We start from the raw sequence: 288,358 nt of genomic DNA, 5'->3' as shown, positions 1-288,358 counted from the left end.
AAGTGATAAAGAGGACTGATTCACAGACTACAATTTCCCATGATGGATTATAAATGCCCAGGGTTTGTCTGTGTGGCAACTATGGCAGGGGGAAAATGGAGAGAGCAGGGTGCAGAGAGCACGGCAGAAACAGGCACACAGACTGGCACCGGGACAGGGCTAAGGCAAGAGGGCAAAAGAGCTTGGTGCTTGCTTTTTTAGACCATGAATTATTCCACCCCTTTGCTAATGGCAGGGGAGGAGTTCCAGCTGTTTGCTGTTTTGATTGGTTACTTCACCCATCAATTCCTAGGAAGGCCCAATTATAAAGTCCTTGGGGGAATATCCAGGGCTTCTGGCTTCTGGAGGAAATCTTGTTCTGAATGGTGGAATATTGTTAGGGGGAGGGAAAGTGTCTTCCAGCAGCCATCTGGGGGTTTTTCATGTCCACATGGACTATTTGCCAGGTTCCAGATCCATCTGTTGATTCCCTGTCCTACTAGCTGGCTTCACAGCTAGCACGGAAAGAAGTCCTAGGAGGTCACAGTCCAGTGGGGGAACTAACCAGATCATGAAATCAAGTGCAAAACAATGCTGGCATCCTGGCATGGCTGGGTACCTGCTATGAAATTTGAAAGCATAAGGAAAGTGTTTCTACACAAGATTTGAGGCACTGGGGGACAAGAAGGAAAGGGAAGGTAGATGCCATTTAAAATACAAGATGGCTTGCAAGCAATAATAAGCTGCTCAGTTAATTCGGTTTGTCGTCCGTGTGCATGGCCCTGGAAGCAATACAGTAACCTGGAGGGCATCTAGAAATAGAGGCCACCATTATTACCACTCTCAAAGAAACTGTACCCCTTCACAAAGCGTGGCCCAGCCTCCTGGTCAGGGAATACACCATTGCACAAGAAGTTCTCCTGGTGACAGCTGCCACCAATGTTCCTTAATTTTCTCAGGCCTGGGTTCTCTCTCTTCCCTTTCTTTGTGCTTTGCCATGCTTCTTAGGCAATATTTTTTTAAATAAACAAGCTTCCTTCTCATTTTTAACTCTTCCTGTTGGCTCTCTCAGGACAACAGTTCTGAATGTTTATAACGTAAGACGCAGGTAATGGTCCATCTGTGTTAAAAAGCATGGCCGAAGCATCTCATGTCTGTGAGACCTGTCATAGCGACATTTGAAGTGTGTGGGTTGGGGGAAGCTTCCTCACTTTTGTTCCTTGGGACCTAAAATTCTACCCTAGAATACATATATATCTGCTTAGGGCATGCGCTGTACTCTTTGGGTGCCCTCTTTTTCGTGGCCTGGGAGGAGTATCTACTACCCACAGAGGATTCATGCACAGCACAAAGCAGCTCACAGTCCTTGAGGATGGAAATCCTGGAGCCAGCAGGGGAGGGTAGGAGGCCATGAGCACTCCAGGAGCAAAGGGTGGCGGACTGGAAGCCTGACTGACCACGATCAAGTCAAGAAAAAACTTTCTGTATAGACAACCCCCTAATTAAATGTTTTGTTCAAAATTATCTGAGAAGAAACACAGTTTACTCTGAGGCCCCTCTCTTACACTCAGAAGGCAAACTAATGCAGTGTCCTTTGCTAAACATTTCTCTGTTAGACACTGGGTCATTCAAAAGAAAGGATTAGAGTGGAATAGAGTGAGCTTAAAAATTACTTATAAATCCCTGATTGTCCCACAGTCCAGCAGGTGGGACCCATGAAGATGAGGTCAGCTGAGAAAAATAGAGACGCAGCGTTTTCGTTGCACGTCTGAGCATTCTGTGAGTGAATCTGTAATCCTGGTATACCTGTAAGTATATCTCCTTAGCCAAGGGCATGAGGCACCTCGGTACCCTGAAGAATGCCCAGCAGGAGCGGCAGAGTGTCCACCCACCCATCCAGCTCAGCATTTTTCTGTCTCCCTGCTTTTGTGCCAGGCTTTCTTATCGAGCTTGCTCCTCACCGTTACTGAAGCCCTTCTCTGAAACTCCCGACTTAACCTCCTTAAGGGCACTTCGCCCTCAGGACTGAACTTGCTCCCCATATTTCCAGATGACACCTAAGATATTTGGCTCATCCAGGCAACCAAGAGGCTGCCTCTGGCCTGACCAAATATTGCTTCTTCTGGGGAAACCCACAACTCCACCCCACTTTGTGGCAGCCCAGATAAGACGCAATAGCTGTGCCCTCTGGAATGTTCTAAATTGGCTTTTGGACTCAGTGGGAACAATACTGCCTGCAGGTGACGTCAAGTTAGCCACAGACCCATCCTTCCCCACTTACTCCTACTATCAGGGATTCTTAACAAGGGGTCCGTGAGCTTGAATTAAAAAAAAAAAATTCTTGTGGGGAAGTGTTGGTGCAGGTGTGATATATTTATTAAATAATACATAGTATAGTGTGGATTTAGTAAGGGGTCCATGGTTTCCACCTAACCGGCAAAGGGTCCATGGGGAAAAAAAAGGTTAAGAACCCCTGTTAAAATGCATCCTTGGTTCCACTAAAGAGGGTTAGGGCTACTGAATATAAAGGCAAATACTAATTGAAGATTCAGGATTAAGATCGTATAAATTAACATTATTTAATTTATAATTAATTAATTATAAATTATTATTTGAGTGTTGATTTGCTTTATTATTCAAGGACTGGGTTGATTTACATAAATCAATGTCTCTTGTGAACTTGATAAAGTCACGGTCATTTATTTCTGAATTGTAATAATATGGTACTGAAGTTTAGAAATGACTTTTTGTAATTAATTTGAGGAGCTTCAAGTTTATTCCTACAATAACACCATCTTCACCTGCACTCGGAAATGCTCGCTTAGAGTTACAACTGTTGCATGGGCACTTGTACCTGGGTGTGGGCTGGACAGGAAAGTCAGTGCTCAAGTGTGGACAAGAGGAAACGCTGAGAACTAACTGTCTGGAACAATTCCCAACAATTCCCCGCCACCTGGCTGTGATGCTTTGGCAAGTGCCACTAGAGCAATAACAAAGAACTATCTACTATGAAATTGCTTTCTTTTAGGCAATACTTCCAGAGATTCAATTATCCTGATGCTGTGATAGACACCATTAATTGAATACTAGGGGAAGTTCTACCATCCTGTGTAAGAAGAGCCAAAAAGTAGGCATAGTATTTCTGTCCCGGTACCCCCTGCAAAAGCTTTATGAAATTAAATTCTTTATCATCAAATTGCATTTAAGGTGTTTGAACTACTTTGTGACAAAATCAGGAAGATGTTCTCTATCTCCAAGACAGCCCCAGTGTATTTTGTATGTGTCAAATGTTGCCTATATAAGCTAAATATTCCCAAAGTCTTATGAACTAATTTATGTATTATCCCCATGATAGAGATGAGAAAACAGGTTCAGAGAGGCCCGCACTTATAAACATGGTATGTAACTGCCTTTCCTGTGGCTCAGTGATTTCCAGTGATGTTGGGAGCATCTGCCTACAGAAGGTACTTTCATCTTACCAATAAGGGATGAGTAAGTCAGCCTCACATCAACCCTGGAAATTTGCAGGCTCTGCAAAGTTCTACTGGAAGAAGACCAAAAACCTTCCTTCTGGCTGTGTGACTGAGTTCTGGCGGCTCAAAGGAGCTCTGAAATGATGTGTCTTTCCTGGGCCTTTATTTGCAATTTAGACCCTACACAGTCAGATGAGGCAGAAAGGAAGATAAGATAGGCTTGCCGCAGAGGGCGAAGCATTCCTTAGATGCAGACTATTGTGTGCCACTTTCTGAGTCACTGGAAGAAAGGAAAAGGCCTCAGAGAACCTCACTCCTTGTATGAGTAGAAGGAAAAGAAGTTATCAGGGAATGCAATATGAAAATGTGATTATTGTGGAAGCAGAGAGATTCAAAGATCGCGTATGGAAGGCCCGGGACTCAGGAATATTCTTGGGAAGGAAAATTTATTAACTACCGGCCCTGGCTCAAGGACTTCTGTTCAAACATCTGAGCCCCAAATAGTATCTTTGTCTTTCTTTTATACAGAGGATGTAGGAGTGGGGAGTCAAATGGTGTTTATATGCAAAAGGACTTTTTGTTAGTTTCTTAAACTTTCCAGTGTTTTATCTGATAGGTCTTGAATTAACACATACTCTCCAGGAAAGCCTGAATAAACACATACCTTCCACATTCCAGGTAAGCTTGAATTAACACATTTAGCTTACACACACACACAGCCCAGGTTATTTATGAAGAAACCCACAACTCCCCCCCCCCCACACACACACAGCCCATATCATGATAATCAATAGGTATTGGGTATGTATGTAGTACTCGCCAGGGACTGCTCCAAGCCCTTCGTGTAGATCATCTCATTTAACCTCACACCAACTACTGATTTAGAGAGAGGTTAAGTCATCAAGAACTACCTGGTGCAAAGGGTTAAGCAGTGCCCTCCTCCCACCCAAATTCAGGTCCACCCAGAACCTGTGAATGTGATCATATTTGGAAATAGTCTTTGCCGATATAATTAGTTAAGTGGAGGTCATATTGCATAAGGATGGGCCCCAAATCCAAGGGCTTGGGTTCTTATAAGCAGAGGAGAGGACCCGGAGACGAGGGAGAAGTCCATGTGAAGGCAGCAGTGGAGACTGGAGTTACACAGCCACCAACCGGGAATGCCTGCAGCCACTAGGGGCTGGAAGAGGCAGGAAGGATTCTCCCCTGGAGGAGCACGGCCTTGCCAAGTCCTTGCTTTCCGAGAAGAGAGATTTCTGTTGTTTCAAGCCACCCAGTTCATGGTATTTGTTAGGGCAGTCCCAGGAAGCCTGGCTCCAGCGCTGCTCTCCACATTAGCCATGAGGTGGACGGCATCTCTTTCCACGGAGTCCTGGGGCCAGGGGTGCTTGCAGCAGATAAAATGTTGATGGCAATTCAGACCAAGGGTGCCTCAATAGTGGGTGCTGTTGAGGAAACAACGCACAGTGAGAAGAAAGTTTTCCTTAACTTGTCAAAGTTCTTAGGGCCACAACTGCCCTTGAAGGGCTTCTTCCTTTTTTGGAATGAGAGACAGGAAGCAACTACAAAGGTGCTTGGGAAACTTGGTGGGTGGGGGTGGGCTTGCGTTGAACACTCGACTTGATGGGGAGGTGCCTTTGCTGAACTAGAACAAAGGAACAGGCAGGGACCCAGTGAGACCCAGCCCAGCCCTCAACCCCTCTTGGGGCAATGGGGCAGTTCAGCCATCCCCCACTTCACACTAAGTGTCCCAATGCAATAGGAAAGTGTCACCTCAATTCTAAGAGGCCCAAATAAAAAGAAAAATGTTAAAATCAGAAACAAAAGAGTCTTCACCAAAACCTGCCCGAAGGGCCCTCTTCTACCTCTAGCATCAGCAGGAGACCACACACATGCACTCAACATCCCTCCCTACACACACAAAAGCCATCTTGATTCCTATCTTATTTAGCCTGAGAAAAGGACCACTTCCAGGTGGACTTAGAAACAAGATGGACTATGAACAAGTCATAAGTAAGATTTATTTTTTCCTTTTTAGAGAAAACGCAAAGTTAAACTTTAAAACCTGGTAAGATAGAATTAAAATCAAAATCTCCCAGACTCATGCTTTCTCCTACAAGGCATTCTCAGAAGTCCCTGCCAGCTGTTTGTGTGTGTGTGTGTAAAATTATAACAGTCTGGGAGCTGCGCTTGCCCCAGACATTTTTCTCAGCATTGTGCACCTGCAGAATCAGTGCGTTTGCATAAGCTGCTTCCCAAGCGCATGACGTAGCTCCCCTTTCTCTTGTTCCCAAAGACCAACATCTGTCAGGGATCAGCAGATGCATCCACGTATTAAAGCGTTCACTGTTCTAAGGCCCTGCACTTAATTTTCCCTTGGGTAAACAGCGCCAATAATGGATAAATACGGTGGGATCAAATATCCTTAGACTATCAGAGAGAGCTGTGAGTGCACTTTAATCCACATCAGAAGTGAGAAAAAACAGAGAGCACAAAAATATGACAGAAGTTCTCCAAATCGTGGGCAAAGAGACTGAGATCTGGTTGATGCCACTGGCGGTGTAATGTCTTGGGAAGCATCTTGCTAAGTGGTGACTGGGAAAGGACATTGAGGGGCTCCACAGCTAAGCGCATTTCAGTGTTCAACACGGCATGGTGCAAGCAGCAAGGATGGCTCTTTTCAGAGATGAAGAGTACAGGGTCTTCCTGCTGCCCTCCCCCAAGCTAAGTTGACCCACCTCCTCTGTAACTATACACCAAAAAGGCTCCAGTAAGTGTCCTCCTAATTGCACTTTGAGACGAGTCCCAGTAGGAAGACTGGCTTTGGACGAGTTGCCAGTCATGGCCTTTGAGTCCGTGGTTGGCCTTCTAATGGCTGAACCAGTCCCTTGAGGAAAACACAGGGCTTGAGTTTATCTTTCAAGTCTAAACTTCTGAGTACCAACCTTTCCGTCTCTCAGGAGATCTTGTCTAATACAGAGACATAACGCATTTCATACATTTCTACACAGCTCTTCTTTTAAAAGAAATGTTCTAACCTTTGAGATAGTTTTCCCTAATAGGTTGTCCTATCCAATTTTTATCACCATTGGATCACTATTGTTTTCTGATTTTCTTTGGAAGAAAAAAAATCATTCAAACTTCCAGATCAGCAATTTCTTTCTTGTGACTTAAAAGTATTAGAGATTTCTTCTTGCGACTTTAAAAAAAGTACATTGATCAAACCCAGTCTTGCCATGGACTGATCCTCATCATAGCCACGTTTCTGTCTTACCTAAAACATCTGTGTTCTGCTTTTGAATTATCCATCTGCAAAAACCTCAGAAAGCTGCTCCCTAAATGGGTGATGGCTGTGGTGGTAAACTGTCCTTAGGAAAGCAGAGAGAGAGGTTCCAAGAGAGCTGTTCTTGGGCAGTCGGTCTGGCACTACCCAGGCGGGGAGCCTCAGAGGTGTGTCCACTGAACAGTCTGTTCCCCATGTTGCTGCCATTTAAATATGGGCCCTTTCAACCTGGCCAGAAAAGCACCTGGATAACCTGCAGAGTGCACACAACAAAATATCACTTGTGTTTGAATGAGGGAAGGAGAACGGTCCATCCAACCAAAGGATTCAGTCTAATGCAAACTTGGGTTCCTACTACCTGTTCTATAAGACTGAGCTCTTAGTAAAATGCCCAACAAAAACAGGAAACATGGGAAACAGCCCTGAAGAACTACATCGCATTTATTTACCAATGGGTTAAGGAATGTTTGGACCTTGAGAAATTAAAGTGAATAACAACACATGGGCCCTATAAATGATAAATGAGCTGGGTGTATGACCAACTGTGTTATGCCTGCATTAATAAAATTACCACTCACCAAGAAGGCAGAGGTGGCCAAAAATAAATAAAATCACCATCACTAATAGAAACCCTTCATTCTTTTTGTTTGTATTGTTGCAAATGGGTCCTTTCCACGCATGTGGCAAAGAAAAAGAAAAGTAAGAGGCAATGATAGATGTGACTGGCAGTTTGAAGTCCTCTTGACAGAATGCCTCCCTTTAGAACTGCATGGCTCTGTATGCTTGCTAATTTCTATCCTGACTAGATTTGTTTCTGTACTTAATCTTCCTCAGAATCAGAGACTGTCAAATCTAGTCAAATCTGGTTTTACATGAATTTTCTCTGGTGATATTCACAATCAACCCACAAGATGACTATTATTATTGTAAAATGAGCAGTGTGAAGGCTTAGCGAGGCTAGGAAAAGGTGAACGGGAAGTGAAGAATTAGGCTCCTAACCCAGAACTGTCTCAACCTTAGGTCCAGTTTCTTTTTTTCTTTTTTTTTAATTATTTATTTATTATTATTTTTTAAAAATTATATTAAAAAAAATATGAGGTCCCATTCAACCCCACCGCCCCTGCCCCCCACTCCCCCCACAGCAACACTCTCTCCCATCATCGTGATACATCCATTGCACCTGGTAAGTTCATCTCTGAGCATCACTGCACTCCATAGTCAATGGTCCACATCATAGCCCAGACTCTCTCACGTTCCATCCAGTGGGCCCTGGGGGGATCTACAGTGTCCCGTAATTGTCCGTGAAGCACTATCCAGGACAACTCTACGTCCTGAAAACGCCTCCACATCTCATCTCTTCCTCCCGTTCCCCACACCCAGCAGCCCCCATGACTACCGTTCCCACACCCATTCCACATTTTCTCTGTGGACATTGGATTGGTTGTGTCCATTGCACACCTATGTCAAGTGAGGGCTTAGATTCCACATGGGTACTGGATGCACTCTTCCCGCTTCTAGTTGTAGACACTCTAGGCTCCATGTTGTGGTGGTTGACCTTCTTCAACTCCATGTTAGCTGAGTGGAGTAAGTCCAATAAGTCAAAGCGTAGGAGCTGAAGTCTGTTGAGGCTCTGGGCCTGGGTGTCATATTATCAGTCCAGAGATTCAAATCCCCTACATATATCTTAAACCCAGCACCAACTACAATTCCAATAAAGTAGCATGCAAGTCTTGTGGCTACCGTTCCCACACCCATTCCACATTTTCTCTGTGGACATTGGATTGGTTGTGTCCATTGCACACCTATGTCAAGTGAGGGCTTAGATTCCACATGGGTACTGGATGCTTAAATTACCCTGTTCTCCCTTTCCAAAGAAATGGTTCCCTGACTTTTCACCACCAAAAGCATTTTTATTTCCCTCCCATGAGATTCAAGTTTTCAGAGAATTTTGACCAGCAAACAAGTGATAAAATTCTGACAACTGATTTTTCACTTGTATTCATAGAGAACATGTATTAAAATAAGAGCAAATTTTAAAAGACAAAGTAGATTATAAGTTGCCGGGAGTGGGGTTGCTGAAATGGGGAGTTAATTCTTGATAGAGTGCAGAGTTTCTGTTTAAAGTGATGAAAAAGTTTGGGTAATGGATATTGGTGATGGTAGTGCAATACTGTGCATGTAATTAATTATACCACTGAACTATACACTTGAAAGTGGTTAAAATGGTAAATTTTGAGTTGTATATACATTACTACAATAAAAAGATTTTTAAAAAATGAGAGCATTTGACCAATATGAGACAATATTGAGCTGAGCTAATTTCAGTCAAAGTGTTTTTAAAAATATATCCATATATATATATTCTGAGCCTATTCAACTCTATTTAAATGTTTAATATATATATCAGGCTTTAAAAATATTAATAGGAGACATCTTGTGGGCCTCTGGGAACCACAGTCTCTCATTTGCCACTGGAGGACATCGGATTCTGTGTTTTTGAATATCTGAAGAAAGAGATGAGGCTGTGCTGTTTGTGAGAAAGCATTACCTTGAGTCAGAAATCCTTTCATATACCAGTCTAAATCCCTCCTGCTCCAATGTAAACCCATTTCCTCTTCTGGCCTCTGGAGAAAGGGGAACAGCTGCTAGTCGTCTTTTAACTCTTCCTTTGCGACCCAGGCACTAGCCTGTCTTTATTGTCAGTGCCCCACATTTTGAGCCACATTGCACAAATTCCTGACAGACATTAAGTTTGTTCTCCCAACTCTTGTTTCCCAACATTTTTTCCAGGTTCTCTTTTTGTTATGCAAGTAGGGATTTGGATTCTGGGGATCAGGACACAAAAGTTTCTGACTTGGGAAGTATGTCTCAGCACTGCTTGTGTTCTTCATGTAGCACCAGGCTGAAGAATGAAAATTTGATATCATGATAGCTGAGACTAATATCTGTTGCTGCTATTCCAATTGCATTTAGTACTTATGGAAATTCTTGCTTCGGGTCACAGTCATATTACCAGAGAGGGTCAAAATACACCAGATGAAGGATTCTTATTTCCATCTAATTCATTACACTGATGGCTTTTATGAAGCATCTGGGGTTGGGTGTACTAGGGGTTTCATTAGAACAATAACAAAATTGTTTTTGGTTGATCAATCAAACCTGCCCTATCATGAAATGATATTTTCAATTATGATCAATTCCATTTTTAATGTCCCATTAACGAATTTTAAATGTAGATAGAAAAATAATGTTTAACCCCAAATTTAGAGAATCCTAGGGGAAATGGCAGGAAGGGAGGTTGATCTATCACCTTATATCCCAAATAAACTCAAATTTATATTTTCCAGGCAAGATCTTATTCTCTTGTGTTGCTTTGGACTGCCAAGTTTGAAACATCAAATAATGGCTGTAGCAACATTTAAAATAAATTCCAATCATTTATGCAGCTACTCGAAAGCACCAATTTCCCACATCAATTTGCTCTCTCACTAAGCAAAGCAAAACAAAACGAAAAGAGTACTCCCCAAATAAATAGATACTATTTTCTAGAACAAAAATTTCAAATCACACAGCAGTAGCTTCAACATCTCAGGCAGCCCAGGTTTTCCTAAAGTCAAGTTTCCAATAAAAGCCATATGCACCACAGGGCAACCTAGAAGTCAGAGTTTGCTTCGGAGGTTTTTATCACAGAGCTGCCTTTCCTCCACAATCTTTAATTTTTATGACAATTTAAAAATATTTTTGCTACTTCTCATCTCTCTTAGGCTTCAGAACCTACATAAAAACTTTCATTAGATGGTCTCTTTCAATCAGCACAAATATTAACCTGAAGAGATCAGGTGAAAACAGAAGGTAAAAATTGGCTTTCCTACTGAAATGTCTTTCTAAGAGCCAGCATGTAGTGAATTCAACTTGATCGAATTTTGTGTGCCATCTATACACTATACAACCTTCATAAGTATTTTAAGGGGGTAAATCACAGTTCTATTTACATATCTAATAACATCTAATCCTGAAAGTTTACGTTGTGTTTTACTGAAAATTAACTCGTTGATTTTTGCTGTCAATCAAAAAAAAAAAAGGATAGCTTTTCCATGATGCTACGAGTTGAGGTAAATACCTGACAGGAGATAAAAAAGGAAATCTTTTTCCTTTAATTGTTAAAAAAATACTGATCACCCTAATAATCCTAATAACCAAATCTAATTATTTTTACAGCCAAATCTGTACAAATCATTTGTCCATAAATCAATTATGAGAATGACTGAAAAAAATTATTGCACTGTACTCTCATCATTCATAAAAAACATATTTCCGCAACTCATTCTATGTGCCAGGCTTTGGGGATGAAATCATGAGAACTGACGTAGGTGCTGCCCTTACAGTGTACTGGGGAGACTGAGCTGCCAAAGAAATGATCACATTTGCGAGTGGAAAATTCAAATGGTGACGAGTATCTCAGAGGAGAATAGCACTCTTGGCTCTATTATTATTGCAGTACCTTAGATCCTCGTTGGGTAGTTCCACGCATGTCACTACCATTTGTAAAGTATTTAAACTGGTAAATATATGTCTTTACCCATGCCTGGCAATTGTCTGACACATAAATGCTCAAGACTCTCTTTTTTTTTTTTTTTTTCAAAGATTTATTTATTTTAATTTCCCCCCCCCCTCCCCTGGTTGTCTGTTCTTGGTGTCTATTTGCTGCGTCTTGTTTCTTTGTCCGCTTCTGTTGTCGTCAGCGGCACGGGAAGTGTGGGCGGCGCCATTCCTGGGCAGGCTGCTCTTTCTTTTCACGCTGGGCGGCTTTCCTCACGGGCGCACTCCTTGCGCGTGGGGCTCCCCCACGCGGGGGACACCCTTGCGTGGCACAGCACTCCTTGCGCGCATCAGCACTGCGCATGGGCCAGCTCCACACGGGTCAAGGAGGCCCGGGGTTTGAACCGCAGACCTCCCATGTGGTAGACGGACGCCCTAACCACTGGGCCAAAGTCCGTTTCCCTCTTTTTTTTTTTTAGATTTTTATTTTATTTTTATTTCTCCCCCCACCCCCACCCCCAGTTGTCTGTGTTCCGTGTCTATTTGCTGCGTCTTCTTTGTCCGCTTCTGTTGTTGTCAGCGGCACGGGAATCTGGGTTTCTTTTTGTTGCGTCATCTTGCTGCATCAGCTCTCCGTGTGTGCGGCGCCATTCCTGGGCAGGCTGCACTTTCTTTCACGCTGGGCGGCTCTCCTTACCGGGTGCATTCCTTGCACATGGGGCTCCCCTATGCGGGGACACCCCTGTGTGGCACAGGACTCCTTGCGCACATCAGCGCTGTGGGTTGGCCAGCTCCACACGGGTCAAGGAGGCCCTGGGTTTGAACCGCGGACCTCCCATGTGGTAGATGCATGCCCTAAGCACTGGGCCAAGTCCGCTTCCCAAGATTCTTGGAAGAATAGTCTACACCCTCTGCCTCTGCACTTCCCTCCAACTCCCTGAGCAGCTTGTAGGGGCGTCTGCCAACCCCACTTACAGAAAGTGTCCTCTCCGACAATGTGGTCACTGCTTTTCTGGAGGCAAGTGAACATAGCCTAGATTTGGGTTCACCTCCAGGCTCTATCACTTACTAAACCCGTGTGATACTGGGCACAACACTTGACCTCTCTGAATCTGTATTTTCATCAATACATTCTTTTTTTCAGGTTGTGAGAAATAAAAGATACCACATATACACATGGCACAATCCTCCCAGCTTCCAGACTCCCCATACCCCCCCATGGCAAATCTATCACCCCTCGAGCCCATTTCCAACATAGCCACCAGGGCAACCATTCTGAAATGCAAATATCACCATGTAATCCACTCCACCTGGAATTTTCCTGGTGTTACTCATCATCTTCCATAGAAAAGTTAAACCTTTTATCCTAATGTAAAGGGCCCTTGCTGCCCACTATATCTCATCTCTTAATATTTCTCCCTGTCTCCTACACTTTAGACTTTCTGAACTGTTTCCAGATGCTTCTATGTAAAAATTGCCTTTCTCCTCACTTTCCTCTTCCACCAGGGTTCACACCACTAATTTATGCCTGACATTTTTTTGAGTAGTCTCTATAATCTCTCTGTCCCTTGCCTGGTGAAACCCGAATTAGATTCTCCTGCTTCGACTTCCCACAGCCTCATGTGCAATAATGTGCTTCTGTATTTCCTACCAGATCGCAAATACCATGAGAACAACAACCCTGGTTTGTTATCAGCCCTGCAGTCAGAAGAGTGGAATCAGCCGGGCAGCTCTGGAAGGGCACGTGTTGCCTCTGGGAAGAGGTCCCTGCAGTGTCTTCTAGCACTGGAAGTACTAGCTCATACAAGGTAGTAGGTAAGGAGGCACTGTCCCAAGCTGTGGGGGTTCAGGGGGTTCTGCAGAGCCCAAGTCCTCAGGGGCATCCATCTAGATGTCACTGAATCCAGTTTCAGGGCCCCAGGGTTTCTTAACCAGGTCTCTGACCTTAACCTAACAGACCTGTCTTGGCTTAGCATTCAAACCTCCCTGGAGCTCCAGATCACCAGTTTGTGGCTCAGGTGCTTCTGCTCTTGCCGTGCACACTAAAAGGGCCTCTTGGTAAGCCACCAAATAGGCCCCCTAGTTCTCACACTTAGCCTGTAGCTGCTGTCACTGGACCTGAGCTTCTCACGATCCATCTGCAGGGTAGCTATTCACCTTAGATGTAACTAGGTAGCTTCAGTGTCTTTGCAGGCATTCTCTGCTCCCTGCCTCTCCATTGCTTTCAAGTGCCTAAATTATCTACCTCTATGATCATCTATTTCATCTGGACATTTTTCCAGGACACCACTTGTGAAATCTAAAGTAAGGGACTATTGGTGCCTAGCTACCACTGATGTTGTCATTCTCTTCACCTGCCAGTTCCAAATCCCCATACTGCCCCTCTTTTCTTGGCCCACTCTCAGGATTACTTGCATTCGTTTAGGACCTCTGAGAAACAGACACCAAGACGGGATGGCATGTGCATGAGATTTATTAGGGGAAATGCCCAGAGGAGGTGGGGTGAGCCTTTGAACCACCTTGTAGGTATAAGCCCTGTGAAGAAAATTTCATGTTATGTTAATACAATGTGGTATTAAAATCACCGTGTTATGTTAAGTTAATTGCATAAAGTACACAGCGTGGCTGCTGGCTCTTTAGCTCACCACACTACATAAATAATAGGCACACATCATAATGAGCAACCAACCAAATCACTTCCTTCAAAGTCTGTGGGTGATGGGTCACTGCACATCTGTTATTCAGGTCATGTACATATAGCACATCATGTGTGCTATCTCCTTTTCTCCTATCGATACACGCATGTAACATTTTACACAATTGGATAACCAAAGAGGGAATTGGCAAATAAAGATGAAAGTTAAGCAAAGAGAGGAAAACTGGTAACACTGGCAGTGGAATTTTGAATCAAATGGAAATAGTGTTATGGAAGAAATCACTGCCTGTGCAATGTTGACACTGCTGCTGTTGGAGAGACTCTAGATCTGCAGGCAGGAGAACTCAGTGAAAGGGAAGTTATGGACATCAGTGAAGAAAGTGGTTGTGAGGAAAAGGATGGCGAGATCCCAGAAGAAGCAATACCCATAAACTCTTCACATTAAATAAACTCTCAGAGATATTTCACAACACGGAATGTGCAGAAGATACAACGCTGGAAGCCCATCCACGCTTAGAAAGGAGCGTGAAAAGTCTCCAAAGCCTAGAAAAGATGTTCACTTCATGTTTTGTCAGCTATGCCATGAGAAGAAGGTGGCAAGGACTATTATCAAACCATTCTTATGTATTTTACAAAGGTATAAATCACTTGACTTATTTAAATATTTAATATATGTCCCTAATGTTTTAAATTACAGTGTGCTAAGTAGATACTAGTTTTACTACTTTAAAAATTTCCCTATACATTTATAACCAAGAATAAGAGAGTTTTTAATGTTTTGACAACAATTTTAAACATCACTAAACCATCATAACCACCGCCCCCCCCGCCCTTGATTGTTAAGATTGTTTTGCATGGTTTCAACCTGCACAGTCATTTTCAACATCCCCTCCTACCATACAAAGCCAGGGCTGCCAGTATGTAACATTAACCTGACCATGCTTGCTTTTTCTCACTAATTAAGGAACAGTTACTAATGATTTGAATATTTAGACTATGCAAAATATGTGACCATAACTAAACATTAAAAATAAAGTTATAATGTTCTACAGTCTAGCTACTTGCTATTTTTCAAAGAGTCAAATTACAGCATAAAAACGTTTTCCTAACATATTAAGAAATTTGGCAATTCTGAAGGTTCAATAATTCAACTGAGGGCCTTTCTAGTATTTTCTCTAGTTACTAAACACAAAGATGATTTTTCAGTGAGTAAATGTGATTGGGCAGAAGAGGTACAATTTAGAAATCTGTATATAGCTTCTGGTTCCTGACAAGGATGATTAATACACTGCCAGTTCTCTTCCCTAAAATCAAACTGGGAGAAACTATAGAAGCTAAAGGGGGGAAACAGATGTGGCTCCAGCAGTTGGGTTCCTGTCTACCATATAGAGGGTCCAGGGCTGGATGCCCAGGGCCTCCTGATGAAGGCAAGCTGGCCCACACAGAGTGCCAGCCCATGTGGGAGTGCCACCCTGCACAGGAATGCCACCCCACACAGAAGTGCTGGCTGATGCAGAGAACTGGTGCAGCAAGATGACACCAGAGACACAGAGGAGAGACAATGAGAAGACATAGCAGAACAGAAAGCTGAGGTGGTGCAAGAGAAAATTGCCTCTCTCCCACTTTGGAAGGTCCCAGGATTGGTTCCCAGAGCTGCCTAATGAGAATACAAGCAGACACAGAAAGAACCAACAGCAAACAGACAGAGAGCAGACAACTGAGGGGTGAGGGGGAGAAATAAATAAGTAAAATAAATCTTAAGGACAAAAAAGAAGGGACTGTTTTAAAAAAAAGAAGACGCTAAAAGGAAGCACAGACTCCAGGACTGAATACATGTCACTGAAGCTGAATTGCTGAAATCAAGAATTTAAAACATCCTCATAAGGATATTTAAAGAGAGGTAACAGAAGGTTTTTGTAATATAAATCATGAACAAAGAATAATTAAAAAGTAGAATTATTCAGTATGTAAAATGTAATCACTGACATAAAAATATATGACAATAGGACAAACAAGACAGTTGAAGGACTTGAATGAGTTGGAAGGTCTGATTCAATAACTCCCAGAAAACATTAAAAAAAAAAAAAAGAAAAAAGGAAAAAGAGATAAAAGAAAAATAAGAGATATGGAGAATGAAAGTAGAAGTATCATCTGTATGATAGGAGTCTCAGGAGGAGGAAAAAAGTATGAAGAAAATATTTTTTAAAAATTGTTTTCCAAAAATAATAGAAGATCAAGACTTCAGCCTGAACTTACTAAACAGTACAGATAGGAAAACACATTTAGATATAAAGTAGTGAGAGGGAGCAGGTGAACATGGGGGATTGGCAGGTATGTAGTTAAAATTATAATGTTGAGGAAACTCTTTTCACAATATAATAAGGAAAAGTTACTTGTTTAGGGTGTTGGATGGGAGATTCGCCACAGTGTGCACCTGGGGCAGGCTTCTAGGGAGTGTGTGAATGCTCACCTTGTCACAGGGTGTTATATCAGTGGGTGGAAACCCATACAGTGAGTGGGAAGGTGTTGTACTCCCATCCTGGGGAGGCCCAATATTCTCAGATGGGAGGGTGTCTCTCAAGAGCATGAGCGACTCCTAACGGGGGAGGACAGACTAGTGTGTCAAGCCCTCAGCATTGTTGCAAGTATCTATGAATCTTGTCCTTCAAGCAGTGAAGCTGTTTTGTCACTGTGGGCCCTGAGGGAAGGGGGAGGGAGGAATAGAATAGATGTAAGAGGGGGTAATTGGGGGAGCAATGGAAGTGTTCTGCATGATCGTGCAATAATGGATACAGGCCATGTTAAATTTCACCAAAAATGTATAATAGAGTACAGTCTAAAATGTAAACCATAATGTAAACTAGTGACCATGGTTAGTAGCTCTGTTTCAATATTTGTGCATCAGTTGTAACAAATATAACAGCCACATGTAAAAAGATCATTGGTGGGGAAGGGGGAAAAAGGGGGGGATGTTGGATATATGGGAGTTCCCATATTCTGTATTTGACTCTACTGTGACCTTAAACTTCTTTGAAGGCATAATTTTAAAAAAAAGGTAAGACACTGAGGAAGAAATGGAAGCAATTGCCCTTATATATACAGGACAATACCTACTACAGTGATGAAGGCAAAACATAAAAAAAAAAATTTATAATACTTTTCATTTTTTTAATACCACCAATTTTTTATTTTAGTTTTTCTAAATTATGTATTTTATTTCTAATGTTTAAACCTATCACTACTATTTCATTTTCCCATTAATTGAATTTGGCAATATATTAGCCTTCATTTTTGAAGAAGTTTTGGATCACAGAGGATTTAGCCTATGGCAGGGGAGGAAGATTGGTGTCGGTTGTCATTGATGGGGGATGCATGGGAGGAAGTTCACCTGGGTATACATATAGGTATATAGATATGTTCAGATGTTCATTGGGTATTGACAAACTGGGTAGAGATTCATATGACAACTGAGGGAGTGCTGGGTTCCCACCTGGGACCTCTGCTGCATTCTCCAATGAACAGCAACAATCCCCCAAGTGCGGAGACAATGACCAGTGAAGAAGGATGGTCCAATTATCCTTGACACTGATGACTATGCTTTTGAGCCTGTTGCACTTGAAATTTCAACGTTGCCTAGTGTTGCAGGGTGCCTAAGAGTTACCTCCTGAAAGCCTCCATGTTGCTCAAATGTGGCCACTCTCTAAGCCAAACTCAGCATATAAATGCATTACCTTCCCCCCAATATGGGATATGACTCCTGGGGATGAGCCTACCTGGCACCAAGGGATTACTACCAATCATCAGCTAGTGATGCAGCTAGAAAAAGACCTTGAAAAGGGGGAAATGGTAAAGACAAATGAGTTTATGTGGCTAGGAGACTTCAAAATGAGTTGGGAGGTCATCAGAGGGTTGCACTTATGCACATCTCAGCAGGATATAATAGACAGCCAAAGTAGATTCTACTCTAGTTAGTGGTTCTTCTGAGGGCTATGGAGACACCCAGGTCCTACAGTCAAGGCAAATGGCTCCAGAGTTTGGTTCCTTGTCAGTGGGTCCTACTTTGGAATTTGTGCTCCTGAATGTAATGGAATTGGACTCAGATGTGACTTGTCTACACATGTCTCTTCTACCCCTTTTATTGAACCTGGGGTTGGTGCTGGGGTTGGTGTATGCCCAGGGGACTTGAATCTCTGGGCTGTCCATGTGCCAGCTGGGCCCTGAGCCTCAGTGGAGTTGCAGCACCTACTCTACAGTTCATTGGACTTATCCAGGTCAGCTGACAGGGAGGTAAGGATGGACAACCACCACACCAAGGAACCAAGATAGTCTGCAGCTGCAGGCAGGAGAATCCCATCCATCAGTCATGTGAAATCAAAGGCCTCTCTCAATTGAGAGGTGGAGTGAGCATCACCATCCCAGGGTCCTCAGGATTGGGGAATAAAATATGGACTACAGTGGACTTCCTGGTATTCTACTATAGAATTATTGTGACTCTTAAAATGGAAGAAATTATATCATTGATGTGGAGACAGTGGCCACTAGAGTTGCAGAAATCAGGGAGAGGGAAAAGGAGGTGTGATATGGGGAATCATGCACATGTGCAGAATTCCCAAACAACACCCCTCCATCAGCACAACACATTGTGGTGTTTTTTTGCTACAGAAAAAATAATATAATCTGATTGTTACCATGTCCACAGTGTACATTTGCCTCATATTTTCCATACTGCTTCAGTATCAATACAGTACATCTTTTGCATAGATGCAATAATATTATGTTATTACTACTAACCACAGTCCATAAGGCACTCCAGCTGTATTTTTCCCATGCTTCTCCACATTCCCATCACCCTGCAGTAGTACATTTGTTCTAGCTAACAAAGGACACTCCTGCATCTGCCCATCAACCACAGTTCTCACCCACCTCTTGGTTTACTGTGCTATCCAGTTCCTAGATTATTCTCAAGCATTCTGTCAATTGTCATTTACATAACTAGACTACCATTTTCAGTCACATCCCCATTTATAAATTAGCTGTTATTCACTGTGTTACAATCCACTCTATACATTTCCAAAATTTTACAGTAAAGCAAATTAAAACTTCTACATACATTAAACATCAGTAGTCCACTCAGTCCTCCTCTTATCTCCTTTAAGAATCTACCATCTACCACCAGATCTCTAAAGATATCTTCTAGAAGTTTTATGGTTCTTGCTTTTATTTTTAGTTTTTGATCCATTTTGAGTTAACTTTTGGATAAGGTGTGAGATAAGGGTCCTCTTTCCTTCTTTCAGCTATGGATGTCCAAGTTTTTCAGCACCATTATTTGAATGGATTGTTCTGCCTGAGTTGTGTGAGTTTAACATGCTAGTCAAAAATCACTTGACCATACTTGTGAGGGTCTGCTTCTGAAATATAAATTTGGTTCCATTGGTCTATTGTGTCTGTCTTTAGGCCAGTACCATGTTGTTTTTACCACTATAGGTAGGTACTATGATTTAAAGTCTGGAGATGATGGTTTGCTTTTCCTTTTATGATGTTTCTGGCTATTCAGGACTCCTTACCCTTTCAAATAAATTTAATGACCGTGTTTTCAATTTTTTTTTTAATACTGGTGGAATTTTTATTAGGAGTGCATTAAATCTGTATATCATTTTGAGTAGAATTGACATCTTTATGGTATTTAGTCTTCCAATCCACGAGCCTGGAATGTTCTTCCAGTTCGTTAGGGCTTTTTTGATTTGTTTTAACATTGAGTTGCAGTTTTCTGAATACAAGTGCTTTACAATATTGGTTAAGTTTATTTCTGACTATTTGAGTTTTATCTGTCATATTTTATTTTCACCACTCTTTTGACACTTTCATTTACTTTTATTGATATAATCTTCATTTCTAGACTCTCTTCCAGGCCCCTCTCTCCTGTCTTTTCTTTCCAGGCTCTAGCACACCCTTTAGTATTTCCTGAAATTCTGGTCTCTTGCTTAGAAATTCTCTCAGTTTCTGTTTATCTGTGAATATTCTAAACTTGCCCTCATTTTTGAAAGACAGTCTTGCTGGGTATAAGATTCTTGGCTGGAAGTTTTTCTCTTCTAGTATCTTAAATATATCAGACCACTGTCTTCTTGCCTCCATGGTTTCTGGTAAGAAATCAGCCCTTAAACTTATTGGATATCCCTTATATGTTATGCATTGCTTTTCTCTTGCTTCTCTCAGGATTCTCTCTTTGTCTTTGGCCTTTGACATTCTGATGAGTATGTGTCTTGGAGTTGGTCTATTTGGATTTTTTCAGATGGGAGTACACTGTGCTTTTTGGACAGGGATATCAATAGCTGAAATTGGTGCCCAGCCAACTCTTCTTTCCTCATTTTGGGGAAGTGGAGCTTTCAATTCCAGCTGTGGAACAGCTCCGAGGGCGGCTTGTGCCTCCAGTGGAGGATGGGCACTGGCCTCCCTGGTGTGGAGTGCTCTACTTTTGAGTCTTCTCAGCAGATGGGCAGTCTCCTCCTTCCTCTCCTTCAAGGGCATTGCAGGATGCTCTTCTGGTCTCCTGGAGCCCCCAAACAGGTGCTTCAGCCAGCTCCAGAGAGCTCTGGGTATTTACTAACTGCCCTGTAGCAGGAGCTGACTGTAGGAGCTCCTTATTCCACCACCATTTTGCTGGTTGTCTCCTCTCCTTTGTATTTTAATGTAACATTTTGTGTGATCTATGTATCTTTTAAAAATAAATAAAAATTATATTTTAAAAAAATCAAAAATAGAGATTACAAAAGTTTACTGAAGGGAAGAATAACTCTTCTACAAAAGAACAAGATTGATAGCTAATGTACCAAAAACAATATGGGATATACAATACAGTACCATTTTAACATATCAAAATATTTTTGATTCCAGAATTTTCTATAAAGCTGAAGTGTCATTGAAAAGTGAGAGTTTAATAAAAATATTGAATCACGTACCAGGCTTCACAAGACTTTCCACACAAAGATCCACCATGAAAACACTCTAAATACTAAGAGAAAAGTATAGGAGATACTTCAAGATTTATGGTTGTAAAAAAGATCAAATAACTTGGTAGACTTTATTATTCATTGAAAAGACAAGCAAAACAACAATAAGGACCAAAATAACAGAACCCATAAATAAATCAGAAATAAATAAATAAATCAGCAACCCGTAAATAAAATTCTAAACAATATCAGTACGATGGGGGCTTGGGGGAAATAATGATTCAAGCACTTATCTCAAAAAACTTAAGTTTTACAATTATATAAAAGTAAATGAAATTGAATATGAATTTGAGTCAGCGTAACCACTATAAGGGCAAAAATATAAACTTGAAATTTAAAACTCTATGAGAAGAAGAACTATCCAATTGAAAGCCAAAAAATTAAAAAAGCAAAAAAGAGAGGTAAGAGGGAACAAGAAAAAAAGAAAAGGAATAGTAAAGGAAAAATATATAACATTAGATGGATAAAATAAGTCCATCTAAAAATAAGTCCATCTAATACAATCAGTATATATGGGCTAAATTCACCAATTGAGACAGAAATTCTCAGACTCAGATAAAAAATAAAATTCAACAATTGTCTAGAAAAGATACACTTAAAAGACACAGAACAGTTGAAAATAAAAGGAAAGAAAAAGACCAGTCAAATATGGATCAAGACATAGCTTAAGTAGCAATTCTAATATAGAAAAAAATAGAATGATATAAAGAAGAATGTTAAATATTGGTAAAAGGAACAATAGAGAAAGGAGCTATATAACTATAAACTTAGATCTAACAAAATGCTCAAAAGAGAAAAAGGAAAATCGACAGAACTTCAGGTAGAAAAAAATCAACATTTTAGCCAAAGATTTTAGCACATCCCTCTCACAATCTATTTAATCAAGTAGACAAAAAAATAAGCAATGCAGGGAGCAGATTTGAACACCTGCTTCCCATGTACAAGGTCCCAGATTCAATCCCTGGTATCTCCTAAAAAAAAAAAAAAAAAAAAAAAGCCAATATTATAAGTTGTGAATAAGATAATTAATAAGCTCAAACTCTAAGACATATGTAAAATTCTATACCAAATAGAGAATACACGTTTTTTGAGCATACATGGAATGTTTACAAAAGCAGACAATGTATTAGGCCACATAATGAGCTAAAAATTTGCACCTAAATATATTCCACATGATAAATAATATACAGATTTTTAATAATACAATGAAAGTATAAATTAGGAATAAAATAGCAGATTTTAAATATAAAAATTTTAGACATTAAGTTGGATATTTCTAAATAATCCTTGGAATCAGAAGGAAATTACAGGACATTAAAAATACAAAGAGAAAGGTCTACATCATGATCAATCAGCTTGTTACATGACCTTTTTAAAGACTTACAAAGAAATGAAATAAATCCCCCCAATAAATTCCTATCTCCTTGGGGTTATCAGACCTCTAATATTTTACAGAACTTGTTGAAAATGCCAAAGACTCGGGCCAACAGACCAAGTCCTTTAAGTGGGGCCAATACCTGGAGGTTGCACCCTCCTATCCACCCACTTTGAAAAGGGTCAGACCAGTCTTGTAAATATATATATATTCTAATCTAGGTTCCTACAAGAACTTTGAAGACTCTTCTTTCCTTAGGGTTCTAGATGGTTCCAGAGTCGTCAGAATCCTGCAGTTTTTATATTAACAGCAAATGAAAACTGGTTTTATATAAAACAGCTAAAACGCATACAGTACCCAAGAATTTGGTGACATGTGAAACTCATGAGGATTCTTTTTAAAAAAAATCTTCGTATAGAAAATCAAGACAGAAAAAGTAAGAAAACACTTAAAAAAAGAAAGCAGTAAGTATGGGATAACAAAAAGAAAGAGCAGAGAGATGGAGGGTGGGCAGCCACAGGAATAATTAATGCCTTGAAGATGGAAGACGCCATAGGTCAGTGAGTACTAAATGACCCAAGCAAAACATGCTATGTAGAGAAACTATATAATTCCTAAAACACTATTGTTTAAAATAAACGCTAAAAATAAATCCTAACTAGCCTAACACATATTGATGGGAGCTGTGTTTCTTTCTTTTCCTTTTTTTTTTTTTTCTGGATATATGTTTATCAGGGAAATTCACAGCTTTCTACACAGCAAAGTTCACTTTTCCTATACTTATGTTAGTTCTCTAAGGGGAGATTTAGCATCAATACGTAGTTTAAAATTGTGCACTTGCCTCTATCTCCTGCAAATCCAAAAATAGGGAGTTCATTGTGTCCTCAGTTTTCATTTGATTTTGGCTTCCTATAAACTTGAACTTATGGTACAACTTACAGGTTACCAAACCAAGTAAATGGAAGGTCTCAGTTACATAGGTATCACTCAAAACAAAACACAGACTGGAGTCACACATGTATAATTTATTGAAAGGCAGTCAGTAGGCTAATTTTGTGAGTTCCACATACAAGTACCTGCTGTGATTTCCTTCTCAAACAAATACCTGCTGAGAACCATAAATCATCCATATTTTAGTTTGACTGACTATGTGTGTTTTCACCAAAGGCTGATAGGCAGAAATAGCAGAAACTACTTAACTAATTTCCAGTGAAATGAACAAACCCAGCATTCATCTCCTTAATGTACTGTAGACTATATATTGGGCCCAAATACCACCATAATTTATGGGCTTTGTTGGATTCTTTTCTATTTCCAGATTTTATAGCCCCTATAACTTCAACCATAGGTTAAACTACATCTTACAGGAGTCTTGGAAGGGTTAATATTGGTTTTGTTTTTGTTTTGTAGTGCTTACCAACCAGGAAGTGAATTCAGTACAGGAGTGTGAGGAAAAAAAGTGATTTCAGGATATTTCAAAATATATTTACATAAGTGATTTATACCTCCCTTATCTAACAATTCCAAAAAAAAAAAAAAGCCACTCTTAAAGGGCATTTGAATCATTTAGAAGTAATGTGAGACAAAAAACCGAGGTATTATAGCCTTCTCAATTTAAGATCTGTTGATGATGGTTATCTGTTATTATCTGTACAGATCCCATCCTGGGCTCTATTAGTTGGTCAAGGAAGGCAAATGATACCAACATTTCTCCGGGTGACTTAAAATTCTGAATATGACCACCCACTCTCTTTCTCTTTGGAAGAGAAGAAATGGTTTTTGCCCCACCCACCTGCTCTCCTCTCCCAAAGAAAGCTGACCAATACCAGGGGCAGGTAGATCCAGGATGTGTATTTAAGATTTATTTACTGAAGGCAAGGCATGAGGTACACGCCTAGCTACCCTGCAGAAGGGCAAGCCATTTTGGTCTCTCTAGGACAGCCTCCCTGAGCATAGAAGTAGGATATGAAACTATGTCATGTCCTGCTGGTGAAGAGGGAGCACAACACAGCGAAGGAAAGTCCTTCACTGGCTCCCACTGGACAGCCTCACCTGTTAGAGCAGCCATACAAATCAGCACCCCAAAAGAAACCATACAGGGGAGAGAAACTCTTTCCACCTTCCTCTCTGGACATTGGAGTGGAAGTAAAATGTACACATTTAGGAGTTCGTTCCTCTTGCTACCATTAATTAGGTAGGTCTGGTTAAATGACAAGGGGCTACACCCAGAACTTGTTGCATGATGCTTCCTAGGGAAAAAGGTAACTGCCCTTTAAAGGGGACTCAGAAAAACATGCAAATTCACCCTATCTGGGTACTCTTAAGGTCCCAGGTGTTTTTTTACATGCCAAGGCTTTTCACGTGTATCAGGACGTAGTCAGTCTATAAGGATACTTACATAATCAGTGACCTTGAAAACGGTCCTCAAACTTTTTCAGAGAAGACGAGAGCCCAGGTCCTCCTAAAACCCTCCCTCTGCTAAGTGCACAGACACAATTACCCTGTCCTAATCGAGTTTAGGAGACACAGGTGAAATTTATTGCTCCCTCCCCCATTGCAATACAGTTTAATTTTCAGGATTTTATTTTTTCTGCCATTGCTTTCCTTAGAACTTCTTTCATTCTACCTTTCTCTGAATCTATCTTTACAATGGAGTCACAGATTCTTTGCCCATTATGACAGTTTATTACTTGTTTCCCATTTCCCCAAACCATTAAAATTGTGTTATTTTTTCATGGTTCACTACAGCTCTTTAGCCTGGAATATTCATATATATTTTGGCATGTTATAAAACCCCACTGAATCGCCCTTGGAACAGGTTGTGTAGCACAGTCTGATACAGGTTTATATTCTGAATTGCCAGCACTGCCAGTGATTTGAAAAGGAAGTCTATAACACAGAAAGATTTCAAGGCCAGGTTTTACAGTAAATTAAGGGAAAGAATGTGTCAAAATATTTCTCACCAAAGCATAGTATAGGAAAAGTAGAAGTCTGCTATAGCTTTGGAAAATCATGGGGAAAGTTTGGTAGAAAAACGTGAACTATTTGGGGCAGGTTTTTCCAATTGAGATATAGTAGGAGACAACTGGATATTGTTTGTAGGCACTCAATTGTTGCAAACTTTAAATTTCTCATTTAAAAAAGATTACATTAATATTTTAATTGCTCAACAAATTTGTTAAAGTGATTATGAGAACTGTCTCTTATTTAATTCCTTCAATATGGCAAGGCAACTTTTAAAAAAATACTCGTTTCAACTTTAAACAACTTGAATTTCCATTAAAAACAAACAACAACACACAAACAGGCAAAAGTATGCAGGGTCTTTGGCTCTTATATTTTGAAACCAGCCACTCATCTCAGTCTATCCAGTAATAGAGACCAGGGTAATTTAAGAAAACTTGTACAGTGTGACAAGCGATAGGTTTTCAGATAAAGTTGCTCTTAGTGAAAATCGGTGTTAGGAGCACCTGGTCTGACTCCCAGCTGTACATTAGTTAGAAACTGGAAAAAGAACCACTTGTAGACCCACTAATGAGTCCCAGGTGGAAAAGCTGTTAACTAGAAAGCTCCTTTTGTCAAAATTTCTAATGTTTTGATTGATGAGAAAATTGTTTGGAATTCCTAATTTCCCATTACATTAAAATACAACCTTTGTTTTCCCTCCCAGCTAAAACATTTTTGTCTCTCACTACCGTAAGTACATATCATTAGTTATGGAAAAAATCAGCTTCCAATGTGGGGACTTGCTTGGTGACACAAACCTATTTATGGAGGCTTGTGCCGGCAGAGTGTTTATGATCCAAAACAGTAAAATTACAACACTTTGGGGTCTAAAGTGACTAATTAAGCACATACTGCCGCATTTCCTTACATTTGCAACATTTTTATGCTTGATGAGATTTAGAAACTTCCAACTCTTTAATAGAAAGTGCCTGTTTAAATTTGTCAGTGAAATATCTTCATATTTTGTGAAAATTTGCTGTTAATATCAAGTGTCAGGTACTGAGACCCATTAGCTCTAAAGAAAAAGAAGCGAAGTATTAAATATCATTGTATATGATCATTCGTAGAGCATATATTTATCATGCATACTATGTATAATCTACTAGGAAGAAAGAGCATGCAAAAGGAATTTGGTCATACTGCACAAGGTGATGTACCTATCTGGCAACGTTTTGCATCTTGTTCTGTATTTGCAAGCATTATTTACTAAAAAAGTTATTTCTTGAACACCCGTGATATGCCCTGACTATCACATATGATCAGCATATATGGCGCATGCATTCGTGGAGTTCCTAATCCAGTGGTGTTGACAAGACACAGAAACATAAACATGGCCATAATTAACTGGGTAAGTGCCAGAGAGAAAAGTCTAGGGATGATGAAAGTATATGAGCAAAGGGACCTGATATGGACTGGAAAATCAGGGAGGTCTTCCCTGAGGAAGTTGCGCTAAGTTAAAACCTGAAAGCCAGTCCAAATTTAGCCAGGTGAAGAGAGAGTAAGTGAACCTTCCACGCAGCAGACAAGGACTTGCCAAGGCCCTGGGCAGGAACAAACCCTGGAAGAAAGAAAAGATGAAATCTTTTGCATTTCTCTACCTTTGGAAATAAATGTGCAGAGCAGGTTATAACCTTTTCTGGTATACTGAAGACCTCAATCAGTGATTATATTGGGCTGAGAAATGGTGGTGCTGTGGGAGTAACAAATGTGAAGAGTTGCCTCTAGCATACAGGTGATGCCCAGGAAGTAAATGGCCCTACAAAAAATTGGGCTACTTGAGTCCTTATATTTGATTTATCAAATTTCCCTTTTCCCTGTATCCTTTTTCTCTTTTTTTCCTTCTGTAGAAGTTTAATATGGTTATGAATTCCAAAAATAGGTATTGGATTATGTTTGTAATCTGGTCTGTACCTGGGCGTGATTAAGTTATGAATAGGGCTTAGATTGGGCCATGTCATTAGGGCCACCACCAAGGGGTGGGACTCACAGATAAAAGGCATGGCAAAGGACAGAGTTGAGGGTTTTCGATGTTGGAATTTTGACATTGGACTTTGATGCTGAAGCCTTAAGCTGGAGCCTCAGGAAGCAAGCCCCAGGAAGAGAAGAACCCTGAACCCAGGAAGAAGTGAGCTCTGAGAAGAAAGGAACCTTGAACCCAGAAAGAAGCAAAACCCTGGAAGGGAGAAACCCAGGAAGCCTGAACCCTCACAGCCATCAGCAGCCATCTTGTTCCAACCTGTGAAAATAGCCTTTGGTGAGGGAAGCAACTTATGCTTTATGGCCTGCTATCTGTAAGTTCCTACCCCAAATAAATACCCTTTATAAAAACCAATCAATTTCTGGTATTTTGCAACAGCACCCCTTTGGCTGACTAACACAGAATTTGGTACCAGGAGTGGGTTAATACTTTTGCAATTACCAGAATGCTGGAAAGGTTTTATAAATGGGTAAGGGGTATTTCTGGGAGGAATTGTGAGATGCTTGGAAGAAAAGACCTACAGTGCTTTGAAGAGACTGTTGACAGCAATATGGGTGCTAAAGAGACTTTTTATGATGCTTTAGAAGTAAATGATGAAACTATTATTGGAATCTGGAGGAAAGGTGATCCATGGTTTAAGGTTGCAGAGAAGTTAACAAGATTAACTCCTGGTGTTTTATGGAAGGCAGAATTTGAAAATGGCAAGCCTGGGCATTTAGCTGAAGAAATTTCCAATGTAAACCTAGAGAATGTGGTTTGGCTTCTGCTTACTGCTTATAGCAAAATGCTAGATGACAGAGAGATGCTGAGGACAGAACTGTTGGACACAAAGAAACCAGAAACGGATTCTGGAAATTCCAAGCCTCTGGAAAGTGCCCCACTGGAGGACTTAACTAAACTTGAAACTTGTAAATCAGGATTAAAGATCGGTTATGGGGAAACGGACTTTGGCCCAGTGGTTAGGGCGTCCGTCTACCATATGGGAGGTCCGCGGTTCAAACCCCGGGCCTCCTTGACCCATGTGGAGCTGGCCATGTGCAGCGCTGATGCGCGCAAGGAGTGCCGTGCCACGCAAGGGTGTCCCCCACGTGGGGGAGCCCCACGTGCAAGGAGTGCACCCGTGAGGAAAGCCGCCCAGCGTGAAAAGAAAGAGCAGCCTGCCCAGGAATGGCGCCGCCCACACTTCCCGTGCCGCTGACGACAACAGAAGCGGACAAAGAAACAAGACGCAGCAAATAGACACCAAGAACAGACAACCAGGGGAGGGGGGGGAATTAAATAAATAAATAAATCTTTAAAAAAAAAAAAAGATTGGTTATGTTGGAAAGATGTGGAAAGTCTTACTGTCTGATGGGTTAGACCCCTGCTTCCTGCATGCTAAGCCAACAGACTTTTTGAGAGAGCTGTATGAACAAAACCACTGTCAACCTGGAATAAAAGGGACATAGAAAGAAGAGACTGAATGGGGAAACATCTTCAAGGGGAAAACCATAGAAGCTGAGATCTGGAATTAGTACATCACCTTGGGCTAAGAGAAGAACCCTACCCATGTGTACAGAGAGGGTGAGTTTGCCCCAGCAGTTGAAGAGGGTGGATGTTCCTTTCTGATGTTCTGGGAGAGTTTTGTTGCCCCAGGGTACAGAAATGGTGGCGCACATTCCCCAAGGATTAGGGCGGTTAAGGTCAGCACCCTACAGGTCTAGAGGGGTGGACCTGTTCCTCAAAGGTTAAGGAAGGCCAGGTGGCCAACTCATTGCTCTGAGTGGGCTAAGCCTGTTTGCCAAAGATTAGGGGGAATTTTGTCTTCATATCATTGTACTAGGGGGTTAAGACTCTAACCCAAAGATTGGGTAAGGTGGGGCAATCACCCCCAACACTCTTGAAGGGTGAGGTCTGGAGCTTGGTCAACACCTAGGTGCTTGATGAAGGTAGAACAAAAAAAATGACTGTTGGGCAAGCATGTGGAAAGGGTGGGTTCCCATAAGGCAGCAAGAGAAGAAACCATCATCTTAAGAATGACTCTCAGATTGAAATTGAATGGAGGATGCCCTGCAGGTTTACTGAACTGTAGAGGACCCCTGACTCAAGTTTCCCTCCCAATTTCTCCTTATTGTAATAAAAATGTTTATCTTTTGTCTGTCCATTTGTATATTGGAATCAGATAAATTGTTTTGTAAGTTTCAGAGGTCTATAGCAGACAGGACTTTGCTCTAAGACAAACAATATTTCTTTAAATTGATTGTGATATGATTTAGTACTTGTATTGTTACTGATTTAAGGTTTCTTCGAATATTGTAATGTCTTTTTGAAATTCAGAGGGTGGAGTATAGCAGTTTGATATGGTTGTGAATTCCAAAAATTGATATTAGATTATGTTTGTAATCTGGTCTGTACCTGGGCATGATTAAGTTATGATTAGGGCTTTGATTGGGCCATGTCATTAGGGCGTTGAGTCCCCACCCACCAAGGGTGGCATGGCAAAGGACAGAGTTAAGGGTTTTTGATGTTGGGGTTTTGATGTTGGAGTTTGATGCTGAAGCCTTAAGCTGGAGCCTCAGGAAGTAAGCTCAGAGGGAAGAAAAGCAAGCCCCAGGAAGAGGAGAACCCTGAGTCCAGGAAGAAGCAAATCCTGGGAAGAAAGGAACCTTGAACCCAGAGAGAAGCAGGACCCTGGAAGAGAGGAATCCAGGAAGCCTGAACACTCGCAGCCATTGGCAGCCATCTTCTTCCAACACTTGAAAATAGCCTTTGGTGAGGGAAGTAACTTATGCTTTATGGCCTGGTATCTGTAAGTTCCTACCCCAAATAAATACCCTGTATAAAAACCAACCAGTTTCTGATATTTTGCATCAGCACCCCTTTGGCTGACTAATACATCTTCTGTCAACCATCACTTTTCATGCAAGTCTTTCTACTTCTAGTAATATTGCTCCTGTTATCAATTTTTGTCTTACTATCTGCTGTGGTCTGAAAAATCTAGGTATGATAGATAAGTTTGGGATTATATGGAAAAGAGAGATAAATTTTAAAATGAATAATCAAGCACCAAGTAAGACCATGAAACCATAGATACAGTATAGAATCCTTAATCATGAACCATATGACAACTATCCTGCTGATTGGAGAGCTTGCTATGTTTAGGTCTGTGGAGATCAAGAAGCTACTCCATGGAGGCAGACTTGGCCCAGTGGTTAGGGCATCCGTCTACCACATGGGAGGTCCACCGTTCAAACCCTGGGCCTCCTTGTCCCGTGTGGAGCTGGCCCATGTGCAGTGCTGATGTGCACAAGGAGTGCCCTGCCACGCAGGGGTGTCCCCCGCGTACGGGAGCCCCACGCGCAAGGAGTGCACCCCGTAAGGAGAGCCGCCCAGTGTGAAAGAAAGTGCAGCCTACCCAGGAATGGCGCCGCCCACACAGAGACCTGACACAAGATGATGCAACAAAAAGAAACACAGATTTCCGTGCCTCTGACAACAACAGAAGCAGACAAAGAAGACTCAGCAAATAGACACAGAGGACAGACACCGGGGTTGGGGGGAAGGGGAGAGAAATAAATAAATAAATCTTAAAAAAAAAAAAAGAAGCTACTCCAGTCATAGAAATTCCAGGTTTCCCAGGAAAAAAACATTGGAGGACATGCTTACCCAGTGTTGGTAAATTGGGTCCCAGAACCATCTAGCCACCTCATACTCCTCCATTTTTTTTCATTTCCTTAGCTACTGACTATAATGTTCAACTACCGTTACAACAGGGGTAACAAAATTAAAGGACATCCAGGGCCAGGAAGGGAAGAAAATCCTGGAGAGTTGATGCCCCAGCCAATTGTTGCCATGTTAGAAGGTGGTCCAGTATGGCCAGACTGTTTTATTTTTTTCTAAAGAGACTAGAAATCTGATTTTTAGGTGAGGCTTTGCAATTTATAAATGCCGCCAATTAATTCAGATTATTTTGAAAATAGGCAGGCTGTTGGGGAATGAATCATGTCCTCCACTAAAGACATGTTCAGATCCTAACCCCTGTTCCTATGGGTCATCTGTAATTAGGACCTTTGAAGATAATAAATAAGGGGAGGCCGTATTGAATGTAGGCGGGCCTTAGTCCAATATGGCTGATGTCCTTATAAGCAAAGGATAATGGGCAAGGAGTAGAAATCAGAGGTGGAAACAGAGGGAGAAAGATCATCGTGTGAAAGGTAGGACTTGAGCCACCAAAAGAATATCACAGACTGGGGGGGAAATGTGGCCTGATGGTATCTTGCTGTTGGATTTCTAGCCTCTAAATTGTGAGCCAATGAATTCCTATTGTTTAAGCCAACCATGTGTGGTATTAGTCATAGCAGCCTCCATAAACTAAGACAGAGGCCAAACACAATACATCTGACTTAGAATGCCTTCAGTTTGAAATCCTGTTTTCCATTCTCATTTTCTCTCTCCAGCCTGATTCATGAACCAGTTTCTCTCAGACCCAGGCTTCCCTTCAAGCATTGGTATGCTGGTAAATGTTTAACCATCGGCTTTCTGTGGTCTAACTCCTTGCTTCATAGCTGATTTCAAGCTACCAAAGAGATGTCGTTGAACTTGGAGATAGGAAGAAGGGTACAGTAGCATATTACCATATGGTTGCAAAAGATGTCAAGAACTTTAAGAACATGGAAAATAATAAAAGGCGGTAAAGTTATTGGAAAGTGATGAGTTTTGAGTATTTCTAACCTTTGTTTTAACTATAGGTCATTTAATTGTAAACTTACATAATTTAAATTTTAATAATGACTGTGTTTAATAATCAATGTGCAAAATTTCTGAAACTATCAGCTCTTTGAGCTGGTATAGCTGTCTCAAGTTCACTAGTGCTGCCAAAATAAGTGTTAGTTTAGCCTTATTACCCCCATCTGGAGGGTTGTCCTCCTCCAGGCAGAGTTTGTCACTTAAAACTGTGTTAATTTTGAGCATAATACTATCAAAGCCAAGACCAGAATCAGATCTTTGACATAGATAGAAAAACACAGTAGGATAATGACATACCAAATTCATAATATAGTGAAGATTAAATAAATTAATATATACCTAAGCTGTTATAACAGTGCTTAGTATAGACTCAGCTGTGTTTTCTATTTTTAGTAGTTTCATACACCATACCTCTCCCATTTTTTCTTCTCCACCTTGTCAACTTTGTGGAAAAGTCCCCCACCTCAAAAAAGAGTCAGTCTGGTAAAGACTGCAAGGGTGGGAGGTAGGTAGGGGAACCTTAGCAGTCAGTCTCCTTGAGTAAGTAGAGGAGGAAAGATTGGGAACATTTAAAAGTCTGTCCTCAGGGGAGTGGATATAGCACAAGTGGTTGAGTGCCTACTTCCCATGTATGAAGTTCCGTGTTCAATCCCTGGTACATCCTTAAAAAAAAAAAAAGGTCTGTCTGTAGGTGAGTGGATCCAGACTCCCCATAACATTAGTGCTAGAGCTGCAGCCCAGTGCACAGGTGGCACCAAGGAGACCTGAGAGCAATGCTGCCATTGCTACACAAGTCTTAGTCTGCCACAGTCTGAGGAGGGCTACCCAGCACATTCACTAAAAAATGGGCCTGTCTCCTTATGGGGCAGTATTTTATTTTAGTTTCTTTTTGAGTCTACACAAATAATTGCCTTTCCCTAAATCCACTTAACTTAATCCTGCATTTGTATTTGATGGACTGTTCTTCAACATCTGGGATTAGAATTTCAGAGTTACTGCACTTAAATCTGTTAAGACAAATAATTTTAAATTATATTTTCATTTGGAAATATGGATGGATGTTTAAAAAGAATGAAATGCTACCTTCAAAAAACTGAAAATACACAATAATGAAGTAAATGTAAAGCAATATAAAATTAGCCTTTATGATATTGCTTCTAAGATGAATAGAAATAAGTTGAAAGTGAGGCAAATTATGATATTATCACAAACACTGCTCTTGGATCAGAACTAGACATCAGCACTCTGAAAAATCATTGAGTGCACACAGAAGTTTAAATATGAATTTTAATCTGTGGATATGCAATGAACATAAATCTTGGTATCTCTTTTGAAATATATTAAGATATAATGATTGAAAGTTTTCCACAAATGATGAAAGACATTAAATCATAGTTCCTAAAGGTAAGATAACAACAAAGTAAATACTAAAGTACTGAATGAAAAAACAAACAAACAAACAAAAAAACACCTGAAACCTAGAAGTCTATAATCAAGAAAATTATCCTGGAAAATGAAAGTAAAATTTTTTTCAATCAAAAGCTGAGCGAATTTATTGACCATAGGATTCATTACAGAAAGTATGAGAAGTTCCTCAACTGAAGGAAAATGATATCAAGCAGCAACTTAGATTTGAATAAATGAATAAAAAGCATTAAAAAATGGTAAATGTGTGGGTACATGCCTCTTTTCTCATTTTTAAACTTCTGAGATACAACTGCTGAAAGCAAAAACAATTTTTTTTGTGGGCTTGTATCATATGTAGAGATAAAATGTATAATAAAAAAGCACAAGGCATGGAGCTGAACAAAAATATATTCTTGTAAAGATTTCATTTATCGGTGATTTGGTATAATATTTTTTAAAGATGGGCTAGAAATATTAGCCAAAAGAAAAAAATTAAATAAAACAGAGATAGAGCAAATGTTGGGGAGTGAATCATGTCCCCAGGAAAAGACATGCTCAAATCTTAATCTGCTTCCTATGGATACGAACACATTTGTAAATAAGACCATTTTAAGATGTTATTAGTTAAGAAATGGCCAACTTGGATCAGGGTAGGTCTTAATTTTTGTCACTGCAGGCCTTGTAAAGAAAGGAAATTCAGATACAGTCAGTCAGAAAAAGCCATTGGAAGAAGCCAGAAGTCAGCAGAAACCCGAAGAGCAGACAAAAGGAGGAAGAAATCACCAGGTGACAGGAGGTAGAACTGCAAGCCAGAACTCCAAGGACTGTGGCCAACCAGCATTAGAACATTACAGACTTTGGTGAGAAAATATGGCCTTGCCAAGGCCCTCATTTTGGACTTCTAACCTCCAAAACTGTGAGCCAATAAATTCCTGTTGTTAAGGCAGGCAGCATGTAGCCCTTGTCATAACTCTGACAAACTAAGATAGCAAACAAGATATTGGGGGAAAATGGATTACTAAAATATTTCATTGATGTAAAAGAACTTAGGTAAAAGAAAAGAAGATACCAAATAACAAGGGGAAAATAGAAAAAAATTCTAACCAATCATGTATAATTACACTAATATATTTATATAAATGGTGCAAACATTCCAAATTAAAGTCAGAGATTATAAAACTAGATTTTAAAAACCAAACTATATGTCATCTCCCAATAACAAACATTAAATGTAAAGACAGAGATAAATTGAAAGTTAGAGGATGAAAAATGATATACACTACAAATATTAAACGTAAGAGAGCTGGAGTTCCAATATTTACATGTCAAATTAGACTTTAAAACAAGGAATAGTATAAGGGAAGAGAAGAAAAGATCATAATGTTACAGGGGTCAAGTTGTCAAGATGATGTAACAATCTTACATGTATATGCACCAAATAACAGATGCATACATATAGTGAATACATAAAGCAAAAACTTACAAAACTGATATTTATATACTATTATATTGGATATTTATATACTCTTCTCTCTCAGCAATTGATAGAAAAAGTAGAAAGAAAATCTGCAAACATATAGAAGACTTAACACTATTAATCATTCATAGAACACTCTACCCAACATCAGATTGCAGATTATTTTTGAGGGTACACAGAACATTCATCAAGACAGACTATATATTGGACCATAAGACAAATTCAATCCATTTTACAGAATTTAAATAAAAAAGAGTATATACCTTGACCATATAGAATTAAACTAGAAATTAATAACAAAGAAATTTCTGAAAAACCTCCAAATATTTGGAAATTGACATAGTTCTAAATTTGTCTGGTCAAAGAAGAAACCATAAAAATGGGTCAATCAAAGTAGAGAATATTTTGAACTGAAAAAAATGATATCATAATACACCAAAACTTGTTATATGCAGGCAAAGCAGCATATAAGTGTATTTTATAGCTTTAAATGCTTATGTTAAAAGAAAATGATTTTAAAAAGAAAATGATTTTAAAAATCAATGATTTAGGTGTATGGGTTAAGAAGCTAAAAAAAAGAGCAAATTAAACCTAAAGTGAATACAAAGAAGGACTATGTATAAATAAAAGCAGAAATCAATTAAACACAAAAACAATAGAGAAAGTCACTTCTTTGGAAAGAGCAAAACAATTTTTAAGCCTCTAAGTTGATTGGTCAAGCAAAAATGAGAGAATACACAAATTACCACTGTCAGGAATGGCATACAGGATGTCAGTAAAGATCCTTCAAACATCAGAGAAATAATAGAGGAATAATATGAACTCTATACTTATAAATTAGATGAAATAGGGCCATTTCCTCAAGAATCACAAGCTACTATAATTCACATTATATCAAAATAGATGATTTGAATAGCCCTATAACTATTAAGGAAATTGCATTTTTAATTATAAAACCACTGAAAAAGAAATCTTCAGGCCTAGAGAATTCTACCAAGTTTTTAAAGAAAAAGTTAGGAATAGAGGGTAAATTCTTCAACTTGGCAAAGTGATAAAGAGCATAAAACCTAGAGTTCACATTATATTTAATAATAAAAAAATGAATTCTTTTCCTTTAAGATCAGTAACAAATTAATGATGTATGCTTTTACCACTCTTGTTCAACATAGTGCTTGGTGTTCTAGCCAGTGCAATAAGGCAAAAAAAAGGAAATAAAATTTATACACATCAACATGCTAGAAATAAGACTCTATTTGCAGATCACATGATTGCCTATGCAGAAAGTCCCAAAGAATCTACAAATATCTCTTAGAATTAATAAACAAGTTCAGCAATATAATAGAGTATGGGATAAACATACAAAAATTCTGTATATTAGAATGAACATATAGAAACTGAAATTACAAGTACAATACCATGTACAATCATTCAATAGAGATTAAAATACTTAGATGTATAAGATCCTGTAGATGTTTCCCTACACTGCTTTCTAAGGTTTTTATGGTCTTGGCTCTTATATTTAGGTCTTTGATCCATCTTGAGTTGATCTTTGTATAAGGTGTGAGATGGTAATCCTCTTTCATTCTTCTACATATGGCTATCCAGTTCTCCAGACACCATTTGTTGAATAGGCCACTCTCTCCCAGTTGAGAGGTTTTGGTGGCTTTATCGAATATTATGTGGTTGTATATGTGAGGTTCTATATCAGAGCTTTCAATTCGATTCCATTGGTCTATATGTCTCTCCTTATGCCAATACCATGCTGTTTTCACCACCGTAGCTTTATAGTATGTTTTGAAGTCAGGTAGTGTGATTCCTCCAATTTCGTTTTTCTTTTTCAGTATGTCTTTGGCTATTCGGGGTCTCTTTCCTTTCCAAATAAATTTCATAGTTAGTTTTTCTAGTTCCTTAAAGAAGGCTGCATTGATTTTTATTGGGATTGCATTGAATCTCTGGACTGACAATGTGATAGCCAGATCCTGAGCCTCAACAGACTCCAGCACCTACAATCTGATTTATTGGACTTACCACACTCAGCTAAGATGGAGGTGAAGAAGGACAACCACCACACCATGGAGCCTAGAGTGATTACAACTGAAAATGGGAGGATTGCATCCAGCATCCAGGTGGAATCTGAGCCTCCTCTTGACATAAAGGTGCAATGGACACAACCAATCCAGTGTCCACATAGAAGAGGTGGCATTGGATTGGGAAAAGTGGACATAATGGACAAAGGGTATGGGGAAAGGCAGGAAGAGATGAGAGGTGGAGGCGTCTTCGGGACATGGAGCTGCCCTGGATGGTGCTTCAGAGGTAATCACCGGACATTGTAAATCCTCACAGGGCCTACATGATGGAATAGAGGAGAGTATGGGCCATGATGTGAACCAATGTATATGAGGTGCAGAGGTGCCCAAAGATGTACTTACCAAATCCAATGGATGTGTCATGATGATGGGAACGAGTGTTGTTGGGGGGGGGGGGAGAGGGGGGGTGGGGGGGTGGGGTTGAATGGGACCTCACATATATATTTTTAATGTAATATTATTACAAATTCAATAAAAAATAAAAAAAAAATAATAAAAAAAAAATAAAAAATAAAAAAAAAAATAAAATACTTAGATGTAAATCTAACAAAACATGTACAGGGCCTGTATGCTAAATACTACAAAACACGGATGAAAGAAATGAAAGAAGTACAAATAAACAGAGAGACAATACCATGTTTGTGGATTGGGAGATTTAATAGTGTAAAGATGTCATTTTTCCCAAACTGATGTCCAATTTTTATCAAAATCCCAGGTAAATTTATTGTGAATATAGATAAGATTATTCTAAAATGTATATGGAAAGGCAAAGGAACTAAAATAGCTAAAATACTTTTGAAATAGAAAAATAAAGTGGAAGGAATCAGTCTACCCAAATTCAAGGCTTTATCTATTTATCTGTCTACCTATCATCTATCTATCTTCTGAACATTTAATAGCAGTTTGCACACATCATACTCATTGAACACATACTTGCAAGCACATTTCCTACAAACAAAAGGATATTCACTTATATAATCACCTTAAAAGCAGTTCTCAAGTTCAAAAAATTTAATGTTGATATAAAGCTAACATTACATATTCTATTTTTTCTTTAGTCCCAATAATATCTGTTTGAGCCTTTTCTCCTCCTCTTAGATTCCATTTCAGTACCATGTATTGCATTAAATAGTCATTTTCTATTTACTTTCTTTTTTTAATTGTGGAAACATATTTACAACATAAATCTTCCCAACTCAACCCCTTTCAATCATACTATTCAATGCAGGACTTTCCCAACAGCCATTACTAGAACTTTCCTTTCATCCCAAACAGGAACCTTACACTCATATTGTATTAACTCCTGCTGCCCCTCCCCCATCCTGGTAACTTGTACTCTATTTTCTGTCTCTGTGGATTTGCATATTCTCTGCTATTTTCTTTGTAGATACCATCAGGCTTAAATTTAACATCCTAAATCTATAACCATCTCATTTTTATGATACCAATTTAACACCTTCAAGAGCACACATAAACTAAGTTATTGTATCCCTCCATCCCCCCATGTTCATATACTTCTTGTCACAAATTATATATTTACAAATTATGAATCCCAAAATCATTGGTTTATCATTACATTTTATGCATTTGCCTTTTAGGTACTGTAGGAAATAAAAAGTGGCATTACAAATTAAAAAAACAATAATATTGGTATTTATATTTACCCATGTCGTTATCTTTATTGTAAATCTTTATTTCATGTGAATTCAGTTATTTGTCTAGTGTTTTTTACTTTCAACCTGCAGAACTCCCTTTAAACAACCCTTGTAGGGCTGATCTAATGGTCATGAAGTCCCTCAGCTTTTTTATTGGGGGGAGAATGTCTTAATCACTCCCTCATTTTTGAATGTTTGACAGATAAAGAATGATTTGTTGGCAATTTTTTGCCTTCAGTCCTTAAAATATGCCTTCTGCCTTCTGCCTCCATTGTTCTGATGAGAAATTGGCATTTAATCTTTTTTTTTTTTTTTTTGCCTACCATAGGATGATTTATTATGGAAAGCTGGGAATAAAACACAATGTTGGATTTTTGATAGGTAGATAGATTAAGAGGAGCAAAAGATTTGGAGTAAATCAGATCCGGATTTTAATCCTAGTGCCCTCAGTTACTGGTTGTGTTACCTGATGAATCAACTCACCACTCTGAATCAGTTTTATTTTACTTAAATGTAATTATTTAGTGTAATTTGCATTCCTTATATGTATTTTATACACATTTTAGGGCATATCTATTCAGGCCTTGTGTTAAATAGTTTACTGGTGTCATTTTGTTTTGTGTGTGTGTGTGTGGTTTTTTACTTTATTTTTTTATTGTATTTTTTTAAAGATACATAGATCACAAAAAACGTTACATTAAAAAATATAAGAAGTTCCCACATACCCCACACCCCACACACACTCCTCCCACATCAACAACCTCTTTCATCATTGTGGCACATTCACAGCATTTGGTGAATATATTTTGGAACACTGCTTCATCATATGGATTATAGTTTACATTGCAGTTTACACTCTCCCCCAGTACATTCAGTGGATTGTGGCAGGATATATAATGTCAGCATCTGTCCCTGCAATATTATTTAGGACAACTCCAAGTCCTGAAAATGTCCCTACATCACATCTCTTCTTCCCTCTCTCCGTCCTCAGCAACTACCTTGGCCACTTACATCAAGCTACAGTTTCTTCCATTACTAGTCACAATAGTTCTATGGTAGAACACTAGTAAGTCCACTGTAATCCATATTTTATTCCTCCATCCTGTGGACCCTGGGATGGTGATGTTCACTCCACCTCTATATCGAGAGGGGTTTAGATCCCACATGGTTGATGGATGTGATTCTCCTGCTTGGGTATGTAGGCCCTCTCGGTTCCCTGTTGTGGTTGACCATCTTCACCTCCCTATTAGCTAACCTGAGTAAGTCCAATGAACTGGAGAATAGGAGTTGCAACTCTGTTGAGACTCAGGGTCCAGCTGGCACTGGCCAGTCACAGATTCAAGTCTCCTGGGTATACACCAACCCCAACACCAACCACAGGTTAAACCTATCATTCCTATTTCATTTTCCTATTAATTGAATTTGGCAATATAATAGGCTTCATTTTTTAAGACGTTTTGGACCACAGAGGAGTTCAACTATGGCAGGGGTGGAATGCTGGTGTGGGGTGTGAATGATGGAGGACACATGGTTGGGAGTTCTCCAAGGCATGTTTATAGGGTATATAAAAATGTTTGGATATTCGTTGGATATTATCATAGTAGTTACAGTTCAAATGAGAATGAAGGAGTACTGAATTCCAGCCAGGGGAGTTCTGTCACATTCGCCAATGAAATAGCAGCAATACCCCAAGTGCAAGGGCGAAGACCAGTGAAGGATGGTCCAATGATGAGCCCTTGATACTGATGACTATACTTATGAGACTGTGTGCCTGAAATTTCAACTAGGCCTAGAGCTACAGGGTGCCTAAGAGTTATCTCCTGAGACCCTCCATGTTGCTCAAATGTGGCCACTCTCTAAGCCAAACTCACCATGTATGTGTATTACCTTCCCCCCAGTGTGGGACATGACTCCTGGGGATGAGCTTCCCTGGCATTGAGGGATTACTACCAATCACTAACTGGTGATGCAACTCAAAAAAGACCTTAAATAAAAGGGGGAAATGGTAAAGACAAATGAGTTTATATGGCAAAGAGTCTTCAAAAACGAGTCAGGAGGTCATCAGAGGAGTCATGCTCATGCACCCCTCAGCCGGATTCCAGAGACAGCCAAAGCAGATACAACCCCAGGTACTGGTGCTCTTGAAGGCTACAGAGACACACAGGTTCTGAAGTCATGGCAGTTGGCTCTGGAGTTCAGTGCCTTGTCAGCGGGCCCTACTTTGGAATTTGTTTTCTGAGTGAGTTGGACTCAGATGTGATCCTTCTACACATGCCTCTTCTGTCACTTTCACTGAACCTGTGGCATTTAATCTTATTGAGGCTTCCTTGTAAGTGACACATTGCTTCCCTTTCATGGCTTTCAGAATTCTCTCTTTATCTTTGGCATTCAACAATTTGGTTATGACATGGAGCAGTGTGAGTCCATTTGGGTTTATCCTGTTTGGAGTTCATTGAGCATCTTGGATGCATGTTTTTTCTTAAATTTGAGAAGTATTCAGCTATTGTTTTTCTGAATATTCTCTCTTGCCCTTTCTCTCTTTCCTCTCCTTTGGGGACTCATATTGTGTATAATTGTATGCATGATGGTGTCCCACGGATTCCTCAGGCTCTGTTCACTTTCTTCATGCTTCCTTCTTTCTGACCCTCAGACTGAATCATTTCAGTTGTCTTATCTTCAGGTTCACTGATTATTTGTTCTGCCAGCTCCAATCTGCTGTTGAACCACTTGAGGGAATTTTTTATTTCTGTTACTATGGTCTTCAGTTACGTTTAGTCCCTTTTCAAACTTTCCATCTCCCTTTTGATTTTTTTCTGATTTCCTTTTGTTCTTGTCCATGTTTTCCTTTAACTCTTTGAGCATATTTAGAACTACTTCTTAAAAAGCATTTGTCTGGTATTCCCCAAGTCTGATCCTCCTCATTTGGTGGTTTCTAGTGCTTTAATTTTCTCTTTTGGTTGGATCATCACTTCTGTTTCTTTGTATATTTTGTAAACTTTTGTTGAAACCTGGACTTTTTGATACTTAATATGTTATCACTTAAATTTAGACTTTGAAGCATCTGTTCCTTAAGCTCATATCCAGTTCATGTTTTGACAGCACTCTCTGTGAATGCTGGGGGATAACAAAAAATAAATAAAATAAAAAGAAGAGGAAGAAGAAGGAATAAAAGAAAATACCTTTCCCAGTCTTTGTATATTGACCTGTGCGAGTGCTTTCCTTCAGGACTTATTCGTATGATGAGTTTAGAGAATAGCTCAAGTCCAAAGTGTATGGGCTTCCATGATCATTTCTGTGCATGCCTCTTGTTTTGGGCTTGGGCATCTGGCCCTAGGAATGTCACCTTTTCCTTACGAAAGTTCCCTCTTCCCTAGGAAACAGTTTCCTTGCAGTCCTGGGCACTGTGCTGTATGTCCTACAGCCAGTTATCCCTTCCTCAGGCAGCACAACCTGACTGCTGCCCACACCATTCTTTAAGAGAGCTTGGTAAGCCGCCTTCTACAGGCAGGGCAAGTTCTGGGACAGGACACCACCAGATAGATTGGGGCAGACATGCATGCTCCTAGTATGTGCTCAAAGATTACTCTGCTCCCTCCAGAACCAGGAACTGGGGCCCACACTGGGAGCATGGGTGAGCTTCCTGCCAAGCTGCTGAAGGGATGGGGGGAGGACCCTCCAGGGCACAGGGATAACCTACTGCTTTTAAGTAGCCTTTTTCTTGTCCTGTTACTGCAGACCTGTAAGTGTTTTCTGGAGCTTTCAGAAAAACATTTCTTCCAGTTCTGGCTGGTTGTTCAAACTTCTGCTGGGGGGATGGAGCCCTTAAGTGTCTCACTCTGCCATCTTGATTAGAGCAGGGTTCCCCAGGATTAAGTTTTTAAAATGGCTTTGGTGAACACCACTGAAAGGAAGGGGTCAGCAGTACATCTCTAAAACTCCTCAACTTAGATGACAGAAAACCCACACAGGAGGAGTGAAAGGAAAAGGAAGGGGAGAGGGTAAGAAGTCCAGGCTACCAAGTAATCCATCATCTTGAAAGTGGGATTTAGGCAGAGGTTGAAGAACTGATCTACCCCATGGTATATCCTCCTGCCTTCCTAGCATGGCCCCTCCCAAACCCTTGAACGTCTGGTTTGAAATTCCCAATATTAGAGTCATCGATAAGGTTACCTGTTTAAAACCCTTCACCATTTGGAATAAATTCAGTATTTTAGTAGGTTCCCAGGGCCTTCCTGTAAACACTGATCATTCTTTAATAAGCCAACTCCTCTTCCTCTCTCTTACACACACACACACACACCCCACATCTGCACCTGCTCATTTTTCTACACAGAAGACTCAGTTACTAACACACAAACAGACAGATGCTTCTAACTGGCTACAGCTCTCTGTTCCCTGAAAGGACCTAATACAATGCCACCTGGTATCAAAAAGCACAACTTGGCAGGAAGATGTTGGTTTCTAAACACCACTCTCCACTAACAGGAACCAAATGTCTTTGAGAATTGGTTCCTGTCTACCATATAGGAAGTCCAGGGTTCAATTCCTGCAGCCTCCTGGGGAAGGCAAACTAGCCTGAGCAGAGACCTGGCTCACTCAGGAGTGCTGGCCTGCATGGACAGCTGGCGCAGCAAGACGATGCAACAAAAAGAGACACAGAGGAGAGATAATAAGAGATGTAGCAAACCAGGTTGCTGAGGTGGCATGAGATTGAGCAATTCTCTCCAACTCCAGAAGGTCCCAGGATTGGTTCCCAGAGCTGCCTAAAGAGAAGACAAGCAGACACAGAAGAACACAGTGTGAACTGACACAGAAAGCAGACAGTGAGCCCAAAAAACAACAGGGGTCGGGGGAGAGAAATAAATAAATAAATCTTAAAAAAAAAAAAAGAATAATGAAAGTAATAGATCATTACTTATTTGAAAAACCAAAAAAATCACTGGGTCTATATTGATGTGTGTGCATGAGAGAGTGAGAGAGAGAAAGGAAAGCACTTTCTTGGGTGACAAAAAAAAATTTCACTATATGTGTTTTATATGCTAATTAACTAATAAGATTTTTCTCACCTCTCCACTCTTCCTCTCTGGATAATGGGCCTTCACTCTTTTGTTTTGTATCATTCTGTGATCTTCCAGTAAAAAAAGTCAAATATCCACAAAGGTGAGTAAATGTAGCACGCTAAAGTTACAGTAATACCTTACATTTATCCAGGACTTTACAATATTCAAGGCTGTTATCTTGATTTCCATAATGAACTTATAAGGTACACAGGGTAGGTGATTATTCCCATTTTGATTTCACTAACACTTCTATACTTTTAAACTAGAATCTATGTATGGCATTTTGAATCTTGAAATCTGAATTATTTGCTATATATGAAACACTGGTACTGAGATATGTAGTTTACAGTTACAATCAAATCTTCCTCAGAAAGGGTTGAGACTAAACCACTATTCAACTTTCCATGTTTGGAAAAGGAACTGAAATAAGCACTTAAAATCTTCCGCCCTCTCCCTCCCCCACCCCATTTTTGTGATAAGAGTCAAACATTAGGGAAGTTCTCCTCTTTCCCCACATAAAGAACATTTTTATGTTAATATCTGGTGTAGGGCTATCTAATGACCAAAGAAAATTGCAAGCTCTCTTTTCCCGGAAAAGCCACTTGTTTTAATGGAACTGTCAGTCTGTCAGAGAGAACACAGCAAACCTCGTCAACCTCCATATAACAAATGGTTTTCTGGAGTCTGTTCACGTACCTGAAATGGTAAAAGATTTGCTGAAAGACCAAAATGTGGTTTTTAAATTGCAGGGAACTGAATATTGTGAAAACTTTGCTCTTCTAATTTGCGATGTCATTTAGTATTTCACAAACTGTTATTTCCCAAATTATTCTTAGAATAAAGGCATCCCAGAGAAGTGAAAACATTTTTTCAAAAATCATAGTTTGTTATGGGCAGTTTCTCAATGAATGATCACTTCACTGTTAACTTTAAAAAGTTAGAACTAAAAAAAGTTTAAAAACTAAAAAAAGCTAGAACTTCCCCAATTTTTGCTATTCAAAATCAGTCATTTCTAAAGCATAATATTTTGTGTTCAGCCAAGTGTTTCCATATTTATTATCTATTCATTCAGTGCATCTCTGAAATATTGTGGAGAAGCCAATACTCAACCTAATCTCTTCCCTTATGATAGGGTTTCTTCACCTTTTTTTTTCCACGGACAACTTTGCCAGTCAGGTGAAAACCACAGGCCCCTTACTAAATTTACACTATATTGTGTATTATCTAATAAATATATCATACCTGCACTAACACGACTCCACAAGAATAATGCTTCTTAAAATTTCAACCCAAGCACCCGGACCCCTGGTTAAGTACCCCTGCCTTATGGACTTTAATGCCCAGAACAGGTGTAACAGGCATTGAGTTTATTTGTAAAACACAGATGTAATAAGTGACAGAAGAAAAGTCAACACTGCTCTGAGGATACAAAGGAGAAGAAGATCTCTTCTGTTTGGAGGAATTGTTGAAGGCTTCATGGAAAGGACATTTGATGTGTTTTGAAGGGTGGTAAGATTTAACAGGTGAAGTTAGAGGGTGATAAGATGGCAAACCAGCATAAATAAACGTTGTGGAGACAGAAACATGTGACAAGTACCCTGATGGCCAATCTAATCAAGCTCATAATGTTCATGACCACAATAAGCTATTGCTGCTCAAAATATATTAAACTTTCTGTTTTCCTATAAAATATTGACCCTAGTATTGAAATTATTTTGAAAGATTAATGGCTTTCTGCTATTTCTGTTTAAAAAAAAAAAACAAAAACCTTACAGGGGAGTGGATGTGGCTCAAGCAGTTGAGCACCTGCTTCCCACGGGGGAGGTTCCAGGTTCAGTTCCCAGTACCACCTTAAAAAACAAACAACAAGGAAAACAAACAAAAAAACCAACTCAGGGGAGCCAATGTGGGTCAGTGACTGAGCATGGCTTCCCACTTACGAGGTCCCAGGTTCAATTCCCAGCCCCCAGTACCTCAAAAAACAAAAACAAACAAACAAAAACAACCTTCCAAAAGATAATGAATGATAAAATACATAAATATTTTAATAAATGCTTAAACATTTATTTGGAAGATAGAGTCTTCCTAAGAACCCATGACCATTTTTGTTTAATCTTTGATGAAATCAAAGTTCAAATACAAACTTTTCCCTGAAAGAATGTTCCATGACATTAGAGCTTTCATAATTTAAACTGACGATCCCTAAATTTCTGAGGCCTTTGTTTCCTAATCTGTAGAGCTGATTAAAAAATAATGATCATGATCTAAATAGAACCTTCTAGCTATATGAGTCTCTAAAAACTCCTTAATCCAGTAGCATATAGCTGTATATCAGTGGCCACTTAGAAATTATTTTCAAAGCCATTTTTTAAAATTAGATGAGGTAATTTGATCAGTTCCTACCTGTTCAACCTTCCTATTGTACTTCATCAATAAAACCTATTCCATTTAATCTTGACTTTTTAATTAAATGTTCTGTGGTTATCAGACACATGAAAATGATGTTCAATGTCAGAAACCTAGTCTTCTAATTTTTCCCTATACACCAAACTCTTAATACAGCTGTCCAAATGCAAAGATTCTCAAACATCAATGCCTGACTCTACCACGAAAACAAATAAAATTACAAAAAGTAAAATTTTTTTAAAAATTAAGAGTAAAGAAGGTGTGCAAATACGGAAGTATTAAAAAGAACCATCTGGAGGTTGTGCTGAGGATACCCACCAGGGCACTTAGCTCTTGCTAAAGGGAAAAGAAGCTCAAAGGAGTAAAGAAGCAGATGTTGTGGAGAGGGAAGTACATTGACTGGGAATAGGAAATGTGTTCTGTTCCCAGTACTGCTACCAAAGCTATGTGACTGCAGCTATAAATAAATTAATCCAGGTGACACCTTAGAGCCACTCAAACACTGAAAAATCTATGATTCTATGTGAGACATATTATTCAATGTTTAAATCACAGCAATAATGCACAAATTCACCCAAAAAAACTTATCCCATTATTTTTAAGGCACTTTTTATAACTCAAAAATCTTTCCAACCAGCCCTTCTTTTATTTAGCCATTTAACCTAATTGTTCCTAATGGTGTAAATGCACCTACTCATCTCTTGAGCCCTTTCACGAGTTCTTCTGAAGCTTATATTGACCTGGTTCTCCTGTTCCACTCCCTTACGTGGGAAACAAAACTCTCTTGATGCTTCCCTTTTCTAAAAATGGAACGCATTCAGTGCAGAGCTCCAAGTTCTGCCTGGAAGATAAGAAGACAATTAATTGAAACTCAGAACAGCTGCAGCCCCTGTTAGGGCCTTAAATTTCTAGTAATTAAGTACTGAAGGGAACTTAGCTAATGTGAGTCTTTCCCTTGTTTGCAAAGGCCATGAAACCGCTGGGAGAGAAAAAAGGGTTATTATAGTTTATAGAACACATATATTTATGAAATAATTATTAGTAAAAGGATGTTCTACTAGGATTACGGTAACTTTTATCCCTACTTTATATGATTTACATCCCTGGGTTAAAGAAAAAAGGTACCACAGAATTCTGTTTATCAAGAATGCTAACCCTCATTTTTTGGCCAAATTACCTACACTGTGTGATGGAAATACTTCTCTGTATGGACAGTTTTTTGGGGGATGTATATTTTGTTCTCTCTCTTTCTGTCCTTCATTCATTCAAGAGACCAGGCTTCAGGAACACTTGGCTTAATTCTGGCTCCGAATCTGAGTTCAGACTGTGTTCACTAACAGCCACAGCAGGGACAGTTAAGGAAAATGGCAACCTCCTTTTACCATGAATTTGTATGCTGATAATTTAAGATATTCTAACAATCATCCCCTCTCATGCTGCCCTCATATACACAAACACACACACCAAACATGCTTTTAAAAAGAATTTCAGCAGTTTTTATCAAATTTACAATAGTGTGTAAAAGATGGAACTTACGTACTCTTTCCCGCTTTACTTACTAGCTCATTAAAATGCCCACCAGATATAATCTGGAATGAATTCTAGGGCTCCCTTTGAGCAAGGCAAGATAAATAATATGGTTGGCATGTAATAGCTGTGGAGCTAAAGAAGAATCAGAAATTTAAAAGGGAGTCCACCAGCCTGTGAAATGATGAGAATGGAAGCAGAGTGTGTTCCCGAAATGTCCTTGGATGGAGAAGGTTGATTGGAACCAAGGCCAAGGCTTTCAGAGGCTCAGGAAGGAGAAAAAATCCCACGACTCGGAAGCCGAGAGTGTAATGAAAGCAGTTTGTTAGAAAGATGGAAAGCTGGGGCTGGTAAGTCCTTGCTGGGACAGAAGCCTGGATGTCGTGGTGGTGCAGGGGTGTGGAAGGAGGGCGGATGGAGGCTGATGAGACAGAGCACATTGACTGGGGCCTTGAGCTGCCTTAACCCTCACTACAATCCTGGGGAGCAGCAACTGGTACTCTGTTTTTATCAATAAAACATTTTAAAAACCGAAGCTTAGACGATGAGGTAACTTGCCCGAAGTCTCAAGGCTGGTAAGTGCCTGAGTCAGGGCTCACACTCAGATCTACAATTCCAGCACCCAGCCTGAGCTGTCTGCTCTCCCCAGCACACGTGGGCCTTCCTCCCAGCATTTCTTGAAGCTCTTTGTCCTTCTGATGCTCCTGATTCTGCTGGAAACTTAGCACATGAAAAGTAGCTTTTGGTTTCCCGTTTCCCTCTCCCAATAAGTGCTGTGAAGTCCTGGAGGAACTTCAGTCTGATACAATCATTGGAGAATGCAAGTAGTAAAATAAAAATCTTCAGTATCTTAAATAGTGCAATGTCTTCCTATTTGGGTTATTCTTTCCCTATATTTTGCCAATGTTGCCCACAAGTGCTTTCCTCATAGACTGTATTTTACTGTCTAAAGAGAAGGTGCAAGATTTTGAGTTTAGTTTAGGTTTTTGTGGATGTTTTTTCCCCCAATGAGATCTTTCTAATCCTAGCATCTGCAAATAATAAGATGGCATCTGATCTAAGGAACATATATATATATATATAATATATGTAATGTATATGTTATATATATGGTGTGTGTATAATAGGTATAGGTTAACATGTGGCATTAACTTTAAAGTTTAAATGTATTATACATTTTCCAGACATACAAAAATGTATGAAAAATAATATAATAAATGCTCGTATACCCACACCTCAGCTTAAGAAGTGAAATCTTTCAAATATAGTTGAATTTCTCTAATGTGCCACTCGTAAAAGAGTTAAAATTAAAATCAATTCTTTGGGATGAATTAAATAGAAATTATAGTATGTTCTACTTTATTTTTAAATTAACTTTTTGAATACTGACTTTCCTTAGTAACAAAATAGTCAATCTGCTTCTGTGCCCTAATTCTATGCTTACTTGGGTATCTTCCTGTTACTTGAGATTCAAAGCACCAAAACCAGAAATTACCAACTTTCCCACCAAACTGGCTTCCCCTACGAGTTTCTCCATTCTGCAAGAAGCACCACAAGTTTCCCAGGTCACCCAGGTTTGATGTACTGGGATCATACACAAGTCTTTCCTTTGTATCGCCCCCTAAGCCCAATTAGTTAACTGATGCTGCTGTGTTTTTTGTTTCTTTTTCTTTTTCTTTTTTTTTTTTCAGTGTGTTTCTCTATTTTCTCTGCCATACTCTAACCCAATGGTTCTCAAATTCTGGTCCAGGGACCCATGTAAATCCACAAGAACTTTTCAGGGTTTTCTTAGGGTCACAACTATTTTCATAATAATACTAAGATGTTATTTTGCCTTTTTACTCTCTTTCTTTTCAAAAGCGTACAGTGGAGTGTTCTTTTTCTAGAGTCCACATTTCACTTGACATTGAGACAGACTGAATGCAGAGCAGCTGTAAGAATCTAGTTGGCTTCTGTTGAGCCAATGTTAAAGAAATTTGCAAAAGTGTAAAACAATGTCATTTTCCTAATATTTTGTTTTAAAAACAGTTATTTTCATGGAAATTATATTAATATATAATGGGCTTTATTATTTTTACATGATTTAATAAAAATTTTAACTTGTCAGTTTTAATTTCAAATACAGTACATATCATTAGATATAACTCACATAAACAAAAGCACTTTGGGTCCTCAATAATTTTTAAGAGTATCAACAGTCCCAAAACCAAAAACTCAAGGACTGCTATGCTCGCCCTGACTTCACTGCCACATGTCCTGACTTCTCCAAGTGTCTCCATGGTTCCTCAGCCTCTGATCCTTCCCTCTTCAATCCTTCCACACATCACCACCCAGTTTGCCTTAGGAAAGTACCTTTCCATAATACTGTTTCCTTACTCAGACATCTTGAATGTAGGAATCTTTAATTCCTATAACATTTCCCAACCTCATCGATCCTTCAATCTTATCAACCACAGTTTCCCAGAAAATAACCTCTACTTTAGGCAGGCTAGTTGCACTGTCCCCAGAACATATATTTATTCTCACTTCCCAGCCTCTGGATTGTTCTGCCTCCTATCCACACTCTAGAGAGTCTGCGCGTCAACTCTGCCCAGCCCAAGGCAGTCTAGAGAGGGGCAGACGCATGAGCATGGACTTTAGAGTCTGGCTTCAAAGTCCAGTCATCTTTCACCAGCTATGTGATGTGGGGCAATTTACCTTTTGCACGTGCAAAGCAGAAAACAAACTATAGTAGTAAAGACTGTGAGATCATGTTGAATAAAGTAGGTATTCAACAGATGTTAGCCAATGTTCAAATCCTAAGATTTTAACTTTTCTATGTCCGTGAAGACTTCTCTGTCTCTTCAACCAACACTGCTTTTTCCCTATTCTATTCCATTTATGGGCATGAAATATTTCCATCCACATGTGAGATAAGCAGCCCTGTGATATCTCTCTCTCTCATCCATTTTTCTTTTCTTCTCCTTTCTCTCCTTATAGGTTTGCATATTTTTTTCTTAGAACACCCCAGTGCTATTACAGCTGATTCAATAAATTCAATACGTGTGTCACTGTTCCTCTGCTTTCCATCAAATGATATATATAAACCAATTCTCAGCTGACAAGGGCCAAATAAATGCATTTGATCTCTAACCTTTCATTCATCCTGCCTGCTCAAAACAACTAGGCAAAGTCTTCCTCTAGGATAATAAATCCACTCATTTGAAAAAGGAAACGCAAACAGGAAGCATTTTATATAGGGGGGCAGATCTGATGAGAGAAGCGTCCAAACTACACAAGAATGAGGCCAAAGGCTGGTTGATCCTGGCTGCAAATCAATCCTACTGTGAAATGACTTTCAGCCGTCCTCAGCTTCTTCGAAGTGTGTTGGGAATTTACAATGCTTGAAACTGTCAGTTAGGACTCTGTTGGTTAAGGGTGAATATGGAAAGCTACAGGGTGTGGAAAGTCCAGCTTGGCGTCCCTTCTCCCTGACTTGCTCTGCAACCACAGACTAGTGCTTCACGACAGAGACCTATGCCTCTGGTCTCTGGTCTCAGCTTTCTGGTCAACTAAATGGACCAGAGTTAGTCATAAAATGTATGTGCCATTAAGCAGATGGATGTGTAATGCTGAAATCATCCTACCTTGAAAAATACTTCGGTGATTAAAATTCTGCAAAATTTGTGTATGTTAGTCATGAGATACTCTGATATTTAAAAGCTATTTGCATTCATCAAAGATATTTGTCTTAAAAGTACCATTCTGTAAGGTAATTATTTATTATGTCTCAAGGGTATTATAAAGTTGTAGTGACAAGCACTAGATCTTTTGTAATAGACTAATATTGAAAATTAAGGAAAATGGTGTTTTCCTTAATTTTTTTTTCTTAGTGATTTCTGCAAAGGTCAGTATTTAAAGAGGGAGCAATGTCTATATCGAAGTAACAGTTTGAGATAGTATTTTGGATCTGTGTTGACCTTCTCCTTATTAGAGAGTCCAAGAGTGCAAGTGGTAGAAAGAGCGAGGCTGCCTGAGGTCACAGCTGGTTCTGCCACTTACAAGCTGTGTAGCTGAGCAGACTCTTTACCTTCTCTGAGCTTCAGTTTTCTCCCTGGTAAATTGGACATCATCATAATACTCACTACACAGATTTCTTGTGAAGACTACAGGATTATTACTCTTATTCCTATTGTGTACATGGTCCAAAATAATCTCATTTTTAATGAATGAATTTACACATAAAGGGTGTCAGTATCCTTGACTATCTAAAGGAACACACGGGAAAGAAACTTGCTCCTGAAACTCTCAAGGCGGTTTTTTAAAAATTTATTTGCTTTATTTATTTATTTGCTTTATTTATCCCCCCTTTCCCCCAAATGGTTTGCTCATCTGTCTGCTCACTGTTTGCTCACCTTCTCCAGGAGGAACTGGGAACCGAACCCAGGACCTCCCACCTAAAAGGTGAGTGCCCAATAGGCTGAGCCATAGCCACTCCCCATGGGCTGTGGCGTCTGCTGGCTTGTGCCCTCTGCTTCTTGTGGTGGGGGTGGAGTCTAGCTCGTTGTGGTGGGAGGTGGCACCTAGCTTTGTTGCGACAGGAGGCAGCATCTGCTTTTCTTCTTTAGGAGGCAATGGGACCGAACCCTGGACCTCCCATGTGGTAGGCAGGCACCCAAGTGGTTGAGCCACATCCATTTCCCTCAAGGCATTTTTGAGAGGCATGTTCTTTTTAAATAAGTTCTGTTGTTGCAAGTATGGTGTAGTGTAGTGCAGTGCTACCCAAACTATTGATGGTCATTTTATTTCCAGTTTCTTGGACCAATGTTTTGTCAAATACAATAAAAACGTTGTGATGTCAAGTACTATGAAAGCTTTTGCATGCTTATTTTCACTTTCTATATTCATCTCATCATGTGCTACCAATGAAAAGTTCACAGAGGGGCATCTGTTAACAATTCACACTTTGAGGAACCCTGGAGTAGGGGATATTTCTTGATTGTCCCGTATCTAACTCGTCTTTCTATGTTTGAGGAATTTCTTACCTTATGAGGCAGGGTTTACCTCCCATTACAGAAGCTAAAAAAACCTGGCTATCGCACATCCAAGACTTCTGTGTGCATAATATATGGGCACAAGAACCCATATGTACTGTATTGTGTACCTATTGCTGTGTAACAAATTCCCCCAAACTTAATGGGTTAATACAACAATAAGCCTGTCTTTCCCTCACAGTTTCTGTGGGTTGAGAATTCAGAGTAGTGTAGCTAGCAGTTTTAGCTCAGAGTCTCCCAAAGATTGCAATTAAAAGAGACATCCACTCGGATGGCTATTATTAAAGAAACAGAAAATAATTGTTGGCAAGGATGCTTAAAAATAAGGACCCTTATGCATTCATGATGGGAATGTAAAATGTGGCAGTCACTGTAAAACCTGGCGGTTCCTCAGAAAGTTAAACATAGAATTACCATATGACCTGTCAATTCCTCTTCTAGCTATATATTCAAAAGATTTTAAAGCAGGGACTCAAACAGGTATTTTTATACCAATGTTCATAGAATCTTTATCCACAATAGCCAAAAGGTGGAAACAACCCAAATGCCCATTGGCTGATGTTGTATGTATGTTACTATTTTAGTTTCTTGGGCTGCTCAAGCAAATACCATGAAATGTGTTGTGTTACAATGGTCATTTATTAGCTCACGGTTTTTAAGCTAAAAGAAAGTCCAAATCAAAGACCATGCTTTCTTTCCAAAGACGAGCATTCTGGGGCTGGCTGCTGTCAATCCTTGGTTCCTCTGTCACATGGCAAGGCACATGGCAGTGTCTCTTGGTTTCTTCCTTCTCTTTTTGGTTCCATCAATGCCCAACCTTTTACTTCCTGTGGCTTATTCTCTCTTTGTCTTAATTTCATTCTGCTTATAAAAGACTCCAGTAAAAAGGTTAAGATCCATCCTGATCAGGCTTGGGTCATTGCTTAACTGAAGTAACCTCATCAAAAGGTCCTACTACCAGGAATGAATTAAATTTAATATGTTTTCCTGGGGTACAGACAGATTCAAACCACCACAGTTACAATAAAAAAATTTTAAATTACCTAGGGCTGCAATCATCTGAAGGTGTAACTGGAGATGGTGGACCTGCTTCCAAGGCAGCTCACTCACATGGCTGACAAGGTGGGATTGACATTAGCAGGAGGCCACAGTTCCCCTCCTTGTGTTCCTTGCTTGTCTTCAAGGCATGGCAGCTGGCTCTCCCCAGAGTGTGCAATCCAAGAGACCAAGGCAGACGCATCCATGTCTTATAACATAGCCTCAGAATTCACACTGTAACCTTCCCTAAATGCTGTTGGTCACACAGAGCAGTCTGGACTCCATGTAGCAGGAGTCTCACAAGAGCATGGATGCCAGGACACAGGGCTCAAGGGGGCTATCCTGGAGATGGTTACCCACTTGGGGTCACAGCAGTCAGGCTGTAGAGGACCAGCTCTGATATATGTTTTAAGGCATCTTGCATAGCTGAAGTTATCTTTAAGCATGGTACTCTGCTCTCCCAGAGACCCAATGTATTAGTCAGGGTTCTCTAGGGAAACAGAATCAATAGATCTCTGTAAACAGTATGAGATTTTATAAAATTCTCTTACATGAGTGTGGGGATACACAAGTCCAGATTCCACAGTTAGGCTGCAAACCAGGGGCTCCAGCGAAGGTCCTTGATGAGTTCCCAGGAGACGCTGGCTGCCTTGAAGTCAACCTGGGAACTTCTCTCTAATGCTGAAATCACTTTGCCTTTTAAGGCACTCAACTGATTGGATAAAACGTCACTCATTGCTGACAGCAATCTCCTTAGTTGACTGTAGATGTCTTCAGCCATCTATGCAATAAACTCACTGGTGACTAAAGCCCAAAAATGTCCTTGTAATACAATTAGCCCAGTGCTTGCCTGACCAAACAACAGTGCACAATTACCTGGTCGAGTTGACACATTAGCTTAACCATCACACCCAGTGAGTTTTAACAGATATTCTTTTATCAAGTTTATTTTCTGCTAAATTAGCCAGAGTTCGTTTCAATCACTTGCAAATAATATATATATTTGTATTTTAGGGAAGACTTAAGAACATATTTTTACCTCATTTTCCTGGAAAGCAACCTAGTATCTTTTTGTTACAGGGGAAGTTTGGTTATGTAAAATTAGAATATACACTCTATTTCCAAGTTGACTCTAGTCTTGTCTCATACTGACTCAGCTTTCATTAGAGAACTTACAGTCTGGCCATTAGGTGGAATTTTTATACTATTATGAACATATATTTTCTTGAGTTATGATTTAGGTCACAGAATAAGTTTCACTGAAAATAGCTATACTAGCAGAATTGATCTTTTAATATGTACAACAGGGTTTTTAAAATCAGATTGTCTTTTTCATTTAAGGAAATCGCTCATGACAGATGAGACTGGGGAATCATCATAGTTAGTATAATAAAGCTTCAAAAGAAAGCATGTAAATGGACACAACCAATCCAGTGTCCACATAGAAGAGGTGGTATTGGATTGAGAAAAGTGGACATGGTGGACGATGGGTATGGGGAAAGGCAGGAAGAGATGAGAGGTGGAGGTGTCTTTGGGACATGGAGCTGCCCTGGATGGTGCTTCAGAGGCAATCACCGGACATTGTAAATCCTCACAGGGCCCACTGGATGGAATGGAGGAGAGTATGGGCCATGACGTGGACCATTGACTATGAGGTGCAGAGGTGCCCAAAGATGTACTTACCAAATCCAATGGATGTGTCATGATGATGGGAACGAGTGTTGTTGGGGGGGGAGAGGGGGGGTGGGGGAGCGGGGTTGAATGGGACCTCACATATATATTTTTGATGTAATATTATTACAAAGGCAATAAAAAAAAAAAAAAAAAAGAAAGCATGTAGAACCACTTTGGAAAACTGTTTGGCATTGTCGACTATATAACTGAACATATACATACCCTCCAATTCCACTCTTAGGTTATACCCCAAAGAAATGCATAAATGTGTTCACCAAAAGACATGTACAATCAGGTTCACAACAGCACTCTTCATTCAAGCAAAAACTGAAAACTACACAAATGTTCAGGAATAAATAAATGATAGTATTTCATACTGGCATACAATTCTGCAAGGAGAATAAACACCATCATAAATGTACTTGAATCACACAAACGAATGTCAAGCAAATATTTGAGAGCATGCATACTGCATAATTCCAGGTACATAAAGATTTTTTAAAAGCAGGCATAGGAACTTTATGATATGAGAAGTCAAAGGCATATCTTTAGAGGTAAGGAAATGGTTTTGACTAGCAGAAAATGAGAGAGGACTTCTGGGATAAATCTCTGGCCACGTTCAAGTTCCTGATATGAGTGTTAGACACCTGGGTGTACTCAGTTTGTGCAAAGTCATCAAGTTGTATACAATACAAGGTACTTATTTATATGTATGTTATACATCAGTGAAAGGGTTACCCTTAAAAACATGATAACTATATTTCTTATCTTTTTCTTTTCCATGGTTTTATAAAAACAAAATAAAAATAAGGCATTATTTTCTCATATTACAAGTATTCAATTTATAAAAATTTGATTTAGCAAGGAAAAACTAGTGTATTGCTTTCATAATTACATTAGCCAAATGTATTTATCTACAAATTAAGTCTCATTTTAGAAACTTTCTTTTGAGGGAAATAAAGGAAGAAGGGCAAACTTTTTTGACCTTTTTCTAACATGTAGAAGTTGATTTTTCTCTGTTATAGTTTAGAATCCATTACTTTTTAAAGTTGGCAAAGTAACAGCCCAGGAGGAATTTGCTAGGTCAACCTGAGTAAGTGATGATGGAGCTGGAGTGAGTGTTTGGGCTTTAAGTGCTATATATAACCTAACCAATGTGTGAAAGCCAACCCCAGCAGCTCTGAGCCACACCTGTAATGTGTGTCCCTTTGGATGAAAGTTGGGGCTACCTTGTTTATTTGACCGAATTTCCTGACCTTTATTTTCATATAGGCCTTGAATGGAAAAAGAAAAATGTTCTTTGCAAAAACATTTTATCTGGAATCCTGGAAAAAATTCTCAAGAACTATTCAACTATTTCCTGACACCATCAACAGTTTTAAACTGTAACTTAGCAATAAAAATGCCTTCCCCCAAAGTATATGAACAAATTCAGATACATGACCTATGACAAACTGAATCTTTTATGGCAAAAGAGATCTTGGATTTAGGGAAGACTTCAGATGGTAAGAAGTACCTTTTTATGATCTTTTTTGAGACCACGTTGAAGAGTATGCACAGATGCTTCCAAAGCGATAACTGCCTGCTATTAGCTGGTAAGACTGCAAGGTGTAGCCATGTTACAACCACACTCTGCAAATTATGCCAGCCAGAAAATGTGCATATCAAAGCTGTGACATTCAACTGTCTCCCTTTTATGCCTTGTTCTGGGTTGTGTCAGATTATTCCTGATGACGGATCCTTCATAGCTGGGGGGGTGAGAAGAGCTTGGTACTACTTCTTGGGCTGGCCTCAGTGAAACAGATCTCAAGTGCCACTTAGTACCTTACTCACTGCTTTCCTGCCCCTCAATGGTTTTATATCATATCGAATCATGCAAAAATGGGAAGTGGGTGTGGCTCAAGTGATTGGGCATCCGTCTACCATATGGAGGTTCAGAGTTCTATTCCCGGGGTCTCCTGGTGAAGGTGAGCTGGTCCGCACACCAAGCTAGCCCAAGCAGAGAGCTGACCTGTGTGGAGTTGCTGGTCTGTGCAGTGAGCTGGCCCGAATGGAGTGCTGGCCCGTGCAGCAGTGCTGGCCTGGGCAGGAATGCTGGCCCGCACCACAAGTTGGCCCAAGCAGAGAGCTGGTGCAGGAAGATGACACAACAAAAAGAGACACAGAGGAGAGACAATAAGAGATAGAGCAGAGCAGGGAGCTGAGGTGGCACAAGAGATTGAGCACCTCTCTCCCACTCCAGAAGGTCCCAGGATAGGTTCCAGCACCACCTAAAGAGAAGACAAGCAGACACAGAAGAACACACAGTGAATGGACACGAGAGTAGAATATGTGGGGATGGGGGGAAATAAGTAAATAAATAAATCTTTTAAAAACAAATCATGCAAAAGTTAAAAATTGGATATCAAATGCTATGTTCTCATTGTAATCAGCATCGGGGTTTTAGATTAGTGCCCTGAGCCACTAAAATGTTCCTTGTGAGAACATTTCTCTTTGGGTTCCAGGGATTTGCAAGGTTTGGTCATTCTCAAGGTTTCTTGTGCATACGTCGAACACAGGGAATTGATCTTACTGAAGTCTTTTTCCTTTTTGTATTCCTAGCATCCAGCCAATTTCCCAGTACATGGTAGTTTCTTTTTTTTTTTCTCTCTATTTTTAAAAAAATGTTCCATTAAAAAAATATGAGGTCTCCATATAGCCCCCACCCCTCTCACCCCACTCGTCCCACATCAACAACCTCTCTCATTATCGTGGGACATTCATTGCATTTGGTGAATACATTTTGGAGCACTGCTGCACCACATGGATAATGGTTTACAGTAGTTTCTTAATAAATGTTACATGAATGGATGAAAACGTTAATAATATATGACCCCAGCAGTGGAAGAGACGGAGAGCCTTGGTAGAATTAAAACTGATAAAATTGAAACAAGTGGACCTGAAGAAGACAAACTCATTTTTCATCCGGGAGTTGCTCCAGGGCACCCACTTCAGACCAGAGGTCAGTGGGGAAGAGAGTTCCTCTCCTGGACAATCACCCCAGGGCCTCCAGCTTCAGCAGTTCCTATGAGCCCTCCTGGCCAGGCTGATCCCAATGCCCAAGGCTTCAAAACCACTTACTCAAAACATCCTCTGAACTGACGGGCAGGACAGTCTTCTTATATATTTTTTCTGTCAAAACTGTCCCCTCCCCAAATTCCCCTAATAAATATTCTTGTAATGTAACAATATCTGATATCATTTAGAAAAACCATTTTCATATTTGCATAATTACATCAACAATTTTCCTTCTACATTATTCTGTGTTTTGTAGATTGAAAACACAATTAGAAAAAGGTTTATCATTATTTTCCTTATAAAAATATAGCAATAATAAGATAAGAACTTGCTAAAATAGAAGTATGACTACCCTCAAACTACAGATTAGGGGAAGCAGATTTGGTTCAACGGATAGAGCATCTGCCTACCACATGGGAGGTCCAGGGTTCAAACCCAGGGCCACCTGACCCATGTAGTGAGCTGGCCCATGAGTAGTGCTGATGCGCGCAAGGAGTGCCGTGCCATGCAGGGGTGTCCCTCGCGTAGCCCCATGTGCAAGGAGTGCGCCCTGTAAGGAGAGCCTCCCAGCGCGAACAAAACCCGGCCTGCCCAGGAATGGCACCACACACATGGAGAGCTGATGCAGCAAGATGATGCAACAACAAAAAAAAGAGAGACAAGAATACAAGAGGACACAGAAGAACACACAGTGAAGGGATACAGAGAGCAGACCGGGGGGTGGGGGGGGAGGGAGGGAGAGGGAAAAAAAACCAAAACAACTGCAGATTAGCTTATAAACTACGTAAAATGACCTACCAACTTTTCCTCTCCTCAAAAACATAACTTTAATATACTCCAACTCTTTACCTTCTTCCTGGCCATCCCTGATTCTGAAACTATCCCCTCTGAGCCAAATAGTTCTCAGAGAAGCCAAAATAAGACTCTAGCTTCTGGGTGACAGAGGCAGGAGCCACTGGCTTTTGGTGAGATGACTCCACCAGCCTGCTCTCCACAGCAAGTACCGTCCTTCCCCTCTGCTTTTGGGGACCAAAATTGGTTACACTCGGTGAATCTCTTGGCAAGGTACAATGGATAGGTCAAAATCCCTAGTTAACATACTATCTGCCAAATTTTTAGGTGAAGAGGCCAACATTAGCATGTCCTTTCTAGATCTATGTCTCAGTTTGCCAGAAATGACTGTGATAAAGTACCTCAAACCAGTTGGCTTAAACAGTTTTGGAGGCTGGAAGTCTGAATCAAGGTGTTGGCAAGATCGTGCTTTCTCCAGAGTCTCACATTCTGGTGGTGGCTTGCCCCCAACCCATAACTGACTCTGCTTGTCACATGGCCATTGCTCTCCTTGTCTCTCTCCTCCTGTGACCAAATTTGCTCTGCTTATAAGGACTCCAGTCATTTTGCAGTAAGGCCACCCCGATTCAGTTTGGCCTCACCTTCACTAATAAGATTTTCAGATATCTTATTGACAAATGAGGTGATTTACAGGCATAGGAATTTAGGACTTGAACATGTCTTTGTGGGGGGCATGACTCAATCCATAACAATCTATCTGGACGTAGGCACACTGTTTCTGGCAAGGGTATTGTATGTGAATATATCAGAGAGACTTTTTTCCAGGAGTGTTACCTAACCCAGGTTCTAAACGAAAAAGGTCAATATCAACTCTAAATTGGGAAGTAGAGAAACTAAAGTGTAAAAGTGAGATATTATGGGAGGCTATATCTTGAAATGGCATTATAGCTAAGAAGATACTTTCCTTTTATATTTTAGGGTCATATGGTTAAATGAACCTTTAAAGACCATACCAATGAACAGAAAGATTCAGCCATTTGACCTGTGTCACCACTTTACAAGCTCGCCCATGTTAGCTGCTGATAAGCCTTTGCCAGTTTTCTTAAGCATCAATCTAGATTAATAATATGAGTTCACTTTCAGGATTCTCAGGAGGCATAACTAATAACATTCCTGGCAATCACTTTACAGATAGAAAAGCCATATGCCTTGAGGAAGAATATGCAAGAGCTTCAGAAAATCATTTTATGGACATGAAAAAATTTTGTGTTTGAAATGTGATGAGTTCTAAAGATTTATTTGGTTTATTGGGGGGAAAGAGGAACATAATACAGTTTTAAAAGACACTTCCAGTTAATTTTAACACTTAAACCTTACTCATTTTCCCCCTGAATCAATACCCCACCATAAAAAACAACTCAATTTCTAAACTCTTGCCAAATGCATGACACAGGAAAACAACATTTCAATTTAGCTTAAAGGAAAAATCTTTGCAGGTTTCAAAGATTTTCATTTAAAGTGTTCCTGTTTTATTTTGTTTTCATCATACTTGGTACAACATAAAATTCACTGGCTACCATCCTTTTCCTTAAAAGCCCATCTCCTCCAACTTTAATATTTCTGCCTATAAATAGAAACAGAAAGCTCCTAAGTTTAGCCATATCGCAGTACTTTTCTTGTCCTTTCTGGATGCCGGCAGGGGTGGGAGTGGAGAGTGGTGTCACAAATTTCATAAGAAAAGTCTTCCTTAGGATAATTAAATTTTTGGCTTTGACCTAAAACAACCTAAGAACAAAAGAGATGCATTGGTGTTTTAAAATTAATAATGATATGTCATTTAAAATGTACCAGAAATATTAACAGAAAAGAAGTAGCAATAGATAAAACAACACTCTCACCACAAAGTATCTTTGCTTCTCTCTCTCTCATCCTTGGGGACTTTGTTCTCTATGTTCTTCTCTACCTTATACAAAATGCCCCCCACTAACCTTAGAGCATCTTAAAGGATCTGTATGAGGGTCCCAGATTGCAACCAAATCCAGGAATGGAAATGGCATTAAGTGAAATAGTGCACAAATTAGACAAATTTATTGATATATTAGAAAAATAATTTCAGAAAAAAATTGACAATGGGCTAGTAACTTTATTTTTATATAGTGCTCCATTATATTTCAAGCTCAGCCATGAAAGCAATGTTGCATTAATTCCTCTGGGTAGTTTCATGGGATACTGCCAAGAGGCATAGGCTCCAGCCCCTTCTCAAACCCTCCCAGAAATATCTGAAACACAGGACAGCAATGCTTGCTACAAAGTTATAGAGAAAAAGTTTTAATTAAGAGAAAGCTCATATGATGTACATGTTAAATAGCAAGGAACATTTCAACTGCAAGTGTCAAAAAATGCTTCATCAAGGGCCTCAATAAAAAGGGGTTTATTTTTTGCACTCAACAAGAATTCTGGAGGTAGGGAGATGCTGGTATTAGTTTGGCAGCTCAACAATGTCAAAAGACAGTGACTCTGTAGCTCTCTTGGATTTTGCCTCCTCTTTACAAAATAGCTGCCTCCAGCGTCTGATGACACATCCACATTTAAAGGCAGGAAGAAGGGAAGCGGGAAGGGGTAAAGGAGCCAAGGCTATCCTGTCCATTAGGAAAACAAATTTTTCCAGAACTTCCCCGTTCCTTAGCCCTCCTCGCCCCTAAGCCCGCCAAGCTTTCCTCTTCACTCCCACCCCTGCAGCAGTCTTTGGCTTGTTGCTCCTGACAGTGGAGACTGTGAAAGCAAGCATTCAGCTCTCCTAGCTGCTCTAGTCAAGACAACCAACTGGGAGGATGTGCTGGGCCAGCCAGCGCGTGGTCTGCCAAGCCAACTGCAGTGGGTAGACAATTTTGGTTTGCATTATCCTTTTAGCTCCACTGTCCTCATTGGTCACTTATTACTCCCCACCCAAAATGAAAGCTGGATATGGATAGTCAGGAGGTTATTCTGAAGTCAAAGAAGGTAGAAAGAAGGATTGCATTACAGTCAGAAGACTTGACTCCAGTCCTGACCCTAGTTTTTCAAAACCATGCAGCTATACTAAAGGGAGTAATAACCCCTTGAACACTGCCATTTTCAACTTTAGAATGCAATTTAGGAAATGGAAGCCTTTTACAATGTAAGCAATTTGAAATAAGTACAGTAATTTCCTTTTTAATTCAAATTATTACAGTAATAATGTCTATATTTATGAATAAGGAACCATTCCATTGCTTGCATGATGAAAGGGACTTATTTTAGAGTGTATTATTCTTGATTACAGCAGATCGTAAATGTCATAACCCTTAAAGATTTATTTTTCAGCTTCCCAGTTTCTGGGACCCCCCCGTCACCAAGATTTACACTGAATCTTGAGAGCAGCCAAGAATTGTTGCTATTCCCCTCGTCTTCGGCACACAACTCCACGTCCTTGTCTGATAACTTCCCGTCTTCTGGCAAGACACAGACCCCTAAGTAGCTAACACTAGTTCAGTCTTTTCTTAACCAGAGGTACACGTGCCATTCAAACTTCTCCAGAGTCTCAAGAATTTCATTACTTGCTTTAATGGGGGCCAAGTTCTTCATCTACTTCTCTCCCTCTCTTTACCCTCCTCACTTTGCCAGGGTATTTGTGCCCATTACAATACTACTGCAAGGGACATAGAGGGTGAAAGACCTGGTGACTGTTGTCATGTAATTCATAAACATATACAAATATAATCAAAGGTAGGGAAGTGGAAGAGCCGCAGAGAGCTAGCTTGTCTGCACAATAGGCTGCGGAGTTTATGGAGTAGAATTCCTCAGTGGACACCATCAGTTGATTGGTTTGCCTTTCTGTTATTTTATCAGCCGTGCAGGGCTCAGGCAAGCTTCCAGCTGTCCTAAATGTCTCTTGAGTAGATTTAAGAATCATGCCCTCCAATAACGGTTTAGAAGAGTTTTCGACTTAGCACCCATTTGGGAAATGTTTTTACTTAATGTTGCAGCTAAAATAACCACACAGACCTCAGAAGTTTTATAGCTGTTACAAAGGGGGAAATAATACTAATGAAGCAGTTTGGTCAGTTCAAAAATGATCACTTGGGCTGTCCTGGCCTAGGGAATAGGCAACATCACTGATTCACCTTTCAGGGTTAACCCTAAAGACACTGAAGGTGGGGGCTTTTCTCAGACTAATGATGTATTTGCTGGACTGCCAAAGCAAGCCTGGACAGGGCACTTTTCTTCTGCTCATGGTTGAGCAAAGGATGGAACAGCCTAACTGTAACATGTGCGCAGAGGCTACCACTTTCTAGTAGAGGCAGAAGAATTCAATCTGCTATGTAATTTTTTTTAGCAAATTTTTTGTTGTCTTGTTTTTTTTTTTAAGATAAATAGATCACACAAAATGTTACATTAAAAAACACAAGAGGTTCCCATACACCCCATTCCCCCCCACCCCCGCTCCTCCCACATCAACATCCCCTTTCATCAGTAAGGCACATTCATGGCATTTGGTGAATGCACCCTGGAGCACGGCTACACTGCATGGACCATAGTTTACATTGTAGTCCACATACTCCCCAGTCTACCCAGTGGGTTATGGCAGGATATACAATGTCCTGCATCTGTCACTGCAGTATCATTCAGGACAACTCCAGTCCCGAAAATGCCCCATATCACACCTCTTCCTCCCTCTCCCTACCCTCTGCAACTCCTGTGGCCACCATCTCCACATCAATGACAATTTCTTCCACTGCTAGACTCACAACAGTTCTATAGTAGAATACCAGTAAGTCCACTCTAATCCATATTTTATTCCTCCATCCTTTGGACCTTGGGATGGTGATGTCCACCTCTAAGTTGAGAAGGGGCTTAGATCCCAAATGGGGGATGGATGTGATTCTCCTGCTTACAGTTGTAGACACTCTGGGTTCCCTGGTGTGGTGGTTGACCATTCTCACTTACCCATCAGCTGACCTGGGTAAGTCCAATGAACCAGAGAGTAGGAGTTGCAACTTTGCTGAGGCTCAGGGCCCAGCTGGCACATGGACAGTCCAGAGATTCAAGTCTCCTGAGTATATACCAACCCCAGCACCAATCACAGGTTCAGTAAAGTGACAGAAGAGGCATGTGTAGAGAGGTCACACCTGAGTCCAACTCCATCACACTCAGGAGCACAATTTCCAAAGTAGAACCGATGTCTCCATAGCCTTCAGGAGAACCAGTACCTGGGGTTGTATCTACGCAATTTCTGATTACCTTAATTTGTTCAAATATATAGGCAGTTTATTGCAGAGTGGTGACCAATAGTGATAAAATTATGAAAATAGCTTTATTTCTTAAAACACTACTGTCTTCCAACACACTCAGTCAAATCATTCTTCACTGCCCTGGGAGAAACCTTTGTCAGGCCGCAAGTCTAAATTTAAAAGAACAGGGAGGAAAGGATCATAGGGAAATGGCAAAGTCCTGTGCTGGGTATAGTAGCCTGTGCTGGGGCTCTGGGGGTGAATGCTAGCTGGCCTTTCCAGGTAAAGCTTTAGGGCAGGGGTTCGTAACCTTTTTTGTTCCACAGACCCCTTTGCCAATTAGGTGAAATCCATGGACACCTTACTAAGTCCACACTGTACTATGTATTGTTTAATAAATATACCACACCTGCACCCACATGTCCCCACAAGAATATTATTTTTTTGAATTTTCGATTCAAGCTCACGGATCCCCTGAAATCTTTTCATGGACCCCTTGGGGGTCTATGGACCTCTGGTTAAGAACCCCTGCTAAACAGAGATGTTAAAGATCCTATCAAAAGGTATTTCCTACTACAGTTCCCTGTAAGGATAAATCCACTTTGGTAAAACCTGGTCATCTTAAAACCAGGTCCTTATTTATGCATGCAGCCTGAGCTGGAGATTCCGTTTCTTGCACACAGACTTGGTTTTTGCTACTTGAGTGGTATTAGAAAGAGTCACCTTTGCAAAAAATATTTCCTCCCCACCAGGGTTTCACCACATGTAAAACCCCACCATTAGAATTCCTGTGAGCTGTCCTGGGGCTTTCGGTGGAGATTTCTGGGAGGGATGGTGTATTTAAGTAACAAGCACGCAAGCACGTAGCGTTTTCTTTATCTGAACCTTGCCGCCTAAAGCACAGAGACGGGCAGGATAGGAGAGGGATGTGGGAAGAGGGGAGTGGGAAGAAGAGGAATACCAAAAAGAAAAGGGGAAACTGCAACTATGACAAGGCAGCCTCTGCCTCCTGCTGTGGGGTCGGGGACTCTTGGGCCTGGAACGCTGCAGCCCAGCCTGCCTTCACAACCTGCTTCCACCCCACCCCTGATTTTACTCCACCTCAGCCTCAGTTCCTCCGAACTCTAATCCCCCTGTACGGGGGCTTTGCACAGCTGTGGCCGCTACCTGAAGGGCTTTTACTTGGTTCTTCAAACAAGCCTCAGAGAGGACTGTCATGTCTTATCTGATCCAAAGGCCCCTGTGTTATTCTTTATCTCGGATCCCTGTTCATCCTCTTCTTCGTGTCCACCATCATCTTCATTTGTTTATTGTACTTAATCATTGTCAGTCTCTCGCTCCAGAATGTCAGCGCCGGAAGAGCAGATTTTACCTGCTGCTTCATGTTAAGTCCCCTGAGCCATGCGCAGTGTCTGCCCCGATAATTGGTGCTCATACAAACTGGAGAATGCGGTGCTTCTTGGGCCAATGAACGGGCTGTGTGCTTTCTGCTGCAGCGTGTCTTGCGGTTTACTGGCTGTTCCCACCCACTGTCCACTGCTGCCTCTCTCTGAGATGCCGCCAGTCAGCCTCCTTAGGCTCTCTGTCCTCAGTGTCCTCTCTAAAGCTTCGATGGCAGCAGCCTGCCTCCCTCGTAGGGATGTCGTGAGGGTTCAACAGCTGCTGTGTTTGCTGTGTTTGCGTTGCTTAGCACAACAAGGGGCACCAGTAAGCTCTCAGTAAGTGACAGCTTTGCTGTTACCTCCCCCAGCTCCCTCAAGGGCTCCTCCACCCCTCTCAGCCCGTCCCTTTCATAGTGAATCTTCAAATGCTAGTAGTACTTCAGCTCGACCTCGGTGCTACTGACTTTGGCCAGATAATTTTCTTGTTGTGGGCCACGGTAGGATGGTGAGCAGCAGCCCAGGCCTCCACCCACTAGATGCCAATTGGCTCCAGTCAGTATCAGTGTCCCCTGGGGGGCAAATTACCCCCACCTGAAAACCACTGCTTTAGATTAAGGCGTTAACTTTTTAGTTTAAGTTTCTAAACCAAAGATCAATTCTCCTTTGCTCAGCTCGCTCTCCCTGTGCCCCTGCCATCTCCCAGACACCTCGCTGCTTAGGGCAGGGGTTCTTAACCTTTTTTGGTCCATGGATCTCTTTGCCAATAAGGTGAAAACCACAGACCCCTTGCTAAGACCACAGGATACTGTGTGTTATATAATAAATAAATATATCACACCCACATCAACATGTCCCGACAAGAATAACGTTTTATAGAATTTCAATTCAAGCTCACCGACCCGTTGGTAAGAACCCCTGGCTTAGGGGGTCTTTGACCCCACGCAGTAAGGTCTCCTGAGAAGGCAGGTAACTTCCAGACACTCTCCCACGCACATACTTTTCCACCTTGGCTTGGTTCCTGCAGGGCCAAGGTGTCTGTCCACCATCCCCCTTCAGGTGGGGTGGCGCCTCTCACCCCTGGCTAGTGTTCCAGTCTACTTCTCCTTGACCTGGGGGCCAGCATCATCCCTGGGCCCTACTGCTCCCTTTCCCTGTGCTGGTCTGACTGTGGGCTGTCATCTCGTCGCAAATATAACCAACTTCGCCTGCCCAGGTGCCCCCAGAGCAGACCTGCAGCCTTCAGCCTGGTTGAGCACGTCTCTGCCAGCCTGGCAGTGGCATCGTTCCTGACCTAAGTGGACCTACTAAGGCACTCCCAGAGTTCTGTGGGACTTTGGTGAAATGATGTCTGAGAGTACCTTGCAAAATATAAAGCCCTTTGCAAAGGTGAGCTATGTGTCTGGTATGGTGCTGAAAGGACCAATGAATTGATGAATGAATAAATGAATGATAAAGGAATGCTGTTATTTGAATATTCATCCGTAGTAAACCTAAAAGAGTGACTGCAAACTTGTATTTGTTCAGTTTTGCTTTCTTCTTCAGCCTTTAGATTCACATTTAAATGAGGCTATAGCTTTAAAACAAATGTTTTAAATAAATTACTTTTTAAAGCTATAAGTTTTAAAAACTGAAACTTAACTGGTAGAAAATGTTCTGTATGTAGAGTTCTTCTATTAGGGTTCAGTATTTTTTATTTAAGAAAGGAAACATAGCTAGGAGCTAGTTGGCAAAAAGTGCTGAAGGTTTTATTGAACCTGTGTCTGTAGGTAGAAATTTGTGAATCTGAAAACTTCTCAACAAGTTCTAAATAAAAGTTGTTTTTTATTGCCACATTGCCAACAGACCAAAAATCATCTACCAGTTCACTTCCACTTTCCTTCAATCATATGTGCTGATCTGCAAAATGAAATGCTGTTGCTGAAATGCTATAAAATATCATTTTCCAGGCAGCAGAAAGACTGATCTAAAGTTAAAAGATATCTCTCTTTTTAAGTCAGATTAGGAACCTTTGTTGCAAATAGTCCTTCTAAACCTCCTATAGAGACTGCACCAGAAGGAAGCCCTAGCAAGGCTGCAGTCCACGATTCCACTTTGCCATCTCCTTTCTCTGCCTCCCCTTCCCAGCCAGTTTTGCGTGAACAGTGTTCTGTGTAGGCCAAATAATTTGCCATAAGTAAATGTGCTGCCTGTCTACAAGAAGATAATTTAACTGAGTTCCTTGGTCTTGCTAATTTGTCTCAATGCTATGAACGGTCCAGAGCTTGGAGATGCTGCAAACCTCTAAAGGACTGCGTGCACAGAAATTTACAAATCCCACACTCTTGAACCTTCTACATGGCAGTGAGAAGCACTAGTAATATGGTACAGCCTCCTGTGCGCCAAGCCCCTAATTACCATGAATGAGTGGCATGTACACCAGAAAATTTATCTCCCGGATTTAGAAGAGTGAAAGAAGCAGATTATTCTCATCTCTTCCCATCATTCTTCATTGAAGACAGTGGGAAAATCAAGGAATTATAGTTTTGTCCAAGTTTATATAGAAACAGCAGAAATACAACACCAAGAATGTCTTCAATATATTGTAGACTTGAGAGCTAAAAAGCCCAAATGCACACATTTTATTTGTTTGCTGGTATTGCTAAAATTTCTGTACATTCAGACTAAAACCTGAAGTAGATTTTTTACAACGATATGTTTATGCTTTTCATAGTTGATTACTGATCTAGGCAATTTGAGACCCCCAAAGAGTCAATCTGAGACCTGAACTTCTGACTCCGGTTCATATTTTAATGTAAATCTTAAGCATAAATCACTTTTTCCTCCTAAAGATATCAGTTACTAAAATGCTCAGAAATGGAATCTTCTGATTTCTTCTGAATGTAAAATTTTTCTTGATAGACTGAATAGATTTACTCTACTTTGGATTATCTGTGGTGAGCTTTATAATTGGGCTCCCCTTCAATTTCCTTTTATTAAAAATATAGAATGTGGTAGACCAGAAGAGTGTACAAAGTGTAAAAGTCTAACAATACCAAATGTTAGCAAAGATGTGGAACAAAAGGAATTCATGTGCTGCTGCTGTTCACAGACTAACTCAGTACAACTGATCGGAAGCCAATTTAACAGTGCCGAATAATGCTGAAGACATACACATATTACAGCCCAACTATTCCATTCCTGGATGTATATACTAGAGCCATGTTTTACAAACTGTTAGTAAGTTGGTGATGATCAATTAGTGGCTCAAGACATCAATACCAGGGGTCAAAAGAATTTCTTAAATAAAATGAAACAGAATGAAAGAGGATGGAAAATATCAAAGTTCATGTCTTATAGAGGATTGAAAATATCAAAGTTCATGTCTTGTAGACCAAGTGTTGTTTTGGGAAAATTTTGCAAAGCCAGTTTATGGCCGACTGCGGTCAAGATCAGAAAAGCTTGTAAAAAATTGTTCACGAAAAACTTTTATATCTTTGTTCACATTTAAAATTGAAAGACAATATTTCTAAATACCCTAAATATTTTTATATTATTTCGTATTCTACATGCCATTAAGAGTAGGCACTGAAATATATATTCATTATAATGAAAAAAATCGATAAATGCATCTACGGTTCAATATTGCAAAGGAGCATTACAGAGCAACAAATGTGAATAATTACAGCTCAGGATAAACATGATTAAATCTTAAACATAATGCTGAAAGGACAAATGCAAATCAGAGAGGAACATGCATAGCAGCTTCCATTTAACTATGCTTCTACAGTATGCAAAATTAAAAATATTTACTGTGTTGGTATACATAAATATATAATAAAATCATAATGAAAGGCAGAACAATAAACACAAAATTCAGACTCACAACCACCTCCAGGAAGACGGAGGGAGAAAAAGGAACCCGGGAAGGAAAACTGGGACTATAAAGGTATTGGTTAAATTCTATTTCTTCAACTGGGTGCTGGGCTTATGGGTATTTCTTTTACTATCCTCTGAAGGGTGTATGTATATTTTTATACTCTTTTATATTAGAGATATATGTCAAAATAAAAAAATATGGGTCATGATAGACATTTCCAGAATTCATCATTATGTTTTTTGACTCATATTGCTCATCTCAACAATGTCCCAAATAACTTCCTTAATATAAGTTAAAATACAATTCTCTTTGATCTACTCATTATATTTCAGATGTTGCTTTAAACTTTCTAGTATAATTTATAACTTGAGAACGATTTCACTGTTTCTGGAGCTAAGTGAAATTCAATATTCAGCGAGGTCATACGCTGACATTTCACGTAGGCATCCATTCTCTGGCTTCAGTAGTTATAATAAACTAGATCTGAAACACATGAAGAAGTTCTTTACAAGTTTACTTTGTGCTCCTTTCATTGACATCACTTCGAACCATCTGTAAGTATCACTTCAATGAATAGGTCCCCTGAAAGTCATGCAATTCCTCCTAGCAAAATCAAATGATTACTTCCTTTTTTTTTTAACATGGATGAATTTTTTATTTTTTATTTTTAAAGCTATTTAGATTATACAAAGGTCCCCTAAAAAATATAGGAGATTCCCGTATACCCTGCTCCGCACACCTCCCACATAAACAACATCTTTCATTAGTGAGGTACATTCATAGAAATTGATGAACACATTTTGGAGCATTGCCACTAAGCGTGGATTAAAATTTACATTGCAATTCATCTCGTTTAGAACTTGATAAAACTCAATGTCTTCCAGAAAATCTAAAAACAACAATACCTTAAAAAAATCAAACCCCATGAGCATCAACTTGCAGAACCCCTAGAACTAATCAGATCGGGTCCTGTCCCCAGGCCCTGACCATGATGTTCCACCACGATCACGTCACTCTCAGGGCAGACAGGAGGACACCTACACCAGCCTAAGGTACTCAGACTGTGTCAGAACACAGGATCCATTTCCTACCCTGATTTACAGTGGGTAATATATAGATAATGAATATACAGAAAAAAGATATTCATTGGAAGTTGTATGGGAACACAGGGCTAACTGGATAAGCATAAGCCCAAAATTCAACAAACAGTTCCCCAATTTCAAATATAATTTGCCCATATACTACTTAGTTGTTAAGGTATAATTCAAATTCCATGTCCTCCACAAAGCTTTTCTTGACAACATCATTGTTCCTCTTCTGAACCTATATAACTTTTATACTTAGCACTATATTTCTATGAATTTCTATATTATTTCAAAGACCTATGATACAAACATATCTACTAAGAATAAGCACTGAAAGATATGTTCAATATTGCACTATGCATAATTATAGACTACATTGTAGTTTACACTGTCTCCCACCCAGTTCTGTAGGTTATGGCAGGATATATAATGGCCTGTATGTGTCACTGCAATGTCATTCAGGACAATTCCCAAGTCCCAAAAATATCCCACATCACACCTGTTTTTCCCTCTCTCTGCCTTCAGAACCTCCAGTGGCCACTGCCTCCACATCAATGATACAATTTCTTGCATTGCTAGAATCACAGTAAGTTTATAGCAAAATACCAGTAAGTCTACTTTAGTCCATAATTCATTCCCCAATCCTGAGGATTCTAGGATGGTGATGTCCACTCCACCTATAACTGAGAGGAGGCTGCGATCCATTAGGGCTGATGGATGGGACTCTCTTGCTTGCAGTTGTAGCCTCTCTCAGTTCCTTGGTATGGTAGTTGCCCATCATCACCTCCTTGTTAGTTTTTCTGGGTGAGACCTGTGAACTGGAGAGTAGGTGTTGCAACTCCATTAAGATTTGGAGCTCACCTGGCACGTGGACAGCCCAAAGATTTAAGTCTCTTGGACATACACCTAGGAAATCTAGTACTAACTATATGTTCAAATAGAAGGGGCAGTGGAGCCATGTGTAGAGAAACCACAACTGAGTCCAACTATGTCACACTGGGGAGCATAAATTCCAAAGTAGGGCCCACTGGCAGGGCACAAAACTCCTGAGTTTCTGCTCTACCTAGTGTCTGGATGTCTCCAGAGTCCTCAGGAGACCTGCTATTTCAGACAATATTTACTTTGTGATTCCACCTATGGAAGAAATTATATCACTGATGTGGAGGCAGTGTCCACTGGAGGTTCTGAAGACAGGGAGAGGGAAAAACAGGTATAATGCGGGGCATTTTTGGGACTTGAGAATTGTCCTGAGTGGCATTGCAATGACAGATATAGACCATTTTATATTCTGCCATAACCGATAAAATTGAGAAGGAGATAGTGTAAACTACAATCTAAACTATAATCCATGCCTAAGTGGCAATGCTACAAATGTGTTCATCGATTGCAATAAATGTACCACGCTAATGAAGGATGTTGTTAATGTCGGAAAGTGTGGGAAGAGTAGGGAGTGGGGCACATGGAAATCTCCTATATTTTTTATGTAACATTTATATAATCTAAGTATCTTTTAAAAAGTGCAAAATTAAGAAGAACAAAGAAAAGTAAGTGGACAGAGAAAGCACTTTCCTTTATCACCTGGTCTGAGATTTCCCTTTCTACCAAGATGGGGTGGGTGAGCAGAATCAGCAAGATAGACCCAGCTAGAGGAGGCAGCTTGGTCTAGGAAACCTCTTTGTCCCCACTGGCCTGAGACTCTCCTTCTTCGTCCAAAGCCATGAGGGCAGGAGGGTAAGAGTCAGCAAGGGGAATGCATCCACAACAAGTGGTCCAACCTTGGAAGACCCTGTCCCCTTGGACCTGAGATTCTCTTCCTTACCCAGAAACCCAGTCAGGCAGGCCAGGAAAAAAAGGTCCTGTTAGTGCAAGTGGTCAGGTTGGGGAAGCCTCTTTGTCTCCACAACCCAAAACTCTCCCCACCCCACCCCCACTTCACCAATAGACACCTAGGTACCTGGGTAGGCACAAGGAAGGCGATCCCACAACAATGCAAGAAACACCTGGCTGCCCTATCTGGGGAAAGTCTTTCTGGCCCCACAGGCAGCAAACACAGAGACCTGTGGGAGTCCCAGAAGCACCAGATAAATCAGGCAAAAAAAAAAAAAAAAATCTCAAGAGTTCCAGTCAACCAAGATGGCAGTATAAGACCTACTAGGTTGCTGCTATATGCTGAACATATAGCAAAAACCGGCAGAGCCAACTTCCTCAGAACTCCAGAGAACAGTCAAAGTGTTGCAGAAACTGGGTGAGTGTCATATCAAGAAAATGTAACTTCAAAAACAGTAAGGAAAGCTTGTGGTGTCCATGCTGACCCTGCCCCAACACCTCCCCAGTAAGGTGTGGAGCCAGCCTGTGCTCCACTGTGGGCTCCTGGCCCAGTTCTAGAGGCAGCATAGTAACCCCTATGTACATACTGCGGTGCCTGTTTGTTGGTGTCAATCCATAGGGTTGCAGGCTGAAGGTCTTAACCCAGATATTCATCCTGGGAGTACAGTCCTAGAATTTGCCCTACAGGCAGGAGCAGCTTGCAGACAGATAAAGCACTGTAGAAGACAATTAAGTGGAGGCTGACTGGAGCAAAGGATTACTTGCATCATCATATAATAAAGCACTCAGGAGAGGGAGAAAGTCTGTTTCATAGGGAATAGAGCAGGCATTTGAACCTTCAAACAGGGGAATTCCTAAGGCCAAGAACAAGCACAAGTCCAGGATAGAGGCCAGGCTTAGAAAAGATGGAAAAGATTCTGTACTATGCATCCACCTTGGGCTAATTTTAAGAGGAGGGCTAAACTCTGAAGGAGAGCCAACAAATAGCTAATATGCAAAGACTGAGAAAAGTCTTTTTTTTTTTCATGGTATTGTTTGTTTTTGATAGCTCCTGTCACTCAAGGACAAATACTAGCTAAATACAAACTTTAGGAAAAGATTGCTCAGGGTCTGAATCCTACAATAAACATTTCAAGATATTAAAATGTACAAAGTGCTATAAAATATTACAAGACAAGTAAAGAAACAGGAAATGATGGCCCAACAAAAGGAAAAGGATAAAAATCCTAGACCATCAATGAAGAAGGTCAGACTTTGGACATACTGGACAAAGACTTTATAAAAAATTGTCCTCAATATGCTCAAGGGGATAAAGGAAAGCAGAGAAAGAACTAAAGGTAATCAATAAAACAGTGAGTGAACAATATGGAAATCACACACAAAAAATTGAAATTGTTAAAAGGAGCCAAAGAGAAATGGTGGAGTCAAACAGCACAATAATTGAAAAGAAAAATTACCTAGTGGGTTGTGTAGCAGTTTGATATTATTTATGAATTACAAAAAGAAATATTGGATTATGTTTGTAAACTTATCTTTTCCTCTGCACATATGAGATTATATTAGATTCAGAGGTTTACTTGATCACTTAAGTAATCAAGTAAACTTCCGTGTCAGTAGGGTGTTGAGTCCCTGTCCTTTGGTGGGTGGGGACCCACAAATAAAAGGAATGGCAAAAGAATGAGTTGGAGGGGTTTTTGATGTTGGACTTTTGATGTTGGAGTTTGAAGCCTTAAGCTGGAGCCCCGGGAAGTAAACTCACAGAAGAAACAGAAGCAAGCCCCAGGAAGAAAGGAACACTGAGCCCAGGAAAAAGAAGCCTGAGGAGGGGAGAAACCCTGGAAGCCTGAGCCCTCGCAGACGTCAGCAGCCATCTTGCTCCAACACGAGGAAATAGACTTTGGTGAGGGAAGTAACTTATGCTTTATGGCCTGGTATCTATAAGCTCCTACCCCAAATAAATGCCCTTTATAAAAGCCAACCAGTTTCTGGTAGTTTGCATCAGTACCCCTTTAGCTGACTAATACAGGTTGCAACAGCAGATTGGAGCTGGCAGAAGGAAGAATCAGTGATCTGGATGACAAGGCAGTTGAAATGATTCAGTCTGAAAAGCAGAAAGGAAAAAGAATTTTTAAAAAGCAAAGAGCCTGAGAGACCTGTGGGACACTGTCAAACATAACAATATATGCATTATAGGAGTCTCAGAAAGAGAAGGAAGAAAGGGACAGAGAAATAGTCAAATAAATAATGGCAGAAAACATCCCAAATTTAACAAAAGACATGAATATACACATTCAAGAATCCCAATGAATAACAAACAGAACAAGCTTGAAAAGAACCAGGCCTAGAAACATATCAAACTGACAAATGCCAAGGACAAGGAGAGAATTTGAAAGCTGCAAGAGAAAATCAACATGTTATGTACAAGGTAGTCTCAATAAAATTAAGTGCTAACCTCTCATCAGAAATCATGGAAGCAAGAAGACAGTGGGATGAAATATTTAAAGCTGAAAGAAAACAATTGTCAACGAAGGATTTTATATCCAGTGAAACTGTCTTTCAAAAACATGACAGTCTGAATTTGGTGAATCCCCAAAAGTGAAAGATTATTTTTTAACTAATCCATTCCTGTGGGTGTCAGACCCCTTTGGCTGGACTATGTCAGTGAGGCATGACTCAGGTTGAGTCTCCACCCTCTTGCTGGGTCTGATAAAAACTGAGGCAGGAAAATGGATCTCTGGCATATTTGATCCTGCCATGTGAGAGAAAGGACTCCAGGCTCATCCACAGCTGAGTTCTATGAGAGCAGCCACAGGTGGCTCAAAAACCTGAAGCCCAGGGAGAGATGAGCCACATGCCTGTTAGTGCACAGCTGAACTCGGGAAGAAAGTGAAGCAGCCAAGACTGAGAGAGGAGGCCTGGAAAGAAACAAGCCCTATGCCTGGCTGCCCACAGCTAAGTTCCGGGAGAGGGTAGATTCTGGAAGGGAAAGCAGAGACCTTAGCAGAGATCATGCACCATCTTGCTTCAACGAGTGGTAGCACACCTGGATCAACAGTAGCTGACTTTCAGAAGAAAGCATCTCTGGTGGTACCTTGATTTCATGGTCTCAAGTCTGTAAACATTTACCCCGAATAAATCCCCTTATAAAAGCCAACCCATTTTTGCATCAGCAGTCCTGTAGTAAACTAAGACAAAAAAAAAAAGAGGGAAAGATGAAGAAATTCCCAGATAAACAAAATCTGGGAGTTTGTGCCACTAGATCTGACCTATAAGCAATGCTAAAGGGATTTATTCAGACATAAAGGAAAGAGCACTGGACAGTAGATTAAAGTGCCATAAAAATAATAATAGTGAACTCTGATAGAGATAACCAGATGAATAACTATAAATTTCAGTTTTACTGCAGTGTATTTATTAGTATGTAACTCCACTTCTTACTTCTTACAGGTGATAAAATACAAGTGCATAAAATGTAATGGTGATCTATGGTTTATGCAATATATAAAGATATAATTTGTAACAGGTGCAACAAAAAGGTAGAATAGTGGAGGTATATAGGAACAGTGTATGTATAGGCTATTGAAGTAAAGTTAGTTTCGAATCAACCTGATTGTTATAGATTTTGGACTTAAATTTAAGCCTGTGATAACCACAAAGAAAATACATGAAAAATACATAAAGAAATGAGAATGGACTCAAAATAGTACAATACAAAAAAAAATCAAACAAATAAGAAAATAGACATTAATGGACTAACTGAGGAACAAAAAATATGTAAGATTTACAAAGATCAATAACAAGATGGCAGAGGAAAGGCCAGTAATATCAGTAACACCCCAGTCAAAAGGCAGATATTAGCAGAACGGATGAAAAAGCATGACCCATTTATTTTCTGTTTAAAAGAAACTTGCTTTAAATTCAAAGACACATGTGAAAGGATGGAAAAATATATGCATATAAATAATAACCAGGAGAGAGCTGGAGTAACTACACTAATATCTGATTAAATAAGTAAAAAACCATTATGTGACTAAAAAAAAAAAGGAGGCTCATTATATACTGATAAAGATATGAGTTCAACAAGAAGACATAAGAATTAAAAATATAGGGGCGTGGATGTGGCTCAAGGAGTTGAGCTCCTGCCTCCCATTTGGGAGGTCCCTGGTTTGGTTCTGGTGCCTCCTGAAAAAACAAGAACAAAAAAAACAAGCAAAACAAATGATAAAACCAAATCAGGGAAGCCAATGTGGCTCAATGGTTGAGTGCCAGCTTCCCACATACAAGGTCCTGGGTTCAATTCTCAGCCCCTGGTAACTCAAAAAAAAAAGAAAAAGAATCATAAATATATATGCACCTAACAGTAGAGCCCCAAAATATATGAAGCAAATATTTATAGGTTTAAAGTGAGAAATACACAGTTCTACATTAATAGTAGGAACCTTAAATGCATCTCTTTAAATAATGGATAGAATATTTATATAGTTTCCCAGGAAGGAAATAGAAACCAACAAGACCTAACAGACATATAGAAAGCACTTCACCCAACAGTGGCAGAACACACATTCTTCTCCCATGTCCATGAATCATTCTCTAAGATAGGCCATTGTTAGGTCACAAAACAAGTTTCAGGAAATTGAAAAATAATGAAATCATGCAATGTATCTTCTCTGACCACAATGGAATGAAATTAGAAATCAATGACAGAGGGGGAAGTGGAAAATTCACTAATACATGGAAATTAACAAGCTCTTAAGCAACCAATGACTCAAAGAAGAAATCACAAGGGGAAATAGGAATTATCTTGAGCCAACTAAAAATGAAAACACATCATTCAAAAACATATGTCTTGAAGCAAAGGCAGTGCTGAAAGGGAAATTTATAGCTCTACATGCTTACATTAAAAAAAGAAGAATTGATCTCAAATCAGAGAACTAACTTCACATTTGGAGGATCGAGAAAAAGAAGAGAATACTAAATAGAAAGCAAGCAGAAAGAAGGAAATAAAGATTAGAGTGGAGATAAATGAAATAGAGAATTTTTTTTAAAAAGACAATAGAATCAATGAAACCAAAAGATGTTTCTTTGAAAAATTCAATACAATTGATAAACTTTTATCTACACTGACTAAGAAAAATGAGAGGCCATAATTAATTAAAATCAGAAATTAAAGTGAGGGACAATAATATTGTCCCCACAGAAATGATTATAATGAGGATTCTGATGATTAGGCTAATATGTGTCAGTTTGACCAGGTAATGGTGGCCAATTATTTAGTCAAGCAAGCACCGGGCTAATTGTAATGCAAGGACATTTTATGGACTTTAATCATCAGTGAGTTGATTGCATCTATGGCCGGTTACATCTGCAATCAATTGAGGAGATTGCCATTAGCAATGAGTGATGTCTCATGCAATTAGTTTAAGGCATTAAAAGGAGAAGTGATTTCAGCATTCAGAGAAAGAATCCCCATCTCTACTTCGGACAACCATCATCTACTGGGAAACTCATCGGAGTCCTTCATCAGAGTCCCTGGCTTGCAGCCTGGCCCTGGAATTTGGATTTGTGCATCCCCAAGTTTGCATGAAACTATTTTATAAAATCTCATACTATTACAGATATCTTCTGTTGATTTTGTTTCCCTGGAGAACCCTGACTAATACAAGGATACAATGAACAACTTACACCCACAAATAAGATAACTTAGACGAAATGCACAAGTTCCTAGCAACACGGCAACTACCTAGACTGATGCAAGAACAATAGAAGATCTCAACAGACCAATAACAATAAAGAGATTGAATAATTAATCAAAAACCTACCAACAAAGAAAAGCCCAAGCTATGATGGCAACACTGGTTAATTTTACCAAACATTCCCAGAAAAATTAACATCAATCCCACTCAAACTCTTCCAAAATACTGAAGAGCAGAAACAATGCCTATATCATTCTATGAAGCCAAAATCACTCTAAAACCAAGTCAGATAAAATATCACAAGAAAAGAAAATTACAGAACCATATACCTTATGAATATAGATGCAAAAATCCTGAATAAAATACTAGCAAACTAAATCCAAAAGCACTTTAAAAGAATTGTATACCATAAACAAGTGGAATTTGTCCCAGATATGCAAGAGTGGTTCTCATAAGATATTCAATTAATGTAATACATGGCATTAATAGCATGAAGGAAAAAATTACATGATCTTCTCAATTGACTGAACAAAGGTATTTAAGAAAATACAGCACCCCTTCTTGATAAAACCGTTTAGAAAACTAGGAATAGAAGGGAATTTTTTTGATATGATAAAGAAGGGCACATAGGAAAATCCCACAGCAAAAATACTGAATAGTGATAGACAGAAACCTTTCCTTCTAAGACCAGGAATAAAATAAGGATACCTACTATTACGACTATTGTTCAACATTGTACTGGAAGTTCTTGCCACAGAAATTAGGCAAGAAAAAGAAATAGAGGATATCCAAATTTGAAAGGAAGAAGGAAAATTTCCCTATTTGCAAATGACATGATCCTATATATAGAAAATCCTTAAAAATTCACAACAAAGCTACTAGAGCTAATAAATAAATTCAGCAAAATGGCCGGGTACAAGATCAACACCCCAAAATCAGTAGTGTTTCTATATACTTGTAATGAGCAATCTGAACAGGAAATCTAGAAAAAATGGATTAAAGGATTAAATATTATTAATATGCCTATTCTACCAAATGGGATATACATATTTAATGCATATTAAATTAAAATTCCATCAGCCATTTTTGCAGAAACGGAAAGGCCAATCATCAAATTTATACAGAAGCATAAGGGGCCCTGAATAGCCAAAACTTTCTTGAAAAAGAAAATGAAGTTGGAAGATCCATACTTTCTGATTTTAAAAGTTCCCCATGGCCCACTGTGTGGACTGTGGGAGAGTGTGGGCTATGGTGTGGACCATTGACCATGAGGTGCAGTGTTGCCCAGAGATGTATTCACCAAGTGCAATGAATGTCTCATGATGATGGAGGAGGTTGTTGTTATGGGGTGAGGAGTGAGGTGAGAGGAGTGGGGGGCTTATGGGGACCTCATATTTTTTTAATGTAACATTAAAAAAATAAATAAAGACAAAAAAGTTATTACAAATTACAGTCATGGAAACAGTTGTACTGACACAAGGACAGACACAGAGACCAATGGAATCAAATGGAGAGTTAAGAAATATACCCTCACATACATGGTCATTTGATTTTTGACAAGGGTGCCAAATCCACTCAACAGGAAAAGAATAGTCCTTTCAACAAATGGTATTGGGAAAACTAAATATCCATATGCAAAAGAGTGAAAGTGGGCCCCCTACTTCATACCATATATAAAAATTAACTCAAACTGGATCAAAGGTCTAAATATAAGAAACAAAACTATAAAACTACTAGAAGAAAAAACAGGGAAGTTTCTTCAGGACCTTGTGTCAGGTTATGGATTCTTAGAATTTATACCAAAATATGAGCAACAAAAGGAAAAAAAATAGTATTTCAACAAAATTAAAAACTTTTGGGCAAAAGATTTAATCATGAAAATAAAAGACAACCTATTGAGTAGAGAGAATATTTGGGAACCATATATTTGATAGAGGCTTAATGTCCAGAATATATAAACTCCTACAATTCAACAACAGAAAGACAAACACCCAATTTAAAAATGGGCAAAAGACTTGAATAAATAAACATGTTTTCCAAAGAACATATACAAATGGCCAAAGCACATGAAAATATTTTCAATATCATTAGCCATTAGGAAAATGAAAATTAAAGTCACCATGAGCTTATCATTTCACACCCACTAGAATGGCTTATGGAAAGTTCAAAAAACAGAAAATTACAAGTACTGTAGAGGATATGGAGAAATAGCAACACTCACACATTGTTTGTGGGAATGTAAAATGGTATAGCTGCTATAGAAAACAGTTTGGCACTTTCTGGGAACACTAAGTATCAAAAATACCTTGGGACCCAGCAATCCTACTTGTAGGTATATACCCAAAAGAATTGAAAGCAGGGACTCAGAGATATTTGCACAAAATATTCATAGCAGCATTATTTTCAGTTACCAAAAGATGGAAGCAACCCAAGTGTACATCAATAAATGAATGGATAAACAAATTGTGGTATATACATACAATGGAATATCATTCAGCCATAAATAGGAATGATGTTGTGATACATGCTACCACTCAGATGAACCTTGAAAACATAATGTTGAGAGAAATAAGCCAGACACAAAAGGACAAATTTTGTATTCTATCACTGACATGAAATAATTAGGATAAGCAAATTCATGGAATCAGAAACTAGAATATAGATTACCAGGGTCCAAGATAGAGGGTATGAAATGGGGAGTTAATGTTTAATTGGCACAGAATTTATGTATGGGGAGATAGAAAAGTTTTGGTAATAGATGGTGGTGGTGATAGCACAACATTGTGAATGTGATTAACACCACTGAGTTACATATTTAAAAGAGGTTAAAAATGGAAATTTTAGGTTGCATATATGTTACTAGAATGAAAATTAAATATAAACAGAATACTGTACAAATAGTGGCACATAATATAAACTACAGGCTATAGTTAGTATTACAATTACAAGCACATTCTCTTATCAGTTTTAACAAAGTTAACACACTAATGTAAAGTATTATGATAGGGAAAATTGTGTGAAGGTGGGCCTATGGAAACTCTATTTTCTGCATGATTTTTGTGCCAACCTTCTAATTAGCCAAAAAAAAGAAACTATAAAAAATAAAATAACACCTCAAAAACTCTGAAAATTAAACTACTATTGGAACCACCATCCTCAAAAGAAGGCCTAGACCCTCATGCTAAGCCTAAAAGGGGAGATTATTTGATAAAATAAAAGATAAAAAAGGAATACTTTTGAACAACTTTATGTTCATAAATGTAGCAATCTAGATTGTCAAACCTGGTCGGGGCAATGATGGAAATGCTCCCTGGTGTTGCAGCTCAACCTGGCCAAGGCGCAAGCTTGGCTGAGGCACTGGTGGAAGTGCCCTCAGTGTTATAGCTCAAGCCTGGCCAAGGCACAAGCCTGGCTGAGGCACCAGTGGAAGCACCCTCAGCATTACAGCTCAAGCCTGGCCAAGGCACAAGCCTGGCTGAGGCACCAGTGGAAGCACCCTCAGCATTACAGCTCAAGCCTGGCCAAGGCACAAGCCTGGCTGAGGCACCAGTGGAAGCACCCTCAGCATTACAGCTCAAGCCTGGCCAAGGCACAAGCCTGGCTGAGGCACCAGTGGAAGCACCCTCAGCATTACAGCTCAAGCCTGGCTGAGGCACAAGCCTGGTTGAGGCACAAGCCTGGCTAAGGCACCAGTGGAAACACCCTCAGCATTACAGCTCAAGCCTGGCCAAGGCACAAGCCTGGCTGAGGCACCAGTGGAAGCACCCTCAGCATTACAGCTCAAGCCTGGCCAAGGCACAAGCCTGGCTGAGGCACCAGTGGAAGCACCATCAGCATTACAGCTCAAGCCTGGCCAAGGCACAAGCCTGGCTGAGGCACCAGTGGAAGCACCCTCAGCATTACAGCTCAAGCCTGGCCAAGGCACAAGCCTGGCTGAGGTGCCGTGGAAGTGCCATCGCTGCTTGATGTTCCTCTGGTCAGGGTGAAAATGGAAAGCATGCCCAGGGCTTAGGGCTTGTGTTGCTGCCCCTGGGGTGGAGCCCCCAGTTGTGATGCTCTGACTGGTCAGTCATGGTTCTGCAAGGGCATTTGTTAGGGTCTGAAGACTAGATTGCCTTTTATGTAAATAGGGTCTCCTAACTGGGAAGTGCTGACTGGCCTTTTATGGGTGGTGTTGATTGACTGTTTATTAATCAAGGTCATGGGTTCTATTGCTTGAAAACTCTCTTATTCTATTCATTGGCTCAGGATCCCTCGCCTGGGGGTCCCAGCTCAGTTGCCAGCCTGCTCCTTCAAGTATGTACAAAAAACCTAATATCATATTTAATGATGAAAACTGAATATTCTCCCCTAAGGTAGGGAAAAAGGTAAGAATTCACCATATTACTGGACATTTTAGCCAGAGCAATTAAGCATCAAAAGGAAATGAGAGGCATACCGATTGGAAAGGAAGAGGTAGCATGATCTTTATTTGCAGATATGATTGTCGTATAGAAAATCCCAAGGAGTCTGCAAAATCTCTTAGAACTAATAAGTGAGTTCTGCAAGGTTACATGGTACAAGATCATGACACAAAAATCAACTGTATTTCTGTCTACTAACAATAGTACTAAATAAACTAAAATTAAAAACACAATGCTGTTTACAATTACTCCAAGTAAAACAAAATACATGCACATACAAACACAAATGTAGCAAATATACAAAATCTGTAGCCTGAAAATACAAAATGTTGATGAAAAAAATCTAAGTACCTATGTAAGTGCAGAGACACAATGCTCAAGACTAGAAGCCTCAACATTGTAGAGATGGCAATTCTCCCCAAATTTATCAGTAAGCTTAATACAATTCCTATCAAAGTCCAAAAGCCAGCGAAGTTTTTTTTTGTAGACAAAGAAAAGCATTTCTAAAATTTACATGGAGAGTAATAGGCAATTGTTAATTGACAAAGAACAATTAAGTGGGAGAAAATCAGTCTTTTGGATGTGAAGACTTATTATATAATAATAGTAATCAAGATAGCGTGGTGAAAGCATAAACACATAGATGAATGGAACGAACTAGAAAGCCTAGAAATAGACCCATAAGAAATGAATATGCTCAACTTATTTTTTATTTTTATTTTTTTTTAGGTACTGGGGCCAGAGACTGAACCCAGGACTTCATATGTGGGAAGCTGGTGCTCAACCACTTGTGCTACATCTGCTCCCCCAAGTTGGTTTTCCATTTGTTTGCTTGTTTGTTTTGTGTTCGTTTTTAGGAGGTACCAGGGATTGAACCCAAAACCTCATACATGGGAAGCAGCTGCTCAATCCCTTGAGCTGCCTTTGCTCCCCTGCTCAACTGATTTTTGACAAAAGGTGCAAGAGCAATTCAACAGAGGAAAAACAAAATACCCTTTTCAACAAATGGTGCTGGAAAAATAGGAACTTCCATAGGCAAAAAAAAAAACACCAAAAAACAAACACAATCTAAACCTTACAAAAATTGACACTAAATGGACCATAGACTGAAATGTAAAACATAAAACCTTTAGGAAAAAGCATCAAAGAAGATCTTCAGGACTAGAGCTAGACAAAAATTCTTAGACTTGATACCAAAAGCATGATTCATAAATGGAAAAACAGATAAATTGAACATCATCAAAAGAACACTTTTGCTCTCTGAAATCCCATGAAAAGAATATGAAAAGATAAGCTACAGATTCAGAGAAAATATTTGAAAACCACATATGCAACAAAGTACTAGTATCTCTAGAAAATATTTTTTAAATGATCAAAATTCAAGATTAAAAAAGAAAATCCAATTAGAAAATGAGCAAAATACATGCACAAACATTTCACCAATAAGGGTATACAGATTACAAATAATCACATGAAAAGATGTTTAACATCATTAACTACCAAGGAAATACAAATGAAAAATATGAGATATCACTACATATCTATCAGAAGAGCTAAAATTTAAAAAATGATGACAACCCCAAATGTGTTGGTGAGAATTCAGAGAAATTGGATCACTCACATGTTGCTGTTGGGAATGTAAGATAGTACAGCCACCTCGTAGTTTCTGTTACAACTAAACACACAATTACCATATGACCCAGCATTTGCACTCTTGGGCATTTATCCCAGAGAAATAAAAACAGTCACACTTGAGGAGCTGATATAGTTCAAGTGGTTGAGGGCCTACTTCCCATGTACAAGGTCCTGGGTTTGATCCCCAGTACCTCCTGAAAAACAAACAAAAAACTAGTCTCCCAAAACCTGTACATAGTTGTTCCTAGCAGCTTTATTTGTATTAAAAAAAAAAGTGGAATCAGCCCAGATATATTTCATCAGGTGAAGAATTAAACCGGTACAACCATACCTCGGAACACAGCTCAGCAATGAAAAGGAACAAAATATTGATATGTACAACCATTTGGATGAATTCGCACGGAAAGAGACTAAGTGAGAAAGCCAACCCCCAAAAATTACATACTGTGATTCCATTTATGTAGCATTTTTTTAAATAACAAAATTTTAGAAAGAGAGGACAGATAAGTGATTGGCAGGGCTTAGGGAGAAGGGTGGGAAGAGTGGGGGTGCAGGGGAAGGGAGCAGATGTGGATCAAGTATTTGAGCACCTGCTTCCCACATGGGAGGTCCCAGGTTCTGTTCCTGGTGCCTCCTAAAATCAAAAAAACAAACAACAAGCAAACAAACGAGAAAACCAACTCAGGGGAGCACATGTGGCTCAGTGGTTGAGTGCCACCAGCTTTCCATATCCGAGGTCCCAGTTTCAATCCCTGGCCCCTCAAAAAAATCAAATTAAATTAGAAAAAGAACATGTTGTGTTCAGGGAACGGCTTTGTGTGGATAAGAATGAGTGTGAACACTCAACTGTGAACATTCTAGAGTTCTGCACCAAGAAGCTGAGATTAGGTTCTACGGGTAACAAGGAGCATAGAAGGAAAGTGACCCAGTCACATGAATTGGGTGTGTCAGAGAGCCAGCTCTGTGGCCTAGCGGAAATCACATCTCTCCACATCTAAGTTGCCTCATGTGTAAAACTGGAATAAAATTGTTGTGAAGATTTAGGGGACATAATACATCTGAAAGATTTAGCATAATACACAATAAATATTAGAGGAAGAAGAAGAGGAGGAGAAAGTGAAGAAAAAGAAGGCATAGTAGTCAATCTGCTGTGCCCTGAAGAAGTGCACACGTGGGGAAAGGAGAGAGGGTGAGGGAAAGGGAGCAGAGCTGGTGCAGTAGGGGGCACCCAGCTCAGGGTCCCTGCAAGCTAGGAGGGGCAAGGAGAGTGGCCTTGGAGGAACAAGCATTAGGAAGGGAAACCAAATGCATTAGGAGCCTGCCATGCACTGCATACAGAGTAGCTCACTGAATCGTCACATCAGCTCTACTAGCACAAGTATTATCACCCCATATATAGAAGAGGAAACTGAGACTCAAAGAGCTCAACTTGACAAAGATTACATAGGTAGGTAGTGCACGAACTGAGATTCAAAACCAAGTTTGTCTCTACAATGTCCATGTTCTTCCCACTAGGCCGGGGAAATCATTTCCGAGTTTTAGTAAATGGCCCATTGAAACAGTTCCCCATCAGTAACAAGTAATACGACAAATAATTCTCTGTAGCTAATGGGGTTTTTATGCCTCTCTGTCGTACCCCCCAAAAAAAATCAGTTACTATTTTTTTTAAAGAGGGAAAAAGTCAACAGGAAAGGAACACAAAATGGATTGTGACTACGAGATGCAGAGAAGATAAATGACTATCCATCTGAAACTAAATGTTTGATAGTACTTTATACTGTCATCCAGTAACAATTACTCCCCACCTCTCACCTTTGTCTAGTAAAAACATCTAATGCTTTAAACATAGGCTTCCAACGTACACATCATATTAAAACACAAAGATTGAGAAGTTTTAAGTTGGAAATCACCTCCCTGACTTCCATTTACCCTAGCTAGGTTCAAAATCTTTCCTTTCTTATACAAATTCAATTCACCAATTATAGCCTAAGTAACATCTATTTAATCTCTATGTATGTAGACAAGAAAAAAATTCCAGGAATGAGTCCCTTTAACCATTTTCTACTACAATAAAAAAATGTTTGTTTCATGGAGTTTGTGATTTATTTATATTGCTATTTCTGAACTACAAAGATTACGTTCCGTATATCCTATTTCCCTTCATTTGACATATATATTCATATACTGACATACATACACACATACACATATATTAGCTAAACCAGTGAGATTTCTATTTTTTCTCTTAAGTTACAATAGCCTAAAGGATAATACAACATGCCCTTTTTCCCAAAAATACTATTTGGCATTTCCTTGTTTAAAATTGCATGCATAAGACATAATTTTACTTTGAGATCCATTAGTTACTGGAAGAAAGGTTGGCGGTTATAGAAAGGCTTTATAGGTGATCTAAACTCCTCATTTCAGAAAGTTTTGCTCACAATCTTTACTTTTTACTAAGAACAGTGCTTCTCAACCTAGCCAGAAGAGAGGCGAGAGGAGTCTGGGAGTGTTTCAGGAGTGGCTTCTGCTTCCCTGTTCCAGCCAATGTTGTGGGAGAAGTTTCCTTAAGTTTCTTCCCATTCTTCCCTGTGAGCACCTGATTGAGTCTGGAGGAAAATCCTGCAGGAGGGTGTGACTGCCTCCCACTAATGTCTGCAGCCCACAGGGACTTCACTCTCTTGATAGCCCACACCTAGCCTTTAGCAATTCACTGAAACTTTGTAGTTGGATCTTCTCATTGGGAGTTTGGCAGGATCTTTCCCTGCAGGTGCTTGTCTCTCCCCAGATATCAGGTAGTTATTTGACCTTTAACTTCAGTTCTCTGATGGGCTCAAGAAAAGCCATTAATTACCAGTTTGTCAGCTTTTTTCTTTGATGTAAAAGGTGGGGTAGGGTGGGGAGAGTGATGCTCTTTTCAGCCCTTCACATCTCTAAACTGAAATCTGAAGTCTTTTCCTACGAAGAGGCAATTGACCCACCCCACATACTCTTTCTCATGAAGTAGTGAATAAGTATAAAGGGCCTTCAAGTTTTTTAAAAATAAAACAAAACCTAGTTCTGGTCCTATTTAATTAACCAGGACTGTAACTTCAAGCAAGAAAAATGGACTGATAAGAATTATTATACCCACCACCCCAAAATTGATACAACTCTATGAATCAAATGATACAACGATATGAAAGTAAAAAAGGGTATGAAATAAATGCCAGGTATGACCTTATATTTTATTCTTAGTCAAAGGTTAAATAAGTGGTCTTTTTCATTTGACTACATAAAGGTTCAGATCAGTTAAGCGATATTTAATGAGTAACTACCATATGCCAAACCATGTCTTACTCATTTCTCTATCTGAGGAATGAATAGGGCACAATCCGTGCCCTCAGCTGGGTTTTTAGTCCAGAAGAGGGGGACATATGAAATCAATTTTACTCAATCATTTAATTGGATAATTATAATTATTAATTATATATTATTTTATAATACCTTAATTATAAATATTTTAATAACTCTTTCTGTCCAGTTCTTTTTTAGAAAAAAGCAAATATATACAATATAAAACATATTAAAATAAATTTTATGAAATGAAATTATTCCTCATTAGGACCCCATTTTAAATTAGAAGAAAATGACAACTGATTTTCTCTCAAAATACCACCCTAATTACAACGTTAGCAGATAAAATTTCTTCTTACAACTAAAGGAATACTTTGTACTTTAAACAATTTGTATCTTGGATATTGCAGTAGCATGCTTTCAAGAGTTAAAGCTTGTCATCAACAGGAATATTACATTAATAATATTTTATTTTTAAACATAAGCAGAATTTTTACATATTACTTAGTAATATGTAAAAATGATTTACTCTTTCTTCTTAAATGATTTACTCTTAAATGATTTACTCTTTCTTTTAGAGGTCATTTATAATTGAGGAGTTCATAAAGCCAAACAGTTAGATGCAAAAACATGTGTTCAAAGTTGAGACAGAAATGGCAAATGGCCACATTCTTAAGATCATGTAATTGAGTGAACTAGGGAATTCAATACCACAGCAGATGACAAGTTCAAGAATGACCCTGTTTTAGCAAAGGCTAAGTTGGAACTCATGAAACCATCTGATTTTGAGTTTTCATGTGAATCATTTTGGAGAACAAGGATTAATGAATGTATGAGAATGTGTCCCTGGATTAGAATGCATTCCTACAGAATGAGAATAAGAAATATGAGAAATATTAAAAAGAAGACAAATACAGTATGGTTAATGCCATACTATGTGACTGAAGTATTTGAAGCGAAGGACTCATGTGTGACTTAGGTGGTAGGTTGCTTTCCCACAATGCACCTGCAGGCAAAAGACAATTGTAAACAGTATATGATTCTGTTCCGTCTCAGAAATATTCACAAACTACCACTAAACTTGGCTCAGTCCTCTTTACACACTGGTAGGTTTGTCTTCTGGAACTAACAAGATTATAAATTCAAATCTGTTCATGCTTTAGGCTGAACAGTAGAATTATCTAAAAACAGAGATATACAAAAAATATGAACTGCATGATTTAATAGTATTTCAGATACTTTAAAAATGCTGGCACTAAACCAAGTGTGTAATTTAAAACTTAATTGGTGTATGGGAAGACTCTACCTTTAGTTCATATTAATCAGTTCATCAAACAAAACAGTAGATGAGCTAAATGTTTAAAATAAGTAATTCAGATTCCTGCTCTGTTTATAGCAAAATCAGTTCAAAGATCTGCGAGAACTGTAAATGCCTCTATGGTTCAGGGTCAATCTGAACAAGTGTACAGTCTGCTCTATTAGATAATGTCTTCGATTAAACCATTCCTGAACAAAAATTTTCACACTTTGCATCACTACTGAAAGGGGGGGAGGGGAGGAGAGATGAGATAGTCCGGAAATTAATTATTTTCCATGACCAAATTTTTCTTCCAAGCCAGGAAAGAAATCACTAGCATTTTGCCAAACTCCATGCTTTTGCAATAGCTTAGAAGTTAAAATTACAGTATTAATACCATTAGAACATGTATTTCAAGGGCATAAGCAGTTTACTGTGATTTTTACCTCCCATTTTAAGGAGAACTAAAAACAAATGAACAACTACTTTTAATTTTTAGAACTACTTGCCGATGTCTTGGAAAAAATATTGAGATCATATAATGCACAGATTGATATTGGAATTCTCCTGAAAGCACCATTCTTTCACCCTCCAAACACGTATTTGTTAGTAATGACAGGAAAAGAAGAATGAGCTTGGCCATGATAGAAAGACAGGTGAGAATTTGATAAACTTATTCTGACTGCAGCTGCTCTTGGGGGGGCAAGAGGATTTAAAAAGCATCTTTTAATTGTGCCTTCAAAAACATGCATGCTAATTGAAAAGGTCAGCTAGCCGATTAAGAGGCTAATATTTTCTGATTTTTTTTTATATTGCATATTTTCTTTTTAGATGGCACAAAATCAGACAATAATTTGCTAAGTTTCCTTCACCGGAGTCATAATGACTGCTGGGAATTAGTAACTGAGCGGCAGTGTTTAAGATCTGCTAACAGTAAATCATGTTCTTTAGTCCAGCTGTAGCTTTACAGTGATGTGAATTATGTCAGGATTCTGTTCTAGGCAATTTGAAATCAAACATGAAAATATTAATTTCTTGCAACCAAGACATTTCATACCACAATATGATATGCATGGCTGCTATACAGTAACAGCAGAGCAACATTTTTTAAGCAGAGAGCAGTTAGTATTCTTTTTCAAGGCAGATGTTTTCCAGATTTGCTATTGTCACTCATTGAGAAAGTAAGAAAGATGTCTATGAGTTATGATAATGTGAGGTATGATATTGCATAAGTCATCTCATCCATAAAACATCACGGATTTTCTCAGCTAATTCTTTGCTTGCTTTAATTGGTTCAGTATGACTATTTTTCTGTTAGTGTATAGATGAATAAAATATACCTACATAGAGAAAAGAAGTGGAAAGTGAAGATGATGATAAAGTGATGGGGAGTATTGTACTTAACAGGACTCAGTATACATTCAATAAGTGCACTGTTTTAAAGAAATTATGGAAATTATTTATTTTGTGTAGTCCATGAGACTTATAGCACATATATTTTTAATTTGCTGAGTGATGTCTATATTTTGGAGGAATTCAAAGCACTCTACATCTATCATCCAATGAACATTTCCTTGTGAAGAATAAGAGTGGGACTTACTACTTCCAGGCTTTATTGGAATGAACGCAGTTCAAATAGTTTGATAGTGACTGTGAAGCACTTTTGACAATGGAGTAGAACAAAACCTGGACTTTTTTTCCCCTCCTAGAAACTTAGTTTAATGCTTAAATTATCAGAGAAATAATGTGGTCATACACCAAAAGACAAGAGAGTGTGTTTTCATCCTAATGTACAGTATATCTTTTTAAAGCTATATCCTTACCTACACAGATCTTACAATTTTAAGTAAGATATACATAGATTCTATACTTGGTCTAATTGACATTCTCATCATTTACAAAATTATTGTAGTTTATCATTTCCTTTCTCCTGTCTCTTCCAAATGCTTGAGTGGGAACATATTTTTAAAAATGGAGAACAGGTTTTCTATAGCTGCAATTAAAAAATATCATTTTTCTTTGAATTTGTTGAATCTCTAGGGGTCACTGGTGGGTGAGAGGGGTTCCTATTTTCCCACAGCAGCAGAGCTTATCTGTGCAGTGCTCCCAGATGGCTTGCTCCTCAGGACAGAATTTGCAAACCCACAGAACAGATTTCTTCAATATTGCAACATGAGATGACTTAAAGAAGTGAAAACAGAAACATTGTCAGAGAAAAAGAAAATAAAAGGGTGACTATTTTACAAAACTTTAAATGGGCAGCTGTTAAAATGCACTACTTTTCTCAAACTACTGAAAAATGATGGCATTTTTCACCATTTTTCATCAAAAACTACTCATACTTTTCAGCAATTTTATGCAAAAGTCTGAATAAACACTAAGTCTTATAATACAGAAGAGTATAATTCATCAATAGCCCCCTCTTCACATAACCTTCAGCAGCAGCACTTAGGAATTCATTTGCCAAGAGCAAACCCACAGACTTAGCAGTGGATATAACAGTAATGACTTCCAGAGTCTAGTAATTCCAAGTATGAGTATTACATGAGTCTTTTATTTTTCCCTCACCCGGGCTAGAACCATATCATTTGTTTTCTTCTCAGGCAGCTGGTATGTACTGCCAATGTATTATGATTAGAGTGACAAAAAGGGAGAGAAGAGAAGTTGTAACTCAAGAGAAAGGGATTTAAAAAATGTAGAACCAACCTCTTTGCGTTGGTGTCAATGCCAAGGCTAACCAAGGCTAATAAAGGACCCCAGTTGTCATCGGTGAGGTTTCAGGGCAGTTGGGTTGTTGGGCACTCAAATGCATTTTTTAATGCCCTTCAATGAGAGCTCATGGCTGAAGTCTAATCTGGGGCAAGGACAAGGGTGAATTGAGAAAACCCATGCATGAAATGTCCCGAAGACGTTCAGAAAAGATGCTGCACTTATTAACTTTTGATGATACTGTTCCTCTACGATGTATATGATTCTGTTCCTAGGACAATCTGAACAATTATTGGATAACAATGGTGTTATCCCTGGAGCCAAGGAGAGGAAGCTAGAATTTGTCACTTAGCTTTTGACTACCCAGAATATCTCCACCTAGTGAGAGTTAAGATTGAGACAAAAATCTCAGCACACTTAACAATCTGTCACAATCAAGAGCAACTCCTCTCTCGGCCAAAAGAAAATCTATATAGAAGGATAAATCTCTCTAAAGAGATCAAACTAAGTGGCAGACTTGGCCCAGTGGTTAGAGTGTCCATCTACCACATGGGAGGTCCGTGGTTCAAACCCCGGGCCTCCTTGACCCGTGTGGAGCTGGCCATGCGCAGTGCTGATGCGTGCAAGGAGTGCCCTGCCACGCAGGCGTGTCCCCGCGTAGGGGAGCCCCATGCAAGGAGTGCACCCCGTAAGGAGAGCTGTCCAGAGCGAAAGAAAGTGCAGCCTGCCCAGGAATGGTGCCGCGCACACGGAGAAGTGATGCAACAAGATGACGCAACAAAAAGAAACATAGATTCCCGTGCTGCTGACAACAACAGAAGCGAACAAAGAAGACAGTAGCAAATAGACACAGAGAACAGACAACTGGGGTAAGGGAGCAGGGGGAGAGAGAGAAATAAATAAATAAATAAATAAATAAATAAATAACCTTTAAAAAAAAAAAAAGAGAGAGATCAAACTACAACTTACTAAGTGACTGCTATGCCCCAGGCTCTGTCCTAGGGCACATCACACAAATTATTTCACCTAATTCTCAGAACACTATGACATAAGTTTTATATTCCATTTTACAAATCAAAGCTAAGCAATCACAGCTAGGGAGTTATGGAGCCCTTCTTCTGTCTCACGCCAAAGCTCTAGCTCTTTCCACAGCACTCTACCACCTTGCGACAGATTAAGATTGCCACCAACACCTTCCTACCACTCTAATTGAAAGACAGAGTCTAATTCCTTCCTCCTTGTGGGCTGGCCTTAGTAATTGGCTTGAATGAGGTGGAAAAGCCATTCTGGGACTTGTGAGTCTAGGTTATAAGATCTTGCAGCTTACGCTCAAGACCTCGTGGAATAATCACTCATAAAGTCCTGAGCAACCATAGGAGAGCAGGTGAAGTAGCTGTGAGGCAAAAGGGTAAAGGGCCCCAGATGAATCTGGCCTTCTAGCCCTCCCCAGGAAGATGCCAAGCATGTGAGAGAAGCCACCTGGGACCATCCAGACCAGGCCAGCCATCTCCTGAATGTCGCCAACTGACCCCAGTTACGCCATGTGGACAGAGAATTCATCCAGCTGATCCCTGGCCAAATTCCTGCTAGACAACCTCATACGATATGATAAAATGATTGTTGCTGTAAGCTACTAAGTTTTAGGTTACATTGTTAGCCATAAATAACTGTAAAAAAACTTTCTACTGTGATATTACCACACTATGTTCTTAAAGAGAGTCCTGGGCAAAAAACACCACCTAATATTATGGGGGGGAACAGCAACATCCTTTGGCCATTTGATAAACAGGATAGAAACTTCTGCTTTATTATTTAGGCAAGGTTATGTTTGGGTGGAATAAAGAGGAGCAAGGAGGAAGAAAGAGAAACACAGCATATTAGTCAGGATTCTTTTGGCTTCAAGTTATGGAAATTATTTAAACTGCTTTAAAAAATAAATGAGAGCATGGAATTTATTACCTGTGTAACAAAATTGTAAGGGGATACTGACTTTGGACATGACTGATTAAGATGCTCAAATAATATCATAACGAATATGTTCCTTTCCACCTTTCAGCTGCACTTTCCTCTGGGCTGGCTTTTTTGTCAAGCTGATTCCTGCCTTATAGTGACAAGACATCCAGCAACAGCTCTAGGTTTTTGTCCTACCAGCTCAGCTGCAAAGTCTAGCAAAGACAGTTTTCCTTTTCAAGAGGCCCCGTAAAGGGTGTCATTTGCCTAGATTGGGTCACAGTCCTTTCCTGAACCAATTTCTGTAGTCAGGAAAATGAAAGGCACTAACTGGCCAGGTCTGAGTCATATGAACACCTATATGCCACGTGGACTAAAAGTGCCAATTCCCAAAGGGAGCCCTAAATACTATTTCCATCAAAAGATTGGATGGGTAAATATTACAGGGAAGAGCTGAGCCTTTAAAAGACAGTGAGAAGGAAATGTTTATTCCTTCTCTAAGCAATTAAAAACATGCTGGTGACTTGATTATAATTTGATAATTTAAATCATAGCCATAATTTTTTAAAAAATTTCTCTCTCCTTCCCTGCCCACCCCCTTTCCCCCTAGTTATCTGCTCTCTGTGTCCATTCGCTGTGTGTTCTTCTGTGTCCGCTTGTGTTCTTGTCAGCAGCACTGGGAATCTGTGTTTCTTTTTGTTGTGTCATCTTGTTCTGTCAGCTCTCTGTGTGTGCGGCACCACTCCTGGGCAGGCTGCACTTTCTTTCACACTGGGCAGCTCTCCTTATGGGGCTCACTCCTTGCGTGTGGGGCTCCCTATGTGGGGGACACCCCTGGGTGGCACAGCACTCCTTGCGCACATTAGCAGTGCACATGGGCCATCTCACCACATGGGCCAGGAGGCCCTGGGTTTGAACCCTGGACCTCCCATGTGGTAGGCAGATGCTCCATCTGTTGAACCAAATCCACTATAATTTAATATTTACAGTAACAGCTTTAACTATAATTATGAAGGAGTTGACACATATCTTCATTCTCTTCCACAACAATTATGCTCTCTCCTCTTCTAGGTAATACACTCCCCTGCACCACCCTCCACCCCCATTGTGCCTGGAATTCTTGTGCAGCTCTCTGGCAGCCCAGTGCCCCCCATCAAAATCCTGCTGTTCCACTCAGTGGGGCAGCTTGCTATTCCAACTAGGCTCCAGTTCCTCCCGCCCTCCAGTAGCAGTCTTTGAACTTGTACTAGGTGGAATGGAAGGCTGCACAGCAGACCCAGCTTTCTATGAAAATACAGAGATTTTAATCTGGGCTGGGAGAGAGGGAACCCAGTTTTGGCCCCAGATATAAACCACATTTTCCAATCTAGATCCCCAGAGCCCTAGATTTTATAGATCACTTGACTGCCTAAAAAGATCATACTTTAAACCTCCATTTAACTATTGACTCTTCTCTCTATAGGTTAGAACCTATCATGGAGAAGTAAGTCTTAGCTCTTATCGGCCTCTAACAGATGTTTCCAAGTGCTTTCAATCTTACCATGTGATCCTTAAAACTACCTTGTGAAAGAGTACCATTGATTTAGAGAGAATCAATAAAATCACAAGTTGGTTCTTTGAAACCATCAATTAAATGGACACAACATTTGCTGACACTGACAAAGAAAAAGAGGGAAGACACAACTAAAATCAGAAATTAAAGGGGAACAGTATTATTGATGCCACAGAAATAAAAGAGATTATAAGAGGACACTAATAAACACCTTACACCAACAAATTAGATAACCTAGACTAAATGGACAAAGCCCTAGAAACATACAAACTACCTACACTGATTCAAGAAGAGATAAAAGACCTCAACAGACCAATAACAGGAAGAGATTGAATCAGTAATAAAAAACACCCAACAAGGAAAAACCAGGACCAAATGGCTTCACTGGTGACTTATACCAAACATTACAGGAATAATTAATACCAATCTTGCTCAAACTCTTCTAAAAGTTGAAGCGTAGGAATGCTGCTCAACTCATTCTATGAGACCAACATCACACTAATACCAAGGTCAGATAAAGATACCATGAGAAAAGAAAATCACAGACCAATAACCCTTATAAATAGAGATGCAAATATTCTCAACAAATGAATCCAATTATACAGCATTATCAAATGGAATTTATTCCAAGTATGCAAGGGTGGCTCAACATAAGAAATTCAATCAATGTAATACACAGCATTGACAGAATGAAGGGAGAAAAATCACATGATCAACTTCTCAATTGATGCAGAAAAGGCATTTGACAAAATCCAGCCTGCCTTCTTGATAAAAACACTTAGAAAACAAGGAATAGAAAGAAACATTCTTAACATGATAAAGAATATATAAAAAATACCATGGCTAAAACCATATGCAATGGTGAAGGACTGAAAGTTTTCCCTCTAAGATCAGGAAAAAGACAAGTATACTCACTGTCACTACTGTTATTCACCGTTGTACTGGAATTTCTAGTCAGCAATTAGGCACGAAAGAAACAAAAGACATCCAAATTGGAAAAGACAAAGTAAAACTTTCCCAATTTGCAGATGACATAGTCTTATACATAGAAAATCCTGGTAAATACTCAACAAAGCTACTATAGCTAATAAATGAATTCAGCAGGGTAGCAAGGAATATGGTCAACACAAAAAATCAGCAATGTTTCTAAACACTAGTATTGAGCAATCTGATAAGGAAATCACGAAAAAAATCCACTACAAAGCAGCTAAAAGAATCAAATATCTAGGAATAAATTCAAACAAGGATGTAAAGGACTTGTACATGGAAAACTACAATATATTGTTAAAAGAAAAAAAAGATGACCTAAATAAACAGGACATCCATGTTCATGGATTTGAAGAATGATATTGTTCAGATGTCCATTCTACTCAAAGTGAGTTATAGATGCAACAAAATCCCAGTCACAATCCCAACAGCCTTATTTGCAGAAATGGAAACCAATCATGAAATTTATATGGAAGAGTAAGGGACCTCAAATATACAAAGCCATCTTGAAAAAGATGAACAAAATTGGAGGACTCATGTCCCATTTTAAAACTTCTAAAAAACTACAATACTCAAAACAGCATAGTACTAGCACAAGGACAGATGTATAGACCAATAGAATCAAACTGAGTGATCTAAAATAAATATTCTTATCCATAGCCATTGAATTTTGACAAAGTTGCCAAAGTCCACTCAATGGAGAAAGAGTAGTCTCCATTGAGACTGGTGCTGAGAAAACGATATCCATATACAAAAGAATTAAGGTGAGCCCCTACCTGATACCATAAACATAAATTAACTCAAAATGGATCAAAGATATAAATGTAAGAACCATAACTATAAAACTCTCAGTAGAAAACATAGGGAAGCATCATGAGGACATTAAGTTAAGCAACAGTTTCTTAGACTTCACGCCAAAAGTACCAGCAACAAAAGAATAAAAATTGATCAATGGAACTTCATAAAAATTTAAACTCTTGTGCAGTAAAAAACTTTATCATGAAAGTAAAAAGACAACCTAAGAATGGGAGAACTATTTGGAAACCATATATTCAATAAGGGTTTAATATCAAGAATAAATAAAGTGCAACAACTCAACAGCAAAACAAAACAAAAAAGGTAATACAATGTAAAAATTTGGCAAAAGACTAGAGTAGAAATTTTTCCAAAGAATAGACAATGACCAATAAAAATATGAAAAGATGCTCAACATCATTACTACTAGTGAAACTCAAATTAAGACCACAATGAGATACCATTTCATAGTTGCCACTAGAAAGGCAACTATTAAAAAAAACAAAAGGAAAATAACAAGTGTTGTAGATGATATGGAAAATAAAAACCCTCGTGGTTGGTGGGAATGTAAGATAGTGCAGCCAATCTAAAAACATTTTGGCAGTTCCTCAGAAAACTAAGTACAGAGTTACCATATGACCCAACAATTCCACTTCTAGGAGGAATTGAAAGCAGGGACTCAAACAGATATTTGCATGCCAAATGTTCACAGCAGCATTATTCATAATTGCCAAAAGAGGGGAGCAACCCAAGTGTACATCAACAGATGAATAGACAAATAAATGTAGTATATACATATAATTGAGTATTATTCTGCCATAAAAAGGAATGCAGTTCTGATACATGTGATGACATGGGTAAACCTTGAAGACATCATATTGACACAAAAGGACAAATATTGTATGATCTCACTACATGAAATAATTAATTAGAATAAGTGAATTCATAGCGTTAGAAACCTAGATTACAGGTTACCAGGGGCCAGGACAGGGGTAAGGGAATGAAGAGTTAATGTTTAGTTGGTATAGAGTCTGAATGGGGTGATGGAAAAGTTTTGATAATGGATGGCAGTGATGGTAGCACAAAATTGTGACTATAATTTACACAACTGGATTATGTATTTGAATGTAGCTAGAAGGGGAAATTTTAAGATGTCTATATGCCACTAGAATAAAAACGTTTTTAAAACTGTAGGACTGTACAACACAAACATGGAACCCTAATATAGATATGCACTATAGTTAATATTATAATTATAAGAATATTGACTCATTAGTTGTAAGAAAGGTAAGACACAAAGGCAAAATGCTAGTAACACAGAAATCTGCATGTGTGGTGGTGGTATAAGGGAATTCTGTATTTTCTGAATGATGTTTCTGTAAACATAAAGTATCTCTAATTTAAAAAAATAAGGCTTTAAAAGAAAACCCACCTTGTGATACTCCCAGAGCAGGAAAGATTAATTCCTACTTAAAAACAAGAAAAATGGAGATTCAGAAAAGTCAAGTGACTTGTTCCTTTGTCATTCAGAATGACACTAGAGGCAGGCTTTTGGACACATAGGATAGGATCTCAAAATCAGAGGCACACTGACATTCTACAGCTTTGAAATATGACCAGAAAATTATGTCACCTAGAAGTTACTCTGTATCCTTTATTTTCTTCTGGCATGAAATAGTAAAAAATAAAAATGTAAGAGTTATAATATTTATGTAGTATAGAGGGTACCAACATAAAGAAAACTGTGGAGATGAAAATGCATTATACTATCAGGTCCCTGATTTAATTTCTAAGCTACTGTGACAAAGTGATCATGGGGATCACACACACAAGAGAAAACCACATTGCAGATGTTTTATCCATGGAGATCTGAGTGAACATTTTGGAACTGTAGGCCCTGGTGAATATGTACAACTGGATCACTTTCTGTTGTTAGGACTTTATTGGGTAGGATATTGGGTATCACTAGAGAGAATGCAAGCCTGAAAGCCTGTCAAATCGAGGCAGTTGTGCCCCCACACCCAGCCATCCACCACCACAGCAGGCCTGGGCAGCTGTCAGGGTTCCTACCTCCCTCTTGTAACTGGGAGTGCCGAGCCACCTGGGGAAGAGTCTGCTTACATACAGAGGTGACAGGGTGGCAGGCAGTGAATAAGCACACCTTGGCAATCTCTCTACCTCTATGCTGACCCAGAAATTCTGAACTCTGTTAAGTAAACTGGTGGAATATTTTTTGAAAATGTTACTTTGCACATATTTGTTGAAGAGGTGGAATCTCTCGAGAGGAGAATTTCCTCACGATTGCAGTATCTTTTTTTTTTCCTTTTGTTTTTTTAATTAATTTATTTTTAATGTTACATTAAAAAATATGAGGTCCCCATATACTCCCCACCCTCCTCACCCCACTCCTCCCATAACCACAACCTCCTCCATCATCATGGAACATTCATTGCACTTGGTGAATACATCTCTGAGCACTGCTGCACCACATGGTCAATGGTCCACATTACAGTTTACACTCTCCCCCAGTCCACTCAGTGGGCCTTGGGAGGACATTCAATGTCCAGTAACTGTCCCTGCAGTACCACCCTGGACACCTCCAAATCCTGAAAATGTCCCCACATCACATCTCTTCTTCCCATTCCCACCCTCAGCAGCTCCCATGGCCACTTTCCCCATCTCAGTGTTACATTTACTTCCACTACTACTCACATTAGTTCCAGAATAGAGTATCAGTAAGTACACTCTAATCCATACTCTATTCCTCCATCCTGTGGACCTTGGAATGGTTGTGTCCACTCCACATCTATATCAAGAGGGGCCTTAGATTCCACATGGATGCTGGATGCAATCCTCCTGCTTTCAACTGTAGGCACTCTTGGCTCCCTGGTGTGGTGGTTGACCTCCTTCAACTCCATGTTAGCTGAGTGGGGTAAGTCCAATAAACCAGAGTGTAGGAGCTGAAGTTTGTTGAGGCTCAGGGCCTGGCTATCACATGGTCAGTCCAGAGATAAAGGTTCCCCAAGTATACACTAAACCCCAACACCAACTATAGTACGGTAAAAGTAACAGGAGAGGCTTGTGAACAAAGATCATATCTGAGTCCAGCTCCATCACACAGAAACACAAACGCCAAAGTAGGACCAACTGACATGGCACTGAACTCCATCTGCCATGACCATAGAACCTGTGGGTCTCTGTAGCCCTCAGAAGAACCAATACCCGGGGTTGTATCTACTTTATGATTGTAGTATCTTGAATTATGATCTGAACATCTCTCTGGATGGTGAGCAAGGCCGGTAAAGAAGAGAAAGAATGAACAATGGCTTTTCTCTAGTATGCTTTCTCTCTTACTAGGAAGTGGTGTCAGCTTAAAAATATTGGCACTGCACATTCTTTGGTTTCTTAGGTATCTTTTATATTTCACTTTGGGTGTATGCATGTATTTGTGTATATGGTGAGGAGGAGAATATTGAACATGTTCTGTAATATCTGGATCACTTGGTCCCAAAATGGGGGAGCCCTGGAGTTCTAGGAGAATGGCAGCAACAAATTTCATCACACACCCAGCACATAAGTAAGTGCTCACTATGCCCTCACTGAAAGAATAAACTGACTGCAATGGGTTCATTGCAGAGTTTATTGACTAAATACGTGCTAGAATAACTGTTCCTACTTGGTAGCAGTGGGAGATGTGCTAGTATATGAAAGTCCTGGGGAGATAAGAATCAAAGAAAAAAAACTAAGTGCATTCTGTTTACTTTTATTCATCTAGAAATCGTTCTACAAAAGAATTAGAGAGTATCAATTGGTCATCACCGTATAGATAAACAGTTGAACCCATCCCTCCATCTCGGTAACTTTCCTTCTTGGATGTGGAAAATCCACATCTTCTGAAGCAGCTGTCCTTAGACCACACTCTTTCAAGGGAATGCTACAGTGCCTGCCTTAGAAAGGCTAACCTCCGAGAAGCTACCCAGGCAGTTGGGGAGGCAAGAATACAAATAACAGAGGAGTGTGGCTTACACAGGAGGGTATGGTAGACAATCAATGTGAAGATAATCTTGCTGAATCCCTGTAGCTAGCTGTTCCCTAGTTCCCTTGCTCTGCCCTGATTCTTGTACCACTGGAAGTTGGAAACCAGAATATAGTGAAAGTAGAACTCCTCAAAATATGTAGAACCTCTTACCATTCACTTCTTAAATGTGAACAGAATTGGCACTTAATTTACTGCCCTTCCAATTGGATCTCATGATAAATATAATATACAATCAATATTTAGTAAGGGAAGGAAGGGGGGTAGGTAATGTTAGCAAAAATGGGTTAATCAGAACCTCTGAGCTCTGTCTCCTCCATAAAAGCAACAAAACTAGCAAAAGTTGTCAGAATTAATATTTTCAGAAACCTACAAATTAAGCAAAGGCTTGAAATAATCTGGGGAGTGTTTTTTCAAAAAAAAAAAAAGCTGAATCCGTGAGAATAGAGAGCTTTGTGGCATTTTAATTTGGCTTATTCCCATTCCCCTTCTCCACCTTTGCCATAGCTTGCCAACTGACAGCACACAATCACAATGGAAACCAGCAGGCCCTGCAGTCACTGGAGGGGGCAGAGTAGAGCTGGAGATCCTTTCAAAGCTTTATTCCAAGAGAATAGTCACTATCTGATATGCTGGTGTCTCCCTGGAAGACCCCACTTGTAAGGCTGTCTTTATTGACCTGACTCAGGGCTCACCAATATGAAAAGTCTTTTCCCCAGGGGAATTTGTTGGAAATAATTAGAGGAAACTGTTTAATTTTCCAGCTGCCTGAGGTGGTGAATAATAGTTGGGAGAAAACAACAGGCTAACCAAATACATAAAACAAAAAGGTAGGGAGTGAGCCTTCCATAGGGCCCTTGAAAAGCTCCAATATGTGCCTGGGATTGAGAAAGCTACAAGCATGCCCACAACGGTGTGAGGCTCAGGAAAGTCCTGAGACAGCCCTGAGCTCTCACCTCTGTCTGACTTTGAGCTCTAACCAGCCAAAAAGTGAAAGCTAATGCAGAGTTATAACCTGTATTACTGAGTGATGAAGCCATGCCACACCATATGCACAAGACAGTCACTTCTCTTGACTTCAGTTCTTCTAACTATAAATTCAGGCAGGGGGGGAGAAGATATTGAAGTTTAGAGTCCTGAATGAGAAAATAAGGGCACTGAGAACCAATATCACTTGTGCTACCTTTTCTCCCCATTATTAAACATATAACACATGCCAGTGAGTACCCTCTGGCTAATACTGAGAAATCTTAAGCTTATTATTGATTTATCCAAGTTTGCCTTGTTCCAAATGGTTGTGGAATTTTAGAAGAAACCAGATAATACCTCCAGGGAGCCTACATTTTGAAGAATAGTTTATATGTATGAACTGAATGAATTCATGTACTTTACATGCATGAATTTTACATAGACAAGGCACAATTGAAAAAAAAAAGAGAAATATATAGATTCTTTCACATGGTAGTCTATGTCAAGGAGACCACCCAGATTTGTGCAGCATAGCAGTACTTCAGGTTTGTAAATCCTCCCCTCTCCACTTAATGCTAAAAAAGCAAAATAAAAGATATGCCTTCCCTGCTGCATAACCTGGGCCCCAACTGAAGAAGCTTCGTCTAAATGTATAAGAGTGTCTCTCCTGAACACTATGATCCTAAATTGCCTCCCTCTCTCATCAGAATCTAATGGATCGAAACTGACCCATACTTGCAAATTCTTGTAATTAAAGATATATCAAGATTCAACACAACTATATGGCAACCAATGTGCTAGATAACTTCATATTTGTTCATGGGTTTAAATGTTTGTCTACTTCAGCAGAAACCTTAACACTGCTTTGCAATATTTTTTCTTAGCCCTAGCTAGACCCTTCTTATATTCTCTAATCCATTTCTCCCCACATTCCCCACTTCTCTTAATACTGAGAGCTCATGCCTACCGGCTCACTCTAAGTACACCGCCTTAATTTATACTCCACTAAGAAAACAGAGGCCATCAGGTGTTAACTTCTTTACCTTCCATTATTAACCTCTGCTTATCTCCAGTGGCATCCTACATTATTTATTTTCCTCTTCTTTCAGGTAAAGCAGTGTGCCTTCTCTCCTTCAAATAAATTTTTTTTTCATTTCCTTCCACCTCCTTGGGGATCTTGTCCCTTTGCCATTCCGTTCTCTTTCCCATAATTTTAATATCTTTAATCTCTCCCTTTTCTCCAGCTTCTTCCCCTAAAATATAAGCATGTTTAAGCAACTCTCACCCTTAAAAAAATAAAATAATAAAATAATAAAATTTTCATTTAGATGCCATTTCAAAAACTTCCACATATGGTCTAGATTAGGTAATAGGACTGAGATTTACCCTTCCACCAAAACAACCATAAAATGAACAAACTATGCAAAACAATGATTCTCAAAACATTGGGAAGAAAAAGAAAAAAGAAAAAAAACAAAACAAAACACGGGGCAATGAAAGTCAGTGATCTTTGAGAGATGGGAAACTAACAAGGTGAGCCCTACAATTGCCCTCAAATATTGCCATGGGTTCCCAAGCATGAAGAAGAAAAGGGGAGCCCAGGCTGAGCCCAGCACACTCCCTGAGATGGGAAGACAGAGCTGAGAGTCTGGGGAGACCAAAGCAGTTAGAATTCAGAGAACAGAGTAATCGAGAGGAGACAGCTGCAAAAAAAAAAAAAAAAAAAAGAGAGAGAACTCTGGAAATTTGTGAGGAAATTACTAAAGGCTGAGGAAAAGAACCACCCAAAGAATTAAAGGGAACTATGGCAAGCACTCACACAGGGCCAGGAATAATACATGTTCCGGCCAGACTGGAAAATCTCGCAGTTCTCACTGGGTTGAGTATTCAGAATAAACTTGCCTCAGTAGTGGGGAATAATTCACCTTCGACTGAGCATTGCTCTGATCCTGTCAACAAGCCTTAATAATAAGACCCAAGAGGACCAGACTGCTTCCAAGTAACTTAACTGCTTTCCAGACAAAGATCAATAATATTTAAGGAATACAAAATTATCCAGCACCCAGCAGGCAAATTTCACAATGTCTGGCATCCAATCAAAAGTTACTAGGCATGTGAAGAAGCAGGAAAACGTGACCCATAACTAAGAGTAAGATCAATTGATTGAAACTGATCCAGTCACACAGCCTTGGCCAGCTTCCCCCTACTTCCTCAGCAGCAGCATCCACAGTGGTGGAGCCCTGCTCCAGCTCCTAATTTAAGCAGTGAGCCCAGGTCAATCTCCTTCCTCACATGGGGCAGTTTTGTTACCCTCACCTGCAAAGGACCTCAACTCCCAGAGGCTCCTGCCTCCAGAGGACATGCAGGAAGGAGCTTCAGCCCCACTCACCATTCTCTTGCTACTCTGTTCCTGATCCACAAAGATATTTTTCTTGCTTTTGAACATGACTATGCCTTTTTACTTTTTAGCTCTCATTGCTATGGATATGGTGTGCAGGGGAGGCTGCAAAATCCATCTCAACTGCAAGTCCTCTCCTGATCTTTCCTGAAACTCCCCTCTTACCTCCAGCAACACTACTGTCTCTTGGTTTTCCTCTCACCTCTTCCAGTGCTGCCTTTCTTTTGCTGAATTCCCCTTTTCTGCCCAGCCATTAAACTGGAAATTTAAGGCTCCTCACTTGGCCCTTTTCTCTCCTTCTTCTGTGCTAAAAATTTTCACCTGAGGCTTTGAAGGTCTGTGATCCCCTGAAATTTTATGAAAATTGTGAATATTTTTCATTCGGGAAAAACAAGTTACAAATGGTATTTAAAGCTAGATTTCATTTTTATAAGGAGAAAATAGAGTGTTGTGGGAATGGTTATAATAAATGCCATTCTTCAGCTATTTAGAATAACACTGGGGGTTGTGTATGATGAGTAGACATATAACCTACATGGGAAAACAGGAAATGATCTTTTCAAGTCCATTCATTTAATGAGAAACTCAGTGACTCCCTTTAAGTATCTGTGTGGGCTAGAGCACTTGGGAATAAACTGAGGTGGTTCAACGAAGGACAGCTAGTGGGTTGAGTGTGTACCTCCCATTCATTATGGTCACAGACTGGATTGTGTTCACGTGTTTGTGAATCTTCTCAGTCATCAAATATTTAGGCAGGAGCTTTCTTGACTCAAGCACTGTGCCAAACACTGGGCTACCAAGATGAACAAGACCCAGGTTTCTGCCTTCATTGAGCTTATAGTTTAGTCTTCTCATTTATTTTATGTCTGCTCTTCTCTTTCCTAAAGGAAGTTATCCTAAACGAGGCACATCAAAGAAGGGATAGGGGTGAGGTGATGAAATGAGGCATGAGGATAACTTATCTCGTTCTGTTTCCAACATTCTCAAGGAGTTCTCCTTTGAGACTGAAACCTAAGGAGGAATGTACCAGGGTGTTTCCTTCTGCAGGTTAATTGGCTCATTATGCCTGCTAATTGGACAGAGAAGCACAAATAAGCCAAAGAAATGTGGGCACATTTCCCAAAACACCTCCCTGTTCTTTGATCATCTATTAGTGCGTATGTGAGAATCGGAGGTTAGGGGGCTTGGACTAGGGAAATAACATTCGTTTGTAAACTAGCTACCCTACTTACAAAGGAGAGCTAGTTGCGGGACTGGTTGACATAGAACACAGAATCCCTGTTGCCCGACACCACAAGGTATCTATTACATGAGAACTTCCTTCTGGCACCAGGAGGCATTTGGTCTTTCTTTGGTGTTCTACAGGAGATGAGCAGGAGTTGGGGGGCTGTGTGGGCAGAGAGAAAGGGAAGGGGGAACTAAAATGAGAGTACGTCTGAGCAGGGCCAGTTTTTGGGAAAGGGGGTAGGAGAAGAATGAGTCCATAGGAGAGAAACTGGGGATAACAGTGCAATGCACTCATTTCCAGGGGAGCCTGCACATGCAGCCAGGTTCACAGGACCCTCTCCACCCACCTATGAGATAGCTGGCATTATCTTCAATTTGTCCCAGGAGAAGGGAGCTCCAAGAGGGAGAACAAGATCGTATAACTGATAAATACAGAGATCTCCTAATAGCCACAGCTGAGGGCTCCTCAACAGGGAAGGCTGGCATTTCTCTCTTAGGTCATTAACTCCAAGATGAAATCAAACAAGGTTTGGGACCCTACAAGGGAGACCAGATCTGTGTCACTATTTCAAGGGAGATTTTGGTAAGGGAGTATTTCCATACTTCCAAAGTATTGCCAGTGAATTCAATAGTACTTAAAAGGGAAAAATATCTCCAGGCAGTCCTTCCTCAGCTTCTGCCTAAAAGTGAATGAATGCCTCAAGGGATTTGGGGAAATAAGTTAGCAGACCCAGAGGCACAGGCCAAATCCAGACCAGCCGGCCCTGCAGGACTTTCCACGTGACTGAGGGCCACAGATCCTACCCACTTCCCAGTCCTTCCACAAGGCCTTTCTTTGCTGAGAGCAGAGTTCCTTTCCTGGATTAATCGGGTCTTCAAAGCCACGGGCAGGAGACCCAGCTTTCCAGTGGCCATTTGGGGTTCCCCGGGCAGTTAGGCCTCAGTGTCTGCTCCCTAGAGTCCAGGGAACTGGCTTAAAGGGAAAAAAATGATTTCCCGAAGCCGCAGGTTTGTTTCACTTGTCAATCCTCAGTGGACAAGTGTTCTTTTCCTTCTTTCCTGAATGGCAGAGAAAACCAGGGTACGCTACCTGGAAAGTTTTGCAGCTTTCCCTCTCCTCATTCCCCCACATTTTTTTTTTTTTCTCATTTTCAGCCCTGGCTTTTTTCTCCAGCCTCCTCTACCCGATGTACCCAAGCACTGGGCTCGCAACAAGCTATGGTCTCACAAGGCTGGAGAGGTCTCAGGTTTCTGGCAATCGTTGGATAAATGAACTAGCAGACAACTGGTTCTGGAGCTTCCGGGTGTTGCCACAGGACCACCTGTGGCTGAGGACATCACTGGCGGGGATGGGGCACAGGGAAGGATGGAAGGGGTGTCCTCGCGGGCTGGGCTCTCGAGGGGGCTTCACACGGACAAGGAAGAAGAGCGCGGGCCTGGGGGGTTACAGGCCTAACTGCTCCCCACCCAGCCCGCCCTCCCCAGAGGCTCTCCCCGTGTGATCCTCTCCACGAGGCCCGAGCCCGCATAACCCGCCCACGTGGCCAGCCGGGGGGGGGGGGACAACGCTGGCACACGATGAAACCACCCCCGCGGGACCGGAGACTCGCCACCTCGCGGGCACGGCCTGCTGCTCTGAAGACGGTAGAGAACTGGGCCCTGGCACCCTGGCCGGCTGCGCACGGGTGACCCGTCCACCCTGGGGCACGGAGTCCAACTCGCGCTTGGGCCCGAGGCTTCCATTACAAAGCGCTGTGGAAATCCCGCCTGGAAGCGCTTCCCTCCGCGCTCCGGCGGCGGCAGGAGAGGCACAGGGAGACGGGCGAGGCCGGGACGCAGTGTGCGCGGCCCCTCGCCCGGCCTCGGCATTAGCGTGCTTGACCCGCTAAAACGTGGGCTCCTAGCCCGGGGTGTGGTCGCACAGCAAAAGTAAAGATACTAGATGCTCAGATAATTGATGAGATTAATCCCTGAATTGGCCAATAGAAATATATGGTGTTACAACGCAACTCCTGAAGGGCACGAGTTGGTGAGGCGGTGAGGCCGCGAGGCCGAAGGACACAGCTGGCATTTAGTCAGACATAAGCTTTATGGGGACTTAGGAAAGGAGAGACTCTTCGATGGCGGCAGAGAATGAATGAAGACAGTGCTCCGCAAAGAGGCGGGACAACGAGGGGTGATCTATAAGGGGTTTTAGAACAAGGACATTCCATAGGGCTTGAGAACAGAGTTCCTACAGGGACCCTTGAAGCGTGCGCATGGGGTGTGGGAATGTTTTCACTATGCTCATTGGAAGGACGGTTACCAAGGACGTTCACTGCGTTGGGAAGATCATAGTTTACAACACCATCTCTGCATTCTCTCCCCTCTGGGGAGGGTTGTTAACCTTTAACTTATCCCTAGGTCACTCAGTTGGCTACATGCTGAGGACTTAGAGGTGGCCTGGGTCCCAACAGCGAGACACCAGGGAAGTCAAGTCGGGAGGGCTCTAGCCATTCAAATATGTTCCTCCAGCAACTGTTCTGAAGTAACAACTATTGTGACATAGACACACCCCTGTCCTCCCTAAGCCCTGTGCCCACTCCAGATGTCCTCCCCAGGACTTCCCACAGAGCTGGGGGAAGAGGTGGAAGGGCAATGAAGGGCCTTCCTTTCTATGGTCTGTATGACCACCCCACCTGCACACCCTCTTTTTTTTCTTCCAATTTCAATGGTTTATTACACTGGGTATAATTTGATAGTGTTCTAATGCAAAATAAACAGCTGCAACAACAACAAAAATTAAAAGCAGCAATGAAGGATAAATTGTTGCTTCCCACAGCACTACTCATTCTGTTCTCTCAAGCAAAATGATAAGAGTATGTCCTCCTTACCCTTTTACAACTGGAAGACAAAATAATTCTGAAGAGATTTTATCTTTCAGTGGTATTGATACAGCCCACCAGCTAGCTTTAGTATCAGTATGTACTGTTGTTACCTTATTTAAACAGATCCTGAACAGCATTCTGGGAGATAAACACAGATTTTCCATAATGACTTGTCCTGTTTTTTAATTTAAAAAAAAATTTTTTAAATACTTAAAATTTTTTTAAAAAGATACTTAGATTACAGAAACGTTACATAAAAAATATAGGGGATTCCATATGCCCCACTCCTTACCCCTCCCACACTTTTCTACATTACCAACATCCTTCATTAGTGTGGTACATTTGTTATAATCAGTGAACACATACTGAAGCATTGCCACTAAGTGTGGATTATAATTTACATTGTAGTTTACACTCTCTCCCACACAATTTTGTATGTTATGATAAGATATATAATGGCCTGTATTTTTCATTGCAGTGTCATTCAGGACACTTCCAATGTCCTGAAAATGCCCTTGTATTACACCTGTTTTTCCCTTTCCCTTCCCTCAGAACCTCCAGTGGCCACTGCCTCCATATCAGTGATAAAAGTTCTTCCATTGCTAAAATAACAATAAGACTACAGTGGAATAACAGTAAGTCTACTCTCGCCCATTGTTCATTCCCCAGTCCTGAGGATTTCTAGGATGGTAATGCTCCCTCTGTCTCTAATTGTGAGCAGGCTTAGATCCCATGGAGGAAATGGATGGGGCTATCTTGCTTGCAGTTGCAGACTCTCTCTGTTCCTTATGATGGTTGTTGTCCATCATCATCTCCTTGTTAGTTATCCTGGGTGAGTCCAATGAACTGGAGAGTAGATGTTGCAACTCTTTTGAAGTTCAGGGTCCAGCTGGCCCATGGACAGCCCAAAGATTTAAGTCTCCTGGACATACACCTAGGAACTCCAGTACTAACAATAGGTTCAAACAGAAGGGGCAGAGGAGCAATGTGTAGGAAAACCATAACTGAGTCCAACTCTGTCACACTGGAAAGCAAAAATTCCAAAGTAGGGCCCACTGACAGGGCACCAAACTCCTGAACTGTCAGCCCTGCCTGTGGTGTCTGGATGTCTCCAGAGCCCTCAGGAGCCCTGCTATTTGAGGCAATATTTACTGTGGCAGTCAATAATGCAAATCAAAACTACAATGAGATATCTTCTTACACCCATCAGACTAGCAGCTATTAAAAAAAACAGAGAACTACAAGTGTTGGAGAGGATGTGGAGGAATGGAAATCCTTATCTACTGCTGGTGGGAATGTAGAACCACAATGGTGCAGCCATTGTGGAGGACAGTCTGGCGGTTCCTCAGGAAGCTCCCTACAGAACTGCCATATGATCCAGCAATCCCACTGCTGGGTATATACCCAGAAGAACTGAAAGCAGGGATGCGAACAGATATATGCACACCAAGGTTCAGAGCGGCATTATTCACTATTGTCAAAAATTGCACACTGTTTTTTTGAAGTCTGCATTTTTGTTTCATTTTATTATTTTAAGCACCTTCCCTATGTTACTCCTGAACAGGAGTGCTTTCCACATACACCACAGCATCATTTAATCATTTCTGCAACTCTAATTTAGGTATTTTATCCCCAGTTCTCAAACAGGGAAAGTGAGGCTTGAAGAAGTGTTGTGACTTTATGGTGAGGGAACTTGGAGGAAGAAAAGAAAGTTTCTGATTCAGTCCCATTCATTTTCCCAGAATGAGTCCCTTATGGGGAACTGTGAAAAATGCTGGGCAATGGGACTGTGCACTTGAGAGCCCCAAAGCCTGTAGTCAAAGTAATGAACCATCATCAAAAACCAGGACCAAGTCCTGCAGTCCTCCCCAATGATGCATACTTAAAAGGGACATATTAAAAGAATGTCAAGGCCACCAATATATACTATAAATGACTACTTATGCATGTGACAAAATTTAAAAGTTGTAAATCATGGGCAGATGTTTGTCTTCAACAGGTTTATCTGAATACAAAAGTAAAGACTTTACTACTCATTTGTGATATATGTTAACTTGTGAAAGCAATTTTCAAAAATCTGGCCTTTCAAAAGACATAGTTAGACTTGCTCTGTCAACTCTTTAGGCTATTGTAATCATGGAGAAGAAAGAAGAGTAAAAGTGCTTTGAAATGTGTAAAGGGTTGATAAATGTTGGATATTATTACAAACCTGTTACAGCAAACTGTTAGTTACATACTAACTTGAAATGTATATTGTTATGCTTTGGATCTGTTTGTACCCCAGAGGAGGGGGAAAAAAAACATGTTCTTAAGCTTACTGCCTTCCTGTGAGTGTGAACGAATTGTACGCAGGGCCCTTTCATGTGGTTAAGTCAGTTAAGGTGTGGCCCAACTCATTAAGGATGGGTCTCGGTCCTATCACTGGAGTCCTGGTGGAATCGAATTCAGAGAGAAAGCAGGGGAGCAAGAAGCTGAAGGTCAACGGAACCTGGAGGAGAAGGGAGAGGCCAAGAGGTCGCAATGTGCATTGCCAAGTGACAGAGGAGCCCAGGACAAGGATCACCAGCAGCCAGTCTCCAAATGCCGGAATTTGGGAAGAAAACATAACCTTGAGGACACTTTGATTTGAAATATCTCAGCTTCGAAACAGTGAATTGATAAATTCCCTTTTTTTAAGCTGACCCATTGCATGGTATTTGCTTGAGCACCCAAGAAAATGAAAAAATTAAAAAATTTTAAAAACATAAAACATAACAAAAAAACTCCATATATGAAGATACATTTCCTAATCTTCACTGAGTCTGCAACTTGCAAACAAAAGGGTAACAAATGAAAATATATCTAGAAAGAAGTGGGAGGAAAATTAAAACGAAAGAGAAATGAACAAATATAAAAGAAACATTAAAAGATGTCTTTATTGAAAGAGGAAAGAGGGAGAAAGAGAAAGGAGGGAAAGAGAGAGGGAGGGGGGAATTGGAAGAAAGGGTGGGGGAAGAGGGAGGGAAAAGAAAAAAGAAGAAAAGAGGAGGAGAGAGGGAGGGAAGAAAGAAGGAAGAGAGGAAGGGAAGAAAGGGAGAAAGGGAGGGAAGAAGGGAAGGAGAATGGGAAAGTGCTATAAAAAACATGCCCAAACTGTTGTGGTCAGGCAGTTACCTCGAGAAAAAGAAACCCACCATGACCTGTGTAGCATTGAAACTGGGTACAGTTTTCACCACTGTTTAGAGAAATCTAACATTTTACCCACCATTAATCTTTTCTAAAGAAAGACTTTCTTCTGCACCTGTGTAAACAATCCAGATGTTTAAAACCTGTATGCCTGCCCCTAATGTGTGAGACTATGTATTTATATCGATAGCTTCAGGTCATCAATAGGAGATGCAAAAAGCAAGCTTGAGATTTCCCCATTGCATATTTCTGCTCCCCCTTCTCTCTACCCTCGTCTTGCTAGACGTTCCTTAAAGTCAAGCTCAAGTTCAAGTACTCCATAGCCGATTTGCTTACAGCCAAATAGTCCCTGCATTTTCCCAGCTCAGAGAAAACTGACAGCAAACAGTCTTTTTGCTCAACTGGCCACAGAATGAGCCCCATGACAAAATGTGCGGGGAGAAACCTCAGCAAATGGGAGCGAGCAGGAGGGGCTGTGTGAAACTTCCCCACCAGGGAGGCATGGCCTGGGAGCCGAAGGTGGAATGATGCCTGAGTGATGAAGTCAGCCGGGGCCAGCCACCTGTTGCGGCACTTCAGGCACCAGAGCCCGGAGCATTTGTTCTGCTGCAGGAGCCAGAGGAGGGAGGCGGGCCCAGAGGCACCCGCCAGCTCTGCCCTGGGCACACTGCGCACTTGTCTCTTAGCAACTCGCTCAGCCTGGGAACCTTTGAGCTTTTAGGGAAAGTGCAAGCGAACACCTAAGCCGAGTGTGAAGGCTCAGTTTAGTTTCCCTGTTGGAAAATGGGGTCATCATACCCCCAGACTCATAGGGTTTTGCTTATTCCGTGGGCCTTTCACGTGGAAACAGAAAGTTCAGTGAGAAATTGGCCCAAAGCAGGCACTCAGCCACCGGCGTTGTTTGCGTTGTGTCCGCCTCCAAAAACGAGGCATTCAACCTCTGACCAAGGATGGCAGTAGCCCTTCTTGTTAGGAAATGATGAGGCCTCAGTATGATTTATGGGGGGATGGTGTTTTATTTTGGGTGAGTAATGGGGCACAATAATTCTGAATGCTGCTTCATAGTTTTGGGGGGGGGGGGGGTTGGCGATTGTGCTGATTTAGCCTTCTGCATCCAGGAGCGGACTCTTCAGTATATAAATCACAAAGCCAAATGGATTAGGGCAGGATCTTTTATCCCATGCATTTTGGCGTTAAAAAAAAAAGAAAAAAGAAAAACAAACGCACAGAACTCTCAAGATAGTGGAAAACTCCTGGCGAGGAGGCATGCAGTGACTAGATCACCGGCAGGCCAGAGATTCCACACGTGAACTTCTAGTCCTTACAAATACTTACCAGCCCAATCGATGACTTCGGATCCTTTACTTAACACCCCCGCGGCTCAGCTTCAAGTTCTGTAAAATGGAGTTAACACTTTTTATAAAAGTTGTTTGAAGATGAAACGAAAATGCTTTGTACCTCACAAAGCGTTGTTAAAGGAAAAAGAGGAGAATGAAAGGTAGCAGTTGTGGAAGGCTGCATATTGTCTGCTTGCTTTTCCTCTTTGAGAGATGAACCTGGAAAACTGTGCCCAGCTGAAAGTCTGGGAGAGCACAAGCCGCTATCTTTCCTGAGGTCTCTAAGTGTCTCTGGCAGATCTTTAAGATCGCTAATAGTAGCTGAAGGTGGAAGTGAGGAGCGGAGGAACAAGTTCCCCCCTCCCACCCCCAAAACACACTTTTCTCCCGGAGACAACTCGAGGATGCGTCGAGACCCAAGGCCCAAATCGGGGCTCTGCAGAGACGTCCCCTTCCTCCGCCCCCATCGAGGGCTCCTCTGCGCGGAGAAAGTGGTCCCCACCCCTTCCACGCCCCCGCCCCACCTCTTACCACCCCCCACACACCCCCAGCCCCTCTTCTTTGCCCGGGGTGGTTTGTTCCGAGGAGTGCAGATAAATAGCCCTGTCAAAAGGCGCAGCTCGAGGGTGTGCGCGCTGAGCCTGGGCCGGGCGCGGACCTCTGGGCAGCGCTCTCCGGGGTCAGCGGCGGGGCGTGCTCGCTCTCACCGCCCGCCCGGTCTCGTGGCTCCGCGGCTCCCGGCTCAGGTCTCTCCGGTCCTCCTCGCAGCTCGCCCTGGCCCCCGCCTCCGCGAGGGAGCGGAAGGCGGAGACCGAGAGACTGGCCAGGAGGAAGGCGGGCGCGCGTGGGCGCGGGGGGCGACGCGATGTCCACCGGCTCGGTGAGCGACCCCGAGGAGATGGATCTGCAGGGGCTGCAGCGGGGGTACACGGTCCCCGCCTCCAAGAGGCCGCCCCTCCACAGCGCCGAGCGCAGCTACGCCTCGCCCAGTGACAACTCATCGGCCGAAGAGGAGGACCCCGACGGCGAGGAGGAGCGATGCGCACTGGGCGCGGCCGGCGGCGCGGGAGGCGGCAAGAGGAAGAGGCCCCGTGTGGCTGCGGGTGGCGGCGCAGGCGGCGGCGCGAGCGGCGGCGGCGGCAAGAAGCCCCTCCCGCCCAAGGGCTCCGCCGCGGAGTGCAAACAGTCGCAGCGGAACGCGGCCAACGCCCGCGAGCGCGCCCGGATGCGCGTGCTGAGCAAAGCCTTCTCCAGGCTCAAGACCAGCCTGCCCTGGGTGCCCCCCGACACCAAGCTCTCCAAGCTGGACACGCTGCGGCTGGCCTCCAGTTACATCGCGCACCTGCGGCAGCTGCTGCAGGAGGACCGCTACGAGAACGGCTATGTGCACCCCGTGAACCTGGTAGGGGCGCCGCGCGCGAGCCCGGGGGCGAGCGGCCCGTAGACGCCCAGGGCGCGCCGGGGCCGGGCCAGCCCGGTGCGCGGAACAGAAAAGGGGGTTCCCGAACGGGCTGGGGGAGGCCAGTTTAGTTCCTCTCAAATCAAGGGAGAGAGCAGTCATTTCCCTGGAGAAGAAGCCTTCTGTTCCTTGTCCCTGGTGCTTCGACTAGTGATAGCCGTTGGCGAATTTCCTACTTCCGGGGTTAATCTTAGTTTCAACTGTGTCACCTACGAGATTGCAGAATTAATCCCAAATCTCGCTCGCGCACCTCTCTCCAGCTAGGAGACTGACGGGTTTGATTCATCAAGCTCTCTTTTGTGAAAGGAAGGAGGAAAGGCCTGGTTCTATAAAGCAGCCGTTGGATTTTTAATTCCTCCTGGGTGGCAAAATTCCTCAAACGGTATTTGTCTGGAAAGTCCCTCTCTGAGCTGCCAACTCTCCGGGGCTTGGGAAAGATCCTGTCCAAGCCTGTCGGAGTCCCAGTTCCTACTTGGCGCTGAAGGACTCGTGTGTGATTGTGTGCGTGTGTGTGAAAGGGAATTGAAGGACCAAATCCCAAACTCAGGCAAGTTTCACTAAATTTCCGTGAGGGCAGAGTCCCAAAGGAAGCGTGTACGAACCCTCAGTTCTCGCGTTATCAACATCTAGTAAAATTAAAACCCTAGTTTAGAGAGAAGACTGCTTACACTCTGAGGACTTTATAAAGTCCGTAATGTCACCGGGTTCCCGTGGGCGGCTTTGGTTTGAGATGGTCATTTGTCCTCTCGTATCTGATTCTCTTCTTGAATTCACAGACTTGGCCATTCGTGGTCTCCGGACGACCCGACTCTGACGCCAAAGAAGTTTCCGCAGCCAGTAGACTATGTGGAACCACTGCCTAGATCCGACCAGAACTCACTGGACGGGATTATTAGGCGCGTGTGTTTGGGCGCCGCGGAGAAGCCCAGCGGAGGGACGGAAGCTTCCATTGGATTATCGGGATTCCATTGGATTCTTTGTGAACTCCCCTTGCCTGGACCTGTGAACCCGAGAGGTGGCAGACGCGGGCGCTCCGCGTGTGGGGATGTGGGAGCCACGTCCGAAGGTCGGCGGCTTGGGTGTCGTTGTTCGGGCGCGGGTGGCCACCGCAGCCGCAGATCTGGGCGAGCACACTTCACCTCTCCGAAAAGAGCTTCCTTCTATTTCGAGAGCGTGGGTCCGGAACCGCCCTCCGGCTTTAGCTGTGCAGACGAACCCCTGCACTAGAGCCTTAGCCCAGCGCCAACCCGCTTAGGGGTTCATTTCCAAGCTGGGCCAGGTGTATAATGCATGTGATGGGAAGACTGTACAAGCCAGGCCTGTCGCGGTTAGTAAAGGGGTAGAACACGATCCCGATGGGCGTTAAACGCAGAAGTCCTGAGCTGTTATTTACCTGGGGCTGTGTATTTAAGTTGCAAAAAGGGGAAGTGGTTTCTCTGGGCCAGTTGTGTATCCCACCCGACAGCATCCTCCCAGCGCGCGGGGTGAAGACAGGCTTCTGAAGTCCACCAGAACCGCGTTTTGCTGGGGTTTGCGCCCACGCGCCCTGGCGGTGCACGCGCCTGGGTGCTGGACCTCCTTGCCGCAGGCGGGCCCCTGTCCTCCGTCTCCAGACTTGGTGTTCTTATCCAAACTTCTGCCCATCCCCTCCCCTCGTAGGCTCCAGCGAGGCACCACCGTCACCAGGTCGGGAACTCCCAAAGCTCCAGCCTCCCTCTCCTAGCTCTTCAGGCTCCGCCCTTCACCTTTCCACCCCCGCCCCCCACCCGCACAGAGTATGGACTTTCCTCCAGAGCCTCCGGCCCCAAACTCCTACCACCCCCTCCCCCAGCACCACCTCCGTGTGCGAGTCGCCCGCGCCCCAGTCCCTGCTGGTGCGGAGGATCACGCCAGGTGGGCAGCTGGGTTGGGTGCCAAGTGGCCCTGCTCAGGGAGGGGGGGGCGCACCGCTGCCGTGAAGCCGGACTACCACAGTAATTACTTAAATGTAAATAAATTTATTTTTTTATGAATAATAAAACGCATTGTGAGAACTTTTGTGTCCTAAGGGCGTAAAATGTAATCTTTGCAGCCCCTTTCTGAGAGGGTTTGGTCGAGAAGTTAACTTTCACGGTGACGGGCTGGGTTCTGGATAATCGGATCCGGTCATTGTCAACGCGGATGATTTCCTGCCCGCGGAGGGAGTGGCGGTGGCCATATTTGGCTCACGGCGTTGCCAAACTTAACTCTTATTATGATTCAGATTTTTTCCCCCCTCGAGCCAAGGGTTCCTGGAAAATAAGACCTGGAGTTTCATTCGGCTTTGGGGCTAGGGCTAAATTGAAAGGCTCACCCTCCTCAAACCAATACGGGCCGCTCTGACACACGCTCTGACCGCGGCCTCCGTGCTAAAACGCTCTCCAATTGCCTGTATTTCAAGAACCCCCAAAAGTCAACCCGCCGGTGTCCAAGGATCTCAGTCTAACTGAGAACAAAAAGCATAATGAAAGACACTAGTTTGTGTTTCGATAAAGTTGTGGCTTTTTCGAAAAATGTTTCTATAGCGTTTTTAGCGTCCACCACCTCATTTCCCGTGATTTCTTCCGTTGTCACTGCATATTTTGCAGGGAGTAATAATAAAAAAATAACATAGGGGAAACTATAATACAATTTTTAAGCGCCAGTCTTTTTTTTTTTTTAAGCAACATTCTCCTTGTAGGACATTTAGAAAATTCAGGGGGAAATATAAAGAAGTAAGTTACCTAAACAACTGCCCGATTTGGTATTCTGTCCAAATGTTATAAACGTGAAAGGCAGTCTTCTTGACCCAAGAGAGAACACGGAGTTGGATTTTAGTTAAGGGGTGAGAGGAAGGGGAGGGGAGAGGGGAAATTGGGCCTCCTGTTTTGAACCAGACCAAACCAAATCAAAACTCCGGACAACTGCTTTTGAAACAATTTTCTTTAGCTTTTCACATAACCCTGGGGAGGACGGCGACTCTGGGGCTGGGAAGCAGCCTTCGGCTGCAAGATCTGGCCGGGAATTTACATTGGACTATTTCTGTGCCATCAGGGGCTTTCTGGAAAGAGAACGGGGTGGGTAAGTGGTGACGGGAAATCATAGCACTTTGAACTGTGAATTCTGGGGCAGCCGGCTTCTTGGGGGGTGGGGTATCTGCTGGAGGTCAGATCCCAGCCAAAGCTTCCAGCAAGAGTTCCTTTTCAAGGAAAGGAGGCCGGGGCAATCCACAGCTTGAAATCCAAACTCTTGTCTCTCACGTACAAGTCAACCCTTCTAAGCCTCAGTTTCCTCGTTTATAAAATGGGGGAAATAACAGAGCCTAACTGATGGTCATCAGGCATAAACAAAAGTATTTAAGCATCCTCCTAATACATAGTGAGGTGCCTCTACATGACTGCTGAAGGAAATCCAGAGGCAAGTTGTTTTTGTTTTGGCAAAGAGGGGACCCTTAAACAGGTGGGCCATTTCAGGAACCCAGAGTGCAAAGTTGGGTCCAGTTTTGAAATGCCTGGATCACCACGGTAAAAGAGAAATCTTCCACAAGAACTAAAAAACACAGAGAAAGAAGAGCTGTGTTTCTCATGAATACAGATAAGGACAAGTATTTGCATAAACCAGAAAATTATAGGGAAAATATTCATAAGTAAATGAAAAAGATTTAAAGTATTTCTCCCTGTAATTATATTCTCTCAGGGCACTTTCAAAATGAACTCACAGATTTTCTGTCTCTGGCCCCCCACCTCATTAAAATGGTGATATTCACTGACTCACATGTACAGAGAAAGTCTTATTGTACCTGCAAACTCATTTTTTGGTTGTTGTTGCCATTTTACAGTCCTATAATTTATTGGGAAGAGAAAAGCTTTCTCAGGAACTTTTTGCTCCGTGGTTTCTGTAAACAGTCCAACACTAAGAACAAAAGAGGCCAATTTTTAATAAGTCCCTATGGATCAATGTAAGTTGCCCAATCTTCTGGGAAAAGGCTTCTGTTGCAAGAAGCCTTAGCCATAAACTAGTCTTTCCTTCCCTCCCAAGACCATAGTGTGATTTGAGAGGTAGAAAACCATCCTGAAGCTCTCCTTGTTTATTCATTATTTCTCATCATTTTCCTTCAGGGATTTGGGTTGGGGCTGGAGAGCTGGGGATTAAAAGAAAAGTGAATGTGTCCTTAGGGTTACATCAATATAATTACATGCTGTAAGAGGAAAGACGAGGCTAACCAGTCACTCCTTGTTTAAATTAACTTTTCATAGGAAATATAATGTAAAAAGCACTGGGTAAACAAAGAAAAATGAGCAAATTTGAAAATACTCTTCAGGGGCTTTTTGAGGGGCCAAACCATCATTATTAGTGATACTGACTCAATTAAAGAGAGCAAAAATCCCCTTTCACAGGCTTTTCCTAATATGAATATTTTAAATGAAATGCTCTTGGCTCTGTAATCTTGAAACATTTAGACGTTTCTTTTGGTCGAGGAGGTCAAATTGATTTTGTGCATATTCTTTTGCACTTGGCGTCACGCTACAACTTCCTTTAGCCTGGCGGGTCAATGGAGAATGACAATGACCCTTGCAATGTAAAAAGGAGATTTTTACAGACACAGCTTTTTTCTCACTAGTAATATATGCTCATACGTTTTTAAAAAAATGAAAAACGTCACCATCCTCATAAAAGGAACAACTAAATGTAACACATCCCATAGACAGTTTGGTTAATACTTCTGGCAAAATAAAAACTGAAAAAAATAACTCAGAAATTGTTTCCTTATCATTTGAGACTTGTTTGGAAGGGCAAAAACAGGTAAGTTCATAATGGACTTCTCAGTGCCTGGTATCTAACCGCCAGGAACATCCACCAGGGGGTACTGGGGTTGGCTCCTCCTGTAACTGAGCACCTGGCATCTCCTTTCGATGGGCACTGCCTGTACCTGCGCGTGGCCAGGATGCACGCGTCGTTGCCGCACAGCTCACCTTTCAGTCCCTCATCCAAGAGCCACCTTCCTTCCCTTTGAGATTTGGCCTCCTCTGTGAGACAGGAATAGTACATCTGACTTACAGAACTGTTTTGAAAATACATTAGGTGAGGTAATTCTCTTAAGCACTTGAGAAGTGGCCCATAAATGCTAATTTTAAAATTTCCTGGCTTGATTTTCTTTCCTTTCCTCTTATAACAGTTTAGGGGGCCATAATCCTCACCTGCAAATTTGTCCCATCCTTTCCCTGAGTGGCTTTTATCACTTGTTCCTTTATGCCAACTCATTTTCCTATATTAACCTTTTTGCTCCACCACAAAGAAAATTTTTTCAGTTGGTCTCCTCTTTAAAAAATAAAGATCATAATCTTCAGCCTCAAACATTATGTATGAAGGGGAAGCGGCTGTGGCTCAATCAGTTGGCTCCCTTCTACCATATGGGAGGCCCTGGGTCCCGGTGCCGGGGCCTTCTGGTGAAGGCAGCCTCGCCCGCACGCTGGGGAGAGCTACAGGCCGACAAGAGCCAGGGAGAGCCTCCCCACCCGCAACCGCTGCAGAGAACCAACTCAGCAAAGTTGACTCAACAAAAAGAGAGACAGGTAAAAAACACAAAAGAGCGCTCAGCAAAAGGACACAGAGAGAAAAAAACGGAACAAAAACCAACCAAAACAACAACAACAAGCAAGCCACGGGGGAGGGGGGGATTTTTTTAAAAAATGAAAAAGTATGTACGAGGGGAGTGGGTGTAGCTTAGTGGTTGAGCACCTGCCTCCCATGTACAAGGTCCTGGGTTCAAACTCTGGTACTTCCTAGAAAAAATTATGCATGAGATAAAAAACAAGCCCAAAAACAAAAAGTTTATTTGTATGAGTTGAGATTCCACATAGTGGCCAATCTTTAAGAAACTGCACTTGTAGAGTTATGGTGTAGTATCCACAATTATCTGAAATGGTTATCCTTCCATTTCCAGCTACATATTTGTATGAGATTGGATTTTCCTCATAAACTTCAACCAAAATAACATATCACAACAGACTGATGCATAAGCAGAAATGAGAACCCAGCTGGCATTTATTAAGTCAAATATTAAAGAGATTACTTGTCACTCTTCTCACTAAAATATTTTGTTTTGGAAAATAGAGTGATTTCTCATTAAAAATTTATCATTTACATTAACATGAAATGAATTTATTATCCTTTAAAAATTATTTACTAAATAAATATGTACTTTTAATTTCTCAGTGTTGATTCCTAATCTAGTAAACATCAATGGGTATAAGCCACATAAGCAAAAACTTGTTGGTGTCTTCATAACTTTTATGGGCATGAAGGAGACCTGAGACATAAAAATTTGAGGGCCACCAGCCTAGATAATTCCTAAGGCCCTTTTCATCCATAAGATTCCCTGTTTTCTTGATTTTGTAGCAATCCCAGTAAGATAGGAGCCTGTAGATTATGAAACATTAAATAGGAGAGCAAATGTTTAATCAGAAAGAGTTTCTGGAGCAGTTAGAATGATGATTTAGATAGGGTAGCGTTCTCTGTGCAACACTCTCCCGTAGTCTAGCCAGGCAAATCAGCGAGGTAGGTGCTGGAGCTGGTTTCTGATAAGCAGTGCTCGAAAGGATTCCCATACTGTCCCCTACTTTTTCTGGTATGAGGCACCATCTCTCTGGTCCCCTATTGAGCCCTTTGTATTTTGGGCCATTGTAGACCCAAATAAAACCTGTCACTGTAAAATCCTATTGCTGTTGCCTATATTACCATTCTGAGGGCTCTGTTGGAATCGTAGCATTTTATCATTGTAATGAAGAAATGCATTTAGAGAAATCATTCTCACGGATCCTCAGTGAGCATGTTTAGCCTTAGGTTTTCCAAGGGCTGAAATTATATTTATTCCCTATGACATGGATTAATTTATGTAGGGCAAATCAGGGATGTAACCAAATACCTTGGTATGCAATTTGAGCACAAAGGAAATAAAACCAACCACCCCAACAATAGCAAAAGCTCAGAGAAGCCTCAAATGCTTTGGGAGCCAGAGGTTTCAAATGCAAAGCAAGGGTCCAAGGAAATAAAAAGTTAATTGCAAAGGAACCCAAAGAGGCTGCTTTTATTCTGTCTCCCCAGTAAAGCCTTCTCTTAAAGTGAAAAGCCTAAATAACATCACAGCAAAAGAGAGGTTGTCTCCCCTATATCCAGCCTGATCATTGGCTTGCCTGAGAGTCATTTCTGCCACGATCACTATCCACATGGGAAAGTACCTTCACAGTTGTCACTGCATCTCCCCTAGATGAAGTCATTCTTTCTGGATTCACAACGGTCCTGAACAGCTTTCTAAGTAAAGGCCAGGTGTTGAATTGGAGGTTAAGACTGAACTATAAAGCATGGGTGGAATGATTGTCCTTGTTGGAGAGAAGTATGTTGATATGTGTGCAAAAACAAGACTTAGAAGCTGAGCAGGGCTAGGTGGTAGATTTTCTGAAAGTATTGATTTCTATTACCAGTGAAAACACTTAAACTTGGAGCAACATTACAATGCTTCCTGAACAAAACAACAATAACAAAAGAGTATTGGGTAGAAAAATGTGTCGATTGGTTATACTGCCACTAGAGTATACCACCACCAGTCTGTTAATTCAGGACCAGGAGAAGGCATTCCCGCGTTTCAACTCATTGTGATCTGTCACAGAACCTCTGCTGGGTCTGCCACTCGGGGCAATTATCCCTTGGTTGCTAAAGACCGAGAGCCTGTGACAAAGGGAGGGAAATTTAAGACCCTATGACCAGAACTGTTTACTACTTGGTCCAGGATTAGAATTCGCAGACTCTGAGTTTCACCTTGGCATTGAGCCCAACCAATCTGAAGGATACCAGCAGATAAGAATTTGGCACCATGACAGCTATTTTTTGCAGCTGCTTTCTGCGCACACGGCCAAGGACCCCAGAGCCTGCGGGGTGGTGAGTGGAGAGTTCTGAGAGCCTCACTTGTTGGGTGGCCCTGGGCAATCTCTCACTTTTCTAGCTTTGGTTTCGCATCTAAAACAAGGGTCCTGGGATAGATGATGCCAGAAGTCCCTTACAATTCTCAAAAGCTCTCTTTCTTTTGGGACTTCAGAACAGTATCTATCAGTGATCACTTTGTTTTTCCGTTACAATAGAGTGAGGCAGAAAGCCTGAGCAAAGTACAACGTCAGCCAACCGATGTTTCAGATGAGCTCAAACCTCTCAGGTGACTTTTGGCTTGTACTGCAGATAATCTGTGATATTTTCTTGTGATTTTCTTATCAGTTATAAGCTTTACCACTGATTCTTCATTTCTACTACAAGTACTCAGCCTTACAAAGATACAAAAAGACTGCTTCAGTATGATACAGAAATCAAATAAGCATAATAATTGTAGTATTAAATCTCTTTCATTCTAAAGGCAGATTTCCATTATTATTATAGACACAGCACGGGCTATGTCAGATATTTTGATAACTATTCCATGGCTCTCTTTAATTTGCCATAGAATAAAAACTCACAATGAACAGACACCAGATCCAAATAAAAGGACACCTGCAAAAAATATGATGCATCCCATAACTATTGATTTTCTTAAAACTCCTGGAAGCCCAGGAAACATTGAGATCTGGTTTGTTATTTCAGGAGTCTAGTGAGCAATTCCCCCCTATAGGAAAGCTATTTTCCATTGCTTTCCTGCAGCACTTTCCACTCTTCTTCAGGGTTTTTCAAAATATTATATGTTGTCTATGCTTCCACAATCACACCTTTCCCTTCTTTCATATCATGAGATGTGATTACCCTGAGCTCATATACTTCTTAGCTCGTTGGCTGGTGATGTGCAGGATGGATCGAAGGATTTATGAATTGGACATTCCAGGCAAAAGAAACTGAGGCTCAATGCTGGGATGATGGCCTTGGGAATGCAAGGGGATGGAGTCAAGAGACATTTTATTGCTAAAATAAAATTGACTTGGTTATAGACTGTATGAAAGACCAGAAGAAGCTAACAGTGACTACAGCGTTTTGAACTTGGGCCAGACAGTGAAGAGAAAGTCATCATGAGTCATCATTTGTCACTAAAGTTTAAAAGAGCAAATTTAAGAGACTCCAGAATTTGGAAACTGTACTGTTCATACGGGAACTCCAACGGTCATTGGCCTAGCAAGATGCTTTTCAAATCTGGTGTTGTTCTTGGGGTTTAGATTTGAAGGGTTTAACTAGCAAGCAAAGGCTTAAGGAAAGACTTAAGACATCTCTGTTCAGAAACAGAAAGCTCGGAAGCAACGTCCCTGCGTCCATTCTGCATGGGCAGACTTTTTTATTTTTGTATTTGATGGTGAACTTTTTGAGATCAGGGATCGTGGTTGTTCAGTTTGAAACTATGAAATTATGCCCCCTCCCATCTGTCTGGTACAGTGCAGGAGCTGAATCGTTTGATGGGTTACCCTTGATAGAAAAGAGCTGTCACTCTTCGGTTAAATCATTTTTCTCTTGTAAAATGATGGTGATTTGATTTGGAAAAGTCAATCCCCTGGAGCCACTTGAGACTAACATAGTCATCACAGACAATCAGTAAAGTGTATGCGACTAGTCCCTAGCAGCGAGCAAGTTACAATAACTCTTGCTGTCAGGGAGCATGCAGCACATGGCTGTGCACGTCATCTGACAGTTCCAGGGACCCCTCAGATAGAGATCCAGTCCACTGGGTGGGTCCCATAAAGGACAGAAGCTCTCCAATTGAAAGAGAAAAATTAATGTTGTAAACTCGCTAAGTCCCATGCTATAGCCTCTACAGATAGTATTGCTCTAAAGCATCTCATCAGACCTATTAGTAGGTTCTTTGATTATCCTCGGGTTACGGATAAGGAAACTGAGGCTCTAAGAGTTCAGTAACTTGCCAAGGGCCAGAGTTCACACCTGGTTCATTCTAGACCGGGATCTAAACCCTTAAGCACCCCAGCCCCCTGCTTCCGCAAGAAACATCTGCCAGGAGCAAAAGGGAGCCCGTGGGAAGAGGAGGCCCATCGACAAGGTCACCTTGGCCTTAGGTGTTAACGCGGAAGAAGAGAGAGCCACAGAGTCCCAGAGTCGTTCCTAGTTCTGAGTGCTTACTACAACCGGAAGTGAGGAAGGGAGTCAGGGTCTATCGGCTTAGTAGGTGCTGCGTGCTAAAGCCATCCAGGAACGGGATCTTGTGGGCTATTCACAATGCACATATCGATTTCTTTCCTTTTTTTTTTTTTTTTTCTTTTTCTTTATAATTAATAGACTATTTTTTGGAGCAGTTTTCGGTTTACAGAATATTGACACAGAAAGTTCCCATTTCCAGTCTCCCTCCCTCCCCCTCACGGTCACCCCTGTAATTACCATCTTGCCTTAGTGGGGTACATTTGGTACCATTGATGAACACATATTGATATATTATTAAAGAAAGTATAATTTACATTAGGGATGGTTCTTATGTGTTTTGACAAATGCAAAATGCCATGTATCCACCATGGAGGTATCATACAGAATAGTTTCACTGCAGTAAAATGCCCCATGTTCCACAAGCCCCTGCAACCACTGATGTTTCTGCTGTCTCCATAGTTTTGCCTCCTCCCCAAATGTGATATAGTTGGAATCATACTGTATGAAGCTTCTTTTCACTAAACAATATGTATTTAAAGTTCCTCCATGTATCTGGGTGACTTGATAGCTCATTTCTTTTCATTGCTGAATCATATTCCATTGCATGGATGCACGGTAGTTTGCTTACACATTCACCTTTTGAAGGACACCTTGGTTGCTTCCATTTGGGAACAATTATGACTAAAGCTGTGATAAACATTCATGTGCAGGTTTTTTTGTGGACATACGTTATTAACTCGTTTGGGTAAATACCTAAGAAATGATTGTGGAATTGTATGGCAGGGCTATATTTAGCTTTGTGGGAAACTGCCAAATCGTCTTTCAAAGCGGCTGCATCGTTTTGCGTTCCCACCAGCAGTGAATGAGAGTTCTTGTTGCTCCACATGCTGGACAGTATTTGATGTTGTCTTGGTTCTGGATTTTAGCCATTCTGATAGGTGTGTAGTGGGATCCCGTTTTAGTTTGCAGTTCTCTAAGGTTGTTGAGCATCTTTTTATATGTGTATTTGCCATCTGTCTATCTTCTTTGGGGAAGAATCTGTCCAGCTTTCTTGCCCATGTTTGATTGGATTGTTTATTTCCTTATTGTTGAGTTTTAAGAATTCTTTATATATTTTGGAAACAAATTCTTTATCAGTTATGTGTTTTGCAAGTATTCTCTCCCAGTCTATAGCCTGTTTTTTCATTCTATCTCTTTTGCAGAGAAGTAGTTTTTAATTTTAATAAAGCTCAATTTAATTTTTTCTTTCATGAATTGTGCTGTTGGTGTTCTAGTGAAAAAATTCATCACCAAGTCCAAAGTCACCTAGATATTTTCCTATGTTATCTTCTAGAAGTTGCGTAAGATTGCATTTTACATTTAGATCTGTGATCCTTTTTGAGTTGGTATTTGTGAAAGGTGTAAGGTCAGAGTCCATACTCTCCCCTCCCTCCCTTTCCCCCTCTGCTGTCTCTCCCTCCTTTCCTCCTCCCCCCCCCCCCACCCTTCTTTCCTATGTGGATGTTCAGTTGTTGCAAAGACTATACTTTTCTCTATTGAATGGCTTTTGCTCCTTTGTCAAAGATCAGTTAATAATACTCATGTGGATTGCTTCTGTTCCATTCATCCGTTTGTCTATTCTTCTGCCAGTACCACACTGCCTTGGCTATTGTGGTTTTATAGTAAGTCTTGAAGTTGGGTAGTGTCAGCCCTCCAACTTGCTTCTTTTTCCTCAGTTGGTTATTCTGGGTCTTTTGTTTTTCCATATGAAAATGAATCATGTATGTTTCTTTTTTTGTTCATTTGTTTCTTCTCTGTCACCTAATGGAGATGATTTGGAAAGTGCTACGTTTGTGTGCTGAGCTAAGAGAGAATAGCTATGTCATCATGTAGGACTTTTAGCTCACAGGATTACATATTTCTGGAGTCCCATGGTGGGGGGAGGAAGGGGTCAATCTGAAGATCAGGAAAGAGTTGCTGAAGGGAAAACTGAGGTCGGAAGGGCCAGGAAGAGCCATGTCCAAGGGCCCATCCAACCTCTAGTTTTCTTTGACCATCTCTCTACTGTGCCTAAAAGAACTACTCATTTTTGTACATGCTTTATAGATAAGTATGCAGTTGAGCTGGTGAAGAGACAACTTTCCACTATTTTCCATTTTGGCCAAGGACAGGAAAAGAGACAATAAGTTTGAATTTTACCATATAAAAGTTAGAGCAGACTTAATGAAGTTTCCTTGAGAGAGAAGGTTACTACCCATCTGGGATTAAGAAAGGAACTCATGGAATCCCTATAGATTTCATAGAATCATAACACCTCAAGATTTTACAGCTAGAAGGTGCCTTATAAATAATCTCCTTCATGTCCATCACGATATTCTTTAAAATAGTGAAAAATAAAGACTAATCTAAATGATTACTGTGATTACCTAATCATGGACTGTTAGGCAAGAATTAAAAGTTACGATTCCCAAATTGCATAACTAAATAGTAAAGGCTTACTGTCTGAGCAGGATATGAAATGATAATTAAAGTAATGACAAAAAACCAAAACAATCTAATCATTTCACAGATAAGGAAACCGAAGCTGGATCTTTAGAAATTGGAAGTGTCTTCTCATCTGTCCGGGACTTTACAGTAAGATCTTGCTTGAAGGTTTGGCTCTTATCCCAATGTAATTTTTTAAAAAAATTTTTTTCTCTCTCCTTCCCCTCCCCCACCCCAGTTGTCTGCCTTCTGTGTCCATTCACTGTGTTTTTTTCTGTGTCCACTTGTATTCTTATCAGTGGCACCAGGAATCTGTGTCTCTTTTTGTTCATCTTGACATGTCAGCTCTCCATGTGTGCGGCACCATTCCTGGGCAGGCTGCACTTTTTTCATGCTGGGCGGCTCTCCTTACAGGGCGCACTCCTTGCACATGGGGCTCCCCTACACTGGGGACACCCCTGCGTGGCAGGATACTCCTTGCGGGCATCAGCATTGTGCATGGGCCAGCTCCACACGGGTCAGGAGGCCCGGGGTTTGAACTCTAGACCTCCCATGTGGTAGGCGGACACTCTATCCGTTGAGCCAAATCCGCGTCCCCCATGTAATTATAAGGTCATTTCCCACCTGTCTTATACTAGCTGGCTTCTTTTCCTTCTTCCTCTCCTTCACGCATCTCATTCCCACCTTCCAGATCTGCAGAATTAATTTTCCTCATCTGCATTCCTGTAACACTTTATATACATCTTGATTAAAATAAAAGCTTTTATTAAAGACTAATGTATTTGATTAGGTATATGAAAATCAGAGCCCTTTGCAACCACCTTCAAGGGCAGTAAATACATCTGTAATGGATGTTTCCACACTATGTTATTTGCTTATATACCCACTGTGGGACTCCTTGCAAGCCCAGCACTTAAGAAAGAGTTCAAGAGAAAAGTTAGTTGAGTCACAGAAGGCCAAGATTCTGAGCTCCACGTGGCGTGTCCTGGGCGGACAAAATGGGGTTCGCGCGCCACCTGGTGGTCATTCCATATGGTTGTAGCAGTCCACAGCCCTCAGGTTAACCCCTGAGGTTACTTGTGGGGTTTTCCTCGAGCTGAGGTGGTTCGGTAACTGCTCATGAATACAAGGATCAGGGATACACACCTTCTTAAGTACGAAGACCCCGAATTACTGAACACCCCAAACTCTGTCCTGTCCTCTATTCCTTAGGAAACAAGCCCTGAAGAATAAAGCCTGTGTGCTAACACCTCACAGGGATTGCAAAGCAGTGCAGGACTGAAAGCAAACATCACATTCAAAACTTACAGATTCCTTGGCTGGTGGAATGTCCTCAAAGAGGCTGCAGGAATTACCATGTATACAACTAGTGGTGACGGTGATGGTGGGTTCTACAGAGGGGAGGGGGGTGGCTCTGCTCTAGTTCCACCTGCCAAGGAGAGTCTCCTCTTCTTCACTGGCCCTGGGTGGCTGCAAGAGCCACACAGTCCATCCTGAGGAGCATGGCCCATCCCAAGGGTACAGGCAGCCAGGCAGACACTGAACAGCTGCAAGGATACGACCCAACCTCTGATCACAATGATGTAGCTCCATCAGGAGGACACAGACTGCTATGAGGACACAGCCAATCAGTGGACAGAGCCCACCAAAGGACCAGCCCACCATGAGGACACAGCTCACCAGAACACACAGTCAATCATGAGGAAACAGCCCATCAGAGTACACAGCCCACCAGAGGACCCAGCCCACCACGACACAGCCCACTGGAGGACACAGACCATGAGGATACAGCCTACAAGAGGACAAAGCCCACAAGGACACAGCCCACCATAAAGACACAGCACATGAGAGGACACAGCCTACCATAAGGACACAGTCAACCAGGGACACAGACCTTCATAAGGACACAGCCCACCAGAGGACACAGCTCACTAGAGGACACAGCCCACCAGAGGACAGCTCACTAGAGGACACAGCCAACAAGGATACAGCCCACCAGAGGACACAGCCCACCATGAGGAAACAGCCCACCAGAGGACATAGCCAACCAGAGCACACAGGTCACAAGGACACAGCCCACCAGATGACACAGTCTCCCAGAGGACATAACCCACACTGAGGACACAGCCCACCACAAGGACACAGCCCACCATGAGGACACAGCCCACCAGAGGACAAAGTCCACCAGAGGATACAGGTCATAAGGACACAGCTCACCGGAGGACACAACCCACCAGAGAATATAGCCCACCAGAGGACACAGCTAACCATGAGGACACAGCACACCAGAGGACAGCTCACTAGAGGACAGAGCCCACCAGAGGACACAGCCCACCATGAGGACACAGCCCACCAGAGGACACAGCCCACCATGAGGACACAGCCCACCAGAAGACACAGCCCACCATGAGGACACAGCCCACCAGAGGACACAGCTCACTAGAGGACATAGCCAACCAGAGTACACAGGTCACAAGGACACAGCCCACCAGAGGACATAGCCCTCCCTGAGGACACAGCCCACCATGAGAACACAGCCCACCAGAGGACCCAGCCCACCGCAAGGACACAGTCCATCATGAGGACACAGCCCACCAGAGGACACAGCCCAACATAAAGTCACATCCTACAAGGACACAGCCCACCAGAGGACAGAGCCCTCAAGGACAAGCCCACAAGAGAACTCAGCCCTCCACAAGGACAAAACTTACCAGAGGACACAGCCCACCAGAGGACAAGCCCACAAGAACTCAGCCCACTAGAGGACACAGCCAACCATGAGGTCATAGCCTACAGGGACACAGCCCACAAGGACACATACCACAAGGACAAAACCCACCAGGAGGTCACAGCTCACCAGAGGACATAGCCCACCACAAGGACACAGCCCACCAGAGGACACAGCCCACCAGAGGACATGGCCCTCCCCAAGGACATAGCCCACTAGTACACAGCCCACCACAAGGACACAGCCCACCATGAAGACACAGCCCATAAGGACACAGGCTGCCAAGGACACAGCCTACCACAAGGACATGATCCATGAGGACTCAGCCTGCTAGAGGACACAGACCATTATGAGGACATGCGTACCAGAGAGCAAGCCCACAAGGAAACAGACCAACAGAGGACACAGCCAATAAGGACACGGCCCTCCATAAGGACACAGCCCACCAGAGGACACCACCCACCAAAGGACAGTCCTCATTTGATCAGGTCATGTCCTGGACACTGCACTGCAGGACATGAAAGCAGCATTGAACTCAGTGACATATTTTCCCTTAGATGCAGACTATTCCTCTGTGGCCTTCAAGAAAATGACTGGTGGAAGGGAACTTTCTGGAGCATTAGCAACCCTTGCTAATGCCCCATCACAGACACAGACACTCCAAAGAGAGCTTAGCTTGAAACTCTTCTGTGTAGGGGCCACGTGGAGTTCCTCCGATCTCTTGGGATAACGATGGCACCCCTCCTACCATCATAGCTCTTCTCCTAGGAAGTACCTTGGAAGTTACCCATGGCCACTTTCATTAATGAGGCACAGTTGCATAGCTAGCTCCTTTGCCGTATCATTTGGACATATTTACAAGTATTATAATACTGAAAAGATCTTGGAGTGCACAAGCTAGTTCAAGGAAGGGCCAGAGGTGACCGTGTCATTTGAACTTCATAACTTGTCCATGAGATAAGTGAGGAAACTTATTATAATTATCTCCATTTTACGCAAATGTTAAACCCAGGCCTTGACATTGTATAAGAATAAATAGGAGGGAAGGGGATGTGGTGCAAGCAACTGCACTCCCTCCTACCACATGGGAGGTCTGTGGTTCATTCCCAGTGCCTCCTAAAGAAGACAGAGAGCTGGCTCAATGGGCAGGCGCGGCAAGATGACAGAACAAGATGATGCAACAAGAGACACAAGAAGAAAAACATAATGAGAGTCACAACAAAGCAGGGAATGGACATGTCTCAAACAATTAGGCTCCTCCCTCCCATATGGGAGGTCCCGGGTTCAGTTCCCGGTACCTCCTAAAGAAACAAAGAAGATGAACAGACACAAGTGTAAACAACGAGGGGGTGGAGAGAAATAAATAAAGTCTTTAAAAAAAAAAAGAATAAATAGGAGGTAGAACACGCATTTGCTGAAAATACTTGAATTTCCCAAGTCCTTTTCATGGAAAGTCTGCGTTCACACATATCTATTTCTATCTATATTTTAAGATAACACACTTTTTGAGCAATACCGTGTTCTGTTCCCCTTTTCCATCCTGATCCTTCGTTCCAGCCAAATGGGTGAAAACAGAATCAAGGAAATTACTAACTTTTTTTTTTTCTTTTTGGGCAAAGAACATCAAAATTGGTTTAATGAATTTGAGAAGCAGTGAAACTGGTCATTTAATACATTAATAATATGAGTCTATACTTCCCCCTTGTGGTCAATCCTATTATCACATAAATGCAGGCAAACCGGAGAGAAAAAAATGCCCAGTTATTCCGGGCAAACTAATTATGCTATGGTTGCTGTAACTATGGTATGGATTCTAATTCTGTCACCGTCCCACTGTTATATAGATACATACACACACAGCGGCATGAGCAGACACATACACACAAGAGTTTTTAACCCTAACACCGAGCAGTTATGAAATAATATTCATCCAGCCCTCTTGTTTTATAGATTGAGGCAAGTGAGGCCCAGAAAGTTGAGTTAACTTGCGCAAGGTCCTAATTTCCACTCCAGAGTAGTGGCTACATATTTATGGTTTTCAGTTTGAGTCCTGGGTCTGACTTTGACTCCAGGTGAATCTTACTAACTTTGCAAGCTCTCAGCTTCCTCTTCTGTAAGACGGAGTGAATGCAAAAACCTACCTACATTTTTGCAGGAGTCATCAAGATGAGGCATGAAAAGTGTTAGCTCTGTGCCTGCCACCAGGTAAGCAGAAAGGAATCTGTGAGTGACCTCAACTAAGATACTCAATGTAAAAACTTGTCACTGAATTTGTCAGTCCAAATATATTTTATTACCTTTGATTCTGTATTTTTAAAATGCATCCATCTTATGCTTGTAAAACCTTTTCAGCCTTTCAGTATGTATGTAAATAGTCAATCCTGATGTTTAATTCCTTGCTAATTTCTTAGGAAAAGAGCCCTTCGTCAATACTTTTGAATAAATGTTTTTAATCTTATATTTCCTTTCCTTTGGTTGTAATCCAGAATTATGTCTTCCAGATTTTTGGATTTCTCAGAAGAAGAAATTTTAAAAAGTATCTCAAATGGGATAGCCAATTTTTATTTTACCAATTCAGACATTTCGAAAATCAACTTCCAACTCATCCCATCACAATTCACAAAAGAAAGCATTTTAACACAAAACAATTAGGAAGGATGCTTATTTCAAAATAAAGGGAAATCCCTTCAGTTGAAAAGGGCTTTCCTTTTTCTCTCTTCTGCCATCAGGACCCTTCAGCCCAGGTGGGCAGCTGCAAAGGACCATTTAGAGCAGGCGTTCTGAACCTTTTTTGTTCTATGTACTCCTTTGCCAGTCAAGTGAAAACCACGGACCTCTTACTAAGTCCACACTCTACTGTGTATTATATAATAAATATATCACATTTCCACCAACACATCCCCATAAGAATTTTTTTTTAATTTAAATTCAAGCTCACAGACCCCTAGTTTTAAAACCCCTGATTTAGGGACCACTGAGCTCAGGCAGTGACCAGGTTAATTGACTCATTTTCCACATTAGCCAAAACTAAGACCAGATCAGTGCGTGACAAATCAGAAAATGTAAACATGGGAATAGTCACAGATTTCTCCCTTTCGAGAGAGCGCCCTTTCTCCCTCCTTGAACTTCTGACATTGGATGGATTATTTCTGACTGGAGAGAGAGGAGCAAAGAGGAAGAGACAAGAAAGTACAGAAAAAGAGCTGATGTTCAGGGAGAATTTTGTTGTAAAATAAAAAAGAGCACAAGAAACCACAGTATACAAACGTCAAGCCTAATGAACCCTCATTGGGTGACAACCTTATGACCACCACCCAGGTAGCAGTAGAACTGCTCCAGCCACACCAGAAGGCACTCATGTGCCCCCTACTCTTCTCAACCCTTTCTCTACCCCCAAGATTGGGCAGTCTCCTAACTTTGAAAATAGTTGGTCCTTGCAATTTTTAGAGGAATTTTTGTTACCCACGCATGCTTCCCTAAACCCTTTCTTTACTCTCGCACATTTTAAAAACATATGTTTTTGATCTGTTAAATTGATTTTTATTTCCATCTTTTTCTCCTCCTCACAATTAAGTTGCTGAAGAAACCAGGCTGTCTGAAATGTAATTTTCCCACAGCCTGGGCTTTGCCAGTTGCACACTTAATCTTCCTCTGTATTTCCTGCAAATACTGATGCCCTTGAGGCTGGATCAGATTCAGGTTCAATCCCTTTGGCAAGATTAATTGTGATGCTGTGTTCTCTCATTTGGAGGCATATTCTGTCTGGTTCTGTCTGGTTATTATTTTAAATAATATTCATAATTATTGCCTCACAAAGTCTAGGTCTGTTGATTCCCTGGGTTTGCAAAATGGTGATGTTTTATGATTTTTTTTCTCATTTGTCAGTCACTTTTATAAAGGATGCTTCACCTTATCTAGTCTTTGGCTACTCAGTGCTACAGTTCATATAAGAAGGTTGGATAAATGCCTGATTCTTGTCCTTTTCTTTTTAGTTTTCCAGATAGCAAGTCGGTTCTTTAGGTAATCAATTATTATTTTAATATCATTTCAAATTGTTGGGTTTAAACATATTGACTTGCGTTATGCTAATTGCAAGTGTTATCCTACTTGAAGCTCAAATCATCTCATATTTGGCCAGTGGGAAGCTCCTTCAGTTCATTATTAATTTCCTATTGTGACTGACACAAATTAGCATAAATATAGGGACTTAAAAGAATATACATCCATTCTCTTACCATTCTGAAGGCCGGAAATATGAATTGAGGGCTAAGCTCTAGGCATCAGTAGCATGGGCTCCTTACGGAGACTGTGAGGAGAGAATCCACTTCCTTCCGTTCTTAGCTTCTAGCAACCCCTTCCTCCACGCTCACAGCGTGTCACTCCACTCCCTGCTTCTGCACCATAGCACCTTCTCCCCAGACACTGCCTCCTCCGTGGTCCTTCTTAGAAGGACTGTTGTGAGTATATTTCCTGATAATTCAGGAAAATCTCCCCATCTCAAGATCCTTAATTAATCCTTCATTTATCACAAAGTCCACTTTGTCATGTAAGGAAATATTCACAAGTCCTGAATATTAGGGCATGGACACCTTGTAGGGCTGATATTCAGCCTATTAGAACTGGCTCCTGAGTTCTTTTGACCCTGTCGCCTTTGATCCTTGGATATAACAAGCTATTCCAGGCATGTCCTGCCCCAGCTGTTTCTTTCTAGAAATCCAGTTTCCTTTTAAAGAGAAATTGCATTTCAACATCGCAACCTAATATTTGGATGCTCATTACTACTGGAATAGTCATTATTTCTAGCCCTATTCAATGAACAGAGCCTAGGGAATATATATGTAATTTCTCATGAGTTCATTTTTGTAGTTTCAATTTGTAATCAGGACTACAGGACTAGAGGATTTCTTTCACTATGGTAACACAGGTTCTGAAGGACACAGAGGATGATAAAATTAGAATACCCTTTCTGCTTTGTGGCTTGGGCAGAGCATGGACTCTGTTCTCCCAGACTCTCTCCCCAGGTAGTGCAGCCTTGGTTTGCACCCTCCATGGCAACATGCTGTGGCTGCCTTTCCACAGAGACACACCAGGCCAGGAGATACCTTCGGCTTCCATGACTCAACACCCACCTGGCTTTTCTTTTTCTTTTTTCTTTTTTTTCTGCTTTATTTTCTTTTAAATGTTACATTCAAAAAATATGAGGTCCCATATACCCACCACCCCACCCATGCCACCCCTCCCACATCAACAAACTCTTCCATCATTGTGGCACACCCACTGCACCAAGCAAATACATTCTGGAGAACCACTGCAGCACATGGACAGTGGTCCACGTTGTAGTGCACACTCTCCCTCTGTCCACCCAGTGGGCCATGACAGGACATACAACTTCCAGCATCCATGCCTGCAGTACCACCTAGGACAACTCCAAATCCTGAAAATGCCCCCACACCATATCTCTTCTTCCCTCTCCTGACCATCAGCAGCCACCGTGGCCACCCTCTCCATATCACTACTACAGTTTCTTCCCTTACTAATCACAATAGTTCCCCAGCAGAACACCAATAAGTCCACTCTAATCCATACTCTATTCCTCCATCTTGTGGACCTGGAATGGCTATGTCCAGTCCCTCTCTACATCAAGAGGGGGTTTAGATTCCACATGGATGATAGATGCAATTCTCCTACTTGTAGCTGTAGGCACTCTTGGCTCCCTGGTGTGGTGGTTGACCCTCTTCATCTCCCTGTCAGCTGGCCAGGGTAAGTCCAAGAAACCAGAGGGTAGGAGCTACAAGTCTGATGAGGCCCAGGTCCTGGCCGTCACATGGACAATTCAGAGATTCAGGTCTCCTGAGTATACACCAAACCAAACACCAACCACAGGTCTGGTAAAAGTGACAGAAGAAGCATGTGTAGAAAGGTTATATCTGAGTCCAATTCCACCACACTCAGGAACACAAACTCTAAAGTAGGGCCAACTGACATAGCCCTGATCTCCAGAGCCATCTGCCTTGACCATAGAACCTGTGAGTCATTGCAGCCCTCAGGAGAACCAGCACCTGGGTTTCCATCTACCTTAGCTGTCTCTGGTACCCTGCTGAGGCATGCATAAGCATCACCTCCTGATGACCTCCCGACTCTTTTTTGGAGACTCTTAGCCATATAAACTCACTTGTCCTTTTCCATTTCCCCCTTTTTATCCAAAGTCAAAAAGCAGTTTTTAATACCTGATATTACATGTAGACTGAGATATTCTGCTGGTCTGAGTTGACCTCTTTGTTCATGGTATTTTTTATAGTTACATCACCAACTGGTGCTTGGTAGTAATCCCTCGGTGCCAGGGAGGCTCATCCCTGGGAGTCATGTCCCACACTGGGGGGAAGGCAATGCATCTATATTCTGAGTTTGGCTTAGAGAGTGGCCACATTTGAGTAACATGGAGGCTTTCAAGAGGTAACCCTTAAGCACCCCACAGCTATAGGCCTAGTTCATATTTCAGGCACAGGCTCATAATTGGAGCCATCAGTATCAAGGGCTCATGGTTGAACCATCCATCTTTATTGGTCTTTGCCATTGCACTTGGGGGACTGTTGTTCCATTGGGGAATGTGATAGAGCCCCCCTGGTCAGGAATTCAGCACTCTCTCATCTGTCATTTTCAACTGAAACCACTATGAAAATATCCAAACCTTTCTATGTACCCTATATACATGCCTTGGAGAACTCTGTCCCAACCGTGTGCAGCCCACCAATGACACCCCACACAAGTGCCCCTCCCTCACCACAGTTGAACCTTTCTGTAGTGCAAAACTTCTTCAAAAAGGAAGACCAATATATTGCCAGGTTCCCTTAATAGAAAAATGGAATATAGTGATGGGTTTAAAGGTTAGATATAGAATACATAGAAATTTAGAAAAGTTAAATAAAGGAAAAATAAATTGGGGTATCAAAGAAATGAAAAAATGAAAAAGCTTTGTTTTGGACATTTTGCCTTTCATCACTGCTACAGGTGTTGCCCTGTAAGTACAGTGGCAAGGCAATTTCTTCCATTTCTTCCTCAGTGTCTACCTCCTTTCTTTTTTTTTCTTGATTATTAAGTTTCTCTTGACATAAGTTTTAGGTCACAGTAATTCACAAATACAACATATGGTACTCCCACATATCCAACATCAAACTCTTTGTCCTTCCCCAACAGTGATCTTTTTACGTGTTCATATTATATTTGCTGCAGCTAATGTACAGACATTGAAATGATAGCTTTCAAACATGATTCCATTTGGGTTTACATTATGGTTTATATTATAGACTATACAATTTTCTAAATTTTTTGTTATACTTTACATTATGGTTTACATTTTAGCCTATAGAGTTTTATACATTTTTTATGTAATTTAACATGAACTATATCCATCATGGCATGATCTTGTGGAACACTTCCATTGCCCCACAGTTACCCTGATTCCATGCATTCAACCCCTCTTTCCCCCTCCCCACAGAGCCCACCATAACAATCAATCTTCATTACTTGAGGGACCATATTCAGAGATACTTGCAAAAAATGTTGAGGGCTTGGCATACTTGACGACCCTAACCCATTGGGAGCCATCAGTTCTCTCAAGAGATACAATTCCCTCTGTTTGAAAACATCAGTCCTCCCAGCATGTGGGTATATCTTCACTCTCATTGTATAGGTCTCCACCCAATGATATAATCCACTATGACAAAATGAGCACTCACACACTCCCCAGAAGCTTGCCCTGTGTCAGATACCGCCCCCGCCCCCAACTTAAGCATCCCAAACAGGCAACCTTCCATTTGCATTCTCTGAAGAGTTTTCTCTGCACCACAATTTCAACCACATACTGACAAACTCCCATGATCAAATGTTCCCCTCACCCTCTCCCCAATTTCTTGGGCAATCTGACCCATCCTCCCCTCTGTAGTGCCCCTAAAGCCCAGGGAGCCCCACCCTGTTATCCCTATGCCCCCATTTTATCCCTTCCCTGTACAAATACTTACCTCCAGCTTATCATAGATTTCACCCAAGTAGCTGTCAGCTCACAAACTTCTTCTACCCTCCAACTACCTTAAAGTTTATCATCCAGTCTCTAGCTCTGTGAGACAGCTTGGTTTATTTATTTCATATCAGAGAGGTCATGCAGTATTTGTCTTTCAATGCCTGGGTTGCTTCACTCAACATAAGGCTCTCAAGATTCATCCATGTTATCACCTGTGTTTGTAATGTATTTGTTCTTATAGCTGAGTAGTATTCCATTGTATGTATACACCACATTTTATTTACACCTGGCTTTTCTTTTCCTTCCCCAACCACTTGTAGGTCTCTTTGGCAGGCTCGCTCTCCCCTGTCTGGTATGCAGAGCCAAATCTGATCCTTCTGACAGTCATTTAAATGCATCCTAAGGAATCCCAAGGATCCTCTCTAAGCTGAGAACTGCCACGTCTTTCACCTGTTCTTCATTTGACATGATGTCTACACTCTGCAGTTCTAGCTGCTCTCCCTTGGGTGTGTTCAGGTTTGCACATGTCACTTTCATTGTACGGTGTCAGGAACAGCATCAGGCACAGTAGCCTCCGCCTACCACCTCCCTTGCTCTATTCATTATAGTCTCATTAGTGCAGCCCAGGATTCTTTGGATCGACAAACCCACAGAACTTCCGATTCTTACTGATTTGGCTTTCTCTTTTCTTCTCTCCACACATTCCACTGCTGTTCTACTTAATCTTCCCAAGTTCATAACTTTGCTTTTCTGTCCATTTACCATTAAACTAGCAAAATTAAAATCAACCTGTAAATTTTAAAGTTTGGGATCCCAACTAAACTAATAGTAGAGAGTCCATAATATTTATTCTCAAATTTGTTTCCATATATGAGAAGATGAAAAAAATGTCCTCTGTGGAAGACTTGGACAATCCAGCAGGTGCAGAGGTTGTTGGGACAGAGATCTTACTTTAAACATTGGATGTGGCTCAACCAAAAGGAATCCTAGACCCTGAGGGTGCAGCTGGAGTTCTGATCAAATATGGCCCATCCTTTTGCCTCTGGTTTTGAGCAATCTGGCAGTTCCCTCACTTGGCTTTTTAGTTTCAGTTTTACTTTTTAGATTTGTCTGTAAGTCACCACCAATTACTCTCTCTACCCCCACAGGTTTTCGGATAATTTTTTTTTTTTTTTTTAGTATCATCTAGCTTGTCTGATCTAGCTGATATCAGTGAAGTTGGATTTCGTGGCACAGGCAATAAATTTTCTGGGTGGTCTCCCTAGGAGAACTTGATTTTGATTTCTGGTTTGTGTCCATTACTGAACAGTTGTATTGTGACACAGAATGTTTAACCTGACATAAATTGTAAATTTAGTTTCTGGATGGAGGTCCTTTATTTATCATGAAATTTACAACTCTCTTTTCCCAATCTGAGACTTGTCCCTCTCCCCTCTACCATGTCGCCTTCTTCTTTAAACGGTGTCTTTTGATAAGCAGGAATTTTAAGTTTTAATGTAAGCAAACTTATAAATCTTTTTATTTATATAGTTAGCTAATGAATGAATACATTAGACACATTTGGGTTTTAGTTGGGATTTTACATAGCTTGCATTTTAATTCTTTGGTTCTTTGCTGTTTTTATTAATCCATAGCATTATTTTAATAAATGTTATAATACCAACCTAAAAAAATATATATATATGCAGCAAAAGTAACATATATATGGATATAAACCTATAGCACAATATTGTTAATATAATACTTAAACCCAGGCCAAGTAATGCTCTGTGTTGCTTGGGGTACAAATATGTGTAATTTCAGGCTGGTGGGTAGGATTCAAGAGAGAAATATTTTATTAGCAATATTATTTTTAAGCTGAATGGCAGGTACAAAACTAAAGTAATCTAGAGCCCACCCCTTTCCGTCTTGCCAGACATTTTCTACTTGGAAGAATACCTTAGTTTTCAGAATCAATAATGTCACTTTCAATCTTAACATTTAAACAATCAGCATGCCTGTCAGTTCTGTTTAGGTATGAGAGCTGTACTAACTTAATCATCATTTACCTCTTTTATGTTGGTGGGGAAAACAGTGGGCTCTATAGCAAAGGAAAAGAATGATTTCCTTTTTTGACATAGTTTTGTAAGGACTTTTACTCTCATATGTAAAATATTTTGTGTATCTAGAAGATAACAAGTTGAAGTGATCAGTTGCTAGTGAATTTTATAGACAATACCAAGAATTTGTATTTTTAAAAAAACACATTTGTTTTCATTTATTCCCAGCAAACACATTATTAATGATTAAGACATTCTCATTAAGATGGCTTCTGATCCAATGAAATGCTCACATGCCTTTTTCCTGACTATAGTTATTGAAAATGAAGCTTGGGGCTTGACAAACAAAATTCCCTCTGATGACTGAACAGAAACAAGCTCCTTTACACCCCTAAAGACTGTGTTTCCATGTCATAGTAAATTCTTCTCAACAACTTAAGGAAATGTGTTGTGCACTCACTGCCTGGGGCACTCAGCACAAAACATGCCGTGTCCTACAGGAGCTTGGGTAATATGTATGGCGATTCCTCTAAAGGCAGTTAGACTGAATTTGAGTGCACTCCATTTTATTATTTTCTTTTCCTGGATGCTCCTTCCTTCCCTAAGATTGTTACCCAGAAGCCAATGACAACTCCTCTTGTAGGGAAATTTGGATAATTCCCAAGGGCAGTCTGCTGCTTGCCCAGTGGGTTATGAGTGGGCTGCAGTATTTTCACTTTTCCAAGTGGGCAGGGCCCAAAAATATCACACTATCTCTAGCAATTCTGCACAGAGATGCACCTCTTTCTACAGGTGGCTAGAATTGCTTGTGGGCCAAATCAGACCCAGCTTTAATTTAGTCAGTTGACTAAATTAATTTAGTCGACTAAATTAGCTTTAATTTAGTCGGTTTCCTTGGGATAACTTGTGGGTTTTCTCATTGGTTAAAATTATTTGAAAGATGCTTCTTACTTCTCAAGACTCTGAAGACATGACACCCTATGAAAAATATACCATGACCTTACATATTGATTCAATGTTCATGATCCCTTGGGTGGCTAAATGGCTTTGGGAAAGGAAGACTCTGGATAGACTTTCTCATTCTATTGAGCATTTGAAATAGACATATTATCCATAGATCATTGAGGGTCTACCAAAACATAATTTTGGTTAATTACTAATATTAACCAAATTAGTAATTACTAATTGGTTAATTACTAATATATGTATATATATAATGATAGCTAACACTTATTGACTGTTAAGATCATGCCAAGGGCATTTCATAGTCATTTTTATTAAATCCTTATAATAACTCCCTGAAGCAGAAGTTATTTATTCGCATTAACATAATGAGAAAACCAAGAGTCAAGGAGGTTAAATAAAGTGCCCAAGGTCACTTAAATAGTGAATTGCAGAGTTGGGATTTAAACCAGGTCTACTTTACTGCATGGCTCATGCTCTACTGCACTCTACTGCTTCCTCTGATGATTTGTTGTCCAAGGAAGCTTTAGTTTTGTGTATAATCTTTAGTTCAAGACACCAAGGAAGAGGAAAATGTTACATCTACTTATCAAAGAAGTTATTGGGAAATCTATGAGGTATCACTAAGACCAGTTAAGCCTTAGTGATAAATAATGCAAATAAATAAAAAGTTAAGTAAGGTGGGCACTGCTATCTGTGCACTTGTCTCTCATTGGTCTCATTGGTTTATGGGTCCTCTAACCACCTCACCCCTGCCCTCGCCCTTCTTGCACCTCTAAAGACATCATCCTTAATTTTCTATGAGGCTCAACACTTGTGAAGTGACTCTGCCCTGCCATTAGTTTCTGTTTTCCCAGGGAGTAAGGACATTAGTCACTGGAGGCCTAAAGTGCTTCAAGTCAAAGGACCACACCCCAAGCATTTATGAGCCTTTTCCATAAAACAAGGAAGGGTTTGTTTTTCTGAACAGTCACCCTTGAATCTCCTTGCCAGAAATCACAGGGTGTGTAGTTGTTACCTGACTTCATAGATGAAGGACTATATTTTGCCTCCTGATTCTAAACTTTAAATTTGCTTGTAAAGAAAGTCTCATGGACAATAGCTGCTTCCATGTTTGTAACCCAGGAGTTATGTTTCTTCATAAGATCACTTGAGGTTGGGCCTTGACCCCTGGGAGAGAGGTTCTAGATCATTCCTCTCCTCCTATTCTGCTTGACCATTCAGCTGCAAAAGATTAAAATCTCTTCCCATTTTCTGTCTTATTAATAGTATCAGGAAACACTTATGCATTTTATATTAATAAGCCCTGTGCTAGAGAGGTGTGAACTTTCAGCACAGCTCCATGACATAGGTGCATTTCCATTGCATGGAACACTCTTTTTCCACTTCACTTCTCTAAGCTCTTGCTCCTTTTCATTCATGCAGCTTGTGAAATCCAAAACTCCTCTACAATAATACTTCCCTGGATAAATCAGACAAGGGGTAACTGATGAATATTAAAACCTATAAAGTGCCAGTCCCACGAGGAGCAGCAGGGTGGAGTGGCTAGGAGTGTGGGCTCTGGAATCAGACACACTGAAGTTCATGCTTCTCTTTTCATTCAACATTATGTCTTCAAGATTCATCCATGTATTGGCATACGTCAGAACTTCATTCCTTTTTATGTCTGAGTAATATTCCACTGTGTGTAATATACCACATTTTGTTTATCCATTCATCTGTTGATAGACATTGGGGTTGTGTCCACCTTTTGGCTATTATGAATAATGCTGGTATAAACATTGGTGACCAAATATTTGTTCGAGTCCCTGCTTTCAGTTCTTTTGGGTATATATCTAGAATTGGAATTGCCAGGTTGTATGGTAGTTCTATGTTTAACTTTCTGAATAACTGCCAAACTGTTTTCCACAGCAGCTGTACCATTTTACATTCTTTCCAGCAATGCACAGAGGAATTGTTTTTTAATAGGCATTTTAGTGGGTTTGAAGTGCTATTTCATTGTGGTTTTGATTTTCATTTCCCTAATGGCTATTGACATTGAGCATCTTTTCATATGATTATTGGCTATTTAGATATCTTCTTTGAAGAAATGTCTATTTAAGATTCTTACCTATTTAAAAATTGGGTTCTTTGTCTTTTTGTGGTTGAGTTGTAGGGGTTATTTACATATTCTGGATATTAAACCCCTATCAGATATATGATTTCCAAATATTTTCTTCCATTCCGTTGCTTGTCTTTTCATTTTCTTGCTAATGTCCTTAGACGAACAAAAGTTTTTAATATTGATTAAGTGAACTAAATTGAAATTTATCTATTTTTTCTTTTGCTGTTCTCAGTGTAAAGTCAAGAATCCATTGCCTAATACAAGGTCCTGAATATATTTCCCTATGTTTTCTTCTAAGAGTTTTATAGTTTTAGTTCTTATATTTAGGTCATTTATCCATTTTGAGTTATTTTTTATATATGGTATGAGGTAGGCATCTACTTTCATTCTTTTTCATGCGGATATCCAGTTTTCCCAGGCCCATTTTTTGAAGAGATTATTCTTTTCCCATTGAGTGGACTTGGCTCTCTTGTCAAAAACCAATTGATCCTAGATGTTGTTATAATTTTTCAGTTACATTGGTGGTACTGAGAAAGTAAACATTTAAATAACTTTGCTAGACCTAAGTCCAGGAGATAAAGAAGAATGAAGGAAAGTCAATGAGAACTGAAGATAAAGGGGTTGGATCAAGAAGTGGTATTTGTCCTTTATTATAAGAAGTGCTATCATCAAGGTATGAACGATAAAAACGAATTCTGCAGTGATCATGAAAATGTTCCAAAGCATCATAAGATGTGATTCAAATTTTTAATGCTTACAAGTTTGACAGGCAAACAAGATGGGGTGGAGAGGTATTCTAGGCAGAAGCAAGAGCTTATGCAAAGGCAAAGAGGTTGAAGAGAGCAAGCATGCTATGTTTAGAGCTCGGCAGATTGTTTGGTAGGAAGGAGCTTGCGGTGAGGAAAGGATTTGCCTGGAGAAGGAGCCAGGGACTGGATCCTCAAGAGTCTCTATGGGGCTCATTAAGAAGTCTTTATTTCTAGCAAGTCACTTGAGCTCATGGAACGGAGTTACATCAGTATCTGCTACATCTCAAAAAATTGATGAGAATAATTTTAGGTTAACAAAGAAGATTTATAAAACCACAAAGATTTTCATTTTCCGAAAGGAAGGTGCTCTATGGCAACAAGCTTTGGCTACTTGCCAAAGGATGAAATATTTTCCATAGTTAGGGAAAGAAGGATATAGAATGCCAAATGACCATTGGTGCCATTGATTCATATCATAAATATATTGATTAATTGTATTCTCTCTTGGTCACTTTTCCCCACTTGATTTCTTCCCCAAAACACAAGAAAAGTTTAAACCACAGCAAGCAAAATAGAGAATGACATTGACACATTGTCTCACTTTCCTGAATTGTTCTTTGGGAAGAGTTGTGGCTGTGAGCCAGGTACAAGTTGCTGTTCTGGCTGAACAACTCCTAGACTTTTTTAAACAAAATCCATGAAAATCTTGCTATTTGCAGTGTTTATAGTATAGTTACTACCTTATGCCAAATAATATTTTGGCTCTAAAATGACTTATGAATGAAATGTCAATTTGGGAGGCTAAAAATAAATGCCATATGCATAATATATCATTTATTCCCAGTATAAAGTGACCTCCCACCAAGGAACAAGAGTTGCTTCAATTCTCTTGGGGTATTGCTATCAACAAGGAAAGGCTGATTGATCCCTGGTTTTGTTTTGTTTTGTTTTTTCCACCAGCCCTGGAATCCGTTTTGGCTCTAAATTGTAAGATGAACCTTCTGTGGGAGAAAAAATACATCAAAACTTCAATTAATCAGATGGCTTTGAGGAGTCTGGTTTTCTTGTTGAACTTTCAGTTTGATTAGGGTTTATCCCTTCTGTGTTAAACATAAGTTGTTTTAGTTTTTATAATTGAAAATCTTCCTGCAATGTGTAAGGCCAGCCTTGTGAATTCCTTCCCATGCCAGGTGGCAAAAATGAATTGTAATTCATATGCTTGACAAGTGACAGTGATGGCTCTTCACCACCTGGGGCTTCATTTGTGCCTCCCAGCATGTTAATTATGTGCCCGATACTATGCTAAATACCTGATACCATGAGACATCAGCTTGAATCCTTATCATCATTCTTTGAAGTAGACATGGTTATTATGATCCACATTTCATAGACAAGGACTTGAAGGCTTGGAGAGATTGATTAACTGGCTCAAAACAAGTTATATAAAGCGAAGAGCAGGCAGCATCAGCATTAAAAGCCACACTATCCGACCCAACAATATTATTTATTATGTAAGTAATGCTTCAAGTCATTTTATTACACCTGAATCCTCACTTTTAACTGCAGATTTAAATGGTAAAAGTGCAGGCAACCAGGCCAAATGTATGTGAATTCCCAGACATGTCCAGAGGGTGATTTATTATCTTGTCCTTGACATGATTATGATGATCGCAACAGTGATAGCAATAACTTGCATTTGCTGAGCAATTACTATAATCTGTGCCTGGCTTTGTGCTTGGCTGCCTTATGTGTGTCACTCAGTCGGAACCACAATCCAGCGATCGGATCTTGTTTAATCAGTTGTATTTTTATTGTGACAGGGAAGTACAAGAAGTGTTCTGGTTAGTGAGTGTGATTTGCCAGTAAATGAGATTTGATCATTCAAGGAATCACTATGAAACAAAAAGGGTTATTTTTAAGGCGTGCATAAAAATCATGTCATCACCTTAATCCACCAATCAGAATCCCTAAATTCAGTCTTTCAGATCCAAGGCAATGAGCTTAGCCCATAAGAAGTAGATGCTGCACTTAATACCTTATGGTAGTATTTTATGTGGCACATCTGACAGGGCTGGTGGACTAATGGCAAGGGGTTGCACAAGCTTATTTTGTGCAGCAGAGGGCAGCCTACACCTGAGTAAAGAATAATATTGGTCCCCCTCAAAGATCTCAAAAATATGCTAATCTCCCCTATCCCTTTTTTCTGATACATTTTCCTGAAAACTCATTACCCAAATTTAAAATGAAGTGTAGTTAGATGAGCAGAAAAGCATTCTGAAAGAGATTAATTTTGATCAAAGATTACCAAGGAACTTTTGACATCATTCCTGGAGAACGATGCTCTACTATTAAAAAATAAAAATTCCATTTTATTTTACTTTTTTTCCATAAACTTTTATACATAAGTCTCAAGCATATAGAAAAGCACAGAAGACAGTAAAACAGAAAAAAAGAAGAGTACCCGCCACTCAGAGAGATGAGGCAAATTAAATTAGATTTTGGATTTGCATTTTCTTAGCACTCTAAAACTTGTCAGGTTTAGTAGCAAAATCTGAATGAAAGTGATAAATGAAGGGGACGTGGAATAGAAGCCTGAAGTTTGAAGTTGTCATCTCGTACTTACCTCTAACCCCTTAAAAGACCTCAACATTATTTACCTACATAATGAAGAATATCATTGGATCAAACCACATGGATCTTAACCCTGATTCTGCCAGTTCCTTGCTTTACATAACTGGCCTTGGGCCAATTATTCAACCTATTCAAGTCCTCAATTCCTTGTCTATGAAATGTGAATGCTAATAACCATGTCTGCTTCTTAGAGTGATAAGGATTCAAGGTGATGTTGCATAAAAAGAGATTCACACAGGCAGGCACGTAATTAATGGGCCTGACCAGTGAGAGTGTTGGCTGTTAACCTTCTTGGGCTTCCTTCAGCTGCTTCATGTTTGAAATGAGAGGGCAGAAGAGATCTATTAAGTCCATTGTCAATGCAGAATGCCAGTTTTTCGAATCCTGTACTGCTACTCTCTTTTTGGGCCATGGGTTTGAGATTATAGAGAATCTATACTCTCAGTGGGAGGCACTATAAGAGACATAGCTAGGATGTGGTATCAACCTGCTTTTTTTGGTTTGTAGTAAAATATCTCTAAGATCAAAAGATGATGGCTTTTGCTTTATCTTTTCGTTCTCCCCAATTCTTTTAAGGGTAAGGACTATGTCTTATTTCTGTTTTCAACTTAATTTAGTTAGAATCATTTATCAGGCACCTAAAATGTATAAAACAATTGCTAGGCACTGTGGGGGAGAAAAAGATGAGTAAGACACACGTTTTTCACCTCTTGAGACTATAAACTAGTAGAGGAAGAGAAAATATGGTCGCAAATATCCAAAGTGTAACAGAATGTGACAGTGATATGATAAGTAAAATTTACTCTGAGGGCACAGAGAGAAAACGCCCTCAGGGCTAGGAATCAATGGACCTTCAAGGATGGGTAGAATTTGGATAGGAAGGGATGGCGTTGGATGGAGTTATAGATAGGAGCGTTCTAGGGTGCCAAGGGTTCGGAAACTGGAATGGGCTTGTTTGTTGTCTGGAGTGGGTAAATCAGAGATTTTACCTACTCTGAGCAGGGACCTGCCTCAAAGGAGATTCAGAAAAGGAATCAGAGTATCCCTGCCTGGGGGAATAACTTAGTGATTACTTATATTTGTGGGAGTACTTATTGTGGTGGAAAAGGGGTAGCTCTTGAGAAGTTAGGAAAAGTAGAGGACAATGATGCCAGAGGTAGCAAATATTCAATAAAAAGATGCTTTAAGGGAGAAGGAAAAGATGATTTTGGAATGGAATTCAGTCTCTATAACATTTAGTAGGTGAATAAATACATGCACATCACATGAAAGAGTGCATTAATGCATGAGTGATTGGATGGAGGAATGGGAACTTTGCCACTCTCTATGACTTGGGTGCCTAAATATTCCATCATAAGTCTTGCTTTATGATTAAATCTCTTTAGCTGCACAAAGTCGTCTCTCAACATTCTAAAACATTTTCACAGCAGAGGACAAATCAAAGGCCTTGAGGATTAAGAAGATGGAACTGAAAGGTCAACAGAACGTAGTTCATCAATTACTTGTAGACACTCAAGATCCCAGAACTCTCTAAGTTGCCCAACTATATCCTCAGAAGACCCTCCACCGTTTGTCTTGGAGTGTCACGTCCTTTCTGCATCATGGATTCTGAGACCTTTTCCCACAGAATCCCACCAGCTGCAATAGTGCTTGGTGGCAGCAGTGGAGCCAAGGACATGGCACTGGCCCAGCCTGAGGGAAAGTCCCCTTTGACTCTGTTTATTGGCTGACCATTTGGTATGATCTAAATCATGTTCAGACTTTTCTGAAAAATCCGGTGTTTTCCACCATACTTTGGCTTTAAAATAAGATCTCTAGAGCCTCAGAATTGGAAAGGCTATAAAGGTCGTCTCTTTTAAACTGGGATTCCAGAGAGACACTGAAAATAAGGTTTCTGCCCTGGTGAGGGGTGAATCTGGGAAAGGATCCTGTCAAGGCTTATTGCCCTGAAAACAGGATTCTCTTGCCACTTCTACAGCAGATGTGTTTGTCCCAGGAGAAAAGGACACAGGCAAGGGGCCTCTGCAGACCCTTGCTCCCGTGATCATTCAGTTGGAGAGTTAGGACCCTGTTCTTACCTGTTTCTGGAATGTGTTTGTGAGGCTGAGTTCCAGAAGGCTATGGAGCTGAGCCTTCTGCTAATGGGACATGGAGTGGGCAGGTTAGAGGCAGGAGTAGCTCTAACCGCACGGTTTGTAGCCACTATAAGAAACATACAAGGGGTTGCCAGGACTTTCCAGGTGCCAGAGGTCTAGGAAACAGAGGCAATTACATTTGATAGAGGAACAGCCCAGCATGAAACGTGTAGACAGGCACATAAGAGGTCCGCAAATAAGCAATACCAAAGTTCCAACTCTGTCTGCCACCAAGGTGTGTATGTAGTAGAGAGTAAGTCATGTGACTTCTCTGGGCTTCAGTCTCTTCCTAAAATAAAAGAGCTAGAATTGAAGTGCTTTTCAAAGCGTGCCTCACAAACTGTTTGCATCAGGCACTGCACAATACTTGTTACAAGGCAGATTTCTGGACTGATTTCTGACCAATCAGAATGTCTAGAAGCAGGTCTGGAACAGCCCTTTCCTAGCTCCCAGGCCTCCTTTAATAATACCTCAACGCTTTGAGAACCATTGGATAGGGTAGCCTCTCTGTTTCCTTCCACGAACAGATTTTTGGGACAGGTTTGACCCGGGTTGAAAATAGGATGTGAGCTTGGACGGTCTTTGGTCCTCCATCTTCCCTTGGGACACTATCTCCACACAGCCCCCGCCTGCCTCTTCTATTTCACCCCACCCCCACTTCCCACCCTCAAACCCCCCGCCCCAGCATCTAGGGTCCAGCCTCTCAAAGCCTCTGCTTTACCTGCCCCCGCTGTGCCTAATCCACCTTTGTGGCAATTATTTCCTCATACCATCTGCCTCTGCCTGCCTTTACATACAAGGGGTCAGCTTGCTAAGAGTGTTTTGGAAACCACCTGATGCTTTGCAGATAGGAGGAGGTGTTCATCTGGCAAACGTGTCCCTTCCAGAATGCCAGTGGGGAGAGGGCAAGGTGAGCATGCGCTCAAGCTGGAGTCCTAACCCTATTCCCATTGAAATGCTGGTTTTGGAGAGGCAATATCTAATCCAGGGCAGTAATTTTCTAGGGAATTTCAGTCCCAGTTGGAGGTGGAGAGGGCGACATTTAGACAGGTGGGTGGGGTGGCTATTTTATGGAAGACATGACCTTTTGAGGTTTTGAAAATCTCATCAGTAGGCAGAAGCCCCCACAGAAGATCAGTTTTCTTTGTAGAAATGCATACATGGCTTTATAGAGAGGAGTTTCAAGCAAAATACCCAGACCACATGGAGAAACTCAAAATATCTTGAGGTCAAACCAAGTTCTCAATAACCCTTCCCAAATGTCTCACTTCTGATGCATGTTCAAGTGCAAGGATTTCCAGCATTCCAAGTAAACATATTTTCTGGTTATGCAATTCTCACCTGTTGCCCCATGTCCTTCAGATCTTTTGAATTGCAAACAGCAAGTAGGAGAGGCTATTTCTCCCTGTTTTATAAAGATGACGGACTTGCCATAGGAGTGAGTTGCCTCCTGCCCCCCATTCTCTCATGAACCTTCCAATTACGTTGCCTTTGACCTTTGGCATTCGATACAACTCTAGTGATTGAAGAAACCCAAAATCTCTTACGTGAGCATGCTAGTCACCAGGATCCAGAGGTTATTTTCTCTTTAGTTAAGTCATGATTTTCTTAGATGAAATATGGACCAAGCCAGTTGAGGAAGTGGTGTAGCCCTGACCGCAGGGTCTGTAACCAACTCCCACATGAGTGGGTCATCACAGGTCTGAGGAAATGCCTCTGTTAGTTTAAGGAGCCAAGACATATATTGCATCAATAACAGCAACAGACTCAACAAAATAATAATAATAATATATGAGCAACAATTAACATTTATTGAGGGCGTATTTGTATCAGGACCTGAACTGAGCTTTTTATATGTTTAACCACATTTAAATTCATTTAATAGTGGTTACTATTACTATTTCCATTTTTACAATTGGAAAGGCTGAATTTTAGAGAGGATAAATAAATTATTCCAAATTACCTAGCTATATACATGGCAGGGGCACAATGCCAACCCAGAGTCTGCAAAAATACAAGTAATGAACATGAAAAACCAGGCCAAATCCCACTGCTAAGAAATAACTATTTGTACCACTGTTGTGTAGCTTTCCAGATTTTTCCTGAACTATAATATGTAAGATTTATTTTTCTATATATCCATCTTTTGTAACCTGTTTATTCCATGTAATAATATATCCCTAGAAACATTTCTATGTCGTCAGAGCCTTAACAATAGACAGTGTGACAGGCTGATCACTCCAGGTCTGCCCAGATTGGGGCGGCAGAAAAGTGCTTAGCCAGCTTGATGCCCACAACACACAAAAGGCAATGGTTTTCTGAGACGCAAAGCTGGGCACCCAAGTAGATATCAAGACCACAAAGTCCGACAGCTTTGAAACCTGCTCCAGCACATTCTCACATTCCTAAATTTTACAGACAAGGGTAATGAGCCCAAGAATTACCGCCCTCCAGCTTCAGGGGAATGAAAAATGAAGGGTTGTTTTCCAAGTAATGTGACGCCAGACAGCTGGCTCAACAGTCAGCAGTGCCAGGCTTCTCAGAAGGCTAGAGCCAGCCCCCACCTCCTTCTTACCACCAAATGTCATGGCGTGCCTCGACCAGGGAAATCTGTCCTCCTACAGGATGTATAACTGCAAGAGGAAAGCAGGTTTTGCCGGCTTGTGGTTTCCTAGGCTCTTATTATGTCGAACACAGCCTGCGCACTGGCAGCGGAAGATTGAGAAAAACCCCGGAGTTTGGAATTGATTAGTTCCTGTTGATCCCCTCTCTGCCGCCAATATCAGTACCTGTCTCCTGATAAGTAGACACGTGAACACACTCCAAACACAAGGTCTCGAACAGCAAGCAATAAAAATCTGCTATGACCCACTGAATTAAATTGTACCAAATGGAGTTATTGTTTCCATTTATTATTTATTGGTCCTGTCCCATGGAGCGGTTAGTGGAATAAATATTTTTTCCACTGGAAAATGAATGTGTGACCTGTAAAGGGTAACTCCATAATCTGATGTAATGAAGACCACAGAACAACTATTTTCCCCAGCTTGGGCCAAATTTAATTCTCTCTACTCTGAGCAAGTTGCCTTCCCAGATTAAGGTATCTGTTTGGCTGAGTGATCTTGACTCAAGCCGTACCTCTCAACTGTTTCTCTCTCTGTCTTTTTAAAAATAGTTTTCTATTTTTAAAGTTTATTTTATTTATTTCTGCCTCCCCCCCTGCCGCCCCCGCCCCCCCCCCCCCACTGTTTCTGCACTCACTGTCTGCTCTCTGTGTCTGTTCCTTGTGTGCTCACCTTCTTTTCAGGAGGCACAGGGAATCAAATCCAGGACTTCTTGTGTGGTAGGCAGGCACCCAACTCCTTGAGCCACATCAGCCTCCCCTGTTTTACTCCCTTTACCCTTTCCTTTCCAGATGCCACAAGGTCCTCCAAGAGCCCATTCCAGATGCCACAGCTAAAGACGCATTAGTGTGAGACCTGAAAAGGTAGTTGAGTGGTCCAGAATAGGTTTGCAATGGATTCAAAAGAATGGCCTCTTCAATACCATATTTTATTAGAAATGGAAGGAGAAACATGTCACGCAAGTGTTTTTTTCAGAATCACTCTGGCATAAGGATGTCTAAAGAATGCACTAGGGAAGCAGACTTGGCCCAGTGGATAGGGCGTCCGTCTACCACATGGGAGGTCCGCAGTTCAAACCCCGGGCCTCCTTGACCCGTGTGGAGCTGGCCCACGTGCAGTGCTGATGTGCGCAAGGAGTGCCGTGCCATGCAGGGGTGTCCCCCGCAGTAGGGGAGCCCCACGTGCAAGCAGTGTGCCCTGTAAGGAGAGCTGCCCAGTGCAGAAGAAAGTGCAGCCTGCCCAGGAATGGCACCGCCCACGTGGAGAGATGACGCAGCAAAAAGAAACACAGATTCCCGTGCCGCTGACAACAACAGAAGCGGACAAAGAAGAAGATGCAGCAAATAAACACAGAGAACAGACAACCAGGGTGGTGGGGAAGGGGAGAGAAATAAATAAATCTTTAAAAAAAGAAAAATGATGCATTAAGAAGCTGATGGATTTGTCTCACCTCCAAAGTTGACCTGGCAGATGGAATAACTAACATTTATTATCACCTAGTGTATAGTGGTGTTTAGCTAGTGTTCTATATATTAGTATACTATAACCTAGTATGTACTTGATAATTTGGTACTTAGCACAATTAAAAATTAATCAAGTGGTGAAAAGTATTACTAGGCTATTATTTTGGCCACAGAAGGCAGCTCCACGAGGAAGTACTCATTTAGTTTCCCAAGTCTTTTTACCATTAAAATAACTCACGCTGTCCCATTTGCCTTGTTCTATTTTATTTTACAGTTATCAGAACTGGGGGTGCCTTTAAAACGTAGGTGTTGATTGAGTTGGCCTCCCTGGTGAGCCTGATAGAATAATGCTGAGTTGCCTCCTGAGGTTCATAGAACCCCGATTGCCTGACACTTCATTAATAAACTGTTTTTTAGCCAGAGTGAGCTTTCTAAAGGATTGTCAACCCACCCGTCAATGACTGCCTTTGGCCATGAGGATACAGCGGGTACTCAAGAGCAGGGCTTAAAGAATTCGTCTTGGTCTGACCCCAGATCCCACCCCCCATTCCCCATTCTGCAGCCAGTTTGAACCACTCCAGGTACACTCTTGTCATGTTGGCTCTCGGGCCTGGGCTGCCCTGTCCTCCTGGAACCTTACGTCTCACACGCCAAGCCCCAGCTGACCTCTGATTGGCTTCACTAAGTAGTCACTTCCTGGCAGGTGCCTCCCCTGACTGCGGTAGGTCGGCCTCAGCCTGCCCTCCCCGGGAACCCAGCGCCTCTCCGTCAAGTGCAGCTATTGTAGCCCCTGACAGAGGGCACCCCGCCCCCCTCAGGTCACCTCTCTCTGCAGGTTTCTCTGCTCCCTTCTTAGCTCCACAGTAGGCTCTTTCCTGGCACTCTGGACCACTACTTCCTATGGTAGAGTATGGGAGAGTTTGAAGCTTCTTGTGGCTCCCAGAAGAGATGACGTCCTTAGAGCGAATCCTTTCCTGGGCATGTAAACCTGTTGTAGGTAGAATCTCTTGATGAAATGACTGCTGTTTAGGGCCATTGACTAGATTGCATGACCTAGGGTGGGTCTTAATCCTCTTACTGGAGTCCTTTATAAACAGAGGACTACAAGCTGCAGGCACAGAAGCAAAACCACAGAGACAGAGAAACTGAGGCTGAGAGAGAGGGCAAGGAGGCTAAAGGCTGGAATCAGTGGAGCACAGAGGTATAGATAGAGGCCCCCAAGAGGCTAAAAGAGACGAGGCCTGGAGGAGAGGGGAGATGAGTCATATGCCTGATTCTCCACTGAGCGCAGGGAGAAAATGCGCCTGACGGAGAAGGCAGAGCCAGCATTATGCCCTGCCACGTGCCTGATCACCCACAGCTGAGCTCAACAGAAAGCATCTCTGCTGATGTCTTGATTCAGACGCTTTCGTGGCCTCAGAACTGTAAGCTTTTAATCTAATAAATGCCTATTATAAAAGCCAACCCATTCTGGTATATTGCTCCTAGCAGCTTTCTGCAAACTGAAACAAGTTGCATGGGCACCTGGGCGGGGGTGTGGGGTGGGCACACAGGGCAAGGCATGAGTCTTTATTCCCTGCTAAGCCTCCATAGAAGGCTGCAGGAGAATGTCTGAATTTATTGGTGATTTCGAGAGGTGTTACAACATGAACAGCCCACACAACCAGATATTAAACCTCCCTGGATTAAAAGTCCATCGGCACCCCGCCCCACCCTCTCCAATGCTTTTCTCAGCAGTTCTAGACTCTTCCATGGAGCCTCCCTGCTCTCTCTCCTTTCCCTCTCCTCGTTCTCCTTTACGCTTTAAAATTCCAGTGTATTTCTTTTATTTTAAAAGGATGACTTGCTAACCAGAGAGATCCTTTCAAACATGTCCTACAGTATCCATTTACTCAAAACTCTCCATCTCACTCAAGGCACATCTCAAATCCTTAAAAGCCCATCAATTCTGCCCACTGGGGTCCCTTCCTCTCAGACCTTCTCTTCCACCAAGTGCCCCATCGAACCTCACCTGGCCTCCCTGCTATTCTTAGAAGATGGAGGCTTGCTCTTGCCTTAGGTATTTGTTCTGGCTGCTACCTCTTCCTGGAATGCTGTTTCCCAAAAACCACATAGCTTATTTCCTCGCCCCCTTACAATTCTTTTCTCCCATGTCCCCTTCTCAATGAGTCCTACCCTGAACTCCCTTAAAAATTGCATTCCCAACACTCTTCCACCCTAAAGTCTATCCAACTTATTTATCACTGTCTACTATTTCCCCTTGTTAGACTGTAAACACCATGTGATTTAGGGATTCTGATTTTGTTTACCAATGGATCCCAAAAGCCAAAAAAGGCTAGCGTTTAGTAGGTTCTCAATAAATACTTGTCAAATGAATCAATAAGTTCCTGCTCACTCATATTCCTTTCTTTTCCTTACCTTTATGGTGTTTTTCAAGGCAATTCAGTTCCCATCCTAATTGTATTTGATAATATTTCTATCTTTTATATTCTAATCTATTGAAATTGTCTGTTGACTCACCTATAATCCCCACTAGACTGCTTTTAATTTCTTTGCATCTGAGGGCCTACGTATCTTATTCACTGCTGAGAATACCTTAATAAAGCCTGATTGGTTTATAGTAGGTGCTCACTAAATATTTGTTGAATAAATAAATGTCGATAATGCTTGACAATTGTATGATTCTTTATTTATAGACAAAGGAATTTTATCCTCCCATAGGGCAATATCATTTCCATTTTACAACTACAGAAACCCAAGTTCAGTGAATTTCAATTACTAATCCAAAGTCACACAATAAGCAGCAAAATGAAATGGAGCTTTTTACCTTGCAATCCTGTTTTTCCCATTAAATTGCATTGCTTCTGCATTCTTGGTTCCATTATATTCCTAAGACTTTATTTGTAGCTACATTTAAACAATGCTGATAGGAGTAGTGCCTTATGTCCATTAGAGTCAACATCAGAAAGTTTTTCTTTCCCCTGGGAGCCATGAGTGAGTTGTATTAGACAAATCATGAAACCATCTCTCCTATGCAGGTGTGCAAGAGGCAGCCGTTCATGTGGGGTGATTCGAGTTATCTTAAAAGCACTCACCTCCCCAAGAGTGAGACTGCTTTCCCTGAACTTCCCGTCTCATGAGCTTTGACTCTTGGCCAGTATCCAGCAATTCCTGGGCAAAAATTCACTGTATAGGGGAGAAGTGTACATCAGCAGCCATTTCCACAATAGCAAAACTTAAGTCAGCTAAGTGAAAGTCTGCTTGGTTTATCTTAAATCTTAAAACAAATATTGACTCTATCTTCTAAATATGAGTGAAAGGTTAAATCTTAAAAATGATTTTTGGTGTCACTTAAAAGATTTTTCTAACTTTTAAACTATATTATCTAATACTACAAATGCCCCCTCCTCAAAACACATCAATTGCATTTTCATACTCCTTTTGCTTTTATTTTAAAATAAATGCATGTTAAAGGAAATTTCATTCAGATTTTCTCACTTATTTGCACTGGGAGTATGAACATATTACTTTTTTCATGATCCTTTGGTACCAAGTCTAAGTGGCTGTCCCAGTCTATACACCAAGCCAAGGGCAGAGTCAGGATTCCAGAACATAAACCCTCTGAACATTTTGCCATGGGACCTTGAGAAACAAGCACTTGGAGTGTCACCTCTAAGGCATCTGCTTGGGGATTCTTAGTACTATCCAATACTGTCCAGCTATGCCTTCTATTTCACTGGCTTGAAGTAGGAATCATAGGAGCAATTTTCATTTTGGAGACAAGGGCAAGAGTCTACAACATAGACTTAATTAAAGAATTGGCAATTTCTGGCATTGTTCATACTATTGTTAAATTTCTTTGACGTGCCTTTTACATGTAAGCACTGCACCTACTAAAAGTTATGAGAAAACTTTTTGCAGTGTCTGCTTGAAACTTCCAACCCTTGGAGCTGAATTACACAGCACAAATTAGCACTGAGCAGTTAATTCTCCAGAGTAGACAGAGGTAAGCAGGTATTCAGATCCTAACATTTTATTGAACACTGGAAGTTTCCTATGTTCTCCAACTTGGATTGATCATGAAAATTGTTAGCCAATTTCTTCTCAATTTCTGTGAGTTCTTAAAAAATATTGGTTCTCTTTCCTATATATGAGTGCAAAGCTATATCCCAAGCTAATTCCTCTACATATGTTGAGGCAAGATATACAATAGAGTAGGGTGCCTTAATTGCAATTGAGAGGGTGAGCGATGACACTGGACCCAGCCTGAGGAGAATAGAAAGTCTTGAGAAGCTAAAAGTCAAGTGGATGGGATCATGAAATGACTTCTGAGGTAGGACAACAAATCATTTGACTGCAAAGATGTAGCCTTCCTCACCATTTCTTTGATTATGCCACCATTTTGTGTCTACCACAAATGGCTGCATACACACATGTTGTAAAAGTACAGTGAGTTTACCACATATACATTGTGTGAGCTATTTCACTTTATGCTCTACTCCCCTCTGCTATACCTCTTAATCAAAATAAACACTTATGGCTATATTGGAATGCTGTGGGTTCATTTTTTTAGTGGAATATGATTTTTTAAAATACTGAGTTAAATAGCTTCATGGAGCCTGGGTATGCTTGCCATGTGTTAATTATATCTCATGTTAAATATATATGTATTGGAGGAGAGTTCACCAGATCACATACAGATGCACGAAATATCTCATGGGGCCAACAGTAATTATTCTTCTAAAGATTTTTGGGCTTCATTTTATTTCTCATGATAGACCCATAAATCCGAAAGCAATTTTGTACTACATCAAGTCTATGAAGCTGTTAAATAAATGTAAGGAAAAGAGGATACTTAAAATGTCATGTCAAAGTAAATAACCGGGTACTTCGAAGCAAAGATAACTTTACATCAGCATAGATGCCAACACATGGAAGCAATTAATGGAAATATTTTCAGTGAGAAGTAGAAACATATCTATGGCCATTACTTACATGCATTAAACAAGATGAACTTTTTGGAGAAAGTGAAAAAATAATATTTGTTAAAAAAATAAAAGCTGTTGGCTATTGAACAGTAATGTGTAATGCTCGTATTTTCGAGATTCCCAGTGCTTCAATCCTCTTTATTCATCGAATGCATTGGAAATCACAGATTCCAAATCAAATCACCTTAAATTCAAGGTCTGCATTAATACGTCAGCTTCCTTGGAGGCTTTTCCTCTAATGATGGTTCTATGTGGAATTTTATTTGTTTGTTTTCAAAATGAGGAAAAACAACTCAGAGCTGTATATGGATCACATGGGTATATATGGCTTTTAAGAAACCATTTACTGAAAAATTATTCACATTCCAAAAAGAGCAAAATTACCCCACCTCCCTGTTTCTTTCACTCCTTAAGCCCTAAATGGCCTAAACTTAAAGATACTTGAAAAATAAAAGTCTCCAGACAATATTCAATGTGTGGAATCAATTAACAGGAACCACAATGACATGAAAGTTATAATTATATATTGAAAGAATGAAAAGTTGGCATGCTTCTGAAGTTAACACAACAAATAGGGAACATGGAAGTCACACAGTTTGCCAAGTTTAAGATGAGTTCACAAAAGGAGACTTGGACAAGAATTGCACCCATTTTGTATCTTCATTTCAAATTGGTTTCCTGTTTGTGAGGGGAAAAAGTCTAAAACATGCATTTTCTAAGTGATAAAAAGCTGTTGGATGTTAAATAACTCAGAAAATAATGCATTTATGGTTCAAGTGTAAATGAGTCAGAAACATATGGATTAGATTTCCCTTAAATGTGTTCAAATATTAAAAGGCAAAAAAAAAAAAAAAAAGTGCTTGGCAAATGAGTTGAAGGCTTTTCAAAAAAAATAATGTCTAAATGTATACTTGGAAACCATTGTGAAGCTTGGATACTCCCAAAACTCACTGATTGATTTAAGCAAGTAGATAACTATAGTCTTGAAAAGGTTTATGTAAATAGATTCCATGACAGTGGAAGTCTATACCTCCCTGCAACAACCATTTACCAACATTCACTGGAAACTCTGGAATAATGTTCATCTGCAAAGCCAAAAACTGAAAATCCCATATCTAAGTGGACTGAGCAAGGACAATCTCAGACATTACATTCTGAATGTCTAGGTTATGCAATGACCTTCGCAAATTTGAATCTACTCTCAGACATTTGAATCTACTCTCAGACATTTGATACATATGCTGAGCTGACTTAGAGTACTTTGTGCTAGGTGATAGTCAAAATATTTACTAATCTGCAATGCATGGGCACCATGTTCAGAAGAAAAGTCCTGTCCCAAAGCATACCTGCTGAACGTCAGCCCTGACAACAGCTGTCCTTTTGGAAGTGTGTGTTCAATAAAGAGGAATACTGATGAGGGATGGGCACACATGGTTAGCAGGGAGTTCTCCAGGGCATATATCCAGGGTACATAAAAATGTTTGGATATTTTCATGGTGGTTACAATTAAAAATAACAACTGAGGGAGTGCTGAGTTCCTAGCCAGGGGAGCTCTATCACAGTCCCTACAGGAACAGCAACAATCCCCCAAGTGCAATGGCAAAGACCAAAAAAGAAGGAAGGTCCAACAATGAGCCCCTGATACTAATGACTATGCTTGTAAGCCTGTACACCTGAAATAAGAACAAGGCCTAGAGCTGCAGGTACCTAAGAGTTACCTCCTGAGAGCCTCCATGTTGCTCAAATGTGGCCAGTCTCGAAACCAAACTCAGCATGTAAATGTGTTGCCTTCCCCCCAGCGTGGGACATGACTCCTGGGGATGAGCCTCCCTGGTGCCAAGGGATTACTACCAAGTACCAGCTGATGATGTAACTAGAAAATGACCTTGAATAAAAGGGTCAACTTGGACAAGCAGAATATCTCAGTCTACATATAATACCAGGAGTTAAAAATGCTTTTTGACCTGAATAAAAGGGGGAAATGGAAAGGACAAATGAGTTTATATGGCTATGAGTCTCCAAAAAGAGCCAGGAGGTTATCAGAGGGGTTGCCCTTATGCACACCTGAGCAGAGTTGCAGAGACAGATAAAAGTAGATGTAACCCCAGGTATTGGTTCTTCTGAGGGCTGCGGAGACCCACAGGTTCTATGGTCATGGCAGATGGCCCTACTTTGGAGTTTGTGTTTCTGTGTGATGGAGCTGGACTCAGATGTGATCTTTGTCCACAAGCCTCTCCTATTACTTTTACCAGAACTGTAGTTGGTGCTGGGGTTTAATGAATACCCAGGGGACCTGAATCTCTGGACTGACCATGTGATAGCCAGGCCCTGAGCCTCAACAGACTTCAGCTCCTGCACTCCAGTTTATTGGACTTACCCCACTCAGCTAACATGGAGGTGAAGAAGGTCAACCACCACACCAGGGAGCCAAGAGTGCCTACAGCTGAAAGCAGGAGAACTGCATCCAGCATCCATGTGGAATCTAAGCCCCCTCTTGATATAGATGTGGAGTGGACACAACCATTCCAAGGTCCACAGGATGGAGGAATAGAGAATGGATTAGAGTGGACTTACTGATATTCTATTCATGAACTAATATGATTAGTAATCGAAGAAAATGTGGCATTGGTGTAGAGAAAGTGACCATGGTGGCTGCAGGGGGTAGGGAGTGGGAGGAAGAGATGTGATGTGGGGGCATTTTTGGGGGTTGGAGTTGTCCTGGGTGGTGCTGCAGGGACAGTTACCAGACATTGTATGTCCTCCCATGTCCGACTGTGTGGACTGTGGGAGAGTGTGGGCTATGGTGTGGACCATTGACCATGAGGTACAGCAGTGCTCAGAGATGTATTCACCAAATGCAATGAGTGTCTCATGATGATGGAGGAGGTTGTTGTTAAGGGCGGAGGACTGGGGTGAGGGGGTTGGGGGGTATATTGGGGACCTCGTATTTTTTTAATGTAACATTAAAAACATAAAGAGAAAAAAAAAGATATATGGAATATCTGTTGAAACTCTTGAAATAAAGTTGTGTGGTAGCTGTCAGTTTCCTGTAGTGAGTCATTTGGTTAGAGACCTGTGTCGGTACAACCAGAAGAGGAATTAGACTAGCACTCACACCTGCCCATTGTCCGTAAATGTCTGGCCTTCATCACAAGGTAGTACAGACTAGACCTTGGGAAGGGTCAGCGTACAGTCCTCCCCATTGTCAAAAAAATTGAATCAAGATTTATGGATCACAACCACAACTTAAAGGATGGGTTATTATTTGTGTAATAAGTCTGTGAGTACCTAACTCCTCTGGCCTCATTTCACTACTGCTCTGGCCTCATTTCACTTTTAACCTATTTCTTGATGACACTGGCATTATTAGGAATTCTTTCTCAGTCAACTCACTTTTATTTTATCTGGCATGAGGCAACAAGGCTTATGAGGCTTTTTGCAAATCATGCCTTCACATGCTTTTTTCTTTTTTCTCATCACTGCAGAAACTGTCAGAGTTCAGGCTCTTGTCCAGCCTTTGGGAAAATATGTATTGCTTTGTGTGTGTTTATAAATACAGGGATCCTCATATTTTCTTTTAAAGCACTCATGGATGTTTGGATTGTTCAGATTAATTTTAGGTCTTTCTTTTTCACTCAAATAAAAAAAGCCTTCCTAAAGAAATTTTGTTCTATACTTTCCCCATGATAGGCAAGAGAGAAAGTCTTTATAAACCAGTGGTGAAATACTCTCCCCAAAACAAAGGGAAAAAAGGGTAAAAAGTTTGGAGGTAAGATGGCCCATTTTAAAGTAGCACAAAAATAGGTTTAGTGGGAGGAGTGGGGGGGGGGGAGGTATGTGGGAATCTCTTTTAAAAATAAAAAGATTTATTTATTTATTTTATCTCTCTCCTCCCATTATCTGCTCTCTGTGTCCATTCACTGTGTGTTCTTCTGTGTCTGCTCATATTCTCATCAGGCAGCACTGGGGATCTGTGTCTCTTTTTGTTGCATCATATGTCATCTTGCTGCATCAGCTGTCTGTGTGTGTGTGGCACCACTCTTGGGCAGGCTGCATTTTCACATGGGTCGGGTCTCCTTGCACAGGGGCCACTCCTTGCACTGGGGGGTACCCTTACGTGGGGACATCTCTGCATAGGCCAGGACTCCTTGCACGCAGCAGCACTGAGTGTGGGCCAGCTCACCATATGCAGGGTCAGGAGGCTCTGAGTTTGAAACCCTTGGAACTCCTACATGGTAGGCGGATGCTCTATCTGTTGAGTCACATCTGCTTCCCTGTATTTTTTAATGTAACATTTTTTATGATCTATGTATCTTCAAAAAATACAATAAAAAATGCTCATTTAAAAAATAGGTTTAGAGAGGTAAAACTCTACTTGATGTTTAATGGAGACCTCGGTAGGGAAAAATTAGCATAAAAATCTTTCTTTGCGGGACTTAGTGCTTGTTTCTTGGGGGAAGAAGATCCATTTCTGGGATTTGAACCTTGAAATTTGTAAATAAGAAGAAAAGGGTTTTTATAATAATTTCAAAACAGAATAAAAGAGAGTTTTAAATGCTATACATTACACAAAACAACCAATCCCGCCATAGGTATCAGTAACTATGTGCTAACACTGCACATAGCAATAACTCCTTAATCCACACTGCAGTAACTCCTTAATCCACAGTTCCATCCTAAGAGGTACTTGGGGTAACTCGCTTAAACTACAGTTGCTTCAGTTTCCTAATTTGTAATTGAACAGTAATAGTACCTACTGCATACTCTTGCTTTGAAGATTAATTGAGATAATGAACATAAAACACAACATCATGCCTGTCACATGGTAAATGTTCAACCAACGGGAGCTATTATTATGACTAAGATTTCTCTTTTATAGGCTTGGCAATGTTAAGGTCACAAACTTGGTAAAATGGCAGCTCAGATAGACCCAAATTTGCCTAACTCCAGATCATATGCTCTTGACCCCTACACTATATAGTCTTCCTATTGTGCATGCAAAAGTATCAGTCCAGAAATTTTATTTTATGTCTCCCAGTATGTTGTTAATGTCTTCTGGATCTTATTAATACAGAATCAAGAAATTATTTTTTACTATATTTCTAAGAGCATGTGTTTTTTTCTTCTCGGTCCAATGGTAACTATTCTAAAACTGGAGAGTTCCTAGTTATTTCACCCAAATATGATTCTTTATAAGTTGGAAATATTTCCAGGTAAATGCTCAGCTCCACATTTTTAGGCTGTACAGTGGAGATCATGTTCTGCACCAGCAAAGGTTTCAGTGAAATGGACCATTCAACTTTATAATCACATATATACCTGATTTACCTGAAACCTCATTTAGTCTCTGTGGAAGCAACAAGTAACATCTGGCTTTGCTTTGAAAGTCCACAAAAGGGTCTTGTTTGTGAGTCCACCATATAACGTCATCCTAGCCATAGCCGTGCACACAACAGGAAACTTAAGAAAGTCCTTTCATGGAAACTCTGAGTGGCTCCAAAATTCATTTAGTGAAGACGCCTTCAGAAAAGGAGGTACAACTCTCCCCGTTTGGAAAAGAAAAGTCAACGGGCACAGCGTTTTTATTTCATCCTCAATTCACTCTAGTGACCGAAATTCTCCACTGGGTTTGAGAACAGTGTTGGTATTTTATTGTTTGCTTCCATGTGGTTCTGGCTGCTATGGGAACCACCACTTTGGTATTCAAATGTTCAGCACATCTGACTCACTTTGGGGAGAGGTACAGTAACGCTATGGCATACTTTCAGGAAAAAGCATGGAAAGCAAAACAGACTCTATGACCCCCCTTAAAATAAAAAGAGACTGTCTGACATCCAAATCAGGCTAAACATGAGGACCTGGCTTGGCACTATGTAAAAGGAGCTCAAAAATGGTGTCTGGGATTCTGTGCCCGCCTCAGAGTGGTGGTTTTGCTCTTCATGCTACTGACCGCCTTAACTAGGCTTTCAAACACGTAATTTACAGGACATGAGTGTACACCTTGTTTCACAACACTTCACTTGTATCACTCAGTACTGCATCTTGAAAATAGCTGAGAAGAGAATGTGGATTATTTCATAATGGATTCAACTAAATTCCTTCCTGGAAGCTCATGGGTGCTATTTTGTGACCCGGCATTCCAACTTCAGTTTGTTTTCAGTTTTGGCTCCTGCCCTAGTTCAACCATGCACCTCTCTAGGAACAACCCAGAAGCCATGACACAGGATTTTCTAGAAGACTTGGGCGCAGATTTGCCCGTCCATCTCTTTTTCATAACATCACTGCCCATTCAAGCACTGGAAGCACAGTTTGTAAAGATGCATGCTCTCCCACTTATAGAAGAAAAGAACTGACAGCTGAAATACCATTAAGATTTCCTAATTTCTTTAGTAATGTTATTCACTGAAAAGAGAAAATGTAGAGAAAAGATTTTCAAAGACCTTACTACGGGTAAAATGGAAGAGAAGACAACATAGAATGTAGTGGTATAAATAAAGATGGTTCATTGGTGAGAAAAGAAAAATGGCCATTAATTATACCGGTAAAAAAAAAAAATCAAATTCTGATTTACCACTCCACTGTGTCCAATTCAGCCTGGAATCATAAAACTAACTCTTTGGAGCATCGTCTAAGACCCTTTTGGCCACCAGGGGGCTCAAGATAGCAACCAGGTAGTAAAAAATCTACTCCATTGCCATTTCCAGAACCAGGGAAGTGGTTCCGAAAGGAACTTTTCTGCCCAACAAATGAGGGGAAATGGAGAAGTAATTATGGCTTGAGGTCAGAGAGACTGAACTCATTTTTAAATTCACGTTTAGCATGAAACCCTAGCCCAGCTGAACAATCAGGAAATCACAGACTATTGGTATCAAAAGTCATCTGCAAACAGTAAGCAGTGCTAGGAAGATCTAAGGTTGGAAATGTCTCTCTAACAGATGCAACTCACAGAAATGACTAAGCTGCTTTTTTATTTGTTTGTTTGTTTACTTATTTAGGAGAAGTTGGACACCTCCAGGAAAGACTGAGTCAAGTAAGCATGGTATCAAAATTTGCACAATGGTTTCCCAAAATGTCAAACTCTCATATTTCTATGTATCCATATATGAATTTGGGCAATTTGGTAGGATTCAGAGAAGACTGTTGGTGTTTTGACAGAGTAAAGTAGCTTTCTTTTTAACTCTGAATAAATAAAATCAGAAATAAAACTGATAAAATTTAAAAGGAACGTGTTCTCATATGGCATTCCAAAGGAATCCTTACTGCCTTTCAACAGTCTTTGATTTTCCCACTCTATTTCCCACAGAGAATATCACAAATGTTCGTAAGACCCCTCAAGCCCTTCCCCTCACAAACCCTTTACAAGAGGTATGCTTTTCCAGAATGGGCCATTTCTTCCACCTGGAATTCCTTCTTCTGCAGACCTACCAAGCGAGCTTCTCCCATATCTTCTCATCTAGGAGACATCACAAGAATGCAATGATTTTAGGGACTACAATGGCCTCAGGAACTTAGATCTTCTGATTAAAAGGTCCATCTGCTGTTCTGCACAAAGGCAAGGGAAGACAGGGTTTCCAACTGCAATTCAGGTCCCAAAAGACCACATCATAATGCATCTGTGCCATATTATTTACTATATGTGTTTTCTCCCCCACCTAGGGAGATAGGCTTGGAGTCTGGGTGGAGTCACAGAACAGGCTTAGAAAATTAATTACCAGGGCCCCAGATAACTGCTGCTCCTACTGCTCCCACTCAACTACGAAAAGAGTACATGAAGACCAGGTCACCTAAAAGTTTATCTAAAGTAGTCCTATTTTGCTTGAGTCCTGTTAAAAAAAGATGTTAGAAGAGATGGATTATATATACATAGATACTTTGCTAAAGGCTGCCAATGCAAAATACCAGAAATGGGTTGGATTTTATAATGGGAATTTATTAACGTAAGGGTGTACTGTCTGAGGCTGTGAAAATATCCAAATCAAGGTACCATCTTGGAAGAACCATTTTTCCCCTAAATTAATATGTACTTTGTAATACCTATAAATATTTCTGTTTCTTTGAGAAGGTATATGTGTCTGTATGTGCACATGTGTTTATAACTGCATATTTACAGATGTGTTCATTCAAGCAGCTATTTACAATATCTAAAGGATCAGATTTTAAGGCTGGAAATAAAAAGGAAACAGGACATTCCCTTAAAAAAAAAAGTTACCATCAGAGATACTGTCTCACCAAAGGTCAGCTGCTGGCGATCCTAGAGTCCTTTCTCACGTGGCCAGGTAAAATGGCGCCTCTCTGCCTCTTCCTCAGTTTATGAAGGACTCCAGTAAAAGGATTAAGATCCACTCTGTGTCCTGCAATCTAATCAAAAGTCCTTAACTGACATTATCTAATCAAAAGGAACCTAATCAAAATGTCCTTAACTGAATCTAACCATACGGCACCATATAAAATAGGTTTGCATGCACAGGAATGGGTTAGGTTAAGAACAAAATTTTCTGGGGTCCGCAGTAGAGTCAAACCAGCACAAGAAAATGAGCATGTGCTGGGTGTGCTTGTGGCCCCATGCACGCGCGCACACACACACACACACACACACACACTCACCCCTAAGCACCTATAGAGGCCCTAAAACGCAATAAGACAAGGTCAAGCACGTGATGCTAGGGCAGGTCCCAAAGACCTTCTTCTATTTCAATTCAATGCCAAGATCCAGGACTGCAAAAAAAAAAAAATTCTTCAAATTCAATTCCCAGCAATTCTGCTCTCGAATGATATCTTTGATGCACTTTTCAGTTTTTCTTCTATTGCTGTGAAGGAAAATGTCTCAGACAACCCGTATAACAAGTTTTTTCCAATAATCTCTGGGCAATTTCTCATATAGCCCCAACAAGAAAGAAGATATTTAAAATAGAAAACAAGGCAATGAAAAGCACTCTCAGAGCTTCCAACAGCTTTATTTAAATCAAAGTTGGTTTTCAGTGTACTTAGATTGTTTCTTTCAACCCAATTTCCATTTCAGGAAACTATTTGAGCCTAATAATCAATTCCAGTCTTTGTCTGTTTCTCTTGGTTTAGCTAACAAAACAAAACAATCTTAACCTTTTTATAAATTTTTAACAATTTTTGCAGTCCTCACATGGAAGCAAGCATATTCATCTCTGCTGATATTTTTACTACTTTTCTAACAGAGTTTTAAATAACCTTAGATGCTCTGTGATTCCCCAACAAAATATCAGTCACAAATAAATTCACTGACAAATAAATTTCACCTGATTTAGCCCATCGGGGAGGCTTATGTAAATCCATAGTTTCTTGACAGGTTTCTCTGGGCTAAACAATAGAAATTAATCTATACTTGGCAAGTAAGGAGGAGCGATTCATTTCTCAAGGTCACTGCAAAGAACACTGTTGGCTTTGAGTTTTGTAAAATTATAAGGCTTCCTTCCTGACAAGCAATGGATGTGCAGAAGTGTCATTCAGAAAGATGATACGAGTACCAGCCTAGAGGTAAAATAGTCATTTGGAGTACAGCATCTTTTGTGTCTGAGCTGATGTTTGGAGAAGGTAGGGCTAAGGGCAGTAGAAAGGCATGTCAACTTTGGGTCCAAAGGACTTCCTGTTGTGTCATTTGAAGTCCAACAACCTGTAAACCTGTAGATGTCTGGGTCCTTTGCTGTACGGTTTCTCATTATTGTAGCTTTTCTTGTTCTTTCACACTGATGTAACTGTCACATGAAAAAACGAGGGCCTTTAATTGTATTCAAACACATTTACATGAGAGTGACTAAGCCTTTGCTTTTGATAGAATTTTAGACTGAGAAATTAAAAATCATACTAGGTAAGCTCAAAAATCACTTTAAGAAGTCAAATTTCAGTATAATTTAAGCCAAAGATCAATTTTATTCTCACTTTGCTTTAGCATGTAAAGAGATATCATAGCATTTGAAAAGAACTATTAGTGTATCATCTGCCTAATTTCTAATACTGATATAGAATCACTTTACATATTATGCACATTGACAATTCTACAATGCTCAGACTTCCACCAGAGCTAGTTGATTCCTGGGATGTAACACTGGTTGTTGTGGAGAAAACTGCAAAGAAGTGTTTTCATCTAGAAGAATAATCATCCTGGTGACACATTAGTCATAAGCCTGCTGAAGTCTGCATTTCTTATTGCAACCAAAAGTAAAACTTCTTACAAAACTTAAAGCCTGGAGTCAAGTCATTTTAAATGAGGCCATTGTAGCAGGCTTCCTCTGGCCCCAAGAAAATATGCTACGGATGCAAACTAGTCTTGCCAGGTTAATGTTAATGTGAAGATAAAATGTCCATGAGGGAGGCAAAATAGTTGAGCCGCTTAACAGAGGAAACAATAAACGTTACCTCGCATTTCATCAGACACTCACATACTTCACCTCCCTGTGTTCCCAGGACATCTCTGTGGGCTAAGTAGGACATATCATATTTTCCTTATCCTCATATTGTTTTGTCTTTAAGATTTATTATTTTCTTTATTTATTCCTCCCCCCTCATTGTTTTGCACTCACCATCTGCTCTTCTTCCTTTTTAGGAGGTACTGGGAACTGAAGCCAGGGCCTCCCATGTGGGAGGGAGGCAACTAATCGCTTGAGCCGCCTCAACTCCCTGCTTGTTGTGTCTCTCATTGTGTTTCCTCGCTGTATTTCTTGGTTGCATCATCTTGTTGCATCATCTTGTTGCGTCAGTGCGCCACATCTGGTCATTCCACCAGCTCGCTGTCTTGCGTGTCCTCCCCAGGGGGCACCAAGAACTGAACCCAGGACCTCCCATGTGGTAGGCAGTTGCCGAGCTGCTTGAGCCACATCCACCTCTCATATCTTCATTTTGTAGATTAAGGATCTGAAACTCTGTGAGATGAGAGACTCTCTGACAGCACATCATCCACACATTCATGGCAAATCCATCAACCTTTCCATATCACAGCAATCCTATATTCAGTCACAACATTCTTAGAAGGTAACAAGTACCATAGCAGGGTGGTGGCAAATACAGTTGATCATCTTTCCCAGAAAGGAAAGTGGGCCTTTTCTTGTCACCCCCAACTTTTCACAATCACTAGTGTATATTTTGCTTTCATCTTAAAAATGATACCTGGAAATAGTTTGAAATGATTTGAAAATAATGTCCTGTGAGAAATCATCCAGGTGGTTCTATGAAGATAAATGAGCATAATAATGAATGAGATCCCTCTCGGTTTGCTTTGTGGCATTCATTGCCTCCTATCAGAGGCAGGAGGTCTGATGTTGTCCTAGACCCATGGCATGTGGGATGTTCTAGAAAAATGAGGCAAAGAAAGTGAAGGGCTTCATTCAGATCAGAGGTGTCAGGGGAACCCCCACCTGAGGGTTGAGAACAGGAACCTGTTTCAACAGAAAAAGCACTGGGCGGGAGTTGAAGCTTTTGTTACCATTGCAGGGCCACTAGCTCCTCCCTGCCTGAAGATGCGGCGAGTCTCTCCTTTTCCTGGTCCTGGGTGCCCTGCTCCTTCACATAAAGCAGCTGAGTGAAACTCGTCATATATTGACTGCATGTAGCAGTTTGATATGATTACGAATTCCAAAAATAGATATTGGATTATGTTTTTAATCTGGTCTGTACCTGGGTATGATTAAGTTATGATTAGGGCTTTGATTGGGCCACGTCATTAGGGCGTTGAGTCCCCACCCCTTGGCAGGTGGGGACTCACAGGTAAGAGGCATGTCAAAGGACAGAGTTGAGGGGTTTTTGATGTTGGCATTTGATGCTGCAGCCTTAAGCTGGAGCCCCGGGAAGGGAAGTAAACTCACAGAGGAAACAGAAGCAAGCCCCAGGAAGAGAAGAAACCTGAACCCAGAGAGAAGCAAGACCCTGGAAGGGAGGAACCCAGGAAGCCTGAACCCTCGCAGATGTCAGCAGCCACAGCAACACATGAAAATAGACTTTGGTGAGGAAATAACTTATGCTTATGGCCTGGTATCTGTAAGCTCCTACCCCAAATAAATATCCTTTATAAAAACCAACCAATTTCTGGTATTTTGCATCAGCACCCCTTTGGCTGACTAATACACCGCATTTAAAATTATTTTGCTTTATTTGACATACCACCTGAACAATTATTTACTTAATATTCTTCTTTCTGTCTAGTTACTATTTTACCCACTTTTAAAATTTTAATGTTGAAATTTTATTCAATTATGATGTAATTATAGAAAGATGCAAAAATAATGATGTGCTGGGTAAATTTTCTCAAACTGAACACATCCATGCCATCAGGTAAAAAAAAGAGAACATGCCCCTTCTAATCATTATTCCACAAGAGTAACCATGTCCTGACTTCTAGTAGAATAGATTAATTGTGCCTGTTCTTGAACTTCATGTACATGGAATTATATAGTATATAGTATAGTATATATATTATATAGTATATAGTATAGTATATTTTTCTTTTGATCTGGCTTCTTTCACTTGCTATTTTGTTGGCGAGATTCATCTAGATTGTTGTAGTCTTAGTTCATTTCTTATTGCTGTATAGAGTTTCGTTTGTGAAAATATCACTGTGATTTACTCATGGGCATTTGTATAATACCCACCTTGATAGTATTACAAATAGGGTTTCTAAAGCATTCTTGACATGTCTTTGGGTGAGTATAAGTACATGCTTCTGTTGGGTAAATAGATAGGAGTGGAATTGCTGAGGCATAGGTACGTGTTTTCCACTGTTTCAAAAGAAGACTTTTCATGAGTAGGGTAAATGGAACTAGTGCTGTTTATCATAAAGAGAAGATAACTATAAAAAATAAATACCACAAAGATAAAAGTGTTACTAAATAATAGCTGAATAGTGCTCCTATCAAAAGCTCTGAAACTGAGGCTTCACTTGCCTCTATCACTTGGTCTCTACCACTTACAAATATTGGGAGATAGTAAAAATACTCTAGCTCTAAATGGAGACTTTCTCCCTGATTACAGAGAAGACTTGAAAGAAAACTGAAAAGAGAATTACTTTCTATTGTGTGATAAAATGTCATTTAATGCTGCCTCCTAGCTAAGATCATCAAATAAACTACCCGTCATCAACAAGTTACAATTTGGTAATCACAGAACTACATAATATAGACCACTCTTCCAGTTCCAAGATTTTTTGATTCTATAGACTAGTTGTTCTCAATCAAGGGCAATTTTACCTCCAAGGGAATATTTGGCAATGTCTGGAGGCATTTTTGGTTGTCCACCTTGGTGTGTGTATAGGGGTGGTGACATTTGCTATTGGCATCTGGTGAGTAGGGGCCGGGACTGCTGCTAAACATGCTACAGTACTCAAGATAGACCCCCAATTCCCAACAAATAATTACCTGGTCCCAAATGTCAACAGTACTGAGGTTGGTATAACCTGCTGTAGATGATGTCACCATTGTGAAGGTCCTTCCATGAGAGCATAATAGCACTCAGCAGTGATCAAAGAGATCTTGCCCTGAAAGCCATTGATTAGTACCTTCCCAGAGAGGGACTGAAGGGACAAAGGTTCAGTGTAATAGAGCAGTGTGGGTACTCAGATCTAAGACCTGCTCCCCCCTGCTTTCCCCTACCTTTGAAACCAATACCAGAATGAAGTCAATTTCACAGCAAGAAGAACAGGTTCTACTGCCTAGGCTATAGACAGGTTCCTCAGACTCCCTTCAAAAGAAATTGGGCTAAATACAACTTCCTACAAGTGAAAAAGCCCTACTTCTAATCACCTTGTTTCCATTGCTGTTGATTTGATTGACACTTTGGGAGAGAGTTGCTTCCCAGACCTTCTGCCCTCACTTAAGTGGAATGCATTTGGAAAAACATTTATCTCTGTGCAGCTCTTTATATTAGTGATGCCAAAGGAAATCTACTCAGTAATCTTTACATCTTCACAAAGTATTATAACAATATACATTGTCTAGATTATGATGCCCTAAAGTTTAACAATGAAGGGGAGACTGTGCCAGAGTTGCACTAGATTTTCCTGCAGTTAGTTCACTAGGCTCAGTTACATATCCTTTCATCAAGAATTCAAGGCCCCTGGTCACTTCAGTCCAACAAGGAGGAAAAAGATGATGTAATGGAGAAACATGAAAGGAAGTATTAAAAAAAAACAGAAAAGCACCATGTATTTGAAAGTCAATTAGAGTAAGAAAAGCATTCTTCAGCACTGCCTAAGTGCTTCAGTAACAATGAATTTATTAGCTGATCCATCCTTTAGTGGCATGGATGCTGTATATATTAAATTAGCATGATAATCCTATTTACCATGTTATTGGTTTGGGAAAGAAAATATTTATTGATAAGCATCTTGGGTTGTGGTGGTGTTTGTTTTGTTTTGTTTTTAATTAAGCACGAAAATTCCTTTTCAAAATTGAAAATTGAACTTTCGGTTTTGTAATTTATCTAGAAATATCTACCAAAGATGTACAGAGTACCAAAGAGAGCTATTGGTTGAGTCGGGGACTACTTCACCAAACCCATATTGAACAGTTCTTCTTTTTTGATACCTTAAAATGATGTTTTAGGAATGAGACTTTGGCCCAAGCGTCAGGGTCTGACTTGAAATCAGTTGCGAGAGATCTAGGAAAGCCAGGGCAAAGACAAAGTGGGGTAGAGCTTAAAACTGGTGAATTTTAAAAGGGAGAAGACTATTCTTATTTATTAGGTTTTCAACCAAGTACAAAATCTTATATCAAGGTTCCTAAGGCATGAAGACAGACTACGTCATAGAATATCATCTAACACTCATTTGAGTGATAACAAGCTACATAGAAACCAGTATTTTTCTCTAAATCATGGAAGGTTACAAGAAAAGTTGTACAAACTAGTACAAAGTTTGAGGGGCTGACAGAGGAACACAACTTTTCATCGCAGCAAGTAGGAAACTTTTTAAAAGCATTTACCATCCTTTGTCACTATCATTTACACACACACACACACACATTTTAATTCCAGCACCAATAGTTAGAAGCCACTGAAACAAACATGATCTTGTCCAGCAGTTTCAAACTCTTTGGTCACAGGACCCCCTTTACAGTTCTAAAAAGTATTGAGGACCCCAATGGCTTTTGTTTATGTACGTTAAATCTGTTGCTATTTATTAGGTTAGAAGTTTAAACCAAAAATTAAAAACATAAGAATACACATGCACACATTGAATGATGGCACCATCACCTGGCACATAACTTGTGGAAAATTCCTCTGTTTCCTATAAAAGGCTGAAAGTAAGAAAAGACACAGAGTATTGTTAGTATCATTATGAACACGGTATTGACCTTGTGGGCTGCCTGAAAGTGTTTTGGGATCCCCAAACATTACTGGGCCATATGCTGAGAACCAATGTCTAGTCCAATTTATTGATGAGGAAATTTGGACCTAAAAGGGGAAGTGACCTTTTCCAAGGAGACCTGTGGAAAAACCACAAAACACATACCCACGCACAGGTGTGCACACATTCATAAACATTTAGTACCATATAGTTAAGAGATTGTGCTCCCAGACCAGCCCCCACAGGCAGGAGGTCTAACTCTACCCACCAAGAAGGATCCTTAATACGAAAGGAATTGGATAGAGAGTGAAGGACAAACTGACATTTTGGATATTCCATGTATGTCTCAGACCTCACTGTGAAAGGAAGAAATATTTCTTATAGTAGGTTATAATAATAAAACTGAGTAAAATAGTTATTTTTTGGAGTGGAAGTACAAATGCCCAGCAACCTGTGAGAGAATTTTTCCATATTAAAGGTTGTTCTGCTTCAAAGCAGCAGTTTTCTGATGGAACACTGATTTCTCTGACTTGGAGGGTTAGCCTTAGCTCTCTAGAACAAAAGGGCAATTTGAAAAGAGATGTCTTAATTTGTAGTTTGTTGCTTTTTGAATTTAAGCCAGACCCCAAGGGAAGGCTACAGTGCCAGTTGAATTACATTAAAGAAACAATTCCTCAGCCATGCCAATGATAGAGCTTGAAATTATTATTTGAATGTATGGTGAGGAAAACATACCTCTTACAGTTAAATTCATCTGTGTGGTTTCACTTGTTTGTGTTATGTACAGAGGAAACATATGGGATTAGAAAATGGATTGCTTGAATTCAGTTTCCTTTGCTTACTCTGACTGAAAAAAGTTGTCTGGGGGCTTCATATTCTCTTAAACATATGTACCCCCAAATCAATGACACCAGCACATTTCTTTTCTCTGTCAGTCCCCTTATCATTGACCACTTCTTCTCATCAAGGACCATGTTACCTATATGTCACAGCTTTTGGGGGCTACATTGTAAAGTACTTGAATGGGACTGTAGCAGACGTGTAGTAGAAAGAGCAGTGGAGCTGAGGTCAGAAGGCTGAACTGAAATCCAGCTTTCCATGGTCAGTTCTGTGTGTTTGCCCAATGACTGGCTTCTTAGTCACAGTTTGCTCCTCTATGGAAAGGGAATATTATTACCTGCCTCAGATGGCCCTAAGGGGTGTAGCTTAGTGCTGCTGCGTCCCAGTGGAGCCCAGAAGGATCTTGTCCTCCTCTTGGCCCTGCTTTTCAGTGACTTGGGCCAAGGAGCCCCTCATCACTCTGGACTTAGCGAAATGCTCATACGCAAAACAGGGACAGTGGGGATGAAAAGAGAAAGTGAATGCAAAACTTAGCTCAGCTCCTGAGAGAACAATAGCTCACTACACTCACTACACAGGAGTCATTCTTATTTTTACTAATTATAAGTGCTGTTTCTAAGAGTAGATAGTGGACTTGGTCCCAATTAACAGTATCTTCTGTAGCTGAGGTAATGTAACTCTAATGGAGCCCAGTGATAAGGAAAAGAGTTGCTCTGCTCCACTAGATGCATTCTTGTGGCATTTCATTAGGTGAATTAAGCAATGATTTATATAATATATATTTGCAAGACTTTAAAACAGCTGTCTGAAACGTGCACCAGCTGAGAGCTAAGGCAGCAAGTGTGGTACCTGCCAGTCTACCAGGTACAGGTGACAACTCTGCATGCCACCCTGGTAGCACCTGGTACCCCAGGCACCACTGAGCTCTAATATACAGCCCACTAGAACACTCCTAACAACGTTGTTCTTCCAGTGTTTCAACATGTAATTTTTTAAAAGATAGCCATTTAAAAATTATTTTGGAACAGTTCCACTGTTTGGATGCTTCCAGTGTTCAGACTCCTGGATCAAAGATCTATCTTATGCACACTAACGGTTTATGCGTGTGACAATACCTACTCTGGTGCTCGACACAAGATGCTTAAAACATGTTTGCTGAATTGACAGGAAGTTTCCTTATCACATAACTCTTTATTTTCATAGCCATTATCTATATTTTACTAAAGCCAGCTGTAAGAAAATATCAGGCAGCAGGGGCCACTATAGATTAAACTTTTTGATTTTCTTAATTCTGCTGAACACACACAGCATCATAATTTGCAAAGGCACTAATCAAGTAATCAAGAAATGAAGCTTGCAAATGCAAATTTATCATGAAATCCTGAATTGGCAGAAATAATTCTGGGATGTGTAAAGGAAAATGTGAAGCTTGCATTTCTAAGCAGCTAAGAATGGAATTCAATGAAGTGATTGTAAAGTACTACTAAAAATTTGGTCCTGGATTCTGCATAAAGTTATATAAATACTAATTTGGGACGCTGATGAGCACAGCTGCATTGTGAGTTTGCCAAATCATTATAGAATCTTGGAATCATAAAAATAGAAGCAGTGAGTAAGTTAAAAAAAAAAAAAAAGCCTACCATTTTCTTTGTTGGTATATTTCACTATGAAATGAGAACCCCCAAAGACATACCTGAAGTTCACCTACCTTTGGGATTTTATATTACAAGAACTTATAAATTCCCTTTTCTGTTTACCCCTGTCTGGGTTAGTTTTTTCTATTATTCTATTATCTATTATTTGCAACCAAAGCATTCTTACTGATTTTTCATTTAGTTCCATTTCTCACCCTACAGTGGATCCTGGAGGCTGCCCATGACCTTCCTTCCTTCCTTAGAAAAGGGGGAAGGAGGGGAAGGTTTTGTTCAAGTATCACTTCTTCCCCATACAACCATGTGCCTTAGGGAAACTGATCTCATCCCTAGATCCAGGTGTGAGCTATTTCTCAGCTATAATCTTGGTGGTACATCTTCTGTGTGTCACCCTCTCTCATGGTAGCCAAATGATTGCCAACAATTTTGGGGGATCCCTACTTTTTGTCCACACATCCAAGAGAGAGCAAAATTTTCTAGTTCCATGTTCTGAACAGGAGTCCCAAAATTCACTTTGATTTAGATCACATGCCAACCAACAGCCAATTACTTCAGCCAGGGGCATGAAATATGCTGATTGCCCTAAGTCTTTTAGCCCATCTAAATGAGTGGAGCCAACTGTTGGAGGGGAGGGTTTGTTACCTGAATGGACAGAGGGGGAATAGATGTTGAGTAGGTAGCATTGCAGATTTGGCATATAAAAATGAAGACTGCTCAGCTAAATTTGAATTTCAGATGAATAACAAATATATACATATATTTTAGTATAAGTTTGTTCCATGCAATATTTGGGTCATATGTATACTGAAAAAAATTATTGTTTATCCAAAACTCAAATTTAGCTGGGTGTCCTGAATTTTATCTGGCAACCCTAAAAATAGGTAACCCAAAAAATTTCCCTTTGGTTCTTATTGAAGTAAATGCCACAATATACACAATGTAATACAGCACAATGGAACTCTGGGTAGGAAAGGGAATGAAACAGAAATGGACAATTTGAGGGTCAACTTTATGCCAGGAGCTTTGCTTAAATCAACTCTAACCCTAGCAACGTCATTGCAAGGTAGATATCATCACTATTACCCACATTTTACAAGTGAGAAAAATGTTAGGTTCAGAGAGGTTAATTAATTCAAAGTCACAGAGCTATTCAAATCACTAATCTGGGATCAAAGTAAGGTTTGTCTGACTCCAAAATCTGAGGTCCTGGCCATATGCCTCTCTTGCTTCCACTCCCATCTCTACCCAACCATCCCCATACCTCTTTCCTTTGATTCTACAAGTTTCCTTCAAATTTCATTATGGCTCTACTTTAAATTTGGCTCCAGATTTCAAGAGAAACAGAGTATGGAGAAAATAGGACAAGATTCAAGGCCTGCTTCCTGGAAGACCCTGTATACTTGAGTTTTTCCTGAAGATATTTTTATTTACTTATTCCTGAAATGCACACATACTGCCCAAGGAATTCCCAACTGGTGATAGTTTAAAATTACATGCCTGTGATGTAACTGAGTTCAAACATTCCAGAATACTGTATGTCTCCTCTGAAAACTTTACAGCAAAGTTCATTCTCTCAGTTAATTGTTCATTAATTGTTCAACCCATCGTGCTGCAGAGCAAGCCTCTTGAAACATTCTCATCGCACATAAAATAGCAGCTAACCATCACAAACAGAATCTCCTTCAAGTCCCTGTCCAGGATTCTTTTCTGTTTAAACTGGATACCTAAAGTTCATTTTTTCCTCTCCTCACCAGATCAAGTTCCCAAACTCATACCTTTACAAAAAATACTACTGTTTTTGAGTCTTTTCCAAGTTCACCCACCACACATTGAAGTTGCAAATGGGGCTCCAGTGGCCTGCGTGGGTGTCCCAGCTCATTCCTATCAGCCCAGACAGGAGGGAGGTGACAGTGGCTAGGGTGGGGGTTGTTGGGCATGTGATTGAAATGGAGATATGGTCGAGTGTGTTTTGATGAGCAGCAGAATCACTGTCCCAGCTGCAAAGGTTGGCCACTAATTTCCAGGTATTATTAGCAAAGCAACTGGACCAGAGTGAGGCACACCTCTCATGGCCAAAGGCTTCTGCTCCACGTGGGTGGCTTCTTCTCACTGTGTCTTTACTCCCACCTAATAGTGAGGTCAGCTATTAGGAAGGAATGCTCAAGACCGGTGGTCACCACTGCCTGGGGGAAGGCGGAACCAGGAGAAATGCCTAACTGTGAAAATATGTAAATGCAGCCAGAAAGGGCTGAACCCTGGATGGAAAGGTGGCCTCACGCCAGGAGATCTTAGCAGGAATGTGGTGGACTTGAGTGGTAAATGCAGCTTGGTAGGGCTAGTTGACTTCAACCTTAGTTACTCTGATTTTAACCAACCGAGAGTACACCTCAAATATACCACTCCCCTTCTTCATCTATGAATGCTAATTTTAGCTATCACTTCACAAGCACTTAACTTCACATCAAGTGTACTGCTGTTTACATGTAAAGGACTCTTTTGACATTACTGATTAGATTTTTTGGTACAGATCACTGTAACTCTCAGAATTTTTTTTAGCCCAGTTTACCTAAAAGGGATCCTCCCTGCTCCCCCTCTTACCCTTTCCTTATTCCTCTTTATAGACTGTGCAACTTTCAATCCCATCTACTCCATCTCGTTCTCAGATGCCCTCATGTCCTATTTGACAATTGAACAAGGTTGCTTTGCTATTTTTAATCCGATTCATGATAGCACCATCATGCCATGCTGTCCGTAAATTTAATGAGAATATTTTCTATTAGACTTTACGAGTCATTGATTAAAAAGTTAAATTGTCCTAAGCAGATCCCCATGGAATTCTAGTAGATGCATGTCCTCTGGCTGGCTGCCCTTAAACAGTAATTATAACTCAGAAATATTAGGTGACCAGTTGAATGTAGAATATCCAGCTCACATTTAAATCTCAAGTTGCTTTCTCTGCACCAGATTAGCCTCTGGGGTCAATTTTCCTACCCTTGGTATGAATACCAACAGAGGGTAAAATTACGTTCTTACTAACCTGTTCAAAATAGGTAAGTCAACGTGCTACAAAAAGATATCACATTAAATGCTCCACATACATGTCAATCCCGATCTAGATAAATAATCGGATTTTAAAAACTTTCCCAATTAAGTGGTAAGACATTTTGTTTTGTGTTACTTCACATATTTATTTTGCCATTTTTCAAAACACAGGCTGAAGGGGAGAGGTGACAACCTGAGAAACTAATCTATGTCAATGACTTCTAATATTCTGTGATGCCTCCTGGTCTTGTAAGTTGCTGGTGCCTGGAGGAGCCCAAGGACTGCGGTTTGTCTGTCAGGCTCACTCGTCCACTCACGGCATCGGCCTGCTTGCTCCTGACTCCACTGAACAGCTCTCGGATGCATTCTCCTAATTTATAGTCCCTTCCTAGATTTTTTGCTTTGGCACTTTTAAAGTTTCCCTGACAACAACGAGCCACCCACTTCTCATGATTCTTACAGCAGTTTCCCTCGCAATTCTTGTCCCTGTTTTTCTTTACACCTTCTTCAGCAGCTGTGCGTGCTTTCCTTGGAGGGTCTACCACATTACAAGCCGTGGGCTAGTCACAGAGGCTATAGCAAAACTGAAGCAAAGCACCTGCTCTTACAGTGCTGACACAGCGGTGGGGTGGGAAGGACAGTTGCTAAGTAAGTATATAACATGTTAAGTGGTGATACGAAGAGAGGGAGGGTGGATGTGGAAGGGAGAATTGCATCCTCAGTGATCTATCCTTGATCTTCTACTTGGCTCTATTCACTTTCCCAAATTTAGTCAGTTCTTTGGCTTAAGTAGTACCTTTCTTACTTGTTTTTTAATAAAATTCTATCGAAGTGCATTATTCATAAATGAACATACATAAACAATAAGTATATAGTAGAATTTGTGAACTGACAAAACAAATATGCATAGTATCATACAAGGCTCCCATACATTTCCCCATCACCAACACCTTGTATTCTTGTGAGACATGTGTTACAAACTATGAAAGGGCATCCTCAAAATATTACTACTAAGTGTAGCCAATGTCTTATATTTAGTGCATTTTTCCCTCAACCCACCCAATTATTAACACCATATTTTAGAATTACATATTTGTTATCATTCAAGAGAAAGCACTCTCATATTTGTTCTGTTAATCACAATCCATCATCCACCACTGGAATCTCTCAGGCTGAATCTTAAATGTATATCGTTCACTGGGATCGTATCATCATTCTTTCTATGTCCTATTTTGCCATTATTCTGAGGAGCGCTTTCATTCTTACAATTGGTTTTATCCAAAACACTCCCAGTGTAAAGTAGCTTCACCATAGGAAATTCCCAAAGGTCCTGAGAACCATATTACAACAAAGTAATTGTGTCTCTAGTTTCGTATGGAAAGACCAATTATCTAGAACAATTCACTGTTTTCTTTAGTTTTCATTCAAGTGTTTTCACTTGTAGAGACCCAACACAGTTATCAAGTAATATTTCAACCATCAGCAATATTACTTGACTTCTTCATGATTCCAACAGCCAGGAAAAGAATTCCCAATGGTAGTAACTCTCAGTAGATTTATTAATCCCTGACCAGGCAAACTTGAGAAATGAATACCACGGTAGCTCTGAAGTTATCGTAAATTTAACTTTCAGCTTATCTGCCTTTTACAATCAACCTGAGTATAGATGTTTGGACACATCCTGCCGTTCACGTTTGCTGTGCTGAATCATTTCCAGATCTGGACAATTCTGCCTCTGGGAATGACTTAGAAGGAATGGACAAAATGGTTACAAGTCAAAGGTGAAGCCATTTTGTTTCCATTTAAGGATTGAAACCACAGAGTAATTTCTTTCTTTATTTACTGGTTAGACCGGTGGAAATGCACACTTTTCTCTTCTTTGCCACAGTACTTTCCCTTTCACAGCATCCCTTGGAAGGAAAAATTGCAATTACCTGATCCTATTTTTCTCTTGCCACATGGCTCTAGGGGAGTGTGGATAAAGAGCTTAGCCTGGCCTCTGAATGAAGTCCCCCAAATCAAGGCTAGCACACTGAACTAAGCAGAGTCCTAAATTATTTTTTTTCCTATGTGATAATTTTAAAATATCAGTTGAGAAAAAACAAATGTCAGCTGTGAAATGAACACCCTACCTGGAAGCCAGGGATTAGGCTGTTTGATTCCAATTAGAGGTAATGGGAATCGTGAGGATTCTTGGTGTACTTCTTCTTAGCGTAGGTGTTATTTTTTCAATTAAAGCACTACGTGTGTCTCTGTAGGGTTCTTATTTAATTGGCAAACATTGTACGACACATGTCAAATTTCATCAATTCTTAGACCTTTTCATTAAAAATTGCTTTAAATTTGCTGATGTTTAACATCCATGTCCCGAGCCTCCCATTCCAAATACCAGGGCAAATTGGTTTCTACAGCTTCACTGTCAGTGGCCCATAGCTTTACAAATAGCTTTTATGAATGACATCCATTAAGTAAAAGCTTAGGAAGCATCAGAACAATCTCAGAATGTTTTTTTCCTTTCTTTTTACCCCCCTTTCTTTCTGATGCCAAATGTTATATATGCACAAGTCTTGTCTAAATGAAAGCTACAAATGTGCTTGAACACATCTGGAAGCAGAATTCATTCAAACATGATTTTCACTCATTAACATTTCTGCTTGCACATTAGCCCTGGATATTTATTCAAGGCGACACTTGACTAAACCTTGGTTACCTTAGGGAGAAGAAAACGTCTGTGTATACGAGAGCACCTCCGTATCCATCTTACAGACCATCTTGCAACTACGCGTTGGTGTTTTCTGATGTACAATGGACCCCATTCTTTCCTGAACCACAAGGGGGCACTAGCTTAACACCTTCCATGACTCGCTGCTAGGTCAGGACCAACTTGCCAAAGAAAACAGTCAAAGCTTCCAAATGAGGACCCCCACCAGCCATTTTGAAATTATCACAGGAAGATCCTGGGCAAAGTATGAAAATCTTTTACCATGTCTAAAGACTAACACTCTGGTTTAGAGACCCCATCACCACCAGAGAGAAGAAAGAATGGAGCTCCCAGGCCATCTGGAACCGTCCTGTCCTTCACAACCCCTCTCCCCTTAATGTTTCCGTCGCTCTGCTTCTTCTCTGGCCTTGCCCTCAGACCAAGGAAAAAGTGAAGGCTAACCTCCTTCTCTTCCCATCTCCAGTGGGAACTTGTTGGCACATCAACTCTTCCTCCTTCAATAGCCTCAATCTCCTCCTCCTCTTTCGACTCCTTAGACCCTGTATCCTACATTTCCAAGTCAACCTCTACCTTGAAGAGCTTGTCTCTTAAACCTGAAGACCCATCTGACACCTACCTTTGTCTCTTCTTTCTTATCATTACCAGATTTCTTAAAAGAATGATTCTTTAAATGTCAAATGTTGACCTAGGAAAGAATAAAGTAGATGCTACATGGGCAACTGTTTGGCTGAAACAGCTGTTTCCTAAGTCAACAGTAACATTCGTTGACATCTAAACATGCTCGCTACCATCTCCTTCTGCAAAGTCTCTTTTCCTTTCCCTTTTTTGACTCTATATAATTTTTGGTTTTCTTTCTACTTCTCTGAGACTTCCTTCTTACTTTTTACCTTAGGTGTTTGTTGCTTTTTTGTTTATTTGTTTGTTTTCTTTCCTTTTAGCCACACCAGCTCAAAAGCCTGGATTCTTTTTGTTTTATTTTGGCTTTCCTTCTAGTCCCTTTCTAAAAATTTGTATGCCATAAAATTTACTTTTTGGTTTCTAGATCCATGAGTTAGATCATACAGTTTAGACATTTAGATGTGTAACAACCACAGATACAGAAAAGTTCCATTATCCCCCCAAATTTCCTCAATGCTATTCTGTTATAATCAACACTTCTTCCATGCCTAACCCCTGGCAATTACTGAAGTATTTTCTGTTTCTATAATTTCACCTTTCCAGAATGTCATATAAATAGAATCATGTGGTAGGGAGGCTTTTGAGTCTGGCTTCTTTCATTTAGCACACTACATGTAAGAGTCATCCACATTGCTGTATGTACCAACAGTTTTCTCCATATGATTGCTGAGTCATATTTCATTGTTTGGATGTACCACAGTTTATCTCTTCATCAGTTGAGCATTTGACTGTGTGTGTGATCATGAATTATAACTTTGTGAGGATTCATGTACAATGTTTTGGTGAGAACAGAAAGTTGTCATTTCTCTTGGTTAAATACCAAGGAGTGGGACTGCTGAGTCAAGTGGTAAGAATATGTTACACTTTGTAAGAAACTTCCAAACTGTTTTCCAAAATGACTCCACCATTTTGCATTCTCACCAATGTACGAGAGCTCCAATTGCCCTGCAGCATTGCTAACACTTGATATTGTTAGTCTTTTTAATTTTAGCCATTCAAATAGATATAGAATGAAATCAGTTTAAGGTCACTCAACTAGTAAGTGGCAAGAGTTGGAAACTGATTCATGGCTACATCCTAGAACCTGAGCTTAACTAGAGAGCTGTAGAGCCAGGTAGCAACCATCTGGTGGTGGATATTTACTAATGAGAAGGCAATTGATCGTGAACCCAGCCATCGCAGACAGCTGAAGATCTATAGACACATTCCCATTGCTACTGCTACGTGTTCAAAGAATTATGACCCCACTCTTCTCATTTTCCCTCTCTTCATTAAATTTGAGAACCTCGAGAGGGTGGAAGGTTAGAATCTGAATAATTCAATTCTACTGAATGAACGGTAGGTAAGGTAGCAGTTAATTACAGCAGCAGTGCTTTCGGTCACTCTTGAGAGCTGTCCTTGCTGACTGGAACTGCATCCTGTCCTGTTAGGTCGGGGCATTCCTGTAAACTAGGCAGCAGTGGGTTTCTGAGATTGGCTCTGTGAACAATGTCAAATACATCACCAACTCTGGGGAGCCTTGCCCATGATATTCGTAAACTGTTGATAAAGCCATTGCAATGCATGGACTGCCCTTCACAGGATGTGCTCTGGAGTGTGAAATATAGGCGGGGCTCAGAAACTATTCCATTAAATCTAATTGACGTAGACATTGACAATATGAGTGCTATAGGTGAACATGGAAAGGTGTTAGGTTCTTTCCTGAGCACATAATGGCGCTGTAAACTCCTCATCCATTGAACAAGAAAAATTGGTTACATACAGTAAAACATGCATTTTACCTGCTCAACTAAATTTAAAACCCAGTGAGAACATGATAAATGCACTGAAATCAGGGATGGCAAAAAGAAACCTTAATAACCATCATCAGAGAGTAGAGAGCATTTTGTGCCCAGAAAATTTAATTTTGTTCTAATAGAAAAAACATCATTTTCTTCTAAAGAAGGGAAATTCTTTTTTCAATCTTATTCACACATCCTGGAAAAATATATTAATTTTTTTCCCTTGAGTTATGCATGACATTAGATGCCCTTTTATTCAAAATATTTGATCAAACTATTAACCATTTAAAAATGCAAACCAAGTTTTTTTCCCTTCATTATTAGTAAAGAATACTTTTTTGGTAGTTGCATATGTACTCTTGAAAGAAAATGTATTAAATAAAGAAATTTAGAAACTAAGAACTGATAGAGCATATATAGAAATCAAAAGCACTGAAAATTCATTCATTTCTCTCTGCTTTTTGTTCCTTTGAGTCTACGGATTTGCTCAGCACACTGTATCAGATTATCCTATTTGTTAGAAGGTCAGCCTACCTGAGAGCAGACTGATTTCTCCGTGGGGTCACTTCTTCTGGTCGGATATCAAATGGCAGGTTGATTATTCGGACTTCAAAGGCTCCTGACGCTGGGACCTCCAAGGTGGTCTGCAGTGCCCAAGTGTTGAGCCCACCTGTCAGTGGAGCTTCCAAATTACAGAGAATCTGCTGGGAAATAAAGGGTAAACTTCTTCTCCCTCCGACTAGGCTGGCTAACCCTGAGCAATTTACTTCGCCAATACCAGTTAAAATGGGAAAAATATCTCCAAGACGATTCCAGTTCCCTTTTGTTGTTGTGATAGATGCACTGGCTTGTCAAAAAATATATATATTAATATCCATTTGCAGATTTGCAGATTTATAAGGAAAAAACAGATTATATAATTGCAATCTATTTTATCAGTTTCTGAAAATATTTTGCTGCTATACTCATGCTAAGGGGAAGTAATCACTTCAGTTCTTGAAACATATTTTGAAGAGAAAAATTGCAAATATGTGTTAGCCAGCGAGGTATTTCTTTTTGCTTTACAAAACTCTGATAAGTATTTGTATAACTACTTTTACTCTTATTTATCAGGTAATATTTCTTTCCAAATACTAAAAGTACGTCACTAGGGCAGTGGAGAATGGTTTATAAAGCTTGTATATTACAGTTGCCATCATGTTATAAAATATAAGACTTAGGGTAAGTTGTTAAACTCTGTATTTTGAACCTTTTTAAAAAGAAAATAAAATAATTAAATGCAACTATTGATAAAAGTGGTAGAAAGATAAGCCTTTAAAGAATTAAAATAACTATATGGCCAGTGTAGCACTTCATATAAACACAAGTCTGTATGTTTCTCGTTGCTGTGTCAATCTTTCATAATTGAATTCATATATGGAAACTACATTTTCTTGGCTATATGTAGCTTCTAGAGCACCTTAATGGAAAAACTCACTGAAGTTTATGTGTTTTATTTTTAGGCACTTGGAAGAAAAGAAAAAAATTCCTATTTACTAAGCTCTCTAAAACTAAGCCAGCTTAGAGATAAATCATACAAAAGGCAATTCTTCACTATCCATCATTTTATACACAGCCTCAGCGATACAAAATTAACTTAGGGGTTTTTCATTTCGTTTTGTTTTGTTTTTCATCTTAACTCTGCACTGGGGCTGTAAAGAAAGACACACTTTCAAACATCTGATGCCAATTTTCATCATGTACTTTGATATTTGAATGTATGTATTTCACTCTTGCTTTAATAAGCTTCACAATAAATAATTATATATCAACTGGATCATCTTCTAACGTATTAGGAGACAAAAATAGCCTATTAATTGTTGCTTTATGACTTTATACTCATCATTAGAGAACTTTAAAAAAACTTTTTATTTTGAAATAATTTTAGACTTAACATAGAAGTTGCAAAAATAGTATAGTTTCTATATACCCTCTACTCAGCACACCCTAGTTTTCCCTAATGTTAACACCTTGCATAACCATGGTAGAGCAATCAAAACTAAGATATTACATTTGTTCGGATTTCACCAGTTTTTTCATAAGATATCTTTTTTCTGTTCCAGGATGCCATATTGCATCAGCTGCCATTGTATTTATTTGTCATAATTCCTTATCTTCTTCAGAAAACTTTTAAAACAAAATCCTAAAGCGCGTTCCACAGCAAATTCTTCTCCACCATTTTTGTGTTTTGACTTTGGTTTATTTTTATCATCACAGTTTAGAGAATTTTTTAGAAAAACCGTAAATCTTTTTTCCCCTTTGGTATTATATCCTCCTACCCAAACTTAGTTTTTGAAGAAAGCAAACATCATGAACATTAAGAGCTATTTAAAGGAGTGCATATAGTTGCGTACCACTTTGTTCTCAAGCACCCAGGGCTTGCTGCTGTGTGGGGAGAGGTGGAACGCAACATGCAATCCCCAGCGTTGTCAAGTGTCCAGCCAAGTAGGACATGTGTTCAGTAGGGAGGTTAAGACACTTCCAGAAGTAATGATTGGTAGAGGACTGAATCAGTAGCAAAGTTAAGACTCCAAGCATCCTGACTCCAGCTTACTAGAACATTTTAAAGAGCTCACTTTTTAAGTTTATCGTTTGAGTGGATTTCACACGGAATGAATGTGACTGTATCTTTTGAACGGATTTCACACGGAATGAGTGCAACTATTTCATTCTTTAAGATGTGGCAATTATAAATGAATTCAATTTTAACTTGTATTATCCTTTTAGTCATTAACTTTCGATGACTCCTTATCAATTTCATTAAATATAATATTTTATTTTGAATGACAACAAACTTCATTGAATTATTATTCTTCAGAAATTATTGAATGGATATTACAGCTTTATTTGTAATGCTGTAAACTGGATAAAAATTTAACTGTTCAATATGATATAATTAGATAAATATATCCGGGCACATAAATAGGCACTGACACTATTGGAGAATATTAATAACTTGAGAAAGGTTCACTATATATTGTTAGGAGAAAATAGTTTACAAACAATGTGTACATAATGAGACTGTTTTTAAAGACAAAAAATATTAGCTGTGTGGCATGGGAAAAAATTCTGAAAGTATACATACCAAAATGTTAATTGCTGGATAATGGGATTTGAGGTAGTCTTTATTTTCCTTTTTGTTTGTAATTTATAATAGATTAAAATATTTTAACAATGATCACATAATTTAGGGAGTTTGGGAGGAAAATAATTTAAAAATCTGAAGTATATGTTACTCTTAGTTATGTTTATCTCTAAACTTATAATGAAAAGATTTTCTTTTTTATGGCAGCATAGACTAACTGGAATAATATTTAATACCTTTAGATATTGAATGACAGGATGGATTTTTATTGTTCAAATGTGCACTTTTTTGTTTATTACATCAATTAGCAAATTTCTTATGAATTATTTCTTCTCGTTTTAATATTCTTTTCATAGTTTTATATTTAAAATAGAGTAATATCTGTTATTCAACATAGAATCAAATATTTTTAGTAACTAAATGTTTGTGCACATGCCATCCTGAACCACTTTCTTTTTAAGATTTATTTATTTATTTCTCTCCCCCCACACACACCCCACTGTCTGCTCTCTGTGTCCATTCGCTATGTGTTCTTTTGTGTCTGCTTGTATTCTCATTAGGTGGCTCCAGGAACTGATCCTGGGATCTTCCGGAGTGGAAGAGAACCAATCATTCTCTTGAGCCACCTCAGCTCCCTGGTCTGCTGCATCTTTTATTGTCTTTCCTCTGTGTCTCTTTTTGTTGCGTCATCTTGCTGCACCAGCTCTCCACATGGGCCAGCACTCCTTGCATGGGGCAGCATTCTGCGTGGGCCAACTGGTCACATGGGCCAGTTTGCCTTCACCAGGAGGCCCTGGGTATCGAACCCTGGACCTCCCATATGGCAGACAGGAACCCAGTTGCTTGAGCCATATCTGCTTCCCCTGAATCACTATTAACAATAGATTATAATGGAAAAAAAAAAAAAAACAAAAAAAAACAATAGAATAATTATCAGTACCTTTTTTTAGTGCTTGATGTGTGATAAACACAATTCTAAATCTTACTTTTCTTATCCAGTTTATATTCAAATCATCGGATGAGATAAGAATTAATATTATTCCCATTTTAGAGATGAGAAGGCAGAGGCATAGAGGAGTTGAATAACATGTAAAGTGTTTCTCAGCTCATAAGTATCTGAGAATTGAATTGGCCTTTGAACCCAGGCAATCTGACTCCACAATCCATGTTGTTAACCCTATTGCGAAAGTACATCTAATTAAGAATAACAGAAAACTCCCCACATTTTACATTAAATCCTACTCATTCAATCTAACCTTTCTTCAGTTATACAGACAGAACACAGTTTATTTCTGGCTTGAGACTGTCAGAATATCATGTCTTTGTATTGGTGAATAACATAAGTACATTAGAAGTGTTTCAATATATGAATTTAGGTATAGTTCTGATGTCATTACATTAAGTCTGAGTTGTCTTCTTATAATTGTCACCATTGCCATCATTGCTATCAAAATTTTTGCACTATTTCTCTATGCAAAACACTGTGCACTACATGCCTATTATCTTGGATATACTCAGAGTAACCTAAGAGATGGGTCCTCTTATTATCACCACTACTTCATTCATGAGTAAGATGAAGCTGAGAGAGAAATTGTACAAGTTCATATAGCCAGGAAGCAATAGTGGCAGAGATTTGAACTAGGTTTTTCTGACTCCAAAGCTGAGGTTTTAAGCACTACAAATTGTTAACTCCTTTCCCAAAGAATCTGGCAGAGTTGATTACATATTGGAAGTATCCTAGTACCTTAAGACTGTGTACTGAGAAGAAATAATAATATGCTAGATAGATTTAACAAAGAGTCAAAGACATTTAAATCACTTTTACTTTTGTAACCCATACTTACAGTGGGCAATCAACGAGATGGCTTTAAATTTTCCCAGTTTTAGCCCCAGGAACATCCTGCATCACAGGAAAACCCTCAGTCCTGGGCAAACTAGGACTGTTAGTTACCCAACCGTGTCCAATTTTAGAAGTAATTGTAAAGAAGTAGAAGAGTTCAACATAGTACCCCAAATTCCAGGTGAACTAAGCATCTATGTAAATATGGACTGGAGCAAAACATCTTTAAAAAGATAGAGGGAGAAAACAAGAGAAAAAGAGAAGAGATAAGAGAAAGAAAAGAAGGAATATTATATTCAATGTGTCCTACTGAAAAAGAAAAAAAAAAAAAAAGCCTTCCAAAAAGTGTGTTGCAGTATGTTTGTGTTCTAAAAGCTGCTGAAAGCAATATGCCAGAAAGGGACTGTTTTTTATAATACGGGTTTATTGGCTTGCAAGCTTACAGTTCCAAGGCTGAAAACAGTGTCCAAATTAAGGCATCATCATCAGGCGATGCCCACTCTCTGAAGACCAGATGCCAGCGATCCTGGATACCTCCACACATGGAAAGCACATGGTGGAGTCTGCCAGTCTCTGCCTTCTCCTCCAGGCTCCATTGCTTTCAGCTTCTGGCTGTTCTTTTGTCTTCTGTGCATTCTTCTCTGAGCTCCTCTGTATCTCTCTCTGTATTCTTCCCATTTATAAAAGGACTCCAGTAAGAAGATTAAGACCCACCCTGTGTCATGCAAGTAATCTAATCAAAAGGTCCCACCTACAATAGGCTCACACCCACAGGAATGGTTTAGATCTAAGAACATGATTTTCCTGGGGTCCATAAAAGCCTCAAACTACCACGCACTCCCAGAGCCTTGCATTTTAAAGGAAGTGTTGCTAACCTCATCTACCCACAATGAATTCCATGATCGTAACTGCAAGAGTTGTCTCAAACAGAAATCTATAATGTCTGAGAATGACTGACCCTAAAATCAGAAGCTTCGTGTATACCATCAGTACTAACATTTCAGAGGATGGGGAATGCTCCCTGTTAGAAGCCAGTCCCTCCTGTTGGCTCTGGATTCCATACCTTCTTGAAAACTCCACTCCTTTCATTTTCTTTCATGTGCCATCATTACCATTTTCTCCTCAGTTGCACAATTTCCATTAGTACACCAAAATTAGCTAATATCTCACAACTTAAAAGACAAAAACTAAGAACAACCAAACTCCCTTTGACTCTAAGTCCCTTTCCAGTGATCAGTCACCCTATCACTCTATCTTCTCTGAAGTCAACGGCCATTTCTCTTTTCTTGGCTGGCTCATTGTCTTCAGCCTGACCCTTAAATTTTGGTACCTTTCAGGATCTAGTCTTCTAGTCTTCAACCACTTTCTCTTATTTCTATATACCTTCTTCCCAGGCAACACCATTCCACCCATTTTCAATAAGCTGATTCATTTTCAAACTAGTTGATTACTCCAAATGTATTATCTACAGCCCAGACCATTTCTCTGAATTCAATCTTTCTTCATTCGACTGCTTGCTTAACAACTCACTTAGCTACCTCTCAGGTATTTTAATCTCAGTGCTTCCCAGGGGGACTTCTGATTTCCTGACCTATTCTTCCCTGGTCTTCCCCCACCCCCTGTGATCTCTTGATTGCTCCTTTCCTCTCAATTCTCCTTTCTAATTCCTCAGCAAGGTCTACAGATTCCAAGATATTCAAAACCATGAATGCCTACCTAATATGAATTTTTTCCTTATCCCTTACAACAAAATTCCAATATGGGGAGGGGTGAGTGGCAATATGCTCATCAGAAATGCTACACTTTCCAAACTTTCTTTCAGATTGGGGTAGACACTGAGTCCTTAGATAAGGGAAATGAAGACAGAAAATTGAATGGGGCTTCCTGTAAAGAGCTTTATAAGGGGGGCTGACTCTGTGTAAAGCTATTTGCTCTATGTGGTGGTTTGAAGCTGTGTGTACCACAGAAAAAAGATGTTCTTAAATCTTATCCATTCCTGTGGGCATAAACCATTGCAAGTAGGACATTCAGATGAGCTACTTCAGTTAAGTTGTGACCTACTTCACTCAGGATAAGTCTTAATCCTCTTACTGAAATCCTTCATAAATAGAATAGAGAGAGAGAGAGAGAGAGAGAGAGAGGAGCCGAGACCAGCAGACAGCACCATATGCCATGTGGCAGTGATGCCAAAGATAATTGGCAGCCAGTCTTTGGCAAGAAAGGATCGCCTTGATGATGACTCGATTTGGGTATTTTCCCAGTCTCAAAACAGTAAGCTAACAAATTCCCACAATTTAAGCCGAACCATTTCATTGTATTTGCTTTGAGCAATGTAGGAAACTAAAACACTCTCTCTGTCTTCCTGAAATGAAGGCATGCTAGCTAGGGCTGCTTCAACCACGTTGTCCTCATGAGATTATTTTGAGGATGGAGGCAGACTCTAGGAAAAGTGGATATGAGTGCTGAGGAAACACAAGGATGACACCAGGGAGCTGCCATATCAGCTCTGGAATGCTTAGTATGTAAGAGAAAATTAAACCTCTGTCTTAAATAACTTCTGTTTTGAATCTCTGTTAATTATAGTCATGTGGAATTACTAACCAATAGGAGCTTTTCTTTTACATCTCTACTGCCCTCACCATCATCCAAGCCACCATTGCCTCTTGCCCTGAGCTTTGAGTTTAAAAGGAATGATGAAAATGTTTTGGTAATGGATGATGGTGGTGATAGCACAACATTGTGAATGTAATTAACAGCACTGAAATATATAAATATATATACCTGAATGTGATTAAAGAGGGCAATGTTAGATTATATATATGGTAACAGAATAGAAAATTTTAAAAAATTCCATGGAACTACACCACAACGTGAACCCTAAGTTAAACCATGGACTATAATTAAGAGTACAATTTTGAAAATGTGCTACCATCAATTGTAACAAATGTTCCACACCAATGCAAGGTATTGGTGGTGGGTGGTTTAAGGGAATCCTGTAATTTGTGCATGATTGATTTGTAAACCCCCAGCTTCTCTAACAAAGAAAAATAAAGAAAAAAGTAATGAATGAATGAATGAATGAATGAATGAATGAATGAATGAATGAAGATATAAGCACTTTAACATGGCCTGCAGGTTAAGCATGATTGGTTTCCTGCCTAATTTCTCCAGGTCAACTTACATGACTTATCCCTATCTTTAGTCTCTGCCAGATGGAAGCCTTCTTGGAACAGGTCACCCCAGAGCCTCTGCATGTGCTTCTCGGAGCATTCTGTCTAAATCCAATCATCTCATATGCCAAAATTATTTCCAATGATTTTCCATTTGCCAGTTTTCTTCACTGCACTTAACAGTTTATCATAATTTGTTAGAACCTGTTCTTTGCCTCTTTTTCTCATTAAACTGTAAGTTCTGAGAGGGCAGGAGTTATGTCAGAGTTGTTCACTATTGTTTACAAGCACCTAAAGGAACACCTGGCAGTGGCTAGTGATTTTTGACCTTGGCTGAATATTAGATCATCCGGGAGCTTTTAAATACTGATACCCAGGTCCTACCTAGAACAATCCTACTCTTTATTAACCTTGACATTATGAAGTGGCCAATTACTGGAGAGTGAACTTCTGCATCACAACTAAAATGCTTATTTCTTACTTCAAAAAGAAAGCCTTTGCAACTGAGATATGACACACTGAATGAAACTGGGATGACATTTGCTATTTTGGCTATAGCATTTTACACTTGAAATTCCAGCAAATATTTTTTCTCCTCTAAGTGGTTTTTACATTTTTTTAAAAGGAGCTTTAAATTACATAAATCCCTTATACATAAAATATAAGGAATTCCCATATGTCCCACTCCATTGCCCTCCCACATTTTCCCCCATTAACAACATCCTTCATTAGTGTGGTACATTTGTTACAATTGATGAACACATATTGAAACATTGCTTGTAACCATGGACAATAGGTGACATTATAGTTTACACTCTATTCCACACAATTTTGTAAGTTATGATAAAATATACAATGGCCTGTATCTGTCACTGCAGTGTCATGCAGGACAACCCCAATGTCTTGAAAATGCTCCTAGATTACACCTATGTTCCTTCTCCCATCTCTCAGAACCTCTGGTGGCCACTGCCTTATATCAATGATAGGAGTCCTTCCATTGATAGAATAATATTAAGTCTATAGTTGAAAAATATTAATAAAAAGTCTACTTTAGTCCATTGTTCATTCCCCAATCTTGAGGATTTGGGGATAGTGATGCCCACTCTGCTTCTGACTGAGAGGGGAGCTTAGCTCCCACAAGGCAGATGAATGGAACTATCTTGCTTGCAGTAGCAGACACTCTGTTTGTTGGGATGGGCATTGTCCATCATCATCTCCTCATTAGTTGTCCTGGGTGAGGCCACTGAACTGGAGAATAGGTGTTGCACCTCTGCTGAAATTCAGGGGCTCAACTGGCACATGGACAGATCACAGATTAAAGTCTCTGGGACATGTATTTATCAAGTCTAGTGCTAATTATAGGTTCAAATAAAAGGGACAGAAGACCCATGTATAGAGAAGAACTTATAAATGAGTCTAACTCTGTTATACTTGGGATTCCAAGGTAATGTCCATGGACAGGGTTCCAAATTCCTGAGCTGTCTGCCCTGGTTATAGTTTTTGGATGTCTCTAGAGCCCTGCTCCTGTTTACTGTGGCAGTAAATGAGATCCTGCTGAGACTTGCATAAGTATAACCTCTGGAATGAACTCCCAACTCACTTTGAAATCTCTTAGCCATAAAAACTCATTTGTATTAACCATTTCACCCTTTTGGTCAAGGTCTTTTTCCAGATGCATTGTTAGTTGGTGCTTGGTAATAATCCCTTGGTGCCAGGGAGGTTTATCCCTGGGAGTCATATCTCCTGCCAGGGTTCAGGGTGAGGGGTAGGTGGTGCATTTATATGCTGAGCTTTGCTTAGAGATAGGACACATTTGAGCAACAAGGAGGCTTTCAGGAGGTAACGTTTAGGCAGTATATAATACTAGGCTAAGTTCAGTTTCACAAGAAAAGGTTCATAAGTACAACCATCAATATCAAGGGCCTGGTGTAATAATCTGTTTTCCTTCACTAAGCACTGCCCTTGTACTCAGGGCATTCTTGCTGTCCTATTAGAAAATGTAGCAGAACATCCCAGGATGGGAATTCAATATTCGTTCAGTTATTGTGTGGATCTCCACCTACTGAGACTATGCTCAATGAACACTTGAACAAATTCATATGCTTTAGAGGTATGCCCCAAGTGAATCCCTTCCCATGCATCCCCCCATCACTGATACCCCTCATCAGTGATCCTCCCCTGCCACTGTTGTGACCCTTCTGTGATCCAAAACTGCTCCAAAAATGAAGTCAACAAAATAATCAAAGAAAATTAATAAGAAAATGAAATAATTTTTAAAATAAAGAATAAAATATAAAATAAATTTTTAAATTTGAAATAATAAAAAAATTTTTTAGACATTGTGTCTTTTATCACTGTAAGATCTCTTATCTTGTATGTACAGTGACATTTTCTTCCATATATTCCCCCAGGGTCTTATTTTTTTCATTTTATCTTCAAAGAAGCTTTAGGTTACAGAAAAGTCATATAGAGAATACAGGGGATTCCCATATACCCAATGCCCTCCCTCTTTTCCCCTCTCCCCTATTAATACCATTTTACATGCAGATGGTATATTTGTTACAATTGATATACAAACATTGAAGCATTGCTACTAACCATGGTCAATGATTTACATTATGGTTTACATTTTGGATCGTACACTTCTCTAGGTTTTGAAGAAATTTAAAGTAGACTGTATCTGTTATTGCAAGATCATGGTGAACAATTCTAATGCCCTAAAAATGCCCTACATTCCATCTATTGTATTCTTCCCTACCACTCCCCTCAGAACCTATGGTAACTACAATTTTCAATATTTGAATAAGAATATTCATAGTAATTTGCAATAATATTGAGGACTTCATATATTGGCCTGTTTTCTTTTATTAGGGAGGGTGTAGTTGTGCAGTGGATGATCATGACAGTGGAGCAGTGATGTGATTGGGTTTGGCAGTGCTGGTCTGTGAGGGGAGTAGGGTAGGTGAGTTGGGTTGGACTATCCATGGAACTGGGGGGAGGATTAGGGGAAGGAGCAGTTGGACTCTGGGGATTTGCAGGTCTGTGGTTAAAACTACAATGGTGGGAATGTTCTTTCAGCAAATATTTCAGGAAAGGATTACTGGTGTAGGGTGTCAGATGTTGGGGGGGGGTGGTATATGGGATAGGGCACACCTTGAGCAGGCTTCTATAGAATACAAAAGTGTTCGTCTTGTCTTGGTGTGTTATATCAATGGGTGGAGACCCACACAATAAACAAGAAAATATCAAACTCCCATCCTGGGCAGTCCTGCTATGTTCTCAATTAGAGGGACAAGAATCCCTCAAGAAAAACAGGCAGTGCCTAATAAAAGTGAATCAGATTTAATGCATCTGTGTTGGGGACCCAAGATGAGTACATTTTTTAAAAGCTCCCCAGATGATTCTAATGTATAGCCAGGTTTGAGAACTACTGCGCTAGGCCAAGGGTTCTTAACCTTAGCTGTGTATTAAAATCAACTGGGGAGCATTATAGACCCTACCTGTATTTATACCCCACCACCAAGATTCTGATTTAATTCATCTCAGGCTAGAGACCAGAGCGTTATAAAAGCTTCCCAAGTGATTCTAAGGTTGGCCAGTGATGGGAGCCATTTGTGTCAGCGTTCAAAAATATCTGTTGCCTGAATGATGTAGTTCACCATGCAAGTAACTTAAGCATAACCATATACAATATGTTTTCACATTAATTTCCATCCTTCCTCAATTGGAATTGGTTGAATCCCTTCTTTTGATTCTATTCTAGTCCTTACTAGAATTTTAACTACCCCTCACCCTATTTTTCCTCTTCTTGTTTATTGGTTACCACTTCAGGATGCACTGGGATAATTGCTTCCTTATATCAGGGCCTTTGTGACTATCAAGTGATAATTCTTAGTTTTGTACCTGCAACTAAACAAAGCTCTCACACCTGAGATTCAGTTATACCCCTCTGAACTCATACTGTCCTAACCCACCCATCCCTCAATACCTGTTACCGAGAAGGAGCACAGCTTGTGTTCAATGACATGAATTCATTAGTTGTATTTAAAAGTGTTTGCAACACTCCAAGCTTCTCAAAATGCCCTATGTCCTGTTTTCTCCTCATTACATGGGTCCACAGCCTTTCCTTCCCAGAAGCCTGAAGCTTCTGTTCTGAGCCATGCCCACCTGGGAATGGGGACGGGGAGGCGTACTCAGCTCAACTGCCAAGTCGAAACTATAATGGAAACGCAGCTCCCCCACTGCGGAAGTCGTGGATGCCATGATTCCTTTTGTGCAAAGTGGGTTATTTCCCCTCACCCTCTACCTCATTTCCACAGCTGGAAGGGTACCTTTTTGTGTTTTCTGAATTTAACTATGGTTATCTGCCGCTCTGTACGCTTGCATGATTAATTCCAGCATCACTTTTATTGTAAGAAATGCTAAAAAAAATAAAGGATTTTAAAGAAACAATGCTATCTGTAGGACTACCAAGCATCTGAGGTGTTTTCAGGAATAGAAGGCAGCACAGGTTTTGTCACAAAATGTCAGCCCTCAGAGAGAGAGCACCTCCTACTGGGTGGAGCAAAATCAAATACCAGGTTTTTTTTGAATGCTTTACAGGTTATGAAGTGTGACACAAATTATAAGTGATATCATAATTCATACTATTACAAAAAAACAAACAAACCAGGATTCCCTTGTACAACTGTTCACCTAACTTAGAAGTACACAGTTACAAGAACTGCTCTAGGAGGGCAGGGATGCTGTCTGCTTGCTGCTGCATCCCAACCCCAAGAATGGCAAGCTCTAGATAAATATGTGCTAAATATTGAACAAATGCACTAAAATTAATTCACACACTATGGAGCCAAAAATAAAAATAAACAAGAATTGGACTTTAAAAATAAATTGCAATGTCTCAAACTGGGAGCCAGAGTTTATATTCAGGTGAGGGGTAATGAGAGGTACGGGTCTAGGCAGAAGTCAAGGAGAAATCCCTCACCCTTTCTCCACAATTCTCTTGTATGTGTGCCATTGTTTCAGAATTATTCCTTGCCCCTCAGTTGGACAAGGAAAGAATTCATCCTCCTGCTTAAGGGACCAGGAGGAAATATGACCTGAGAATATAATTAATGGCTTTGTTTGTGAGCTCCTAACCATGTAATTGTTTTAAAGACTACCAGGTGGGTACAAGTGCCAGGTTTTCAGGACCTCGAACTACTTCAAGTGAGGAGGTTAGTGGGCTTGAGTGAATTAGGACAGAGTTTCGTTTAACCCCACAAGAAAATTACCTCGAAAACAAACGAGAAAGGTGGCTCGCTGGCACGCGAAAAGTGAGGGAATGCAGCATTCGGTTCAGTTCAAGCAAGTCGAAAGCAAGAATTCCTTACTGGAAAAGCTTATCTTCTTGTGTTCCAAGGTCAGCCAGCACGTAGGCTTCACAGGTGCTGGGGATCTAATCCCTTTTTGCTGCATTTCCAGCTGTGGAATGCACACCTGAGCAACAGCATTCTGCTGCCGGAAAAGGTAACCAAGACCTGGAGAGGAACCAGCTTTCCTTGTGTTGCTGCCTCTGATCCTGCTTCTCCGATTCCAATGTATCATTAACTTCTGTTCCCAATATATATGTCTCTGTTGCGGTCTTTTTTTTTCTTCTAACTCTGGAAGAAACGGAAGCTAATTTTGTAACTTGCCACCCCTCCTCTAGATGTCAACAAGTGATTTTTCCTAATCATGGATTCAGCCCTCTTGGGGTGAAGGGAGTAGAGCAACTTTAAACTCTGTTACTCATAAAGCCTTTCCTGTCACCATCTGTCTTCTGAGTGTAGATCCTGCTGAATGGCAGTGCACTAGCTATACAAGGCTCACAGACGGTATTTGCATGTTCTACAGGCATCTTCTGACTCAAGAGTCCTCTCCATTGCCTCTTTAGAGTACCTTTAAATTCTCATCCATCCTTCAAAATCCTTCTAAATTTCCCACCTTCATGGAACCATCCAGTAAAATTAGTGTTCAGCCCTCAATTTCTTGGACATCTGCAATCTGCTCGCTGTACTTTCAGTCAGAATTCACTCAAGTCCTTTCTCCTCAGCATCTGAGCTATTCCTGGATTATAAAAATTTTCCTCAGGAGATTCGGGCATGAGCAGAGGAACCAAAATGTTGCCCTGCTTGGTGCAATGAATGGGGTAACTCTCGGAAACCAATGACGAAATGAGTTCGGCACTAGAAAACTCTTGAAAACTCATGTAGATTCACAGAAGATTTCTGAGAGCCATGAGAGAAAGCTTTAAAAAAACATCCTATTCAGTCTCTAGCCCCTAAGGTGACTCCGCCCAAAGGATGGAAAACTGAGCCTACCACACATTCCATATACCTTGTGTCCGCTGAGCATTGACCCTTGCTAGCGACACTCTAAGCGCCTCACTCGTCTCCTCACTGAGTCCTCACACTAATGCCCATTTTTCCAGTTGTGGAAATGGAGGGAACGAGGAGTGAATTAACTTGCTCAAGGTCACACAGCTAGTAAGTGGCGGAGCCTGGATCTGAATGAAGGCTGCCTGGCTCCAGAGTCTCGGCTGTTCACCATACTGCCCTGCCTTTTATTGATGGAAAACTCAGCAGAGTAGTGTGGTACTGCAGCTTTGTGCTCAACCAACAACCCCCACACCCCCAGTCAGCATCCTTGCAACAGTGTCTTTGCTATCTTGCTGTAGGCACAAAGCTTTTCAGACTAGATCATCCATATTTTTAAATGTATGGTGAGGCAATGCCATGCATAGAAGCCTTGTTCCGCTGTAATTTTCTAACTCTCCATAAACCAGCCGCTGTGTAATTTTCAACAATTCAACTTTTTTCTCCCATGCCTGTTTGGGCAGCAAAAGTCCTGATTATAATATTGTATGGCTGCTGGGTCGCTGTGAGTCCCAGCTTGCGTTCAACAGTGCTAGCCACTGGAGACAACCAGAGTCAATCTCCAAGTTGCCAGCTCTAATCTTGTTTATACTATATTGATGCTAGCTAGAATTTACGGGGTAGTATATAGAAAGCCCTAGACTCGGAGTGTGACATGGATCATTTCATTTAACCCTCACCCCAGCCCTATGAAGTAGGTACTGTCATATCCATGTTATAGAGAAAGTGGGGGTACTGGAGCTTCAGTAACATTTCCACATCACATGGCTGACATCAGCGCTGGAACTCCAGAGCCCTTGGTGAGCTCTTTATTAGCAGGCAAAGCATTGGGTTACCATGGTATAAACATTGCAATACTGAACTGAACTTTCCAGTCTTTTCTTTGTAAGGAAGTAGTATGGTGTTTTAAAATTCTTAAGTAAAACTCATCAGTTCCACTCCCCCTCACTTTGGAAACTGTCAATTCTAGAGGAATTGTGCCAGGTTTGCATTTTTCTTTGCAACTCACTGATTAACCTCTTATTATCTTTAAAAGAATAATAATAACACTTGCCTCACCTGGCTTATTGTGAGAATTTACTGAAATAAACACAGATTAATCACTTACCGTGCATGGCACATGACACACCCTCAATGAATGTGACTGTTCCACAGCTTTATAGCATGAAATACAATGCTAGATTTTCATTAATGATCTTACAAAAGAACTGCAAAATAATTGACCAGATGTATATGAAAATTCATACTTTTAAAATCTGAAGCATCCTTAGATTTTATTTTTATTAATTCATGAAATAGGAAATAAAATACTACCACGTCTAAGTACCACTCCGATTTTGGGTCTGCCTTACTCCATCATCTACCTCCTTTCCCCTTTTGTGTATAAATGCATTCTGTCAACAAGTCATGTGAATTTTAAAAAGTCATTTATAGACACAGTTTAACCATCAAATTAATAACATGCCACTATGTAATTGTGCCTTCTGACTTAGATAAAATATTTTCTTCCTGTCCACAAGAGACGGTGAAGTGAATCTCTGAACACTGCATTCTAGAAAGACAAAATGGTGAGTGAGGAGTTAGAGGGGAAGAGGCTCTCTCTGAGCGCCAATTTGTCTTAGGGCACAAAACAGACAAATGGTGGGGGAGGGAAGACAGTGTCCCGGTGAGGAATGACGATTAGATGTGACCCAAAGAGGATAAAATCCAACCCGAAATAGGCCAAACACATAAATTGCTATTAAATCACAGCCTTTATTTTGCCTGCCTTTGCCCTTCTAACGTTTGGTTTCTCAGTAAATGAAAGGAATCATTTGAAGTAAGGGCCTGGAGAAGGCAGGCCCCTGACCTCTAGCTCGACCACAGAGATCAAAGGCAGGCCCCATATGTGTGAGATATTATCTTTTCAAGGCAAGTGGGCAGGATGTTTTGTGATGCAGTAGCGTGGAAAGGGACAAATAGCCAGGTTAGTGGTGCTGAGAGCCGAATGATTGACGTGGGGACCGAGCTTGGGGCAGGGCAGGATTGGAAGGCGCCTCATCCTTCTGAGGCCTTTGGGGTTTTGTTGTAGTTCTCACCAATCCTTTGGCATTTTGTTGTGGATTATCCTATTTGTGACCTACGTCAAAAACACATTGTCATGTTTGCCGTGAGTGCTAATCCCTGCAAACACGCTCCTTATTTTTTTTAAACCTTCATTATTTTCACATGTGATTAGTAGGTTTTACTTTGTTGTGTTTGCAAGGCAGGGCTCTTGAAAAGTTCTTTTATACAGAGAAATTATATGACCCAATCTTTACTAGTACAAACTACATTGAAACACCTATAAATCTCAATATGAAAATAGATAGGGATTGTCAGGGGCTACAAAGGCTTTCAATAGATGAGGAAATTATACTTTTTTTCCTCTATTGTCTGGCACCCCTCCCATACAAAGGAATTACTCCCAGGGACTGTTCCCCAATTCTTTCTGAGTCAATACTGTGCTGGCAGCAGGATCTTGTCAAATCTCACGGACTTTCTACGCAGCCCAGAAGCTTTCAGCCGCCCTGACACACTGGCCTTCATCAGGCTGGTCACTAATGTTTCTCCAAAGGAGAGCAAAACAAAGCCCGAGGTGAGATGAATTTCAGCCGGAGTGGTTGAACTTGACCTTTGAATCATTTTTCCTCGTGTTCTCTATGGTAATAGTTCCCGCGGGGAACCAGAGCCACCGCTGGTTGGCTCACGTCGCCCCACTGCCAGGCTCGCTTTCTCTCTCTTCTTATCTAGGTCTCTGGCTTTCCCCCCACTCCCCAATTTATTGCTCTCCCCTCGGCCCTTTCTTTGCCCCAGGTCTTTATTGAATAGTTCCAGATAAATGGTTCGTGGTAAATGTTAGAATATAATCTTGTTTATTAGTAGTTTCCTAGTCCTACTCATCGGTTTATTCCTGCCCCTATTTTTGCAATGCACACGTCTATCCATATGCATGCAGAAAATAGCTCTTCTGAGCCCTAGAACATATTTCTTTATTATCCACCCGACAGTCCTCTGAAGTAGCTTGAGAATTCCAGAGTTTAAGGTCCTTTGTTGTGTTCATCCACAACTGAACTGAGAGTTCTTGTTATTCTGTGAATAAAATTAGTATTAAATTCTTGTTGAAGCAAAAACAAAACAAAACAAAAAACCCACCTCTGCCAGATATGTGAAAGCAATGCCTACATTTCAGTTATGACACAGGAATATAATAATTAAGTTTCCTGCCTTTAAGTAGTCCCTCAACAGCAAAAATGTGCCATGTCCTTTTAGGCTTTGTGAAAGAAGAACTTTAAACAGCACATGACATTCATCACAAATCCAGGAAGGAGATTATTCCTCCTAACATAGTGTTCGTAATGTTCAGGTACCACCAGGTAATGTGCAAATAAGCGCGATAGCCTTATCAAAATAAATGGATTTGCATTAGCAATTTTTAAACTCTTTAGTATGAATTGGTATGCAGTAAGTCAATACAGCCTCCATTATCACACAGGGGGAAAAAAGTGATCTGGTATTCTCCCTGCCCCCAGGATCTGTCGAGACAATTTTAGACAAAAGAAACTCGTTTGCTGTTGGTGGTGTTGAATGAAAAGGCACTAGGGGTTGTTGGAGGGGAGGGATGGGATGAAAGTCAAAGAACTTGAAGTAAAGGGCCTTGTACTTCCCAGGATCTGAAAAAGGTGATTGTGTATATAAACAACGCTGGGAATCATTAGGAGGTGGTTCAATGGCTAAAAATCAAAGGAATAACTAATTTTCTTCTAACTTTTCCTCACCATCTCTTTCCTTCAGTACAGTATAAATTCAAATAAATAGCTTTGCTATTTTAATATATTTACATTTCATCTTTCCTAAAAAGGCAATTATGCAAATATACTTTTCATTTTAAAACACCTGAATAAAATACATATTTTTAAATTACTAACCCAGAATCTTATTCCGTTCATGCCCTTGGGAGCCAGGCTGTGGGTTCCAGGGCCGGATGCTTTATAAGACCACCTAACAAGGGGCATTTTCCCACTTCTGAAAATAAATTCTCTTTGACCAGTGCTACATGCAGAAAAACAGCTGCAAGTTTCCAGGACTCATTTTTAAGAAGGAGTTCTGCCTTCCATCCAAGGCACAAATACCAGTATGAGAACAGTTCATTCCAAAAGTTTGTTCACAATACAACCAATTTGAGGGAAAAAAAAGACTAATTAACAAATTAATTAATAAAGGCTAAAGGTGGAGACCACCTTGTACCTTGCAGCAGGACATAAGGCTCCACTTTCCACCCATTTGTCAGTGTAACAAAACTTAATATGATTTGTTAAAGGTTCAACAGAAAACTCCTCTTGAGTAAAATTGCAAACCCCATTTTAAATGACCTCTTGTCAGCTCACGGCATTGACTTTTAAGAAGCCCTTCCTGGCCAATCTCTGCTTCATGCCTCCATTGTAATAGGACAAGCTACTCGTCTAGTTATCATGGAGATTTATCCATTCACTTGCCTGTTTTATCAATGAACAGTGAGTTCTTGAAGAGTTGGGACAGTTATCCTTTCTATCCCCAGAACCTAGCACAGTGTCTAAAGCACAGAGAGACTCAATAAATGCTTGCTCAGGTACATTTTATTTATCCTAGGCATAAACACACAATGATAAATAAAACACATTTGCCTCTCTCAGAGAGGCTGGAGTCTAATAGTAGAGATGATACTTTAAATTATGCACATAAGTGCCACTTCCCCCATGAAGTTTCTGGTGGTTTACTCCTGTCTCTCCTTTGGACTGGTCCATGCTTGATGTCTAGTGGAGTGATTTGACACTGTGTCACTGAGGAATGCATTTGGCTGCATGTAACAAAGGTCAGGTAATAGTAACTTAAACATATAGGATATTAATTTTCTTATAAGTTTGGAGGTAAGTCCTTCCTACTATTGATTCAGCTGCTTATGTCTCATCAGGCACTGAAGTAGCACCATCTTTGTTATGTGGGATTTTCCTTTTTATACCTGTTGCCTCTTACCACAAGATAGCTGCTAAATCTCCAAGCATCATTTTTCATTCCAGACAGGAAGATAAGGGAAAGGCAAAAGACCATGTTCTCTTTTTATCTGGAAAGCAAACAAATTCATTCAGCAGACTTTGGCTTCATCTTATTGGAGAAGACTGTGTCATATGGCCACCCTTAACTGCAAGGCAGGCTGCAAAATCATCATTTCGCTTTCTATTCTCTAAAGTAGGGATTAGGACAACAAAGGAGAAGTGGTAGGAAATGGCTGCTGAGAGAGCCAACCTATGGTATCTGCCTCAGGCATTGAAAATAGATTGCCCAGCACTTTAGACATTGGAGTATGTTGATTTTTTTCATAGTAAACGAAAAGCTTTTTGAGATCGCTTCATCTCCTGCAACAAATATTTGTTGATTGAATAAATGAATGAGTGTAATTGCCTTAAGACAGATTCCATAGTTTGCTAAATACCATTTTTGATACACTGAATCAAAGAAAGATCAGATTACAAATCTCATGAGGGAAAGTTTCCTGTTTTGAGCTTCTTGTGCCCTACAGAACCTTACACACTGCACATAAAATAGTAGTCATTAAGTTAATATTTGTTTAGCATTGACTGAATGAATAAAGTGAACTAACAAATCGTGTGGCAATTCTATATTCCTTATTATGAAAGAGGTCATCAATGATATCTAAAAATTTCAGGATAAAAAGTTGGAGCTTTCTCAATACTCAGGTACTTGATCGTAGGTAGACAAAATCCACAGATATCAAACTTTTAAAAAACTCTTAATAAGTTTGACATCAATTCCAGTCATTTTCTAGTTTAATAGTAAAAACTTTCCTTCTAAGTCTCAGTGTGTAATCCCCCACCCCAAAGTAAAAAAACAAACAAACAAAAAAAAACCCACAAAACCATCAGGTGCCACATGTACTGATAATGCATTATATCGCTCATATTCTAGAGAAATGCTATGATTGTCTCCTTAATTGTCAACTACTGAAGAAGTTTAAAAAAAAAAAAATAGAAAGGTTTTGTGATTGAGCCCAAAGAAAATTTACAATGAAGAAATAAAAGATTTCTGATGAAGACCACATTTTTATTAGCCAAGCCACTCTAATTATTCAGCATGGAGGTGAAAGGGCACTGGGGAGATCACTGAGATATTTGTCCTGGACCTTCCATCATGACTTCCTCTAAATCATTTCATTCCAGGGAGAACAGATCTGTCCTTATGGACTTCTCAGAGGACAGAATGTCTTTAATAATTTAGTCCAAGGTTTCCGAAGCCCAATTTCAAATAATTGTCCTTACTGCTCATATGAATTCCACTTGCTGAATTTTGTTCATTTATATTGCTTTGGCAATAGGGGATTTGGAAAATAGCACTCCAAAGTCTCAGTATAAAAGGTCTTCTAGGAAGGGTGCTCTTCTTTCTTCTGTTTTTAAAGCTGGATTACACTTGTCTATTTAAGCAATTTTCTTGAGGCTTATTTTTCTATCTCTCCTTCATTCTTCCAATCGATATCCTCCCAAATTCACTTTGAATTTTCTTTGGTTATTTGCAGTTGTGTACCTAGATATAGACATACTTCTTTTCCCTCTGTGCGTTTCTCTTGAAACATTCCTTGTGTCTTTCCTCCAAGGTAATTCTGGGGATGGCTTTAACCTGTTGTCAATCTCCTCCTCATTCTAATTTCACCCATTTCTAGCAAAGATGTATCTGATATATATGATTCTCTTCCTTGAATTGTACATTTTATATTTTAACCTTATTATGTTGTTGTAAGTTGTGTTTTTCCCTTCCAACTTAAAAAAAGTCACTTTAGGCTTTTAGTCTTTTTTTTAAAGACTATACACGCTAGCCCCAGATTCAGGCTATGGTTAATGCCAAACTTCATAAATATTTCCCCCTTCATTCATTCACATATTCACTTGTTTGGTCCTTCATTCAACAAATAATTAAGTGCCAATTATAAGCTGATCACTATGGTAGGTGCTAGGAATAAAATGCCCTACCCTCATAAAGCTTAGACTATTGCAGTAAGGGACATAATCAGATAATCCCATAAATAAATCTAAAGTGCAACTCTGAGAGCAGCAGTGAAAGAACATGGGGCACCACGGAATAGTGGTAGGCAGATTCAGCCTGATCTAGGAGAGAAAGGGAAACTTCCCCGAGGAAGACACATTTGAGCTAAGACGTGAGGGATTCTTCCCATGCCCAGATCATTCCATCACTTAGGAACAATTTTGAGGAGTCCATTATAGGCCAGAAACTGTGTTTTGAGCTGGAAAGATAGCCTGAAACCAGAAAGGACCCATTCTTCACTGAGCGTTCAATCTAGAGAGGAGAACAGATCTTCAACACATCATTACTCAACAATGACTTCAATTACAGGGGAGATAAGGGCTATGAAAGGAGAAATTGCAGGGCAGCGACCAAATCAAGGAAGCTTAGTCAGTGACTTTCTCAGGAAATCATTTAAAAATGATAGTGCTGAAGCAGGACCAATCCTTCTCTGCTAACTCTGTGATGTTTCTAAGATTGACCCTGATTTACTGCTAACCATTTTCTCCCAGAGAAGTGATTTGTAGATGTAAAAATACTTAAGAGTTGGGAAACGGACTTGGCCCAGTGGTTAGGGCGTCCACCTACCACATGGGAGGTTCGAGGTTCAAACCCGGGGCCTCCTTGACCCGTGTGGAGCTGTCCCATACTCAGTGCTGATGCGTGCAAGGAGTGCCCTGCCACACAGGGGTGTCCCCCGTGTAGGGGAGCCCCACGCACAAGGAGTGCGCCCCATAAGGAGAGCCGCCCAGCACGAAAAAAAGTGCAGCCTGCCTAAGAATGGTGCCACCCACACGGAGAGTTGATGCAGCAAGATGATGCAACAAAAAGAGACACAGATTCCTGTGCTGCTGACAATAACAGAAGCGGACAAAAGAACACGTAGCGAATAAACACAGAGAACAGACAACTGGGGTTGGGGCAGGAGGGGGAGGGAGAGAAATAAATTAAAAATAAATCTTTAAAAAAATAATAATAAGAGTGAAGGCCTGTAAGGTACTTCCGTGTGTTAGTGAACGAACATGCTGAGTAAAGTAACTAAAAATCCTCTCACCTATGGGCTGGCTCTTCTTTTGTCAGACTCAGGTTGATAGAATTTGTGCTTGGTGATTGTAGATTCTTAACGTGAATGCAAGTTGATTCTGTTTTGATTCCCTTTCTTACTTATCTAGTAGTGAAAGTGAAACGTTTTTCTTTTTGTTCTAAATGATGCATAAGGTTGGTTCTTTCCTGTCTCTATATAGAGGTATTTCAAAGACATTGGCCAATTATTTTTAACCCAGATTTCATCAAATGATTTCCTACACAAAATGGTTTTCTGCCTGTTTAATGAGCACTGACTTCAGTTCATATTTTTAAATTACATGTTTTATTTTGAAAAATATTTACTCCTTGTTTCTATGTAACTAAGTAGAAACAGTAGTATTTGCCATGTGTTTTCCCTTAAACAAGCAAAGCTTTCCATTTCCTTTCTCTTTACTCTTACACATCTTAGCTCTCTGCAGTCATCCTTGAGGAATCTAAGCTAAAGTTCTTTCCTTTTGTGGTGTATATTTGCATTTCATTTTCTTGAGTTGTTTTTTGTTCTTTTGTTGTAAAAATTGTATTTTAAAAATTTTTAATATTTTCATCGGCTGTCTTGTATTATAGTTATTATTGTTTTTTATGATCAGTGCTTAAAAACAACTTTGTAATACTTTTACCATACATATTTTTTAACTTGATAAGCATACATAATCTGTATAATTGAAATGAACTTTTCTTATTTCACTAAACTTTCTCCTTCTTGTTCTTAGAATTGCCAGTTATAGTATTTATGTCGCTTTTTAAGGATAATTTTAAAATTAGACTTCTATATACCCCCATTTGTTTCAAATATCAGATAAAGAGATGTTTTAATTTGTTTATGATCTACTCTTGAAGACAATCTCCAGTAGGAAACGAGGAAAAGTTTGTTTATGTTTCACTCACTCATCAATCACTCCCTTATCCATTCATGCATATATGCAAACATTCGCAGTTGCATTTGGCACATACTATGTGCTAGACATTGAAGAAAAATTGTGCGTCCAACTCCATGAGCTCATAGCCTGGTGGGTAAGTGAGTAGAGTAGAGGGAGAATGGAGACAGGTATAAACATTTTCTTTATATTAGTTAATTTCCAAATACCCAAAGTCATATATCATTAACAAGCTGACGACTTTAAAAGCAAAAGAAGCAAAATAAGTCATCTTGTTTGGAGACTTGTAGTAAGTTGCACAAAGAAAGGGTTTTCTTAGGTTTTTGTTTTCCTGTATTTTTTCTACAGATCTTGCCCCACTTCATGATCCCTCAAAAAAAGTGTTGAGTGTTAATGGTGAGAGAGAGAGAGAGAGAAAGACAATGAGATCCTTATACTGTCCACTAAAGTTTTCTGTGTGCCTTCTTAGTAGGGAGTAGATGGGAAGTGGTTGCCCAATCAAGGTCTTTCCTGGAATGGCTTGCATCTGGGTGGGGTTGTGTGACTGAGTTCTGACCACTGGGATGTATGCTCCAAAAGCCTCCAATCCCACCCTTCTTAATGGACCTCTTTTCCCAGGGCTGCTTTGGGAAGCATCTATTGAGGTGAAGCCATGTGACTAAAGAAACAGCAGCCTGGGTCCCTGAATCACCGCCTGGGTATAAGCCGCCTCACTGAGAGCATCCAGGTTGGACTGCGATCTGAGAAGAAAGACACTTTTGTTTTATTTAAGTCCTTGAAAGTTTAGGGCTTTGTCTCTTTATGACAGCTAGTGTTAGCTTTGCAAATATATAGTCATGACCACACTGGAAATAATGAGGTAACAAAGAGAATATCCGACTGGGCATCATGTTTGCACTCGAGCCGTCTCACTACTCTTGCTGTCCATACATAAATTTATAACCCCACCCTGCTGTTTTTAACTCTTTGAGCCATAGGATAAGTTCCTTCCACATTTATGGAAGATTGAAATTTTAAATTTAGTGTCATTATTAGCATAATAGTGGCAGTTTTGAGGCAAATCAGGGAGTTGAGCCTTTCTGAAGTCCTGTGGTACAGGTCATGATTCCATGACCACAGTCCAGTGTGTTAACAGTGACCTACAGGATGCTCAAAAACATGCTCATCTGTCTCTCTTAGATTAACAAAGAACTCTTTTAATTTAAAGGAGTTTTGCTTCAAAATGAGACTCCTATGATAAATATCTCTTGCTGGCTTTTGGATGGCCTTTTTTTTCCTTTCCCTAATATAAATCCATATGTTTTACAAAATATAAACTTCACATGACAACATATTTTTATGGTACATTTCTCCTAAAACTCCATACACAACTAACCAGGAACAATGCTTCCAGATGCATCACGACTGGAACAAATACGCTGACACGAGGCCACTCTCCACCACCCACTCTGTGTCTAGCTGGAAAAGTCATAAACAGTCCTTGGGCGCTGCAATGTGATCTTTCAATCTGCAATAGCCGATGACAATTTTCTGCCTGATTGGGAACATAATGTCTTAAAGGAAATTTCAGAGCCAGCCTTGGACAAACTCTGCTGTTGGTGACATCTGCCTTATTACCAATAAAAATGATATATTGTGTAACAGTGAATTACTCAGCATACAATTCCCAGAGATCACCTTTGCTGTGGAGTGTGAAACAGAACTACTCCCTTTCCTGAATGTCAAAAGTTTTACAGAGGAGAAATGACCTATGGACAGTTCCTCAAAGGGAAGTGCCCCTCTTCAAACAGATATATGATGTTTAGCTCCACACACTTAGCACCCATGGAAAAAAAATAACATAAAACCATCAGTTTGGTTCATGTGGAGATTGGCTATCTGTATATATCAGAACACATTTTAGAAAAAAAGTCATGTGCAATCAAAAGACTGCTTCAAAATGACCCTGCCTCAGCAATTGTGAGTCTTGAAACTGATTTGAAATATCCTAATGAAGAAAAATCTGAAATGAAGACGTCCCTAAATTAAGTGGGGTATCTCACTGCCCAAACACTGTCAGAATAAAAGGAAAACAACACAAAAAACTAATTTAAAAAAACTCTCCTGTTACTTTAGGGGGTGTAGGAAAGCATACCAAATAAGTTAAATCTGGGCAAATTTTACTAATTACAATAAAGCCCACATTGAAGCAATTAGGTGTTGTCAGTGCAGATATATGAAATAAAAAAGCACCACTAATCTCCCATCTCATTAAAAATATAGAAACTACTCACCAACGTAAGGCACTTGAGGGCCTCCTTTTATTGTATGCTGTCTCTTGTTTCAGAGATATAGATAAAAGGGTACACTTTACATTTGTCCACCTAACGTTCTCAGTTTAAGGAATCTAAAGAGTAGCATACTCTTTCCCAAACCTTGGAATGCACTGTTATGGGTCTGTTGAACAAAGTCTTCACATGACCTAAAGGGATACTGGCCCTTTAACTTTTAACACACTTCCCCAATTAAGCATTTTAGGCTCCAGACTTTAACAGCTGTCTGCAGCTGCTGAAAGTGATTTATCATTGTCAGAGTTCGTGACCAAAACATTAAAAGATTTTTTTTTTTATATTTGGCAGGCTAACTTTCATCTATAGTCATTCATTCTATTTAATGCTTTCTTATTCACAGTAGCAATAAAAAATGAAAGAAAATATTTTACTGAATAATTTTAAGTTTTATTTTCCTCACACAGCACATTCTAATGATTTGTAAAAATCTTTTGTGTGAGTGAACATTACTCTGGAAAATATTTGGTCTGTTTTATGGAGAAAAGTGTGGGGTTTTGCTTAAAAGCCTTTTGATGAAAATCTGATTTTATTCATGCATGGGAAAATCTTTTAAATTCTAAAATGTTCTTGGTAATCTGAAACCATTTCCTTGTTTTTGAAATAATGAGAGAAAAAAATTTTTTTTGTTTTAACTAGTGTTAAAAAGGCTTCCACATTAAACATTTAGTGTTTTCATAGTGGTATACTTTGTTTTTAAAAGAAACTTTTTTTACCCCAAAAATGGTAAGTGGAAGGAACTCGGAAGGATCTATAAACTCAGGTTCATTTCCTACAGATCACTTGCCCACTCAACTTTGAGACTCTCATTTTAATGGAGGACTTATTCCACTTCTTACTTTCTACTTCTCTTTCCATTTGCTTAAGTTTAATTGGGATCCAAGACAAACCTAGTTTGCGATTCAGCTAGTTATTCAACAAGCATTTATTGAATGCCTACTGCATGCTCTGCCATGTGGTAGCCCAGAGGCCAAAACGTCCTAGACAAGCCCCTGCCCTCAAGGAGCTCCCTTCCCACACGGCATTCATTACTCTGGGCTTTCACACCCCAAGCAGACTCTTCACACCGTGTTCCTCATCAAATTGGAAGATCAACATAGACATTTAATCCAAAATCATTTTACTGTTGATTTTCTCAAGGTTCTATGAAAGGACTTTTTTCAATTTTTACTCTGGAAGGGATTTTAACACTGAATCTGAAATCCATTTACATCAAGTTCAATAGAGTTTTACATTTTTAATATGTCCTTAAGTGGATCCCTCCCCCACACCCCACTTCTGTCATGGGCCATAGGAAGTAAAACTCAGGCATCTTGAAGGACTTAACTCGAAACAGTAAAAGAGGAGTGGAAGCCCTGGCTAGATTTAATCAAAATGTCTAACTCCTCACCTGATTCCTCCATGCCCCCGAATACCAGAAGCCAACCGCATGGACACACATGAGTTGGAGTTCTCAGTAACAAATGAAGTGGGAAAAGAAGTAAAACTTGAATAAAATGCTTTCCTGAAGCTCACAATTGAACCATGGGTGAGGTGGGGGGAAAAGGAGGAAAATGAAGAATGTGTTTATAGCCACTGATTGCTTTCCTGAAAAGTATGAGCTCCCTCCATTGAATATGACAACTTCTCCTTAACAACTTGCCTTAAGAGACTTATTTTCCCTTCAGCCAGCAGCTCCTCTGAAGAGGAAGAAAGAGAAGAGTGAAAGCAGCAGCCTCCATAGATTAGTTCTTTTAGCTTCTGAAGCATGCCTCTGTCTCCCCGAAGAAATGGCAGTTGGCCTTTGCAATGTTTTGGCCATAGATCTGTCCTCCTAAAGATAATAATTTGCTTGAGCAACTTCCTGCTTTAAAGATACTCCCTGAGGCATTAGTGACCCTGAATATAGAAGCAACAAAGTGCCCTAAGAACGTTAAAGCTGCAGTCTCCAAATTAACCAATAGCTGGGGACTTCTTGAGGAATAGAAGAAACATGAAAAGAGGCTAAAAGAAAATTCAATTTTAACTCTCTTTTTTCCCCTCCAATTTAGAGTCTGTACTCTGCTAGTCATTGTTTCAGGGAAGCACCCATTCTGAAAAAAAAAAAGAATTAGAGAAGTCAGAAAGAGAGCCCAAGATTAATAATGACATCACAGTATATCCAATGACTTTATAGGAGAACGTGAAATCACTTGGTCATTTCCTCTTTCTCATAAAGCACTCAGGACACCTAGGAAACCCTTTCCATTGTTTATGACATTGTCTTACCCTCCAACAACCAGCTATGAATTGATGTGAGGGTCAGTCCGTGAGGCTGGGAGGAAAAGGAATATTACCATAAATTTGTCTGGTGAAGTTTCAGTATTTTAAAAAACTCAGGAAGGGCTTCCAGCTTAAAGAAGGACTCACATCATGGTGAAAAGCTTAGCTTAAGCACCTGGAGGAATTATGTCTACGAGGAAAAGGATTGGTGCAGTACGCTTTAAAAAAGGTAAAAACATTAAAAAAAAAAAAAAAGACCCCCATAAAAAATGCCACAGGAAATGTAGTAAATTTTAACTGTAGTTTTCTCCAAGGACCAGCTGAAATGTGTTGAGCAAACTATTTTCCTTTATAAGAAAAAAGAAGGATTAGGAAATTAATATCTTCGAAAAGCCTACTCCTGAGAAGCATCTTAAAAGTGACTGTGAGTATGTTTCGGAAATCAGGAGTAAATTGCTAGGGAATGCATATGTGGACTTGGTTTACATAAATTCAGTTGTTGAATATCATCTTGGAGGAAGAAAGTAGTTATAGTTCAATTCCTAAATCAGTTTTGTTTTTCACATTTATTTTTCTAAAGGCTTACCTACTTTAACCAACTCTATAAAGCTCTCCTCAATTACCTATGCAATTGAGGAGAAATATACTCACACACATACACACAAAAAAAAGTGAAGAAAAAAGAAGCCCTGACATTTTTGTGTAGAAATATAGTTTTTAAAGAAGGTGGCCAAAGCCAGTGGTTTGATAAGAATCTGAAGAGAAATATAGTCCCATAAACAAAAAATCTTTTAATTACGTCACGAAAGGTTGCCTTTGACTGGAAGTGATTTCATACATAGATGTGCACTATTTTGTGCATTGCAAAGCATTCTATAAATATTGCTGTTGTTCAGGATTCTAGTGAGAGAACAGCCCTCCTACATGAGGCCAGTTAAAAATAGTGAACTTTAGTATGGAATAAATTAGGAAAGAACCTAGGAAAGGTAGTTCTTTTTTTCCTTTAAATCAAGAAATGAACAATTACTTTGGTCAAACAGCACATAAAGGGGAAATAGAAAATATTTTCAGTTTTAGTATATTTCAGCATCATAACAAATATCATAAACCAATTTTTTTTTATAGTTGCAATGCCTCTTGTGATAATATAATCTATTGCTGAAGAAAAAAGTTACAAAATCAGGAAACAATTAGAATTACAAATGAAGCAATGGTAAGCTAGTGTCACTGTAATGTAATACAATTTGCATAATGAAGAATATTTCAAAGGACTTTATACTCAGTGGAACTATAAGGAAATGTTCATCAAATTGTGTGTTCACCATTTTGCCTGCTAAGCTCTCACATATTTTGTCCCGTAATCTTTGATGGCCAAGATAAGAGGATGTTAAATATATGTTTATTAGCAAGAGGTGAATGGATTATTCTAAAAATCACTAACCCTGGGAACGATAGACCCCTTCTTTTCATTCCTTGCCATGTATATGTTAATGAAAATGGTAATTTATCCTGTAGAATTTCCTATGGCCTAATTTTGGTGATTATATCACTGTGGTGTTATTTAACTTGTTCCTCTGTCCCCTGTAAAAGGCACTTAGATTTAGAGCTCGATTAGATTAGATTTTTTTTTTACAGGGATAGGTAAGAGGCGATACTGTGTACTATATCAGTAGGAACATAATTCAAGTTGCCTCTTGTTTTGTGATGTTGCAGCTGAGGTCCATCAATTAATTAGCATTTTGCAAAGTAGCAATATTTAATCTTATCGTTCCTTCTTCATTTATTTGTTAGAAAATTTCTATAAGAGAAATGGCTCCTCAATATTTGGTTACCCTGAGGTACAGTTCATACAGGAAAGAGAGATTAAATGCTCATTTTATTTCTTTTACTTACCAAGTTACAGAAAAATGAGTTTGTTCCCAAACATCCTTCAAAGGTAACTGACAAAATTTTTCCTTTCTTGTATCATTGTGGACTCATGGATTGACCCATATTTGATCTTTTTTCAAGCCTATGAAGTTGTTACTAGAAATGGCCCATCTTTGGCCAATGAAACTTACTTCGAATTGTCTCCTGAGTCCTGATACTACCCAATAATCTTTATTATTTCCTTCCTTCCTGGTACAACAAGACCTTCTGTGATGATTTAGTATATTTTCTACTCCAGATATTTTCTCTTTACATTTCTCTAAGTCCAGCTCATTTTAGTGAAAAATGATATTTAGAGGCAATAAATTGAGCACTCTCATTCCTTTTCAAATGTATCTTGACTATTTTATTGTTAGATAGTTACATTATTTTTCAATCTGTAAGAAATTAACAGACAAAGATGTTTAAATTATGGCCAAGGAAAAAAGCTAGGAAAAACAAAGAAGGATATATCAGTTCATTAGGTGATAATTAGTTTATTAAGAAGTTTTCTTTAAAACATTGTCTTATAATTACTGGAACTCAGATAACAATACTGAAATATTTTTAAAATTTATTTTTTATTTATTTTTAAAAGATACTTACATTACATAAAATGTTACATAGAAAAATATAAAAGATACCCATATGCCCCACTCCCCATACCTCCCACGTTTCCCCACATCAACAACTTCTTTGATTAGTATGGTACATTTATTGCAATTAATGAACACATTTTGGAGCATTGCCACACAGCATGGATTATAGTTTACATTATAGTTTATACTCTTTCCCACTCCAGTCTGTAGGTTATGGAAGGATATATTATATCCTGTATCTATTATTATAATGTCATTCAGGACAGTTCCAAGTCCCGAAAATGCCCCTATATTATACCTCTTTTTCCCTCTCCCTGCCTTCAGCACCTCCAGTGGCCACTGTCTCCACATCAATGATATAATTTCTTCCATTGCTAGAATCACAATAAGTCTGTAGTAGAATACCAGTAAGTCCACTCTAGTCCATATTTTATTCCCCAATCCTGAGGATTCTGGGATGGTGATGCCCACTCCACCTCTATTTGAGAGGGGTTTCAATTCTATATGACTGATGGATGGGACTCTCCTGCTTGCAATTGTAGACTGTCTTGGTTCTTCGGTGTGGTGGTCGACCATCCTCACCTCCTTGTTAGTTGTCTTGGGTGAGACCAATGAACCGGAGAGTAGGTGTTGCAACTCTGCTGAGGCTCGAGGCCCAGCTGGCACATGGACAGAGAGATTCAAGTCTCTTGGATGTACACCTACCAACTCCAGTGCCAACTATAGGTTCAGATAGAAGGGACGGAAGAGGCATTTGTAGAGAAGTCACACTCCGGAGCACAAACTCCAAAGTAGGGCCCACTGGCAAGGCACCAAGCTCTGAAGCTATCTGCCGTGACCATAGGGCCTGGATCTCTCCAGGGCCCTCAGGAGCTCCACTGTCTGGGGTAGTAAATACTGTAATATTGAGGAAACCCTCCCCCTCCCCCCACCAACACACACACACACACTTTGGCACAGTGTCTGTGGCATAATAAGTATTCAGTAATGTTAGCTATTGTTTTCATTTCTGTTTGCTATATTCACAATCTGTTTTCCATCCAAAAAAGGGGAAACATAAAAATAAATTTCTATTAGAGAAAAAAGAAATGTCCCCAAAACCAAGAAAGGACTAGTTAATACCTGAATCAACTGCCACCTGGTTCTAAGGTGTTCTCTATATTATAGAGGAGACAGGAAAATTACATTTCCCAGAATCCCCTTTTCCAGTTTAGGTTGTGCCAATAAGAGGCACTTGTGCAAGGTTTGGAAGGTGGAAGAAAAAAGGAGGTGATTATTATATCTCCACAGCCTTACAGGCAGACACAGGGGCAGATTTGAGGTTCAAAGTGTCTTCCAGGTGAGCTCTTTGAGAATGACTGCTTTGGTGCAGCCAGCTGAGATTGACAGCAGGAGCTTCCCATCCATTCTTGGTGTTCACAGCTTCTTGTAAGTTTGGGGGAATCTCAGCTACAGGCTGAAATACTGAGAAGTAGCTCTTCTGACCTTCATTCATTAAGCCTTCCAAACCGCATAAGCCTCCAGTTCCCTGTATTAGTTCTTCCTAATTGGAATACCAAGAGTTGTGTCTGTATTCCTGACTCTTGTCAGATTTCCAGTTACATTCTCAGCACACGGACTGAAAACCATGGTCAGAAATATCTGAGGCATTTATCTTCAGAAGCGGAGATGTGGAGCACTTTTTCCCCTCCATTGTATATTTAACCCAGGAAGGAGAAACACACAAACTTCAGCCGACCAGGACAGAGGAATTTAGCTATCAGCTTGAATTCAGCCAAAAGACACTGAATTCTCTCTTCCCCCCAGCTTCCAGCCACATGGAATCTCCTGAGATGGAAATCGTATGAATGGACCTGGGGCCAAATTTACTATATTCAGATCCAGACATAAATTTCTGGTAAACCTAGCCAAAAGGTAATAGGAAAGAGATAAAACTGTTCTTTAAGTCTGTTCCCTGAATTTATGTTTTTATAATTAACAAGCTCTCGGTTTAGGTAATGAAAATAATACTTTTCCTTCAAGATAGAAGGATTTGGTGGTCAATCTACAAGTATATTTTTATATTTGATTCCATGATGGTCTTAAGAGCATATCGGTATAGTAGAACTTACATGTTGGAAAAGCTATATCTTCACTCTAAAATAGAAATGTGGTGAATGGAAAACAGATTTAAATGATGGGGGAAAAAATACAGGTACTAGAGGAATACATGAGTGAACTCCTCTATAAATCTAAAGGGATAAAGTAATACTGGGAAAGATAAGTTAATTTGATCATATGGAATGAAAACTTTTGCACAACTGAAAAGCTGCCATAAAGTAAGAAAGAAAAATGGCTTGTATCTTATGTTAAAAACAAAGGGTTAATATCCCTAATACAAAAGCAGCTTCTAAGAGTAGAAAGCAAAAGACTGCTCCCTAAAGAAAAATGGGATAGAGATATAATCAGTGAATTAATGGAAAAGAAATGCAGTTCTGCCTTAACCAGAGATGTTCAATCCTACCCACAATGAGAAAATGAGAAAGCCCTACTTGGATAACAATTCTCATCTAACAGATCAGTAAAAATTTGAACTTAACAACATACTCTGTTTGCAAGGGTTTGGGAGGAGGAAGAGGCAGTCTCATACATTTCTGTAGGAAGATAAACTATTAGGACCCCCTATAGCAGGAAGTTCAGAAGCATCTAGGAAAAATTTTATAGGTACTACCACTTTGACCTAATAATTCCACTTCCAAAAACCCATCCCAAACCTACAGAGGCAAAAATACAAAAAGGTATAAGCACAAGGTTATTGATTTCAGCACTATTTGTAATATGAAGAAAAAACATCCTAGAAACTATCCAAACATTCTTCCATGACGGATTGGTTGAATGATCTATGATATCTCCATAGAATGAAGTACTGGAAAGCTATAAAAAGGAATAAGAAATATCTCTATACTACTTCAGTATGATCACCACGGCCTATTTTCAGTAAAAGGTGGCAAAAAGTGTCTGTGCTCTCATTTATTGAGAAAGAATATAATTTGCCTTGTAGATTTGACTTTGGAATCATGTAAATCTTTTGTATAATTATAAAACAGAATTAAATTTATATATTCAAAATCCTTAAAAATTGAAAGCAATGTGAAACAAATGAACCAAACTGTATACCAAGTTTGTGGCAAACAAAGAAGAACTATTTAAAGTGACTTTCTGACAGATTTCTTTGACTTACATCATTAGTGTGACATATCTAAAGAAAAAGTAAATCTTAATCATTACCATAGTCTTCTTTTTGATGGTAGGGTTGGTATCATTTTCTGAGACTGTTTCAAGTTGTTGATAAAAAAATTAAAAATGAGTAATTGTTATTGGTTTTGTTGTTTAAGAAGGATACAAAGATAAGACTGAGAGAAATAAGGACAGGAAATGAACAAGATGAGGTCACTACATTTTGTCATAATTACAAAGCAAGGACTATCTCAATGGAAGCTATCTAGAATTTTATTCAAACTCTAGAGTTTTGTCAAGGAGCAAATTGAAAAGGCTGTCACTGATCTAGGATGAAACAATTAAATGAACAATTATTGACTTTTAAATATTTATAACAGTAATGGATTGAAAAAAAAACACTATCATTAAATCCTCAAGTTCATAGTGATATTAAAAACAAAAAACAAAACTCACTGATCAATTTTCAAGGAAAACCAGTACGCAAAAGATAAAATGCTGAGTAAACCAAAGCATCTGTCCTTCCTTTTTCTCCTTAAACTACTTGAGATTTCTACAGCAGTGCCTCAGGATCAAGCTCTTTCTGAAAGTTTTGCTTTAGAACAGAATGCTATTGGCTTAATATCATTACACATGTAGCTATGGAGTCCTTATCCATTAAATGTGCACACAGAGTGCTTCATCTTTTCTATTTAATTCCCAGCCACCACTAGCAGGGAGAGCCTCCAGAATACAGTCAGTGGTTGGCAAACGTTTGCTGAAGACCTGCTGTGTGTCAGACACCTTCGAATCCCTGAAGAGACAGCAGAGGAAAAGCCAAGTCTCTGTTGTTAGAGGGCTTATGGTCTGAACAGAAGACAGACTTCCATAAACGAACATTGAAGGCAACGGAAGCAGAGACCAGCTGGGTAGAATGGGTGCAATAAAGAGACTATAGGAAAGACAGAAGACAGAAGCGAAAGAGAAGTTTTGAGAACATATTTTCCCCCTATTTCTTGATTCTTGTTAAATAAAATCTTTAATGAGGTATTGACATTTTGAATTTAAAATGTTTTCTCTCCCCCTTTTCATTCAGTTCAATTTTGCATTGAACAAAACCTGGATTAGTCATCTCATCACTCTGCCTTAAGCAAACATGAATGTGAATACCCAGTATAATAGGAAGCGCCATTTAGTAACATGCTGCTTGACCATAATGACTCTTTTCCTCTGAGAATTGGTTTTGAAACCCACCCAAACTTCTCAGAGGAAACTCATTTTGACTGTAATGCCTACATGTGTAATGAGATTAGGCTGACAGAACTCTGGTCCTTTTTTTTTTCTCTCAGACTAAAATATATGAGATTCAAAAGTCTTTTCTTTTCAATGAGCTTAAAGCAGGAATGATAACTTGTAAGCTAGTGGTGGTTTGCCCTTGTACAATGCTTGCAGTTTTTATTTTCTCCACAAAAAGGTTGCTTTTATTTATTACAAATAGTATGGTCTAACTGGGGAGTATCAATTCTAATACCTGAATCTCTAGATAGAGGCATTTCCTGGCCCAGGAGTCTAATGAACATGCAAACCACACGGAGCAGAATGCTATTGGGCCTCATGCTAACTTGGGACCCTCATCTCGTTAATTTCCTGGTGCTCATGTGTGCTTTGTTAACTCATCAATTCAGTGGTTTCTGCATATTTTACGCATTACCATATATGTCAGAATAATGGTGCATAGGTGGCATTTGCAGGCAGGAGGGGAAAGACTTGTCACAAACAGGTCCCTGGGTTTGCAAACACTGACCCTGAAAGAATTCTTTTTAAATAATAAACTCTGGTGGTACTCTGTCATTCTGGGCTGAAATGTGAACCTTTCCGCTTTCCTGAAGTCCTGCATGATCCTACCTAATGTGTTTTACACACACACACAGACTAATTATTCAAACCCATGGTCCTCGGAACTTCCTCGGAACAGGTAGTCTGCATAATTCATTTTGCCCCTGAATCATACACTGCCTTTCATTGTAACTTAACAGATTCAAGTCTATAAGTTTCATCCCTTGTTAGAATATTTAGATCATAGAAGACTGAGATTAGAACTTATCTATTTTTTTATCACTGTCCTACCCACTCCCTAGTTCCCAAAACATTCCTCTGGACCTAATTATTGCTAGAGAAATACAGCAGTCATCATCTCATCATTGTTATTAGCAAAAGTAATTATCAATTATTAAGCCCTGTTCTGAAGTGGGAAGATTGCATTCTTTATCTCCTGAGAGTCTTACAAAGCCTTGCATGTTTTAGTCATATATCAAATTTATAATAAAACATGTCAAACCTTCCAAAAATAAAATAAATGCCCACGTACCATCATCAACGGTGCAGTTGAAGCCCCCATTATGCACATTTTAATAGATAATGATACTGGAGGGTAAAGTAGAGTGCCAAGATTCCACAGTTAAAAAGGAGGCACTTCTAAATGATGTCTGTGGAACTCCACAATTAAATGTAGACTACATAGAAATGACCAAATTTAGCCATCTAGATAACAGGGGATGGTTTCTGAAGGGGTTAAAGCAATCTCCCAAATTGTCTGATCTACAGCCAGAAAGTAGCTTATGAGCTGTGAAAATCTGGCCCAGTATTTAGAAGAACTGATTCCACAATCATCCCAGAGAAGCTCATTGATTACCCCCTCCTTCCTCCTTATCTCATGGCTTGCTGGGTTTTATAGTATGTTTTTCTTATTTTCCATGAAATATTTTATGAGATCCTGCTACTTTTAAATGTTGTCCTAATTCCAAGAGGCAAATATAAAATTGGTAGAAGTGAAATGCTATTTAGATTTTGCCAATGCTTCAAATATATAAATGTCAAAAGATTTGGCGTTCTTGCCTGGAAAAATGTTGGGCATTTGGGGAAAATTATCCTAAGAATTGTAATACCTCCAGGCTATAAAATGCAACTGGAAAATCCTTTGAAAAGGGTCTTTCTAGTAAATTTTTTGAAACCTCACTTCTGACTATAGCTTTAAATTCCAAAGCATAATTATAAGGAAAATTATTTCAATATTCTTAGGCTTCATTGGAAAACGTAGTGACAAAAATGAATAATATTTTAAAAACTTAGAACCTCACAAACATTTTAGATAATCCCAAGGAAGGTGTATCTTGGGGAAAATACTTGCCATTCTCATGATAATTCTTTTAAATCTGTATCATGCTACTAAACTTATAAGTGCCCAGTACTGGTTACTATTACTCCAATTTTATCTTCCCAAATGAATGACCAGGCCTCATCAATATTTTAATTAAGTCAATATCTACTTCACAAGTAATACTCTATCCTTCAAAGATAATGATATATTTTCCTAATAGAATCTCTGCTCTGTATGTATCGTGTATTTTTATTTCATTTAACTCATTCTTCAAACATTCATTCATTACATTGATATCTGTGGAACACCCACTATGAATTATGAATTGTTACTATAACCTAGGTGGAATACACAGAAGAATTAGGCCTGCACCCCTTCCCCCGTCATTAAGGTGCTTGCTATGGAAGAAAAGGCATGTGCCTATAAGCTGTAGTGCAAGACATACAGAATACCTGCACCAGAAGAGACATGCAGATGAAGTTTTAGAGAAGCTCAGAGGAGGGAAGATAAAAATGTAGCAAAGAGAACGTTTTGGAGAAGTTAGAATTTGAACCAGGCTTAATATCTTGATAGCATTTGGGTTTGTGGATCTGGAAGGGAACCGCAAACTGAGAGAAAAATAAGAAAAAATGTGCAGAGGAGGAAAATGTGGAACACGTAAAAGGAAGGATTCAAGGTAGGACATGTCAGGGCCGGTGGTAGAGAACCGGGTGGGAAGATGACTGAAGCCAGTCCCTTCCACCATCGTGATGGTCACTCAAGGTCAAGGTCATATAAGAACCGTGAATGCTGAGCTGAGGAATTTACACTTTTACACACCAGGATTTCAAATGCTTCAAAAAGACCACTCAGAGGTGTATAAGAAGAAGAAGAGCATAGCAAGATCGGAACGAAGGAGACCAGTTAGGAGGCTGTTGTCTTTTTTCAGATAAGGGGTAATGAGCACCAACTCAAGGGAGCTGGGGAAAGTAGAAGATGGACCTAAGCTAGAAATAAAACAAAGGAACAAGACAGGATAATTTGGAAAATTTTGGTATGAGGGGGGAGGCAGTTCAGAAAGCAGATTAACCATTAAAGACATCTTGGGTATGTAAACACAGTGTGGCTGGAAAGAGTATATTGTCATTCACAAAAGTACAGAACACAACAACAAAATGGCTTTGAAGGAAAAACAATGGGAATTATTCCAAACAGTGAGTTTGAATGCTTGGCACAGTGCCTAGTCCTAGTAGGGGTGACAGACTGCTAGTTGTCCCCCAAAATAGTTTCCTCCCTTCCTCAATGGCAATAGTTTGACAGAGACCAGGGCCATCGGGTTAAAGATTCTGTGCCTCCTCAGCCTTCCTTACGGTTAGGGGTGGCCTTGTGGCTAAGACAGGGTAACGAGATGTGAGCTGGAGGGATGCAGAATACTTCTGGGGTGTGGCCTTGGACACTGCTCTGCAGGCTTCCAATTTCTCTTTTCACTTGCTGACAGGGCATGGATCCAGGTCTGGCCATACAAATGTAGACAACTCCTTTGGACAGCAGAGCCTCAGGGTTCCTGAGTGGCTTTGTGGAGCATAACTGCTCTGCCAGGCTGTAACATCGGAGAAGAGCAAACTTCTGTTTTATTAAAGCCCCTGTATTTGGAGTCTCTTTAGAGCAGATTAATTTTTTCTTAGCTACCATAGGAGGCACTCGACAAATGCATATTGAACGAATGATTGAATAAGTGCATTAATGAATGAGCGCTTAAGATTAAGTTAGAACATTAAAAAAAAAAAGGTATCCAGGAGGGACATGTACATCCACGGGTCTAGAAGAGAGCTCGGAACAAAAACAAAAGAGCGGATGTTTATTTGCATTGAATAACAGTGGAGACTGGATGAACTCACCAAAGGAAACAACCCCTAAGACTGGGGTGGAGGAGCCAAGACACGTCCCTGCAGATTACCTTCATGTAGGGGATGGCAGCTGGAAGAAGAGGCTGTGAAGGCATGATCAGAGAAGGATGAGGAGCACCAGGAGGGGTGAGTGGGAGTCATATAAGCCAAAGTGGCTTCCAAAGAGGGAAATTTCAGGAAATTGAGAGGAACAGAACCAGTCCACAAAGGACTGTGGGCTGAGTAGGCGCTTGGCAACTATGGTCAGGGACGGTGGGCAATCATCTTTCCAGAAGTTTGGCAGTGACCTGAAGTAGACACGTGGGATGATAGTTGAAACAAATGCCAGGAGCAAGGAAAAGCTGTGTTTGGATGAGAAAAACAAAAGCATATCAGCAGGCTGGGTGGGGAGGACTAGTGGAGAGGGAGGTAATAACAATGCAGAGAAGGTTCATCAATTGATTCAGCAGTGTTTCGGGATGGGGCCAAGGTTTTCAGTAAAAGGATTAAGAAATTTTGGGGTAGGAGGGAAGCAGTAGAAGTGGGAGAGAAGTTGAATGAAGATGTGGGGAAATTTTGAGAAGAGGAAAGCCCTCTGACATTCCTCTTTTTATCCACCCATGGGAACAAGGCTCAGGACGTCTTCCCTACAGCGTCCTATAATGCTCTTGGCAAATTGACATCAAACATGGGTTGACTGGCAAAAACCAGTTGGAGTGCCGTGTGAAGGCAGCAGGCTAATGATGATTTGTGTGTGCCGCTACCCTATCAAAATAAAAAATAAGTTTTACCAAACCTGTTCCTTTCCCTTTCCTCCAACATGGCATAGCACGTTTACTTTTATATTTTTTCATTGGCTGTGTTGTCTTAGCAGTTAGGAGTAATGAGAGCTCATGTCATTTTGCATTCAGTTTTATTTGACTGCCTGTACAGTACAATGTCATTGACATTCTAGTCCCTTTCAGTTAATTTCACAAGTTCTCAGGCATTTATCTTTGCACTATCATCATCACCATCTTCAGACGAGTCCTATCTTTCTTAGTGACGTTGTTAAGATACGGCCCCAAAGAAATGTACACAAATAATTTTACCTAAGAAACATTAAATCTAAAAATAACATTAAATTTAAAATAGCATTAATAATATTAAATTTAAAAATATCAAACAGGTGCTAATGTACACCCTGCATGAGAAAATGTGAACAATAAATGTACTTTTGTGTACCGTATTTTCACATCTTTGAACGGCATATAAATTACCACTTTATAAAAGCCAGACGGAAAGATGGTCATTTACTTTTTAAACTGTGTTTAAATAAAAGTAACAAAACGAACACAGAAGATTGCTTTAAGTGTATTCAGTGGTTAAAAGTGCAGAATGTGTCTTATGGGCTCCTTAGATATTACTTTCCTCAACATCATATAAACTTACCAATCAGACCACTAGCTTTGAAACTGTAAAGCTGACTATAGAAGGATAGATCAGTTAGAAAACTCAAAACAAGAAAGTAAGAAAAAGATGCACTGCCCTTTTGGGGGCCACAGCTTGAAGCAGAAGCCCTTACTTCATGCTGCATGACTTTTGACAAGCTATTTACTTTCTCTGTGCTTGACTTCCATTGTCTGTCGAACAGAGGTTGACTCGTATGTGATGAAATAAGCTGCAGGAGATTTTAAAACGTTTTTAATAAGTTATAAAAATTCCATTTAGTCATTCATTCACTGGTTAATTCATTCTACAGATATTTCGGAGTAACTGCTAAGGGCCAGGCTCTGGGCCCGGCGCTCGCAGGGCTGATGGGAGCAAGCCGTGAAGGCTTCGTTCATCACGCTGCAAACAAGGCAGGGAGCATGAGGCGGCATCTGCTTTTGAAGATTTGCAGTGAATAGAAATGATCTAGGATCAGAGCTCAGAGTAACTGCAGCCAGGAGGCAGGCTTCTTTCTACCACATTCCTTTATCATAGCATCTGTTCATTGTAGAAAATTTGGAAAATACTGATGGAAATGAAAGCCTTTATCATAATGTTTATTTTCTTAGAGTGGTCATGTGCCCTGGGTTTTCTGGGCTCGTCCTGATGTTGAATATCCTACCCATGATGCCCCAAAGAACACTACAGACTTGGCCAACACCAACCGAGTTCCTTCAAATCCCTGAGGATAAGATGGGACTTTGGGATCTTTAAGGTCCTGGAAGGGGGAGTCCACGTCAGATTCCAGGAGGAAAGGCAGGATTGGCATGAGAAAAAATAATAATGGGAAGTGGCCCCAATGGTTGGTTGGTAGAGGACAAAGGACAAAAGAGATTAATGACCAAGGGGGCTGGTAAGGTCAGAGAGAATTTATCTCTAGAACACCAGCAATTTGAGCCAGAGTTGAAAAGTACTGGCATTGTGCAATCAGTGGTAAGGAGTCAAAAGTAAGACGTTATCCATAGTAATAAGGAGAATGGCTTACTTTTTTTTTTATTTCCCCCCTCCTCCCACCTGGTTGTCTGTTCTCTGTGTCTATTTTGCTGTGTCTTCTTCTTTGTCCGCTTCTGTTGTTGTCAGCGGCACAGGAATCTGTTTCTTTTGGTTGTGTCATCTTGTTGTGTCAGCTCTCCGTGTGTGTGGCACCATTCCTGGGCAGGCTGCACTTTCTTTCGCTCTGGGTGGCTCTCCTTACGGGGCACACTCCTTGCACGTGGGGCTCCCCTATGCGGGGACACCCCTGCGTGGCACGGCACTCCTTGCGCGCATCAGCACTGTGCATGGGCGAGCTCCACACGGGTCAAGGAGGCCTAGGCTTTGAACCATGGACCTCCCATGTGGTAGACGGACGCCCTAACCACTGGGCCAAGTTTGCTTCCCTTACTTTTTGATACAAAGCAGATTCAATTAATTGATAAGAGGGAAAGGCATGGACTTACAGCCAGTCTGCATGGCATCTGGATACTTCAGTTGATTGTTTCCCACAAGTGAACTCCTCCATCATACTTGTTTGCAAAAGAGTTGAGAATCACTGCTGAGATGACAAGGGGCAAGAAGGATTTTAAGAACCAGAGATATGGTGGAACTAGAATTTCAGAAAGGTCACTCTGGATATTGGAGGAGGCAAGACTGGTTAGGAGGTTATTGGAATAGTCAGAAGAGAGATAAATTAACAATCCAAATTAGGGTTCTGGTAACTTAGATAGAAAGAAGAAGACAGATTAGAAAAAGAAAAGGTAAGATGACTAAGACAATAATTATTTGGATGTGAGTGGAGAGAGAACTTTCAGTATGGGGCAGTGAGAGGATGGTGGTGGAATTCACTAGCACAGAACAGAGGTCAGCAAACTCAAGCCACACCTACCCTCTCCTCCACAATCCCCCTCCTCTTGTTAACACAAAAGTATTGGGACACAGCATCACATATTGTCTAAAGTTGCTTTCCTGTTACAACAACAAAATTGCATAGCTGAAGCAAAGGCTGTATGGCCTGCAAAGGCTAAAATATTTAATACTTAAGCCTTTACAGAAAAATTTGCCAACCCCTTAGCATAAAGGAAGAGAGGAAGACTTAAGACAGAGGTAGAAGATGAATTTAAGGGCTTTACAGGACAATAGGATGAACAGGTTATGGCATCAACTGGAAATAAACTCACAGAGGCATTTTAAGATGTTCTACACTGCTTTGACATGTAGGTGGAAAAAGAAACCTAAAATCAGAGCTGCAATAGTGACATTATTAAGCTGCTGCCCCCGAACTGTGGATATTTGTTCCAATCAAGATAGATAGATGTGCTTACTCCAAAACAAAGTAAGCATTTCAGGTCTTTCTGGCACCATATAATTTCTACCACATTTTTCTTCCTTAAAAGGGAACTATTGTTGAACTTCTTCATTGCCTGCGGTAAAAAGGCATTCCATGATGTTGAACTTGCCAGTCTAAGGACGTTTTTCTAAACTGAGAAGTAATTATTCACTTCTGGGTCTGTGAGCACATTAAGACTTCCTATCACTAGTACCCTCGCTTAAATCTGTGCTTCTCAGGCTTTCCCACTGAAGTAGCCCCAGTGGCAGCAGAGAGACCGCATATATCTTAGGTCTGGGGCATGGCCAAAGTGGTGCACAGAAAGCTTGGAATTTCTTTGCAATCTCATGTTTCAGCTTGGAAAATGTATTTAAATTTGGGGTTCGACTCTGTAATAATTTTGTTTTAATATAAAACAATATTTCTAGGAAAGCTTGATGTGCAAAAAGTTCCAATGTGTAAAACCTGAGGCTGGAGGCAAATTTTAGTTTTTAAATCACCAAGTGAACCTAGTAAATGCGACCCCAGTACTAGTGCTTTAGAGAGAGGTTTGGTTATACAAAGCTAGAAAAATGAGTAGTACTCATTATTCAAGCAAAATTAGCAGATAAACTGAAGTCACAGACCCAAACACAAGTTGGCAAAATTATTGTCAGAACCAGGAAGTTCTGCAGTTAATATCAAAGACTTGCCTTAAAATTCATAGTGATCAGAAGTCATATCTGGACCGTGCACCCTGTTTCCTGTATCTTTGACTAAGAATTTGTGAGTAAATAACTAACAACAACAATAAGAACAATAGCAAATGCTAATATTCTAATCATCTTGCCATTGAATACCCAAGATCATGTTGTGCCCTTATCATTGGGCATTTTAATTTGAGTATTAAAATAAACTCTGGGTCATCTCTTAAGGCAAACCAAATCACCTGATGATTCAAGATTCTGAGATTCTGTATCTGTCCTTTTCTATAGAGATGTAGTCAGTAAAGAAACTGCCAGAGAGGTTAAAGCTATCCCAAAACCATAAGCATGATATGCAGTGGATTACTTTGGCCATAAAACACTCAGCTTGTGGGTCAACTGCATTGTCTGAAGGTGACCATTGTGAAGATTGGAAACATCACGACTTTGTCACAGCTCATTTTTTTTCCCATGAGAACTAATTGAGACTTTGGTCAAGATTCCATAGGAGTTTTGCAGGAGGATTTGATGATTACGGTAAATTGGCCAGCACAGTTAAAAGTGTTTCTCCTTCCATCTCAAACTTAAGATACTAACATGAACATCAGGGGCCAGCTATTCACAGCCTACAGGTTTCCAGGCATTATTGTTTCTAACAATGGTCATTTGGAACTTAGGAATTCATGGGTAGAACATTGCCCCGGTTGTCACCATCAAACCTCACCTCTCTGAAGCAAATAATTAGCCATCTGAGCCAGGACTACTAACTTAAGGATACTATGAGAGAAATTGCTATAAAGATCAATGCTACATGTCTTTCCATATGAGTGAAGCATGTTTCACTGAGATAAATGTCAGTAGGTACCTTAAGTAAATCGATCCAGATTTAGCTGCCTGAGTGTTTAAGACAAGAATGTATTTTAGTGGCAGCTTTCTTCACTAGCTTTGCCCATTTCTGTTACAAACAAGTGGTTTTGCTAAAAACTGTGGGGCTAGAGCAAGAATTTCTGCCACGATAATTGAAGTGAAATTCTTCACTGTAGTTTTCCCTTAGGAAAGTAATTTTCTAGATCAAAGAGTTTAAAAAAGACATAAGGATTCCCCTGAGTCAGGAAAAACAGGAGAGCATAACACTCATGCCAACAAAACGTCATGGAAAATAAGAAGGACCCTCACTGGGGCAACCTGCTCTAGTCTTTCAGACCAGACTATTATCCCAGGAAAAGTTAAGGTTTTAAGGACCCTGAGATACCAGGAATTTTCACAAAGCATTAGGGTAGGTCCTAATATGCTGCATAAAATTTTGTTGAATGAAAAACTGACCATCTAACACACCATCCTAGCCATTCTTGAAACATGAAGGAATATGTTGTTTTGATGTTTGTGGTGAGGGATATTAGGGAATATAAGATTGAGAGCTGTCCAGAAGCAAAGATGATCTCCCACTAGCCAGTGTGAGGAATGTGCAGAGAAGTGCCTACTACGTTTAGGAAACATAGCTTGTCTAATCTTGACAAACAAGATTTTGCAGAGAAACAATTGGGGTTTCTCAAATTTACTTAATTCAACAACTACTTAATAAATGATGCATATGCTTATTTTTACACCAAAGTCCCTGCTCTCATGAAGTTGATATTTTAGTGAGTGGAAACAGTCAGCAAACAAATAAATAAATCAATAATGGATCCAGTATGGACAAGTGCTCCAAAGAAGAGTAAAGTAGGAAAAGGAAATAGAGAGGCAAGGGGAAGGGAAGGGCTATTTTTTATGTAAGGTGGTCCAGGAAGGCTTATTTGATATGGTGACATTTGAGGAGACATGAGGAAGGTAAATATTTTCTCCAAGGGAGCAAAAAAGTAGCCATACTAGGATATAAACTCACTTTTGTCTGATCCCAAAGTTAAAAACCTTGAGGTTAGTTGCTGATAATTGGATCTGTGTTTCCTGAATATCCTGAAGCCTCTTGGAACCATCCATCAGGGCCCTTGAGTTCTGATTATCTCCCAAGGAAGCTGATGCTGGCCTCCCTCCATTCCTACAGAGCACAGATAAGTATTTAGGTACCACCTTATCAATCCATGATTACAGGTCAAGCTGTAGGATTCAACATCAGTCCAAAATATGTCAATGTCCTTTACAGATCCCATTGCAGTGCTACCTAGAGAATTAGAATAGCAGAAATGACCTTTTGTCACAGTAAATTTTTATTTATATGTTATCAAATTAGGCTTTGTCCAGGTCCTCCTTTGAAAGAACAAAAATCTGCTAAAGCTTTTAGATAAACTAGAGCCATGCTTTCCTCCAGTAACAAACAGGAAAACACAGCATGATGATAACTGAATCTTCTATCACATTCTAGGAGGGCCCTTATTGTCAATGATCAACCTACAAATGGACTTTTTGGTCAGCTACTTTAGGGGCAAAATAATCATTTATGTGCCAATCAAAGTTATTGTTTTTGACACATAATTGGATAGTATAGAACAATTCCATTCAATATGTTAATGTATTAGTCATTCATAGAAAGATTAAAAGGCTCATTTCTTCTAGGGGATGTATCATGATGAAGCCTGGGCAGAATGAAATATTCATTGAGTCTCTTTGGAGAAGCAGAGACTTGCTAATGCCAAAAATCTCTCTGAAGTTGTTTCTTGCTTCTTTTTAAAAGAAAATGCAGAGATCTGGGGCTTCATTGTAATACTTATTTAAGTATTGGATGAATCCAAAGCTTCTATTCAAGCATGTCTTAACTACCAGCAATTATGAGGTAAAAGAATTAGCCAACGTGAATGTTTATATAAATAAATGAGACTGGAATGGAACTCAGAAATTACAGATTTAAAATATCAGATTTTGTGGTAAGGAACAATTTGGGTAGGTTTCCCCAGTAAATTATGTATATAGTTAATACCCAATTACAAACTGGTTGTGTTTGAAAGTTGTATTTGTAAGTTGATACAAAGACAGAATGCATTTTGGAAGGAAAAAAAAACCTGGGATAAACATTGAAATTAGGTTCCTAGGTTAGTTTAATCCACATTGAGATTGAAATCATTTTGTTTGCACTTTTTTAAAAAGTTTATAATATATGGTAGTTGAGGAATTATTATTATATGAAGCATTATTATTATTAAGAAGAACTACTAATAGGCAAAATGATGGGCTCTAGAATCACACTAACCGAAGACAAATCCACCAATAACATGACCTTGGGCAGGTAACTTACATTGCTATGCCTTCATTTATTCAACTATAAAAGGAGGATAATTATAATATATATTTAGAGACTGTAAGTTTTAAATGAGGCAGGTACAGGACATGGCACATGTAAGCAGTCAATAAATTACTAAAATTGGCCAAACCCTATAATCTCATTATTAGACAGAAGTCTTTAATCTTCCTTCTACTGCAATACCATTCTTGAGAAATTAGAATTGGAAGGAGAAGTATCTTGAAGCTCTTCTGTGGGCCAGTGGAAGGGCCTAATCAATTTGTCTGCTTGTTTTTGGCAAAAGAGACTCTTTATGCAAAGGAGAGAGATAACTCAGAGGCCCTTCCAGCCGAGGACATTATGAAAACCACCAGAAGGAGAAGAGGTAGGGTTGGATAAAAGCTGAGAGTTCCCCACCCCTTCAAGTCATGAAGGAATGAATGGGAGGCCAGTTTGGGTGCCGTGGACTGTGCCTACAGGTTTCTTCTGAGGAGAATGACTTTGTGTCTGCTGATAGTTTGCTTACTTGTCATCTCATGGGCATCTTGGTGGTTCTGACCTCCTCCAGATGAGCTCTCACTGTGCCCACCTCCCACCCCTTTGCCTAACTCAGCCAAGTGTAGATCTGGGTGGTAGAGGGTGGGCTGTGGTGGAGGAGCAGATGTGTGGAGACTGGAGACTGCTGCAGGTGCTCCTTTCCCATTCCAGATTCAGGTCTCCTCTCTCCACCTCAAGAGAACCTTCCTGTCCTTGGGAGCCTTTCCTTTTCCTTTTTCAATCATCTGTCCTCTGAGAACTTCCTTCTTCAGAAACACAAGAATGGCAGCTGAGCAGGTAGAAAGTAACAGCTTGAGGAATACATTGCCAGTCATACTTCTCTGCAGGACCTACCCTTGCTCCCAGCAGAAACTAGGTAGACATTTAAGTCAGGACTGGGGAAAACAGAGAAGTGAGAAAAAAATTACTTGATAATACTGTATCTATTACATAGGTATGTGTGTGTTATTTGTAGGCTCATATTTTTCTAGAAGAAAATAGAAGGAATCTTGAGTTGAGTATACATTGATCTGCAAAGAAGACACAAAAATCCTTGATAAAATGTGATAAAATATGTCACAACAATTACTAGGGAAAGAGAGAGAAAACGTTATTTAAAAACATAGAACAAAACTGGGTGACTGTTGATTTTTGTAGAGTATAGGGCTGAGGAGAATGTTTGTTCTTATACACATTGCTGTGAATTATAGGGATAAGGAAGAGTCTAGTAACAGAGTGACGAAAATAATAACCTAATTTAGTTGCCCTCTTCTCCTTGTGGATAAAAAGCAAAGTTTTTCAAGCTGTGTCTCAGGATAAGGTTAGGGTGAGAAAGTTGTGGCCATGGAGGATAGGATGGGGGAGAGGAAGTGGTGGCCATGGAGGGGGACGGGTAAGGTGATGAATGGAGAGTCTGAACTGAGCTGGTTAGCTCTTCACTATATTTTACAGAGGCGATTTTCCTGATTCCCAGGCCAGTTCACCTGCAATGTCTGCATGTCTCAAAAGAACATATCATCAATGATCAGGTTTTTCTGGATGGGTCAAAAATCTCTAAACAGGTCAATTTTTTTATTCATAAGTTTAATTTAGAGCCCCTGCCTCCCACTGCCCCTGTGCTCAGGGCCGTCTATAAACCACAGACCCCTCTGGAAACTTGCTGCGGAGACCATCACTGGGTGGCACCCAAGAGCTAGAGACAAGATGGGTTGAATTGCAGACACTCTCTAATACACATATTTTAACAATTTCCTCTGTCCTCAGTGAAATTATGCTAATATTTTAGCTGAGTTTCCTCAAGTCTGGAACTCAAATTAAGTCTGTCTGTTTCATTTTTATGATAGCGCTTGAAATCACTTGCAGACAAGGGGTTGTTGGGCCATGAGATTTATAGTGGCAATGCCACAAAGGTCAAACACATCCTGAAGAAGAGGAAAGCAATCTGTAGAACCAGTGTTTTCACTGCAATAAAGTTTATAGCGGTATTAAGGGAATAGTTACAAATCAGTCGGATGGTGTTGATTTCATTGAGAATAAGTATATTTACACTTGTAAGCTTTCTCTTAATAATATTCTGAATGTTTTACACAACAGGGTTAGTGAAGGTTGGATCTGGGCATATTTCACTAGTGACAAAATTTGTTTTTCTTTTATCCACCCATCCTCCTACTTGTGACTTTCACAAAATAGGTTTATAATGGCTCTGTAGGGGCTGAGTAAAGGTTTAGCAATTTCTGAGATTTCCAACAGAGTCCAAGAGGCTGTAGAACATTTACATGTGTGTAAGTATGTGATTAAATATGAGATAATCCTAGAGAAATAAAATTCCCCTGACACTAAAAAGCTTTTTTACTTGGTAATTAGTTCTTCTTATTGCAATGAATTTTGTAATATTAGAGTTTCTGATTGAATGTTCAATTCGCATATCTAAAGGAACAAATATGACCAGCCCAATCTGTCTGATATCTACAATGAATTATGTTTATGTTCAATACAATCTTTACCTTAAATAAGTACCTTCTGCTATTCTATATTACAGCCCCTACTTTCTTCATAGCACTACACACTATTACTTTTTTTCATTAATTGTAAAACACTTGTGATTATGCTATTCCTGTATTAATTGTGCAATTATTATGGAATTGTTTTACTTGTCCTATGTTTCCTAGTTTGCTGTCTATCATATCCAATAGATTGGAAGAGTTCCAAATATATAGACCTTGTCTTATTCTCAGTCATGTTCCCAGGGCCTGCGACAGTGTTATCACTTAGTCCTCAAAAATATTTTACTGAATAAATGAATGAATAGTTCCACCATACTCAGGATTCTTCTACACAGTAACATGCTCTCACTTTTGTTTCAGATCTACAAAAGGCAAGTACTTCCTGACTCCACTAGATAGTGTTCTAGAGCCTTTAGCTCTGTCCTGTGGGTTCAGTCTCTGAGAGCTGCATGGTTGTAACAAATATGGAGAAAAGGAAGTGGTAGTTCTTAATATGCATGCTCTATAAATGAGAAAACTAGGACTTCAGCCTGCAAATCTGGCAAGTGTAATTTGCTGACAAGAAATCGTAAAGCATGCCATGAAACAATTTTCTTTGAACCAGAGTATAGTTGCCTGTGTGCAAACTATGAAAATCTGTGGGCGTTTTGTTGTGGGTTCATTTTCTTTAACCACGATTGCCTCTTATATGCATGTTCATGTGTAAATATCCTTCATTCTCTACCTCAATAGAATTTTAATTCAGCCATTGTAAGGTCAAGTAAAATTTTACTACGTTAAAAATAGTAAAATAGTAAAAATAGAATAATATGCTTAATTTGATTTGACCATTAACAAATAGACTCGACCATTCATATAAGTTGTTCTCTTTTAAAAACAAATTTTCTTGTGGTTTATTTTTTTCTGATTATAAAAGTAAAACCATATCATCATGTTGAAAATTGTAGAAAAGCATAGAAGAAGAAAACTGAAATTACCTAAATTCCTACTATCTGAAGTTAAATAGTCCTAAGGTTTGGTCTCTTTTTCAGATAGGTAAGTGTGTATTTTTTTACATGGGGAGATATGCTGTATTTGCATTTATTTCAATAGAGGGATTTCATTGGTTACTTTTTAATCTAATACTTAATCGGTTATTAAATCATACCAATCACAATCTAGAGACTCATGGGAAGAAAATGTACCCATATGTCACTAAACAATTATAAAAAAGATAAAACATCACACTAACCAAATTGTTTCTTTAGTCTTTAAATATTTCTGAGTGTAGAAATTAACATCTCATATACGGTTATGGCTGTACCTCAGGGGGTAAACCTGAATGGGTTAAAATGAGCTTTTGTTATGAACAATATAAGTAAATCAGTCAATCATTTAAAATTAGTCAATCATTTAAAAAAATGTAAAGCTTAAAAAAATAGTTTTAAATAATAGCAGTGCCAAATTCAATTGTTAAGTAAATGGTATATTTAATTATATTACTTTCCAATCCAGGAACAAAATGTTTTAGAGAAGTCCCATGATTTAAAACAAGGGGAAATCAGTGAGCTCCACGGCCAGCCCACATGGGGTTAGAGCCATCAAACGTGGCTTGGAAGGAGTAGACCAGTTTCTGGGAATTATGTGTCTCTGTGCCTGGAGCTGAGGGGCTGAAAAGATTGATGAAACGGATCTCCTCCTCATCCAAAAAGGTTCATGTAAGTCACCACTCAAATGACTGTGATAGGAGGTAGAATAGAAGGGGATTAACTTGAGGATTTGACCTTCCCATCTGTATTCCCAGAACAGGATATGACAAGATGGTACAGAGTTTGGTTGCTGTTGAAGGCCTCAAACGCCTTTTTGCCTAAAATCCCCAATGTTTGGGAGACACTCCTTTATCCTGAGATGTTGCCTGCAGAAAACCCTAAGAAAGTACAAATGCTCGTGAGGACTTGTAACGCCTCCCCCTTTCAACCCCTCACGCCGTCCTCTGCAGGAGACTGAAAGAATGGGACGCCAGGTAGATGTTTGGTGCTGTGGACAGGGAGGCTGGTCAGGAAGGGCCAGAATGTGGAGCTGTGAGAGGAAAAGTAGACCTGTGAGGGTCTGTCACGAGGGGCAGAGCCAGAAGGAAGGCTGTCAGGGAGGCTGCGTGCCACCCGAGGGGACCCAACAGAAGCCGCCTCATTTATGCTTAGCGCTGCCACCCTGAGATCCAACCTCACATTTTATGACTGAGAGATAAAACAAATTGAAACCTGAGAAGAAAAGTGGCTAACCCTTAATTTTAAAAACACACATCCATACGTGCGTGTGTGGTAGTTCACGTGCGGTGTGCGTGTATTGATGAGAAGTCGTCGGGCGCGTTTAAGGGATGGAAACAAAGGTGTTCGGAGCCTTTCTCCCTGCACCAGGGCTAGGAGGCTCTCTCCACTGCTACTTCTGACACTCACTTGCTGTGGGGCTTTAGAAAAACTGTTCACCGTCTCATCGCCTGCTGGGACTCAGGTTCTGCACCTCAAAATTAGGGTGGATGGAAAGGAAGATGTTCGTTAATCTGTGTTTGGAACTAGCCGAGCAGGTGCTCGAATGACGGTCGTTATGGCAATAAAGGGCCTGGACATCGCCCCCAAAACGGCAGCCTCATTGTGTCTTCACACAGAATGACACAGCAGCAAGAGCCAGAGAACAACGCGGCCTCCGACCACATGTAATGCTGAGACCTGAACTTTAGGGTCTACTTTATCACTGAATATATATATATATATATATATATATATATATATATATGGTGGCTTTTTTTGCTCTCATATGGCTAATTCAGAAACGAGTGCTAAGGAAGATGCAGGCAGGGAAGTTTGGGAGGGCTGTTTTATCAAGCTTTGGCCATTCTTGGCACCATTCCCTGCTTAAAGGACAGAGAGTGTGACCAGGAATAAAATGTAGCTTACATGACCATGGGGAAGCAGATGTCGGTCTACGACTAAGTGCTTCCCAGTGTAGTGTAGCCCCTCCTACACCGCAGGAGAAATATCCAGCGAAGCACGGGAGGAAGGAAAGTTCTCATAGGCTCTTGGGAATTGGGTGGGGAGGAGGTCGGGATGGATTTTTCCGTTGTTTTCTTTGAATGTTTGAATAATGAGTGGACAGGGCTTTGTCAAGCGGGAGAGTGAAGAGCATTTCTTTTCTTTTTTTTTTATCAAAAGCTTTTTATTTTTTTTTCTTCTTTATTTTCTTTTAAATGTTACATTAAAAAAAATGAGGTCCCCATATACCCCCACCCCCTTCACCCCTCTCCTCCCACATCAACAACCTCTTCCGTCATCGTGGCACACTCACTGCAGCTGGTGAATACATTTTGGAGCATTGCTGCACCACATGGACAGTGGTCTACATTGTAGAGAAGGGCATTTCTAACAGAGAGAAGAGCACGAGTCAGAGCTGTGCAGCATGACAATACCTGCATGCTGAGGAAATTGCGAACAGTCCAAGGTTACAAGGGAGCAGCCACGAGTTGCCAGCCCATGGATGGGAAATGGTTTGCTAATGTGGACAGCAGAGTGAATTTTTTTAATATGTGCCAAGTATTAGAAAGAAATCAGGATATTTCAAAATTAAAAACAGCCCTCTTCCTGCCTTTTCTTTTTTTAAATTTTTTTATTGTCTTTATTTTTTTAATGCATTAAAAAAATATGAGGTCCCCATATACTCCCCACCCCCCTCACCCCACTCCTCCACCCCCCTCACCCCACTTCTCCACCCTTAACAACAACCTCCTCCATCATCATGAGACATTCATTGCACTTGGTGAATACATCTCTGAGCACCGCTGCACCTCATGGTCAATGGTCCACACCATAGCCCTCACTCTCCCACAGTCCACCCAGTGGGCCATGGGAGGACATACAATGTCCAGTAACTGTCCCCGCAGCACCACCCAGGACAACTCCAACCCCCGAAAATGCCCCCACATCACATCTCTTCCTCCCACTCCCTACCCCCAGCAGCCACCATGGCCACTTTCTCCACACCAATGCCACATTTTCTTCGATTAATAATCACAGTAGTTCATGTATAGAAGGAAAGCTGAGGCTCTAACAACATTGGAGCCTGGTTTCTGAAGGGCAGCAATAGGTGGCGCTGAGTAGCAGCAACCTTTTGAGTACAGGTGCATTTTCCAGACCTCTCAGCTGGCACGCAGACGAGGTGCATGAATTCACTTCCTTGGACCGCTTCATTCATGGATGCTACCTAAGGGGCCCATGAACTGCTAAATGGCTAGAAATCCCAATTAGAAGTCCCAATACTCAGATACCTGAGTTTGAAAATGTGGATGGAATTGAATAGTACCAAATAGCTTTTGGAGAATTATGTACTGCCTGTGATAGGCTGACTTCTAGAAAAACGTATAAGAAACACAGCTTTCATTTTAGGCACGAATGAAATATAGTGTGTTGAAAATTACTTCAGCCAATTTCAAGAACAACTATAAATTCTTCTATTGTGTTTCTCTTATTGGACTGTCAACAGTAATAACACTTCATATTCAAGATATATGCCTTCCTCTTAGAATCTGTCAATTTAGTAGTTTCCCTTTCCCATTTACAGATGAGGTGTGAATGAAATAAAGAAGGCAGGTTTCAGAAAAATCATTAGGGAGGAAGTATTCTTTATTTAATAATGCTGTTTCGTGCATAGAAACATAATTTTAAATCAACAAAAAAAGTCGTGAAAAGACAGCAACTTGTAATTTGTGGGAAATATTTTCTTGTGGGATAAAAGAAAAAGGAGACATCAGTAACTCAAACCCCTTTCTACAAATTACTAATTGTTTTTCAGATTTAGTTGTTTATTTAGGCTTATATTCCCCAAATATAAGCTTTGAAAAGCCAAAATGGTGTCTCTTTTATCCACCATTGTACCTTGCATGTGCTTGACACTAACAAATAGTTTGGGGTAAATAAATTGATTAAAAAATAATGAATATAGGATGTGTTGGAGGGGGGCAAGATGGCGGCTGAGTGAACATCCCTGTTAGAGTCTTCTGCAGGGAATCGGCTGGGCGGCGTTGGAGACTCTTTGGGACCGGATTGTTTCGGGATTTTTGCTGGTCCGGAGGTGTCTGGACATCGATTTGGAGGGAAGGTAACAGAGAGGATTCGTCTGTGAAATATACACGGAGATCCCAGCTACCTGTAGAGGATTCCCTCCTTGGGTAGGCGGAGACGAGGCATCTAGCCCCGCTCGGTGGGGCTGAGCCAGGCCGGGCCGCAGCGGCGGACGCCGGAGCCGGGCCGCGCTGCGCCGGCGGTGAGCGGGGCCGGGCGGGGCCGAGCCAGGCCGAGCCGGGCCGCGGTAGCGTTTGGAGCCGGGCGGGGCCGGTTCAGGCCCCGGCTGCGGGCCGCGGTAGCGCTTGGAGCCGGGCGGGGCCGGTGCAGGCCCCGGCTGCGGGCCGCGGTAGCGTTTGGAGCCGGGCGGGGCCGGTGCAGGCCGCGGTAGCGCTTGGAGCCGGGCGGGGCCGGTGCAGGCCCCGGCTGCGGGCCGCGGTAGCGCTTGGAGCCGGGCGGGGCCGGTGCAGGCCCCGGCTGCGGGCCGCGGTAGCGCTTGGAGCCGGGCGGGCCCGGGTCAGGCCGCGGGGGCGGGAGGTGGATGCCGGAGCCGGCTGGGCCGCTGTAGCGAGCGGAGCTGGGCGGAGCCAGGCCAGGCCAAGGCGACGTGAGGAGCTGGGCAGAGCCGGTCCAAGCCTCCGCGGCGGGCGGAGCCGGGCCTGCGGAGGGGTTTCTGTTTTTTTGTTTGTTTGTTTGTTTGTTTGTTTGTTTGTTTGTTTGTTTGTTTTTTTAATTTATTTTACTTAATTTTTTTTTTTTCTTTTTTTTTGAGCATCTGCAGTACTGGGGAGTTCGTGGGCCCTGGGCGGCCTATTGGGGGTTTGTGGGAAGGGAGGTGCTTGCAGACCCATTTGGGCAGACAGACGGGGGGTTTTAGGGCAAAGCGGGGGGAAGTTGTTGTTTTAGATAGTGTTGCAATTGTGACACGTGTGTACCTGTATCTCTCTTCTCCCTATCCGTTCCCCACCGTTTGCCCATCCTCTTTTTCTTTCTTCCTTTCTTCTTGCCTTTCTTTTTTCTTTATTATAATTAGTTTGTTTTTTTTTTTTTTCGGTTTTCTCTTTCCCTCTTGTCCCTCATCTTCCACTTATTTTTACTTTAATTCAAGTATACAATAGGTGCTACAGGGAACACCTCACATTTGCTGGGTTTTCCCATCCTCCACTGCCTCATTTCTGTGTGAACTGATTTAGGCTACCTACACTATCCCCCTTCCCCTGCATCTTGATATCCACTATCATCTACTGTCTCTCCTATATTCCACCCCCCACCTCCCGTTCTTTGATCCACAAAGTGTCTAACTCTTAATTTCTAATACCTTTGTTCTGTTTTCTGTCTATTATCCACTCTTGAAACTATTACCTTTCTTTTCTTTTTCCCTCTCTCATGAAAACAATAGCTGTGTAGTTCATACCATATTCCTCCCAAATTCAGTCATCAACTTCATAAAAGGTACTCTACCTACAGCTATAACTCTATACAATCTACAGGAATCTAACCTCCATCCTTCCAGATCTCATATTCCTGCTTTTTTAACATACATCACCAATACAACTTTACACTTTTCCCTTGCTTACACAATTGCCTTTCCCCAACACTAATACTTTCCTCTAAAGTGAACTTAACCAACAACAAGTAACTAGAATAAGAAGAAAAAAGTGACAAAGAGAAGATATAACACCTGTGCAAAAATAACAACTAATTAACCTCCAAGAGCAGACAAAGAAGCTAAGGAACTGATTAAATTCGTCAAAATAAAGAGATGACCAGAAAGCAACAAAAATCTACGAACCAAACCAATAATCAGGAAAACATGGCTGAATCCAATCAACAAACCAATAATCACAAAGGGGAGCAAAACTTGGCACAAGCAATGAAAGATCTCAGAACATTTATCACCGACAAATTTGATGCAGTAATGAAAGAGGTTAACAACATGAAGACATCACTTGGAGGGGAAATTGCAGACATACGCAAAAACATAACAGATATGATGGGAATGAACACCACAGTTCAAGAAATCAAAAATACACTTGCAGCAAATATCAGCAGACTAGAAGAGACAGAGCAGAGAATTAGTGATGTGGAAGACAGTACATCAGAAATCAAACAGATAGTAGAAGGGGTCAATAAGAAGATAGAAAAAATCCAATTAGGATTTAGGGACCTGAATGACAATGCAAAACGCTCAAACATACGTATTATAGGCATTCCAGAAGGTGAAGAGAAGGGAAAGGGGTCAGAAAGAGTGTTGCAGGAAATAATGGCTGAAAACTTCCCAAATCTACTGAAAGAGACAGATGTACATATCCAAGAAGCACAGCGCACTCCACAAGTCATAAACCCCAACAGGCCCACCCCAAGACATATACTTGTCAAATTATCCAATGCTCAAGACAAAGAGAAAATCCTAAAAGCAGCAAGAGAAAAGAAAACCATCACATACAAGGGAAGCTCAATTAGATTAAGTGCTGATTTCTCTTCTGAAACCATGGAGGCAAGAAAACAGTGGTATGATATAGTCAAGGTACTAAAGGAAAGAAATTTCCAACCAAGAATACTTTATCCAGCTAAACTAGCATTCAAATATGATGGAGAGTTCAAAATATTTGCAGACAAACAGAAACTGAAAGAGTATACCAACAAGAAACCTCCCCTTCAAGAAATTCTAAAGGGAGTGCTGCAGGAAGAAAGGAAAAAACAGGAAAGGCAAAGTTGGAGGAGAGTATAAGACCAACAACAACAACAAAAAAGACAAAAAAAAAATATACAAACAAAATATGACAAACACAAATCCAATCAAAGTATGGCTAACACAAATAATTCCTTGATAGTAATAACACTGAATGTCAACGGATTAAACTCACCTATCAAAAGATTCAGACTGGGACATTGGATAAGGAAATATGACCCATCCATATGCTGTCTACAAGAGACACATCTTAGACCCAGAGACGCATGGAGATTGAAAGTGAAAGGCTGGAAAACAATCATACAAGCTAACAATAACCAAAAAAAGGCAGGAGTAGCTATATTAATATCAGACAAAATAGACTTTAAATGTGAAACAATTGTGAGAGACAAAGAAGGATACTACATTTTAGTCAAAGGGAAAATCTGTCAAGAAGATCGAACAATCATAAATATCTATGCCCCTAACAAGGGTGCCTCTAAATACGTCAGGCAAACGCTGGAAAAACTAAGTGAAAGAATAGATACATCTACAATTATAGTGGGGAATTTTAATACACCACTATCAACTCTGGACAGAACATCTCAAAAGAGAATCACCAAAGAAACAAAACATCTGAATAGTATATTAGAGGAGCTCGATCTAATAGACATATATAGATCGCTACACCCAAACACAGCAGGATATACATTTTTCTCAAGCGCACATGGATCATTCTCCAAGATAGATCATATGCTAGGCCACAAAGAAAGGCTGAACGAATTCAGAAAGATTGAAATCATACAAAACATTATCTCTGACCACAGTGGAGTCAAGCTGGAGATTTGCAAGGGAAAGAAGCCCAGATTTCACACCACGATTTGGAAATTAAACAACACACTCTTAGAAAAACAGTGGGTCAAAGAGGAAATCTCAAAAGAAATCAATGACTATCTTGAAACAAATGATAATGATAACACAACATACCAAAATTTATGGGATGCAGCAAAAGCAGTACTGAGAGGGAAGTTTATAGCCATAAATTCATATATCAAAAAAGAAGAAAGAGCAAAAATTGAAGAACTAACTGCACATTTGAAGGAATTAGAAAAACAACAACAAAGTAACCCAACAGGAAGAAGAAGGAAGGAAATAACAAAGATAAGAGCAGAACTAAATGAAATAGAAAAGAAGAAAGCACTTGAGCAGATAAACAAGACCAAGAGCTGGTTTTTTGAGAAGATTAACAAAATTGACAAACCTTTAGCAACACTAACAAAGAAAAAAAGAGAGAAGATGCAAATACACAAAATAAGAAATGAGAAAGGCGATATCACCACTGACCCCACAGAAATAAAGACTATCATAAGAGGATATTTTGAAAAACTATATTCCAACAAAAATGACAATCTAGAGGAAATGGACAAATTCCTAGAAACACATAAACAGCCCATATTGACAAAAGAAGAAATTGATGATCTTAACAAACCAATCACAAGCAGAGAGATAGAATCAGTTATTAAAAATCTCCCAACTAAGAAGAGCCCAGGGCCAGATGGCTTCACAGGTGAATTCTATAAAACATTCCGGAAAGAACTGACACCAATCCTGCTGAAACTATTCCAAACCATCGAAACAGAAAGAACATTACCCAACTCCTTCTATGATGCCAACATTACCCTAGTACCAAAGCCAAACAAAGACATCACAAGAAAGGAAAATTACAGACCAATTTCTCTAATGAACCTAGATGCAAAAATACTTAACAAAATACTTGCTAATCGTATTCAACAACACATTAAACGAATTATACACCACGACCAAGTGGGATTCATCCCAGGTATGCAAGGATGGTTCAACATAAGAAAATCAATCAACGTAATACACCATATAAACAGATTGAAGGAAAAAAATCACATGATTATATCTATTGATGCAGAAAAAGCATTTGACAAAATACAGCACCCTTTCTTGATAAAAACACTCCAAATGATTGGAATACAAGGAAATTTTTTGAACATGATAAAGAGTATATATGAAAAACCTAAAGCCAATATTGTTTACAATGGAGAAATCCTAGACTCCTTCCCTCTAAACTCAGGAACAAGACAAGGATGCCCACTGTCGCCGCTCCTATTTAACATTGTCTTAGAAGTACTTGCTCGAGCACTGAGGCAAGAACCAGAAATAAAAGGCATTCAAATTGGAAAGGAAGAAGTCAAAATTTCATTATTTGCAGATGACATGATCCTATACATAGAAAACCCTGAGAGATCTACAACGAAGATTCTAGAACTCATAAATGAGTTTAGTAAAGTCGCAGGTTATAAGATCAATGCGCAAAAATCAGTAGCATTTCTGTACACCAATAATGAGCAAGATCAGGAGGAAATCAAGAAACAAATACCATTCACAATAGTAAATAAAAAAATCAAATACTTAGGAATAAATTTAACTAAAGAGGTAAAGAACTTATACACTGAGAACTATACAAGATTGTTCAAGGAAATCAAAGAAGACCTAAATAAATGGAAGACTATTCCTTGTTCATGGATAGGAAGACTGAACATTATTAAGATGTCTATCCTACCAAAACTGATCTACACATTCAATGCAATCCCAATAAAAATCAATGCAGCCTTCTTTAAGGAACTAGAAAAACTAACTATGAAATTTATTTGGAAAGGAAAGAGACCCCGAATAGCCAAAGACATACTGAAAAAGAAAAACGAAATTGGAGGAATCACACTACCTGACTTCAAAACATACTATAAAGCTACGGTGGTGAAAACAGCATGGTATTGGCATAAGGAGAGACATATAGACCAATGGAATCGAATTGAAAGCTCTGATATAGAACCTCACATATACAACCACATAATATTCGATAAAGCCACCAAACCCTCTCAACTGGGAGAGAGTGGCCTATTCAACAAATGGTGTCTGGAGAACTGGATAGCCATATGTAGAAGAATGAAAGAGGATTACCATCTCACACCTTATACAAAGATCAACTCAAGATGGATCAAAGACCTAAATATAAGAGCCAAGACCATAAAAACCTTAGAAAGCAGTGTAGGGAAACATCTACAGGACCTTGTAATAGGTAATGGATTTATGAATATCTCACCAAAAGCACGAGCAGCAAAAGAACTAATAGATAAATGGGACTTCCTCAAAATTAAAGCCTTCTGCACCTCAAAGGAGTTTGTCAAGAAAGTAAAAAGGGAGCCCACACAGTGGGAGAAAATATTTGGCAATCATATATCTGATAAGAAACTTATAACTTGCATATATAAAGAACTCCTACATCTTGAAAATAAAAAGACAAACAATCCATTTAAAAAATGGGAAAAAGACTTAAACAGACACTTCGCCGAAGAAGAAATACAAATGGCAAGAAAGCACATGAAAAAATGTTCCAAATCTCTAGCTATCAGGGAAATGCAAATCAAAACCACAATGAGATACCATCTTACACCCATAAGATTGGCAGCTATGAAAAAAACAGAAGAATACAAGTGCTGGAGAGGATGTGAAGGAAGGGGAACACTCATCCACTGCTGGTGGGAATGCAGAAGGATCCAACCATTCTGGAGAACAGTATGGCGGTTTCTCAAAAAACTAGCCATAGATTTGCCATATGACCCAGCAATACCACTGCTGGGAATATACCCAGCAGAACTGAAAACAAGAACACAAACCAATATATGTACACCAATGTTCATAGCAGCATTGTTCACTATTGCCAAAAGTTGGAATCAACCCAAATGCCCATCAACAGACGAGTGGATCAATAAAATGTGGTATATACACACAATGGAATACTACTCGGCTGTAAGAACAAACACACTACAAACACATGTGATAACATGGATGAATCTTGAGAACCTTATGTTGAGTGAAGCAACCCAGACATTGAAGGACAAATACTACATGACCTCAATGATATGAAATAAACAAGCTGCCTTAGATAGCAAGAGACTGAACGATAGGCTTACAGGAAATCGGAGGGTGGAGGAAGGATATGAGCTGATGTCTGCAGGGGTGGAATTTAAGACGAGATGGTGGTAAGTATGAACACAAAGAAGAGATAAAAGGGGGGCAAGGGGTTGCCCTTGCTTGGGGCTTTGCGGGTTTGAGGGTGGCTGGGGAGGGACGGGTGGGTAACGTTGCCCAAAAGTGGGGGGAGGGAGGGGTAGCATACGAACCAGGAGAGGGTCAGGTGTTGGTGGAGAGTAAAATGCCGAGAAAATCATATCAAAATATAATAAAGAGGGTTACCTGTTTAGAATGCTCGGAGGGGAGGGTCTGATGCAGGACGGGCTCCTGGGGAATGTCTAAATGCTCATTCTGCCAGAGTGGGTGACACCATGGGGTAGAAACCCAAGTAGTGAGAGTGGGGGTGGACCCACATCCTGGGGAGGACTAATGCCATCCAATAGAGGGAACTGTATCCCTCGAGAGAAAGGGTGGCTCCCAGGGCATTGGGGCAGTTGAGCAAGTTAGGCCCTGAACACTATTCCATCTATCTCTGGAAGTGGCTCCTCAGGAAATGGAGGTTGGCTATCACTGAGTGCACCAAGGTGGAAGGGAAAATGGACGTTAAATGTGTGGAACCAAAGTAAATGGGGGGTAAGAGAGGAGTTTCTTGAGAGTACACAAGGATGGATATAAAACATGTAATATTACTCCATAACATATAGGAGATGACAGACTGATAATGTAAACCATAATGTAAAACATAGGATAACTAAAAATGTAAAGAACTGTGTATCCTAAAGTATGCACCATAATGTAAGCACAGATGTCACCTTGTTAGAAAGCTAATGTCTCAGACTCTGTACATCACTTTAAGTAAATATGATATGAATAGGGCGTAAGAGTATCACTGTGGAAGGGAAAAGGTTTTCTGGTGGATGTGTGGGAGTGCTGTATATTATATATATACATTGCTGTGGTCTAGGACTCCTGTGAAGAAAAGCTGAATAATTAGGGGGGGGGGGGGGAAGAAAAAGATAGGATGTGGAATTTTTTCAAGTCAACATTCTTTATCTAAGTTCTTTATCTAACTTTATCCAAGTTCTTTATCTATCCTTTAAACCCATCGCTATATGCCATTCCCTAGTAAGGGACCATGACATTATATTGGGCTTCAAATTTCGGGGAGTTCTGGATCACAGAGTGTTTCAACAATGGCAATGGAGGGATACTGGTATGGGATACCAATGACAGGTGATATATGACTGACAGGGAGCTGTACAGATCATATGTCCAGGGTGCATGGTAAAGTTTGGATATACTCATAGTGGCAACAATTAAAAACCACAGTAGGGGGGGTACTGGGTTCCTGGCCAGTGGTGCTCTGTCGTGGTCCCTAGGGGAGCAGCGACAGTCTCCCAGGTACAGTGGTGGGGACCGGGAGGGAGTGAGGGTTCAACAGTGAGCCCCTGATACTAATGACTATGCTTGTGAGCTAATAAACCCAAAATAAGAACAAGGCCTAGAGCAACTTTGTGCCTGGGAATTTCCTTCTGTCAGCCTTCATGTTACTCAAATGTGGCCAGTCTCGAAGCCAAACTCAGCATGTAAATGTAATGCCTTCCCCCCAGCGTGGGACATGACACCCGGGGATGAGCCTCCCTGGCAACGAGGGACCACTATCAACTACCAACTGATGATGCAACTGGAAAATGACCTTATACGGAAGGTTCAATGCGGATCAGCAGAATATCCATGTCTACATAAAATACCATGACTTTAAAATGCTGTTTGACCTAAAGTAAGGGGGAAATGGAAAGGAGAAATGAGTTTATATGGCTATGAGTTTCTAAAAAAGAGTCTGGAGGCTGGCAGAAGGTTTGCCCTCATGCACAACTGAGCAGAGTCAGAGAGACAGATAAAGCAGATACAACCCCCAGATATTGGTTCCTTTGAGGGCTAAAGAGACCCATGGGAGTTATGGTCATGGCCGATGGGGTTAACTACCAGGGCAGATGGCCCCTCTTTGGAAATGGTGTTTATGTGTGATGAATCTGGACTCAGATGGGATCTCCCTTCATAAGACTTCCATGCTAATGTGCTGGAGGTGCAGTTAATGTTGGGGTTTAAGATATATTTAGGGGATTTGAATCTCTGGACTGACAATGTGATAGCCAGATCCTGAGCCTCAACAGACTCCAGCACCTACAATCTGATTTATTGGACTTACCACACTCAGCTAAGATGGAGGTGAAGAAGGACAACCACCACACCATGGAGCCTAGAGTGATTACAACTGAAAATGGGAGGATTGCATCCAGCATCCAGGTGGAATCTGAGCCTCCTCTTGACATAAAGGTGCAATGGACACAACCAATCCAGTGTCCACATAGAAGAGGTGGCATTGGATTGGGAAAAGGGGACATAATGGACAAAGGGTATGGGGAAAGGCAGGAAGAGATGAGAGGTGGAGGCGTCTTCGGGACATGGAGCTGCCCTGGATGGTGCTTCAGAGGTAATCACCGGACATTGTAAATCCTCACAGGGCCTACTTGATGGAATAGAGGAGAGTATGGGCCATGATGTGAACCAATGTATATGAGGTGCAGAGGTGCCCAAAGATGTACTTACCAAATCCAATGGATATGTCATGATGATGGGAACGAGTGTTGTTGGGGGGGGGGGGAGAGGGGGGGGTGGGGGAGTGGGGTTGAATGGGACTTCACATATATATTTTTAATGTAATATTATTACAAAGTCAATAAAAAATAAAAAAATTAAAAAAAAAAATAATGAATATAGATCATTTCAACAATGATTTTGCTTTCTGTAAAGTACTAAAATCATAATGGAATTCTGTACTTTCTGCCCTATTTGTTGGTCCTAGCTGATATTTGCTTAAGCACCATCCAAAAAGAGAAATCTTACATTCCACCGACTTAATGCATGAAATGCCAAGCCCGGATCCTCAGAATTCACAAATTCTAAACTTGTAAATGATTTATAGTGAAATTAATGAAGTAATTTCCTAGACCTCTAAATCTGTCCTAAGAACCGTTTGATTTTCTTTACCTTGCTTTCCTTCAAAATTTCTGTCCTTGTCCTAAGCCAACACCACTTATGAAGTCCCCCCTGATTTCTCATGTTTTATACTGTCTCATAATTTGTCATTTAAAGTATTAATTCTTCCACTTATATTTTCCCCTTCCGTAGTGGTTAGGCTAATGTGTCAACTCAGTCAGTAATGGCGCCCAGGTGTTTGGTCAAGAAAGCACTGGGATAATTGTAATCACAAGGGCATTTCATGGACTTTAATCATCAGTGAGTTGATAGCATAGATGGTTGGTTACGTCTACACTCAGCTAAGGAGACTGCCATCAGCAGTGGGTGATGTCGTAAAAGGGGAAGTGATTTCAACATTCAGAGAGAGAATTCCCATCTCTACTTCAGACAGCCAGTGCCTCCTGAACTCATCAAGGACCTTCATCAGAGCCCCTGGTTTGCAGCCTGCCCTATGGGATTTGGACTTGTGCATCCCCATGATTGCATAGACAATTTTATAAAATGTCATACTATTTATCGATGTATCTTGATGGTTCTGTTTCCCTAGAGAACCCTGACTAAAACATCTTCTTCTTCATTTTCACTGCAATTGCCTTGGTTTCCCCAGCACTACCATCAACAAACATGTATCACTCAACACTTCTCAAGCACTCTGGGCAGAAGTTTCTGTGCCATCCTGGCTCTGACTTCTACTCTCTCTCCTATTCAGTCCATTCCAAGCCATTGTTAATGCCAAGTGTTTCGATTTTCCCACAACCTGGCTCAGGTTCCACTTACTTAATGAAACCATCCAAAATGCCAAATCACTCATGTAGTCATTTCATCAATATAACATTTTTTGTCCCCCCCTTTTTGTGACTTGCTTGCTGTCTGCTCTCTGTGTCCATTCACTGTGCGTTCTTCTGTGACTGCTCATCTCCCTTTTTTTGTGTCTTCTTGCTGCACCAGCTCTCCGTGGGGCGCAGGCCAGCTTGCCTTCACAAGGAGGACCTGGGACACGAACCCAGGGCCTCCCATATGGTAGGTGGGAGCCCAACTGATTGAGCCACAGCTGCTTCCCTAACAATATAATTTTAATGACATGGCAACTCTGTGAAAACCACTGTCTTGGCAGATATTTCAATAACTCAATATGATGTCATTTGCTTATTTTTCACTCATTAATTGATACCAGCCTCTTATTCCAAAAAAAATCTAAGGTAGCTTCTATAAAAAGTGAGACAAAACATTAAAAACAAATAAAACAGGAACATATAGTTTTATTCATAACTTCATCTTAAAGCAAAGATATGGCTTTGGGATTTTCAGTATCCAAATAGAAAGGCAAGAAGAAAGATACATTTATTTGTAAGATCCACAATATGCATAGGAGTAAGCTTGGACAACAATGAAAGCAATCTGTTGTACAAATATTGCTGTACTGAGATCATAAAGAAATTTATTCTGGAGGTCCTTATCATGAGAACATAAAAAACAAAAAAACAAGGTCCTCATCAGCACCCTTACAAAAATAGAGCAGTTGGTTTTATAGGGATGTCTTCAGGAATGTACCTCAGTGTACAGGATTCTATGAACACCAAGGTGCAATTCAGTGAAAGCACCACTAAACATGTCATCAACTATGTAAGTTTTTAAAAGTTTGGCTATGCATGGAATAATGCTGATAATAATAGCAATGATAATCACAGCTGCACGAACATTTGTTACATATCTGGTAGAATGTGCATCGCATTGCATACAATGGAATTTAATTCTTCAAATGACCTCTTGAGGTAAATATAACCCTATTTCACAAGGAAAAGTCAAAGTGCTTAAGGAGTTCAGTCATGGACACTCGATAAGTATTGGTAAAGAAATGAAACGTTTCCTACACCTTAAAACCCCAGCAGGCCTAGTTCTATCAGTCCCCTCTCCCTTAAACCTCTGCTGATTTTTGGCATTATGGATTGGTCTGCCTATTTAAAATGTAATATAAATTAAATAATACAGACAGCGCTATTTGTTTTCTGGCAGCTTTCATTCAATATTATTGGTGGAATTCATTCAGGTTATTGCGTGTAGTTGTAGTTTGTTCATTTTATATAATTATATAGTTTTCCAATTTATGAATATGCCACAGTTTATCCATTATACCATCAATGGACATTTTGCTTGTTGCTATTTTTTTTAACTAGTATACATACTTCTATAAATATTCTTTTAGCCAGCCATAAGTTCACATATGCACTACCTCTGGAGTAGAATTATTAGATCACAGAAATGAATATATTTAATTTTAGTATATGAATATATTTAACTTTAGTAAGTTTAGTACAGCCAAACTCTTTCCCTGTATGGTTGTCCTTTTCCTTTGTACTCATGATTTCATGCTGTTCCTACCTAAGAAATATAGCTCAAATTAATCAAAACTGTTACCTAATGAAAATTTCATAAAAAAGAAGTCCCATGAAAGTTTTCCATTTCTAAAAATAAAATTGTTGCAAGTAATGGTTAAATTTTCTTTGAAAAAGTTTAATACCTGAAAGAAGTAAGAGAGAAGTTTGGTTCTATTTTAATGATAGGAAATGGTGAATGAGCTCCTGCATGCCTATTGCTGTAGGCAGGAGGTTCCCCTGGGCTCCAAGGCATTACCTATCAGACCAAAGCACTAAAATTTCTTTGAACTTGGATTTTAAGTGTGTTGAAATACTGTAATCTTAATTTGCTGTGACACATAAATTATTTCATTTTACACCCATGACCATGAGCATTCAGAATTCTGGGTCAAAGTTTCTGAGTTCTCAGACTAATGTCTATGCCATGAAGAGTTATTACTGCTTCAGGAAAGAAGTATCTTTGCCTTCGGTGGAAAGGTACAGAGCACAAAGTGGTGCTTTCCACTTGGTAGAGCTCATGGAATCTCTCAGGAAATCCGCTTAACCATTGTCTTGAGCTGTTCCTTTAGCACTTTAAGAAATGATTCTTTCAACAAAGAAATGTGAAAGGTTTCCATCCGAGGCTGTTGCAACTCATCTGGGAGTTTTGTCAGTTTTTCATGAGACTATTCTCTGTTTTCACTAAGCTAAAAAAGTTAAGGAAGCACTTTCTGGATCACCTAAACAGTCACCTCTACTGGAGTGCTGGCCATGGTTGCAGAAATGGTTGCCTTTCTTTTTAATTGTGCTATAGGATCAACACCCATTGCAAGAATATAGACTTCAGGCTAATGAAAAAAGAACAGATGGTCACATGTTAATGAAATGTTCAGATGTGCAGCTTTAGAATAATTCAGATAAACTTCAAATCATGAAATAAGTGAAGTATCACATAGCAATATAGCTATTGGTAGCTAGGGCATGCCAAACTCACATGCTGTCAAAAAGAATTTGTTCTGTAGCACTCAGTACATTTTCAATAAAACAACATTAAATTAAAATCATTAATTTAAATTTTATTGGTTTGGTGGATTTGAGCTTAATTTATAAACACGTTTTTGTTTATAGCTATGTAAGAGCTGAAGGAACACAGACTTTACAGAACTACAAAGTTTATATCTACTTCTATTTCCATACATACTTGAGAACATAAAAATAACACAAATAAAAATTTGCAATCTGTTAGAATTCTTTTCCTTTAAAATGCATCCTTGGAGGTTACCCCTGCAGCGATGTCCCCTGGTCCCACCGATAATACTGCTGCTCTCCCCCGCTTACTCCTCTGCCGCACAATGGGCACAGCTTCAATGAGTACGACTACCTCTTTCAAAGTTGTCCTTATTGGAAACTCTGATGTTGGAAAGAGTAAACTCCTGTCGCGATTCACTCGAAATGAGATTAATCTGGAAAGCAAGAGCACCGTTGGTGTAGAGTTTGCAACAAGAAGCATCCAGGATAACAGGAAAATAATAAAGGCGCAGATATGGATCACCGCAGGGCAAGAGAAGTACCGAGCTATAACATCAGCGTGCTATCGTGGAGCTGTAGGTGCCTTACTGGTTTATGATATTGCTAAACATCTCACATGTGAAAGTGTTGAGCCATGGCTGAAAGAGCTGAGAGACCATGCTGATAGGAAAACATTGTTACCATGCTTGTGGGCAGTGAGTGAGTCATCTCAGGGTAGTCCCTACAGATGAAGCAAGAGCTTTCGCAGAAAAGAATGGTTTGCCATTCATTGAGACATCTGTCCCTAGACTCTGCAAATGTAGAAGCTGCTTTTCAGACAATCCTAACAGAGATCTACCATATTGTTTCCCAGCAGCAAATGTCAGACGTGAAAATGACATGTCTCCAAGCAACAATGTGGTTCCTATTCATGTTCCATCAACCACTGAAAATGAGCCAAAGTGCAGTGCTGTCAGAACATGCAAGATGTTTCTCTTCTCCCCTAGAAGGCTGTATATTGTCCATTTCCCAGGACTGAGATTTAAATATATTTGTAATTCTTGTGGTCACCTTTGTGTTTTATTATTTCCTCATACTTGCAAATCTTTCCACGTCTTAAGTCTTTTGATTTCAGCTTTATAAAAATATCAACTTATCTCAAATGATTGCAGCTTTTTGTCATGCTATGGCCTCACTAGCCTTAGTTTAATAAATTGAATGCTTGGATTCCTCAAAAAAAAAAAAAGCATCATTGTAATTTTTGGTATAAACACTGCTCGAACAGATTGGTAATGAGAATAGCTAGTATTTGTTGACAGCTCTACCTGCATTATCTTTTAGAATCCTCACTAGTACCCTATCAGATAGGTACTACCTCTGGCCGGTGTTACAGGTTAGAAAGCTGGTATCTAGACGTCAGGCCCCTTGCCCAAGGCCCATGTCTTGGAAGTCACTGAATTGGGATTCACACTCATCTATTAAGCTACACTAAGAGCTATGAGGTATTAGAATGCATCACCAAGAGGAGAAAGCTTTGCCTTAAAATATAGGTAAGTTTAGCTGTTTGAGACTAATTGTGCAGACAGAGAAATCAGCATCACAGCGTCTCACATGGTCACGTAAGTCCGTGATTCCATGGGCAGCGTTATAATGTTTGCACATCCTTTAAGTCTGGACCTCATTGAGGAGAGGTATGACCCTTTTGTAACTCACCTCTTCCTGCTACCATCCATCCTCCTTGGTATCCCTTGGGAAATTGTTACTTTCCCTGTCACAATAAGTCCCATTCTGAACCATTTCTGAAGAGTGCTGTCATTGTTTCTTCAGACATTGGACTCAAACGTGGTGGCCACAGCAGACTTAGAAGAGTTAGCCCTGCAAACCGCCATGAGCACCCCAAAGCCACAGTGAGGTGCCCTTGAGCTTGTCTTGGGGAAGGGTGAAATCAAGGAGGCAGTGGACAGAGGGGAAGCAAAAGATAAAGCATGGAAGGCCTGGTTGAAGTGGAGACCTCTGCCTCTCCGTGAAAGGAGAGGCAGCATTTAAATGGAAACAAGATTCGTCCGGTGTGGTTCTATCTCGTTTCAACACACTTGCATCCTCAGTATTCACTGGACACTAGAGGCCAGGAGAGCTCCAGCTCCGGGACTGGAATCAAAGGCTCTGATGTGATAGGAAAGAGGAATGAGCACTATTTCAATCATTCTTCTTACAAACAATAAAATGTTGTGAGCTCACTTAAGGTGATGATTCAATTAGATGTATAGAGTATTTTCTTGAAAGTACATAGAAGAAAACACTGGAGAAGAAGCCAAGAAAGATCCAAAACAGTAACTCAAAAAACAATCGAAACTTGTAAAATTTAATAACTCTTCATTTAGCACTGAAAACAGTGGGGTTTTTTTTTCAGTTTAACTTCTGAAAGCAATCTTTTTCAATGACATTTTCAATGTTCTAATAATTCTACAGTGATCATTTTCCTCTAAATCTTTCTAATGCGTATTTTTCCCTTTTTAAAATTAATTATGAATTATTTTTAAACACAAAAATAAGTGTAATATGTATGTAACATCTGAGAAAGAGAGAAATACCTATGTACCCCCTACCAGCTTAAGGAAAAGAACATCCCCCGTCCATTCGAAGCTCTTCAAGTACACGTCCATGTGAGCGTTCAACTTCCTCACGCCTAAGGAACCCACCAACATGAAATCCTCTATCGTTTCTTTGTTTTTCTTCATAGTTTCTTAAAGTGTGCATGTTTCTCAAAATAATATCTTCTGACTACTGATCCATTGATTGTTTATATTGCTGTCTTAAACTTGTTTCCATTTATCTTTCCGTCCTTCTTCCCTCCATCCCTCCTTCCTTTCTCCCTCTCATCCTCCCTCCCCCCTTCTCTCCCTCTCTTCCTTGTTTTCATCTTCTTTTGGACAGACTGGGATTTTAATTTTTTCAGTCCATTATTTTCCTTACATTAATGGACATCTCACAGTCTATTTCTATGGTTTTTAGTAGTTAACCTTAAAATTCTAACATGAATACTTAATGAAATCTACAATTAGTCAAAATTTTTACCCTTTTCCAAAAGAATACAAGGGCTTTAGAACAGATTAACTCTGATCACCCACATCCCAGCATGCATGTTATTGTATAAGTCTTTGTGATCCTCTCCCATTTTAATGCCCCAAATTAGTCATTATTAGTATTGTTTTAAATAGTCAATATTATATAAATTTACAAACATTTTTGTCATTTTCTTTTCCCATTGTGTTTTCTTGAGTCTCTGACCTATCCTTTGGATTATTTTCCTTTGGCCTGAAATAGATCTTTTTGTAGTTGTTTTCAAATGGTCTCTAAGTGGTAAACACTCCCAGCTTTTGTTTCTCTGATAATGATTTGATTTTATACTTGGTATTAAAGAGTAATTGTACTGAATATAAAAATCAAAGTTGATTGCTATTTTTTCCCAGCACTTTTTGTTTCTTTTAGTTTTTGTTTTGTCATATATGCTCTGTCTTTGGTATTTACCGAATTGTTTCTATTTATGAGATTTAGGACCATCATGCTTCCTGAATTTGATAATTCATGTTTTATCAGTTCTGAAAGTTTTTCAGTCATTACTTTTTCATATATTGTCTTTTCCCCATTCTGTCTATTACTTATTTCTGGAATTCTAACTTGATACACCTTAAACTTTCTAAATCCATGTCTCTTAAATTCCCTCTCATATTTTTCTACCTCTGTTTCTCTCTGCTCATAATGGATAATTCTTCAGGCATAATTTCATGGTCACTAATTCTCTTTTCAGCCATGTCTAATCTGCCATTTAACTCAACCCTGGAGATTTGAATGACTATATTTTTCAGTTTTAGAAATTCTAGTTTGGGTCTCTGTTAGATTAATTCTTCTGAGAAGCTGGAACCAACAAGGGATTAGATGCCCAGGCAATTTTTTAGGGAAAATGCCTGTGAGGAAAAATGGCACAAGAGCCAAGGAGCTTGAAGAGCCATCAGACTCCACAGCAGCTGTGACTTATGTGGAGAAGAGAGGGAAGGAATGAAGGGCAGATGAAGGCCTCATAGGCTGCAGTGCACTTCTAAGAAAGTTTGGCAAGGCAGAATGAGGAAAGATGGAGTCTTCGAGCCAAAGTCACCCATCAAAGGAGTCTTTTATCTTCCAGAAACAGACCTGTCTTAGAACCCCTGCTGCACTCATCCAGTGAGAAACATGAATTTAGTGGTATGGTGGTGATGGGTTTCAAAGTGCAGCAGCTAGGGCCACTGGTCAATTCCTCTGCCTATAGTCAGAGATATGAGAATTGAATTTCATTGCTGCCAGAGCCAATCCCTTGCACTACACAGATCTACTTCTTGATGAAGGTTTGGAGTACAGTTCCTTCATGGTTCCTATGGGCCTCTCTCCCTGAGGAGACACTCAGAAGAGGGAAATTTAGTGGGATCACTTACAGCCCCTGTTGCTTCAGTTGATGATGGGAATCTATTCTTTATCTGTATTTTAGTTTCCTAGTCACTAAAACAAATACCATTCAATGGGTTGACTTGAACAACAGGAATTTATTGGCTCATGGTTTTGAGGCTAGAGAGAAATCCAAAATCAAGGCATCAGCAAAGTGATACTTTCTCCCCAAAGACTGGAACATTGTGGGGGTGGCTGCCAGCAATCTTTGGTTCTTCACATTTCCATTACATGGCAATGCACACAGTGTCATCTTCTCCTTTTTCTTCAGGGTGCTGTTGGCTTCCAACTTCTGGCTGCTTTTCTCTGTGGCCAATTTCTTTTGCTTATAAGGACTTCAGTCATATTAGATTAAGACCCATCCTCATTCAGTTTGGACACACTATAACAAACGATGTCTTCAAAGGTCCTGTTTACAAATGGGTTCAAACCCACAGGACCAGGGATTGAGACCTGAATCATAAAGTACATGATTCAACCCCCATAATCTTCTTTATTCAACACCCATTCTAAATTCCATTCATACCTGAAGGATCCAAATGTTTGAAAATTATATCTTCTTTAGACTCTGGTGGCTGCATGGATCCATTCACTATTACAATGGGGCAAAGAAATACCAGGGAGTGCTTCCATGGGAGACATAACATGCAGTTTAAATCTTTATATTTTATTCCCATACACATATATTCATCCACATGCGTATATCCCAGACTTCCTCATTTTTGACCTCCTGGTCTTTTTCCTTCTAGACTCCCAAAGATCACTATGGCTTTGGTGACTTCCCAGAAATTTGAATATATTTTCACCTCTAGTCATTCTTTCTTCCACACAACATTTATGGCCAGGTGCACTTGCACGGAACTCTGCACATTGAGAAGGTTTGCTTGCTCCTCTATCTTTCAGGGCCAGCCCTGAATGTGGATGTAACACAGCTGCCATTTTTTTATATATATATTTTTTAATTTATTGAAGTATATCACTCATACATAAATATACATAAACAATAAGTGTATAATAATAGTTGCGAACTTACAAAACAAACATATATAACATCATACAGGACTCTCATAACTCACCCTGCCACCAATAACTTGCATTGTCATGAGATGTTTGTTACAAATTATGAATGAATATTGTCAAAATCTTACTACTAATCATAGTCCTTATCTTATATTTGGTGTGTTTTTCCCACAATCCACCCTATTATTATTTTTCAAATATATTTTTTATGACAGAAGTTGTAAACTTATAAAACAATCATGCACATGTGCAGAATTCCCAAACAACATCCCAACATCAACACACCAAAATGTGATGTGTAATTTGCTACAGATAAAATAATATCATCTGATTTTTACCATGTCCATAGTATACATTTAGCTCACATTTTCCATACTGCCTCAGTATCCCCACAGTACATCTTCACATATATACAAGAATATTATATTATTCCTACTAACAAGAGTCCATAGGTCACTCCAGCTGTACTTTTCCCATGCTTCTCCACATTCCCAACACCCTGCAGTAGTGATATACATTTGCTCTAGCTCACAAAGGGCACTCTTGCATCTGTACCATCAACCACCATTCTTATCCACCTCTTGGTTTACTGTGCTATCCAGTTCCTAGATTATTCTCTAGCATTCTGTCATTTGGCATTTACATAACTAGACTACTATTTTCAGCCACATCCCCATTTATAAAGTAGCTGTTACTCACTGTGTGTTACCATCCACTCTATACATTTCCACAATTTTACAGTAAAGCTAATTAAAATTCTATACACATTAAACATCAGTAGTCCACTCAGTCCTTCTCTTATCTCCTTTAAGAATCCACCACCTACCACCAGGTCTTGAAGATATTTTCCAATAATTTCTTCTACAAGTTTTATGGTTCTTGCTTTTATTTTTAGTTTTTTGATCCATTTTGAGTTAATATTTGGATGAGGTGAGAGATAGGAGTCCTCTTTCCTTCTTTCAGTTATGGATATCCAATTCTTTCAGCATCGTTTGTCGAATGGATTGTTCTGCCCGAGCTATGTGAGTTTGACAGGCTAGTCAAAAATCATACCTATGAGGGACCATACCTGTGAGGGTCTGTTTCTGAGCCATAATTTTAGTTCCATTGGTCTATTGTGTCTGTCTTTAGGCCAGTACCATGCTGTTTTTGCCAATATAGGTAGGTATTATGATTTAAAGTCTGGAGATGAGAGTTCACTTTCCCTTTTTTGATGTTTCTGGCTATTCAGGACTCTTTACCTTTCCAAATAAATTTAATGATCATGTTTTCAATTTTTTCTTTAATGCTGGTGGAATTTTTATCAGGATTGCATTAAACCTGTATCTCAATTTGAGTAGAATTGACATCTTAATGATATTTAGTCTTCCAATTCATGAGCTCCTGTTCTTCTAGTTATTTAGGGCATTTTTTATTTCTTTTAACATTGAGTTGCAGTTTTCTGAACACAAGTGTTGTGTTTTACATGATTGATTAAGTTTATTCCTGACTATTTGGGTTTTATCAGTCATATTTTATTTTCACCACCTTTTGACAATTTTAGTTACTTTTATTGATACAATCTTCATTTCTAGACTCTCTTCCAGACCCCTCTCTCCTGTCTTTTCTTTTCAGGCTCTTGCATACCCTTTAGTATTTCCTGAAATTCTGATCTCTTACTTAGAAATTCTCTCAGTTTCTGTTTATCTGTGAATAGTCTAATTTCGTCCTCAATTTTGAAAGACAGTCTTGCTGGATATAAGATTCTTGGCTGGAAATTTTTCTCTTGTAAGTGTCTTAAATATATCAGACCACTGTCTTCTTGCCTCCATGGTTTCTGGTGAGAAATCAGCACATAATCTTATTGGATATCCCTTATATGTTATGCATTGTTTTTCTCTTGGTGCTCTCAGAATTCTCTCTTTGTCTTTGGCCTTTGGCATTCTGATGAGTATGTGTCTTAGAGTTGGTCTATTTGGATTTTTTTGGATGGGAGTACACTGTGCTTCTTGGACAGGGATATCTATGTCCTTCAATAGGGTTGGGAAATTTTCTACCATTATTTCTTTAAATATTCCTTCTACCCCTTTTCCCTTCTCTTTTCTTTCTGGGACACCCATGACATGTATGTTTGCATGCCTTTTGCTGTCATTTAGTTTCCTGAGACCTTGTTCAATTTTTTCCATTCTTTTCTTCACCTCTTCTTTTATATGTTCACTTTCAGAGGCCACTTTCTCAAGCTCACCAATCCTTTCTTCTGCCTCCTCAAATCTGCTATTATATGATTCCAATGTTTTTTTTAATTTCATTGATTGTACCTTTCATTCCCACATGATCTGCTATTTTTCTATGTATGCTTTCAAATTCTTCTTTGTGCTCATCCAGTGTCTTCTTAATATCCTTAATCTCTTTAGGCATCTCATTGAATTTATTAAGGAGATTTGTTTGAATATCTGTTATTAGTTGTCTCAACTCCTTTATGTCATCTGAAGGCTTATCTTGTTCCTTTAACTGGGCCATAGTTTCCTGTTTCTTGGTGTGGATTGTAATTTTTTGTTGGTGTCTTCGCATCTGGTTTACTAGAGTATTTATTCTGAGTGCAGTTTTTCTCTTTAGTTTAGGGCTTCCTATCCTTTCTCCCTTGCAGATTGTGCAGTAACAGCCAAGCATGTAGTTGGTGCTGTAAGCTGTGGAGGCTCAAGCTGCCCTCATTGTGCCAGGGACCAATGAAGCTTATTCCAACTTTCTCTTTGCCAGGTGTAGGGACAGAGTCACAACTGTGTGGAATAATCCAAGTGCAGGCTTAGACTGTTAGTTGCCCAGTTCTCTGCCTGGGGCAGGGATGGAGCTGCAGGTGTGGGCAGCAATCTATGCAGTGCAGGTCCAACATGACCGCAGTTGCTCTGGTAGACTTCTGATTTTCAGTCTATGACAGCCAAAGTTACCTGCAGTTACCTGTACAGTCTGGTGCAGGACTCCTCAGCCTTTTTCCTGCCAAAGGCGGGGCTGAAGCCTAGGCAGGCTGCAGGCTGATCTGGATGAAAGAAACTGGTTCCTGCTGACACTGAGAGTGTCAGTCAGTCCAGCTTCCCCTCAGCCTGGGGGCAGAGTCAGAATGGCAGCTACTGGCCTCTTTCTGACTTGGCCTGGTTCATACCCCAGCTGTTCCCAGGGTTATATCTTAGCCAGCTGAGTCTCCCAATTAGTAGCTGAAATCGGCAGCCAACCATCTCCTCCCCCCCTGTTTCTGGGAAATGGAGCTTCCAATTCTAGTCACTGAATAGCTCCTGGGGCGGCTTGCACCACCAGAGTAGGACAATCACCGACCTCCGCAGTTTGGCCGGCAATTTCCTGGAGAGGCTGGCGCAAGTCCCCACAGCTTCCTCCCTGCTGGAGGTGGCACTGGGGCCTAGGCTAGACCTGCAATATGATCTGGATGGAAAGAAGCCGGTCCCCACCAGCACTGGGATCCTCAGTCCCCCCGCTTCCCCTCGTGCCAGGTGTGGAGTTAAGATGGTGGCTCCCGGTCTCTTTCTGAGCTGGACAGGCTCAAACTTTAGCTGTTCTCAGGGTCATACTGTAGCCCGTTGAATTCACTCATCAGTAGCTGAAATCGGTGCCCAACCATCTCTTCCTCCCCCGTTTTGGGGAAGTGGAGCTTTCAGTTCCAGCTGTGGAAGAGCTCCTGAGGCATTGGCCTCCAGGGTATGGAGCGCTCTACTTACGAGTCTTCTCAGCAGATGGGCAGTCTCCTCCTTCCACTCCTTCAAGGACATTGCAGGATGCTCTTCTTGTCTCCTGGAACCCCCAAACAGGTGCTTCAGCTAGCTCCAGAGAGCCCTGGGTGTCCGCCAACTGCTCTGTAGCAGGAGCTGAGTCTAGGAGCTCCTTACTCCGCTACCTTCTTGCTGGTTCTTGCCATTTATTTTTTACTTGCACCCAAGTACTTAGTCAACTCACCCATAAACCGAGTTCAGGCTTTTGCCTCCTCTTTCTGCTGTCCAGGCTGTAAAGTCACTATTTAAATAGACAGAAGATGAAAAATATTATCCACTTCACATCTACTTAAGCTTGTCATATTTAATACGCAACATTGAACAGAACAGCTTAGAAATGTAAACTCTTCTGTACTTAATTTACCTTATCCAAACAGCTACTTTGGATGAGCTCTGTACTATGCAGTTTCTGTTTAAAAGAGACACCCAGACTTAACAGTAGATCTTATGAGCATCCTGGATCCTTCAAAAGAGGATAAAACACAGTTAATGGACATGTTAAACAAATAGTACTCTGTGGGTTGATCTTCACAACAGCATGCAGGATATTTATGATAAACTGGAGATCATTTGTATTTATATTGTGTCCTATTTGATATTACCTTTTTTTTTTAAACAGCTAAATAGCATCAAAGAATACACATTTTGTTTGAAAGAACCTATTTTTTTTTTTTTTGGATGTGGAAATACATGTCCATTTAGACTTCTTTTAAAGAGCAGATAGTCAAGGAAAATAGCCCAATGGCATTAATGAGGCTGATATTATCCTATGCATGCAAATCAGAATTATAAACACCCCATGCTTAGCAGAAGATCTTAACTGATAAGATCTTGCTACAGGCTGTAAGCATTTTCTTTTCCCTAACCCCAGCCAATAAGTGTGCCCAGAATAATGATTGCTTAGCTATTAAAAACAATTAAGAGCAGGCTATTTGCTCATGTATATCTTGAAGCAGCTGAAATATCCGTCTGTGTGTCTATTTTGCAGCCACTTGTGGTTCTTCCCCCTCCTGTTACTCGGGTCCTTCATCCTCCTTAGCATGGCCACCCTCTACTACCCTCGACAGCAGTTCTCCAGGGAAAAGCACCCCTCTTATTGGAGGTGGGCTTTCAGGGAAACTATTCGATCATTTATCCAAGATCTTTTTGGTGCCTATTACATATCAATACTGAGTGAGGCATTAGTGAATTGAAATATGAACAGCATAACTGCTGCTCCCAAGGGGTTCCAGAACAGCGAGGAGACTTAGTCTTCCATGTTAGTGCGGGAAGAGAAAGGGGTACACTGTTCAAGGAGGACATGAGGGAGGAACTGTGCTTGTGGTCAAGGAGGTTTTCTTAAGTGAGGCAATATGGGAAATCCACTCTGGGAGATGCAGAAGAGGTGCATACAGACAAGGAGTGGGGGATAATGGGCTTCTAGAAAGTGAACACTGCCTGACGAAAGGCACAGAGGTAAAAAATAGCTTGCAATGCATGCGGAGAGCAATTGACTTGTTGCACATGGAATGTGCCACGCAAAGAAGGGAATGGGGAAAGTAGATGCTCTTGCAGAAAGCAGTGGATTGTAAACCAGTGAGGCAAGGTGATAGGATGCATTTCACCCATTCTAAGAGCCTCATCTTTCACATTTGAACATCTCTGAGATTGAGGTGCATCTTTCACAGGTGGGCATCTAGCAGTGGGATGCTAGCACATGGACAAAGCTGGCCATACCTCTTTCAGGTTTCAGATGAGTTATGACAGCATGTTGGGTTACTGCCATTAAAATGTCTTTAAAAGGATTACACCTGATTTGGTGTTGAAACAAAAAGAATGATTGTTTCTGCAGGAAGCCATATAATAGAATAGTAGGACTTACATTTGAAATTAGAGAAGCAAGTATGTGTAAAAGGATTCTTGCAATAAATGTAAGTTTAAAGTTCTAAGAGATAAAAATATTGTCATAGTTTAATTGGTGGTTTTTATTGCATAGCAGTACATAAAGTAATGATGCATCTTATAATCAGCAGTATCTTAGATATGGTAAAATATGATATTATTAATTGAATGCAGAAAAACAGTGTGGTTAGATTTGTCATCCATTTTTGTTTTTGTTTTGCTAGAATAAACTCTCCTAAACTATGAAAAGGTAGTTTTCTCCTTTCTCTTTATAGAATGGGCAGTCGGGTATTGTGTTGTTGATTCTGGGACTCTGCCCATGTAGTGTTGTGAGGTAAACTTCACATTTCAGATGAGTTGGGCAACCCTGAGGATACAGACACACACAAAATCACATCCAGACACACACAAATTGACCATATGACACAGTTGATCTACTGTGGCCTAGATCTTTTAGGAACACTAGTCAGGGTGGTATGAGAATCAGGACATAGGGTCAAAGTCTGGAGCTGGTATTAGGGCTCAAAACGCCCTGGAGTCAATTCCATTGAATATGTGAGTGCCAGGAGGTCAAGAGGGAGGTCAGGGAAGATTTAGAGTCTACAATGAAAAATATCAAACTGGGCTTTTAAATCAGAAGTGTTGTAGTCAAGGTAGGCCCTGTAAGTGGAATGGTTGGAGACACCCAATCGGATAGAATCGAGGAGATGGCTGAGCCTGATCCACAGGTAGAGGTAGTTGCCTTCTTATTTCCTCCTTCTACAGGTTGGAGATAGTTGGGCTAGGCAGGAGCTAGAGTTTGATCCAGCCAGTAAGACAGTCAGAGGGCAACATGATCAACACATTGCTGAATGAAACCCAGGCAAGGGGGTCTGACTCACCTATGGGTTCTTGCAATATCAGAAGCCTTTTGAAATCCCAGCTCTTTGGTGAGAATATAGAGAGGATGAATAAACCTGTGGGCAAGTAAAATAGGCATTCATAGGCCAGATCAAAAGGAGGAAAGGTCTGTTCTAATGTGAGAACAAAGATATCAGAGTCAAAGATATAAGAATCAATAGCTAGTGATCCTGACACTGCTCTCCATGACATCCCAATGTGGTGTTTGACATGGTGTGGACCAAACATCTGGATAATTTTAAAACTTCACGTTTATCCTGCTCACTAAAGTGCACGGCCAAGAACTGGGAGACAAAGCAGCACATGGCTGATAATGAATCAGAAAACAGATTAGAATTGCCGGATGACGAAAAGAGACCTTTGTTATTCAAAGTGTGGTTCACAGACCAGAAACCTGGGCATCACGTGGGAACTTGTTAGAAATGCAGAATTCCATGCCTATCACCATCCCTGCTAAGTCAGAACTTCATTCCAACTTCCCCCTCCCCTCCAGGCGATGCACCTGCACACTGAAGTTTGAGAAGCTTCGCTAGAACATTCATCACTATCCCTGTCATCACAGGCACCCGTTAGCCTATACTGTGCTCTGCATGAATTAGCTCATCGCAACCAGGAAAGAAAGCATTATTATTATTCCATTTCAGAAGTGAGATGACTGATGTATAAAAATACTTTAAACTCAGAAACGTAACATTGCAAATGGTCAAGCCAGGATTCAAACTCACATCCTTAGAAATCTAAAGTATGAGTTTTTATTTACAATTTTCTTATACTCAGAAATGGTCATACCATAAGTAGAGAGACATTGGTGTAGCACTATGTTTGATTACGAAAAATGAATGCATCATAGAGACAAATAAAGGAGACAAAAACAGAAGGATTCATCATCACCACCAAGGAATTTTCAAAGTGAGTTAATGCCAAATTTAAAACAAGGAAGTCAAGTGGAAAAGGCAAGATACGGTGAAGACTGCTCAAAGTATTTCTTCATTGAATATTCCAACAGTAAAAGATTTCATGTTCCACAGAAATATTTATCTGAGAGAAAAACAAAATTAACATTTTGTGTTTCATCTGTTTTGACAAATACATAATTACCCTTAGCCTGGCAAAGATTTTCCCTGTTGCCCTAAATGAAAACTGACTAAATGTGACATGAGTTTAGAATTAATCCCTACTGTTGTTAGGATTTGCTACAAAGCAGCTGGTTCTTATTCTCATTTCTTGTGGATCATGTGCTGATTATGACGGACTTATTAAATGTCTTCAAATGTCTTCAGGAGGTTATCTGTGAAGCTGCTTTTAACTGTTTCTGAATAGTTCCTGAGTTTTATCACAAAATTTCTGCCTGATTCTCTTGATTTAAGGGTGGTTTAAATTAAGTAACTGAGAGATAATAATCAGAAAGAAACAGCATACCTCAAAATCTGAAACAGGGCTATTTTAATCAGTGCACTTTAATTTAAATTACTTTTAGCTTATTTTTCAAAGGGAAATTCCAGATTTCTAGCATTTATAATTCTTCCCCTTTAAAATATTACTTTGAAGTGTGGACAAAACACAGACGGTGGCTACATCTACATGATGCAATCACAGGCAAAAAGAGGACTTTCTGTCAAAACGACTTCCCACCACTGTTCAGAGCAACCCAAAGCCTCCTGGATAGCTGCATCCTCGGGCACAAGCTCCACGAGGGAGGGCTTTTAAAGTACCCCTTCCTTGTGATGGAACAATTTGTCTGGGCTCTTCCTCTGGTTCCCAAATCTCCTGCCTCCACCTTTTCCAACTCATCATTGCTAATCTTTCACTTCAAATCCTGCCTTGTTCTCTATCCTCTGTGGAAGACTTAACAGTTCAGATAATCTCTACTTTACTCAGGGTATGGACTCTGGAGTGCTCCAGATAGTGCTGGGGTTTGTTCTTCTTTTTCTCTCTTTGTAGCCCTGATGGCAGTCCTGCAAAAAGAGATGATGGAACTTGCTTGGTCTCTGGAGGACACTATGGCATTCTGGTAGCTTCAGTTAAGTTGGCCTGGCTGAGACCTTTGCCTCAAAGTCAGTGCATCTGTGTATGGATACCTGCTTGTTGTGGTTGGGTGTTCCCAACAGAGGTCAAATACCACCATGGAGAATGGGAATTATTTGCTCTGACAAGTGACTTAAATGTTTCAAGGTTCCCATAGTCCTGGAGTGGTATACTTCAACTACTGCAACTGTTAAGTTGGTGGCAGCAGATGGTTGATCTCTCTTATTTGTTTCTTCACTTATTTGTTTGCAGCTTCTTCACTTGCAAATTAGTCTTTAAAATTTTTCATGAGGTGTAATTGATATACAGTACATGCATAGATCTTAAGTTTACATTTTGATGAATTTGATAAATTATCATCCTATAAAATTCCCTCTTGCCCCTTTCTAGTCAATATCCCACTCTGGAGACAAATATTATTCTGGTTTCTATATAAACAGAGTCATTCAGAATGTACTCACTTATGTTTCTTTTGCTCAACGTAATGTTCTTGAGATTCATCTGTGTGTGTATATCAGTAGTTTCTTTTTTAAAATGTTGATTTGTATTCCATTGTGTGAATGGGTAATAGTTCATTTATCTATTCATCTGTTGATGGATACCTGCACTGTTTCCAGGTTTGGGATATTCCAGTTGTATTAGTCAGTCAAAGGGGTGCTGATGCAAAATACCAGAAATCTGTTGACTTTTATAAAGGTATTTATTTGGAGTAGAAGCCCACAATTACCAGGTCATAAAGCATGAGTTGCCTTCCTCACCAAAGTCTGTTGCCACGTGTTGGAACAAGATGGCTGCCAATGTCTGCCAGGGTTCAGATTTTCTGGGTTCCTCCCTTCCCAGAGCCCGTTTCTCTCTGGGTTCAGCTCTTCTGCTCACTCCACAAAGCCAGCTGTGAACTATAAGACAAATGGTTCATTTCTCTTCCCCGGGGACCTCTGCTATGTCCAACTGAGCCTTCCCTCCTTCCTCACATATCTGCTTCTCTATGTGTGTACTTCCTAGGCTCCAGGATCAAAACTCCAACCTCCCTTCTCTGCGGTGCAGTTTCTCTGTGAGTCCCCACTCCCAATTGATGTGAGCCAATCAAAGCCCCAATCATTATTGAATCAATAAAAGTGAAACCTCTGAATCCAATATAATCTAATATGCCCAGAGGAACAAATCAGTTTACAAACATAATCTAATATCTATTTTTTGGAATTCATAAACAATATCAAACTGCTACACAGGTTCTGTTTCCCTAGAGAACACTAATTAGTACAGCTTGGTATCAGGAGTGGTACAAAGGTTAATATTTGCTGAGCTAAATAGCTGAGAATTGTCCGGATATGAAGAAATTAGAAGTCTTTAGATTGAAAGAGCATACTGATTATAAAACAAGTAAAATCCTACAACTGGACATATTATATCCAAAATATAGAATACAGAGGATAAGGAGAAAATATTAAAGGCTACCATACAGAAAAGGCAAATTACATGCAAATGCATACTAATCAAACTGGTAACCCTCTGTCAGATAATAGGATTATATAAAGTCAAATTATATTTCAAGTATGAGAGTGTAAACTTCCCAGATCTTTGATGAAATAACTTTTAAAAGATACACTTTAGCAGGAAGAAAAATGAACCTAAATGAAAAAAGCAATGGTAAGCAAAAAAAGTATAAATCTAGGTAAATATTGATGTACAAAAATAATGTCACATGCATTAAAATAATAAAATATAATGTATGACTTTTTAACCAGTAGAAAGGAATAAAAGGGACTCACAAATATTCCAATAATACAACAGAAGACAGGAAAGGAATAAAAAAGAAAAGAAAGAAAAAGCCAATAAAGACAATATAAATAGAACACACAAATAAAATAGTAGAAATAAGTCTAAATATATTAGTAATCCACTGAATGTAGATGGATTAGTTTTGTTTGATGAAAGACAACAGAGTCACAGATGAAAATTTTCAAAAATACTGCTGTGTGCTTTTTTGTTATAACAAAAAGAGACAAACAAAAAGATAAAGTACAGGGTATAAAAATGAAAAAGATTGGAAAACATAGGATTGTTACATCTATCAGTAAATTATCACTTTCACTAGCCCAGTAATGCTTTTGGTCTCCAAGTCAATTAATATGACTGTACCAACTTTCTTTTTATTAGGATCTTTTTGTGTCCCTATGTTTTAGGTATGTCTTTCATATAAAACATTTACAGTAGTTTTTAAAAAAAGAATACATATGGAAAACAAAGAATCTACTTTTAAATAATTCATACTTGTGAGTAAGAAGAGAAAATCTAATAGAAATTAAATAAAATTTTAAAAAATTATTTTATTCCATTGTTTTAAAAACAAGGTAGCATTAAATCCATGGAAAAAGAGTAGATTATTCAATGAATTATGCTAGAACATTTGACTCTCTATATGGAAAACATTAAGTCATATCTCTCTCTTGTACCGAACATACACATACACACACACACATAGACACACATTCCAGATGGATTAAATATGTAAATGTGAAAAGGCAAAACTTCAAATTATATGAAGAAAATATGAGAATATTTTTAGAACCATAAAGGTGAGAATGATCTCCTAACCAGAAAAAAATAGAAAAATTATAAAGTAATTAATTTGACTATCATCAACAAATTGTAGGAAGAAATACACCATTAATAAAGTTAAGTCATAAAATGATAGATGTCTGCAGTCCATATAATTGACAAAAGATTAGTGTCCTGAATACATGTTTTTAAAATGCTTCTAAATTAATAGGAAAAAAACAATTCCAATGAAAAGTTGCAAAATTCACAGAAGATAAAATTGAAATGATCATGAATATACATACATAAGGCTATTCATTGTCAATAGTAATCAAACCAATACAAATTAAAACAATAATATACAACTTGAAACAATTTTTAATTGACAGTACCAAGTATTAGCAAGTATGTTGAGAAACGAGCACTTTTATACAATGATTATTAAAATGTAATACAGTGCGACCATAATCTGGCAATATCAAGTAAAAATGAAAACTCACATTATTACCCTATTATTCAGAAATTCCATCTCTTGTTATGCACCACAACAGGTCTGTTGAACATGTGCACAAGGAAACATATGCAAAGATACTCTTTGCAGTATTATAACAGTAAAACTTTTAGAGCAATGGATTGCTCTAAATGGATTGCTCATCATTAGTGGAATGGATAAATAAATTGAGGAATATTCATGTAATGATTTACTCTAGAGCAGTTTAATAAACTAGATCTTTATTTATCAACATAAGGTTGAGTGAAAACAGCAAAACAAAAATAAATCATTTAGATCAATTTTTAATAAAATGATGCTATACAGTGTTGGTCAATGTATACATATGCAGTATAATTATGAAAACAAATGTGGGTAATTGCACTGCATATGTATGCATCAATCGAGTTTTCCTTTCACAAAACATTTCTCTATAGCATGCAATGCTGTCTGATAGTTTTACCCACAGTGGAACTTCTTTCAAAATTGGAGTCAATCCTCTTCAACCCTGCCACTGCTTTATCAACTAAGTTTATATAATATTCTAAATCCTTTGTTGTCATTTTAAATTGCACCTGTGAAAGGAAGAGGAAAGGTACAGTATTCAAAGCATCTCCACCAAGAGTAGATTCCATCACAGGGAACCACTTTCTTTGCTCATTCATTAGAAGTAACTCCTCATTTGTTCAAGTTTTATCATGAGATTGCAGTATATCACTCACATCTTCAAGCTCTACTTCTCATTCAAATTCTCTTGCTATTTCTACCACATCTGCAGTGACTTCCTCCACTGGAGTCTTGAACCCCGAAAATCATCCACGAGGGTTGGAATCAATTTCTTCCAAACTCCTGTTAACACTGATGCTTTGACATCATTCCATGAATTACGACTGTTCTTAATGGGACCTAGAATGGTGAATCCTTTCTGGAAGGTTTTCAATTTACTTTGCTCAGATCCATCAGAGGAATTACTATCTACAGCAACTACAGTCTTACAAAATATATTTCTAAAATAATAAGTCTTAAAAGACAAAATGACTCCTTGATCCATGGGCTGCAGAATGGATATGTGTTAGCAGGCATATAACAGCATTCATCTTGTACATCTCCATCACAGCTCCTGGGTGACCAGGTGCATTGTCAATGAGCAGTAATGTTTTGAAAGGATTCTTTATATCCAAAGCAGTAGGTTTCAACAGTGGGCTTAAAATATTCAATAAACCATGTTGTAAACATATGTGCTGCCATCCAGGTTTTGTGGTTCCATTTATAAAGCACAGACAGCATAAATTTAGCATAATTCTTAAGGGCCCTTGGATTTTGGGAACAATCAATGGGCATTGCCTTCAACTTAAAGTCACCAGCTGCATTAATCCTAACAAGAGAGTTGATCTATCTTTGAAGCTTTGAAGCCAGGCAATAACTTTTCTCTTCTCTAGCTATGAAAGTCTTCGATGACATCTTCTTCCAATAGAAGGCTGTTTGGGCTACATGAAAAATCCGTTGTTTAGATTTCATCAATTATCTTAGCTAGATCTTCTGGATAACTTACTTGCTACAGCTTCTACATGGGCATTTGCTGCTTCACTTTGCACTTTTATGTTACGGAGGTGGCTTCTTTCCTTAAACCTCCTGAAACAACCTCCGCTAGCTTCAAACCTTCCTTATGCAGCTTCCTCACCTCTCTCACCCTTCATAAAATTGAAGAGAGTTAGGGCCTTCCTCTGAACTGGGCTTTAACTTAAGGGAATGTTGTGGCTGGTTTGATCTTCTATCCAGACCACTGATATTTTCTCCATATCAGCAATAAGTCTGTTTTGCTTTCTTGCCGATCATGTGTTCACTGGAGTAGCTCTTTTAATTTCCTTCAAGAACTATCCATTTGCATTCACTACTTGGCTAACTGTTTGATGCTTTTAGCCTATCTCAGCTTTCAGTATGGCTTCCTCACTAAGCTTAATGATTTCTACCTTTTGATTTAAAGTGAGAGGTGTGTGACTCTTCCTTTCATTTGAACATTTAGAAACCATATATCTGAAGTGGTTATGTTGATTATGTGGATAATGGATACTGCTTGCCTAGGACATACAGTGTATGAAACATTGTAACTATGCAATAAATGGTAATCATTTCATTATTAAATGACAAGACTGATTTTGATTATTTTAACCATGACAAAATGAACTATTCAATTGATTTGAAACAGTAATAAGCAACCCAGTTCTTTGACCCGTCAAATGATTGTTCAGTAAGCCTTAGGATTTACCCCATAAATGTGTTCCAAGGCTCTCCACCCCAGGCCAGACACAGTCACCCACCAAGCATGATCACAGCACTAGCTAAAGTCCAATGTTCAGTGTAATTAAAATTCGTGGGCATTTATTTTCATTTTAATATTGAAAACTATATCACTTGTTCAGTTTTCCTCAAGCAGTTTTATCTTCATTATTTAATATACAGTCTGCTTTTCTTGATCCAGGTAACTAGATTTTGCTGAGATCTTTATCTGTGATCATTTCCAGATTAAATTTTTTTACTTTTCTCCTATTTGCCTGGTATCAGAACAAAAGCAGAAACACTAAGACACTATTTAATTATTTGGTCTAAACAATGAGAAAATTTGCCTTGCTATGTAGACATTTTCAAATCCCTGATATTTAAGTGGATTTAAGTGTTTTCATTTAAGCATCTTGATATATCTCCTCACAGGAGAATCCAAATATTTGATTTTTAACAGATTTTATTGTCTATCTTTATCTGGCTATGGTTATTGCTTGCAGTCATTGGCTGGAAAGTTGTCTTGAAGTAGCAGCCTTAGCTGACAATAGATAAAGCAGATGTATTTCCTGCTTAATGCTGATGCTCCACTTTTTGAAATAATGGCATTATGACATTTGTCTGCTTGGTATTTGGGTCTCTTGAGTCAAAATTATATATGACTTCTTGATTGCTAATTCTTCAGGAAAGTTTCACTTGTTCCTTGGGGCACTTACTCTTGTACATAGGTTTACCAATAAAAATTGTCTACTCTTTGTTTTAATTCTTACGGATGTTTTATGCATACTATTTTGATTTTTTCAAATAAAGCAACCCACGAATCAAGAAAACAAATCTATTTTAACTTTTCCAAGAAAGAATGAAAATAGTCCAGATGAAAAGTAAAATGAATACATATACAAGAAAAAAAATATTCTAACTTGATCTAATCTCCCAAATCTATAAAATTTAAAACGACATCAATTGAGGAAAAACACACAAAACACACTTGGATGATACCATTAATAAAATCCATGATAAAATGGCATGCCTGTTCTTTAGTCCCCTCTCTGCCCCCACCCCCTTTTAATTAGGAGCCACCAGGGATTGAGCCTGGGCCCTTATACATGGGAAGCAGGTGCTTAGACCCCTGAGTTATACCCGCTCCCCTGTCATGCCTATTTTATCTGTTCTGTTTCTTAATAGAGAAATGTCATTTGGGTGAAGCAAATAGTCCAGGAAAGAATGGATGGCAGAGTATTATGGATGGAACTGAATTGACCTTATAAGCAATTCAACAAAACGGTTGTTTTAAATGCGTGCGCTCTTTCAAATCGGGTAGCAAGATTTCCCCAAATCAGTTAATAAAAGTTTTTTTAGGATAATAGAGATTTTCTCCAAATTGCGGGTGCTCCTTATTTGTCAAGTAGCTTAGACAAAGCTTGCCTTACTTAGAAATGTCAGCTTTCTTCAAGGCATAGTAAAACTGCACGGTCATTTATTAATTTAATAGACACCAGGCACTATGTATGGAAGGAACTTCCACACACTTAATTTGATATCTTATTACTCCCTGTAATACTTTTACCTTCATGTCCTAAAACTGACATAGAAGAAAGAATAGGAATCCGGGGGGTGAACAATCAGGCAGTTGTGCCTCCTTAAGACCTACCTGCTTTGCCTGAGAGAATCTGGGGGAAAAATACATGAGGAGGGTCTGGATCTACTTCTATGGAAGATATACAGTGAGTGAGGCTCTGGGCTAAGCAGACACTATCTTCATTTCATTTATTCCTTGCAACGACAATGCAAAGTGAGCAGAGGTTGGTTCTACCATGAAGCTACTGAAGCTTAAGCCTCAGGTCTTTCCCTTCCACTGGCCCATCTGAGGACCTGAGAATTTAAGACACGTCAAGAAAATGATTCAGAATAAAATACAGAGATAAGAAAAGAATTTGAAAAGCCAAGCAGAGCATCATTGAGCTGGAGACACCTACGAGCAGTCTAATATACATGTAATTGGATTAAGGCTCTCACGTGTGAAAGAAAGGAGAGGCAGGATGGAGCAGGTGTGGAAGTCTTCTCTGTGATGTACATTTGGCAAAGTGTTGGCCTACCTGGCAGGGAGCTCTGGAGTGAGTGTGCCCATCAGAGTGACCTGGGTCAGGTCCAAGTGGCCTCACATCACTCAGTTGTCAGATACAGCTGCTCCAGGAAGAGTGAGCACAGCTGAGGAATCGCTCTGCAGCTGAGGGTGACAGTCACCAAGCCGACAGCTACAATGACCTGCTCAGTACACTCACTGCACCTGGGCAACAGGTGCTTCCTTGAAGGTGTGCCTGATGGCCCCGCCCTGTGTCCACCCAAAGAGCATGGGCTTTGGAGCCAGTCTGTTTGTTTTCAAATCCCTACTCTGCCACTTTACTAAGATATTTATCTCCTCCGTGTTTCATTTTCCCCAAGTATATTATAGAGCTAATAAAAGCACCTACCTTCCAGGGACTAGAGAGGATTAGATGAGTTAATAGATGTAAAGCACTTAGAAACCTGCCTGGCCAAAAGTAAGTGTTCCAGAAATGTTTACTTTTATTGAACATGTTATCTCATTTCATTTTCCTGTTGACCCTATAATATTCTTATCTCCATTTTGCAAATCAGGTCAAGCAACTGGCCTACAATGTCCCAGGTAGTACATGGCAGGATCAGAATTCAAACCTGCTTTTCTTTGGGTCCGAAAGTTACCTGTATAATTAAATAACTTTCTATTGTTGTTATGTTGTTTGCTTCCCTTGTTTTAGCTTCTCTGCTGCTAAAACCAATACCATGTAATGGGTTGGCTTAAATGACGGGAATGTATGGACTCACGATTTCGAGGCCACAATGGAGGCATGAGGAAGATGATGCCTTCTTCTTGGAGACTTTGGCATTCTGGAGCTGCTGCTGGTGGTCCCTGGGTCCTTAGCTTTTCTGTCACAAGGCAATGCACATGATGCTGTCTTTTCTGGAATCTTCCCTTTTCTCTTCCAGGTTCCATTGACCTCTGGCTTTGGGCTTCTCCCCATGGCTTCACTCTTTCCTCTAACTTTCACTCTGCTTGTAAAGGACAGCAGAAGTCCAGATTAAAGCCCAGCCTGTTCAGCTGGGCCACAACATAGCTGAAGTAACATCTTGAAGAGATCCTATATATAATGAGTCCATCCCCACCAGAATGCCCACCAAGACCAAGAACATGTCCAAACTGGAATACACAATTCATCTCCTGAATTTTCTCTGCAAACTGTTAAGTCCCTTAAGTTTTCTTCTTCTGCAGGACCTAGCACAATATCCAGCACAGAGTAGACATTCAATAATTATTGGCTGACAGAAAATATGAAAAGCTGATGGCTTCCATTGTTTACAATCCTGGTGTGAGATTGCTTAATTGCTCTATTCCTATTGTGATTGTTCTAATTACTCAAGGGCTGTGCATTCTCCACTGATACCTTATCCACTTCAAATAACATCATTATGGGAAGATAGATGAGGCACAAATATTTCTGGAACATCTCTCTCAGATTCTATGAAGAACTTCAAGCACATAATATAACTAAATTTCTCTTCTCTTTTTGCCATAAATCCACATTTATGGTTTTTTGAAATTTTTAATTCAATAGATGCCATTGAGGAGACCTATTATTTATTTTCTGAATGTACCTTGTTTATTTGTAATAATTAATATGAGTAAGGGATTGAAGGAATTCAGTCAAGTAGTTTACTAATTCCTCTCCCCCTCTCCCCAATCACCTTGACTAGAAAAAGTAGGTGAAAATATTGAATGTGCGAAATGTAACCTGGAGATATTTAAAAACGAAACATATGAAATATTTTAGCAAGGTTGTATCATAATGTGCAGTTAAGTGTTTGAATAAGTGTTAACATATTGGCATAACTATGGTGTTAGAAAGCAAAATTTGATCTATGTCACTCATTGATATCACTATACAGTTTCCATTTCACATTCATCAGGGGTTAATGGGAGTGTCACATGAGTAATCAAGACCAGGCTTTTCCATCAAGACCAGTTGTTTACTGATCAATCTTAACATTTAAGCAGCAGTCAAATATCCTGGAAAAACAAGGTCCCCCAAAATTCTCTGGCAGAGGGAAATACTACAGAGGGCATCTGTGATTTTTGCCTGTCTCATTCTTACAGCAGCACCATGATTCTCCTTTGAAAATAGCCACCCCCCATTCTGAGTCTATGTGGCTTGAGTGGAATTGTGTCTAGATGTGGGCACATGTCACAGACAATGTTATGTACCCTTGGACCCAGGGAGTTGTTTAGGGATGGACACATAAACCAGGTGGAACCAACTGGACTCAATAGCAAGGCTTTTAGCTGGCTCTGTTACAAATAAAGACTCTCTTTTTGACGAGGTTGAGTAGTAGGTAGAATATAAGGTAGTCATTGTTGGCAGCCATCTTGTGCCATCATAAGGAAGCCGACTACCAGGGAATATGGAGTCAACATGGAAGGAAAGCATGAACCCAGAGAGAGTGATCAACCTGATGATGCTGTTAAGCCCTTGGATCAGGCTGTACTTCAAATTTGCCCTAATATTTTTCAATTACATGAGCCAATCTATTTTCTTTTTACCTTAAGACTATGTGAGTTGAATTTTCCATCCCATACAATTGAAAGAGTCCTAAAATAATAGCTGTTACCTTATAAAAGCATCAGTTTCCATTATGTTCTTAAGTATTTGAGATATGGCAAATGTAGCAAATACATTTTCCAAGTACTGAAGGCTATTTTCTATACAACCCAAAAGACCAATTGAAAAATGACATAGCCAGTGGGTCTACTAAGATGACCTATTTCAATTTAGTTAATACATTACTTAATGTTTTGGAGTCTCAGTCACAATTTATGCTCTCTTATTTACTTTTTTCAGTTACTGTAATTACCAATTAGACTGGTAAATGTAAAAAGAGGCATTAAATAAAAATGGCATTAAGTAATTGCAAATTAATTTTTTAAATTGGAAATTATATAAGGAAAGGAGAAATCATTGTGCCCGGAAATGGATATACACAATGCTGATGCTGTCATTCAACAATAAATTTAAGTGTAAGCTTCCTAGCAACCAAAACCAAAGGAAAATTAGAAGGGATTTTGAATTTCCATAGTCTCTAAGAGGAAGCTTGTCAGTTGTTCAAAAGAGATATTCTTATCAAATATTTTTTTGTTGATGGTAGGTTTTGCTCCAAACCAAGAGTGATGGGTTTTTAGGATTTTTGTTCAAGGAGTCTCATTTTGTTTGCTTTGTTTCCATTTTTTTCCCCTTCAATTTGTCATGCAACTTGGTAGCACCCTTAATAAAATGCTGTGATAACATTTTCATGGCTTTCTGAATGCCTAACGGTTATAGAACAAGAGATACAAACCAGCTGGCGTAACCTTCAGCCAGGCCAAGGCTGAAGCGATGTATCTTATCAGGCAATTAAAACAATATGCTCCAGTAATGACCCCCTTCTCCAAAGGTCAAGGAGCTCATGTGCAAATTCAGGATGCTTCTGAAAGTCTTTTTAATAGACTTCTGGGTGGTAAAAGGTTGGCAGAAATGACTTCTTCATGTTCTCTGGAAACACAAACCCAATATTTTTGCAGAGTCTGGACAAAAGAGGTTGAATTTGACCTTATTACTTCAAAGCCTCCATTGCACTCTTAAAGATAAAGGAAAACATCGCTGCCTCAAAACAAATGCAATGCTGGCTCCAAGCAATCGTCAGAGGGTACTTAAACAGTCAGAAGTCATTAATGTTATCACAAAGCTGGACCACTCTTCTTGGGAATCTTGAAGCTACAATTCAGTTTCCTTTGCTGGAATTTAAGTTTGGCTCCATTTCCTTTCCTTTCTTCAGTCCACAAGTGTCTTGTTTTAAAATTAAGGGCCTCATCAAACAGTTTATGAGACTCAGCTAGTTTCCCTTTCTCTTTCTCTCAGAAACCTGTATCTTCAGTGAGATTCCAACTTAATCAGTGTTTCCCTAAACTTTTGAAGGCCCTACCTATTTAATCCCTTATTCATAATTTATATAAGCACTCAAGGCCTGAATCCTTGTTTTTTTATTCCCCCCACCCACCCCCGTGGCTTTTTTGCTCGCTGTCTGCTTTCTGTGTCCATTCACTGTGCGTTCTTCTGTGTCTGTATTTACTTTTTATTTATTTATTCCCCCCCCCCCCCCTTTGTGGCTTGCTTGCTGTCTGCTCTCTGTGTTCATTCACTGTGCGTTCTTCTGCATTTGTTTGTTGTTGGTTTTTTTTTTGCTTGTCTCCCTTTTTTGTTGCATCATTTTGCTGAGTCAGCTCTCTGCAGCCCTTGTGGGCCGGTGGCTCTCCACAACATGCGGGCGAACCTGCCTTCACAAGGAGGTCCCATGATGCAAACCCAGGGCCTCCCATATAGTAGACAGGAGCCCAACTGATTGAGCCACAGCTGCTTCCCTGGGCTATTTATTAATCATTTTATCAGAAAAGTCTCTTGAGATTAAGGATCTCAATTTCAATGACGTCCTCAAAGGTGATAATGCAAGTAGCAAAGATGAAATACAATAAAATAATTTAAATGACATGTAATTACATTTTCTCAAAACAAAGCTAATTTTTTGCCTTAGAATTCCAGTGTTTTAAATTGCGTGTAATATTGCCTTCTCCAGTGCCTTTTCATCTCAGTAGCAATTTCACACTATAATATTGTATTATATTGTAATGGAAGAATTGTCCCCCAAACCACACACCTATACCCCCAAGATTGTTTCATGGTACAGTTTCAACATATAATCTACTGTTTATGCATGATTTCTGAAAATGAATAAAACAAGTAAATTATAAAATAAAATAAATTAAAATAAGATTTAGAAAATAAAAATGTAAACTATGGGAGGATAAAAAGATAAGTTTCTACAGATGATGAATATGAATGGAAGAAATTAGTTTTTCTAGATTTTTACACTGGGATATGCATATGCTAGTAAAATGAATGACAAGTGGAAAATGTCTATTCTATGGTAGTGTTCTGATAGTACCCCTTATGTCAAAGACCATAGTTTCAAGGTAGTCATAATAATCTTCGGGCATATATCAACTACACACCAAGACTTTGCTAATCTCTATACAGTGGGAATTTAGGAACTATAATCTTTGGTTGTATGGCAGGATTTTGATTTTATGTCTACCTGGTGCCTTGGAAAGGGAATGGGTAAAGAATGATGGGGTTCTAAGCCAACCCCAGCTCCCTCCAATCTGCTCCTTGACTCTATCTATGACTGCTAAAATGTAAGTACCCAAAAGGAACAAACTAAAAAATGTGTATGGGAATAAACACTAAAATCACAGAACTTTAATTTTTTAATTTGTTACCCGACTGACCATATCGACACAGGAGTATTGTAGAGATAGGATTTTGCCCCTACTCAAGCTAGCACACTTTGACTTGTCAATCAATTCTTCAAACCCTCACTGCTAATTAATGTACATGATATGATTTAATAGTTATAATACACTGTCTGATGTCATTACCAAACAAAGGTTTTATTCACTGAGGAGTAAGACACAATTTATCAGTGATTCTCCAAGTTTGATCAACAGCTATTTGCCATGAGGATCCATATCAGCTAATAAAATAAAAATAAGTTCCTTTTGGCACCTGCGACAGGTAAAAAAGTTATTGTTCCATAGATTGTTGTTTTTAACCTATGTCTAAGAGCTATATACTATGTGAATTAGTAAGGGTTCTAAACATTGGTAGCCCTGAACTAAAATTAGTGCTCTTAAGAAGTGGAGTTATCACACAAAGCTGACTATGTTACAAAGCTGCATATGTGCCTACATAGTCCAATGGCCTGACTGCCAGTTCCAGAAAGGGTGTTTTATTATCAGTGTGTCATCCATATGCTTGTGACTTGACCATACTTTTTCATTGCTGCTCTTCTTGCTTTTTACTTATATAGGACATTTAATCTGGCAACTTCATTATCAATTCAGTTTATTGAAACTTTGTAACATCAATGTAAGATATGGATTTACTGTCTCATTTTATAGATGAGGAAACTGAGGCCAAGAAAGGTTAGACAAATTGGCAGTACTTGAACAAGTGATCAGGGGCTTTGATATCTATGAGTCAGGGGTGTAGAGCTAAATATCGTATCAATTCAGGGAGCTCACATCAGACTGAGGAGAAAGGCAAACAGGTAAATATTAACCATACACAGGACAAGTGCTATGGTGGAGGTCTGTAGAAGGTATCTTGTGAACAAAGAGAGAATACCTTCAGAGACATGGTTTGTTTCTCCAACTAAATTCTTGAAGCTTGCATTGTATTTATTTTGACACATTGCTTTGTGATCACTGGGAATTCAGTAAATATTTGTTCAACAATTTAACTTACTAATATTTCTAGTCCAACATGTTGGCTTACCAAATCCAAGGAGTATCCAAGATTTTGTATTTTTGAGTATTACAAACATTTATAATATATATCCTTTTATTTCGCACTTTTGCTTTCAGGAATCTATCCTACAGACAGTACTCTCAGAATCTAAATGGAGACCATAAAAAGTTATTCATTGCAGCATTATTTGTAATAGCCAACATTTAATCTACATGTTCATCAATACTTTTTGGTACAATTGGAATCTCTACAGCGACCCCTCCACCAAAAGATGAATGAGAATGCTATTCATGTACTGATATGAAATATTTCTCAAGACACGCACACACACACACACATGCTACCAGCTTAAATATCTTCAGAAGATACACAAAAGCTGTTTGGGTAAGAGTTGGGAACTGGGTGAGAGTGACTTTTCACTAGTAATTGAAATTAGTTCAACTAGAATCAGCTGCATTTAAGAGCAAACCAATAAGGCTTGAACAGGTGTTGCAAATTAGGTAACTTTTTCTCACACATGAAAGAAACCAAGGTAGGCAGTCCAGGGCTGAGGAGACAGCTCTGTGAAGGCATAGGCATGCAGCCTCTCTTGGATGCCCCACTCCACCCCTTTAGGGTGTGACCTGTGCCCCAGGGTTCAAGGTGGGTTTCAAGCCCCACCATCCAAGGCCCTTCCAGGAAGCAAGATGGAGAAGGGGAGGAGAAGACCCTCCCTTTCCAGGAGAGCTCCAAAAAGTTGTACCACAACTCCCACTTATGTGTCACCAACTGGACCTTCGGGGCGTGTCCACTCTTTTCTCGGGGGGTGGTGCTGGTGGGAAACGTGGTATTGTGGCTATTAGAAAGGAAGAAAGGAAGACTGTATATTGAGAGGCCACTATCAGTCCTTTGCTTCTTTTTTAACTTTGAACCATATGAATAAATTGCCTGTTTAAAAACTGAACAGAAATTTTTTTAAATGTTTTTAAAAAACACCACCTACAAAGTTACATAAAAGATCCGTAGGTCAAGGCAGCCTCCCACCTGGGCTTACCCCTGAGCCCCTCCCCAGGTCTGCCCATGACTGCCCTTTCCTCCAGGGCTTGCCTATCCCCAAAGGACCCACAGCTCTCCCAGGGGCTCTCAAGCTCTCGTGAAGCTGAGGCTCCCTTGTGGCCACCTCAGTGGCATAGGATTTAGAGAGCATCTACCAACTGCCCACAAGGTTTCCATGAAGTCACATCTTTCACACACGGTCTCTCCAAGGTCATTTGCAGAAAAGAGCCAACTTCGCCAATTCAGAACCATTGCTCTTAGAGCGTTGTGTTTAAATAATGTCCGAACTTTGTTGGGAAAAGCAAAATGTTTGCTGCATAACTAACTATAGCTCCTTTGTTATGTGGTTTAAAGTAGCTTTATATATTCCTATATTAGAAAAATTTGGCTTTTCGTTTCAAGCTCTATTTATCATGCTTAGGGCTGAGAAGTAGTTAAGAGAAGACACAGTCTGAGCTTGGCATCCCAAATACTAGAGAAGAATGCATATCATTTTAATGTGTATTTATTAATATCTCCAACTATCCCAAATAGACTATCCTTTATTACAATAGTCAAATTCTTTAACAAAATTTAACATTTAACACTTTATAAGTAATTGTTTAACTGAAACCAACCAAGCACCTTTGACAGGCATTAGAAGTTGCAGTTGGTAAAACAGCATGAATAGATTTTAAAAATTCTGAGTTGGCAGTTTTTACTTCATGCCCTGACAAGGTCAATGGTGAATAATAAATATTAAAAGCCAACCACTCTATCCAATAATAATGATGAGGATCAGGAGACTATTTACTTCATTAAACATAATCATCCATTCACTGATTTCAGGCCTGGTATTCACTGTTCCGTTTATCTCCATCACTCACAAAGCTGGGCTCTTTAGCAGAGTCTGTGGTATGGGAAACAGTAGAAACGCAACACCATTTACCATTGTGGCCTATCGGATCCCATTCGCAATCTACGAGCAGTTTGTAGCTCATTTAGACTTGGACAGTTGAGTTCATTTGGGGGGAATCCTCCACATCTGCGTCTCAGTTTTCTGCCTAAGAGGGCCTGCCACTGCATTCTCCAGGAGGGGGCAATATTGGAGTGAACTTGATTGGGAGATCCTTGCCCATCCAAGTGGATTTTCTTGCTTCAGAAGCAGAGCAGCCCGACCCCTGCTCACCGTGGGCTTGGCTGCAGTAGGCACGCCTGGCCACAGCCGACTTCTCTCCTGCACCCTCTACTTGGACCCCTTCTGCCTGGCCTGCGAGATAGCTGCAGCCTCGACAAGTGTGCAGAGGCTGCTTTGCAGGCTCAGAGCCCCACCAACAGCTCCCAAGATGCAGGAGGAGCTCCCCCTTCTACAAAAGAACTGAGAGTCTTGAATAAAGCCTACACTTGGTGACTGATAACTGCAAGGAAACCTACAGGGGACCCCGACTTGTCTTCCTAACCCCCAGTCTTAACCATTTTAGTAACACTGAAACCTGGGGAGCCCTGACTCTCCTCTTTTCCTCTCTCCCTTACCCTTCCACAGCCAAAATATATCTTAAATGTGTTCACTTTTCTCTTCAGCATCTCTCACAAAATAATGACAGTGGTATCTTAACCTACTCAGCTGGTGTCCCCTCCATGCCTGTCTTTACAGAGCAACTAGAGTCCCTTTGAAACATGTCAGTCAGGTCTCCAAGCCTTTCCAATTGGACGTAGAATAAAATCCAGGCTCCTTGCCATGTCCTCCAAGTCTTGTATGATGAAGTCCCTGGTCACCTTTTGAACCTCATCTCGTTGTGTTTTCCCCTTGGTAACCCAGCTCCAGGCCCTTGGGCCTCCTGTCCATTCCCCTAACCTCACCTGCTCGGTCTGCCCAGGGACTTCGTGCCTGAAGGTCCCCTCACCTCTTCACAGAGCTGGAGTCTCCTCGTCCTTGGGGACATAGCTTAAACATCCCTCCCCGGGATGCTCTGTCTGGACCTTCTTGTCTTGACTCCCTGCAGTAACATGTAGTTTATGTTATCATCAAGCCCTGTTTATTTTCTTCAAGGTGCTATTAAACAATCTATGACTATCACTTTTTGTTTTGTTTTTATTGTCTGACACCAAAGGAAAACAGAATCATTCTGTTTTGCCCACCTCATTATTCCTAGCTCCTAGCACTTTTCATGGCACATAGTAGTTCTCTGACAACTATTTGCCATTTGAATAAATAAGCAAGGCTGCCATCAGTCTAAACATTTGGGCAGCAAAGCATTTTGAGGCACTTGAGTCAACATTATCCCCTTGGCAACACAATTAAAAACTTTTATTTAGTACTGGAGCATTCAGCAAAACACTGAGGATGGCCCAAGGAAAGCAGTAGCTTATGCCAGAATAAATGAAAGTCACTGACAAGAACGTAACTACTTCATGGATCAATATTTTAAAAATTAGCAGGCACCTATCTTTGATAGACACCTTATAGTCGTAAGGGGGGACCACTGCATCACAGGGAACAATGCCAGCTCCTGCCTGACGCCTTAGCACTCGCTGTTGGCTCTGCCAGGGAAGCTCTTCCCCAGCTGGCTACATCACCTCCTCCTTTGCCTCCATCAGATAATGCTCAGTCATTTCTCAGTCAGCCCTTCCCCGACCACCCCATTTAAGTTGCAGTCCCACCACCTCCACCATCACACACATACATACACACACACTCTCTCTCTCTATTCCCCTTCCATGTCTTAATTTTTTCTCATGGTACCTGGCACAATGTGATATAATATACAGTTTATTTATTATTTATTGTATGAGTTATCTTAAGACTTTTTGTTTGTTTTGTTCACTGTTGTCTCCCCAGTCCTCATTTGGTGCCTCAAACCCTGTGACAGTTTGAAGTTTTGTGAATCCCATAAAAGATCATATTCTTTGAACTAATCTGTTCCTTTGGGGCCATTTGATTGCATGACATTCAGTTAAAGGAACTTTTGATTCAATCACTTTTGATTAGATTGCTTTAGAACCTTTGATTAGACTACATCAGTGAGGTGTGACTCATGTTGGGTTTCTGCCTCTTGCTGGGAGTTTATGTAAGTGGAGAAATAAAAAAAAAGAAACACAGTGAGAAAGAGAGCTGCCATTTTCCCCTGCCATTTGAGAGAGGACTGCAGGATTGCCTACAACTGCAGAAAGACAGGAAGACAGAGAAACCTTGAGAGGCTGAGAAAGAGGCTGGAAGCTGGAATCAGTGGGGCAGCCTGAGACAAAGAGAAAAGAGAGATGAGCCATGTGCCTGATCATCCACAGCTGAGCTCAGAGAGAAAGTCAGCTTGGAGGAGAGGCTAAGAGAGAAAGTCAGTAGCCATTTTGCCTTGCCATGTGGCATGAGTCCAGGATCTGCTAGCAGCCAACCTTTGGTGAGTAAGCATCTCTGATGACACCTTGATCTGGACACTTTTGTGGCACCAGAGCTGTAAGCTTTAACTCTAATAAATCCCCATTATAAAAGCCAACCCATTTCTTATATTTTTGTCCCAGGAGCTGTAGCAAATTAAAATATACCTTGTAGGTGTTCAGTAAATATAGATAAATCAATGGATAGTGGTGTGTTGTAGAAATGAGGAATTACTTTTCATTTTCTCAAAATCTTCCATTCTGTCCATACAGTGATATCAACTACTGATTGTCAGTGAAACAAAGGGTTTTGTGCAATCAAACCAGTTAAAATTTACTGTATCCCCAGCCTCAGTGGAAGGTTGCTCATGTTGTATACTGCCCAACTCCAGTGGGTCACCTTCCCAGAGACTCAGCCCCTGGAGTTGGGCAGTGCAACACCCATGCAGACAGTTGCAACATCCCTAGGAATGCATCCCATGTAGCTGTTTGAGGAGAGAAAGTGAAGGGGAAGGAGGAAAAAGAATAAAATGGTAGAAAACAGAAGAGAAAGAGAGCAGGAACGAAATAAAAGGGAGTAAATAGAGGAGGAAGAGAGGAGAGAAAGTGAAGGGGAAGGAGGAAAAAGAATAAAATGGTAGAAAACAGAAGAGAAAGAGAGCAGGAACGAAATAAAAAAGGGAGTAAATAGAGGAGGAAGCTTGAGAAAGGGTAATGGAAGAGAACGAGACCTGGCCCCGCACCTCATTCCTCCCCAACGCCCCCAGCTGGTTTTTAAGGACCCTGCAGCGAGTCCCCTACTGCATTTTACATACAAAACTTGAAAGTCCACCCATTGCTTAGTCCCCTCACAGTTTCATGTCCAATGATATCTAATATACATATACTTACATATCATTTGTACACTTTGATTCAAAAAGAATGCTTCCTCCCTCCATCTGAATTCTAATTCATTTGTAGATGGCCACTCAATGTTTTAGGATGACAAAGCCTATAGCTGCCTGAGCAATAAATTCAAGCAGGGAGAGAGTAGAAGCAGGAAGACCAGCTAAGCGACTGTTTGTGTAATAGTGGTGGGCAGGGGGCAGTGATTGAAACCTGGACTAGTATAATAACTGTGACAATGAACATGAAATATAAAACCAAGAGCCACGGATGAATAAACAGCAGGATTTTGTAATGACTGAATGCAGTGAGAAAAGGGATAAAATAGGACTCCAGGTTTAGGAGCCTTGGGACCTGGACAATGCTGGTTCTCCTGCCATGGAAAGGATATTTAAATAGGAGAGTCTGTATGGCAGCAATTAGATAAAGATGGAAAATTAGGTTTTAAATATGTTTAGAGGAAATTAATCCTTTGGGATTGGTGTGAGTCCTATAGAATGGAACGATTTATTAACACAACGACATAATATAAAGGTTACTACATAATTGATTTCTCTTCCTTTTTACCCTTAATAATGTGAGGATAACTCAATTATGTGAGGAAAAAACCTTTGATTTTAGACTGTATCAATTTACTATTCCCCTTTCCTAATGAAGTTGTACAGGCAAAATAGCAAACTACAATTTGAACATAATTAGGAAATAAATTTTTAACTAAACTTCACCAGTTTCCTGCAATGTTTAAAAAAGGAAAACAAAGTTGCACATATTTTCTTTGGCTCATGGCCCCAAAACTGTACTTCAAGCTTCACAAGAAATCAAAGTAGGGAAAAATGTGGCAAAAGCAAAAATAAAAGAGGGATTGGGAAAAATGTCAGTAAAGATACAGCATATTAGAAATAAAACACTAAGGAATAAAAGCAGCATTTTAAAAGAACTGAAATAGTTATGAAAACTTTAAACCTCATTTATTTAGAAGAAATGAAGATTTAAAGACTTGACTAAAATGGAAATAGAAAACTACATGTTCTTATCACTTTCTGCCAGTAAGTTTTAAATCGGCTTCACCACTTAATTTTAACCCCATGACATTGGGCACTAATAGTCTTAACTTCAGAGGTGGTCGCCAAAACTTAATGAGACAGTTGCCATGAAGGGCTTAGCACTGAACCTGCCATATAGAAATGTGCTCCAGCATGCCTTTTGGCATTCCAGTTCCTTGCTATTCAAAAATGAGATCTCATCTTTGCTGAAAGAGTATATACTGACTGTCCCTTGGTTTTGACCATTGTTTGTTGAGGTCCTAGACAAACACCCTTACAGTTCTACAGCAGAAGGCAGGATCCAGTGTCCAGCTCCCCGCCCAATCACTGGTTCTCGGGCAATTTATGGAGGACAGTCCTGCTCTTCTGAGATGCAATCCCTTACTCCTACATTGTCTAATTTTCTGAAGTACCAAACCAAATACATGAACTATTTCCATCCACAGGAAATACAGTGTTGTCTTTCTCCTTCTCCTTTGCTTTCAGCACTTTACTGTAGGGACTCCACCTGTGAGGAGACAATAAGCCCTCTCAGGCTTCCTTTCTGGGATTGTTATCTGTATTATTTTCTGGGAGCTTCAGTCTTCCAATAGATAAGGAAGTATTGGTGTCTAACGTGTCCAGGGATAATTCTGGTGGTAGCCATCCATACTGAGCTCCAGCCATGTTCAAAGTATCTTATGTGTGAAATCCTCATTTAATTCTTGCCCCAACTCTATAAAGTAGGTTCTATTATTATACTCTTCTTATAGATGAGGAAACGGGTGCAGTTAAGCTCATTGTGGCAGGAGGTAAGTAGCAGCGCTAGCGCTTGAACCCAAGCAGTCTGGTTCTACAGACCCCTCAACTTCTAGGCTAGCCCACCTCTTTAGAGAGAGCATTCCAGCACCTGGGTGGCAGAGCAATGCGAGCCAGTTGTTTTGGGTGACCCTGAGGTTCAGGCTGCAGACCCGCTGTAGAATGAGCGAAGAGACAAGGCCTCCCCCTTTCTTTGAAAGGAAGTAAAGCACAGGCAGGTTACCAATTGCTTTTCCTGGTCTAATCCTGTCAGTCTTACTAGAGGAAATTTTTCCTAGACTGCCTCCCTTCTTTGAACTGGATTCTGGCGCTTTCTCTAAAAGACTGGGGAAGGAACCTTTTTTTGTCAGTCCATGGTTGCCACCATTTTCAGTTTGCTGCTTCTGCTACACGACATCCTCTCACACACTCGTTACGCTCCCAGCCCTGTCATCAAGGTGCTGGCCACTGGTAAGCCGCAGCACGGAGACCCTTACCACAGTTTCCATGGCCAGAACCAACGCCACCAGGGATAGTCGCACAGGTCAGATACTGCATAATCCAAGGGGGCACCGAATGCATAGTCAACATTGTAGATCTGTTTATTACAGCAATCAGCAGGTGGCAGTGAAGTGTCTCCTTTTAACAAAGTGAGTTTATCTTCACATTGTCTGACAGAAGTAATGTCTTGAGGAAGGAGCTCCCATTCCTCAGTTTTTAAAGAAGAGGGCTCCTGGATGCTCGAGCCTATGTTGGCAGTGTCAGCCTGCTCAGACAGACATCAGCTGAGCTCCAACTACTTTCCACAGCCCTGGCCCATTCCCGCCCACCCTGCTTAGACTAAACAAGCTAATTCTCTCTGCAAGGTCTCAGTCAAACGAAAGACCTCGAGGAGAAGAGGTTGTCTTCAAAAAGGCTCTACTTGTACCTGGTCCAGAAACACAACAAAGCTACTCCCCAAAATAAGGCTGTTGCTTTTTAGGGAGGAAGCGGGGAGGCAATTTTGGTAAAAGAAATGTTTTCATTTTTCCCAGGTGAGTCTGAAACAAACAAACAAACAAAAAAAGCACTTCAGTTAATCCTCCTTCTTGCAGGTAATCCCCTTGTTGGATTAATATTTATAAACCTCTTCTCTCGGGGCTTTTTAAGGAAGCTGGTCCAAAGAAGATTCGTTTTGATTGGCTGAAGGGCAAAAGAGATTTGGATGCAAATGGGGTGGGTCTCCTAACACCTTTAAATGGGCTTGAAAATACAGGGAGGGGGATATCTCGAATGTTCGAGAGAGATTTGAACTTTTGCAATTAGACCATCATTTGGGGGAAGGGGGAAATGCCTAAGTTTGATTTAGAAAGTTTGGCTTTGTTCTGTGCTATGCAACCCTCTCCTTAATTTCCTTAAAAGAACTTTGGGCAAAAAGGCATCAGGGGTTCAGAACTGTGTTTCTTAGGAATGTGGCACTGTGCTAAGGTAAGTCTTCAGGGAAGAGAAAGAAGACCCAAATATTTGTGTTATGTTCGTTTTGGGTTTTGTGTTAGTTTTTCCTATGTCTTTCTTGGTCAGTCTTTCCCAAATGTTGTTACTTAAAACACTAGTTTCTCAAGGCATTAGTATCTGACAACAAAGAAAGGTTATATTTAAATAAGTGTAGGAAAACTTATTCTATAGCTTCTCCTTAGAGACTCCTCTATTTGCACATTAAGGGTTCAGCGAAATCCTAAAGAAAACTGTAAATTGCCTGTTATCATCCTGGAGTGTTCCATGGGATGTTGCTTGGGGAAATGTAATAGATACATCAGTGGAAAATAAAAGTGGCTATATCAAGGGCTACTAGTTTGAAACCATCTAAAACCAGAAGACACACTTTTTTTTCAATATGGGGATACTGCATTTTTTTTGGTCAAAATACTATAGTCAAAAAGTATTGACTCAAATTATTGATTCAAATTAAAGCTATCACAGCAAACCAAGTGACAGTAAGTTTGAGAAATTTCCAAACAACTATTTATTAAAGAGTAGGAAACTAGAGAATTACTCTGAATTGAGATGAATTTGGTTTCAACTGAAAGCAATTTTTATTATATTATCCACAATTCTCAGAGTAGTCACACATGCAGTTATTAGGCTTGTTTCACTTAATAGTTACGTTTTTTCTCAAAGGGACTTTTTAATAATTAGTAGTAATGCAAAGCAATTCCAAGGGTCCATAGTCTGTCAAAGGCAACAAGTTTTAACAAATGTTGCTTGTTGATATTTTGTAATGAGACATTGTTCTTGGCCTGTGGAATTTTCTGTGATGAGCAAGGTCTATTCCATTTCTGAAGAATTACCACACATTCACTGACAAGTTCAAAGGTTTGTGTCATCCAAAATGCATATATTTAGAAGATAAAGGAAGAGGAGGAAAAGGATAATGACTTTAGGGTTAAAGACAACATTTAAGTTCATTTAAATCAATGGCTCCTGTTTATTTTCCTTGGGGACTGTGGGCTCTATCAGATTTCATCATATCACACACCTGCATCTTCTGGGTTTGTTTACTTTCCACTCCATGACTGCATTCAATAAACAGTGCTCAACGAGAATAACAACAGACATGAGGATGCTGGAGAGAATCTGGATCAGAAAATCCATACCTTATTTCTTAAAATTTAATCCGAATAAATATAAAATGTCATTATTTTAATTTGTGATAGTTGGTTGAAGTTTTATATTAACTTCATAACAGAAAACAAATGCATTTGAGAGGGTGCTTCTGGTTGACTCTTTTTG

General features: G+C 40.1%; 1 protein-coding gene and 1 pseudogene across 1 annotated transcript; both read left to right on the top strand.

Annotated features, from left to right (window-relative positions):
• Positions 1-113,595: 113,595 nt before the first annotated feature.
• On the top strand, positions 113,596-116,481 carry MSC (musculin). The gene is made up of 2 exons (XM_004449640.5): positions 113,596-114,391; positions 115,225-116,481. The coding sequence occupies exons 1-2, from the start codon at positions 113,855-113,857 to the stop codon at positions 115,309-115,311; spliced, it is 624 nt and encodes a 207-aa protein (XP_004449697.1). The 5' UTR covers positions 113,596-113,854; the 3' UTR covers positions 115,312-116,481.
• A 133,618-nt stretch (positions 116,482-250,099) lies between these two features.
• On the top strand, positions 250,100-251,732 carry LOC101419839 (ras-related protein Rab-11A pseudogene; annotated as a pseudogene).
• The last annotated feature ends 36,626 nt before the right edge of the window (positions 251,733-288,358 follow it).

Source organism: Dasypus novemcinctus, chromosome 14 (assembly GCF_030445035.2).
Source record: "Dasypus novemcinctus isolate mDasNov1 chromosome 14, mDasNov1.1.hap2, whole genome shotgun sequence".
Lineage (NCBI taxonomy): Eukaryota > Metazoa > Chordata > Mammalia > Cingulata > Dasypodidae > Dasypus > Dasypus novemcinctus.
The sequence above is the reverse complement of the archived record's forward strand: the minus strand, read 5'-3'. Positions and strand labels throughout refer to the sequence as shown.

Excerpts from the sequence above, each read along its gene's own strand:
- MSC (XM_004449640.5), top strand. The coding sequence starts at position 113,855 with ATGTCCACCGGCTCGGTGAGCGACCCCGAGGAGATGGATCTGCAGGGG. Across the intron at positions 114,392-115,224 it reads ATGTGCACCCCGTGAACCTG|ACTTGGCCATTCGTGGTCTC; the intron begins GTAGGGGCGCCG and ends TTGAATTCACAG.